The 288,358-nt window shown below is 46.9% G+C and overlaps 7 protein-coding genes, 1 non-coding gene and 4 pseudogenes across 9 annotated transcripts; 5 read left to right on the forward strand and 7 right to left on the reverse strand.

Annotated features, from left to right (window-relative positions):
• The first annotated feature begins 34,995 nt into the window (after positions 1 to 34,995).
• LOC147981080 (uncharacterized) lies at positions 34,996 to 36,558 on the forward strand (annotated as a pseudogene).
• Positions 36,559 to 49,712: 13,154 nt separating this feature from the next.
• On the reverse strand, positions 49,713 to 164,316 carry LOC125549023 (receptor-like protein EIX2; annotated as a pseudogene).
• Positions 164,317 to 164,731: 415 nt separating this feature from the next.
• TRNAL-CAA (transfer RNA leucine (anticodon CAA)) lies at positions 164,732 to 164,815 on the forward strand. The gene has a single exon. It is a non-coding gene; the product is annotated as a tRNA-Leu (tRNA).
• Positions 164,816 to 172,410: 7,595 nt separating this feature from the next.
• On the reverse strand, positions 172,411 to 173,904 carry LOC125549024 (uncharacterized protein At4g15970-like). Its single transcript, XM_048712525.2, has 3 exons — positions 173,652 to 173,904; positions 173,198 to 173,563; positions 172,411 to 173,027 (listed from the first exon to the last, which is right to left on the reverse strand). The coding sequence occupies exons 1-3, from the start codon at positions 173,889 to 173,891 to the stop codon at positions 172,536 to 172,538; spliced, it is 1,098 nt and encodes a 365-aa protein (XP_048568482.2). The 5' UTR covers positions 173,892 to 173,904; the 3' UTR covers positions 172,411 to 172,535.
• A 5,491-nt stretch (positions 173,905 to 179,395) lies between these two features.
• LOC125549025 (uncharacterized protein At4g15970) lies at positions 179,396 to 180,995 on the reverse strand. Its single transcript, XM_048712526.2, has 3 exons — positions 180,554 to 180,995; positions 180,104 to 180,469; positions 179,396 to 180,017 (listed from the first exon to the last, which is right to left on the reverse strand). Exons 1-3 carry the CDS (start codon positions 180,788 to 180,790, stop codon positions 179,508 to 179,510), a joined length of 1,113 nt encoding a protein of 370 aa, XP_048568483.2. The 5' UTR covers positions 180,791 to 180,995; the 3' UTR covers positions 179,396 to 179,507.
• A 5,291-nt stretch (positions 180,996 to 186,286) lies between these two features.
• Positions 186,287 to 189,491, reverse strand: LOC147981081 (uncharacterized; annotated as a pseudogene).
• Positions 189,492 to 189,596: 105 nt separating this feature from the next.
• LOC147981082 (uncharacterized) lies at positions 189,597 to 191,498 on the forward strand. Its single transcript, XM_087513787.1, has 2 exons — positions 189,597 to 191,127; positions 191,201 to 191,498. Exons 1-2 carry the CDS (start codon positions 189,758 to 189,760, stop codon positions 191,421 to 191,423), a joined length of 1,593 nt encoding a protein of 530 aa, XP_087369913.1. The 5' UTR covers positions 189,597 to 189,757; the 3' UTR covers positions 191,424 to 191,498.
• A 1,460-nt stretch (positions 191,499 to 192,958) lies between these two features.
• Positions 192,959 to 200,961, forward strand: LOC125526811 (uncharacterized). Its single transcript, XM_087513786.1, has 15 exons — positions 192,959 to 193,090; positions 193,549 to 193,620; positions 193,777 to 193,891; positions 193,970 to 194,073; positions 194,170 to 194,211; positions 195,627 to 195,699; positions 197,938 to 198,048; positions 198,145 to 198,279; positions 198,393 to 198,452; positions 198,877 to 199,107; positions 199,187 to 199,293; positions 199,385 to 199,588; positions 199,697 to 199,841; positions 199,959 to 200,568; positions 200,721 to 200,961. The coding sequence occupies exons 2-7, from the start codon at positions 193,555 to 193,557 to the stop codon at positions 197,946 to 197,948; spliced, it is 411 nt and encodes a 136-aa protein (XP_087369912.1). The 5' UTR covers positions 192,959 to 193,090; positions 193,549 to 193,554; the 3' UTR covers positions 197,949 to 198,048; positions 198,145 to 198,279; positions 198,393 to 198,452; positions 198,877 to 199,107; positions 199,187 to 199,293; positions 199,385 to 199,588; positions 199,697 to 199,841; positions 199,959 to 200,568; positions 200,721 to 200,961.
• Positions 200,962 to 201,191: 230 nt separating this feature from the next.
• Positions 201,192 to 204,216, reverse strand: LOC147981083 (uncharacterized). Its single transcript, XM_087517028.1, has 3 exons — positions 204,025 to 204,216; positions 201,626 to 203,929; positions 201,192 to 201,552 (listed from the first exon to the last, which is right to left on the reverse strand). The coding sequence occupies exons 2-3, from the start codon at positions 203,248 to 203,250 to the stop codon at positions 201,330 to 201,332; spliced, it is 1,848 nt and encodes a 615-aa protein (XP_087373154.1). The 5' UTR covers positions 203,251 to 203,929; positions 204,025 to 204,216; the 3' UTR covers positions 201,192 to 201,329.
• A 1,773-nt stretch (positions 204,217 to 205,989) lies between these two features.
• On the reverse strand, positions 205,990 to 207,643 carry LOC125549026 (uncharacterized protein At4g15970-like). 2 transcript variants are annotated; one of them, XM_087517029.1, is made up of 3 exons: positions 207,390 to 207,643; positions 206,920 to 207,285; positions 205,990 to 206,754 (listed from the first exon to the last, which is right to left on the reverse strand). In XM_087517029.1, the coding sequence occupies exons 1-3, from the start codon at positions 207,597 to 207,599 to the stop codon at positions 206,248 to 206,250; spliced, it is 1,083 nt and encodes a 360-aa protein (XP_087373155.1). In that variant the 5' UTR covers positions 207,600 to 207,643; the 3' UTR covers positions 205,990 to 206,247. The 2 variants fall into 2 exon arrangements, with proteins under 2 accessions (XP_087373155.1, XP_048568484.2); XM_048712527.2 differs by having other exon boundaries at positions 206,920 to 207,294.
• Positions 207,644 to 225,634: 17,991 nt separating this feature from the next.
• LOC147981084 (uncharacterized) lies at positions 225,635 to 226,669 on the forward strand. Its single transcript, XM_087515858.1, has 2 exons — positions 225,635 to 226,145; positions 226,548 to 226,669. The coding sequence occupies exons 1-2, from the start codon at positions 225,635 to 225,637 to the stop codon at positions 226,667 to 226,669; spliced, it is 633 nt and encodes a 210-aa protein (XP_087371984.1).
• A 28,459-nt stretch (positions 226,670 to 255,128) lies between these two features.
• Positions 255,129 to 268,597, reverse strand: LOC147981085 (uncharacterized; annotated as a pseudogene).
• Between the last annotated feature and the right edge of the window lie 19,761 nt (positions 268,598 to 288,358).

Below are 288,358 nucleotides of genomic sequence, written 5' to 3' on the forward strand. Positions count from 1 at the left end.
CCTCATGCTTTGTCACGAGAGCCTGGAGCTCTTGCTGCACCTCACCCACCCGAGCTTCGTGCCTCTCTCGCTCGGTGCGCTCCTAGGCCGCCTTTTCTTCGGCCTGGGACAGTGCTTGCTTCAGGGTCGCCACCTCGGTTGTGGCCCCTGGCAAACATACAATGATCCTGTCATTTAGCAATCGCGTCCTTTTTTCTCATCTACAGACGGGGTATTACTTACCCTTGTTCTCCTCGAGCTGCCTCTTAGCAAGGCCGAGCTCTTAACAGGATATTATTTTATCCTCTGTTCGGCTTTTCTTTGTGAACACCGAGCAAAGCATTAGGGGCTACTGTCTATGCGGTAATTTTTCTACTACATTTTAAAACACTTACCTTGAAGCCTGTTAGAAGGCTAGTACAAGCTTCAGTCAATCCGCTCTTGGCAGACTAAACCTTCTGGATCACCGCACTCATGATAGTGCGGTGCTCCTCCTTGATGGAAGCGCTGCGGAGCACTTCCAACATAGTGTCCGGCGCCTCTGGATGGACAGAGGTCACCGGCACAGGCGTCTCACCTCCCTTAGAAGGGGACCGCCTACCCGAGCTCGAAGCCGTTGGAGGGTCCGGCGCGGTGTTCTACTGAGGGCCGAACTCGGAGCTCTCGGGGACCCCGTCCCCTCGGCTCCCGGAGTCCGGAAGGTCGCCTTGAGGCGCCTCCAGGATTGTCCCCCCTCGATCCGGTGCCTCTTGAGACAACACCTCGGTGTCGTCGGCTAGATGAGGGGAGGTGGCCGTCGAGAATGGACCACTATCCATGTCCGACGCGCCCAGGGAGCCGTCCGAGGATACCTTGATATTGGCTCGGGGCGGCCTGCACAATTGAGTTCGGCGTTAGGGAAAGCAATGCGACAAAGGAATCCTATGGGTTACTTTGGTATGCGAATACTTACGATCTCCCCTGGGGCTTGGCCATGGGCACCCACTCGTCTTCACTTTCGTCGGCGGCGGTGGAGCTGTCTGGAAGGAGCGTCCTTCCCTTCTTGGACCCTCCGGCCTCCCCAGTTGGGGCGGCCTTCCTTTTCTTGTCTCCCCCAGTCGGTGGGGGAGCCTCTTCTTCCTCTTCCCGGTCTTCGGGGGAAGAGTGCGCCGCAGACTCGTCGGACGGTGAGTCTGACGATGCCTGGCGTCGGGAACTCTTTCAAGCTCCCTTGGCCTTCTGGGTCTTCTCCGGCACCTTATAAGGGGCCGGAGTCAGCATCTTCGTCAGAAGAGTGTCTGCGGGGCCTTTAGGCAAGGGAGCCGGACAGTCGATCTGTCCGGCCATTTTCTTCCAGTCCTGTTAACGACACGGGAATTTAGATCCCGTATAGAGTCAATCTATATAGAAAACAAGTATCCTGTGAAAGGTAAAACAACTTACCGCACTGGCATGGCGCTTCGCGCTGAATCCGCGATCCTCAGTAATGGGGGGAGGGACCGCGGCGCCCTTGAACAACACCCTCCAGGCATCTTCATGAGTTGTGTAGAAGAGCCTGTTCAGAGTTTGGTGCTGCGCCGGGTTGAACTCCCACAAGGTGAACTCCTGCTGTTGGCACGGGAGTATCCGGCGGACGAGCATGACCTGGACTATGTTGACGAGCTTGAGCTTCTTGTCCACCATGTTTTGAATACATGACTGGAGTCCGGTCAGCTCTTTTGAATTACCCCAGGACAGGCCCTTCTCTTTCCAGGAGGTGAGCGGCATGGGGATGCCAGATCGGAACTCGGGGGCCGCTACCCATGCGGGGTCGCGCGGCTCGGTGATATAGAACCACCCCGATTGCCACCCCTTTATGGTGTCCACGAAGGTGCCCTCGAGCCATGTGATGTTGGGCATCTTGCCCACCATGGCGCTTCCGCACTCCGCCTGACGGCTGCTCACTACCTTCGGCTTGACATTGAAGGTCTTCAGCATAAGCCGAAGTGGGGCTTGATGCGGAGGAAGGCCTCGCACACGACGATGAACGCCGAGATGTTGAGGATGAAGTTCGGGGCCAGATCGTGGAAATCCAGGCCGTAATAAAACATGAGCCCCCGGACGAAGGGATGGAGAGGGAATCCCAGTCCGCAGAGGAAATGGGTGAGGAATACCACCCTCTCATGGGGCTAGGGGGTGGGGATGAGTTGTCCCTCATCTGGGAGCCGGTGCGCGATATCGTCGTGCAGGTATCCGGCTCTCCTCAGTTTCTTGACATCTCCCTCCGTGACGGAGGAGACCATCCACTTGCCTCCCGCTCCGGACATGGTTGGAGAAGGTTGAGATGGAAGTGAGGACTTGGGCGCTAGAGCTCGAGTATGCGGGAGCGGATGAGCAGAGGAGGAAGAAGGCGTGGATAGAAAGGTGAATCCTTATCCCTTTATATGGGCGAACAAAATTAAACGTCCCCACTTTCCTAGTAAAACTCGCTTATCCCCCAAGCGCCGCAATTGATGGCGCGGTTGGGTTACACACGCCCGTATTGATGAGAATCCCGTAATAAGGGGACACGATCTCTGCTTTGACAAGACGTGTCGGAAAACTGCCTCGCGTTATGTGCGGGGCTGGTTAAAAGAAATGGTTCGAATAATCACCGGGCCATGACGTAACGTCATGTTGCCAAAACAAGCTAGCGGATTAGATTGATACGTCTCCGACGTATCTATAATTTTTGATTGCTCCATGCTATATTATCTACTGTTTTAGGCAATATTGGGCTTTATTATCCACTTTTATATTATTTTTGGGACTAACCTATTAACTGGAGGCCCAGCCCAGATTTGTTGTTTTATGCCTATTTCAGTGTTTTGAAGAAAAGGAATATCAGACGGAGTCGAAATGGAACGAAATCAACTGGAGAAGTTATTTTTGGAAGGAAACACACCTGATGGACTTGGACCCCACGTCAGAAGATACGGGAGCAGCTCACGAGGATGGGGGGCGCGCCCACCTCCCTAGGGTGCGCCCCTGCCTCGTGGGGCCCCCGTGGCTCCCCTGACGTGCTTCTTCTGCCTATATAACTCCATATACCCTAAAACTTTCAGAACGCAAGATAGATCGGGAGTTCCGCCGCCAGAAGCCTCCGTAGCCACCAAAAGTCAATCGGGACCCTGTTCTGGCACCCTGCTGGAGGGGGGGAACCCTCACCGGTGGCCATCTTCATCATCCCGGTGCTCTCCATGACGAGGAGGGAGTAGTTTACCCTCGGGGCTGAGGGTATGTACCAGTAGCTATGTGTTTGATCTCTCTCTCTCTCTGACTCTCTCTCTCTCGTGTTCTTGATTTGGCACGATCTTGATGTATCACGAGCTTTTCTATTATAGTTGGATCTTATGTTTCTCCTCCCCCTTTTCTCTCTTGTAATGAATTGAGTTTCCCCTTTGAAGTAATCTTATCGGATTGAGTCTTTAAAGACTTGAGAACACTTGATGTATGTCTTGCCGTGGATATCTATGGTGACAATGGGATACCACGTGCCACTTGATGTATGTTAAGGTGATCAACTTGTGGGTTTCGTGACATTGGGAACCTATGCATAGGGGTTGGCACACGTTTTTGTCATGATTCTCCGGTAGAACTTTGGGGCACTCTTTGAGGTCCTTTGTGTTGGTTGAATAGATGAATCTGAGATTGTGTGACGCATATCGTATAATCATACCCACGGATACTTGAGGTGACATTGGAGTATCTAGGTGACATTAGGGTTTTGGTTGATTTGTGTCTGAAGGTGTTATTCTAGTACGAACTCTAGGGCTGTTTGTGACACTTATAGGAATAGCCCAACAGATTGATTGGAAAGAATAACTTTGAGCTGGTTTCGTACCCTACCATAATCTCTTCGTTCGTTCTCCGCTATTAGTGACTTTGGAGTGACTCTTTGTTTTATGTTGAGGGATGGTTATGTGATCCAATTATGTTATCATTGTTGAGGGAACTTACACTAGCGAAAGTATGAACCCTAGGCCTTATTCCCTATCATTGCAATACCGTTTACACTCACTTTTATCATTAGTTACCTTGCTGTTTTTATAATTTCAGATTACAAATACTCATATCTATCATCCATATACCACTTGTATCACCATCTCTTCGCCGAACTAGTGCACCTATACAATTTACCATTGTATTGGGTGTGTTGGGGACACAAGAGACTCTTTGTTATTTGGTTGCAGGGTTGCTTGAGAGAGACCATCTTCATCCTACGCCTCCTACGGATTGATAAACCTTAGGTCATCCACTTGATGGAAATTTGCTACTGTCCTACAAACCTCTCCACTTGGAGGCCCAACAACATCTACAAGAAGGTTGTGTAGTAGACATCAAGTTCTTTTCTGGCGCCGTTGCCGGGGAGGTGAGTGCTTGAAGGTATATCTTTAGATCTTGCAATCGAGTCTTTTAGTTTCTTGCTTTATCACTAGTTTAGTTTATAAAAGAAAATTATAAAAAAATGGAATTGAGTTTGTCTCATATACTTCACCTTTTTAATATCTTTCGTGAGTACGATGGAAAGGATAATTGTGCTCAAGTGCTAGAAGAAGAAATCTATAAAATGTTTGGCACTAAATATTTGAATGATGGGCATGATTGCAATGTTGTTAGTATGAATTCCTTGAATATCTATGATGCTAATGATATGCAAAGCCACAAGCTTGGGGAAGCTACGTTTGATGAAGATGATATTTTTAGTCCCCCAAGTTTTGGTGTGCAAATTTATTATAATGAAAGCATGCCTCCTATTTATGGTGATTATATTGATGAAAGTGGATTTGGAGAGGTCATGACTTTATTTTGTGATGAATCCACTATTTCGGAAGAGGTTCCAATTGATTATGAGAACAAAGTTGCTATCTATGATGATTATTGTGATGACTTGTATGCTATAAAGAATAATGATATCCATGAAACTTGTCGTCATGATTTTAGTTTTCAATTGGATTATGCCTCACATGATAATTATTTTGTTGAGTTTTCTCCCACTATTATTCATGAGAAGAATTTTGCTTATGTGGAGAGTAGTAAATTTTCTATTCTTGTAGATCATGAAAAGAATGCTTTAGGTGCTGGTTATATTGTTGAATTCATTCATGATGCTACTGAAAATTATTATGAGGGAGGAACATATGCTTGTAGGAATTGCAATAATATCAAGTTTCCTCTCTATGTGCTTAAAATTTTGAAGTTATGCTTGTTTTACCTTCCTATGCAAGTTGATTCTTGTTCCCACAAGTTGTTTGCTAAAAAAATCCCTATGCATAGGAAGTATGTTAGACTTAAATGTGCTATTCATATTCTTCATGATGCTCTCTTTATGTTTCAATTCTTATCCTTTATGTGAGCATCATTGAAATCATCATGCCTAGCTAGGGGCGTTAAACGATAGCGCTTGTTGGGAGGCAACCCAATTTTATTTTTGTTCCTTGCTTTTTGTTCCTGTTTAATAATAAATAATTCATCTATCCTCTGTTTATATGTGGTTTTATGTGTTTAATTAGTGTTTGTGCCAAGTAGAACCTTTGGGAAGACTTGGGGGAAGTCTTGTTGATCATGCTGTCAAAAACAGAAACTTTAGCGCTCACGAGAATTGCTGCCATTTTTTATTGGAGAGTGATATTTAGTTAATTCTTTTTGAAGATGATTAATAGATAAATTCCTCAGGTCCAGAAATTTAGTTTAGAATTTTATGAGTTCCATAAGTATATGTTTGATCCATATTACTACAGACTGTTCTGTTTTTGATAGATTCTGTTTTTCATGTGTTGTTTACTTATTTTGATGAATCTATGGCTAGTAAAATTGTTTATAAACCATAGAGAAGTTGGAATACAGTAGGTTTAACACCAATATAAATAAAGAATGAGTTCATTACAGTACCTTGAAGTAGTGTTTTGTTTTCTTTCGCTAACGGAGCTTACGAGTTTTCTGTTAAGTTTTGTGTTGTGAAGTTTTCAAGTTTTGGGTAAGGATTTGATGGACTATGGAATAAGGAGTAGCAAGAGCCTAAGCTTGGGGATGCCCGAGGCACCCCAAGGTAATATTCAAGGATAGCCAAGAGCTTAAGCTTGGGGATGCCCCGGAAGGCATCCCCTCTTTCGTCTTCGTTCATCGGTAACTTTACTTGGAGCTATATTTTTATTCACCACATGATATGAGTTTTGCTTGGAGCGTCAATTTATTTTGCTGGGGTTTGCTTGCTGTTATTTAGAATAATGTTTTGCATCTTTTATTTCAATAAAAATGGCATTGATAGCCTTTACTATGCCTAGGTTACAAGTATACATGTTGCTGTTTGAAAACAGAAAGTTTACCGCTGTTGCAACAATTCCCAAGAAAAGTCAGAATGTGATAAAATGTTGAAACCTTTTGCATATTAAGCTCTGATAAATTTACTACAGTGGGAATTTTCTTTCATAATTTTTGGAGCTAGGGAAGTATGGATGTTGCAGCATTCTTTACAGACTATCCTGTTTAGGCAGATTGCTGTTATGTTTGCATTGTTTGCATATGTTTGCTTCTTTAATGATTCTATTTGAGGATAGGACTACTAAATATGCAGAGGAATTTAGTATGAAATGTTGAATAATAATTTTAGTTATTTTCTACAATAGAGTATGATAAGGTTTTTGCAATGGTTTATACTAACTTATCTCACGAGTCCTTGTTGAGTTTTGGTGGATGAAGCTTTTGAGATTTAGGGAGACCGTGATGTGAGAGGAATTAAGGACACAAAAGCTCAAGCTTGGAGATTACCAAGGCACCCCAAGATAACATTTTAAGAAGTCTCAAGCATCTAAGATTGGGGATGCCCCGGTTGGCATCCCACCTTTCTTCTTCAACAACTATCGGTTAGTATCGGTTGATCCTAAGTTTTTGCTTCTTCCCATGATGTTTGCTATTCTTAGATGTCATTTTATTTTGCTTTGCTTTCTGTTTGAATAGAGGACCAAGATCTGAAATTATTAAATGTTAGAGAGTCTTCACATAGTTGCATAATTATTCGACTACTCATTGTTCTTTACTAATATCTTTCGGAGTAGTTTGTCATTTGCTCTAATGCTTCACTTATATATTTTAGAGCATGGTGGTAGTTTTATTTTGAAGAAATAGATGAACTCTCATGCTTCACTTATATTATTTTGAGAGTCTTAATTAGCATGGTAATGTGCTTAAAAATCCTAATATGCTAGGTATTCAAGAATAATAAAATTCTCTTATGAGTGTGTTGAATACTATGAGAAGTTTGATACTTGATAATTGTTTTGAGATATGGAGATGGTGATATAAAAGTCATGCTAGTAGAGTAATTGTTAATTTGAGAAGTGCTTGAGTTAAAGTTTGCAAGTCCCGTAGCATGCACGTATGGTTAACATTATGCAACAAATTTGAAACATGAGGTGCTATTTGATTGTCCTCCTTATGAGTGGCGGTCGGGGACGAGCGATGGTCTTTTCCTACCAATCTATACCCTAGGAGCATGCGCGCAATACTTTGGTTTTTGATGGCTTGTAGATTTTTGCAATAAGTATATGAGTTCTTTATGACTAATGTTGAGTCCATGGATTATACGCACTCTCACCCTTCCATCATTGCTAGCCTCTATGGTACCGTGCATTGCCCTTTCTCACATTGAGAGTTGGTGCAAACTTCGCCGGTGCATCCAAACCCCGTGATATGATACGCTCTTTCACACATAAACCTCCTTATATCTTCCTCAAAACAGCCACCATACCTACCTATTATGGCATTTCCATAGCCATTTCGAGATATATTGCCATGCAACTTTCCACCATCTAGTTTATCATGACACATCCATCATTGTCATATTGCTTAGCATGATCATGTAGTTGACATAGTATTTGTGGCAAAGCCACCGTTCATAATTTTTACTTGTCACTCTTGATTCATTGCATATCCCGGTACACCACCGGAGGCATTCATATAGAGTCATACTTTGTTCTAGTATCGAGTTGTAATCATTGAGTTGTAAATAAATAGAAGTGTGATGATCATCATTCAATAGAGCATTGTCCCAAAAAAGGGAAAGGCCAAAGAAAAAAAGAAGGCCCAAAATAAACAAAAAAACAAAAAGGGGCAATGTTACAATCCTTTTTTCCACACTTGTGCTTCAAAGTAGCACCATGATATAGCGAGTCTCATATATTGTGCTTCAAAGTAGCACCATGTTCTTCATATAGAGAGTCTCTTGAGTTATCACTTTCATATACTAGTGGGAATTTTTTATTATAGAACTTGGCTTGTATATTCCAACAATGGGCCTCCTCAAGTGCCCTAGGTCTTCATGAGCAAGCAAGTTGGATGCACACCCACTTAGTTTTTTTTGTTGAGCTTTCATACATTTATAGCTCTAGTGCATCCGTTGCATGGCAATCCCTACTCCTCGCATTAACATCAATCGATGGGCATCTCCCTAGCCCATTGATTAGCCTCGTTGATGTGAGACTTTTTTTTGTCTTCTCCACACAACCCCATCATTATATTCTATTCCACCCATAGTGCTATATCCACGGCTCACGCTCATGTATTGCGTGAAAGTTTATGAGTTTGCAATTATTAAGGTATGAATCAATTGCTTCGCTTGTCATCAGGGTTATGCATGATGAGAGCATTCTTGTGTGACGAAAATGGAGCATGACTAAACTATATGATTTTGTAGGGATGAACATTCTTTGGCCATGTTACTTTGAGAAAACATAATTGCTTTGTTAGTTTGCTTGAAGTGTTATTATTTTCTATGTCAATATTAAACTTTTGTCTTGAATCTTATGGATCTGAATATTCATGCCACAATTAAGAAGAATTACATTGAAATTATGCCAACTAGCATTCCACATCAAAAATTATCTTTTTATCATTTACCTACTCGAGGACGAGCAGGAATTAAGCTTGGGGATGCTTGATACGTCTCCAACGTATCTATAATTTTTGATTGCTCCATGCTATATTATCTACTGTTTTAGGCAATATTGGGCTTTATTATCCACTTTTATATTATTTTTGGGACTAACCTATTAACCGGAGGCCCAGCCCAGATTTGCTGTTTTATGCCTATTTCAGTGTTTTGAAGAAAAGGAATATCAGACGGAGTCGAAACGGAACGAAATCAACTGGAGAAGTTATTTTTGGAAGGAAACACACTTGATGGACTTGGACCCCACGTCAGAAGATACGGGAGCAGCTCACGAGGATGGGGGGCGCGCCCCCTGCCTTGTGGGGCCCCCGTGGCTCCCCTGACGTGCTTCTTCTGCCTATATAACTCCATATACCCTAAAACTTTCAGAACGCAAGATAGATCGGGAGTTCCGCCACCAGAAGCCTCCATAGCCACCAAACGTCAATCGGGACCCTGTTCTGGCACCCTGCCGGAGGGGGGAACCCTCACCGGTGGCCATCTTCATCATCCCGGTGCTCTCCATGACGAGGAGGGAGTAGTTTACCCTCGTGGCTGAGGGTATGTACCAGTAGCTATGTGTTTGATCTCTCTCTCTCTGACTCTCTCTCTCTCTCTCTCGTGTTCTTGATTTGGCACGATCTTGATGTATCGCGAGCTTTGCTATTATAGTTGGATCTTATGTTTCTCCTCCCCCTCTTCTCTCTTGTAATGAATTGAGTTTCCCCTTTGAAGTAATCTTATCGGATTGAGTCTTTAAAGACTTGAGAACACTTGATGTATGTATTGCCGTGGATATCTGTGGTGACAATGGGATACCACGTGCCACTTGATGTATGTTAAGGTGATCAACTTGCGGGTTTCGTGACATTGGGAACCTATGCATAGGGGTTGGCACACGTTTTCGTCGTGATTCTCCGGTAGAACTTTGGGGCACTCTTTGAGGTCCTTTGCGTTGGTTGAATAGATGAATCTGAGATTGTGTGACGCATATCGTATAATCATACCCACGGATACTTGAGGTGACATTGGAGTATCTAGGTGACATTAGGGTTTTGGTTGATTTGTGTCTTAAGGTGTTATTCTAGTACGAACTCTAGGGCTGTTTGTGACACTTATGGGAATAGCCCAACAGATTGATTGGAAAGAATAACTTTGATGTGGTTTTGTACCCTACCATAATCTCTTCATTCGTTCTCCGCTATTAGTGACTTTGGAGTGACTCTTTGTTGCATGTTGAGGGATAGTTATGTGATCCAATTATGTTATTATTGTTGAGAGGACTTGCACTAGTGAAAGTATGAACCCTAGGCCTTGTTTCCACACATTGTAATACCGTTTACGCTCACTTTTATCATTAGTTACCTTGCTGTTTTTATAATTTCGGATTACAAATACCTGTATCTACTATCCATATACCACTTGTATCACCATCTCTTCGCCGAACTAGTGCACCTATACAATTTACCATTGTATTGGGTGTGTTGGGGACACAAGAGACTCTTTGTTATTTGGTTGCAGGGTTGCTTGAGAGAGACCATCTTCATCCTACGCCTCCTACGGATTGATAAACCTTAGGTCATCCACTTGAGGGAAATTTGCTACTGTCCTACAAACCTCTGCACTTGGAGGCCCAACAACGTCTACAAGAAAAAGGTTGTGTAGTAGACATCATAGATCCGCGAAAGCATTATTCTCTACGGTGAAATGTGGAACTTATTTTGCAGGGTCGGACACTATCCTCGTATTCAAATTCTTCTGTAATGTATTCGGAGAAGGAACCCGCCTTGCAATGCCGAAGACAACTGCGCACCGGGATCGACGTCATTGAAGCCTGGTTTAGGGGCTACTGAGGGAGTCCTGGATTAGGGGGTCTCCGGACAGCCGGACTATCTCCATTGGTCGGACTGTTAGACTATGAAGATACAAGATTGAAGACTTCGTCTCGTGTCTGGATGGGACTCTACTTGGCGTGGAAGGCAAGCTAGGCAATACGTATATGGATATCTCCTCCTTTGTAACCGACCTTGTGTAACCCTAACCCTCTCCGGTGTCTATGTAAATCGGAGGGCTTTGGTCCGTAGGACAACAATCACAACATACAATCATACCATATGCTAGCTTTTAGGGTTTAGCCTGTCTGATCTCGTGGTAGATCTACTCTTGTAACACCCATATCTTCAATATTAATCAAGCAGGACATAGGGTTTTACCTCCATCAAGAGGGCCCGAACCTGGGTAAAACTTCGTGTCCCTTGCCTCCTGTTACCATCCAGCCTAGACGCACAGTTCGGGACCCCCTACCCGAGATCTGCCGGTTTTGACACCAACAATCATACTCACGAAAGATATTAAAAAGGTGAAGCGTATGAGACAAACTCAATTCCATTTTTTATAGTTTTCTTTTCTAAACTAAACTAGTGATAAAACAAGAAACTAAAAGACTCGATTGCAAGATCTAAAGATATACCTTCAAGCGCTAACCTCCCCGGCAACGGCGCCAGAAAAGAGCTTGATGTCTACTACACAACCTTCTTCTTTTAGATGTTGTTGGGCCTCCAAGTGCAGAGGTTTGTAGGACAGTAGCAAATTTCCCTCAAGTGGATGACCTAAGGTTTATCAATCCGTAGGAGGCGTAGGATGAAGATGGTCTCTCTCCAGCAACCCTGCAACCAAATAACAAAGAGTCTCTTGTGTCCCCAACACACCCAATACAATGGTAAATTGTTTAGGTGCACTAGTTCGGCGAAGAGATGGTGATACAAGTGCAATATGGATAGTAGATGAAGGTATTTGTAATCTGAAATAATAAAAACAGCAAGGTAGCAAGTGATAAAAGTGAGCGTAAACGGTATTGCAATGCGTGGAAATAAGGCCTAGGGTTCATACTTTCACTAGTGTAAGTTCCCTCAACAATAATAACATAATTGGATCACATAACTATCCCTCAACATGCAACAAAGAGTCACTCCAAAGTCACTAATAGCGGAGAACGAACGAAGATATTATGGTAGGGTACGAAACCACCTCAAAGTTTTTCTTTCCAATCAATCCGTTGGGCTATTCCTATAAGTGTCACAAACAGCCCTAGAGTTCGTACTAGAATAACACGTTAAGACACAAATCAACCAAAACCCTAATGTCACCTAGATACTCCAATGTCACCTCAAGTATCCGTGGGTATGATTATACGATATGCATCACACAATCTCAGATTCATCTATTCAACCAACACATAGAACCTCAAAGAGTTCCCCAAAGTTTCTACCGGAGAATCACGACGAAAACGTGTGCCAACCCCTATGCATAGGTTCATGGGCGGAACCCGCAAGTTGATCACCAAAACATACATCAAGTGAATCACGTGGTATCCCATTGTCACCACAGATACCACTAGTGCAGAACCGGGCAATAGCACCGGTTCGTAAGGCCCTTTAGTGCCGGTTTGGTAACCGGTGCTAAAGTGTAGGAACTAAAGCCCCCCCTTTAGTACCGGTTCAGCACGAACCGGTGCTAAAGGGAAACCACGTGGCACGAGCCAGCTTCGGGGGCAGGGAGCCCTTTAGTACCGGTTGGTGTCACCAATCGGTATTAAAAGGTTGGGGGGGGGGTTGGGTTTATGATTTCTTTTTCATTTAATTTTGTGTTTTCCATTTAATTATTTTTCGTTTGCTGGTATTTTACGATACTACATATTGTACACGTTATGCATATATATAAATAGAATTTCTAGTAGAACCGATCATAATATATATATATAATTTCTCCTAATTGGTGCCTTCGGAGCCAGTGGCACTAGCCTAGATAATTGGTGCCTTCGGAGCACGATAACAATTGGAAGTGGTTCATGGGGGCGGAGCGGGTAATAGTATTCTCCTTTGGGATCTATGACCTAGTCGAGCAAAAATCCCGCTATTTCCTCTTGAATTGCTTCTATGTGGTCCTATGCTAGGAGCTTGTCCCGCACCTCTTTGAACTGTTATGAAGGAGATCAATATGCATGTGTATTAGTTGTGTGACTAGATATCGATAATGGTGTAAAAATTGTGAATAGTGTTCTGACAATCGATATCATACCCACTCCTGTCTTTGAGATTTTCTCCTTTCGGACGCCATCATGTGAATGTTCTTGCAAACGTAGTATGCACATAGATCATTCCCTGGCGCCTACTTCAGGGCCTTTACAAGAATGGAATTTGATCAGATAATAATTAATCAAGCATGATAATTAAAGAGATGGCAGCTAGCTAGTACTACTTAATTACTTACCTTGGGTCGATACCATTTCAGATTTTGTTTCCATGGGCCTGGAGTGGCCCTGATGAACTTTGCCCAAGCCCTGCCCGCCGACAAAGAAAATGAATAAATGAGTTATTAAATAGTTGTTATCAGGAAATGGCGAACTAATTAAATAGGCCGAGATATAGTTAATAATGATTGAAATTACCTGTTGACTATCCCCTTCACGATGGTGTAGTCACTTGCTTTCTTAAGTAGCGAGTCTAGTACTTCAACTGTTCCTTCATCAGCTTTAATGATTAACAAGATCCAGTGAAATCTGCATGCACACATGTTTGCATGTCTTAATTAAGTGGGCATATGTAAGCAAAAACATGTAGCTAGCTAGTAGGGAAAAACAGAATTTGTAGTACAAGACAGTGTGACTCACTGGAAGTTGTAAGGAAGTAGTATATCTTCATTGTATTTGAGTTCCTTGAAGAACTGTAGCATGCTTTCCTCTACACTTTTTTCGTGACATGGATCTATTTTCCATGTGTATTCATTAATGGTATTTGGGTCAACGAACCCAATGCCATAGCGTCCACCTTTTTTCATTTCATAAATCTTCATCCTGCATAATACCACAGAAAAGAATATAGTGAGGATAATTACAGGTAATGATTGATCAAAATGATCACTACAGCTAGCTTGAGACTTAAATTACAGAAAGAAATCACTTACAGACAATAGCAACTGACGATAGATTTGTCGAGTGCGTCTTTATTGTATAGCTGAAATAGTTCTGAATACTCAACGGTCACAGCTTTCTCATGGTAGTAATGATCCTTGTTGACATTCACCATGAGGGACTCTCGATTGGAAATCTTGGTAATGTCCATGTACCATTGATGCAATTCATACATTCTTGTTGGGAGCTTATGGACCTCCTCTGGCTCGACCAAAGGTTGGCCCCGGGCATATTTCCGTTTTATTTCCTCCTCTCTAGTCGGAGACATGGGCTCGATATCGAGGAGTTGTCCAACAGTGATCCCGATCGATTCAGCCCGCGCAATATGCTCCTCGGTTATTACCACATCGCCCACCCCGGGAACGTTAACGGTTTGCCCAGAATAATATTGGGCGCGCCTACTCTCATGTGTTGTTGGCACAACAAGCGGGGGGATTGATTGCGCCGCCTGTTCTCTCAGTTGGGGAACGGTTTTACCGCTCCTTTTGCCAGCTGATTTTCTCGAGCTCGAGCTCGCCTCTTTCTGTAGACGTGCTCAATTTAACTTCTTTATGTGGCGCTCATAGTCTGTGTCAACAGGCTTGGGAGCTGGTGCTCTAGCCATACGAATGAAGTGGTCAATCTTTTCCACAAGCACTTTCTCCCTTGGCGGCGGTGGCGGTTTCGGTGCAAAATGGGCTTCCACCTCGGCCTTCGATATTGCTACGTTTTCCTCCTCAGACTTGTCGTAAGGCCTCTGCGGAAGAGGCGCGAGGCTTGGACCATATTGAAATCGCTTGCCTCCGCCTGTACCTCCAGTACTACCTCGACTTGTACCGCTACGCACCATAGCTGAGGTGGCTCTGTTCCGTGATTGCTGAGGCGGCGAAGACGGCTGACGTGGATGAGTTGGAGGAGGAGGAGTGGCCTGAAGCTGTGCCGGACTTGGAGGAGGAGTGGCCTGAAGCTGCGCCGGACTTGGAGGAGGAGTGGCCTGATGCTTTGCCGGACTTGGAGGAGGAGGAGTGGCCTGAAGCTGTCCCGGACTTGGAGGAGGAGTGGCCTGACGCGCTGGTGGACTTGGAGGAGCGGGAGTCTGCTGACTCGGTGGCGGACTGCGACGAGGAGTCGGATGACGCGGTGTCAGTGGCCTTCGAAAGATGATGCAATCCTTTCTCCATAGGATGATACGATGGTTGGCCTCTCCTAGTGTGTGCTCATCGTCACCTCCAGGAATGTCAAGCTCTAGCCCCGAATATAGGTCCACCACCTCATCAACCAAGACACGAGCATAGCCCGCTGGAATCGGGTTGCAATGGAAGGTTGCCTCGGGGGGATTTGTAAAAGCAAGGGCGTCCGCCACCTTCATGGATATGTTCTTCATTTCGAAGTGTAGCTCGTAGTTAGTGTTCTCCATGATGTCATCCACTGGGTAGCTATCCAGCAATGCGTCGCCCGGGGCGGAACCCACGCTGCTTCTCGGCATGGATGGGACGGTGCATTCCAATGGTGGATCATCCGCTAGCTACTGAGACCCCCTTTGCTGGCTAAGTGAGTCGATCTGCTCCTGCTGCTGCTGGAATTTGACTGCCTAGTCCGAGTGCGCTGATTCTAGGCCTTGAAGGCGTTCATAGTCTAGCTTCCTCTGCTCCTCCTCCATCTTCCTCTTCTTCTCCTCTGCAATCTTCTTTCTCGCATGGGTTCTGTAGTCGGTGTTCCAGTCCGAAAACCCCTCATACCACGGAATAGCGCCCATGCCTCGTGTTCTTCCCGGGTGTTCAGGATTTCCCAGGGCACGCGTAAGCTCGTCGTTCTCTCTGTTGGGCTCGAACAACCTCGATCGAGCCTCTTCTATTGCAACAAGTAGCTTATCTTCGGCTCCGTCCATACATGCCTTCTTCGAAACTTTGCCTGTCTTTGGGTCCAACTCCCCCCATGCGCATAGAACCAAGTCCTGCACCTGGGGGGCCAGCTCAATGTTTCTGGAGTGACACCTGCATCCAGCATCTCTTTCTCAGACTTATCCCACTTAGGCATTCCCACCGCATAGCCACCTGGCCCCAGCTTATGGAACTTATCCTTTTTTGCGGCATTGGCCTTGTTTATTCTCGATCGTTCCTTACATAATGATGAATCCTTGAATTTCACGAAATCGTCCCAATGAGCACTTTGGTTCTCTAGTGTTCCCTCGAATACTGGAGTCTTCCTTCCTCCGTTGACGTACTTGGCCCGTTCACGAATCTTGTGGTTCTTGAATGCAACCGCCATCTTCCTAAGAGTAGCGTCCTTGACTTTCTCCACATCTGCATCTATGAAATGATCTAGTAGGGTGAAATGTTCCATGAGCGTTTCCCAAAGCAGAAGTTTTTGTCTGTCGTCGACAAAAGTAACTCCTGGACGTGGCTTTGCTGGTTCTCTCTATTCTTGAAGGGAGATCGGGAGTTGGTCCTTCACAAGAACTCCACACTGACGAATGAACTTGTCCGCAATCTTCTTAGGCGCTAATGGTTCGCCATTAGGTTTGATGGCCTCGATATTGTACTTTACGCCCTCCTTCAACTTTTTGTTCGGGCCACGTTTCCTGTTGCCTGAAGATTTGCTCGATCCGGATGACTGAAAGAATAACGATCGATTCATTAATATATCTTCAAGTCATTTAAAACATGTGATGATCACCAGATGCCTGCTTATATAAATATATATACCTCGCCGGTCTTTGTTGTTTCAAGATCAACATTTTCTTCGTCATGTTCATAGTTCATGACTTCATCAGTTCGGTTGTCGCGATCGAATATCATATCACCCTCCTCGGTGTTGTTTAGATATTTGGAGCCGTCATAATCTTCCTCATTCTAATCATCATCTGGCCCGCAAGGATTGCGTATGATATTGAACATGGCCTCTTCTCCCTCTCTGCCGGTATTGTCTGCCATAGGTTTTGTTTAACTAATCCAAAAGAAATATAAAACAATTTAGTATTCAAATTACATCGTCTCGAATAATAGATATAATCTGGAATACATCGTCTCGAATAATAGATATAATCTCGAATACATCGTCTCGAATAATAGATATAATCTCGAATACATCGTCTCGAATAATAGATATAATCTCGAATACATCGTCTCGAATAATATATAATCTTGAATACATCGTCTCGAATATTATATATCGAATACATCACTGGCTAGGTAGCTAATAAAGATCGAATACTACAGAAGAATCTAGGACACTCGCGGTTCCTGCGGCGCGGGCGGTGGACACCCAAAGAGAAGGAACCCTCACAGGATCATAGCTGAAGTGAGATCCCAGAAGAAACTGCCAGGTATTGGAGAACCTGCTGCCCTCTAACGCAACCATGTAGCGATGGACGTGCTCGTCCTCCTCCCTGACACAGCGACGTACCACCTCCGGCGGGGCCGGCTCCCTCCGCACCGAAACTGGCCCACTCGAACGCCACCAAACGAGATCAGGGTCGACGACGGGACCCGGGGCCGAGTTCCTCATCAAGCGGCACGCCCCTCCAGGCAGCACCTCCCAGTGCCAGCCCGGCGGAGCCCAGTCCCGGACATGGGTCAGCCGGACGTCGTCGCGGACGGGTCGACGGCGAGGATGCGGGCCGGGCATCGTCGAGAACAAATACTAGCTATATGCCCGCAAAAAGTAACATTTTTTAATAATTGGATTTTGATAACTAAATTTTTTAACATTTCTATATAACTAACATTCCTATAACATTTCTAACAATGCTATATAACTAACATTTCTATAACATTTCTAATATTTCTATAACTAAAAAACAGAAAAAAATTATAACATTTCTATATACATAACTAACATTTGTATAACATTTCTAATACTTCTATAACTAAAAAAAAGAAAAATTTCTAACTTTTTTATAACTATTTCTATAACTAAAAAACAGAAAAATTTCTAACAATTCTAACATTTCTAACAATGCTATATAACTAGCTATTTCTATAACTAAAAACAGAAAAAATTCTAACATTTTGATAACTACTTCTATAATTAAAAAACTAAAAAAAATGTATGTGTGTGTGTGTGCTCACCGGCGAGGCGAGAGGCGATGGGGGGGGGGGGGCGGCGACGGGGACGGCGACATGCGCGGCAACAACGGGGACAGGGACGGGGCGGCGACGACGGGGACGGGGACGTACGGGCCGGGCGGCGACGACGGGGATGGGGCGGCGATGACGGGGACGGGGATGACGCGGGACGGGACGGGACGGGGCGGCGGTGACGACGGGGACGGGGACGACGGGGCGGCGACGACAGGGACGGGGCGGCGACGAGGGATATGGAGACGGGGGTGGCGGGCGACGGGGCAGAGGAGAAGAAGTAGATGAGAAACTGAAATTTTTGAAGTGTTTAGTTATATAGGATGGACCTTTAGTACCGGTTGGAGCCACCAACCGGTACTAAAGGCGTATTTTGGCCAGGCCAAGCGGCGGGAAGCGCACCCCCTTTAGTACCGGGTGGTGGCTCCAACCGGTACTAAAGGCCCCCTTTAGTACCGGTTGGAGCCACCACCCGGTACTAAAGGGGTTGCGCTGGCGCAGGTGCGGTGCGACAAGTTTAGTCCCACCTCGCTAGCCGAGGGGCGTCCGCACTGGTTTATAACCCCCCGTGCGGTAGCTCTCTCGAGCTCCTCTCCAAAGCAGGCCTACTGGGCCTACATGTTCTGTGCTGCCCTGTGGGCCTACTGGGCCTTTGCGGGCCTGCATCCTGGCCCAATAACAGGTTGGGTTTCTAGTCGTATGCAGGCCGCTCTGGCCCAGTAGGCAGGCTTTTATTTTTATTTTTTTGCTTTATTTATTTTTGAGTTGTTTTTTTGTGTATTTAGAGTTTCTTTGTGAATATTTTTGCTTTAGGTACAAAAAATTACAAACTTTCTGTTAGTGCCCGTAGTTTTCAAATTTGAATAGTTTAAATTTGGAATTATTTGAAATTAGTGTGAATCACTAGTTTGTGAATAACTTAACTTTAAAAATCAGTAAAGGCATGAAAGAATTTGTTTGCACATAAAATTTCTTCGCGTTTCAAATGCCAAAACACATAACTACCCTAACTATTACAAATATTCCCTCCTGGGTGTGAAACACAGATGAAAGTGATGATTGTGAAGCCGATCACATCCCAGATCTTTGGGTGTGAAACTTTTTCTTCGCGTGTGTCCCTTTGCGCCGTAACCATGGAAAATCTTCATCATTTAACGGGATGCTCGGGTCAATATTCACTGTGAATGGAGCAATTTCATCAAACTTTTCATAATCTTCTGACATGTCTGTCTTGTCATCCACTCCCACGATGTTTCTCTTCCCAGAAAGAACTATGTGCCGCTTTGGCTCATCGTACGATGCATTCGCTTCCTTATCTTTTCTTTTTCTTGGCTTGGTAGACATGTCCTTCACATAGAAAACCTATGCCACATCATTGGCTAAGACGAATGGTTCATCTGCATATGCAAGATTGTTGAGATCCACTGTTGTCATTCCGTACTGCGGGTCTTCCGTTACCCCGCCTCGTGTCATATTGACCCATTTGCACCGAAACAAAGGGACCTTCAAACCACGTCGATAGTCAAGTTCCCATATGTCCTGTATATAACCATAATATGTTTCCTTTCCCGTCTTGGTTTCTGCATCAAAGCGGTCACCACTGTTTTGGTTCGTGCTCTTCTTATCTTGGGCGATCGTGTAAAATGTATTACCATTTATCTCGTACCCTTTGAAAGTCATTATATTCGAAGATGGTAACTGGGACAGCAAGTACAGGTCATCTTCAATAGAGGTGTCATGCATGGTACGTGTCTGCAACCAGCTAGCGAAACTCCTAGTTTGTTCACGTGTAATCCAGTCATCAGACCGCTCCGGGTGTTTGGAGCGTAGCAAATTCTTGTGTTCATCCATATACGGAGCCACCAAGGCGGAATTCTGTAGAACTGTGTAGCGTGCTTCAGTGAGAGAATGTCCGTCCATACATATTATTTGTTCCCCTCCTAGCGTGCCTTTTCCATCCAGTCTGCCCTTATGCCGCGATTCAGGAACACCAATCGGCTTAAGGTCAGGAATAAAGTCAATACAAAACTCAATGACCTCCTCATTTTCATGGCCCTTGGAGATGCTTCCTTCTGGCCTAGCACGGTTATGAACATATTTCTTTAAGACTCCCATGAACCTCTCAAAGGGGAACATATTGTGTAGAAATACAGGACCCAAAACGTTAATCTCTTCGCATAGGTGAACTAGGACGTGCGTCATGATGTTGAAGAAGGATGGTGGGAACACCAACTCGAAACTGACAAGACAATGCACCAAATCATTCTCTAACCTTGGTATGATTTCTGGATCGATTACCTTCTGAGAGATTGCATTGAGAAATGCACATAGCTTCACAATGGCTAATCGAACGTTTTCCGGTAGAAGCCCCCTCAATGCAACCGGAAGCAGTTGCGTCATAATCATGTGGCAGTCATGAGACTTTAGGTTCTGGAACTTTTTCTCTGCCATGTTTATTATTCCCTTTATATTCGACGAGAAGCCAGACGGTACCTTAATACTGAGCAAGCATTCAAAGAAGATTTCCTTCTCTTCTTTGGTAAGAGCGTAGCTTGCATGACCCTGATGTATGCCGTCTTTTCCGTGCATACGTTGCTGGTCCTCCCATGCCTCAGGTGTATCTTTTGTCTTCCCATACACGCCCAAGAAGTCAAGAAGGGTCACACAAAGATTCTTCGTCACGTGCATCACATCGATTACGGAGTGGACCTCTAGGTCTTTCCAATAGGGTAGGTCCCAAAATATAGATTTCTTCTTCCACATGGGTGCGCGTCCGTCAGCGTCATTCGGAACAGGTTGCCCACCAGGACCCTTTCCAAAGACCACCTTCAAATCCTTGACCATATCATGTACATCAGCACCAGTACGGTGGCGAGGCTTCGTCCGGTGATCCGCCTGACCTCTGAAATGCTCGCCTTTCTTTCTTACGGGATGCTTGCTCGGAAGAAATCGACGATGTCCCAGGTACACATTCTTCTTACAATTAGCCAAATATATACTGTCGGTATCGTCCAAACAGTGCATGCATGCGCGGTATCCCTTGTTTGTCTGTCCTGAAGGTTACTGAGAGAAGGCCAATCATTGATGGTCACGAACAGCAACACCTTTAGGTCAAATTCTTCCCCCATGTGCTCATCCCACGCACGTACACCTGTTCCATCCACAGTTGTAAGAGTTCTTCAACTAATGGCCTTAGGTACACATCAATGTCGTTGTCGGGTTGCTTAGGGCCTTGGATGAGCACTGGCATCATAATGAACTTCTGCTTCATGCACAACCAAGGAGGAAGGTTATACAAACATAGAGTCACAGGCCAGGTGCTATGGTTGCTGCTCTGCTCCCCAAAAGGATTAATGCCATCTGCGCTTAGACCAAACCATACGTTCCTTGCGTCATCTGCAAAATCCTTCCTGTACTTTCTTTCAATTTTTCTCCACTGCAACCCGTCAGCGGGTACTCTCAACTTTCCGTCTTTCTTACGGTCTTCTCTGTGCCATCGCATCACCTTGGCATGCTCTTTGTTTTGGAACAAACATTTCAACCGTGGTATTATAGGAGCATACCACATCACCTTGGCAGGAATCTTCTTCCTGGGGCGCTCGCCCTCGACATCACCAGGGTCATCGCGGCTGATCTTATAGCGCAATGCACCGCATACCGGGCAAGCGTTCAAATCCTCGTACTCACCGCGGTAGAGGATGCAATCATTAGGGCATGCATGTATCTTCTGCACCTCTAACCCTAGAGGGCAGACAACCTTCTTTGCTTCGTATGTACTCTCGGGCAATTCGTTGTCCTTTGGAAGCATATCCTTTATCATTACCAGCAACTTTCCAAATCCCTTGTCAGATACACCATTCTCTGCCTTCCATTGCAGCAATTCCAGTGTGGTGCCCAGCTTTTTCTTGTCACCTACGCAATTCGGGTACAACAATTTTTTGTGATCCTCTAACATGCGCTGCAACTTCTTCTTCTCCAAATCACTTGCGCAGTTTCTCTTTGCATCGGCAATGGCCCAACCTAGATCATCAACGGGCTCATCCGATGCCTCTTCTTCAGCTTCTTCCCGCATTGCCGGCTCAGCTTCTTCCCACATTACCGGCTCAGCTTCTTCCCTCATTGTTGTATCATCGTATTCAGGGAACACATGGCCAGGATAGCTGTCGTCGTCCTCTTCTTCTTCATTGTCTTCCATCATAACCCCTCTTTCTCCATGCTTGGTCCAAACATTATAGTGGGGCATGAAACCGGACTCAAACAGGTGGACGTGAATGGTTCTTGACATAGAGTAATTGTGACCATTCTTATAGCCAGCACATGGACAAGGCATAAAACCATCCGCTCGCTTGTTTGCCTCAGCCGCAAGCAGAAAAGTACGCACACCATTAATGAACTCGGGAGAGCATCGGTCATCGTACATCCATTGCCGGCTCATCTTCAATACACAACACCGAAAACATCAAATTAATACAATACATAAAGTTCATACATAAAGATCATACAACACTTAAATGCAACAAACAAATAACTCTCTAGCTAAAGAATTTAAATGCAACAACAAATGCGATCAAGATCGCAACTAAGGTAACAATTGATCCAACAACATAATGATACCAAGCCTCACTATGAATGGCATATTTTCTAATCTTTCTAATCTTCAAGTGCATTTTCTCCATCTTAATCTTGTGATCATCGACGACATCGGCAACATGCAACTCCAATTCCATCTTCTCCCCCTCAATTCTTTTCAATTTTTCCTTCAAATCCTCGTTTTCTCTTTCAACTAAATTTAACCTCTCGACAATAGGGTCGGTTGGAATTTCCGGTTCAACTACCTCCTACATACAAATATCTATGTCAACTTGATGGGCATAATTTGTCATAAACACGAAATGCAACGAATAGTTTTAAAAGATAATATACCACATCCGAATTATAACCCGGACGAGGGCCGACGGGGACGGATATCAAAACCATGGCACTATGTATAACAAACAACGTATGGGTAAGATAATTATACGAGTAACTATATATCCAAATCACACAAACATCAATTTTTTATATAAAACTTCATGAACAAGAGGCTCACCACAAGGTGGTGCCGGCGACGGGACGTTGCGAGCGATCGACGGTGGTTACGACGGAGATTTAGAAGGTACTAAGTAAACCACACCTACATATGCAAACTAAGTGTTATTTTTGACCTCAGATTGCATATAAATCAAATACTAGCACATATATATAATTCCTCCCAAATTACTAAACTCAAAAATCAATCACTATATAAAGCATTGCACGAGCTAATCTAGCAATGAGAGATGAAAGGAAAAAGTTGCTAACCTTTGTGATCATTTGAATGGATGGGGGCCTTCAAATCTTGTCAAATTTTGGGCAAAATGTGTGATGAGCTTGAGAGGAAGAGGGAAAAGAATAGAGAGGAGAGGGGAAAGGGGAAGAACAGAGCGAGCTCGGGTGGACGAAGGGTCTATGTAGGACGACCTTTAATACCGGTTCGTGATACGACCCGGTACTAACGGTGCTGGAGGGGCCCCGGACTGACAACATCCTGCCACCACTCACTTTAGTACCAGTTCGTGGCACGAACCGGTGCTAAAGGTTCGCCACGAACCGGTACTAATGAGAGCGGCCGGCTAGCCGTTGGAACCGGCAATAATGCACACATTAGTGCCGGCTCAAATTCAAACTGGCACTAATGTGCTTCACGTTTGACCCTTTTTCTACTAGTGTATGCACGGCAAGACATACATCAAGTGTTCTCAAATCTTTAAAGACTCAATCCGATAAGATTACTTCAAAGAGGAAATTCAATTCATTAGAAGAGAGTAGAGGGGGAGGAGAAACATAAGATCCAACTATAATAGCAAAGCTCGCGATACATCAAGATCGTATCATCTCAAGAACACGAGAGAGAGAGATCAAACACATAGCTACTGGTACATACCCTCAGCCCTGAGGGTGAACTACTCCCTCCTCGTCATGGAGAGCACCAGGATGATGAAGATGGCCACCGGAGAGGGATTGCCCCCTCCGGCAGGGTGCCGGAACGGGTCTAGATTGGTTTTCGGTGGCTACGAAGGCTTCTGGTGGCGGAACTCCCGATCTAATCTGCGTTCTGGAAGTTTTAGGATACGTGGGTATATATGGGTGAAAGGAGTACGTCGGTGGACCGAAGGGGGGCCACGAGGCAGGGGGGCGCCCCAGGGGGTGGGCGCACCCCTACCCTCGTGAGCTCCTCCTTCATCTTCTAACGTAGGGTCCAAGTCTATCCGGTAGGTTTCCTTCCAAAAATAACTTCTCCACTTGATTTCGTTCCGTTTCGACTCCATTTGATATTCCTTTTCTTCGAAACACCGAAATAGGCATAAAACAGCAAATCTGGACCGGGCCTCCGGTTAATAGGTTAGTCCCAAAAATAATATAAAAGTGGAAAATAAAGCCCAATATTGCCCAAAACAGTAGATAATATAGCATGGAGCAATCAAAAATTATAGATACGTTGGAGACGTATCACATGTCAAATCCGTTTGCTCGTCATCAATTTAATTGATGAAGGATAAGCATAGTGTAATTCGTATTCTTGTTTCATCGAGTAATTTCAACTCCTTATTCCGTAGGTTCATCAAAATTCTTGATTTCTTTCGTTCATCTTTATTTCCCGGAGTTCCAAGATCTCTCAATTATATCACCACGGAGATTCATCTAAATCATTGCAAGGATTCACCTTGTGTTTTCAACTTCTCTTTCCTTTCGTTTGATCATTCTTTTATTACCGGAGTTCTTCATGGAGGCTCTACATGATGGTTCATCAAGGATTTAATTCCTTCTCGAAGTGTTCATTGAGATTCTTTTCAGAGGAGCTCAAGTTTTCTTCATCTTGCAATCCGGAGTTCAATTGTTCTCCCTTATCTTTTGAGGTGGTAATGTATCATTCTTCATTCACAAGAATGAGGTATTTAAACCCATCACTTTCTTCCATGGAGTTATCTTGGTATAAATTTCACCTAAAGCCTTCCATTGGGAATGTTGCTCTTTGTGGTGATTATCCATGATCCAAGTTTTATCCTTATCACCTCGGTGGAAGAAGATTTCTATCTTTTTCTAGCTCCCAATCAAATCTTTTCCGTGAGTGGCAAGTTGTCACCTCATAATTTTGAGATGTTTTCCATAAGCCCACAACAAGCTTATCCCTTTCGTTGTTGGTTTTCCAACAACTCCGTTATAACTTTCTTGGAAGGGTGATCTCCAAGCTCAATTATGGCATAAGTTGGCCTTTTCTTCTCCATCCTTTCATTTCAATGATCTATATTCTTTCTTCTTCTGGAGGCATTGTGATGTTGCTCTCTTCGACCCATCATCTTGTTTTGTCAAGATCATGTTCTTTTCCTTGCTTATCCGTTTAACCGGAGTGTGGTGTTCTCCTTTCAAGTTCTTTTCATCTTATCAAGTTTTGCCTCCTTTCCCAACCGGAGTGTTGTCGTAATTGATTTTTATCATTCCTTGTACATCTCATTTCTACCGGAGTGCTTGCATGTACGTCTTGTCCATTGCAACCCTTTTCATATGGCTGTCAACCTACAAGGTTCCCGTAATGTTCCTTGTTCCTCCTTTTTAACGGAGTGTTTTCAACTTCGATCATCTCCGTTGTTTTATTTTCTCAAAATGGTTTAACCTCTCAAGGTTCCTTGGTTTCACTAGTTTGTCAAAGAAGCAACTCAGTTGTACCTCTTATCTTCCTCTTCCTTTTCCCTCTGGTGCATCCTAGATCTCGGGACGAGATCCTCTCGTAGTGGAGTGTTGTAACGCCCCGAGACCGTTGCGCCAGGTGTCTTCCAGTTATTCGCTGTTGTTGCCTTGTCATTTGTTTGCGTGTCATGCATTTCATATCATGTCATCATGTGAATCGCATTTGCATACATGTTCGTCTCATGCATCCGAGCATTTTCCCCGTTGTCCGTTTCTTAATCCGGCACTCCTATCTCCTCCGGCGCCCCCTTTTGCCTCTTTTCGTGTGCGGGTGTTAAACATTCTCGAATTGGACCGAGATTTGCCAAGCGCCCTTGGTATACCACCGGTAAACCGCTTGTCAAGTTTCGTGCCATTTGGAGTCCGTTTGATACTCCAACGGTTAACCGGGGATCCACAAAGGCCTCGTGTGTGTTGCAGCCCAACACCCCTCCAAAGTGGCCCAAAACCCATCCAAACCCCCTCCATTCTCTCGGTCGTTCAATCACGATCGCGTGGACGAAAACCGCACTCCATTTGGACTCTCCTAGCTCCCTCTACACACACACACACACACACACACACACACACACACACACATATATATATATATATATATGTTCTCTCCTCCGAAAATTTCACGGATGAACCCTAGCCCTCTACCTTCTCGCGCCGCCGGACACGTCCGCCCGGCGGCCGGACATGTCCACCGCCGCCCTGCCACGTCGCCCGACCAATGGGAGTGCGCCACGTCAGCACTGCGCCTCTCTCTCTCCTCCCCATCACAGCCCGTGGGGCCCGAGGCCGGCCCGCCCGGGCCCGGATCCGCCGCCGCCGCCTCCCGCAGGCGTCCGCGCCCGCGCGCCTTCGCCGGAGCCATCGCGCGCCACCGCCGCGCGCCCATCGCCGCGGCGCCTCGCCGGAGCGCTCCGCCACCGCGCCGCCATCTCCGCCGCCGTCGCCTGCTCGCGCGCCGGTCGCCGCGCGTCCGCTGCCCGCCGCCTACATCGCCTCCCCGTGCCACCGTCTACCGCGTCACCGACCGCCGGCTGCCTCCGCGCCGCCGCGAAGCCCGCCTCGCCCACCGGACCTCGCCGGCCGCCTCCCGTCTCTGCCGTGGCTCCGCCTCGCTGCTCCGGCCTCGCCTCCGCCGTTCCCGCCTCGCCTCGGCTTCCGCGCCTCACCGGAGGTTCGCCGGAGCTCGTCCCGCGCCGGATCCCGTCGAGGTGGATCAGATCCACCAACCCCGCGAACCAAACGCGCACCCACATTCCCGGATCTCCTCGTCCCGATCCGTCCCATCCATTTTCCGGAGGTTCCCAGATTTGCGACAATTTCATGCCTACTTCATCATGCTATAACTTCGTGCTCGGTGCTCCGTTTTGCATGCATGATATATCAAAATGTTCATCTGATTGTGCACTTCATTTCATTCCATTGCACCATGCTTGTTTGAGTCCATCTTGATGCCCTAATTGCTGTTGCAAGAGTGCTATAGAATGTTAGGTGCTGAGTCTTATCAGTTTATGAGCATTTGTCATTTTGCCATGATTATTGTGTGCTGCATATGGGCATGAGCTCTACATGTGTTTTGTTATATGCCATGCCATCTTTTCAGGGGTGTATGCCATGTATTTTTGCGATCAATATGGTGACTAGCACAAGCATGCAAAGTAGCTCTCGTGATGTTGCTGATTTCAGAGACTTAGAATTTCACTAAGTCTGTGTGTGCTGTTATTTTTATGCCATGTATTCATGTTGCTATAGAGTGATCCATGCCTCTTTTGAGTATGTTCAGTAAGGATGATTTTGAGATATTGTTATGTTCTATCCATCCATGTCTTTGTTTGCAATTATGGAGTTCCCTAGCATGACTCAATCTTACTCTACTTTTGCTATAAAATGTTCCTGGAAGATTGTTTACGTGTTAATCAATTTTGCCAAGGTTGTTGTAGTTAATCCCTGCATGCTATGAGATTTTTCTTGCCATGGTTAGCTTCTTGAACATGTCTTCTTGCTGGGAGTATGCTTAGTTTGTCATGCAATGCCTCGTGTTGAGTGCATCAAGCTCGCAAACATGCCTTCGTAACTCTGTTTTTGTTATGTCCAGTTTTCTGCTAAGTCTGAATCTGTTAACGAAACTTGCTATGTTTACATGGGTGCCATCTTATCTTCTGATCCTTTTTGTCTTATGGTCAGTAAGGGACTTTTGTTATATGCTCTAAGTAGATTTATGCCATGCCTTGTATTGCTATGTTATGTTCATGTAGCATGTTGTTATCTTGCTCTAAACATTGCTTATTGATATTAATTCCTGACATGTTGTTATTTTCACTAAGTCCGTGATGCCGATATATTTTGCCCTTTTGCCATGCTTATTTGAACCTGATATTGTGTGAATTAGCCGTAGCTTAGTGTTCATCTTTTGTCAAGCATCTTGAGTATATCAATGCCATGTGCTTTGTTGCCATGTTGGTGTGCAGTAGCTTAGTTTCTTGTTGCATTCTAGATGGCATCATGCTGTTAATCGCAGGATTGTGCCATTATTGTTTTGCTTGCCATTTGCAAACCGTGCATCCGATTCCGGTGATCTTTATATCGATTTCGACCGAAATCAACTCATCTTTCCAGCGGAGCGCTTGATTTGCCAAGTTGAGGCCTGGTTCTATCTTTTACTTCTGGAGCACGCATATGCATTGCATAGCACATTCCGCATATCATGCCATGTTTTGCATCATGTTGCTTGCGCATTGCATCGTGGGTGACTGTGGTTTCCTTTGCTTGTGTTCTTGTCTTGGGTAGATCCGTGAGACGAGTTCGTGTTTGAGGAACCCGTTGAGTACGCTTACGAGGATCAAGCTTTCGTCTTCTCGGAGAGCCTTGCAGGCAAGATGACCATACCCTTGAAATCACTTCTATCTTTGCTTGCTAGTTGCTCACTCTATTGCTATGCTGCGATACCTACCACTTGCTATATCATGCCTCTCATATTGCCATGTCAAGCCTCTAACCCACCTTGTCTTAGCAAACCGTTGTTTGGCTATGTTACCGCTTTGCTCAGCCCCTCTTATAGCGTTGCTAGTTGCAGGTGAAGATGAAGGTTGTTCCTTGTTGGAACATGAGTATTGTTGGGATATCACAATATCTCTTATTTTAATCAATGCATCTATACACTTGGTAAAGGATGGAAGGCTCGGCCTTATGCCTGGTGTTCTGTTCCACTCTTGCCGCCATAGTTTCCGTCATACCGGTGTTATGTTCCTTGATTTTGCGTTCCTTACGCGGTTGGGTTATAATGGGAACCCCTTGATAGTTCGCTTTGAATAAAACTCCTCCAGCAAGGCCCAACCTTGGTTTTATATTTGCACTAACAACCTATCACCTTCCCTTGGGTTTTCGCGAGCCCGAGGGTCATCTTTATTTTAACCCCCCGGGCCAGTGCTTCTCTAAGTGTTGGTCCGACCTGATCGATGTCCGGCGCCCCCTGGGCAACCAGGGTCTATGCCAACCCGACGTCTTGCTCATCCGGTGTGCCCTGAGAACGAGATATGTGCAGCTTCTATCGGGATTTGTCGGCACATTCGGGCGGATTTGTTGGTCTTGTTTTTACCATTGTCGAAAAGTCTTGTAACCGGGATTCCGAGTCTGATCGGGTCGTCCTGGGAGAAGGAATATCCTTCGTTGACCGTGAGAGCTTGTGATGGGCTATGTTGGGACACCCCTGCAGGGTTTTGAACTTTTGAAAGCCGTGCCCGCGGTTATGGGCAGATGGAAATTTATTAATATCCGGTTGTAGAGAACTTGACACTTAACTTAATTAAAATGCAACAACCGCGTGTGTAGCCGTGATGGTCTCTTTCCGGCGAAGTCCGGGAAGTGAACGCGGTTCTTGTGTTATGCTTGAACGTAAGTAGTTTCAGGATCACTTCTTGATCACGTCTAGTTCACGACCATGCTTTGCTTCTTTTCTCGCTCTCTTTTGCGTAAGTTAGCCACCATATATGCTAGTGCTTGGGACAGCTCCACCTCACTACCCTTTTCCCTACCCATAAGCTTAAATAGTGTTGATCGCGAGGGTGTGAGATTGCTGAGTCCCTGTGACTCACAGATTACTTCAAAAACCAGTTCCAGGTGTTGATAATACCATGCAGGTGACGCAACCGAGCTCAAGGAGGAGCTCGATGAAGATTGTGTTCGTTGTGTTGTTTCGTTTCCAGTGGATCAGTAGTGGAGCCCAGTCGGGGCGATCGGGGATCTAGCATTGGGGGTTGTCTTCTTTTATTTTGGTTCCGTAGTCCGACCTTGATTGTATTCTGGATGATGTAATGCTATATTTATGTAATGTGTGAAGTGGCGATTGTAAGCCAACTCTTTATCCCTTTCATATTCAGTACATGAGATGTGTAAAGATTTCCCCTCTTGCGACATGCCTACAATGCGGTTATGCCTCTAAGTCGTACTCCGACACATGGGAGATATAGCCGCATCGTGAGTGTTACAAATTACCATCAAGGAAGAGGCTCGCCTCTGGGCCAAGGCGGGTGCCAAGGGATTAGCTAGCATCATACATGTAAGCTGAGATTTTGTAATGAGGCTGAGCATCCTCCTTCCCCCGCTCGTTGCTGACGCGTGATCGTGTATGTCTATGAGGATGCCATCTATACCAAAACTTTTTCTTTCTACCTACCAATGAAATGATACACTGTTAAACGTATTCACCAAATAAAGAAAAACAAAAGGCACACTTCTCTTTATCTGATATATGAACCGTCGTGACTACAATTCAATGACATGTTGCCGTTTATATAGGTGTAGCCATGCCTAGTTGGACCTGAACTAACCAAACAAGCCAACTGGTTTGTACATAGCTAACTTATTTTTATCTCAAAAAAAACATAGCTAACTTATTCCTATCTGACTCACACATAGACTAGCAAGCTTTGATTACAACTCAGATGCGTTGATAGAAATGACCCAAAAAATTCCTCTATGACTCCTACACAAACGTGTTTGTATTACTCCAGCAATCATCCAGATCCACTACTTCGGTTCGGTCGCTGCAACCCCCATAGCCGCCGCTTCCGCCTTTCCCTCTCTTCGTCTTCGTCCAACACTAGCTCATCGTCAGCGTCGCCGTCATCTTCCCTGATCACTTCGTTATACTCCGGCCACCATTGATGACATTGGCTCTACGCCGATTGGCGCCACAACCGTGATCGAGTCTCCTTCTCTACTGGCCCTTCCGACTCCTAGACATGGCTACAACTCGTACAGGTCCCTCGTTTACGTATGCCCGGTGCCGGCAACGCCGATATGTGCTTTCGTCCACGACATCTCCCTGGGCCTGGCAAGCCTGGTGCGGCGCTTCGTCAATTTCGTCTTCGTCCATCTACGCATGCCCGATGCTGGCGACACCGACACGTGCCTTCGTCTACGACCTGTCTCCTGATTTGGCAAACCCGGCGCGACGCCTCATCAACATCGTCTTCTTCCCGGCGCACCACTACTTCGACACCACTGCGCTCATGACTAACTCGGCACCACCTTACGCCTACAGGTCCACTTCGACTTCCTCAACACCGGCCACCTCGACTCGACTTCGACCACGGCTACACCATCCTATGCTCTCGGCTACATCGACATCGGCACAAAGGGCTACCGCCGTTCTTGAGCAACCTCGTCGGTTTTCACACTCCAGCCACAACTTCCACAATGCATCGACCGTTATGACTGTGGAGGGATGCCCGTTGGCTTACCTTCGGATTCTTCTCCGGTCTCACCGTCTGCGTCGCTACCGTTATAACTGCGGGGGTGTTGAATATTATGATTAGTTAGAAAATATGAGATGGATTAGGATTTATTCTGCTTTGTCTTATACTTCAAGTTGGTCATGTACTTCTATATATATGCCCATGAGGCTCTGACAATAACTAATCGATTCCACTAAACCTCTTTATCCCTTCTAATAGAAACCACTACCGAATACTTATAAATCAACAATATACCTCTTGTGATATACATTACAACTTACATTTAGTCTGTCAAATTCACGTTCAAAAGATGACATGTATTACAGGGGATCAATAAATCCGGACTGAGGTAGTACACGTCATCAATGATAGTAGTCTTTATTTTAACACGGTTCTACTAATGCTCCCTTCATTCTAAAATAAGCGTCTCAATTTTTTACTAACTTTAGTACAAAATTGTATTAAAATTAAAACATTTATTTTGAGACGGAAGAAGTAATAACACCACTACCACACACGGTCCTAATTTTATTTCTGCATTGTATAATTCCGAGATCGGATCTGCATCTGTCCAGCAGATGTTGTGTCCCTGGCCAGTGGCCACGTCCCAGGCATCGGCCGGTTTATTGCGCACGGTAAGTGCGTGTCTGTCTGAACCAATATATGGTTGGATGGTTAGAGGGACTGTGATATCCCCAGCCCATCAGGGTTCAAATCCTGGTGCTCGCATTTGTTTTTTAATTTATTTTCGACTTTTCGGCGCTGCGCATTTAGTGGGAGAAGACGTTCTCGTCGATAACGAGATGCCTACGGTGACTTCGTAAATTTCAAGATGATAGCCCATCAGGGTTCAAATCCTGGTGCTCGCATTTATTCTTTAATTTATTTTCGACTTTTCGGCGCTGCGCATTTAGTGGGAGAAGACGTTCTCGTCGATAACGAGATGCCTACGGTGACTTCGTAAATTTCAAGATGATATGTCAGCTCGGTCTTTCGTAGGTGCTCGATCATAGGGATAGGGTGTGGGTGTGTACGTTCATGAAAGTGAGTGTATGCGCGTGTATATATACACTTGTGTTTGTACTGTACTCATGTTCAAAAAGAAAAGTGTGTGTCTGTCTCATCTTGTCTCCTCGTCTCGTGGTTGTCATCCGGCGACGCATCATGGTCTCACTCGTCTGCTACGCCGATCAGGGAAGGGAAGTGAAGGACGGGATGGTATGCCAAGGGCAGAGGCGATCGAGATCATTGCACAGCTACGGAAGCTGACTCGGAGAGCGCCGAAAGAGCGCGGTTTGCTCGCCACGCTGACCTGGCATGGCCATCAGCTGATTTTCCTTTTCCTTTTTTTGGCATGTGTTATATGAATTTCTGATGGTCACAACACAATTACTCTCACCCGATAAACAAGCGTACGGACTTTTTCTTTTCAAAGGCACGTCAATGACGTATCATACTGTTATAGAAGGCAGAAAGATATTTATAAGAGCAGTCTTGTTAAGTGTCAGTCGAGTAAGACTTAGTTAAGTCTCAGTCGATACTATATCAATGAGATCTTACATTGAGATCCGTGTAATTTTTTTTTCTAACATGTTATGTCATTTGACCGAGACTTGGTTAAATCTCAGTCAACTGAGACTTAGTCACACCCTTATAAAAGATTACAATGAGTTAGATGGCATCACACATCCATCTTATCTCAGCCTCCACTCCCACAACGAGCGTACAAACTGACCAGTGGCCATGCATGTTTGAATTGATGATCGACCATGTGACCAGACCACCAAGCCGGAGACGAGATGGCTGCACCCATGTGCCGGAGAGGAGAGTGGTAGCTTCAACTGTTTGTATTCAGTCCAGCAGCGTGTACTGCCGCTTGCTTTCCTTTCTTTTACTTACAAATAATCGTCCTAATTAAGCTAGCCATCGACCGGCCGGACAAATTTGCATTGCACGGCACAGCACGAGCTACTTTGCCGCGTGACTCCATCCATCCATCCATCGCAAGCGTCTGATTACACTCTTCTGGTGTATTCTTCTCTGTAAAAAACATATTCACGTGTAATACATTCATATTCCAGGGATACAAAAGGATAATTGTTGTACACGTACTAGACATCATCTGATCATCATCAGAATTATCTGTATTCATTCTTCTTTTTTCGAGAATATCTGTATGCATTCACGTGTTAATACATTCATATTCTTTTTTTTTGCGGGTTAATACATTCATATTCACGCCTATTCTTCTTTAAAAAATATATTCACGTGTGCAGTACATATATGACTCACAGAACACAAAATATGGGCTACAAATGATGATTGCCAGGTAATACACACATATTTCAGGGAATACACCAGGATTATTGTTGTACACACGTAATAATAGACATCATGTGATCATCAAAATTATCTGTATGCCGCACTGGTCTTCAAAGCTCTTTATTAAGATATGTAACGTTGGCTACTTTGGAGTGAATTGTAAAAAACCACCACATTTGAAGTTCAAGCATCCATTTGCCACCACATTTCTAGTACGTCTAAAAAATTCACCACTTTTTTTTTGTAAATTTTCTCAATAAAAACAAATGACCGTTTGCCGTAGTTAACATGATTTCTGACAGGGCTGGCCCACCCGTCAGGTGCCACATGGGCAAGGCCAGACGGCGAGTGGGTTGACGACCATTAGGGCACGCGCGGGGTCAAAGCGCTCGCGGCTCTGTCTTCTTGGCCCATTCTCCCCTCTTTCCCCCGTCTCTCTCTGTCTTGCGATGGCGGTGGCGGCTAAAGCTAGCGGCGGCAGCGGCGAGTCAGCAGGCGGCGGAGGGACTGGAGGCGATGGTGATGGGTTCTCGAAGGTAGACAACTAGCTCGGCAGCAGTAGCTTGCCGATGCAGTGGGCTCCTTCACCGGAGCAATCCCCTTCGCCGCCGGAGTGGGACATTGAGCGCCGTGCGGCGGCGGCCCTAGCACGCAGGATCAGGGCTTCCGGCGTGGGAGAAGGCCATCAGTGGGCTTCAGGGTTTGGCGGCATGTGGTAAGATTTCTGCCCCCTCCACCCCTCTCTTCCATGTTACTGTATTCACTGGATTGTGATTTTAGGGCTACAGATAGTGCATATTTATGTTTGTTAATAGGCTGTTAGATTTTAGGGTTGTTAGATTTTAGGAGATTTTAGGGCCGTTTGATTTTAGGGCTTTGTTTACTGAAGATTATTGTTTGATTTTAGGGCTTTGTTTACTCAAGTGTTGTAGCTGATATAGTTAATATCTTCTCTGTATGACATGTTACAGTAGGAATTATAGCTCTAGGTTTATGGTTTTATGCATGAATGCTTTGTTTACTCCTTATTAATTACACCTAAGTGTTGTCCTGTAAATTATGTGCAAGCTTTGATAGTAACAATATCTTGTTTGAATAACATGTTACATTATTAAAACTGAATCAATCAAGCACTAATTCTCCTCAATTTTATGTAGTTTGGATGATGAGATATGGGAAATAAGGTACCATTTTCAAGGGAGAGACAACTTGGAGAGGACCATTTCTCTGTCAGAAATTACTTATATTAACATGTTAGCACTGCTAAAGACGGAAGAGGGATATACTGAAGCTGACTACATGTTCTATATGAAAGAAGAAGGAAAGGGGGCATCAGGAATGCAGGTTATTGACAGTGAAGAGAGTGTGGAAGAGATGCTAGACCATTATGTTGAGCAGAAGGTGCTCAACATAACTGTAATTAAGGCTAATGAGCCTAATCCAGGAGAGTTTAACAGGGCAAATATTGTGGAGAAACAAGTACCTATAAATAATGTGGGGGATTCCAACATTATTTCTATAGATGAGGCAGGAGTATTGTTCCTTCTTGCTGTTGAAGACACAGTTGAAGAGCTGTATGCTGTGCCTATTGCTATTGTACAGCCATGTGAAGAGGCTGCTTATATTAACACACAGCAGAGCATGAATTTGAAAAAAGCAAAGGGCAAAGAGAAATTACAGGAAGATGTTGGCCCCTCTGATGATGAAGGGTTTGTTGATTTGAATTGGTGTGAGTACAAAGAGGAAGAGCATGACACAGGTAATGAGGAGGAAGATGAAATCATTGAGAAGTTGAAGCAGAAAAGGAAACAGAGAGAGGATCCTATGCATCACTTTGAAGGAGACACAGAAGTGGAAGAGATGTGTCTAGAGGCAGAGGACTCAGACACAGAACCTGAGATACCTGTTCCTCAAACATTCAAGAAAGTATACAAAGCAGGACCCACTACAAGATCACACCATGAAGCTGACATTTAGGTAATTCCTGATTTCATTCCATCAGATGATTCAGCTTGTTTCCCTGGGGACTATGGCATTAGTGAATCAGATGACGAGTCAGGTCTGTCATTGCCTTCTGGAAGGAAGAGTCAAGCCAAGAGGGCTAGGACTAGGATCTGGTATGATGAGAGCAAGCCAGATGCTCATGACCAACTTTGCTTGAGTATGTGCTTCACTGATGTGTATCAGTTTAGAAGAGCACTTAGGAATTTTCATATCAGAATCCTTAGAAATTTCCTGTACCATAGGAACTGCAAGGATAGGATCATTGCGCATTGCACAGAAAGGGACAATGGGTGTCCTTTTTTCATAACTGCATCAACAATTTCTCATGAGAAGACTTTCTGCATCAAGAAGATGAAGTTGTTGCACACTTGTGGTGCACATGGAGAAAAAACAAAAGTGACAGCTGACTGGATGGCCAGAACCTGTGAGCAGCAACTGAGAGATAATCCAAGGGCTGGTGTTGATGCAATTTTAAAAAGAACAAAGACTAAGTATGGGCTGGAAGTGCCAAAGACCAAGGCCTACAGGGCAAGGTCATTGGCCATTGAAGTGGTGGAAGGTGACATGAAGGGACAATACACAAGGTTTAGGGATTATCTTCAAGATGTGCTTGATACGAACCCTGGGAGCAGATGCATTGTGACTACCACAGAGCTTGAGCTCCATCCTAGTCCAAATCCTAGGTTCCACTACATGTTCTACTGTCTGAATGCTTCAAAAGAAGGTTTCCTGAATGGGTGTAGGCCCTTTATAGGTATATTATGCATTCTAATACATTACTCCAGTTCACTGCCCATATCTTGTACTTAATAATGTACTCATTTCACTACCCAATGCTTTAATACAGGTTTAGATGGTTGCTTTATCAAGCTTTCTACTGGGCAACAGATACTTGCTGCCACTGGTAGGGATGGGAATAACAACATATTCCCTATTGCAATTGGTATTGTTGATAAAGAGGACAAGGAAAGTTGGACTTGGTTTCTTAGCCAATTAAGAGCTGGCATTGGAGAGGGGAACAAGTGGGGCACATACACAATCATCTCTGATAGACAGAAGGTATATTTTTCATTTCACAATTGAATGAGCAAGTTGTAGAAATAATAATTTGTATTATGAAGTTATATGGTTAATAATCTCTATTATGACTTAAACAGGGGTTGTTGAATGCAATTCAAGCTGTGTTCCCAGACTCACCTCAAAGATCTTGTCTTAGACATATCTATGAAAAGTTCCAGTCAACAGACTTCGGGAGTGAGGAGTTGATGAAGCATATGGACAATGGTGCATATTCATACACCAAGAATGGTTTTGAGGTTGCAATGAATGAACCAAAAAAGGAGGATGAAGATGCTTGGAAGTGGCTTTGTAATATCCCTAAAGAGACTTGGGCAAGGCATGCTATGGATCACACATGCAAGACAGACCTAGTAGTCAACAATCTCAGTGAAGTATTTAACAAGATGATACTAGATGTGAGAAACAAGCCAATAAGGAGCTGTGTAGATGGATTCAGAACTAAGTTGATGGTTAAGTACCAAGCAGTTAGAGAGAAGATAGAGAAGAGTAAGTGGGAGATAACACCCACTTATATGGAGAAGTTGGAGGAGTCAAAGAAGTACTCAAGGCATTGCACTTCATACATGGTAGGTCCTGGTATTTGGCAAGTCACTAGTGGGGAGTATACCTACTATGTGAACCTTGATACGTGGACCTGTGACTGCAAGAAATGGGACCTATGTGGTTGGCCATGTAACCATGCAGTTTCTGCCATTACAAGAGCGATGGGACAACCAGAAGACTATGTGCATGAGTTCTTCAAAAAACCATTGTATAAGGAAACATACAAGCACATCATCTACCCTCTACCATGGCCTGACTGTTGGCCTAGGACACCAACTACTAACATAGATCCACCAGTGTTCAAAGAGAAGAAGGGCAGGAAGCAAACAACTAGGAGGAAGGGGCAATTTGAGGTCCCAACAAAGAAGGATACATCAAGGATGGAAACTATCACCTGCAGCAACTGCAAGATGCAGAAACATAGGTACACCTACTGCCCTCAGCCCCTGAAGCCTCATCTTCAGGCAAGAAAGGACAAACACAAGGTATGGAATATACACATTGTTGTCATTGTTTTAATTGTTTTCATTGTTGGCACAAACAACTAGCCTCACCAGTTTTCATTGTTTTAATCATTCGATTCATCCTAATTGTTGGGCTATGATGTGTGCTCTCTTAGACAACCAGAAATCACTACCATGAAGCTGGGGGAAGTTCTACTGCTGCAACTACTAGGAGAACAAGAACAACTGCTACTGGTCCTGCCTAGCCTGCTACGTCTACCAGGGGAAGAAAAACAACTGCTGCTTCTACTGGTCCTGCCCAACCTGCTGCTTCTACAAGGCCAAGAAGAACAACTACTGCTTCTACAAGGCCAAGAAGAACAACTGCTGCTTCTAGAAGGGCAAGCATCACCAATGATGCTTCTACTACTCCTTCTCAGGCTGCCACAAGAGCTTCAGGTTGAAGCAATGCAGCCAGCAGGAGAGGTGGAATGCCCTACATGGCACCTACGGCCGCAACTACAACAGAGGGAGCAACAGTAGGGTCCAAAAGGAAGAGGTTCCAGAGCATCAGGATGAGGGGTTACTTTTATGCCAGTGGCAACTAGTCAGTGCACAATTTGGCTGTTGTCTTTTGAACTGCCTGCCTTAAGTATTTCTAAATTTCAGAAACTATGCCTGAGAACTGCTATGTGAACTACTATGTGTAATCGGTATTTAGCTTGAGAACTGCTATGTGTGAACTGCTATGTGTAATCAATATTTAGCTTGAGAACTGCTATGCTATGTTTGAGAACTATTATGGATGAGAACTTTTATGGTTGAGAACATGTTTGTGTCATCAACAATTTACTTGTTTGATTTGATGCTTTTTGTATTCTACAAGATTTTGGCATTTGGTGCTTAGTTTGGACTGGTGGTTTTGTCAAGCCAAAGCCACCCTAAAGCCTAGATGATAGTTTTAGGTGGCTTTGTCGAGCCCAAGCCACCTTGAAGACTAAATGATTTTGGCACTTCATATCCTTGAGCTCCAGAGCCAGCTTCTCCACCTCCTTCATCTTGCCAAAGTCAGCACTCTCCTTCTCCTTGCGGATAGCTAGCTTCTCCATGTCCTTGTCCACATCCATCTACTTCTGCTTCAACTCTTCATCACGCATGACCCTGTTGTTCTGATCTACCCAATCAAACATCTTGCTGACATCCTCAACCAGCTGACTGTACCGATCCCCAAGTGTATCCAACTGCTTGTTCACCTTGTCCAACTCTTTCTTATACTTCTCATGGTCAATCATTCTGCCATGGTTCTCCTCATGAAACATCTTCCATATCTTCACCAAAAATCTTTGCAGAATAGAAGGCCATGGGGCATCAACCCACTGAGCAACTCCACAGTCAATACCATCCTGCATCAAGTATTAGAAATATATGCTAACTTCAAAAAGAAAATAGATGAGATATCCAGTGATTCAGTCATACTTGCAGATACAACAGGCATTCAGGAAACTTGAAGTTCAAGCTAAGCTTATATGACAAGAGCAATACTACCATTAACTGAATTGCAAAATCACTGTTAAAACATGTTTCATTTACTTAAATTACTGACAGAAACTGATGCTTGCAAAATCACTGTTAAAAACATGTTTCATCAACTGAACCTGGAACAAACTACATTAGTTCAGTCAGTATCACAGTCCAAATAAAATGAATAGTGGCAATCCCCTCAATTTATTGACAGAAATTTATGCTTGCATCTGCAGCTCTACCACAGTACAAAACATGTTTCATTTACTTAATTTACTGACAGAAATTAATGCTTCCATCTACAGACAGTACAAATCATGTTTCATTAAGTGAATTTACTGACATGATTTGATTCTTGCAACTGCAGACAGTCCAAATTAATTGAGTTTACTGACAGCAATTCCAACCATCTGCAGACTAACTACCACTAACACAAACCCTAGTTGGATAACACTGACCTGAGGAACAACACATCCATAGAACCTCCTCCCAGTGTCCTTTCCTTTAAATGCAACATATTTCATGCATGGGGCCAAGTGCAGTTTACATGTGATGCTTTGATGACCCACAAGTATAGGGGATCTATCGTAATCCTTTCGATAAGTAAGAGTGTCGAACCCAACGAGGAGCAGAAGGAAATGATAAGCGGTTTTCAGCAAGGTATTCTCTGCAAGTACTGAAATAAGTGGTAACAGACAGTTTTGTGATAAGATAATTTGTAACGAACAACAAGTAACAAATGTAAATAAAGTGCAGCAAGGTGGCCCAATCCTTTTTGTAGCAAAGGACAAGTCTGGACAAACTCTTATATAAGGAAAGCGCTCCCGAGGACACATGGGAATATCGTCAAGCTAGTTTTCATCACGTTCATATGATTCGCGTTCGGTACTTTGATAATTTGACATGTGGGTGGACCGGTGCTTGGGTGCTATTCTTACTTGAACAAGCATCCCACTTATGATTAACCTCTATTGCAAGCATCCGCAACTACAACAAAAGTATTAAGGTAAACCTAACCATAGCATGAAACATATGGATCCAAATCAGCCCCTTACGAAGCAACACATAAACTAGGGTTTAAGCTTCTGTCACTCTAGCAACCCATCATCTACGTATCACTTCCCAATGCCTCCCTCTAGGCCCAAATAATGGTGAAGTGTTATGTAGTCGACGTTCACATAACACCACTAGAGGCTAGACAACATGCATCTCATCAAAATATCGAACGAATACCAAATTCACATGACTACTAATAGCAAGACTTCTCCCTTGTCCTCAGGAACAAACGTAACTACTCACAAAGCATATTCATGTTCATAATCAGAGGGGTAATAATATGCATAAAGGATCTGAACATATGATCTTCCACCAATTAAACCAACTTGCATCAACTACAAGGAGTAATTAACACTACTAGCAACCTACTAGCACCAATCCCGGACTTGGAGACAAGAATTGGATATAAGAGATGAACTAGGGTTTTGAGATGAGATGGTGCTGCTGAAGATGTTGATGGAGATTGCCCTCTCCCGATGAGAGGAGCGTTGGTGATGACGATGGCGATGATTTCCCCCTCCGGGAGGGAAGTTTCCCCGGCAAAACAGCTTTGTCGGAGCTCTAGATTGGATCCGCCAAGGTTCCACCTCGTGGCAGCGGAGTTTCTTCCCGAAAGGTTGCTTCTTATTTTTTTTCTCGACGAAAGACTTCATATAGGAGAAGATGTTCATCAGAGAGCCACCAAGGGGCCCACGAGGTAGGGGGCGCGCCCTAGGGGGGGCGCCCCCACCCTCGTGGAAAGGGTGTGGGCCCCCTGGTCTTCATCTTTGGTGAGGATTTTTCGTTATTTATTATAAGGTATTCCGTGGAGTTTCAGGACTTTTGGAGTTGTGCAGAATAGGTCTCTAATATTTACTCCTTTTCCAGCCCAGAATTCCAGCTGCCGGCATTCTCCCTCCTTATGTAAACCTTGTAAAATAAGAAAGAATAGCCATAAGCATTGTGACATAATGTGAAATAACATCCCATAATGCAATAAATATCGATATAAAAGCATGATGCAAAATGGACGTATCATGCTTGCATCTGCAACTCTACCATAGAAGGATGCATCTATAGTGGTCCCAGGGTTCGCCTACATTGTAGCACACTAGTGAACCGCAGAAAAAATAGCAACTGCTCCAAACATGGTCTCAAATCGAAGAACACTTGAACACTAACCCTAACCCTAGGTGCAAAGCAGATCCCTTACCCAGTGCTGCTCCACATCCATGTCGACCAGCTCCTCCTCCTCGCTGCTCTCCTCTCCATCCTTCCACGACGGCATCTTCTATGGCGGGGATGGAACCGTGCCTCCGGCAGCGGCGAAGAACTCCGGGGCGGCAACAGGTGACAAAGCAGAGGAGTGAGAGTGAGAGTGAGAGAGTGAGCGAGTGGAGTGGAGTGTGAGCGGTAGGGAGTGGGGGCTCTGTTCTGTACCGACAGCGCTAACGGCCGTTGCCGGGGCTGCTGATCCACGGGCACCTATGGGACCGGCGGACCGGGTCCCTTTTCGGTTCGGCGGGGGGCGGAGGTCGCGCAAAGAGCAGATCGAGGCGAAGCACGCGGGCGATTTACCCAGTATCGGGCCGCACGGATGTGTAAAGCCCTACTCCTGCTTTGTGGATTGGTATTGATTTCTAGCTCGGGAGCGCGGAGTGCTACAGTACACACCGGCGGCGAGAAGGACCGAGCGTGAGTGTGTGGAATTGCTGAACCCCCTTCTACGTTGCCCCGGGCCTCCTTTTATATGCTCAAGGGGTTACCGACATAGGGCAACGGAGGGCAAAAGTGGAAAAGTGGTGGTAGGCACAGCTAGGGGCAGTAGTAGGCACAGCTAGCTGCTACAGTGTTATCATACCTAACCCTGATGGCAGGGGACAAGGGCATTAAATGTCCGTCTGTGTCGCCTAGACAGCACCAAAAGGGACCGCTAGGGACGCCACCATCTTGCCACGATGGTTGTCTTGTCAGCGCCTGCGTGCCACCGCACGCCCCTAGCTGCACAGCCTCCTGCCACGTGCGCTTGGGAGGGGCCCCAGAGCGACACGTGGGTGGATATGCCGGAGCGCGGGCGTGGAGTGGGGGCTTGCCGCGGCAAGCGCCTTGCCGCGGCCGTCGACTTGTCGCTTCTGGGAGCTTGTCGCTCACCGGGCCTTGTCGGGGCACGTAGCGCGCCGCGGCAAGTTCCTTGGAATGCCTTGGATGGCCTTCCCGGCAAGCGCCTCTTGCCGGGGCCTTGGGACGCTTCTGATGGCCTTCCCGGCAAGCTCCTCTTGCCGGGGTCCTGCCTTCTTCCTGGCAAGCTCCTCTTGCCAGGGTCTTGTCTTGAGTACTTTGTTCTTGAATGGTCTTCAGAGGAACCACGGAGGATCTTGGCGGTGACCTGGCAGGCCTTGCCATGGGACGCTGCGACTGCCCGTGCACAAGTTCGGGGTACTAAGGGTACCCCTACTTTAGTACACCGACAGGAGCCCCCGGGCCTGGGCCAGACACGGTGCCGAGCGCTGTTGGGTCAGGCCCAAAACAGTGCACGGGCAGGCGCGGCCTAGGTCACGCCGCACGTCCCTCCGCTTCCACCATGCCCTCCCCGAACGGCACGCGTCAGATGCGGCGTCGTGGGAGAGGTCGTGGGGTTTCTTTACTCGGAAATGCGGAACGTCCGCCCCCCTCCCCCTTTATAAGCAGGGGAAACAGGGGCAGTTGGGCCACTCGCCCGTTGCCGTTTCCAATCTCAGAAATCTCCGCCGCTTCCTCGCCTCCCCAAAGCAGAGAGAAAGAGAGATCAGCGCTTCGCCCCCCACCGCCGCCAGCACCACCAACGCCGTCGACCCCCTCCACTGCTTCCGCCATGGCTCCGAAAGCCGACAGGGGGAAGACCGTGAAGACGACCGAGGCGCAGCGGCTCGCGGCGCTGCGGAAGACGCGGGCCGTTTCCCCCCCAGGCTCGGCGCGAAGGAGCTGAGGGCGGACTATTCTCTGTTCTGGTCGGCGGAGACGCGCGCACATCCGCGCACAAGGGTTCTCCCCGCGGCCGCCTGTAAGACTGCTCCGAATGGGTGCGCCTTCTTCGCGTTGTTCTTCTATTGCGGGCTCTGCCCGCCCTTCTCTGATTTCTTCTGCGACATCATGAACACCTATGGATTCCACCTCCTCGACTTCACCCCCAACGCCGTTCTGACGATGGCAGTTTTCGCGCATCTCTGCGAAAACTTTGTCGGAGTTCTTCCCAACGTAGCCCTCTTCCGCCATTTCTTCACTCCTCGAGTAGAGAGAGGAGAGCCTCTATCCGGCGGGATCGCCTGGATCTCCAGGACCGGCAAGAAGGAGACCTATCTGGAGGGAGAGTTCCGCGGCAAGTGGGAGGAGTGGAGGGCTGATTGGTGCTGGATTGTCGAGGAGAGTCCGCAGCCTTTCACCGCCCGGCGCCAAACCCCGGTGGCGCGCGGCGACGACTGGAGCGACCTGGCCCCGGAGGACGACAGGCTGGGGATCGCTGTCACCAGGATCCTGCGCCTCCGGAATGCCGGGCTTACTGTCGGCGCGGCTGGCGCAGACTTCCTCCGCCGCCGCATCGCCCCCCTGCAAGAGCGGGGGAGGCCAACTTGGGAGTTCAGGAACGCGGCAGACATTATGAGGCTGCGGCCGGGCCTCAACTACAACTTCATAGTTCTGGAGCTCCACGCGATGCTGCAGGAGCTGTTCAGATATGACCCCCAGCATCCCGAGGTGTTCAGGTTGCCGGGGGGCGTCGTGCCTTTGTGCAACAACTCCGCGCTCGACCGCATCCGTGCAATGATGCCTGAATGCGACTCGCACGGGATTGTGCCAACTTGGCAGGAGCCTGCCGACGAGGTCGTGCAGCAGTTCTTCGATGACTTGGTGGAAGTGGCAGTTCGTGCCGACGAGAAGGATGGCCTTACCCGCGACACCACCGACGTGGAGATGGCGCGCATCACCACCAGGCTGGAGGAGGCGGCGGAAGCCGCAGCCGCGGGCGAGTTTGGGTTCACCACCGCGGAAGCAGACGCGGCAGAAGTGGCGAGCTGTGGCGAGCAAGGGGAGCCTGCCGGCAAGGAGGGACTTGCCGGGCAAGATGCTGAGCCGAGCGAGCCTACCAAAGATACGGGCAGCTCGTGGCAAATCGACTCCTCTTCCTCCTTGCCTCCGGACAGCCCACCAGAATCAGAGCCCCCAACGCCGCCCAGAAGGCGTCTCCGCAAGGTTGGCGATGTGGCGGAGCGGCAAGCGGGTCAACAGTCGCCACGCCGCGTGACGCGCTCGACCACGGCAAACACCGTTGCCGCGGGAGTGCCTCATGCTACGACGGCAACTGGAGCGGGGTCGAGCCGGACCACCGCTCCGGTCCCTGCCGCTTCCCGTGCCGCGCCGATAGCCGGGGCGGGGTCTTCTCAGACCACCACCACTGCTCCCGCTAAGCGGCCAAGGGAAGCTTCTCCTCCGCCTCCTCGCTCTGGGAGCGCGCCGGGCTTCGACTTCTCTGCGCTGAGCTCCGACGAGGAGGATGAAGAAGAGTAAGCTTCTCCTGCTGCACTTGCATTTCTTCGGTTTTTGCTGTTGTTCTTGTTTCTCAATTGCTTTTCCCTGAACCTGCTCCTTTTTAGGACTCTGGCCCAGAGAGCGGCAAAGAGAGCTAGGGCCCCGACGGTCATCATCGAGGACGAGCCCACTGCGACAACAGGTGGCGCGTCCGAGACGACCTTGCCGGAGCTAGCGACTTTCCTCCACGGCAGCCCCCAGTGTAAGTGTGTGAATTACTTTCCGCGGAGAGGCGCGCATGGGTACTTGTCTTTGCTGATATCTGCTTGTTGACTTGTGTAGGAGCAGAGCAGCCCCACCAGGAGCGTCCGGGGACAGCCCCCGGCATGCCATCTGCTACAACTACGCCGCCAAGGGGAAATTCTCCGGCAAGAGATTCTCTGGCAAGGGGCGGCTCTCCGTCAAGGGGAAGCTCTCCGCCAAGGAACGGCACCAGCATCCCCCCAGCGGCAGAGACCATGGCCGCCGAGCCCAGCGCAGGTAATCTTCTTGCTTCAAAACTTCCCCTTGGGTTCTTCTTCTCCTGATCTTCTCAAGTTCTTGCTGGATTTTGCTTGACTCTTCTCCCCTTTGCCGGCCGTCAGATCCATCCGCTGCGGAGCAGATGGAGACAGAGGTCACCGCCGACGAAGCTGCCGGTGCTGGAGACGCCGCCGGCGCCGAGGCCGCCAAGGCTGGTGCCGCAGCAACTGGCGAGGAATCTGGCGATCGTACTGACGGCCCTGGGGCCGCAGGAGCGCCAGGCGCTACGCCGACCGCCGACCCATCCGCCGAAGCCGCAGCGCCAAGTACCGAGGAGCCCCAGCCGGGCGCTTACTTGAAGGCCGGCGAAGGCGTCTTCATCAACCTCCCCCGGGGCGTCAAGCTCCAGGGCACCAGTCGAGGGCGAGGTCTTCGACGGGGAAGTGCTTGCCTCCGTGGGTCTGAAGCTGGTCGACGCGCCGAGCAGCAGCAACAACGAGCCCGAAGAGGAGCGGCTGCTGCGCAGGTTGATGTCGCTCTACCGCGCGCGACAAGCCAAGCTGGAGTCCCGCGAGGCGCTTGTCACGAAGGCGGGAGCAGACATTGAGAAGCGCGCAGACGAGCTCGGGGGTTTCCACTGGGAAGCTCTCCGATCCCTGGCGGAGGAGCGGGAGCAGCTCGCTGAAGCGAAGAAGGCCTTTCTCCTCGAGAAGGCCGAAGCTGAAGAGATGCAGCGACTGGCCACCGTGAAGCTAGCCGCGGAAGAGGGTGAGCAGGCGCAGCGGAAGGTCAACCTCGACGCTCACGAGGAGGAACTTGCCGCGCGCGAGGAGAAGCTTGGCGGAGCCCTCAAGCAAGCGAAGGATGCTGCCGCCGCTGCTGAGGCCGCCAAAAAGGTGCTGGAAATAAAGGTGGTGCAGCTGGAAGCTGATCGCAAAGCATATGGCGAAGAGCTTAGCGCCGCCAAGGACTCTAACGCCGCTCTTGAGTCGAAGCTGGCCGCTTTGACCAAGGCGCTGGACGGCGCCAAGGAGCGGGAGGCGGCCCTGAAGAAGGAGGTCGATGCCGACAAGGCGTTGCCGGAGAGTGCTGCCACCACCCAAAATGCCTTTAGGGATACGGTGGAGCACTGGACGGAGAGCCTCGCGAACGCCGCCGGGGACATCGACAAGGAGCTGGCGCAGCTGGGGGTGGAGGACTTCGGGTACTCTTCCGACGAGAACCTCCAACCTAGCGCCAAGCTCACTCTGTTCTTCCAGGGCGTGGCGACGGCGCTCCAGCGGCTCCGGGATAGTATCCCGAAGCGGCTGGCCGACGAGTCGCGCGAGATCTGTGCGGGAGCCCTTTAGAAGGTGCTGATGAAGGTGGCCTTCCGCAATCCAGGCCTCCGCCTCCACAACGTCCTCAGATCCTTGCCTCCTGATATCGATCAGGAAGAGCTCAAGGCCCTTGTCGCACCCATTGTGGACAAGGTGAGCGGGATCAAGAGGGTTGAGGGCGACCGTGTCGACTAGGCCGCCTGCTTCCTTCTTTCCTTGTCGCTGCTAGCTATGTCATAGAAAACATCTGTTAGAGCCGCGACAAGCTATTTTGTAATATAACTTTATCTTGGGTAGCCATTGCAATGTTATTCCCTTTGCTTGACTCCTCCCTTTGTATGTTTTTGCCCTACGCTTTTAGGGAACTTGCCGGTGCAGGCACCCGGGCCGCGAGCGCTGAGTGCGGGACGTCAGCAGCCTGCTGGCGGTGCCGCCACCGGCAAGAAACCTTGTCGCAGCTAGCTGCAGCTCACTTAAGTTGCTGAGCGGGGCTCGAAGCAAAGTAAGGGCGCGGCTAGTTAAGCAACTAGCCGCAGCTAACTTACGTTGTTGAGCAGGCTCAAAACAATGCAAGGGCGCGGCTAGTGTAGCAACTAGCCGTAGCTCACCTAATGTTGTTGAGCGAGCTCGAAACAACGCAAGGGCGCAGCCAGCTACGAGTTGGCTCCTCCGCGCACAGGTTTCCCATACAAAGTGCAGTCGTTCAAGGGAGATAACTTGAAATTTAAAAAATTTGGCTGCTCAAACTTTGGCAACTTAGCTTTTCTGTCGATTGCTTCCCGGCAAGACGAAATTCTTGAACGACGCCTGGTCCATACCCTTTTCTTCTCCCTTCCCCCCCGGCAAACTTGTGGGCGAGGGAACCTTTCTTTCCTTGGAAGAAAAGAAAGATATAGAGCCTTGCGGCTCGTTATCGCTTACCGTGGGGTTGGTGTTGCACAAATGTTAGATCATATATGCCAGAAAATAGAAAGCAGAAAATCGACAAAATGTGCGGAGCACGCGAGCTTTACTTGTGCACGGGATCTGCGCCCGGCCTCGTACAAAGGATTACATGCAACAGCGGCAAGACTTTGTACAAGAGGTGGTTGCCGGAATGGGTTCAGACAACCGCGCCTTACGGGTAAAACTTACGAAGATGCTCGATGTTCCAGGAATTACTCACTGGGATGCTATCTTCGGTCCCAAGGCGGACAGCGCTGGGCCCTGTGACTCGTTTCACCCGGTAAGGGCCTTCCCATTTAGGCGTCAACTTTGTATGTTTTTACCCCACGCTTTTAGGGAACTTGCCGGCGCAGGCACCAGGGCCGCGAGCGCTGAGTGCGGAACATCAGCAGGCTGCTGGCGGTGCCGCTACCAGCAAGAAACCTCGTCGCAGCTAGCTGCAGCTCACTTAAGTTGCTGAGCGGGGCTCGAAGCAAAGTAAGGGCGCGGGTAGTTAAGCAACTAGCCGCAGCTAACTTACGCTGTTGAGCAGGCTCAAAACAATGCAAGGGCGTGGCTAGTGTAGCAACTAGCCGCAGCTCACCTAATGTTGTTGAGCGAGCTCGAAACAACGCAAGGGCGCAGCCAGCTACGAGTTGGCTCCTCCGCGCACAGGTTTTCCACACAAAGTGCGGCCGTCCAGGGGAGATAACTCAAAAATTAGAGATCTGGTTGCTCAGGCTTTGAGAACTTATCTGTTCCAAGATGATGAAGATCTAGCCCGCAAGAACGCCGGATCTGATTCACACAACTTCGACGCCCCTACCTGGCGCGCCAGAGATGCCGGGGCTGCTGATCCACGGGCACCTATGGGACCGGCGGACCGGGTCCCTTTTCGGTTCGGCGGGGGGCGGAGGTCGCGCAAAGAGCAAATCGAGGCGAAGCACGCGGGCGATTTACCCAGGTTCGGGCCGCACGGATGCGTAAAACCCTACTCCTGCTTTGTGGATTGGTATTGATTTCTAGCTCGGGAGCGCGGAGTGCTACAGTACACACCGGCGGCGAGCAGGACCGAGCGTGAGTGTGTGGAATTGCTGAACCCCCTTCTACGTTGCCCCAGGCCTCCTTTTATATGCTCAAGGGGTTACCGACATAGGGCAATGGAGGGCAAAAGTGGAAAAGTGGTGGTAGGCACAGCTAGGGGCAGTAGTAGGCACAGCTAGCTGCTACAGTGTTATCATACCTAACCCTGACGGCAGGGGACAAGGGCATTAAATGTCCGTCTGTGTCGCCTAGACAACACCGAAAGGGACCGCTAAGGACGCCACCGTCTTGCCACGATGGTTGTCTTGTCAGCGCCTGCGTGCCACCGCACGCCCCTAGCTGCACAGCCTCCTGCCACGTGCGCTTGGGAGGGGCCCCAGAGCGACACGTGGGTGGATATGCCGGAGCGCGGGCGTGGAGTGGGGGCTTGCCGCGGCAAGCACCTTGCCGCGGCCGTCGACTTGTCGCTTCCGGGAGCTTGTCGCTCACCGGGCCTTGTCGGGGCACGTAGCGCGCCGCGGCAAGTTCCTTGGAATGCCTTGGATGGCCTTCCCGGCAAGCGCCTCTTGCGAGGGCCTTGGGACGCTTCTGATGGCCTTCCCGGCAAGCTCCTCTTGCCGGGGTCCTGCCTTCTTCCCGGCAAGCTCCTCTTGCCGGGGTCTTGTCTTGAGTACTTTGTTCTTGAATGGTCTTCAGAGGAACCACGGAGGATCTTGGCGTTGACCTGGCAGGCCTTGCCGCGGGACACTGCGACTGCCCGTGCACAAGTTCGGGGTACTAAGGGTACCCCTACTTTAGTACACCGACAGCCGTCAACCCACTCGTCTTCTGGACTTGCCCACGTGGCACCCGACGGGCGGGCCAGCCCTGTCAGAAATCATGTTAACTACGGCAAACCGGTCATTTGTTTTTATTGAGAAAATTTACAATAAAAGTGGTGGATTTTTGAGACGCGCTAGAAATGTGGTGGCAAATGGATTCTTGAACTTCAAATGTGGTGGTTTTTTGCAATTCACTCGCTACTTTGTGATGCCTAATCTGTTGTTCTTTCTCTAGCCAATCTTATCCATTTAACAACGACAAGCACATATATCTGATCATACAGCTTGTCGAAGAGGTGGAAATAAGCAATCTTCCATGCTTTCATGAATAGAAGGGTGAAGAGCGCCAACCAAAAGCCGAGAAGCAGACCTAGAACAAGCCAAAATCTAAAAGACATTGGCTCAAAACCATGGCCAGTTCTGCTCTGATCATCTTGCGTTAATGTACCATTTGTCGAGCAATTCTTCTCAAGAGGAGGTCCACAGAGCCCACTGTTGCCCTCATATATAGATGGGTGCTCCTGGTACAGGGTGTCAAGCTGTGAGCCTGGTGGTATTCTTCCTGTAAGATTGTTTTCAGATAGGTTCAGGAAGCTTAAGTATGTTATATTTGACTAGGTTGAAGGGATCTCACCAGAGAGCATGTTCTTTGAGAGGTCGAGTGACTCAAGTGACTGTATCGCCCCAATATTTTCTGGGATTTTACCGCTCAGGCGATTCCAAGACACGTTTATGTTTAACAGTGCATCAAGAGAAGCAATTTCCTCTGGAATTATCCTAGTTAACCCATTGAATGATAAGTCAATGCTCACCATATCCAAAATTCCTACACCATACTTAAGTTCTTACCCCTTGGTGACAGCAGACAAGCTATTTCCACCTTCACCCGCCGCATTTGCATACGCCTGATAAGGAAACGAGCCAATCCTTACCTCCATCTGTGTCATTGCTGTTAGGTCTGACATACCTAGTGAGATGGATCCGGATATATTATTTCCTACTAGATTCAAATGATGAAGGAACTTGAGTTTTGTGATGATGACCGAGATCTTCCCAGAGAACATGGTATAACTCAATCGTATAAATTGTAGTTGCACCAAGTTCCCAATCCACGTCGGCAATGTTCCAGATAAGTTATTCCATGCAAGACCAAGAGACCCAAATTTTTGCAGCTCTGTATAAATGGTTGGAATGGTCCACAAAAGCTATTGTTACTTAAGAGTAGGTACCTCAAGGATTCCATTCTAGAACATGGAGGTAGTTCTCCAACGAGAAGGTTGTTTGCTAAGTCTAAGACTATCAACTTCTGTGAATGGCAGATTGATTCAGGAAGATGACCCATGATGCCATTCGAGAACATAAGCAGTGTTTCTAGTCCTGGAGCTCCAAGTTTGGATGGGAAAGGCCCTGATAAAGAGTTCATGGAGATATCCAAGTAGATGATATTCCTTGGTAGACTTGGTATTGGCCCAGTAAGTCTATTGGAATCGAGAAAGAATTGTGTCATTGACATGTCCTCCATATTTGCCGGCAACTCGCCATATATTGAATTGTTGGACATATCCAGAAAATCCATTGTTGAAAATGAAGTGGTGAACCAGTCCGGAAGCTTATCGGTTATACCTGAGCTTGAGGTCAAGGTAAGTAAGATTCACCTGCCATTGGAGCCAGGCAAGAAAAAGGGGACCCATAATGCACAACAATTTTTTTGCATCTCTAAGCTTGAAGGGATTCTTCCATTCTGAATCCACGTGAATCTTGAGTAGGGGGTTCTGCGATAGGTCCAATGTCTCTAAACTGGCCATTTTAGCAAAGTGTTGCTCCGTAAGCACACCATGGAGATCATTGAGACTAATGACCAGGTTTTTTCCGAAAAGGGGGGCTCCCCAGCCTCTGCATCAGAATGATGCATACGGCCACCTTTATAAAAATCAAATAATTTCAACAAGGTCTTGCAGTCTCAAAAAAGTAAGTGAAAGCTCACAAAGAGCCAATAAAAACGGCCACAAAAGCCACAGCCGGCTGGCATAAAAAAGATAGGGAAACTAATTGCCTATCCTATTACATGACCGCCATCCAAACCAGTTGAATATATCCCGTGCTACCATCTCCCACCGGATAGATCCAGTAACCAAACGCTCCCTAGCCTCCGTCGGAGTGAGTAGCGACCACATACGGATCAAAGCAGTGGCCCGGAAGATAACCTGCAAAATATGAATATCTGATGTTCTGTTAAAGACGAAATCATTTCTGCAATTCCACACAGCCCACAATAAAGCACATACTCCTACGCGAATGTGGCACGCCGTTTCGAACTCTATCCCATTAAGCCACGTTCCAAATAACTAGCTGACAGAGCTCGGAGGAGTAATATTAAAAGCTCTGTGCACCGTCCTCCATAGAACCTTAGCCAACGGGCAATCCAGAAAGAGGTGTTTGATAGTTTCATCCCGATCACAGAAGCTATACCTAGTAGGTCCTGTCCAGTTACGCTTTGCCAGATTGTCTTTAGTTAAGACGACTTGTTTATGTACAAACCACATAAACACTTTGATTTTCAACGGAACCTTGACTTTCCAGACATATTTGGAACTCGGAATGGAGCTAGAATTGATAACATGATACATTGATTTAACTGTGAACTCCCCAGTCCTAGTAAGGTTCCGGCGCAACTTATCGGGTTGTTAAGACAGCTGAACCTCCATTAGTCTACTCACTAAATGAATTCATGCTTCCCAACGATTGCCAACTAGCACCCTTCTGAATTGAATATTAAGGGGGACGGACTAGAGTTCTGTTGCAACGTAAGCCTCGCGTCGTTGAACAATACTATAAAGAGACGGGTATTGAAGCGCAAGGGGTGTCTCTCCTAGCCAAGTATCCTCCCAGAATCATGTGCTAGCGCCATTTTCGACAATAAACTTTGTCCTATTGAAAAAGGCCGCTTTAACTCTCATGAGCCCTTTCCAAAAAGGCGAATCCAGCGGCCTCGCTGTCACCTGGGGCAATGTTTTGGATTGGAGATACTTACTATGGAGAATCTGCGCCCATGTGGCCTCAATCTCAACAGATAACTTATACAACCACTTACTGAGAAGACATCTGTTCTTGACTTCAAGGTTTTCAATCGCAAGACCCCCTTGGTCTTTTGGTCGACAAATGATATCCCATTTGACAAGTCTGTATTTTCTTTTTAGCTCATCACTCTGCCAGAAGAAATGGGATCGATAGTAGTCCAGCCTTTTCCTTACTCCAATTGGAACCTCGAAAAAAGATAAGAGAAACATAGGCATACTCATGAGAACCGAATGAATAAGAATTTATCGGCCTCCATATGACATGAGCTTGCCCTTCCAGAAACTCAGTTTCTTCTCAAATCTATCCTCTATACACTTCCATTCTCTGTTTGTCAGCTTACGATGGTGAATTGGTATACCTAAATACATAAAAAGTAAAGTCCCCAATTCACGTCCAAACAATTGCATATAAGCCTCTTGTTCATCTTTGGCTCTTCCAAAATAGAACAATTCGCTTTTATGAAAGTTAATCTTTAACCCGGTCAATTGTTCAAATAAGCATAACACCAGCTTCATATTTCTCGCTTTCGCCAAGTCATGCTCCATAAATATGATCATATCATCAGCGTACTGTAGGATAGAAACACCTCCATCCACTAGGTGAGGCACCAGACCACCCACCTGACCAGCCTGCTTAGTCCTTCCTATTAAAGTTTCCAACATATCAACTACAATGTTGAACAAAATAGGAGACATTGGGTCACCTTGTTGCAGGCCCTCATGTGTCTAGAAATAATGACCTATGTCGTCATTCACTTTAATTCCAACACTCCCTTTTTGTGTGAAAGATTCTACCTGGCGTCGCCAGGCTTCATCGAAACCTTTCATGCGTAAGGCTTGTTGAAGGAACGACCATTTGACTTTATCGTACGCCTTCTCGAAATCCACCTTGAAAACCACCCCATCAAGTTTTTTCGAATGGATTTCATGGAGCGTTTGAGACTAATGTCCAGGTAAGTCAGATTAGAGAGCATACCAAAATGAGGCGGGACATGAAGGTGAGATCATTGAGACTAATGTCCAGTGAGGTAGTTGCCACGAAGATCTAGAGTGCTTAATCTAGCAAAGCGCCCAATTCCTGTAGGTATGTTACCAGCAAGGTGATTGAAGGATAGTACAAGGGTGCTCAAACCAGCAAAATATCCTTCCCCTGTGTGTACTGATCCAGTGAGTATATTGTAAGATATGTCAAGAGTGTCCAAGCTACTAAGATTTCCCATGGACAACAATATCGATCCCGTGAGGTTGTTGTAAGAGAGATCAAGAATTTGCAACCCACCAGTCAGGTGTCTCAAACTCCTGTAATTTGGCAAGGTTCCAACCATACCATTGTTTGCTAGGTACAATTGTTGCAACCTGTTGGATGGGTATCCCTGCGGCAGGCTTTCCATTAGCTTGCCAATGTCCTGGCCACCAACGAGGCTCGAGTCGAGGTCTAAGTACCTCAGGTTGCAGAGGTTTCTCAAGCTTCTTGGCATGGTAGCCATGTTTCCATTATATGAGAAATCAAGAATCTCAAGGGACACCATGGCGTGCAGTGCATCAGGGAGCTGCCCGGACAGGAAGGCTTCCATGAGGTTGATGCTGTTGGAAATATGAGCAATTTACCAAATGATTTTATTAATAGAAATATTAGATAAAGCATGACTAATATAACATGGATAAAAGTAGTAGTGCGATCTGACAGGGAGAAGGTAAATGACATCTTCATATATGAACTGCAACCAAACATGTCTAAAGCAAATAGTAGAACAGGTTGCATAGATAGCGTAGAACCTAACATATGTAGGACATACACTAGAGCAAAGAACTGCGAGAGAACTTCTGACAGAAAGAGTACGAACACGTACGGGATAGCAGCAGCAGTAGCACTGGACTTGGGGTCGGTGTCGTCGCCAACCATGTCGACGAGAATTTCGTCAACGTCGGGGAAGTAGTCGTCGGAGTCCGGGGCATCCGTGACGAAGAAGTAAGTAGTCGCGCTGAGCGCTTCCCAAAAACCTTATCACCCTTCCCCCGTACAGGACTCAAAGGTGCGGTTTCTGAGGCCTACTGTCCCAACCCGCGGTGCACGCCGCAAGAAGGGATGGGGAAGAACGTAGCAGCAGCGCAGTGCTCAAGAACTTGTGGCTAGAGGAAGAAGAGGTTTTGGTGCATCTCTTTGGGAGGAGCGAACTCCATTTTATAGGCGCACGAGAAGGAGGCGAGAGGGCAGCGACGGGAGGTGAAACGAAGAGACAGAGAAGCGAACAGCCAACAGCCGAAGGGCTGCACCGTTCGCATTCGAACTCCACTTTCGCAAAAATCTTTTCAGCTTTCGTGTGACCTTTCGTATACCCGTAGTGCGTGGCAAAAATTAACACATCGGCTCGGCTCATTCCCCTAACCCACGGCATGTCATGATTAGGCGTGGCGTCGCGAGGCGGGCGGCGGAGGAGGAGCACGCATGGATGTGCCGCTTGTTCTCATGCTCATAATAGTGGGGAAAGAACCTCCCTTATAAAGAGGTCCAACTCCCTCTAAACTAGCAATGTGGGACTAAACTTTAGTTCCACCTCTTGCCTTGCACGAATGGGCTACGTGGGCCTCTAGGATTTATTAAGAATTGCTGAAACTACTATTGGGCTACGCCCAAAGTAGATAAAATTCCAGCAATCCCCCACCAGATCCCAGAGGCACAGAAAAATTGCCTTTGGTTCCAAAACACTGTTTTATATACCGGCACTGAAGTGGAGACTGTTAAGTTGAAATTCCACCTAGAACTCTATGCTACACTAGTAAGAAACTTGAACAATGGACTGGGCCTTGAACTGCAAGTTTTCTGCGAATCTAGCTTCACATAAAGCATTGACCGATATGTGGCCACCGTGGGTCTTCCCCGCGGGTGGAGCTTATGCGTCATACTCTGTGACCTTTCATGAGTTTACTAGAGAGAACCCTACTCTCATAGATTGCGACGTTTGACAATCAGTCTCATATAGGTGTGTTCTTCAAAAGATGTTCTGCAGGACAACATCTCTGCTTTAATGAGCCACTTAGAACACATTAAGATATACATCAACCTGCCATGCAAATTAGGAGAGTATTGCATCTTCATGGAGTGGTATTGTGAATAGTAAGGATACTCTCCTCTCAGTTGACCAACAGCTTGTTTTCCACATCTAATTCACGGGATCTCCGATCACAAAGAATAGGTTACCACTGTGAACAACTCATATTGTGGGTCTCATACCCATCTCCCTCGATGCATTATCTATCACATTACGTGAAAGACCCTTAGTAAAAGGATCTGCCAGATTTTTATACGTTTGGATATAATCCAATGCAATAACTCCGGAGTTTTTCATTTTTCCGACAGACTTTAACCTTCTCTGAACGTGTCTTCATGACTTCATGTTATCCTTTGAGCAGCTCACTTTCGTGATCATAGTTTGATTGTCGCGGTTCATAAGGATACCCGATACATGTTTCTCAACAACCGGCGAGTCATTCAAGAGCCGATGAAGCCAATCTGCTTTGACCGTAGCTGTATCTAGTGCTGTGAGTTCTGCTTCCATTGTTGACCTCGTTAAGATGGTCTGCTTGCAAGACTTCCAAGAAACAGCGCCACCTCCATGAGTGAATACATATCCGCTCATGGCCATTATATCATCAGCATCTGAGATCCAGTTTGAGTCACTATACCCTTCAAGCACCTTTGGGTGCCCGGTGTAGTGAATTCCATAATTTGCAGTGCCTTTCAAATAACGCAAAACGCTCTCTAGAGCTTTCTAATGCACATCTCCTGGTTTTGAGACAAACTGACTCAGTTTGTTAACAGCAAAAGAGATGTCAGGTCTTGTAGCACTGGCTAAGTGCATAAGCGAGACAATAATCTGAGAATATTTCAATTGATCTCTAGCAATCCTTCGATTCTTTCGAAGTAACACACTTGCATCATAAGGTGTTGGAGAGGGCTTGCAGTCACTATAGCCAAAGCGACTCAAGATCTTTTCCACATAGTGAGATTGATGCAATGTAATCCCACCATCATCGTCTCTCAACAATTTAATGTTCAGAATGACATCAGCCACTCCTAAATCCTTCATCCCAAACAGCGAGATAGGAAATTCTTGACCTCCTTAATAACATTCACATTTATTCTGAAAATCAGTATGTCATCAACATACAAGCAAAGGATAACTCCCTCGCCCCCACCATGTCGATAGTACACACATTTGTCAGCTTCCTTCACAACAAAGCCTGAAGCTGTTAAAGTTCTTTCAAACTTCTCAGGCCACTGTTTGGGTGCTTGCTTGAGTCCATACAAAGACTTCATCAACTTGCACACTTTTCCTTCCTGACCATCTAGTACAAACCCATCTGGTTGTTCCATATAAATTTCCTCGTCCAACTCTCCATTTAGGAAAGCAGTCTTAACATCCATTTGATGAACGAGAAGACCATGCAAGGCAGCTAGTGAAAGTAGAACTCGAATAGTGGTCAGTCGAGCCACATGTGAGTAAGTATCAAAGAATTCTTCACCTTCCTTTTGGGTATAACCCTTAGCCACGAGCCGAGCCTTGTACTTTTCAATAGTACCATCAGGCCTAAGCTTCTTCTTGAATACCCATTTGCATCCTATAGGTTTGGGTTTGCACCCATCAGGATGATCAGTTATCTCCCAAGTTTCATTCGCCAAGATGGAATCCATCTCGCTACGAACTGCTTCCTTCCAATAGTCAGCATCTTCAGATGCATAGGCATCTGAAATAGAACTGGGAGTGTCATCTATGAGATACACAAGAAAATCATCACCAAAAGACTTTGCAGTCCTCTGTCTCTTGCTCCTAGTAGGAACTTCATTGTTCTCCTCCACATGACTTTCAAAGTGTTCCATCGAAATAGCAGGTTTGGTAATTGTAACTAGTTCCTGATTCGATGAACTAGGCATCTCCTGATTAGATGAGGTAGCCATATCCTTCACGGGAAAGATATCTTCAAAGAAAGTCGGATCATTCGATTCCATGATCGTACCGACATGCATGTCAGGTACCTCAGATTTTACAACCAAGAATCTATATCCAATGCTATGAAAAGCATATCCCAGGAAAACACAATCCATAGTCTTTGGTCCAAGCCTCCGCTTCTTTGGAATTGGAACATTGACTTTCGCCAAACAACCCCATGTTCGCAGATAAGAGAGTTTTAACCTTTTCTTCTCCCATTCCTCGAATGGAGTTATATCTTTGTTCTTTGTGGGAACTCGGTTTAGAACATGACATGTCGTCAATATCGCCTCCCCCCACCATGCCTTGGACAGACCCGATGTGTCTAACATGGCGTTAACCAAATCAGTTAGAGTACGGTTCTTTCTTTCGGCCACCCCATTTGACTGAGGTGAGTAGGGCGGCGTCCTCTCATGGATTATACCATGTTCCGCACAAAAAGCATCAAATTCATTGGAAAAATACTCTCCACCACGGTCGGACCTAAGCCTCTTGATTCTTTGATCAAGTTTGTTTTCCACTTCAGCTTTATAGGTCTTGAAAAAGTTCAAAGCCTCATCCTTAGATTTCAGAAGATACACATGGCAGTATCTAGTGGAGTCGTCAATTAACGTCATGAAATATTTCTTTTTACCTTTTGTAAAAACACCATTCATTTCACGAAGATCTGAATGTATGAGCTCTAGTGGTGCAAGATTTCTCGTTTCCGCAGTCGTGTGTGACTTACGAGGTTGCTTAGCTTGCACACAAACTTGACACTTAGATCCCTTGACAGTGGTGAAACTAGGGATTAAGTTCAACTTCGCTAGTCGCAACATGCAACCAAAGTAAACATGACAAAGACGTGAATGCCATACATTTGATTCACTATTGCTGCAAACATGATTAACAACTTTATTGCAAACGTCTGATAAGGATAAACGAAACAGGCCTCCTGACTCATAGCCTTTACCAACAAAGGTTCCATACTTGGATATTACAAATTTATTCGACTCAAAGACAAGCTTGTAGCCATCTCTACACAGAAGAGATCCGCTAACAAGATTTTTATTGACAGAGGGGACATAATGCACGTTCTTCAGCCGCACGATCATCCCCGAAGTAAACTTCAGATCGACTGTGCTAACACCACGAACAAAAGCACTTGAACCGTTGCCCATCAGCATGGTTAGTCCCTGCGGTCTGATAAGATGAAAACATGGAAATATCAACGCATACATGCACATTAGCACCCGTGTCAATCAACCAATCAGGAGAATGACAAACTGAAAGAATAGTGGGAAATATACCATACCCAACATCCTTCATGTCAATGTCTGCAATGAAAACATTAGCGGTATTTCCGCCTTTCCCAGGATGACGCTTGTCATAGCGATTAGGGCAACTAGGAGCCCAATGATCAGGATCTCCACACACATGACAAACACCTTTTGTCTTGTCATTCTTCTTCTTGAAGTTCTTGTGCTGGACAGCCTTGTTCTTCCCATCAAACTTTGCTTTACCATCAAACTTGTCGTTGTTCTTTAACTTGTGGGGATGGAAGTTCTGCTTCTGTACCACATTGGCACTAGATCGTCCCTCCATACCTCGAGCATGTGTGTCCTTTGCTCTCGCCTTTTCTTCCACATCAAGAGTGCCAATGAGACCCGGCACGGAAAACTCCTGCCTCTTATGCTTCAGTAAGGTAGCAAAGTTCCTCCATGAAGGAGGAAGATTAGTGATGATACCTCCGGCAACAAACTTGTCTGGTAGCATACAATTGAAGTGCTCAAGTTCTCTAGGAAATGATTGTATCTCATGAGCTTGCTCAACCACGGAGCGCTCTTCAGTCATCCTGTAATCATAGAATTGCTCCATGATGTACAGCTCAGTGCCTGCATCCGAGGACCCAAACATGGCCTCGAGTGTGTCCCACATATCTTTTCCATTATCAACTGACGCATAAGAATCAACTATGTTCTCACCAAGAACACTCAAGAGAGCAGCCTTAAACAGAGTATCCATTTTCTGAAAAGCTTGTTCCTGTTGGGCATCAAGCTCCCCTTCAGGCTTGCCAAGCGTGGTGTCATAGCAACTCATGGTTTGAAACCATAAGACTGCTCTCACGCGCCACCTCTTATAGTGGATACCCTCAAACATAGGAGGTCTCATGGAAGCAGCTAAACCACTTGGGGTAAATTGCATATAATAAGGTTTTTGGATTGTTGTAAATATGAGAAATTTACCAAATGATTTTAGTAATAGAAATATTAGATAAAGCATGACTAATATAACATGGATAAAAGTAGTCATGCGATTTGACAGGGAGAAGGTAAATAACATCTTCATATATGAACTGCAACCAAACATGTCTAAAGCACATAGTATAACATGTTGCATAGATAGCGTAGAACCTAACATATGTAGGACAGACACTAGAGCAAAGAACTGCGAGAGAACTTCTAACAGAAAGAGCAAGAACATGTACGGGACAGCAGCAGCAGTAGCACTGGACTTGGGGTCGGTGTCGTCGCCAGCCATGTCGTCGAGAAGGTCGTCAACGTCGGGGAAGAAGTCATCATCGGGGAAGTAGTCGTCGGAGTCCGGGGCGTCCGTGACAAAGAAGTCAGTAGTCGTGCTGAGTGCTCCCCAAAAACCTTATCACCCTTCTCCTGTACAGGACTCAAAAGGTGCAGTTTCGGAGGGCTACTGTTCCGACCCGCGGTACACGCCGCAAGCAGGGATGGGGAAGAACATAGCAGCAACGCAGTGCTCAGGAACTTGTGGCGAGAGGAAGAAGAGGTTCTGGTGCGTCTCTCTGGGAGGAGCGACCTCCGTTTTATAGGAGCAAGAGAAGGATGCGAGAGGGCAGCGACGGGAGGTGAAACGAAGAGACAGAGATGAAGCAAATAGCCAGCAGCCGAAGGGTTGCACCGTTCGCATTCGAACTCCACTTTCGCAAAAATCTTTTCCGCTTCTGTGTGACCTTTCGTATACCCGTAGTGCGCGGAAAAAATTTAGACATCGGCTCGGGTCATTCCCGCAACCCGCGGCGCGTCGTGACGAGGCGTGGCGTGGCGAGGTGGGCGGCGGAGGAGGAGCATGCGTGGATGTCCCTCTTGTTCTCATGCTCATACTAGTGGGGAAAGAACCTCCCTTATAAAGAGGTCCAACACTCTCTAAACTAGCAATGTGGGACTAAACTTTAGTTCCACCTCTTGCCTTGCACGAATGGGCTGCGTGGGCCTCTAGGATTTATTAAGAATTTCCGAAACTACTATTGGGCTAGGCCCAAAGTAGAAAAAATTCCAGCAATCCCCCACCAGATCCCAGAGGCACACAAAAATTGCCTTTGGTTCCAAAACACTGTTTTATATACCGGTACAGTAGTGGAGACTGTTAAGTTGAACTTCCACCTAGAACTCTATGCTACACTAGTAAGCAACTTGAACAGTGGATTGGGCCTTGAACTACAAGTTTTATGCGAATCTAGCTTCACTTAAAGCCTTGACCGATACGTGGCTACAGTGGGTCTTCCCTGCGGGTGGAGCTTATGTGTCATACTTCGTGACCTTTCATGAGTTTACTAGAGAGAACCCTACTCTCCTAGATTGCGAGGTTTGACAATCAGACTCATATAGGTGTGTTCTTCAAAAGATGTTCTGCAGGACAACATCTCTGCTTAAATGAGACATTTAGAACACATTAAGATATACATCAACCTGCCATGCAGATTAGGAGAGTATTGCATCTTCATGGAGTGGTATTGTGAATGGTAAGGATACTCTCCTCTCAGTTGACCAACAACTTGTCTTCCACATCTAATGCACGGGATCTCTGATCACAAAGAATAGGTTACCACTGTGAACAACTCATATTGTGGGTCTCATACCCATCTCCCTCGATGCATTATCTATCACATTACGTGAAAGACCCTTAGTAAAAGGATCTGCCAGATTTTTAGACGTTCGGATATAATCCAATGCAATAACTCCGGAGTTTTTCATTTTTCTGACAGACTTTAACCTTCTCTGAACGTGTCTTGATGACTTCATGTTATCCTTTGAGCTGCTCACTTTCTTGATCACAGTTTGATTGTCGCGGTTCATAAGGATACCTGGTACAGGTTTCTCAACAACCGGCAAGTCATTCAAGAGCCGACGAAGCCAATCTGCTTCGACCATAGCTATATCTAGTGCTGTGAGTTCTGCTTCCATTGTTGACCTTGTTAAGATGGTCTGCTTGCAAGACTTCCAAGAAACAGCACCACCTCCATGAGTGAATACATATCCGCTCGTGGCCTTTATATCATCAGCATCTAAGATCCAGTTTTAGTCACTATACCCTTCAAGCACCTTTGGGTGCCCGGTGTAGTGAATTCCATAATTTGCAGTGCCTTTCAAATAACGCAAAACTCTCTCTAGAGCTTTCCAATGCACATCTCCTGGTTTTGAGACAAACCGACTCAGTTTGTTAACAGCAAAAGAGATGTCAGGTCTTGTAGCACTGGCTAAGTACATAAGTGAGCAAATAATCTGAGAATATTTCAATTGATCTCTAGCAATTCTTTGATTCTTTAGAAGTAACACACTTGCATCATAAGGTGTTGGAGAGGGCTTGCAATCACTATAGCCAAAGCGACTCAAGATCTTTTCCACATAGTGATATTGATGCAATGTAATCCCACCTAGATCGTCTCTCAACAACTTGATGTTCAGAATGACATCACTCACTCCTAAATCCTTCATCTCAAAACAGCGAGATAGGAAATTCTTGACCTCCTTAATAACATTCAGATTTGTTCCGAAAATTAGTATGTCATCAACATACAAGCAAAGGATAACTTTCTCGCCCCCACCATGGCGATAGTACACACATTTTTCAGCTTCGTTCACAACAAAGCCTGCAGCTGTTAAAGTTCTTTCAAACTTCTCATGCCACTGTTTGGGTGCTTGCTTGAGTCCATACAAAGACTTCAGCAACTTGCACACTTTTCCTTCCTGACCATCTAGTACAAACCCATCTAGTTGTTCCATATAAATTTCCTCGTCCAACTCTCCATTTAGGAAAGCAGTCTTAACATCCATTTGATGAACGAGAAGACCATGCAAGGCAGCTAGTGAAAGTAGAACTCGAATAGTGGTCAGTCGAGCCACATGTGAGTAAGTATCAAAGAAGTGTTCAACTTCCTTTTGGGTATAACCCTTAGCCACGAGCCGAGCCTTGTACTTTTCAATAGTACCATCAGGCCTAACCTTCTTCTTGAATACCCATTTGCATCCTATAGGTTTGCACCCATCAGGACGATCAGTTATCTCCCAGGTTTCATTGGCCAAGATGGAATTTATCTCGCTACGAACTGCTTCCTTCCAATAGTCAGCATCTTCAGATGCATAGGCATCTGAAATAGAACTGGGAGTGTCATCTATGAGATACACAAGAGAATCATCACCAAAAGACTTTGCAGTCCTCTGTCTCTTGCTCCTAGTAGGAACTTCATTGTTCTCCTCCAGATGACTTTCAAAGTGTTCCATCGAAATAGCAGGTTTGGTAATTGTAACTGGTTCCTGATTCGGTGAACTAGGCATCTCCTGATTAGATGAGGTAGCCATATCCTTCATGGGAAAGATATCTTCAAAGAAAGTCGCATCATTCGACTCCATGATCGTACCTACATGCATGTCAGGTACCTCAGATTTTACAACCAAGAATCTATATCCATTGCAATGAAAAGCATATCCTAGGAAAACACAATCCACAGTCTTTGGTCCAAGCTTCCGCTTCTTTGGAATTGGAACATTGACTTTCGCCAAACAACCCAATGTTCGCAGATAAGAGAGTTTTAACCTTTCCTTCTCCCATTCCTCGAATGGAGTTATCTCTTTGTTCTTTGTGGGAACTCGCTTTAGGACATGACATGTCGTTAATATCGCCTCCCCCCACCATGCCTTGGAGAGACCCGATGTATCTAACATGTCGTTAACCAAATCAGTTAGAGTACGGTTCTTTCTTTCGGCCACCCCATTTGACTGAGGTGAGTAGGGCGGCGTCTTCTCATGCATTATACCATGTTCCGCACAAAAAGCATCAAATTCATTGGAAAAATACTCTCCACCACGGTCGGACCTAAGCATCTTGATTCTTCGATCAAGTTGGTTTTCCACTTCAGCTTTATAGATCTTGAAAAAGTTCAAAGCCTCATCCTTAGATTTCAGAAGATACACACGGCAGTATCTAGTGGAGTCATCAATTAACGTCATGAAATATTTCTTTCCATCTTTTGTCAAAACACCATTCATTTCACAAAGATCTGAATGTATGAGCTCTAGTGGTGCAAGATTTCTCGTTTCCGCAGTCGTGTGTGACTTACGAGGTAGCTTAGCTTGCACACAAACTTGACACTTAGATCCCTTGACAGTGGTGAAACTAGGGATTAAGTTCAACTTCGCTAGTCGCGACATGCAACCAAAGTTAACATGACAAAGACGTGAATGCCGTACATTTGATTCACTATTGTTGCAAACATGATTAACAACTTTATTGCAAATGTCTGATATGGATAAATGAAACAGGCCTCCTGACTCATAGCCTTTACCAACAAAGGTTCCATAGTTGGATATTACAAATTTATTCGACTCAAAGACAAGCTTGTAGCCATCTCTACACAGAAGAGATCCGCTAACAAGATTTTTATTGACAGAGGGGACATAATGCACGTTCTCCAGCCGCACGATCTTCCCCGAAGTAAACTTCAGATCGACCGTGCCAACACCATGAACAGAAGCACTTGAACCGTTGCCCATCAGCATGGTTGAAGCCCCTGCGGTCTGATAAGACGAAAACATGGAAATGTCACCGCATACATGCACATTAGCACCCGTGTCAATCAACCAATCTGGAGAATGACAAACTGAAAGAATAGTGGGAAATATACCATACCCAGCATCCTTCATGTCAATGTCTCCAATGATAACATTAGCGGTCTGGCCGCCTTTCCCAGGATGACGCTTGTCATAGCGATTAGGGCAACTAGGAGCCCAATGATCAGTATCTCCACACACATGACAAACACCTTTCTTCTTGTCATTCTTCTTCTTGAAGTTCTTGTGCTGGACAGCCTTGTTCTTCCCATCAAACTTTGCTTTACCATCAAACTTGCCGTTGTTCTTTAACTTGTGGGGCTGGAAGTTCTGCTTCTGTACCACATTGGCACTAGATCCTCCCTCAATACCTCGAGCACGTGTGTCCTTTGCTCTCGCCTTTTCTTCTACATCAAGAGTGCCAATGAGATCCGGAACGGAAAACTCCTGCCTCTTATGCTTTAGTAAGGTAGCAAAGTTCCTCCACGAAGGAGGAAGCTTAGTGATGATACCTCCGGCAACAAACTTGTCCGGTAGCATACAATTGAAGTGCTCAAGTTCTCTAGGAAATGATTGTATCTCATGAGCTTGCTCAACCACGGAGCGCTCTTCAGTCATCCTGTAATCATAGAATTTCTCCATGATGTACACCTCAGTGCCTGCATCCAAGACCCCAAACTTGGCCTCGAGTGTGTCCCACATATCTTTTCCATTATCAATTGACGCATAAGCATCAGCTATGTTCTCACCAAGAACACTCAAGAGAGCAGCCTTAAACAGAGTATCCATCTTCTGAAAAGCTTGTTCCTGTTGGGCATCAAGCTCCCCTTCAGGCTTGCCAAGCGTGGTGTCATAGCAACTCATGGTTTCAAACCATAAGACTGCTCTCACGCGCCACCTCTTATAGTGGATACCTTCAAACATAGGAGGTCTCATGGAAGCAGCAGAACCGCTTGGGGTAAGTTGCCTATAATAAGGTTTTTGGATTGTTGGAAATATGAGCAATTTACCAAATGATTTTATTAATAGAAATATTAGATAAAGCATGACTAATAGAACATGGATAAAAGTAGTCATGCGATCTGACAGGGAGATGGTAAATAACATCTTCATATATGAACTGCAACCAAACATGGCTAAAGCAAATAGTGGAACAGGTTGCATAGATAGCGTAGAACCTAACATATGTAGGACAGGCACTAGAGCAAAGAACTGCAAGAGAACTTCTAACAGAAAGAGCAAGAACATGTACGGGACAGCAGCAGCGGTAGCACTGGACTTGGGGTCTGTGTCGTCGCCAGCCATGTCGTCGAGAAGGTCGTCAACGTCACGGAAGAAGTCGTCGTCGGGGAAGTAGTCGTCGGAGTCCGGGGCGTCCGTGACGAAGAAGTCAGTACTCGCGCTGAGCGCTCCCCAAAAATCGTATGACCCTTCTCCCGTACAAGACTCAAAAGGTGCGATTTCGGAGGCCTACTGTCCCGACCCGCAGTGCACGCCGCAAGTAGGGATGGGGAAGATCGTAGCAGCAGCGCAGTGCTCAGGAACTTGTGGCGAGAGGAAGAAGAGGTTCTGGTGTGTTTCTCTGGGAGGAGCGACCTCCCTTTTATAGGCGCAAGAGAAGGAGGCGAGAGGGAAGCGACGGGAGGTGAAACGAAGAGACAGAGATGAAGCGAACAGCCAGCAGGCGAAGGGCTGCACCGTTCGCATTCGAACTCCACTTTCGCAAAAATCTTTTCAGCTTCCATGTGACCTTTCGTATACCCATAGTGCGTTGCAAAAATTTAGACATCGGCTCATTCCTGCAACCCGCGGCGCGGCGCGTCATGATGAGGCGTGGCGTGGCGTGGCGTGGCGTGGCGAGGCGGGCGGCGGAGGAGGAGCGCGCGTGGATGTCCCTCTTGTTCTCATGCTCATACTAGTGGGGAAAGAACCTCCCTTATAAAGAGGTCCAACTCCCTCTAAACTAGCAATGTGGGACTAAACTTTAGTTCCACTTCTTGCCTTGCACGAATGGGCTGCGTGGGCCTCTAGGATTTATTAAGAATTTCTGAAACTGCTATTGGGCTAGGCCCAAAGTAGACAAAATTCCAGCAATCCCCCACCAGATCCCAGAGGCACACAAAAATTGCCTTTGGTTCCAAAACATTGTTTTATATACCGGTACTGCAGTGGAGACTGTTAAGTTGAACTTGCACCTAGAACTCTATGCTACACTAATAAGCAACTTGAACAGTGGACTGGGCCTTGAACTGCAAGTTTTCTGCGAATCTAGCTTCACATAAAGCCTTGACCGATACGTGGCTACCGTGGGTCTTCCCCGTGGGTGGAGCTTATGCGTCATACTCCGTGACATTTCATGAGTTTACTAGAGAGAACCGTACTCTCATAGATTGCGAGGTTTGACAATCAGACTCATATAGGTGTGTTCTTCAAAAGATGTTCTGCAGGACAACATCTCTGCTTAAATGAGCCACTTAGAACACATTAAGATATACATTAACCTACCATGCAGATTAGGAGAGTATTGCATCTTCATGGAGTGGTATTGTGAATAGTAAGGATACTCTCCTCTCAGTTGACCAACAGCTTGTCTTCCACATCTAATTCACGGGATCTCCGATCACAGAGAATAGGTTACCACTGTAAACAACTCATATTGTGGGTCTCATACCCATCTCCCCCGATGCATTATCTATCACATTACGTGAAAGACCCTTAGTAAAAGGATCTGCCAGATTTTTAGATGTTTGGATATAATCCAATGCAACAACTCCGGAGTTTTTCATTTTTCTGACAGACTTTAACCTTCTCTGAACGTGTCTTGATGAATCATGTTATCCTTTGAGCTGCTCACTTTCGTGATCACAGTTTGATTGTCGCAGTTCATAAGGATACTCGGCACAAGTTTCTCAACAACCGGCAAGTCATTCAAGAGCCGACGAAGCCAATCTGCTTCGACCGTAGCTGTATCTAGTGCTGCATAAAGTCGTCGTCAGGGAAGTAGTCGTTGGAGTCTGGGGCGTCCGTGACGAAGAAGTCAGTAGTCGCACTGAGAGCTCCCCAAAAACCTTATCACCCTTCTCCCGTACAGGACTCAAAAGGTGCGGTTTCGGAGGCCTATTGTCCCGACCCGCGGTGCACGCCGCAAGCAGGGATGGGGAAGAACGTAGCAGCGCAGTGCTCAGGAAGTTGTGGTGAGAGGAAGAAGATGTTTTGGTGCGTCTCTCTGGGAGGAGCGACCTCCCTTTTATAGGCACAAGAGAAGGAGGCAAGAGTGTAACGCCCCATATATAACTTGCCATATTTACATTCCAACTCTTGCCATTTCCGGCACTAAGTTATGATATTTCCTCGTTGTTGGGTTTCGTCTTTGTTTTGCATTTTGTCTTGTCATGCATCTCATATCATGTCATCATGTGCATCGCATTTGCATACGTGCTCGTCTCATGCGTCAGAGCATTTTCCCCGTTGTCCGTTTTGCATTCCGGCGCTCCTATGTTCTCCGATGTCCCCTTTTGTCTCTTTTCATGTGCGGGTGTTAAACGTTCTAGGATTGGATCGAGACTTGCCAAGAGGCCTTGGTTTACTACCGGTAGACCGCCTGTCAAGTTTCGTCCCATTTGGACTTCGTTTGATACTCCACCGGTTAACCGAGGAACCGTAAAGGCCTTGTGTGTGTTGCAGCCCAACACCTCTCCAAAGTGGCCCAAAACCCACCTAAAGTCCCCTCCATCATCTCGGTCATTCGATCACGATCGTGTGGGCTAAAACCGTGCTCAATTTGGAGCCTCCTAGCTCCTTCGATGTATAAATAGGGCTCCCCCTCCGAAATTTCGGGCGAAACCCTAGCCTCTTCCTCCTCCAGCCGCCGGACTCGTCCGCTTCGGGCCGGACACGTCCGCTTGCCGCCGCCCGACCAACAATTGCCCGCCACGTCACCGCCGCCCGCACCCACATTGCCGCGTCCGCGCCGGCCCGCCGCAGCCCGGGCCCCCCGAGCCCGTGCGCGCCGCCCCGCCGCCCCGTGCCTGGCCGCCTCCTCGCGCCACCAGGGGCTTCACCGCGCCACCGCCGTCCGCCCTCGCCGGCATTCGACGCCATATCCGACTACCTCGTCCGCCGCCGCCCCGCCGCCTCATCGTTGTCGCCGCCCGCAGCTCGCCGAACCCCGACGAGCTCCGCCGCCCTCCGACGACCCAGATCTCGGTGAGCCCCACTCCAGCACCGTCCTCAACCCCTCCGGCCACCGCCCCACACTGTTCTGGCGAGATTCTGATGGACCTCGGGAAGCGTGCCTCAGATCCAGATCCGAAATATTAGGGTTGACCTCGTTTCTCCCCTAAGTTCCTATTATTTTTAGCATATTTCATCATGTCATATCTTTGCATCCGTGGCTCCGTTTTGGGCGTGTAGCATATCAAATTGTTCGTCTGGATGTGCACTTCATTTCATCTCATTGCACCATGTTCATTTGAGTTCAGCTTGATGCCCTAAATATTGCTGCAAGAGTGCTATGTAATGTTAGTGTCTGTCTCTTATCAGAATATGGACATTTGTCATTTTTGCCATGTTTAATGCGTGCCTCCTATGAACTTGAGCCCTACATGTGTTTTGTTATCTGCCATGCCATCTTTACAGGGGTGTATGCCATGTATTTTTGTGATCAATGTGGTGACTAGCACAAGCATGCAAAGTAGCTCTCGTGATGTTGCTGATTTCAGGGACTTAGAATTCTTCTAAGTCTTTTCCCTGATAATATTTTTATGCCATGTATTCATGTTGCTACAGAGTGATCCATGCCTCTTTTGAGCATGTTCAGTAAGGAAGATTTTGAGATATTGTTATGCTCTATCCATCCATGTCTTTGGTTGCAATGTTGGAGCACCCTAGCATGACTCAATCTTGCTCTACTTTTGCTATAAAATGTTCCTGGCAGATTGTTTACATGTTAATCAATTTTGCCGAGGTTGTCGTAGTTGATCCGTGCATGCTATGGAGAGTGTTCTTGGCATGGTTAGCTTATTGATCATGCCTTCTTGCTGGGTGTATGCTTAGTTTGTCATGCAATGCCTTGTGGTGAGTGCATCGAGCTTGTAAACATGCCTATGTAACTCTGTTTTGCCATGTTCCGGTTTTCTGCTAAGTCGGAATCTGTTAACGAAACTTGCTATGTTGACATGGGTGCCATTGTATTTTCTGATCCTTTTTGGCTTATGGTCAGTAAGGTACTTTTGTTATATGCTTTGTGTAGTTTGATGCCATGCCTTGCTTTGCCATGATATGTTCCTGTAGCATGTTGTTATCTTGCTCTAAACATTGCTTCCTGATGTTATATCCTGGCATGTTATTTTCACTAAGTCTGTGAACCTGATATCTTTTGCACTTTTGCCATTTTTGTTTGAACCTGCTATTGTGTGAATTAGCGGTAGCTCAGTGTTCATATTTTGTCAAGCATCTTGAGTGGATCACTGCCATGTGCTTTGTTTCTATGTTAGAGTGCAGTAGCTTATTTTCTTGATGCATTTAGATGGCATCGTGCTGTTAATCGCAGCTTTGTGCCATTATTGTTTTGCTTGCCATTTGCAAACCGTGCATCCCATTCCGGTGATCTTTATATAGATTTCGACCGAAATCAACTCATCTTTCCAGCGGCACTCTTGGTTTTCCAAGTTGAGGCCTGGTTCAATCTTTCTTTTCCGAAGCATGCATATGCATTGCATATCACATCCCACATATCATGCCATGTTTTGCAACATGTTGCTTGCGCATTGCACCGTGGTTGATCGTGGTTCCCTTTGCTTGTGTTCTTGGTTTGGGAAGAGCCGGGAGACGAGTACGTGATCGAGGAACCCGTTGAGTGCGCTTACGAGGATCCATCTTTCGTCAACTCGGAGAACTTTGCAGGCAAGATGACCATACCCTCGAAATCACTTCTATTTTAGCTTGCTAGTTGCTCGCTCTATTGCTATGCCTATGATACGATACCTACCACATGCTTTATCATGCCTCCCATATTGCCATTTCAAACCTCTAACCCACCTTGTCCTAGCAAACCGTTGTTTGGCTATGTTACCGCTTTGCTCAGCCCCTCTTATAGCGTTGCTAGTTGCAGGTAAAGATTGGAGTTTGTTCCTTGTTGGAACATGATTATTGTTGGGATATCATTATTATAACTTGATTACTTTAATGCATCTATATACTTGGTAAAGGGTGGAAGGCTCGGCCTTATGCCTGGTGTTTTTTTTTCCACTCTTGCCGCCCTAGTTTCCGTCATACCGGTGTTATGTTCCTTGATTTTGCGTTCCTTACATGGTTGGGTTATAATGGGAACCCCTTGACAGTTCGCCTTGAATAAAACACCTCCAGCAAGGCCCAACATTGGTTTTACCTTCTGCCACCTAGTCTTTTTCCCTTGGGTTTCGCGGACTCAGGGGCCATCTTTATTTTAACCCCCCCCCCCCGGGGCCAGTGCTTCTATAAGTGTTGGTCCAACCTGAGCGATGTCCGGCGCCCCCTGGGCAACCAGGGTCTATGCCAACCCGACATCTGGCTCATCCGGTGTGCCCTGAGAACGAGATATGTGCAGCTCCTATCGGGATTTGTCGGCACATTTGGGCGGCTTTGCTGGTTTAGTTTTACCATTGTCGAGATGTCTTGTAACCGGGATTCCGAGTCTAATCGGGTCGTCCTGGGAGAAGGAATATCCTTCGTTGACCGTGAGAGCTTGTGATGGGCTAAGTTGGTACACCCCTGAAGGGATTTGAACTTTCGAAAGCTGTGCCCGTGGTTATGGGCAGATGGGAATTTGTTAATGTCCGGATGTAGAAAACCTGAAACTTAACTTATTTAAAATGGATCAACAGCGTGTGTAGCCGTGATGGTCTCTTTTCGGTGGAGTCTGGGAAGAGAACACGGTCTCGTGTTATGCTTGAACATAAGTATTTCTAGGATCACTTCTTGATCATAGTTTCTCGAAACGTGTTTTGCCTTCTCTTCTCGCTCTCATTTGCGTATGTTTAGCCACCATATATGCTAGTGCTTGCTGCAGCTCCACCTCATACCTTTTACCTACCCATAAGCTTAAATAATCTTGATCGCGAGGGTGTGAGATTGCTGAGTCCCCGTGACTCATAGATTACTTCCAAAAAACCAGATGCAGATGCCGATGATACCGTTCCAGGAGATTCGACTGAGCTCAAGTGGGAGTTTGATGAGGACTCAAGACGATACTACGTTTCCTGTCCAGACGATCAGTAGTGGAGCCCAGTTAGGGCGATCGGGGACATTATGCATTTGGGGTTGTCTTTATTTTGGTTCCGTAGTCGGACCTTGATTGTATCTGGATGATTGTAATGCTATATTTATGATATTCTGTGAAGTGGCGATTGTAAGCCAACTATGTACCTCTTTTCTTATTCAGTACATGGGATGTGTAAAGATTACCCCTCTCGCAACATTGCCTACAATGCGGCTATGCCTCTAAGTCGTGCTCCGACACGTGGGAGATATAGCCGCATCGTGGGTGTTACAAGTTGGTAATTAGAGCCTTCCCCGACTTAGGAGCCCCCTGCTTGATCGAATCGTGGGCGTTGTTGAGTCTAGAAAAATGTTTTTGAGTCTTTTAGGATTATATATATCGGAGAGTAGGATTCTTTTTACTCCTCAGTCCCTTCGTCGCTCTGGTGAGGCATCCTGACGTAGAGTTTTGACTCTTGTCTTCTCAAATTTCACTAAGTTTTTTTGGGATCACGCAGGTATCTTGGAATCGTTCTGATGGTTTTGTGACGAGAACATTGTTCTTAGTGCCTCCTGACATTTAGGGGTTGTGGCAGTCTCCCGGGGAGTTGATCTCCGAGGTGTTGTCGTCACAATTTTATCGTTGCAGTTATGGAATACCTGAGTTTCGCCGACATCGAAAATCTCTTTTATGCGGTTGTTGGTGAGATAACCTCGACGCCACCCAGTACTGGGGCGGGAGTTCGGGAGTATTGCCATAACTCGTATAACGGATGCTTTTCGAAGGTTGAGGTAAATGATTTCCGAAGGTTTCTTGGTTATGTGTTGAAGGATGGATATAGCTGGATGTAGGATTTGCTAGTTTTGGGTGAGATATTATGCTTCCCCTGTATCCCCAACACCTGATTGCATAACCGGAAAATTTCGGGAGTTTCATAGCTGGGAATTCATGTAGCTCTAGTATTTGTTCCGCGAATATTTGGTTTGTGATTGGGTAATCCTTACCAAGTATTTGTTCATGTCCGTACCTTGTTGTTTTATTCATCTACCTCTATCTAAGTGGCTTCTCAATTTATGGAAGTGTGACCATTTAATTTGGAACTCATGCATTCATTCTTGTTCGAATGTTAAGGCTGTATGTTGCAATTTCGATCCGTTTGATTCAGCTTGAATATATGTCTTTCAAGATGCTAGCGGATGTCACCCTCTTCAGGATGGCTCCTCCAACGTGTCAGAATCCGGAACCGCCGCCACCACCTCCACCTCCGGAGGCATGGAAAGTTGTGATGGCCGCTACCAATGCCAACACGCAGCTGATTGTGCAACTCTTGCAAGAGCGCAGCCAAGGAAATCAAGGCAATGGCAACAATCAAAATCAGTTTGCTACCCTCAACCAGTTCCTCGCAAACCAGCCAAAGACCTTCAGTAACTGTGTCGAGGCCACAGACGCTGATGATTGGCTCGTGGATATCTGCAAGAATTTCAAGTGCAGCAACGTCAGGCCTGAGGACTTTGTCAAGTTTGCCTCGTTCCAACTCAAAGACCAAGCTGCAGAGTGGTATCAACAATACAAAGATTCCAGAGGAGGTCGTGTGATTACCTTGGATGAATTCCGCCAAGACTTAAAAGCTCACCACATTCCTCAGAGTGTTGTTGAGAGCAAGCGTGAGGAGTTCCGCAATCTGAAGCAAGGCAGCTTGTCTGTTTACCAATACAACATCATGTTCTAGAAGCTCGCTCGTTTCGCTAAGCAAGACGTCCCTGATGAGAAGAGCATGATTTATCAGTTCAGAGGTGGCCTCAGAGAAGATTTGCAACTAGCTCTTGTGCTTTTTGAGACGAAAAAGTACGATGAGTTCTACAATATGGACCTAAAGCAAGAGGCTGCTCAGCTCAAGTGCGATGCTTCCAAGAAGAGAGTCCGGGATGCAACTCCTTCTTCTTCGACTCAAGTCATAGCTAAGCAGCAAAAGTATTGGTTGCCTCCTCCTCCTCCGTTCCATCAGCCTTATTAGTAGAAGAGAAAAGATGGCAATGGATCTTCCCACCCACCCAACCCAGGCTATCAGAAGAACACTTCGTCTCATGCTCCAAGATCAAGTGCTCCGTATCACCGTCCGCTCTCAGAGGTCACGTGCAACAAGTGTCAAGATAAGGGTCACTATGCAAACAAATGCTTCAATCAGAGGCGTCTTCCTCCTCCTCCTGTGAGATCTTCTAGCAATGCAGTGGTCAAGCATAATCCCAAGTCTGCTAAGGTCAACTTGATGAATGCAGCTCAGGCAAAGGACTTGTCAGAAGTGATCATGGGTAACCTTCCAGTTAACGATATTCCTGCAAAAGTCCTTTTTGGTATTGGTGCATCGCATTGTTTCATTTCAAGACCATTTGCATCTAAGCATGAGTTGCCTTTCCAAGATTTGCCTAGATAGTTATCAGTTGTCTCTCCGGGTAAATTCATGAACGCAAGCTCTATGGTTCCAGATGTTTCTATCACGTTGGGCGACTATAAGTTTCTGTCCTCTCCAATTGTTCTTGGTAACTCGGATATTGATCTTATTCTCAAAATAGACTGGATTTCTAAGCACAAGGCTCAGCTTGATTGTGCTGCCAGGCAGATTCAGTGGACACACTCGTCTGAGGATGTGATTGTCTTTACCGCTCGTGACGATACCATTCGACTGTTTTCTCTCAACGAGAAGGGTGAGTTGGATGCCATCTCTCAGATTCAAGTCGTTTGTGAATATCAAGACGTCTTTCCAGAAGAGCTTCCAGGAATGCCTCCTCACCGGCCAGTTGAATTCGTCATTGATCTTGAGCCTGGCACGGAACCTGTTTGCAAACGTCCTTACAAGCTTGGACCAGAAGAGTCGAAGGAGCTAAAGAAACAACTCGATATTCAAGAGCGTATGGGTCTCATCCGACCAAGTTCTTCTCCTTTGGGTTGTGGTGTTCTTTTTGTCAAGAAGAAGGATGGAACGGACCGTCTTTGTGTCGACTACCGTCAATTGATCCAGAAGACCATAAAGAACAAGTACCCACTTCCCAACATCAATGATCTTTTCGAACAACTCAAAGGTGCTCAAGTATTCTCCAAGCTTGACCTCCGTATGGGATATCATCAGATTCGCATTCGTGAACAAGATATCCGCAATACAACATTCAGGACAAGCTATGGTTCCTATGAATACACTGTCATGTATTTCGGCCTTGTCAACACTCCTCCAACATTCTCTCGCATGATGAACATCATCTTCAACGCCTACACAAATGATTTCGTCTTGGTATATCTCGATGATATTTTGGTCTTTTCCAAGAACAAGGAGGATCATGCCAAGCATTTGAGATTGGTGCTGGATAAACTCAGAGAACATCAATTCTATGCGAAGTTTTCAAAGTGCGAGTTTTGGCTCGATGAGGTTCTCTACCTTGGGAATATCATCTCCGCCAAGGGTATAACTGTTAATCCTGAGAAGGTGTCTGCAATTGTGAATTGGGAACCACCTCAGAATGTGAAGCAACTCCGCAGCTTCCTTGGGCTCGCAAGCTATTGTCGAAGGTTCGTGGAGAATTTATCTAAGATTGCGAAGCCTCTTTCCAACCTCCTCCAGAAGCATGTGAGTCTGGACGCCTGAATGTGACATTGCTTTCAACACCCTCAAAGAGAAGTTAGTCACTGCTCCAGTTCTGACTCCTCCTGATGAATCCAAACCATTCGAAGTTTTCTGTGATGCTTCCCTTCAAGGTCTCGGTGCTGTGTTAATGCAAGAGAAGAAAGTTGTGGCCTATACCTCTCGCCAGTTGAAGCCCAACGAAAAGAACTACCCCACTTATGACCTCGAGTTGGTGGCAGTTGTCCATGCTCTTTTAACATGGAGACATCTCTTGTTGGGAAGGAAAGTGGACATCTTCACTGATCATAAGAGCCTCAAGTACATCTTCACTCAGCCAAACCTCAACCTCAGGCAGACTCGTTGGGTCGAGATGATTCAAGAGTATAATCCGAGTATTGAATATACTCCAGGCAAGGCCAATGTCATTGTTGATGCTTTGAGCAGGAAGGCTTACTGCAACAGTTTGATTATCAAGCCCTACCAACCAGAGCTTTGTGAAGCTTTCTGCAAACTTAATCTCCAAGTTGTTCCTCAAGGTTTCCTCGCCAACCTCCAAGTGTCTCCTACTTTGGAAGATCAGATTCGTGAGGCTTAACTTCTTGATGCAATGGTGAAGAAGGTGAAGATTGGGATTGCCAAGAGTTAACCCAAGTACAAGTGCTATCGTCTTGACGACAAGGATACTCTATTCTTCGAGGATCGCATTGTTGTTCCTAAGGGTGACCTTCATAAAGTCATTATGAACGAGGATCACAATTCACTCCTGTCTATTCACCCTGGAAGTACAAAGATGTACCATGACCTCAAGCAGTCGTATTGGTGGACTCGAATGAAGCGCGAGATTGCTCAGTTCGTGAATGAATGTGATGTCTGCAGAAGAGTGAAGGTAGAACACCAACAGCCAGCTGGTCTCCTCCAACCTCTTGCCATTCCAGAATGGAAGTTTTACCATATTGAGATGGACTTCGTGACTGGATTTCCCAAGTCCAAGCGTGGCAATGATGCTATCTTTGTTGTCATCGACAAGCTCACTAAAGTGGCTCATTTTCTTCCTATCAAAGAATGTATCATAGCGGTTCAGTTGGCAGAGCTATATACCTCCAGGATTGTCTCTCTACACGGCATTCTGCAGTTGATAACTTCAGATCGTGGTAGCATCTTCACCTCTAAGTTCTAGGATTCCTTTCAGAAGGCCATGGGCACCAACATTCGCTTCAGCACATCCTTTCATCCTCAAACCAGTGGCCAAGTCGAGCGAGTCAATCAAATTCTTGAAGATATGCTCAGGGCATCTGTCACTTCCTTCGGTATGAAGTGGGAAGATTGTCTTCCATATGCCGAGTTCTCCTACAACAACATCTTCCATATGCCCCATTCGAGATTCTCTATGGTAGAAAGTGTCGTACTCCTCTTAACTGGTCAGAGACTGGTGAACGCCAACTTCTTGGCAATGACTTGATCACAGAGGCTGAAGAAATGTGCAAAGTCATTCGTGAAAATCTCAAAGCCGCCCAATCGCGCCAGAAGAGTTACTATGATAGCAAGCATCATGACTTGGCTTTCGAGATCGGAGACCATGTCTACCTCCGCGTCTCTCCAATGAAAGGTACTCGTCGCTTCGGTATCAAAGGGAAGCTTGCCCCTAGATGCGTGGGTCCTTTCAAGATCATTGGAAAAAGAGGCGATCTCTCTTATCAACTTGAGCTTCCATCCAACTTTGCAAATGTGCACGATGTGTTTCACGTGTCTCAGCTTCGCAAGTGTTTCAAGACTCCTGACCGCACCATCAACTTTGAAGAGATTGATCTCCAAGAAGACATGTCTTATCATGAGCATCCCGTTGCTATTCTTGAAGAAAGTGAGCGCAAGACTCGCAACAAGTCTATCAAATTCCTGAAAGTGAAGTGGCCACATCATTCCGACCGTGAAGCCACCTGGGAACGCGAGGACCACCTCTGTTTCGAATATCCGGAGTTTTTTCCAGTCCTAGATCTCGGGACGAGATCCTTTTGTAGTGGTGGAGTGTTGTAACGCCCCATATGTAACTTGCCATATTTGCATTCCAACTCTTGCCATTTCCGGCACTAAGTTATGATATTTCCTCGTTGTTGGGTTTCATCTTTGTTTTGCATTTTGTCTTGTCATGAATCTCATATCATGTCATCATGTGTATCGCATTTGCATACGTGCTCGTCTCATGCATCCGAGCATTTTCCCCGTTGTCCGTTTTGCATTTTGGCGCTCCTATGTCCTCCGGTGTCCCCTTTTGTCTCTTTTCGTGTGCGGGTGCTAAATGTTCTCGGATTGGACCGAGACTTGCCAAGCGGCCTTGGTTTACTACCGGTAGACCGCCTGTCAAGTTTCGTGCCATTTGGACTTCGTTTGGTACTCCATCGGTTAACCAAGGAACTGTAAAGGCCTCGTGTGTGTTGCAGCCCAACACCTCTCCAAAGTGGCCCAAAACCCACCAAACCCCCCCTCCATCATCTCGGGCGTTCGATCACGATCGCGTGGCCGAAAACCGTGCTCAATTTGGAGCCTCCTAGCTCCTTCTATGTATAAATAGGGCTCCCCCTCCGAAATTTCGGGCAAAACCCTAGCCTCTTCCTTCTCCCGCCGCCGGACGCATCGGCTTCGGGCCGGACACGTCTGCTCGCTGCCGCCCGACCATCCACTGCCCGCCATGTCACCGCCGCCCGTGCCCACATCGCCGCGTCCGCGCCGGCCCGCCGCGACCCGGGTCGGGCCCACCGAGCCCGTGCGCGCCGCCCCGCCGCCCCGCGCCTGGCCGCCTCCTCGCGCCGCCAGGGGCTTCGCCGCACCACCGCCGTCCGCCCTCACTGCGTTCGACGCCATCTCCGGCCACCTCGTCTGCCGCCGCCTCATCCCTGCCACCGCCAGCAGCTCGCCGGACCCCGACGAGCTCCGCCGCCCTCCGACGACCCAGATCCCGGCGAGCCCCACTCCAGCACCGTCCTCGACCCCTCCGCCACCGCCCCACACTGTTCCGGCGAGATTCTGGTGGACCTTGGGAAGCGTGCCTCAGATCCAGATCCGAAATATAGGGTTGACCTCGTTTCTCGCCTAAGTTCCTAATATTTTAAGCATATTTCATCATGTCATATCTATGCATCCGTGGCTCCGTTTTGGGCGTGTAGCATATCAAATTGTTCGTCTGGATGTGCACTTCATTTCATTCCATTGCACTATGTTCACTTTGAGTTCATCTTGATGCCCTACATGCTGTTGCAAGAGTGCTATGTAATGTTAGTGTCTGTCTCTTATCAGAATATGGACATTTGTCATTTTTGCCATGTTTAATGCGTGCCTCCTATGAACTTGAGCCCTACATGTGTTTTGTTATATGCCATGCCATCTTTACAGGGGTGTATGCCATGTATTTTTGTGATCAATGTGGTGACTAGCACAAGCATGCAAAGTAGCTCTCGTGATGTTGCTGATTTCAGGGACTTAGAATTCTTCTAAGTCTTTTCCCCGATAATATTTTTATGCCATGTATTCATGTTGCTACAGAGTGATCCATGCCTCTTTTGAGCATGTTCAGTAAGAATGATTTTGAGATATTGTTATGCTCTATCCATCCATGTCTTTCTTTGTAATTTTGGATCACCCTAGCATGACTCAATCTTGCTCTACTTTTGCTATAAAATGTTCCTGGCAGATTGTTTACATGTTAATCAATTTTGCCAAGGTTGTCGTAGTTGACCCATGCATGCTATGAGAGTGTTCTTGCCATGGTTAGCTTATTGATCATGCCTTCTTGCTGGGTGTATGCTTAGTTTGTCATGCAATGCCTTGTGGTGAGTGCATCGAGCTTATAAACATGCCTATGTAACTCTATTTTGCCATGTTCCAGTTTTCTCCTAAGTCGGAATCTGTTAACGAAACTTGCTATGTTTACATGGGTGCCATTGTATTTTCTGATCCTTATTGGCTTATGGTCAGTAAGGGACTTTTGTTATATGCTTTGAGTAGTTTCATGCCATGCCTTGCTTTGCCCTGATATGTTCCTGTAGCATGTTGTTATCTTGCTCTAAACATTGCTTCCTGATGTTAACTCCTGGCATGTTGTTATTTTCAGTAAGTCTGTGAACCTGATATCTTTTGCAGTTTTTCCATGCTTGTTTGAACCTGCTATTTTGTGAATTAGCCGTCGCTCAGTGTTCATCTTTTGTCAAGCATCTTGAGTGGATCACTGCCATGTGCTTTGTTGCTATGTTAGAGTGCAGTAGCTTATTTTCTTAATGCATTTAGATGGCATCGTGTTGTTAATCACAGCTTTGTGCCATTATTGTTTTGCTTGCCATTTGCAAACCGTGCATCCGATTCCGGTGATCTTTATATCGATTTCGACCTAAATCAACTCATCTTTCCAGAGGCATTCTTGGTTTTCCAAGTTGAGGCCTGGTTCAATCTTTGTTTTTCGAAGCATGCATATGCATTGCATATCACATCGTGCATATGATGCCATGTTTTCCATCATGTTGCTTGCACATTCCACCGTGGTTGATCGTGGTTCCCTTTGCTTGTGTTCTTGCTTTGGTGTAACACCCCAGATATGACTTTCCCAATATGTATTCCAACTATTGCCGTTTCCGGTGTTAAGTTATTTTATTTTCTCGGGTTCGGGTTTTTGTCTCCGTGTGTTGTTGTCGTTGTCATGCATCTCATATCATGTCATCATGTGCATTGCATTTGCATACGTGTTCATCTCATGCATTCGAGCATTTTCCCCATTGTTCGTTTTGCATTCCGGCGCTTCGTTCTCCTCCGGTGGTCATTTCTACCTTTCTTTCGTGTGTGGGGATTAAACATTTCCGGATTGTACCGAGACTTGCCAAGCGGCATTGGTTTACTACCGGTAGACCGCCTGTCAAGTTTCGTACCATTTGGACTTCGGTTGATACTCCAACGGTTAACCGAGGGACCGAAAAGGCCTCGTGTGTGTTGCAGCCCAACACCCCTCCAATTTGGCCCAAAAACCCACCAAACCCTCTCCATCATCTAGAGCATTCGATCACGATCGCGTGGCCGAAAACCGCACCTCATTTGGACTCTCCTAGCTCCCTCTATGCCTATTTAAAGACCCCTCCTCAAAAATCCGGATCTCCCCCGTTTGAAACCCTAGTTCCAGCACCTCCGCGCGGCCGGACACGTCCGGTCCGGCCGGACGAAATCACCCCGCCAACCACGAGCTGCCATGTGGGCAGCCGCGCCCACATCGCCGCCTCCTCCCGCCGCCGGCCCGCTCGGCCCGCGAGGGGCCCTCCCGGGCCCGGGTCCGCCGCCACCTGCCCGCGGGACGCCGCCCTCACCGCGCCGCCCGCCTCTCCTTCGCCGGTCACCGCCGCCATCGCCAACCGCCGCCCAGTGTGCCGGAGCCCGCCGCCGCTCCGCCTCGTCGCCACACCCGGTGCCGCGCACCACCGCGCCGGCCGCCGCCGGCCCCGCCGCACCACGGCAACGCGCAGCCCGGAGATCGCTGGCCCCGGCTTCGGTCTCCTCTCCAACTCCGGCGACGTCTCCGGCAAGCTTCAGCAACTCTGGCCGGTGAACCTCGTAAATTGCGCCCGTGCCCCGGATCTGGATCTGAGATCCGTTTCGGGTTGACTTTTGCCCCGAAACCCTAGTTCATATGCTCCTGTTCATCGTGCTATAACTTTGCATCCGTAGCTCCGTTTTGGGCATATAGCATATCAGAATGTTCGCCTCAGAGAGTACATCATTTCATTCCATTGCATCATTTTCATTTGAGTTCATCTTGATGCCCGAAATGCTGTTAGAAGAGTGCTACTTGAGATAATTGTCAGATCTTCTGTTCCATTTAGATATTTGTCATTTTTGCCATCATTATTGTGTGCATGATATGCCCATGAGCTCTACATATGTTTTGTTAAGGGTTTTGCCATCTTTCTAGAGGTGCAACCCATGTATTTTTGTGATGTGTGTGGTGACTAGCATAAGCTTGCAAAGTGAGGCACTTGGCAATGCTGATTTCAGGGACTTAGCATTTCCACTAAGTCCTTGAGCTGTTCATCTCATATGGCCATATGTTCATGTTGTTTCCTAGTGATCCGTGCCTCTTTTGAGGATGATCAGTAAGGATGTTTTGTTAATCTTGTAGTTCTCTATCCATCCCTGTCTTTGTTTGCAATTATGGAGCACCCTATCTTGAGTCAATCGAGCTCTACTTTTGCTACTTCGTGAATCTGGGCAGATTGTCTACTTGTTAGCGATTTTGCCGATGATGTTGTAGTTGATCCGTGCATGCTATGCTATTGTTCTTGCCATGTCTAGCTTGCATTTTGTGTTCTCTTGATGGATGTATGCTTAGTTGGACAGGACTTGCTCCTTAGTGAGTGCATCGAGCTCGTAACCATGCCTACTTGATATCTGTTTTTAGCATGCTCCAGTTTTCACTAAGTCTGAGAACTGATTATGTTTTTGCCATGTTCACATGCTTGCAATTGTATTTTCTGATCCCTTTTGGCTCAAGGTCACTAAGGGACTTTTGTTAATCTCTTTGAGTAGCTCCATGCCATGCTTTACTTTGCCATGTTCAGGTCCTGTAGCATGTAGTTTTGTTGCTCCGAAGTGTGCTACCTGGTCTGAAATTTCAGACAAGTGTTAATTTCACTAAGTCTGAAATCTATTTACCATATGCATTTTTGCCATGCTTATTTGAACCTGTTAATGGATGAATTGGCCGTAGCTCAGTGCTAGACTTTTTTTAAGCATCTTGAATGTATCTCTGCCATGTATTTTTATGCCATGTTTGAGTGCTGTAGCATGTTCTTCTCGTTGCATTTAGATGGCTACTTGCTGTAAATCGCAGAACGTGGTCATATTTGAATTGTTTGCCATTTCCAAACCGTTACTCCGATTCCGGCATTCTTTATATCATTTTCAAGCGTTCATCTTATCTTTCCAGTGGCACACTTGGATTCCCAAGTTGAGGCCAGGTTCTTGCATCACTTGTCAAATCTTGCATATGCATCCCGCATCGCATCCCGCATAGCATACCATCTTTGCATCATATTGTTTGAGCTTTGCACGTGGTTGATTGTGGTCCGTTTGCTTGTTTGTCTTGTTTGGGTTGAGCCGGGAGATGAGTTCGCTAACGAGGAGCCCGTTGAGTTTTCTTTCGAGGATCCAGTCAACTCTAACAACTTTGCAGGCAAGATGATCATACCCTCGAAATCACTACTATCTTTCCTTTGCTAGATGCTCGCTCTTTTGCTATGTCAATGCTACGATGCCTACCACTTGCTTTCAAGCCTCCCAAATTGCCATGTCAAACCTCTAACCCACCATGTCCTAGCAAACCGTTGTTTGGCTATGTTACCGCTTCGCTCAGCCCCTCTGATAGCGTTGCTAGTTGCAGGTGAAGATTGGAGACCGTTCCTTGTTGGAACATTATTTTACTTGTTGGGATATCATTATATTGCCATGTTATCTTAATGCATCTATATACTTGGTAAAGGGTGGAAGGCTCGGCTTCTCACCTAGTGTTTTGTTCCACTCTTGCCGCCCTAGTTTCCGTCATATCGGTGTTATGTTCCCGGATTTTGCGTTCCTTACATGGTTGGGTTATAATGGGAACCCCTTGATAGTTCGCCTTGATTAAAGCTTTTCCAGAAATGCCCAACCTTGGTTTTACCATTTGCCACCTAGCCTCTTTTCCCTTGGGTTTCCGGAGCCCGAGGGTCATCTTATTTTAGCCCCCCCGGGCCAGTGCTCCTCTGAGTGTTGGTCCGAACAAGAGTCCTGTGCAGCGCCCCCTCAGGGAAACTCGAGGTTTGGTTTTAGTTGTATGGAGCGCTCATCTGAGTGTGCCCTGAGAACGAGATATGTGCAGCTCCTATTGGGATTTGTCGGCACATTCGGGCGGTGTTCCTGGTCTTGTTTTAACCTGTCGAAGTGTCTTGAAGAACCGAGATACCGAGTCTGATCGGAACGTCTCGGGAGGAGGTCTATTCCTTCGATGACCGTGAGAGCTGGTCATGGGCTAAGTTGGGACTCCCCTGCAGGGATTTGAACTTTCGAAAGCCATGCCCGCGGTTATGGGCAGATGGTAATTTGTTAATGTCCGGTTGTAGACAACTTTAACCTTAACTTAATTAAAATGAATCAACTGAGTGTGTTACCGTGATGGCCTCTTCTCGGCGGAGTCCGGGAAGTGGACACGGTGTTGGAGTAATGTTTGCACAGGTTGCTCTCTAGTTATTCGATCGCGCTTTCCCTCCTCTTCCCGCTCTCTTTTGCGAAAAGGATAGCCACCATATATGCTAGTCGTTTGCTGCAGCTCCACATATTTTACCTTGCCTTTCCTATAAGTTTAAATAGTCTTGATCGCGAGGGTGCAAGATTGCTGAGTCCCTGTGGCTCACAGATTACTATTAAACCAGATGCAGGGCCTGATGATTCCGCTCCAGGTGATGCGCTCGAGCTCAAGTGGGAGTTCGACGAGGACTCTCAATGTTACTATGTTTCCTTTCCTGATGAGCAGTAGTGGTGCCCAGTTGGGGTGATCGGGACCATGTCGCTTGTTGGGTTATCTTTTATTTTGGCGCCGTAGTCGGGCCATGAGTGCTTGGTTGATGTAATGTTATTTATGTACCTTGATTGACGTGGCGAGTGTAAGCCAACTATGTTATCTCCCCTTTATTATTTATATTACATGGGATGTTGTGAAGATTGCCTAACTTGCGACATATGCCTTCAATGCGATTATGTCTCTAAGTCGTGCCTCGACACGTGAGAGCTATAGTCGCATCAAGGGTGTTACAAGTTGGTAATCAGAGCCTTCCCCGACCTTAGGAGCCCCATTGCTTGATCATTTTTTTAGCAGCCGAGTTGTGTCTAGAAAAATGTTTTGAGTCATTTAGGAATTATATATCGGAGAGTTTAGGAATTATTTTACTTCCCAGTCTCCTCATCGCTCTGGTAAGGCATCCTGACGTAGAGTTTTGACTCTTCTCTTCTCAAATTTCACTAAAAAAAATTTAGGATCACGCGGGTATCTTGGAATCGTTCCGATGGTTTTATGATGAGAACATTGTCTTGGTGCCTCCTGTCAGGGGTTTTGTGGAAGTGTCCCGGGGAGTTGAGCTCTGAGGTGTTGTCGTCATAATTTTATCATTGCAGTTCTGGAATACCTCACTCTAGTACACCGACATCGAAAATCTCTTTTATGCAGTTCGTTGGTGAGATAACCTCGACGCCACCCAGTACTGGGGCGGGAGTTCGGGAGTACCGCCATAACTTGTATAACAGATGCTTTTCGAAGGTTGAGGTAGATGGTTTCCGAAGTTTTTCTCGGTTATGTGTTGAAGGATGGATACAGCTGGATGTAGGATTTGCTTGAATTGGGTGAGATATTATGCTTCCCCTGTATCCCCAACACCTGATTGCATAACCGGAAAGGTTCGGGAGTTTCATAGGTGGGAATTCTTGTAGCTCTCGTTTCTTCTTCCACGGATATTGGTTTGAGATTGGGATTTCTTACCGATTATTCGTTCTTGATCCGTACCTTGTTGATTTATTTCTCTACCTAAATTCTAAGTGGCTTCTCAATTTATGGATATGTGACCATTTCAAGAGGAATGCATTCGTTCATTTTGTTCGGATGTGAAGACTATATGTTGCAATTTTCATTCTGTTGGATTCAGCTTCATTTATCTGTCTATGTGCTAACGGTGGTCAACCTCTTTAGGACGCTTCCGCTAAGAGCACCAATCAGAATCAGAATCAAGATCCGCCACCACCTCCACCTCCTCCGGAGGCATGGCAAGCTGTGATGGCCGCAACCAATGCAAACACACAGTTGATCATGCAAATTCTTCAAGAGCGCAATCAAGGCAACCAAGGGAACCAAGGCAACAATCAGAATCACTTTGCTACACTCAACCAGTTCCTTGCTAACGGGCCAAAGACTTTCAGCAATTGTGTTGAGGCAACCGATGCTGACGATTGGCTCATGGATCTGTGCAAGCATTTTGAGTGCAGTAACGTCAGGCCTGAGGACTTCGTCAAGTTTGCTTCCTTCCAACTCAAAGATCAAGCTGCAGAATGGTTCTAGCAGTACAAGGATTCCAGAGGTGGACGTGTGATCACTTGGGATGAATTCCGTCAAGATTTCAGAGCTCACCATATCCCTCAGAGCGTGGTTGAAAGCAAGCGTGAGGAATTCCGCAACCTGAAGCAAGGCTATTTGTCTGTCTATGACTACAACAAGTTGTTTCAGAAGCTCGCCCGCTTTGCCAAGCAGGACGTCCCTGATGAGAAGAGCATGATATACCAGTTCAGGGGTGGTCTCAGGGAAGAAATCCAGCTCGCTCTTGTTCTCTTTGAGCCCTTGAGGTACGATGAGTTCTATAACATGGCACTGAAGCAAGAGGCCGCTCAACTGAGGTGTGATGCCTCCAAGAAGCTAGTCAGAGATGCTACTCCTTCTTCCTCTACTCAAGTGGCCAAGCAGCAGAAGTATTGTCTTCCTCCTCCTCCGTTCCGTCAGCCGTATCAGCAGAAGAGAAAAGGTGGCAGTGGATCTTCCCACCCACCCAACCCTGGCTTTCAGAACAAGACTTCGTCTCAAGCTCCAAGATCAAGTGCTCCGTACCACCGTCCGCTTTCAGAGGTCACGTGCAACAAGTGCCAACAGAAGGGTCACTATGCCAACAAGTGTCTCAATCAGAGGCGCCTCCCTCCTCCTCCTCCTGTGAGATCGGCAAGTACAGCTGTGGTCAAGCATAACCCCAAGCACGCCAAGGTCAACTTGATGAACGCAGCTCAGGCAGAGGATTCCTCAGATGTCATCATCGGTAACCTTCCTGTTAATGATATTCCTGCAAAAGTTCTTTTTGACACTGGTGCATCACATTGCTTCATTTCCAAACCTTTTGCATCAAAGTATGAGTGCGATTATCAGTATCTGCAAAGTTCCTTGCAAATTGTGTCACCGGGCAAGCAGATGACAGCTAACACCTGCGTCCCGGAGGTTACTATCACCTTGGGTGACTACAAGTTCCTTTCTTCCCCAATTGTTCTTGGTAACTCGGATATTGATCTTATTCTCGGGATGGATTGGCTTTCGAAGCACAAGGCGCATCTTGATTGTGCTGCCAGGTAGATTCAATTGACTCATTCGTCTGAGGATGTAATTGTCTTTGCCACTCAAGATAATACCATCCGTCTGTTTTCTCTCAATGAGAAGGGTGAACTGGATGCTATCTCGCAAATTCCAGTCGTTTGCGAATATCAAGACATCTTTCCAGAAGAGCTTCCAGGAATGCCTCCACACCGGCCAGTTGAATTCGTCATTGATCTTGAGCCCGGTACGGAACCTGTGTGCAAGCGTCCTTACAAGCTCGGACCTGAAGAGTTGAAGGAGCTGAAGGAGCAACTCGATATTCAAGAAAGAATGGGTCTCATCCGGCCTAGTTCTTCTCTGTGGGGTTGTGGTGTTCTTTTTGTGAAGAAGAAGGATGGAACGGACCGACTTTGTGTTGATTACCGTCCATTGAACAAGAAGACTATCAAGAACAAATACCCACTTCCCAACATCAACGAGCTGTTCGAACAACTCAAAGGTGCCCAAGTATTCTCCAAGCTTCATCTCTGTATGGGTTATCATCAGATTCGAATCCATGAGCAAGATATTCCCAAGACGGCTTTCAGGACAAGCTAGGGTTCATATGAATACACCGTCATGTCTTTTGGCCTCGTCAACGCTCCTCCGACTTTCTCTCGCATGATGAACTTCATCTTCAACGCCTACACCAATGACTTTTTTTTGGTCTATCTCGACGACATTCTGGTTTTCTCGAAGAACAAGGAAGATCATGCCAAGCACTTGCGTTTGGTACTCGATAAGCTGAGGGAACACAAGTTCTACGCCAAGTTCTCCAAGTGCGAATTTTGGCTCGATGAGGTTCTTTATCTTGGTCATATCATCTCTGCCAAGGGCATTGCGGTGAATCCTGAGAAGGTGTCTGCAATTGTGAATTGGGAACCTCCTCAGAACGTGAAGCAACACCGTAGCTTCCTCGGTCTCGCAAGCTATTGTCGAAGATTCGTTGAAAACTTTTCTAAGATCGCGAAGCCTCTCTCAAATCTTCTCCAGAAGCACGTCAAGTACGTTTGGCTTCCGGAGTGTGACATTGCTTTCAACACTTTGAAAGAGAAATTGATCACTGCTCCAGTTCTGACTCCGCCTGATGAATCCAAGCCGTACGAGGTATTTTGTGATGCCTCTCTCCAAGGTCTTGGCGCAGTGTTGATGCAAGAGAAGAAACTTGTTGCTTATACCTCTCGCCAGTTGATGCCCAATGAGAAGAACTACCCCACTCATGATCTCGAGTTGGCGGCAGTTGTGCATGCTCTTTTTGTTGGGAAACGTAGTAATTTCAAAAAAATTCCTGCGCACACGCAAGATCATGGTGATGCATAGAAACGAGAGGGGAGAGTGTTGTCTACGTACCCTCGTAGACCGAGGCGGAAGCGTTGAGTCAACGTAGAGGAAGTAGTCGTACGTCTTCCCGGTTCAACCGATCCAAGCACCGTTACTCCGGCACCTCTGAGTTCTTGGCACACATTCAGCTCGATGACGCTCCCCGGGCTCTGATCCAGCAAAGCTTCGGGGAAGAGTTCCGTCAGCACGACGGCGTGGTGACGATCCTGATGTTCAACCATCGCAGGGCTTCGCCTAAGCACCGCTACAATATGACCGAGGTGTAATATCGTGGATGGGGGCACCGCACACGGCTAAGGAACGATCACGAAGATCAACTTGTGTGTTCTAGGGTGCCCCCCTGCCCCCATATATAAAGGAGCCAAGGGGAGGGGGCAGCCGGCCAAGGAGGGCGCGCCAAGGGGGAGTCCTACTCCCACCGGGAGTAGGACTCCCTTCTTTCCTAGTTGGAGAAGGAGAAGGGGGAAAGAGGAGGAAGAGGGAAAGGAAAGGGGGGCGCCGCCCCACTTCCCTTGTCCTACTCGGACTAGGGAGGGGAGGGGCGTGCGGCCACCTCTTGCCTCCTTTCCTCTTCTCCCTTAAGGCCCATGTAGGCCCAATAACCCCCCGGGGGGTTCCGGTAACTCCCCGGTACTCCAGTAAAATCCCGATTTCACCCGGAACGATTCCGATATCCAAATATAGGCTTCCAATATATCGATCTTTATGTCTCGACCATTTCGAGACTCCTCGTCATGTCCATGATCACATCCGGGACTCCGAAAAACCTTCGGTACATCAAAATACATAAACTCATAATGAAACTGTCATCGTAACGTTAAGCGTGCGGACCCTACGGTTCGAGAACAATGTAGACATGACCGAGACACGTCTCCGGTCAATAACCAATAGCGGAACCTGGATGCTCATATTGGTTCCTACATATTCTACGAAGATCTTTATCGGTCAGACCGCATAACAACATACGTTGTTCCATTTGTCATCGGTATGTTACTTGGGCGAGATTCGATCGTCGGTATCCAATACCTAGTTCAATCTCATTACCGGCAAGTCTCTTTACTCATTCTGTAATACATCATCTCGCAACTAACTCATTAGTTGCAATGCTTGCAAGGCTTATGTGATGTGCATTACCGAGAGGGCCCAGAGATACCTCTCCGACAATCGGAGTGACAAATCCTAATCTCGAAATACGCCAACCCAACATGTACCTTTGGTGACACCTGTAGAGCACCTTTATAATCACCCAGTTACGTTGTGATGTTTGGTAGCACACAAAGTGTTCCTCCGGTAAACGGGAGTTGCATAATCTCATAGTCATAGGAACATGTATAAGTCATGAAGAAAGCAATAGCAACATACTAAACGATCGGGTGCTAAGCTAATGGAATGGGTCATGTCAATCAGATCATTCAACTAATGATGTGACCCTGTTAATCAAATAACAACTCTTTGTTCATGGTTAGGAAACATAACCATCTTTGATTAATGAGCTAGTCAGGTAGAGGCATACTAGTGACACTTTGTTTGTCTATGTATTCACACATGTATTATGTTTCCGGTTAATACAATTCTAGCATGAACAATAAACATTTATCATGATATAAGGAAATAAATAATAACTTTATTATTGCCTCTAGGGCATATTTCCTTCACTTTTGACTTGGAGACATCTCTTATTGGGAAGAAAAGTGAACATTTTCACTGATCACAAGAGTCTCAAGTACATCTTCACTCAACCTAATCTCAACCTCAGGAAAACTCGATGGGTCGAAATGATTCAAGAGTATAATCCGAGTATCGAGTATACTCCAGGCAAGGCCAATGTGATTGCTGACGCATTGAGCGGGAAAGCTTATTGCAACAGCCTGATTCTTAAGCCTTATCAACCCGAGCTTTGTGAAGCTTTCCGCAAACTTAATCTGCAAGTTGTTCCTCAAGGTTTCCTCGCCAACCTTCAAGTCGCTCCTACCTTGGAAGACCAGATTCGCCAAGCCCAACTTCTTGATGCTATGGTGAAAAAGGTGAAGATTGGGATTGCCAAGAGTCAACCCAAGTACAAGTGCTACCGCCTTGATGACAAGGATACTCTCTTCTTCGAGGATCGTATTGTTGTGCCCAAAGGTGAACTTCGTAAAGTGATCATGAACGAGGCTCACAATTCTCTCCTCTCCATCCACCCTAGGAGTATGAAGATGTATCAGGACCTCAAGCAGGCTTATTGGTGGACTCGAATGAAGCGCGAGATTGCTCAATTCATGAATGAGTGTGATGTCTGCAGAAGAGTGAAGGCAGAACACCAAAGGCCAGCTGGTCTCCTCCAACCTCTTGCCATTCCAGAATGGAAGTTTGACCACATTGAGATGGACTTCGTGACTGGGTTTCCAAAGTCCAAGCGTGGCAATGATGCTATATTCGTTGTCATCGACAAACTCACTAAAGTGGCTCACTTTCTGCCTATCAAAGAGTCAATCACTGCAGCTCAATTGGCGGAACTCTATACCTCTCGAATTGTCTCTCTGCACGGTATTCCACAAGTGATCTCTTCAGACCGTGGCAGCATCTTTACCTCCAAGTTTTGGGATTCTTTTCAGAAGGCCATGGGCACCAACATCTGCTTCAGCACAGCTTTCCATCCTCAAACTAGCGGTCAAGTCAAACGTGTCAACCAGATTCTTGAAGATATGCTCAGGGCTTGTGTGATGTCCTTCGGCATGAAGTGGGAGGATTGTGTTCCTTATGATGAATTCTCCTACAACAACAGTTTTCAAGCAAGTTCGGGCAAGGCCCCATTTGAAATTCTGTATGGAAGGAAGTGCCGTACCCCTCTCAACTGGTCCGAAACCGGTGAACGTTAGCTTTTGGGTAATGACTTAATCACAGAGGCAGAGGAAATGTGCAAAGTCATTCGAGATAACCTCAAAGCAGCCCAATCCCGCCAGAAGAGCTACTATGATAGTAAGCACCGTGATTTGGCTTTCGAGATCAGAGATCATGTTTACCTCCGCATCTCTCCTATGAAAGGTACTCGTCGCTTCGGTATCGAAGGGAAGCTTGCCCCTAGATATGTGGGACCTTTCAAGATTGTCAGCAAGAGAGGCGATCTTGCCTATCGACTCAAGCTTCCTTCAAACTTTGCAAATGTTCATGACGTGTTCCATGTCTCTCAGCTCTGAAAGTGCTTCAAGACTCCTGACCGCACCGTCAACTTCAAGGACATTGAGCTCCAAGAAGATTACTCCTATCGTGAGCACCCCGTTGCTATTCTCGAACATACTGAACGCAAGACTCGCAACAAGTCAATCAAATTCCTCAAAGTCAAGTGGTCACACCATTCCGACCGTGAAGCTACCTGGGAACGCGAGGATCACCTCCGTTCTGAGTACCCGGCGTTCTTTCAGTCCTAGATCTCGGGACGAGATCCTTTCGTAGTGGTGGAGTGTTGTAACACCCCGGATATGACTTTCCCAATATGTATTCCAACTCTTGCCGTTTCCGGCGTTAAGTTATTTTATTTCTCGAGTTCGGGTTTTTGTCTCCGTGTGTTGTTGTCGTTGTCATGCATCTCATATCATGTCATCAAGTGCATTGCATTTGCATACGTGTTCATCTCATGCATTCGAGCATTTTCCCCATTGTTTGTTTTGCATTCCGGCGCTTCGTTCTCCTCCGGTGGTCATTTCTACCTTTCTTTCGTGTGTGGGGATTAAACATTTCCGGATTGGACCGAGACTTGCCAAGCAGCCTTGGTTTACTACCGGTAGACCGCCTGTCAAGTTTCGTACCATTTGGACTTCTTTTGATACTCCAACGGTTAACCGAGGGACCGAAAAGGCCTCGTGTGTGTTGCAGCCCAACACCCCTCCAATTTGGCCCAAAAACCCACCAAACCCTCTCCATCATCTAGAGCGTTCGATCACGATCGCGTGGCCGAAAACCGCACCTCATTTGGACTCTCCTAGCTCCCTCTATGCCTATTTAAAGACCCCTCCTCAAAAATCCGGATCTCCCCCGTTCGAAACCCTAGTTCCAGCACCTCCGCGCGGCCGGACACGTCCGGTCCGGCCTGACGAAATCAGCCCGCCAACCACGAGCCGCCACGTGGGCAGCCGCGCCCACATCGCCGCCTCCTCCCACCGCCGGCCCGCTCGGCCCGCGTGGGGCCCTCCCGGGCCCGGGTCCGCAGCCACCTGCCCGCGGGACGCCGCCCTCACCGCGCCGCCCGCCTCTCCTTCGCCGGTCACCACCGCCATCGCCGACCGCCGCCCAGTGCGCCGAAGCCCACCGCCGCTCCGCCTCATCGCCGCACCCGGCGCCGCGCACCACCGCGTCGGCCGCCGCCGGCCCCGCCGCACCACGGCAATGCGCCGCCCGGAGCTCGCCGGCCCCGGCTTCGGTCTCCTCTCCAACTCCGGCGACATATCCGGCAAGCTTCAGCAACTCCGGCCGGTGAACCTCGTAAATCGCGCCTGTGCCCCAGATCTGGATCTGAGATCCGTTTCTGGTTGACTTTTGCCCCGAAACCCTAGTTCATATGCTCTTGTTCACCATGATATAACTTTGCATTCGTAGCTCCATTTTGGGCATATAGCATATCAAAATGTTCGTCTCAAAGAGCATCATTTCATTCCATTGCATCATTTTCATTTGAGTTCATCTTGATGCCCGAAATGCTGTTAGAAGAGTGCTACTTGAGATAATTGTCAGATCTTCTGTTCCATTTAGATATTTGTCATTTTTGCCATGATTATTGTGTGCATGATATGCCCATGAGCTCTACATATGTTTTGTTAAGGGTTTTTCCATCTTTCCAGAGGTGCAACCCATGTATTTTTTTGATGTGTGTGGTGAGTAGCACAATCTTGCAAAGTGAGGCACTTGGCAATGCTGATTTCAGGGACTTAGCATTTCCACTAAGTCCTTGAGCCGTTCATCTCATATGGCCATATGTTCATATTGTTTACTAGTGATCCGTGCCTCTTTTGAGGATGATCAGTAAGGATGTTTTGTTAATATTGTAGTTCTCTATCCATCCATGTATTTTTTTTGCAATTATGGAGCACCCTAGCTTGAGTCAATCGAGCTCTACTTTTGCTACTTCATGAATCTGGGCAGATTGTCTACTTGTTAACGATTTTGCCGATGATGTTGTAGTTGATCCGTGCATGCTATGCTATTGTTCTTGCCATGTCTAGCTTGCATTTTGTGTTCTCTTGATGGATGTATGCTTAGTTGGTCATGACTTTCTCCGTAGAGAGTGCATCGAGCTCGTAAACATGCCTACTTGATATCTGTTTTCAGCATGCTCCATTTTTCACTAAGTCTGAGAACTGATTATGTTTTTGCCATGTTCACATGCTTGCAATTGTATTTTCTGATCCCTTTTGGCTCAAGGTCACTAAGGGACTTTTGTTAATATCTTTGAGTAGCTCCATGCCATGCTTTACTTTGCCATGTTCAGGTCCTGTAGCATGTAGTTTTGTTGCTCCGAAGTGTGCTACCTGATCTGAAATTTCAGACAAGTGTTAATTTCACAAAGTCTGAAATCTGTTTACCATATGCATTTTTGCCATGCTTGTTTGAACCTGTTAATGGATGAATTGGCCGTAGCTCAGTGCTAGACTTTTGTTAAGCATCTTGAATGCATCTCTTCCATGTATTTTTATGCCATGTTTGAGTGCTGTAGCATGTTCTTCTCGTTGCATTTTGATGGCTACTTGCTGTAAATCGCAGAACATGGTCATATTTGAATTGCTTGCCATTTACAAACCGTAACTCCGATTCCGGCGTTCTTTATATCATTTTCAAGCGTTTTCATATCATCTTTCCAGTGGCACACTTGGATTCCCATGTTGAGGCCAGGTTCTTGCATCCCTTGTTAAATCTTGCATATGCATCCCGCATAACATACCATCTTTGCATCATATTGTTTGAGCTTTGCACGTGGTTGATTGTGTTCCGTTTGCTTGTTTGTCTTGTTTGGGTAGAGCTGGGAGATGAGTTCGCTAACGAGGAGCCCGTTGAGTTTGCTTTCGAGGATCCAGTCAACTCTGACAACTTTGCAGGCAAGATGATCATACCCTTGAAATCACTACTATCTTTGCTTTGCTAGATGCTCGCTCTTTTTCTATGTCAATGCTACGGTGCCTACCACTTGCTTTCAAGCCTCCCAAATTGCCATGTCAAACCTCTAACCCACCATGTCCTAGCAAACCGTTGTTTGGCTATGTTTACGCTTCGCTCAGCCCCTCTTATAGTGTTGCTAGTTGCAGGTGAAGATTAGAGACCGTTCCTTGTTGGAACATTATTTTACTTATTGGGATATCACTATATTGCCATGTTATCTTAATGCATCTATATACTTGGTAAAGGGTAGAATGCTCGGCCTCTCGCCTAGTGTTTTGTTCCACTCTTGCCGCCCTAGTTTCCGTCATATCGGTGTTATGTTCCCGGATTTTGCATTCCTTACGTGGTTGGGTTATAATGGGAACCCCTTGATAGTTCGCCTTGATTAAAGCTTTTCCAGCATTGCCCAACCTTGGTTTTACCATTTTCCACCTAGCCTCTTTTCCCTTGGGTTTCCGGAGCCCGAGGGTCATCTTATTTTAGCCCCCCCCCCCCCGGGCCAGTGCTCCTCTGAGTGTTGGTCCGAACTAGAGTCCTGTGAAGCGCCCCCTCGGGGAAAGTCGAGGTTTGGTTTTAGTTGTATGGAGCGCTCATCTGAGTGTGCCCTAAGAACGAGATATGTGCAGCTCCTATCGGGATTTGTCGGCACATTCGGGCGGTGTTGCTGGTCTTGTTTTAACCTGTCGAAGTGTCTTGAAGAACCGAGATACCGAGTCTGATCGGAATGTCTCGGGAGGAGGTCTATTCCTTCGATGACCGTGAGAGCTTGTCATGGGCTAAGTTGGGACTCCCCTACAGGGATTTGAACTTTCGAAAGCCGTGCCCGCGGTTATGGGCAGATGGGAATTTGTTAATGTCCGGTTGTAGACAACTTTAACCTTAACTTAATTAAAATGAATCAACTGAGTGTGTTACCGTGATGGCCTCTTCTCGGCGGAGTCCGGGAAGTGGACACGGTGTTGGAGTAATGTTTGCGCAGGTTGCTCTCTAGTTATTCGATCGCGCTTTGCCTCCTCTTCCCGCTCTCTTTTGCGAAAAGGATAGCCACCATATATGCTAGTCATTTGCTGCAGCTCCACATATTTTACCTTGCCTTTCCTATAAGCTTAAATAGTCTTGATCGCAAGGGTGCGAGATTGCTGAGTCCCTGTGGCTCACAGATTACTATTAAACCAGTGCAGGGCCTGATGATTCTGCTCCAGGTGACGCGCTCGAGCTCAAGTGTGAGTTCGACGAGGACTCTCAATGTTACTATGTTTCCTTTCCTGATGATCAGTAGTGGTGCCCAGTTGGGGTGATCAGGACCATGTTGCTTGTTGGGTTATCTTTTATTTTGGTGCCGTAGTCGGGCCATGAGTGTTTGGTTGATGTAATGTTATTTATGTACCTTGATTGACGTGGCGAGTGTATGCCAACTATGTTATCTCCCCTTTATTATTTATATTACATGGGATGTTGTGAAGATTGCCTAACTTGCGACATATGCCTTCAATGTGATTATGTCTCTAAGTCGTGCCTCGACATGTGGGAGCTATAGTCGCATCGAGGGTGTTACATTTGGGTAGAGCCGGGAGACGAGTACGTGATCGAGGAACCCGTTGAGTACGCTTACGAGGATCCAGCTTTCGTCAACTCGGAGAACTTTGCAGGCAAGATAACCATACCCTCGAAATCACTTCCATCTTTGCTTGCTAGTTGCTCGCTCTATTGCCATGCCTATGCTACAATACCTACCACATGCTTTATCATGCCTCCCATATTGCCATGTCAAACCTCTAACCCACCTTGTCCTAGCAAACCGTTGTTTGGCTATGTTACCACTTTGCTCAGCCCCTCTTATAGCATTGCTAGTTGGAGGTAAAGATTGGAGTTTGTTCCTTGTTGGAACATGATTATTGTTGGGATATCATTATTATAACTTGATTACTTTAATGCATCTATATACTTGGTAAAGGGTGGAAGGCTCGGCCTTATCCCTGGTGTTTTGTTCCACTCTTGCCGCCCTAGTTTCCGTCATACCGGTGTTATGTTCCTTGATTTTGCGTTCCTTACACGGTTGGGTTATAATGGGAACCCCTTGACAGTTCGCCTTGAATGAAACTCCTCCAGCAAGGCCCAACCTTGGTTTTACCTTTTGCCACCTAGCCTTTTTCCCTTGGGTTTCGCAAACTCAAGGGTCATCTTTATTTTAATCCCCCCCCCCCGGGCGAGTGCTTCTCTAAGTGTTGGTCCAACCTGAGCGATGTGCGGCGCCCCCTGGGCAACCAGGGTCTATGCCAACCCGACATCTGGCTCATCCGGTGTGCCCTGAGAACGAGATATGTGCAGCTCCTATCGGGATTTGTCGGCACATTCGGGCGGCTTTGCTGGTTTAGTTTTACCATTGTCGAGATGTCTTGTAACCGGGATTCCGAGTCTGATCAGGTCGTCCTGGGAGAAGGAATATCCTTTGTTGACCGTGAGAGCTTGTGATGGGCTAAGTTGGGACACCCCTGCAGGGATTTGAACTTTCGAAAGCCGTGCCCGCGGTTATGGGCAGATGGGAATTTGTTAATGTCCGGTTGTAGAAAACCTGAAACTTAACTTATTTAAAATGGATCAACAGCGTGTGTAGCCGTGATGGTCTCTTTTTGGCAGAGTCCGGGAAGAGAACACGGTCTCATGTTATGCTTGAACATAAGTATTTCTAGGATCACTTCTTGATCATAGTTTCTCGAAACGTGTTTTGCCTTCTCTTCTCGCTCTCATTTGCGTATGTTTAGCCACCATATATGCTAGTGCTTGCTGCAGCTCCACCTCATACCTTTTACCTACCCATAAGCTTAAATAGTCTTGATCGCGAGGGTGTGAGATTGCTGAGTCCCCATGACTCACAGATTACTTCCAAAAAACCAGATGCAGGTGCCGATGATACCGTTCCAGGAGATTCGACTGAGCTCAAGTGATAGTTCGATGAGGACTCAGGACGATACTACGTTTCCTGTCTAGACGATCAGTACTGGAACCCAGTTAGGGCGATCGGGGACATTATGCATTCGGGGTTGTTTCTATTATGGTTCCGTAGTCAGACCTTGATTGTATCTAGAAGATTGTAATACTATATTTATGATATTGTGTGAAGTGGCGATTGTAAGCCAACTATGTACCTCTTTTCTTATTCAGTACATGGGATGTGTAAAGATTACCCCTCTTGCGACATTGCCTACAATGCGGTTATGCCTCCAAGTCGTGCTCCGACACGTGGGAGATATAGCCGCATGGTGGGTGTTACAGAGAGGGCAGCGACGGGAGTTGAAACGAAGAGACAGAGATGAAGCGAACAGCCAGCAGCCGAAGGGCTGCACCATTTGCATTGGAACTCCACTTTCGCAAAAATATTTTCAGCTTCCGTGTGACCTTTCGTATACCTGTAGTGTGTGGAAAAAAATTAGACATCAGCTCGGCTCATTCCCACAACCCACGGCGCGGCGCGTCGTGAAGAGGCGTGGCGTGGCGTGGCGAGGCGGGTGGTGGTGGAGGAGCGCGCGTGGATGTCCCTCTTGTTCTCATGCTCATACTAGTGGGGAAAGAACCTCCGTTATAAAGAGGTCCAACTCCCTCTAAACTAGCAATGTGGGACTAAACTTTAGTTCCACCTCTTGCCTTGCACGAATGGGCTGCGTGTGCCTCTAGGATTTATTAAGAATTTCTGAAACTGCTATTTGGCTAGGCCCAAAGTAGACCAAATTCCAGCAATCCCCCACCAGATCCCAGAGGCACACAAAAATTGCCTTTTGTTCCAAAACACTGTGTATATACCGGTACTGTAGTGGAGACTGTTAAGTTGAACTTCCACCTAGAACTCTATGCTACACTAGTAAGCAACTTGAATAGTGGACTGGGCCTTGAACTGCAAGTTTTCTGCGAATCTAGCTTCACACAAAGCCTTGACCGATACGTGGCTACCGTGGGTCTTCCCCGTGGGTGGAGCTTATGCGTCATACTCCATGACCTTTCATGAGTTACTAGAGAGAACCCTACTCTCATAGATTGCGACGTTTGACAATAAGACTCATATAGGTGTGTTCTTCAAAAGATGTTCTGCAGGACAACATCTCTGCTTAAATGAGCCACTTAGAACACATTAAGATATACATCAACCTGCCATGCAGATTAGGAGAGTATTGCATCTTCATTGAGTGGTATTGTGAATAGTAAGGATACTCTCCTCTTAGTTGACCAACAGCTTGTCTTCCACATCTAACTCACGGGATCCCCGATCACACAGAATAGGTTACCACTGTGAACAACTCATATTGTGGGTCTCATACCCATCTCCCTCGATGCATTATCTATCACATTACGTGAAAGACCCTTAGTAAAAGGATTTGCCAGATTTTTAGACGTTTGGATATAATCCAATGCAATAACTCCGGAGTTTTTCATTTTTCTGACGGACTTTAACCTTCTCTGAACGTGTCTTGACGACTTCATGTTATCCTTTGAGCTGCTCACTTTCGTGATCATAGTTTGATTGTCGCAGTTCATAAGGATACCCGCTACAGGTTTCTCAACAACCGGCAAGTCATTCAAGAGCCGACGAAGCCAATCTGCTTCGACCGTAGCTGTATCTAGTGCTGTAAGAAGTCGTCGCCGGGGAAGTAGTCCTCGGAGTCCGGGGCGTCCGTGATGAAGAAGTCAGTAGTCGCGGTGAGCGCTCCCCAAAAACCTTATCACCCTTCTCTCGTACAGGACTCAAAAGGTGCGGTTTTGGAGGCCTACTGTCCTGACCCACGGTGCACGCCGCAAGCAGGGATGGGGAAGAACGTAGCAGCAGTGCAGTGCTCAGGAACTTGTGGCGAGAGGAAGAAGAGGTTCGGGTGCATCTCTCTCGGAGGAGCGACCTCCCTTTTATAGGCGCAAGAGAAGGAGGCGGGAGACCAGCGATCGGAGGTGAAATCAAGAGACAGAGATGAAGCGAACAGCCAGCAGCCGAAGGGCTGCACTGTTTGCATTTGAACTCCACTTTCGCAAAAAAAATTCAGCTTTCGTGTGACCTTTCGTATCCCCTAGTGCGTGGCAAAAATTTAGACATCGGCTCGGCTCATTACCGCAACCCGCGGCGCGGCGCGTCGTGACGAGGTGTGGCGTGGCATGGCGAGGCGGGCGGTGGAGGAGGAGTGCGCGTGGATGTCCCTCTTGTTCTCATGCTCATACTAGTGGGGAAAGAACCTCCGTTATAAAGAGGGCCAACTCCCTCTAAACTAGCAATGTGGGACTAAACTTTACTTCCACCTCTTGCCTTGCATGAATGGGCTGCGTGGGCCTCTAGGATTTATTAAGAATTTCTTAAACTGCTATTGGGCTAGGCCCAAAGTAGACCAAATTCCAGCAATCCCCCACCAGATCCCAGAGGCACACAAAAATTGCCTTTGGTTCCAAAATACTGTTTTATATACCGGTACTGCAGTGGAGATTGTTAAGTAGAACTTCCACCTAGAACTCTATGCTACACTAGTAAGCAACTTGAATAGTGGACTGGGCCTTGAACTGCAAGTTTTCTGCGAATCTAGCTTCACATAAAGCCTTGACCGATACGTGGCTACCGTGGGTCTTCCCCGCGGGTGGAGCTTATGCGTCATACTCCATGACCTTTCATGAGTTTACTAGAGAGAACCCTACTCTCATAGATTGCGTCGTTTGACAATCAAACTCATATAGGTGGGTTCTTCAAAAGATGTTCTGCAGGACAACATCTCTGCTTAAATGAGCCACTTAGAGCACATTAAGATATACATCAACCTGCCATGTAGATTAGGAGAGTATTGCATCTTCATGGAGTGGTATTGTGAATAGTAAGGATACTCTCCTCTCAGTTGACCAACAGCTTGTCTTCCACATCTAATTCACGGGATCTCCGATCACAAAGAATAGGTTAGCACTGTGAACAACTCATATTGTGGGTCTCATACCCATCTCCCTCGATGCATTATCTATCACACTAGGCGAAAGACCCTTAGTAAAACGATCTGCCAGATTTTTAGACGTTTGGATATAATCCAATGCAATAACTCTAGAGTTTTTCATTTTTCTGACTGACTTTAACCTTCTCTGAACGTGTCTTGATCACTTCATGTTATCCTTTGAGCTGCTCACTTTCATGATCACAGTTTGATTTTCGCAGTTCATAAGGATACCTAGTACAGGTTTCTAAACAGCCGGCAAGTCATTCAAGAGCCGACGAAGCCAATCTACTTCGACCGTAGCTGTATCTAGTGTTGTAAGAAGTCTTCGCCGGGGAAGTAGTCGTCGGAGTCCGGGGCGCCGTGACGAAGAAGTCAGTAGTCGCGTTGAGCGCTCCCCAAAAACCTTATCACCCTTCTCCCGTACAGGACTCAAAAGGTGCGGTTTCGGAGGCCTACTGTCCCGACCCGCGGTGCATGCCGCAAGCAGGGATGGGGAAGAACATAGCAGCAGCACAGTGCTCAGGAACTTGTGGTGAGAGGAAGAAGAGGTTCGGGTGCGTCTCTCTGGGACGAGCGACCTCCCTTTTATAGGCGCAGGAGAAGGAGGCAAGAGGGCAGCGACAGGAGGTGAAACGAAGAGACAGAGATGAAGCGAACAGCCAGCAGCCGAAGGGCTGCACCGTTCGCATTCGAACTCCACTTTTGCAAAAATCTTTTCAGCTTCCGTGTGACCTTTCGTATACCCGTAGTGCGTGGCAAAAATTTAGACATCGGCTCGGCTCATTTCCGCAACCCGCGGCGCGGCGCGGCGTGTCGTGACGAGGCATGGCGTGGCGTGGCGCGGCGGGCGGTGGAGGAGGAGTGTGTGTGGATGTTCCTCTTGTTCTCATGCTCATACTAGTGGGGAAAGAACCTCCCTTATAAAGAGGTCCAACTCCCTCTAAACTAGCAATGTGGGACTAAACTTTAGTTCCACATCTTGCGTTGCACGAATGGGCTGCGTGGGCCTCTAGGATTTATTAAGAATTTCCGAAACTGCTATTGGGCTAGGCCCAAAGTAGACAAAATTCCGGCAATCCCCCACCGGATCCAAGAGGCACACAAAAATTGCCTTTGCTTCCAAAACACTGTTTTATATACAGGTACTGCAGTGGAGACTGTTAAGTTGAACTTCCACCTAGAACTCTAAGCTACACTAGTAAGCAACTTGAATAGTGGACTGGGCCTTGAACTGCAAGTTTTCTGCGAATCTAGCTTCACATAAAGTCGTGACCGATACGTGGCTACCGTGGGTCTTCCCCGCGGGTGGAGATTATACGTCATACTCCGTGACCTTTCATGAGTTTACTAGAGAGAACCCTTGAGGGAGTCCTGGATTAGGGGGTGTTCGGGTAGCCGGACTATACCTTCAGCCGGACTCCTGGACTATGAAGATACAAGATTGAAGACTTCTTCCCGTGTCCGGATGGGACTTTCCTTGGCGTGGAAGGCAAGCTTGGCGATGCGGATATTCAAGATCTCCTACCATTGTAACCGACTCTGTGTAACCCTAACCCTATCTGGTGTCTATATAAACCGGAGGGTTGTAGTCCATAGGTAATCAACTCCGTATACAACAATCATACCATAGGCTAGCTTCTAGGGTTTAGCCTCCTTGATCTCGTGGTAGATCTACTCTTGTACTACCCATATCATCAATATTAATCAAGCAGGACGTAGGGTTTTACCTCCATCAAGAGGGCCCGAACCTGGGTAAAACATCGTGTTCCCTGCCTCCTGTTACCATCCGGCCTAGACGCACAGTTCGGGAACCCCTACCCGAGATCCGCCGGTTTTGACACCGACATTGGTGCTTTCATTGAGAGTTCCTCTATGTCGTCGCCTTTAGGCCCGATGGCTCCTTTGATCGTCAACAACGATGCGGTCCAGGGTGAGACTTTTCTCCCCAGACAGATCTTCGTCTTCGGTGGCTTCGCTCTGTGGGCCAATTCGCTCGGCCACCGGGAGCAGATCGAAAGCTACGTCCCTGGCCATCAAGTCAGGCTTGGAAGCTTAAACTACACGGCTGACATCCGCGGAGACTTAATCTTCGACGGGTTCGAGCCACGGCCAAGCGCGCCGCACTATCTCGAGGGGCATGATCTAGCTCTGCCCCCGGACAGAGTCCTGGAGGCTGCACACACATCGGTTCCGACCCCTAACTCGGAGCCTATTGCGCCAATCGAGGATGAGCGGTTGGACATCACCTCGGGGGCTGCGATCCCAAAAGCGATCGAGCCGAATGCTAGCCCCGCACTCTGCACGACCCGTGACTCCGAGGATCCGGACTCCTCCTAGACTCCGAACCTCCTGCGCCCCTGCCAATCAAATCTGATTGGGCGCCGATAATGGAGTTCACCGCCGCAGACATCTTTCAGCATTCGCCTTTTGGCGAGATCCTGAATTCTCTTAAGTCCCTCTCTTTATCAGGAGAGCCCTGGCCGGACTACGGTCAGCAAGGGTGGGATACGGACGATGAGGAAATTCAAAGCCCACCCACCACCCACTTTGTAGCCACTGTCGATGATTTAACCGACATGCTTGACTTCGGCTCCGAAGACATCGATGGCATGGACGACGATGTAGGAGACGAACAGGAACCAGCACCTGTAGGGCGCTGGAAGGCCACCTCGTCATATGACATATATATGGTGGATACTCCAAAAGATGGAGATGGCGATGGAACAGTGGGGGATGACGCCCCCAAGAAACAGCCAAAGTGCCGGCGTCAGCGGCGCTGCTCTAAATCCCGCCAAAGCAAAAACGGTGATTCCGGCACGGGAGATAATACTACCCCAGATAGCGCCGAAGAACACCCACCTCAGCAAGATTCGGCATAGGAAGATGGAGAAGCCAGCCCTCATGAGAGAGCGGCAGACCGAGAGGTCGAGGATCATAACCATACGCCTCCCTCCGAAGACGAGGCAAGCCTCGATGACGACGAATTCGTCATACCATTAGACCCCGCCGAACAAGAGCGTTTTAAAAGCAGGCTTTAAGCCACGGCAAGCAGCCTCAAGAAAAAGCAGCAACAGCTTAGAGCTGCCCAAGATTTGCTAGCTGACAGATGGACTGAAGTCCTTGCGGCTGAAGAGTATGAACTCGAACGCCCCTCCAAGAGTTACCCGAAGCGCAGGGCGCTACCCCGATCAGAGGAGGAAGCACCTACATCACCAGCGCATGACATGGCAGACCGGCCACCTCGCGGCTGCGATAGAGAGGCCTCTCGGCCCTCCACCCAAGCCATGCCCCGACGCCGCTCAACTAAGGCACGGGAAAATGCGCCAGACCTGCGAGACATACTGGAGGATAAGGCAAGACAAACAAGATCGATCTACGGATCGTGCAGGCGCCCTACGGCATGTGACAATGATCTTCACTCCGGATACAACAAATCCGGCCGGGCCGAACACAACAGACATAGCTCTTCCGAGCTGCGTCGTGATATAGCCCAGTACAGAGGCGCCGCACACCCGCTATGCTTCACGAATGAAGTAATGGATCGTAAAATCCCAGAGGGTTTCAAACCCGTAAACATTGAATCATACGATGGCACAACAGATCCGGCGGTATGGATCGAGGATTATCTCCTTCACATCCACATGGCACGCGGCGATGATCTACACGCCATCAAATACCTCCCGCTCAAACTTAAAGGACCGGCCCGGCATTGGCTTAAAAGCTTGCCAGCAGACTCAATCGGTTCTTGGGAGGACCTGGAAGCCGCATTCCTCGACAACTTACAGGGCACTTATGTGCGACCACCGGATGCCGACGACTTAAGCCACATAATTCAGTAGCCAGAGGAATCGGCCAGACAATTCTGGACACGGTTCCTAACAAAGAAAAACCAGATAGTCGACTATCCGGACGCAGAGGCCCTAGCAGCCTTCAAGCATAACATCCACGACGAGTGGCTTGCCCGGCAGCTGGGACAGGAAAAGCCGAAATCCATGGCAGCCCTCACGACACACATGACCCGCTTTTGCGCGGGAGAAAACAGCTGGCTAGTTCGCAGTAACAACTTATCAAAGAACCCTTTTAATTCGGATACCAAGGACAAAAGTGGCAGGACACATCGGAATAAGAAAAAACGCCGCGTTAGCAGCGACAGCAATGAAGACACGGCAGTCAATGCCGGATTCAAAGGCTATAAATCTGGTCAGCGGAAAAAGCCATTCAAAAAGAATACTCAGGGCCCGTCCAGTTTGGACCGAATACTCGATCGCTTGTGCCAGATACATGGCACCCCCGAAAGGCCAGCCAATCACACTAACAGGGATTGTTGGGTGTTCAAGCAGGCAGGCAAGTTAAGGGCCGAAAACAGAGACAAGGGGCTGCACAGCGACGACGAGGAGGAGCCCAAGCCGCCGAACAACAATGGACAGAAGGGCTTTCCCCCACAAGTGCGGATGGTGAACAGGATATACGCAACCCACATTCCCAAGCGGGAGCAGAAGCGTGCGCTATGGGACGTATACGCGATGGAGCCAGTCGCCCCAAAGTTCAACCCATGGTCCTCTTGTCGGATCACTTTTGATCGAAGGGACCATCCCACTAGCATCCGTCATGGCGGCTTCGCCGCATTGGTTCTCGACCCAATCATCGATGGATTTCATCTCACAAGAGTCCTCATGGACGGCGGCAGTAGCCTGAACCTGCTTTATCAGGATACAGTGCGGAAAATGGGCATAGATCCCTCAAGTATTAAGCCCACAAAAATGACCTTTAAAGGCGTTATACCAGGTGTACAAGCCAACTGTACAGGCTCAGTAACACTTGACGTGGTCTTCGGATCTCCGGACAATTTCCGAAGCGAAGAATTAATCTTCGATATAGTCCCGTTTCGCAGCGGCTATCACGCCCTGCTCGGACGAACCGCATTTGCAAAGTTCAATGCGGTGCCGCACTACGCATATCTCAAGCTCAAGATGCCAGGCCCTCGAGGAGTAATCACGGTCAATGGAAACACCGAACGCTCCCTCCGTACGGAGGAGCACATGGCGGCTCTCGCAGCGGAGGTACAAAGTAGCCTTCTCAGGCAATTCTCCAGTCCGGCCATCAAAAAGCCAGACACAGCCAAGCGCGCCCGGAGTAACCCACAGCAGGACCGCCTGGCACACTCTGAGCAAGCGTAGCAATGCGGCCCCAACCCTAGCTCTCGTGACAGAACAAAACCAGTACCTCGCGTACATAACTACGCCCTTGAAATACCATGGGCACAGGGGAAGGGGCACAATAACGGCATGCCCAAAATACGGCTTAAAACGTACTAGGGGCTGCCGGATTCCTTTTTTTAATTTTTTCTTACTTTCAGGTCTCCATACTTCGGACGACCTGTCCGGCAATTTGACTGCCGCACAAACGATGCAAGCTCCAGGGAGGCAGACAAGCCATGCCGCATTATGGAACTCCCAGGTGGTCTCTGTTACGAGCGGTATACCTGTTTTAAATACAATTCCGCGGCCTGCCCCTGGTCAGGACATACTAAATAGTCCAATATCTTTTGCTTACCGCACTATTTGTATCGTTCGGCTTTGATAAATAGCCTCTCTATAAACAATTCTTAGCTTCTTGTCTATTTTTTGCATTATCTTCTTTTCACATTTATGTTTATTAAATGACATGATTGCACCCGTACACCATGGTACGACAAACACGCCAGGGGCTTCAGTACCCCTCATAATGGTGTGAGAAGTCCGTACACTTTCACAAGTGCGGCACCCCGAAATTATAGCACTATATGCATCGGCTCCGAATCATGATTTGGGTCAATAGTTGGGTTTGCCCGGCTCCTATGTTTTGGTGCCTTACGTTCCGCTCTATCGGCTAAGGTAGAACTAGGAGAACCACTGCGATTGTGCCCCGGTTCAGTTGGGTTAAGCTCCTCAGTGGAGAAAGCTAAAACTGACTGTCATGATGTGGCGAGAGACCGGTCGTTGTTCGAGAGGTTTTTCAAGTCCCTAAAGGCTTATGCTGCTTCGAGCGAGGAGCTGGCTTTGTCCGGCCAAGGCGTGGATAGCGCCCCGAACTCGGTCTTCCGAACTAGGGGCTTCGCCGAAATTTAAAATTATAGAGTTCTATGGCTAAGTGAGAGTGTTCAAGCATTATAGTCCGATTGCCTGGTTCATTGTGCTGAGCGCCTCCCTCGAAGGACCCAACTATGGGAAAAAGAGTGCTCGGGTTTATCCCGAACACCCCAGCACTAGTGGCATGGGGGCAGAAGCCGACAACTGGCCATCTCTCAATTTTTGATAAACGGTCGCACAGAAAGTAATATTTTAAATTCAATAAGCATTGCTTAGCGCATATGAACAAGTTTTCAGTGCACAGGATAAACACGATTGAGTTCATTCAAAAATCACATCCTTGGTACATTCATCCGCCACGAGGCGGGCACCTGCAAAAACATCCTTGTAGTAGTTCTCGGGCTTGCGATGCTCCTTCCTCGGCGGCGGCCCGTCCCTAACAAGCTTCTCACCGTCCAGCTTACCCCAGTGCACCTTTGCACGGGCAAGGGCCCTACGGGCACCTTCGATGCAGACGGAGCGCTTGATGACCTCAAGCCTTGGACAGGCCTCCACCAGCCGCCGCACCAGCCCAAAGTAGCTCCCAGACAGGGCCTCTCCGGGCCATAGCCGAACTATGAAGCCCTTCATGGCCTGTTCGGCCACCTTGTGGAGCTCGACCAGCTGTTTCAGCTGGTTGCTCAAGGGCACAGGGTGTCCGGCCTCATCATACTGAGACCAGAACACCTTCTCCGTTGAGCTGCCCTCTTTAGCTTGGTAGAATGCGGCGGCGTTAGATACGCTGCGGGGAAGATCTGCGAATGCCCCTGGAGAGCTCCGGATTCGGGTAAGTAACAAGTAGTTTACTTTTACATTTCTGCTTTGCATAAAGAATGCCTTACCCGCTGCTATCTTTTTCACCTCCTCCAACTCTTGGAGGGCCTTTTGGGCTTCGGCCTTGGCAGACTTGGCAGTCTCAAGGGCCGCCGCGAGCTCGGATGCTTGCGTATTTGACTCAAGCTCCAGACTCTCATGTTTTTTCATGAGAGCCTGAAGCTCTTGCTGCACCTCGCCGACTGTTGGGTTTCATAGTAATTTCAAAAAAATTCCTACGCACATGCAAGATCATGGTGATGCATAGCAATGAGAGAGGAAGAGTGTGATCTACGTACCCTTTGTAGATCAACAACGGAAGCGTTAACTTGGTTGGTGTAGTCGTACGTCTCCACGGCCCGACCGATCAAGCACCGAAACTACGGCACCTCCGAGTTCTAGCACACGTTCAGCTCGATGACGATCCTCGGACTCCGATCCAGCAAAGTGTCGAGGAAGAGTTCCATCAGCACGACAGCGTGGTGACGATCTTGATGTTCTACTGTCGCAGGGCTTCGCCTAAGCACCGCTACAATATTATCGAGGACTATGGTGGAAGGGGGCACCGCACACGGCTAAGAATATGATCACGTGGATCAACTTGTGTCTAGGGGTGCCCCCTTGCCCCCGTATGTAAAGGAGCACGGGGAGGCGGCCGGCCGGCCCCTATTGGCGCGCCAGGAGGAGTCCCCCTCCTAGTAGGAGTAGGACTCCTACTAGGAGGGGGAAGGAAGTGGGGAGGGAGAAGGAAAGGGGGGCGCCACCCCCCTCTCTCCTAGTCCAATTCGGACCAGGGGGGAGGAGGCGCGCGGCCCACCCTGGCTGCCCCTCTCTCTCTCTCCACTAAGGCCCATAAGGCCCATTACTTCTCCAGTAGGGTTCCGGTAACCCTCCGGCTCTCCAGTTTTCACCGAAATCACCCGAAACACTTCCGGTGTCCGAATATAGCCGTCCAATATATCAATCTTTATGTATCGACCATTTCGAGACTCCTCGTCATGTCCGTGATCACATCCGGGACTCCGAACTATCTTCGGTACATCAAAACTCATAATATAACTGTCATCGAAACCTTAAGCGTGCGGACCCTACGGGTTCGAGAACAATGTAGACATGACCGAGACACGTCTCCGGTCAATAACCAATAGCGGAACCTGGATGCTCATATTGGCTCCTACATATTCTACGAAGATCTTTATCGGTCAGACCGCATAACAACATACGTTGTTCCCTTTGTCATCGGTATGTTACTTGCCCGAGATTCGATCGTCGGTATCCCATACCTAGTTCAATCTCGTTACCGGCAAGTCTCTTTACTCGTTCCGTAATACATCATCTCGCAACTAACTCATTAGTTGCAATGCTTGCAAGGCTTATGTGATGTGCATTACCGAGAGGGCCCAGAGATACCTCTCCGACAATTGGAGTGACAAATCCTAATCTCAAAATACGCCAACCCAACATGTACCTTTGGAGACACCTGTAGAGCTCCTTTATAATCACCCATTTACGTTGTGACGTTTGGTAGCACACAAAGTGTTCCTCCGGCAAACGGGAGTTGCATAATCTCATAGTCATAGGAACATGTATAAGTCATGAAGAAAGCAATAGCAACATACTAAACGATCGGGTGCTAAGATAATGGAATGGGTCATGTCAATCAGATCATTCACCTAATGATGTGATCCCGTTAATCAAATAACAACTCTTTGTTTATGGTTAGGAAACATAACCATCTTTGATTAACGAGCTAGTCAAGTAGAGGCATACTAGTGACACTCTGTTTGTCTATGTATTCACACATGTATTATGTTTCCTGTTTAATACAATTCTAGCATGAATGATAAAAATTTATCATGATATAAGGACATAAATAATAAGTTTATTATTGCCTCTAGGGAATATTTCCTTCAGTCTCCCACTTGCACTAGAGTCAATAATCTAGATTACACAGTAATGATTCTAACACCCATGGAGCCTTGGTGCTGATCATGTTTTGCTCGTGGAAGAGGCTTAGTCAACGGGTCTGCAACATTCAGATCCGTATGTATCTTGCAAATCTCTATGTCTCCCACCTGGACTAGATCCCGGATGGAATTGAAGCATCTCTTGATGTGCTTGGTTCTCTTGTGAAATCTGGATTCCTTTGCCAAGGCAATTGCACCAGTATTGTCACAAAAGATTTTCATTGGACCCGATGCACTAGGTATGACACCTAGATCGGATATGAACTCCTTCATCCAGACTCCTTCATTTGCTGCTTCCGAAGCAGCTATGTACTCCGCTTCACATGTGGATCCCGCTACAACGCTTTGTTTAGAACTGCAACAACTGACAGCTCCACCGTTTAATGTAAACACGTACCCGGTTTGCGATTTAGAATCGTCCGGATCAATGTCAAAGCTTGCATCAACATAACCTTTTACGATGAGCTCTTTGTCACCTCCATATATGAGAAACATATCCTTAGTCCTTTTCAGGTATTTCAGGATGTTCTTGACCGCTGTCCAGTGATCCACTCCTGGATCACTTTGGTACCTCCCTGCTAGTCTTATAGCAAGACACACGTCAGGTCTAGTACACAGCTTTGCATACATGATAGAGCCTATGGCTGAAGCATAGGGAACATCTTTCATTTTCTCTCTATCTTCTGAAGTGGTCGGGCATTGAGTCTTACTCAACTTCACACCTTGTAACACAGGCAAGAACCCTTTCTTTGCTTGATCCATTTTGAACTTCTTCAAAACTTTGTCAAGGTATGTGCTTTGTGAAAGTCCAATTAAGCGTCTTGATCTATCTCTGTAGATCTTAATGCCTAATATGTAAGCAGCTTCACCGAGGTGTTTCATTGAAAAACTCTTATTCAAGTATCCCTTTATGCTATCCAGAAATTCTATATCATTTCCAATTAGTAATATGTCATCCACATATAATATCAAAAATGCTACAGAGCTCCCACTCACTTTCTTGTAAATACAGGCTTCTCCAAAAGTCTGTATAAAACCAAATGCTTTGATCACACTATCAAAGCGTTTATTCCAACTCCGAGAGGCTTGCACCAGTCCATAAATGGATCGCTGCAGCTTGCACACTTTGTTAGCTCCCTTTGGATCGACAAAACCTTCTGGTTGCATCATATACAACTCTTCTTCCAGAAATCCATTTAGGAATGCAGTTTTGACATCCATCTGCCAAATTTCATAATCATAAAATGCGGCAATTGCTAACATGATTCGGACAGACTTAAGAATCGCTACGGGTGAGAAGGTCTCATCATAGTCAATCCCTTGTACTTGCCGAAAACCTTTTGCGACAAGTCGAGCTTTGTAGACAGTAATATTACCGTCAGCGTCAGTCTTCTTCTTGAACATCCATTTATTCTCAATTGCTTGCCGATCATCGGGCAAGTCAACCAAAGTCCATACTTTGTTCTCATACATGGATCCCATCTCAGATTTCATGGCTTCAAGCCATTTTGCGGAATCTGGGCTCACCATCGCTTCTTCATAGTTCGTAGGTTCATCATGATCTAGTGGCATGACTTCCAGAACAGGATTACCGTACCACTCTGGCGCGGATCTCACTCTGGTTGATCTACGAGGTTCAGTAGTATCTTGTTCTGAAGTTTCATGATCATCATCATTAGCTTCCTCACTAACTGGTGTAGGTGTCACTGAAACAGTTTTCTGTGATGCACTACTTTCCAACAAGGGAGCAGGTACAGTTACCTCGTCAAGTTCTACTTTCCTCCCACTCACTTCTTTCAAGAGAAACTTCTTCTCCAGAAAGTTTCCGAATTTAGCAACAAAAGTCTTGCCTTCGGATCTGTGATAGAAGGTGTATCCAATAGTTTCCTTTGGATATCCTATGAAGACACATTTCTCCGATTTGGGTTCGAGCTTATCAGGTTGAAGCTTTTTCACATAAGCATCGCAGCCCCAAACTTTCAGAAACGACAACTTTGGTTTCTTGCCAAACCATAGTTCATAAGGCGTCGTCTCAACGGATGTTGATGGTGCCCTATTTAACGTGAATGCGGCCGTCTCCAAAGCATAACCCCGAAATGATAGCGGTAAATCAGTAAGAGACATCGTAGATCGCACCATATCTAGTAAAGTACGATTACGACGTTCGGACACACCATTACGCTGTGGTGTTCCGGGTGGCGTGAGTTGCGAAACTATTCCACAATTTTTCAAATGTACACCAAACTCGTAACTCAAATATTCTCCTCCACGATCAGATCGTAGGAATTTTATTTTCTTGTTACGATGATTTTCTACTTCACTCTGAAATTCTTTGAACTTTTCAAATGTTTCAGACTTGTGTTTCATTAAGTAGATATACCCATATCTGCTTAAGTCATCTGTGAAGGTGAGAAAATAACGATATCCGCCACGAGCCTCAATATTCATCGGACCACATACATCTGTATGTATGATTTCCAAAAAATCTGTTGCTCTCTCCATAGTACCGGAGAACGGTGTTTTAGTCATCTTGCCCATGAGGCACGGTTCGCAAGTACCAAGTGATTCATAATCAAGTGGTTCCAAAAGTCCATCAGTATGGAGTTTCTTCATGCGCTTTACACCGATATGACCTAAACGGCAGTGCCACAAATAAGTTGCACTATCATTATCAACTCTGCATCTTTTGGCTTCAACACTATGAATATGTGTGTCACTACTATCGAGATTCAATAAAAATAGACCACTCTTTAAGGGTGCATGACCATAAAACATATTACTCATATAAATAGAACAACCATTATTCTCAGATTTAAATGAATAACAGTCTCGCATCAAACAAGATCCAGATATAATGGTCATGCTTAACGCTGGCACCAAATAACAATTATTTAGGTCTAATATTAATCCCGAAGGTAGATGTAGAGGTAGCGTGCCGACTGCGATCACATCAACTTTGGAACCGTTTCCCACGCGCATCGTCACCTCGCCCTTAGCCAATTTTCGCTTAATCCGTAGTCCCTGTTTCGAGTTGCAAATATTAGCAATAGAACCAGTATCAAATACACAGGTGCTACTGCGAGCATTAGTAAGGTACACATCAATAACATGTATATCACATATACCTTTGTTCACCTTGCCATCCTTCTTATCCGCCAAATACTTGGGGCAGTTCCGCTTCCAGTGACCAGTCTGCTTGCAGTAGAAGCACTCAGTTTCAGGCTTAGGTCCAGGTTTGGGTTTCTTCTCTTGAGTAGCAACTTGCTTGCTATTGTTTTTGAAGTTCCCCTTCTTCTTCCCTTTGCCCTTTTTCTTGAAACTAGTGGTCTTGTTGACCATCAACACTTGATGCTCCTTCTTGATTTCTACCTCCGCAGCTTTCAGCATTGCGAAGAGCTCGGGAATAGTCTTATTCATCCCTTGCATATTATAGTTCATCACGAAGCTCTTGTAGCTTGGTGGCAGTGATTGGAGAATTCTGTCAATGACGCAATCATCTGGAAGATTAACTCCCAATTGAATCAAGTGATTATTATACCCAGACATTTTGAGTATATGCTCACTGACAGAACTGTTCTCCTCCATCTTGCAGCTATAGAAGTTATTGGAGACTTCATATCTCTCAATCCGGGCATTTGCTTGAAATATTAACTTCAACTCCTGGAACATCTCATATGCTCCATGACATTCAAAACGTCGTTGAAGTCCCGATTGTAAGTCGTAAAGCATGGCACACTGAACTATCAAGTAGTCATCAGCTTTGCTCTGCCAGACGTTCATAACATCTGGTGTTGCTCCAGCAGCAGGCCTGGCATCCAGCGGTGCTTCCAGGACGTAATTCTTCTGTGCAGCAATGAGGATAATCCTCAAGTTACGGACCCAGTCCGTGTAATTGCTACCATCATTTTTCAACTTTGCTTTCTCAAGGAACGCATTAAAATTCAATGGAACAACAGCACGAGCCATCTATCTACAATCAAGCATAAACAAGCAAGATACTATCAGGTACTAAGTTTCATGATAAATTTAGGTTCAATTAATTTACTTAAAGAACTCCCACTTAGATAGACATCCCTCTAATCCTCTAAGTGATTACGTGATCCAAATCAACTAAACCATGTCCGATCATCACGTGAGATGGAGTAGTTTCATTGGTGAACATCACTATGTTGATCATATCTACTATATGATTCACACTCGACCTTTCAGTCTCTGTGTTCCGAGGCCATATCTGTATATGCTTGGCTCGTCAAGTATAACCTGAGTATTCCGCGTGTGCAACTGTTTTGCACCCATTGTATTTGAACGTAGAGCCTATCACACCCGATCATCACGTGGTGTCTCAGCACGAAGAACTTTCGCAACGGTGCATACTCAGGGAGAACACTTCTTGATAATTAGTGAGAGATCATCTTATAATGCTACCGTCAATCAAAGCAAGATAAGATGCATAAAAGATAAACATCACATGCAATCAATATAAGTGATATGATATGGCCATCATCATCTTGTGCTTGTGATCTCCATCTTCGAAGCACCGTCGTGATCACCATCATCACCGGCGCGACACCTTGATCTCCATCGTAGCATCGTTGTCGTCTCGCCAATCTTATGCTTCCACGACTATCGCTACCGCTTAGTGATAAAGTAAAGCATTACAGGGCGATTGCATTGCATACAATAAAGCGACAACCATATGGCTCCTGCCAGTTGCCGATAACTCGGTTACAAAACATGATCATCTCATACAATAAAATTTAGCATCATGTCTTGACCATATCACATCACAACATGCCCTGCAAAAACAAGTTAGACGTCCTCTACTTTGTTGTTGCAAGTTTTTACGTGGCTGCTACGGGCTTAAGCAAGAACCAATCTTACCTATGCATCAAAACCACAACGATAGTTTGTCAAGTTGGTGCTGTTTTAACCTTCGGAAGGACCGGGCGTAGCCACACTCGGTTCAACTAAAGTTGGAGAAACTGTCACCCGCAAGCCACCTATGTGCAAAGCACGTCGGGAGAACCGGTCTCGCGTAAGCGTACGCGTAATGTCGGTCCGGGCCGCTTCGTCCAACAATACCGCCGAACCAAAGTATGACATGCTGGTAAGCAGTATGACTTATATCGCCCACAACTCACTTGTGTTCTACTCGTGCATATAACATGAACATATAAAACCTAGGCTCGGATGCCACTGTTGGGTTTCGTAGTAATTTCAAAAAATTTCCTACGCACACACAAGATCATTGTGATGCATAGCAATGAGAGGGGAAGAGTGTGATCTACGTACCCTTTGTAGATCAACAACGGAAGCGTTAACTTGGTTGGTGTAGTCGTACGTCTCCACGGCCTGACCGATCAAGCACCGAAACTACGGCACCTCCGAGTTCTAGCACACGTTCAGCTCGATGACGATCCCCGGACTCCGATCCAGCAAAGTGTCGGGGAAGAGTTCCGTCAGCACGACGGCGTGGTGACGATCTTGATGTTCTACTGTCGCAGGGCTTCGCCTAAGCACTGCTACAATATTATCAAGGACTATGGTGGAAGGGGGCACCGCACACGGCTAAGAATATGATCACGTGGATCAACTTGTGTCTAGGGGTGCCCCCTTGCCCCCGTATATAAAGGAGCAAGGGGAGGAGGCCGGCCGGCCCCTATTGGCGCGCCAGGAGGAGTTCTCCTCCTAGTAGGAGTAGGACTCCTACTAGGAGGGGGAAGGAAGTGGGGAGGGAGAAGGAAAGGGGGGCGCCGCCCCCCTCTCTCCTAGTCCAATTCGGACCAGGGGGGAGGAGGCGCGCGGCCCACTCTGGCTGCCCCTCTCTCTCTCCACTAAGGCCCATAAGGCCCATAAGGCTCTCCGGTTTTCTCCGAAATCACCCGGAACACTTCCGGTGTCCGAATATAGCCGTCCAATATATCAATCTTTATGTCTCGACCATTTCGAGACTCCTCGTCATGTCCGTGATCACATCCGGGACTCCGAACTATCTTCGGTACATCAAAACTCATAAACTCATAATATAACTGTCATCGAAACCTTAAGCGTGCGGACCCTACGGGTTCGAGAACAATGTAGACATGACCGAGACACGTCTCCGGTCAATAACCAATAGCGGAACCTGGATGCTCATATTGGCTCCTACATATTCTACGAAGATCTTTATCGGTCAGACCGCATAACAACATACGTTGTTCCCTTTGTCATCGGTATGTCACTTGCCCGAGATTCGATCGTTGGTGTCCCATACCTAGTTCAATCTCGTTACCGGAAAGTCTCTTTACTCGTTCCGTAATACATCATCTCGCAACTAACTCATTAGTTGCAATGCTTGCAAGGCTTATGTGATGTGCATTACCGAGAGGGCCCAGAGATACCTCTCCGACAATCGGAGTGACAAATCCTAATCTAGAAATACGCCAACCCAACATGTATCTTTGGAGACACCTATAGAGCTCCTTTATAATCACCCATTTACGTTGTGACGTTTGGTAGCACACAAAGTGTTCCTCCGGCAAACGGGAGGTGCATAATCTCATAGTCATAGGAACATGTATAAGTCATGAAGAAAGCAATAGCAACATACTAAACGATCGGGTGCTAAGCTAATGGAATGGGTCATGTCAATCAGATCATTCACCTGATGATGTGATCCCGTTAATCAAATAACAACTCTTTGTTTACGATTAGGAAACATAACCATCTTTGATTAACGAGCTAGTCAAGTAGAGGCATACTAGTGACACTCTGTTTGTCTATGTATTCACACATGTATTATGTTTCCGGTTAATACAATTCTAGCATGAATAATAAACATTTATCATGATATAAGGAAATAAATAATAACTTTATTATTACCTCTAGGGCATATTTCCTTCACCGACACGGGCCTCAAGTCTCTCTTGCTCGGTGCGCTCCGCAGCCGCTTTCTTCTTGGCCTCGGACAGCGCCTGCTTGAGGGTCGCCACCTCAGTCGTGGCCCCTACAATAAGCAGTACAATCCTGTTATTTTTTGCAATCACGTCTTTTTATAGGCACTTTTTCTGTAAGATATTTCTTACCTTGTTTCTCCTCGAGCTGCCGCTTGGCAAGGCCGAGCTCTTTCTCGGTCCGCTCGAGTCCCTGTTTCAGGGCACCCACCTCCGCAGTCAGTGCGGCAGTGGCTAGCAGCGAAGCCTGCATACGCATATTGACTCTTTGTTGTTAGACTCCTGCGAAATTTAATAGATCCTCTATTTGGATTTTCTTTCCCAACGCCAAACAGAGCATCAGGGGCTACTGTCTATGCGGTTATATTCTTACATATTTTTTACTTACCTCGAAGCCTGTTAGAAGGCTAGCGCAAGCTTCACTCAGTCCGCTCTTGGCGGACCGAACCTTTTGGATCACCGTACTCATAATAGTCCGGTGCTCCTCGTCGATGGAGGCGCCGTCAAGCACCTCCAGCAGATTGTCCGGCACCTCCGGTTGGACGGAGGCTGCCGGCTCAGAAGGCTTGCTCCTCTTGGAAGGAGTTCGCCTACCGCAGTCCAGAACTGTTAAAGATTCCGGCGCAGTGTCCGGCACAAAGCCGGACTTGGAGCCCTGGGGGGTCTTGTCCCCTTTACTCCTGGAGTCCGGGAGGTCGCCTTGCGGCTCCTCCAGGACCACCTCCTCCTGCCCCAGAGCTTGTTGCAACGCCACTTCGGCGTCATCCGCAGTGCGGGGGGAGACAGCGGGCGGAACTGAGTTCACGTCCGATGAATCCAGGGAGCCGCTCGACGACTCGTTGAGTTCGGCCCGGGGCGGGCTGCATAATTATGTTCGACATTAGGGAAGGCTGTGCAACAAAGCAACATCATGAGTTACTCTGATATCCGAATACTTACGATTTCGCCGGACGCTTGGCCCTATCTGGCCACTCCTCTTCGTCCTCTTCGGCGTCGGGGGAGTAGTTCGGCGGAGGGGTCTTCCTCTTCCTGGACCCTTCGGCCTCCCCCGTTGGGGCGGCCTTCATTTTCTTTCCTCCCCCCGCTGGAGGGGGAGAGTGTTCTTCTTCCTCCTCCTCGTTCTCACGGGAGGAGAGCGTCTCGGACTCGTCGGATGATGAGTCCGACACCACCACATTGCGGGCACTCTTTCGAGTCCCCGTGGTCTTCTTCTTCTCGGCCTTCTTCTCCGGCACCACATAAGGCGCCGGAACTAGTAGCTTCACTAGTAGAGCTGGGGCTGGGTCTTCGGGCAGCGGAGCCGGACAGTTAATCGGTCCGGATATCGCCCGCCAAGCCTGTCAAAGGTAAGGGAGTTTAGATCCCGCATAGAGTCAAACTATGAAAAAAGCTTAACATCCTGTAAAAGGTGAAAATAGCTTACCTCGCTAGCGTGATGCTGCGAGCTGTATCCGCAGTCCTCGGAAGCGGATGTGGGAGCCTCGGCGCCTTTGGTTAGCACCTTCCAGACATCTTCATACGTCGTGTCGAAGAGCCGGTTAAGGGTTCGGTGCTACGCCGGGTTGAACTCCCATAGATTAAAGCCCCGTTGTTGACACGGGAGGATCCGGCGGACGAGCATAACCTAGACTACATTGACAAGCTTGATCGGCTTGCTCACCAGGGACTGGATGCATGTCTGCAATCCAGTCACCTCTTTTTCGTCGCCCCATGACAGGCCCGTCTCTTTCCAGGACATAAGCCGCGTGGGGGGTCCGGATCGGAACTCGAGGGCTGCGATCCATTTCGGATCGCGCGGCTCGGTGATGAAAAACCACCATGATTGCCACCCCTTCAGAGTCTCCACGAAGGAGCCCTCAAGCCATAGGACGTTGGCCATCTTGCCCGCCATGGCGCCTCCGCACTTCGGCTGGCTGCCGCGCACCACCTTGGGCTTGACGTTGAAGGTCTTGGGCCAGAGGCCGAAATGGGGGTGGATGCGGAGGAAAGCCTCGCACACGACGATAAACACCAAGATGTTGAGGACAAAGTTCGGGGCTAGATCGTGGAAATCCAGGCCATAGTAGAACATGAGCCCCCGGACAAATGGGTGGAGTGGGAAACCCAGTCCGCGGAGGAAGTGGGGAAGGAATACTACCCTCTCATGGGGCCTTGGGGTGGGGAGAAGCTGCCCTTCCTCGGGAAGCCGGTGCGCGATGTTCTTGGACAAGTATCCGGCCTTCCTTAGCTTTTTGACATGGCCCTCCGTGACGGAGGAGACCATCCACTTGCCTCCCGCTCCGGACATTGCTGGAGGAGGTTGAGGTAGGAAGCGCGGGCTTGGGCGCTGGAGCTCGGGTGCGCAGGAGATGGATAGGCAAAGGAGGAAGAAGGCGTAGGTAAAAAGGTGGATCCCTGTCCCCTTATATAGGCGGATGCGGTTGTGCGTCCCCACCTGCCTAGTAAAACTCACTTGCCTCCCAAGCGCCGTGATAAGTGGCGCAGTTGGGTTACCCACGTCCGTATTGATGAGAATCCCGTAAAAGGGGGGTACACGATCTCTGCTTTGACAAGACGTGCCAAGGAAACCGCCTCGCAAAACATGCTGAGGTGGAAAAGTGAAAACGATTCGAGCGAAGGACTTGGTTGTAGTGTGATGACACACTGCGGAATACGTCGGCAGATTTGATTTGTGTTAATATTATTCTCCCTATGGAAATATGTGGAAGCTTATTTTGCAGAGCCGGACAATACTCTTGGTGTTTACAATCTTCTATGAAGGACTTGGAGGAGGAACCCGCCTTGCAATGCCGAAGACAATTTGTGCGCCTGACTCGTCGTCATTGAAGCCTGGTTCAGGGGCTACTGAGGGAGTCCTGGATTAGGGGGTGTTCGGGTAGCCGGACTATACCTTCAGCCGGACTCCTGGACTATGAACATACAAGATTGAAGACTTCTTCCCGTGTCCGGATGGGACATTCCTTGGCGTGGAAGGCAAGCTTGGCGATGCGGATATTCAAGATCTCCTACCATTGTAACCGACTCTGTGTAACCCTAACCCTATTCGGTGTCTATATAAACCGGAGGGTTGTAGTCCATAGGTAATCAACTCCATATACAACAATCATACCATAGGCTAGCTTCTAGGGTTTAGCCTCCTTGATCTCGTGGTAGATCTACTCTTGTACTACCCATATCATCAATATTAATCAAGCAGGACGTAGGGTTTTACCTCCATCAAGAGGGCCCGAACCTGGGTAAACATCGTGGTCCCTGCCTCCTGCTACCATCCGGCCTAGACGCACAGTTCGGGACCCCCTACCCGAGATCCACCGGTTTTGACATCGACAACCCTACTCTCATAGATTGCGACGTTTGACAATCAGACTCATATAGGTGTGTTCTTCAAAAGATGTTCTGCAGGACAACATCTATGCTTAAACGAGACACTTAGAACACATTAATATATACATCAACCTGCCATGCAGATTAGGAGAGTATTGCATCTTCATGGAGTGGTATTGTGAATAGTAAGGATACTCTCCTCTCAGTTGACCAACAGCTTGTCTTCCACATCTAATTCACGGGATCTCCGATCACAGAGAATAGGTTACCACTGTAAACAACTCATATTGTGGGTCTCATACCCATCTCCCCCGATGCATTATCTATCACATTACGTGAAAGACCCTTAGTAAAAGGATCTGCCAGATTTTTAGATGTTTGGATATAATCCAATGCAACAACTCCGGAGTTTTTCATTTTTCTGACAGACTTTAACCTTCTCTGAACGTGTCTTGATGAATCATGTTATCCTTTGAGCTGCTCACTTTCGTGATCACAGTTTGATTGTTGTAGTTCATAAGGATACCCGGTACAGGTTTCTCAACAATCGGCAAGTCATTCAAAAGCTGACGAAGCCAATCTGCTTCGATCGTAGCTATACCTAGTGCTGTAAGAAGTCGTCATCGGGGACGTAGTCGTCGGAGTCTGGGGCATCCGTGACGAAGAAGTCAGTAGTCGTGCTGAGTGCTCCCCAAAAACCTTATCACCCTTCTCCCGCACATGACTCAAAAGGTGCGGTTTCGGAGGCCTACTGTCCCAACCCGCGGTGCATGCCGCAAGCAGGGATGGGGAAGAACGTAGCAGTAGTGCACTACTTAGCAACTCGTGGCGAGAGGAAGAAGAGGTTCTGATGCATCTCTCTGGGAGGAGGACCTCCCTTTTATAGGCGCAATAGAAGGAGGCGAGAGGGCAGCGACGAGAGGTGAAACGAAGATACAGAGATGAAGCGAACAGCCAGCAGCCGAAGGGCTGCACTGTTCGCATTCGAACTCCGCTTTCGCAAAAATCTTTTCAGCTTCTGTGTGACCTTTCGTATACCCATAATGCATGGCAAAAATTTAGACATCGGCTCGGCTCATTCCCGCAACCACGGCGCATCGTGACGAGGCGTGGTGTGGCGTAGCGAGGCGGGCGGCGGAGGAGGAGCGCGTGTGGATGTCCCTTTTGTTCTCATGCTCATACTAGTGGGGAAAGAACCTCCCTTATAAAGAGGTCCAACTCCCTCTAAACTAGCAATGTGGGACTAAACTTTAGTTCCACCTCTTGCCTTGCATGAATGGGCTGCGTGTGCCTCTAGGATTTATTAAGAATTTCTGAAATTGCTATTGGGCTAGGCCCAAAGTAGACAATATTCCAACAATCCCCACCAGATCCCAGAGGCACACAAAAATTGCCTTTGGTTCCAATACACTGTTTTATATACCGATACGGCAGTGGATACTGTTAAGTTGAACTTCCACCTAGAACCCTATGCTACAATAGTAAGCAACTTGAACGGTGGACTGGGCCTCGAATTGCAAGATTTTTGCGAATCTAGCTTCACATAAAGCCTTGACCGATACGTGGCTACTGTGGGTCTTCCCCGCGGGTGGAGCTTATGCGTCATATTCCGTGACCTTTCATGAGTTTATTAGAGAGAATCCTACTCTCATAGATTGCGACGTTTGACAATCGTACTCATATAGGTGCGTTCTTCAAAAGATGTTCTGCAGGACAACATCTCTGCTTAAATGGGCCACTTAGAACACATTAAGATATACATCAACCTGCCATGGAGACTAGGAGAGTATTGCATCTTCGTGGAGTGGTATTGTGAATAGTAAGGATACTCTCCTCTCAGTTGACCAACAGCTTGTCTTCCACATCTAATTCATGGGATCTCCGATCAGAAAGAATAGGTTACCACTGTGAACAACTCATATTGTGGGTCTCATACCCATCTCCCTCGATGCATTATCTATCACATTACGTGAAAGACCCTTAGTAAAAGGATCTGCCAGATTTTTAGATGTTTGGATATAATCCAATGCAATAACTCCGGTGATTTTCATTTTTCTGACAGACTTTAATCTTCTCTGAACGTGTCTTGATGACTTCATGTTATCCTTTGAGCTGCTCACTTTCGTGATCACAGTTTGATTGTCGCAGTTCATAAGGATACCCGGTACATGTTTCTCAACAACCGGCAAGTCATTCAAGAGCCGACGAAGCCAATCTGATTCGACCGTAGTTATATCTAGTGCTGTAAGAAGTCGTCGTCGGGGACGTAGTCGTCAGAGTCCGGGGCGTCCGTGACAAAGAAGTCAGTAGTCGCTCTGAGCGCTCCCCAAAAACCTTCTCACTCTTCTCTCGTACAAGACTCAAAAGGTGCGGTTTTGGAGGCCTACTGTCCCGACCCGCGGTGCACGCCGCAAGCAGGGATGGGGAAGAACGTAGCAGCAGCGCAGTGCTCAAGAACTCATGGTGAGAGGAAGAAGAGGTTCTGGTGCGTCTCTCTGGGAGGAGTGACCTCCCTGTTATAGGCGCAAGAGAAGGAGGCGAGAGGGCAGCGACGGGAGGTGAAACAAAGAGACAGAGATGAAGCGAACAGCCAGGAGCCGAAGGGCTGCACCGTTCGGATTCGAACTCCACTTTCGCAAAAATCTTTTGAACTTCCGTGTGACCTTTCATATACCTGTAGTGCGTGGCAAAAATTTAGACATCGGCTCGGATCATTCCCGCATCCCGCGGCGCGGCGCGTCGTGACAAGGCGTGGCGTGGCGTGGCGAGGCGGGCGGCGGAGGAGGAGCGCGCGTGGATGTCCCTCTTGTTCTCATGCTCATACTAGTGGGGAAAGAACCTCCCTTATAAAGAGGTCCAACTCCCTCTAAACTAGCAATGTGGAACTAAACTTTAGTTCCACCTCTTGCCTTGCATGAATGGGCGGCATGTGCCTCTAGGATTTATTAAGAATTTCTGAAACTGCTATTGGGCTAGGCCCAAAGTAGACAAAATTCCAGCAATCCCCCACCAGATCCTAGAGGCACACAAAAATTGCCTTTGGTTCCAAAACACTGTTTTATATACCGGTACGGCAGTGGAGACTGTTAAGTTGAACTTCCACCTAGAACTCTATGCCACACTAGTAAGCAACTTGAACAATGGACTGGGCCTTGAACTGCAAGTTTTCTGTGAATCTAGCTTCACATAAAGCCTTGACCGATACGTGCCTACCGTGGGTCTTCCCCGCGGGTGGAGCTTATGTGTCATACTCCGTGACCTGTCATGAGTTTACCAGAGAGAACCCTACTCTCATAGATTGCGACGTTTGACAATCATACTCATATAGGTGTGTTCTTCAAAAGATGTTCTGCAGGACAACATCTCTGCTTAAATGGGACACTTAGAACACATTAAGATATACATCAACCTGCCATGCAGATTAGGAGAGTATTGCATCTTCATGGAGTGGTATTGTGAATAGTAAGGATACTCTCCTCTCAGTTGACCAACAGCTTGTCTTCCACATCTAATTCACGGGATCTTCGATCACAAAGAATAGGTTACCACTGTGAACAACTTATATTGTGGGTCTCATACCCATCTCCCTCGATGCATTATCTATCACATTACGTGAAAGTCCCTTAGTAAAAGGATCTGCCCGATTTTTAGACGTTTGGATATAATCCAATGCAATAACTCCGGAGTTTTTCATTTTTCTGACAGACACTAACCTTCTCTGAACGTGTCTTGATGACTTCATGTTATCCTTTGAGCTGCTCACTTTCGTGATGACAGTTTGATTGTCACAGTTCATAAGGATACCCGATACAGGTTTCTCAACAACCGGCAAGTCATTCAAGAGCAGACGAAGCCAATCTGTTTCGACCGTAGTTGTATCTAGTGCAGTAAGAAGTCATATCGGGGAAGTAGTTGTCGGACTCCGGGGTGTCCGTGACGAAGAACTCAGTTGTCGCGCTGAGCACTCCCCAAAAACCTTATCACCTTTCTCTTGTACAGGACTCAAAAGGTGCGGTTTCGGAGGCCTACTGTCCCGACCCGCGGTGCACGCCGCAAGCAGGGATGGGGAAGAACGTAGCAGCAGCGCAGTGCTCAGGAGCTTGTGGCGAGAGGACGAAGAGGTTCTGGTGCGTCTCTGTGGGAGGAGCGACCTCCCTTTTATAGGCGCAAGAGAAGGTGGCGAGAGGGCAGCGGAGGGAGGTGAAACGAAGAGACAGAGATGAAGCGAACAGCCAGCAGCCGAAGGGCTGCACCGCTCGCATTTGAACTCCACTTTCACAAAAATCTTTTCAGCTTCCGTGTGACCTTTCATATACCCGTACTGTGTGGCAAAAATTTAGACATCGGCTTGGCTCATTCCCTCAACCCATGGCGCGGCGCGGCGTGTCGTGACGAGGCGAGGCGGGCGGCGGAGGAGGAGCGCGCGTGGATGTCCCTCTTGTTCTCATGCTCACACTAGTGGGGAAAGAACCTCCCTTATAAAGAGGTCCAACTCCCTCTAAACTAGCAATGTGGAACTAAACTTTAGTTTCACCTCTTACCTTGCACGAATGGGCTATGTGGGCCTCTAGGATTTATTAAGAATTTCTGAAACTGCTATTGGGCTAGGCCCAAAGTAGACAAAATTCCAGCAATCCCCCACCAGATCCCAGTGGCACACAAAAATTGCCTTTGGTTCCAAAACACTGTTTTATATACCGGTACTGCAGTGGAGACTGTTAAGTTGAACTTCCACCTAGAACTCTATGCTACACTAGTAAGCAACTTGAACAGTGGACTGGGCCTTGAACTGCAAGTTTTCTGTGAATATAGTTTCACATAAAGCCTTGACCGATACGTGGCTACCGTGGGTCTTCCCCGCGGGTGGAGGGAGAGTTCCGTCAGCACGACGGCGTGGTGACGATCCGACCGATCAAGTACCGAACGTACGGCACCTCTGAGTTCAGCACACGTTCAGCCTGATGACGTCCCTTGAAGTCCGATCCAGCCGAGTGTTTAGGGAGAGTTTCATTAGCACGATGGCGTGGTGACGATGTTGATGTTCTACCAACGCAGGGCTTCACCTAAGCACTGCTGCAGTAATATCGAGGTGGACTATGGTGGAGGGGGGCACCGCACACGGCTAAAAGATCAAACGATCAATTGTTGTGTCTATGGGGTGCCCCCCTTCCCCCGGATATAAAGGAGCAAGGGGGGTGTGGCCGGCCAAGGAGGAGGCGCGCCAGGAGGAGTCCTACTCCCACCAGGAGTAGGACCCCCCCCCCCTTTTCCTAGTTGGATTAAGACTTGGGAGGGGGAAAGAGTGGAGGAGAAGAAGGAAGGGGGCGCCGCCCCCCTCTCCTTGTCCTATTCGGACTGGGGGGAGGGGCGCGAGGCCCAGCCCTAGCCGCCTCTCCTCTCTTCCACCTAGGCCCACTAAGGCCCATTAAGTCCCCGGGGGGTTCCGGTAACCTCCCCGTACTCCGGTAAAATCCCGATTTCACCCGGAACACTTTCGATATCCAAACATAGGCTTCCAATATATCATCTTCATGTCTCGACCATTTCGAGACTCCTCGTCATGTCCGTGATCACATCCGGGACTCCGAACAAACTTCGGTACATCAAAACATATAAACTCATAATATAACTATTGGGGATATTACTACTAGGCATAAAGCGGCCTATCTGGGGCGGGTTAACTTCTTCAGTAGTTAAGTATGTTAAAACCCAAGAAGGCATATGAGGGCTCAAGGCCCATGGTCGGTTCAACGCCTGTAGCTGTAAACCGGCCTTGGTAGTTAACTTGTATTGTAAGTTAGGAATAAGTAGAGACCAAACCGGACACATCTATGAGCCGGTATTGGGACTCTGTGAACCGACAGGCGTCACCCGTGTATATAAGGAGACGACCCGGCGGCTGTTCAAGGACAACAGACAACAACTCGAGACATAGGCGAAGCTTGTTTGCTCCCTAGTCATCGAAACCCTATCAATTCCATCACAACTAGACGTAGGCTTTTACCTTCATCGAAGGGGCCGAACTAGTATAAATTCTCTTGCGTCCCTATGTCCGCTTTAACCCCTTCAAGCTAACCAGTCGCGATGGCTCCACGACTAAGTCCTTTCTCTAGGACATCTGCCGTGACAAAACCACGACAGTTGGCGCCCACCATGGGGCCATCGCATGATGGTTTCAGGTTCTTGGAGGGCCACTTTGAAGGACTCGAGGGCTACGCTGTAGGCCGGATGACTAAGAGTCATCGCGGCAAGCTCTACATCGATGACGCAGGCTGGGGCCCCGAGGCCGGCTCAGTTGAGTACGGGTACCGGGTCCCCTTTGGTGGCATTCACGTTTTCATTGGCAAGATCGGTGAACCGGGCCCTGAGCCAGACATCTGCACCGACCTCGCCGAGACGGCTCAGCGTGCGCGATCCGCCCGGGTTAAACTGGCCATGAAGCGTGCCTTCGTGGGAGTCATTCATGGAGGAAGTTATGAGGATGGGTCAGAATCTCGCGGCGGGACCGTCGTTTGTATCGATGATGAGTCATCGACCGGAGAAACCGAATCTCTTTATCAGCTACAAGATGGCAGGATTGGGGGCTGTTCCGATGGCGACAGTATTCCGGACCCCTCTAATCTGCCCAACCGAGTCGGAATATTCATGGCCGGCACACAAGCAGCGCTTCATTCTTCAACCGTTGCGGCAACAACCTCCGGTTCAGTAGCGGCGACGGCTGCCAGGGCAGGAGGCCCTGTGCGCCCGCCGGCTCAAGTTCTATCAGAGCTATTTGATGCATTGGCTGTGCTTATGGCAGAAGCTAATCCGGCGGATCAGGACGTCCACAACGCGGAGATTGCAAAATTAAAGGAACAGATCACCCAGGCCAAGGCGGATCTGGCAGCTGAGGACACTAGGATGGCCACAGAGCGGGCCGCTCTAGACGCACAAGCCTACAGGCTCATGTTGGACCAGAGCGCGTCGCATGAAGTCATGAGGAGGAAGTACCGATCCCGTTTGCCTCCGGTTTTCGAGGCCAGAGACCTTTTCAACACCCCGGGAGCAGGAGCCGGTAATCCACTGGAAGGAAACCGGGTGGAAGCTCCTGGGACCGGTGAGCCGGTTCAGCCTCGTCGGATGGACCCGCCTCGTCAAAACACCGTTATACCTCGGGCTATTTTTAGCACCTCCGGGTCACTACTCCAACCCAATGGACAATCTCGTCACCGCTGCTACACGGCTGGAGGCCATTCCAATTGAAGGTGACTCGCCGCAGGCAGTAGAGACGCGACGGGTCAAGGAGCTTCTGAGGCAGCTTTGGTCCAACAGGAAGCATATTCGTACAGCCGCGACCGGATCCACTCGACCCCCCGTCCAAGCCGGAGCTATAGCAGACATATGGATGAACCGGAAGTGTCAAGTAATGAATGACGTGGAGCACCCCGTGGCAACAACCCGGCGGGTGGTGCTGATAACGCTCAGGAAGTGGTGGACCGGGCCCGAGTGCGCAAGGAGGCCGAGTTAGCCGCACAGCATCAGGCTCGACAGCTCATGCCGGTTCGTCCAACTATCTCGATCGAACCTGGTGTTACTTCTAGTTCTTTGGGGGTGCCTTGCCTTGTCCCCGCTTTACGCAATGTGCGCCTGCCCAAGGATTTCAAAGGCCCGCGCAAAGTACCAAATTACACGGCGGATCAACCTCCAGAAACCTGGGTGGAGAGCTATGAGATGGCCATGGAGATGCTTGATGTGGATGACGCGGCGTGTGCGAAATACTTCACCATGATGCTTGAAGGAACGGCCCGTACTTGGTTAAAAAGCTTGCCGGCTAATTCTATCAGTTCATGGGCCCAATTACGAGCCCGGTTTATCAGCAATTTCAAGGATACATGTAAACATCCTATGTCGATAGTGGACTTAGCTGCCTGTGTCCAGGAGGAAGGAGAATCAACGACTCATTGGGTGCGCAGGGTTTCACAAGTGTTGCATTCATCAGACCGCATCAACGCTGACACCGCAGTATTAACCCTAGAAGGCAACTGCTGGTTTGGGCCCCTAAAGCTGAAGTTAGGACGGATGAAGCGTCATTGCACTGACATGGGGACCCTCATGGCTGCTTTGGTAAAGTATGCTGATTCTGATAGTACCAAGGATCCCAAATCTGATGATGACAAGGCAGGGAAGGGAAAGAGGAACAGCAACTCCAAAGGTCAGCAGCATCACTAGGCATGCAATGGTGGTGGAGGCAAGCGTAAAGCGGATGGTAATATGGACTTTGTGGCTAATACCAACATGCAGGACAATGGCCAATGACGCAAGGGTAAACCGAAAAATCGCAGTGGGGTGCCCAACCCTAACCCGGACCGCCTAAACTATCTACTGAGCCAGCCCTGTCCAAGACATGGGACGAAGGAGGCACCAGCAAACCACCTTTGGAAGGATTGCTTCATTATGCAGGAGTTCAAGAATTCTAATGCTTTCCGGTATGATCACGGCTCCGGCGGTGGCTCAGGGTCCGGGCCGGGTTATGGTGGAGGAAATTCTGGTTCAGGATTTAATGGTAATCCGGGTGGACATAATAATCAAAATAGTCAGAACAACTAGGGTGGTTACAACCAACAGCAGCAACAGTCAGGTTATCAGAGCAACCCAAAGCAGTTGAATAGTGGGTAGTACCATGTTTTCACCACTAGCTTGGACAAGCGAGGCCGGAAGGTTCAGAGGCAGGCAGTTAACTCTGTGGAACCGGCCGTGCCCCGTTATCTACGCTGGTCTGAGCAGCCGATCATATGGAGCAGAGAGGATCACCCTCCCCAGGTTGATAATCCAGGTCAGTTGGCTCTGGTGGTGGCACCTCAGGTGGGAGGTTACAAGTTCACCAAGGTACTCATGGATGGAGGGAGCAGCATTAATATCTTATACTATGAGACCTTCCGTCGTATGGGACTAACAGATAAAAATCTCAAACCATCTAATACGGTGTTCCATGGTGTAGTACCTGGCAAGTCAGCATATCCTGTTGGTAAGATAGCACTGGAAGTGGCCTTTGGAGATGATCATGATTCCAGGTCGGAGACATTGACATTTGAAGTGGTGAAAATCCAAAGTCCATATCACGCCCTGTTTGGGCGACCGGCCTACGCCAAGTTTATGGCACGGCCCTGTTATGTGTATTTGCAGCTCAAGATGTCGGGTTACAAGGGGACAATAACGGTTCACGGAAGCCGTAAAATCGCTTTGGAGTGCGAGGAAGGAGATGCGGCTTATGCAGAGTCGGTTTGTGCCACCGAGGAGCTGAAGCATTATAAGGACAGTGTTGATCCGGCGGACATGACTCCATTAAAAAAGCCAACTACGGAGCATGATCCGGCCCTGAAGTTCAAATCGGCAGCAGAAACTAAGCTTGTTGACTTCGTACCTGGCGATTCGTCCAAGCAGTTCAGCATCAGTGCCGACTTGGATCCGAAATAGGAAAGCGCGCTCATCGAGTTCATCCGTGAGAATCGGGACATTTTTGCATGGAAGCCTTCTGACATGCCAGGTGTACCGAGCCAACTCTCTGAGCACACCCTTAATGTGGATCCTAAATACAAACCGGTGAAACAGTTCCTCCGCCGGTTTAACGAAGAAAGACGCAAGGCGATTGGAGAAGAGGTAGCCAGGCTCTTAGCAGCTGGTTTTATTGTTGAAGTTTTTCACCCTGAGTGGCTTGCCAATCCGGTGCTACTCCTTAAGAAAAACGGCACCTGGCGCATGTGTGTGGATTACCCAGATCTTAATAAGGCTTGTCCAGCAGATCCTTTTGCGCTCCCCCGTATTGATCAAATCATTGATGCTACGGCGGGTTGTGAGCGTTTAAGTTTTTTGGATGCATATTCTGGCTATCATCAGATCAAAATGGCAGTTAAGGACCAGGAGAAGACGGCATTCATAACTCCCTTTGGAGCCTTCTGTTATGTGTCTATGCCCTTTTGGCTCAAAAGTGCCCAGGCAACTTATCAACGGTGTGTACAAAATTGTCTTCACAAGCAGATTGGCCGAAATGTACATGCTTACGTGGATGATATCCTGGTTAAGTCCAGAGAGAAGGAGACTCTGGTTGACGATTTGAAGGAAACCTTTGATAACCTAAGGACGTACAAGATGATGCTTAATCCGGGCAAGTGTGTCTTTGGTGTACCAGCGGGCAAGTTATTGGGTTTTCTAGTGTCCAACAGGGGAATTGAGGCTAATCCGGAGAAAATCACAGCCATCACCTCCCTGGCTAAACCGAAGTGTATCAATGATGTTCAACGCCTGGCAGGCCGGATTGCCGCGTTAAGCCGGTTTATCAGCCGTCTTGGTGAGAAGGCAATCCCTTTGTATCAGATGTTGAAGAAGACGGATCAGTTCGTTTGGAGTTCTGCTGCTGATGAAGCATTTGAGGACTTAAAGCGGCAATTGGACAATCCGCCTGTGCTCGCCGCTCCCATTGACAAGGAGCCGTTACTGCTATATGTGGCTGCTAATGCTCGTGCGGTCAGCGTGGCTATTGTGGTGGAGCGAAAGGAGGCAGGTAAGGAGCATCCGGTTCAACGTCCGGTCTATTATATCAGCGATGTACTTATTGAGTCCAAGCAAAGGTATCCACATTGGCAGAAGCTGGTGTACGGAGTTTTTATGGCAAGCCGGAAGCTTAAGCAATATTTCCAAGGGCACCCAATTACGGTGGTCAGTTCTGCTCCTTTGGGGATATCATCCAGAACCGGGAAGCGACTGGCCGGATTGCCAAGTGGGCTATAGAGCTTGGGCCGCACGGATTGAAGTATGTGCCTCGGACAGCGGTGAAGTCTCAAGCACTGGTTGATTTCATCAATGATTGGACGGAAATGCAAGCACCTGAGGAAAAGCTGGATCACACATATTGGACCATCCATTTTGACGGATCCAGGCAATTGGAAGGCTCGGGGGCTGGAGTCATATTAACTTCCCCACGAGGTGATAAGTTTTGTTACGTTCTCCGATTAATGTTTCCTTATACTAACAATGCAGCTGAGTATGAAGCCTTGTTCCTTGGTCTTCGGATGGCTAAGGAGATGAACCTAAGTCGAGTTAAGTGCTTCGGTGACTCGGACCTCGTGGCTCAACAAGTGTCTGGCACTTGGGACTCCAAGGACCCACTCATGGCAGCGTATCGTCGTGAGGTGGACATTGTTGCAGGTCATTTTAAAGGATATCAGGTGGACCACGTGGACCGACGGAAGAATGAAGCGGCGGACGCTTTAAGCTGGCTGGGCTCTCAGCGCAAACCAGTCCCGCCCAATGTTTTTCTGGATGTGCTGCACAACCCGTCGGTCAAGCTCCCTGGTGAAGTGGATTTGGCTATTCCTGATCCGGAGGCTCAATTGGTGGCAGCTCTTCATGTCATTCCAGATTGGACTCTTCCTTACCTGGCGTACATGAACCAGGGCGAATTACCAGAGGATGAGATTCTGGCCCGACAGATAGTCCGGCGGTCCATGTCCATGACTATTATTAATGGCGAGTTGCATCATTGCAATATCTCAGGGGCGTTTCAACGCTGTGTGTCTCCTGAAGAAGGCTGTGAAATTTTGCGGGAGATCCACAAAGGAGATTGTGGTCACCACGCTGGTTCAAAATCTTTGGTAGCTAAAGCGTTTCGCCATGGCTTCTATTGGTTAACTGCTCATGCTGATGCGGAGGATCTGGTCAGACGATGTGACGGTTGCCAAAAGTTTTCAAGACGTGCTCATGTGCCGGCTCAAGAATTGAGAATGATTCCAATTACTTGGCCGTTTGCGACTTGGGGGCTTGATATGGTTGGGACTTTCAAAAGGTCCAAAAATAAGAAGACCCACCTCCTGGTGGCGGTTGACAAGTTTACAAAGTGGGTGGAGGCAGAACCTGTTAGCAAGTGTGATGTGGCCATGACGGTTCAGTTCATCAAAAAAGTGATTTTCTGGTTTGGCTTTCCACACAGTATCATCACAGATAATGGTACCAATTTGTCCAAAGGTGCCATGAAGGAGTTCTGCGAACGGGAGCACATCCGGCTCGACGTTTCATCGGTGGCACACCCACAGTCCAATGGTCAAGCAGAAAGGGCTAATCAAGAGATCTTGAGAGGCATCAAGCCCCGGCTTATGGTTCCTTTGCAGAGAACACCGGGTTGTTGGGTAGAAGAGTTACCATCTGTGTTATGGAGCATCAATACTACACCCAACAGATCAACAGGATACACACCGTTCTTCATGGTTTACGGAGCGGAGGCGGTTCTCCCCAGTGATATCCGTCATGATTCACCCCGTGTGGCGGCTTATGTTGAAGCGGACAATGAGACAGCACGGCAAGACGCTTTGGACCTGTTGGATGAAGAACGTGACATAGCAGCTGCCCGCTCGGCGATTTACCAACAGGATCTTCGTCGTTATCACAGTCGCCGAGTTAGAACCAGAACCTTTCAGGAAGGACATTTGGTGCTTCGGCTCATCCAAGATCAGACTGATATGCATAAGCTATCCCCACCTTGGGAGGGGCCTTTCATGGTCAGCAAGAATCTGCACAACGGGTCATGCTATCTGATCGATATTCGAGAGCATAAAGACTCACGTACATCAGAGGAGGAGACCAACAGGCCGTGGAACATAGCTCATCTTCGGCCTTACTATACCTGAGCCATTGGCTCTACTTATGTACATATTACGACAATGTATATATTATGATTAAATATAATAAACCGAAACCTCGGCTAAAGCGGGGTATCTGTTCTTTTACATCATGTGTGGTTACACGGAGTGTTCTAAAGCGGCCTCCGGTTTACCCCTTGAGCTAGCTTTTCGAAAGCGTCATGTTATATCACTTGGGGGCTTGGTCATGTCCGAACCAATGCAATACCTCTTGATAGGCGAGAGCCACCAGATCACTTGGGGACTTGGTCACGTATGAACCAGTCATGCCTCTTGGTCGGCCTAAGGCCACAGAATCACTTGGGGGCTTGGTCGAACCCGAACCATTGCCATGCCACTTGATCGGCATAAATGCCACGGTTTCATTTGGGGACCTGGCTGACTTGAACCATAGCTACACCTATCGGGAGCTTGGTCGTGTTCGACCATGGTAACGCCATCTGATCAGCTCAAATAAGCCTCTTTTTGCAAACGGTTTTGTCATTGCCTTTGCTTCACTTTTTTCTTTGAAAGATATTTCTTTCTTTTTATTGCATTTTTTAAACCGACAAAGTTTTAAGCCGGTTTAAACTGTCAATTGACGGAACACAGTTCATTTTAATCCGGAGACTATTTGCCCGGTTTGATTTTTTTTGTTAACATCCTATTATGGAGTAACACGGTGTTTATTATAACCCGGCACGGTTTACATGGTAAACCGGCATCATATATATATAGGAGCTGCTATTTCCTCCAACAGTGTGGGCTTATAAAACTCCGCTTCAAGATTGGCCAAGCCAACTTCACGCTCAACGATGGCAGGTATTATGTATCTCAAAAATTTGGTCATATACTTAAAAATTTCGGATGTTTTGATTTCATATATGCAGACATCATATTCAGCCTGACGGTACAACCACGGTGGCACTTTAAGATTTTTTATTGCAGAAAGTACTTTGGAAAGTTCATCACCCAAAGGAAGAGCAAGTTGCAGTAATTATGCACGAAGGCATATCAACATCAAAAGTATCGGCTAGCCTATTACAAGGCAGCACGGTGCCCACAATAAGATCATTATTTTTCGCAAGGGAGAAGCAGTTTTAAACCGGCTTCCGGTTCAAGCTTGGTCACCAGCCTGGCTGATGGTTGTGGATCATCCCGCGCCGCTTCAGCTTCAGTTTCTCTACCCAGCGGCTGGAAATCAACAGTTGTCCAGTCGATTCCCATTAATGCTTGAAAGACAGCTTCATCATGGATCAGCAACGACGGGTCAATATCGGGAGCGTAAGTATGCTTACAGATTGGAGGGATAAGATTTTCCGCTTCATGAATTGGTGCAGCTATTCGCTTGTTTTGATTGTCGTATTAGGCTTGATAATGAGACAAGTCGGCTTCTTCAGCCAATTGACAAGCTAGCGGACGCACCTCCCGGTTTATCGCTCGCAGATCCGCTTCACTAAACTCCGACCCGTCTTCCTTCAAGCTGGGATAGCCCTGAGCCGCTTCAATAGGATCAAAATCCGGCACCCAAGCTTTTGCCCGGATTAAGGCATTGATCGCACCAGTTCGAGCAGCAGATTTCTTCAGCTCTTCAACTCGGGAAAGAAGCACCGACAGTTTCATGAGAGTGTCCTGAATCAAAGTGGGCGCCGGCTTGTTGTGGGATGCAGTACAAATGATCCGCTGTGCACCAGTGTACAGTTGTTCGACCAACGTGTAGGCGGCTTCCAATTTCTTCCGCACATCTGACCCCAAGTGACCAATGCGTGTCCCTGAAATATCATAAAGGGTTAACAAACTGGCAGCTCTGTAGGACGGCAGAATCAATTCAGAAGTCAAACTGGCTTACCAAAGATAGCAGTGGTCATGGCATGCACGTGCCGCTTTATGCTGGTCAGTTCATCTGCCACCGGTTTGAGTGCAGCCTTGGCATCTTCTGCTCGTTTGATTAAAGCAGATTTTTCAGTGGCCCAATCCGCCCGCTTCTTCTTGAAGCGCTCCTTAAGCTGTTCCATGGCGCTTAAAGCGCTGGTTAATTCCTCTTTTGCTTTGGAGGTTTCAGCTTGTTGGGATTTCAGATTATCTTGGAGGTCGGCGACTTGGCTTTCTTTCGTCTTCAGCTCAGCCTGCATGCAGACAGTTATATGATTCAACAAAACGGTACAAGGATTGAAGTACCAACCACATAACAAGTTATGCACTTGGCACTTGGGGGCTAATGCATATTCGATCTTCATCTTTCAATTGCTTGCAAAGTCCCAAGATCAATACAAATATTCAACTTGGCACTTGGGGGCTAATGGCTATTTGCTCGTATATATTCTGATGCGGCGATCTCAATTACTTAAAGTCCCGGTTTAACTACGCTAAGTTGAACCGGCCCTTGGGGACTACATCAGCGAATTTCAAAGCATTAAGATTTATATTAGTAAGTCCCGGTTTGAAAGAAGATTACAAACCGGCCCTCGGGGGCTAGGAGCATCAACAAGAATTGAAATATACAAGCAGGAAAGAGCATATGGAAGTTACCTCATATTTATCTTTCATCATATTAACCAGACCGGCTTCATAGTCACGACTGGTGTACAGCCGGTTTAGGTAGCCGGAATGGATATCTTGGGCGTTCAGGGCAGCGTAAGTTGCCAGATCAGCATTCCACTTGCCTTTGCCAAAGGCAGCAAATTCTTCCTTGGCAGAATGTTTGGACAAAGCGACGGGATTGCTTGGCTCTGTATGGCCAATGCCAGTAATGACAACCTCATCATCCTTGGTATCGCTGGTTTGCACTGGGGCTGTTGGCTTGCCAGTAGGCTTTGTTCGACCGGTGGATTTCTCAATCCGGATGGAGCTTGTGGGCTGATTGACAGGACTTGAGGTATCAATAGGTCTCTCTTCAGCAATAAGATCGTCGTCTTGCTGCGGCGGATCATTGGGCATATCCTCAGGAATAGCCGCTTCAAGATCTGGTGTTTTGCCCGGTTCAAGGACGGCATCCTCTTCGGCCGCTTTATCCAGACGAGCCTTCTTGCTTGGCCTAGGCTTGGCCCTAAAAGGAATAACAAAATTAAATACAGCATATGTTCCAAGGCGATGTGCTGCAAATATTAGGATAAGTATAGCTTACCCAAGCACCGTTTTGAGCGGTGGCAGCTGAGTAGCCGATGACTCGCCAGAGGATGAGTGGGACGTAAGCTGGTAATCGGAGTCAGATGGATTAAGAGGTTGACGAAAGCAGCCCACTTTAGGACAAGCACTGACAAGCAAATTAGAGACCTCTGAACGGCGTTTCTGAACCAGACTGTTCGGTAAATCGGCGGAGGTAACTACCTGGCTGTTGTGCCGGGTTGTGCGATGAGCTTCGTGCTGTTGGGTCTTCATAAGAAATTTGGGATCCAAATAAGCAAGAGGATGAGAAAATTTAACTTTCCGGTTTGCCTGACGGATTTTTAGGGAAGGCAAAGGTTCTAAATCGGGAGAGAGAATAATTACCTCTGCAGCATCAGCATGGCTGGCTTCGGCATCATCCTGACAAATATCATCATCAATAAGACACATGAAGAATAAGCCAAGTGAGTCAAGCCCTACCTCAAGGTCTGGATTATCCACATCATCATCAGGGGCCGGGTTAGAGGATGCAGTGGTTCTTTTCCTGTGGGCAGTCTTCTTCACAGCTTTAGTCTTTTGCCAGGTTGCTCTTTCTGGTTTGTCTGGTTTTTCTGGTTTCTCCTGCGGCAGTTTCTTGCTCCAAAACGGATCATTTCCCTGGTTACACAGACACTGATATTAAACAATGACCAGATATATCAATAGCAGATTTAGCAAAAAGGAAAATCAAACTATTACAGCTGGCGGTTTGTTGGTGGCACAGAAGGGAAGCAGGCCGGTTTTAGCACAGATGTGTTCCGGTTCATTCAGCATCTTATTCACAGCCTCTGTGATTTCTTCATCGGTGAGCTGGATGTTGGAATGTCAGAGTGGGTCATCAACGCTACCAGTATACTCGCACATCAAACCGGAGCGCTGACTAAGGGGCAGTATGCTCCATGATATCCAACAGCGGGTGAGGTCAACCCCTGTTAAACCGTTGGCCATAAAGGCTCTGAGCTTCGATAGTTGAGGAGCATATTTGCTTCTCTCCTGGGCTGTCAACCTTTGCGGGAAAGGGTGTGTATTGCTGAGCCGTTCCGGACGAAAGCCAGGCAAGGGATTTTCACCAGCAGGGGAGGTGTCTTTTCAGTAGAACCATGTTTGATTCCACTCTTTGGGGTGGCTGTGCGGTTTGGCGTGAGGGTATGTGACCTCTTTCCTTTTCTGAATCGCCATGCCACCCAACTCCGTATTGGAGCCGTCAGTAAACTCAGTACGGCGGTTTAGATGGAAACAGTCTATGAACAATCCCACTGTGGGCTCCTCTTGAAAGAACGCCTCACAGAGCACTTGGAAGTGACACATGTTTGTAACAGAGTTGGGGCCAGTATCTTGTGGATGGAGTTGAAAATCGGCTAAAACGTCCTGGTAAAATTTAGAACCGGGCGGCTTAAAGCCCCGGGCTAAGTGATCTACGAAAACAATGACCTCTCCTTCTTGAGGTGTGGGAGGGCATTCTTTGCCAGGAGCCCTCCAATGGATGGTATCTTTGCTGCCTAAGGCGCCGATCAGGACTAAATCATCCAGTTGAGCCTCTATGACGCGAGAAGGAACCCAGTTGCACTCATATACTTGCTTGGCCATGATGAAATCTACAAGGTAGATGATCCCGGTTCAAAAATGCATTGATTAAGGTACATTGGTATGGGCAATGTTAAACCGGAGACAGATCTATCTAAACCAGAGTTTTATGAAGCAACAACATCTGGCGGTTCCACAAGGGGACTAATGGTATATACCGGTTTGGCAATTTTTTCTACAAAGTTAAACCGCCTGGTCTAAACATTGAAGCAGATGAGTAAGTTTACAGAAACAGATTTCACAAGACTTCTCTACAGCAATGGATCTGAAGCAAGTTCAGAAAAGAAGGAAAGTATTCAAGGTTCAAAAAAGAATAGTACTAAATCAATGGGCAGAGATACAGATAGATCTATGGTCTTGAGGCATGAAACTGAAGGCGGATGCTAAAACCTACCGCTACACAGAGCAAGGATTAACAGGTGCATCTAGGAGCTATCGCATGAACACGAAACAGGCAAGAACACTAGAAGAACATGAAACCCTAGAATAGATCTGTGTTGAAAAGAACAGAAGACTTACTGGAGATGAGAAAGACGCGGAAGGTTGCCGCGGTACTCTGGTGCGCCCAGGTTGATGCAGCGGCCAAGGTTGATGCAGAGGTTGACGGTGACGGCGGAGCTCCGAAGCTAGGCGGCGCGAGGAAGACGAAGCAGAAGGGCACGGAGGGGAAAAAGAAATGACCCTTCGGTCCAATTTATAAGGCAAGGGACAGGAGTCAGGCGCGAAAATCAAGGGACCGAGGGTTTGGAAACAAAGATGTCGCCTTAATTGTCGCAGACCTATTAAAGTCCTTTATAACAGGTGACGTCACGCCGGTTTACAACGGCCAGAGAAGATGACATCACGGCGGTTCAACGAACTACAGGAAGATATTGAAGATGAAGATTTTTGCTAAAGGATTGACATGAACATGTTCAAATCAATCTGGGGCCTAATGTTGGGGATATTACTACTGGGCGTAAACCGGCCTATCTGGTCCGGGTTAACTTCGTCAGTAGTTAAGTATGTTAAAACCCAAGAAGGCAGATGAGGGCTCAAGGCCCATGGTCGGTTCAAGGCCTGTAGCTGTAAACCAGCCTTGGTAGTTAACTTGTATTGTAAGTTAGGAATAAGTAGAGACCAAACCGGACACATCTATGAGCCGGTATTGGGACTCTGTGAACCGACGGGCGTCACCCGTGTATATAAGGGGACGACCCGGCGGCGGTTCAAGGACAACAGACAACAACTCGAGACATAGGCGAAGCTTGTTTGCTCCCTAGTCATCGAAACCCCATCAATTCCATCACAACTAGACGTAGGCTTTTACCTTCATCGAAGGGGCCGAACTAGTATAAATTCTCTTGCGTCCCTGTGTCCGCTTTAACCCCTTCAAGCTAACCAGTCGCGATGGCTCCACGACTAAGTCCTTTCTCTAGGACATCTGCCGTGACAAAACCACGACAATAACTGTCATCGAAACGTTAAGCGTGCGGACCCTACGGGTTTGAGAACTATGTAGACATGACCGAGACACGTCTTCGGTCAATAACTAACAGCGGAACCTGGATGCTCATATTGGCTCCCACATATTCTACGAAGATCTTTATCGGTCAAACCGCATAACAACATACATTGTTTCCTTTGTCATCAGTATGTTACTTGCCCGAGATTCGATCGTCGGTATCTCAATACCTAGTTCAATCTCATTACCGGCAAGTCTCTTTACTCGTTCTATAATACATCTTCCCGCAACTAACTCATTAGTAGCAATGCTTGCAAGGCTTAAGTGATGTGCATTACCGGGAGGGCCCATAGATACCTCTCTGACATTCGGAGTGACAAATCCTAATCTCGAAATACGCCAACCCAACAAGTACCTTCGGAGACACCTGTAGAGCACCTTTATAATCACCCAGTTATGTTGTGACATTTGGTAGCACACAAAGTGTTCCTCCGGTAAACAGGAGTTGCATAATCTCATAGTCATAGGAACATGTATAAGTCATGAAGAAAGCAATAGCAGAATACTAAACGATCATGTGCTAAGCTAATGGAATGGGTCAAGTCAATCACATCATTCTTCCTAATGATGTGATCTCATTAATCAAATGACAACACTTTGTCTATGGTTAGGAAACATAACCATCTCTGATCAATGAGCTAGTCAAGTAGAGGCATACTAGTGACATACTGTTTGTCTATGTATTCACACATGTATTATGTTTCCTGTTTAATACAATTCTAGCATGAATAATAAACATTTATCATCATATAAGGAAATAAATAGTAACTTTATTATTTCCTCTACGGCATATTTCCTTCAGTCTCCCACTTGCACTAGAGTCAATAATCTAGATTACACAGTAATGATTCTAACACCCATGGAGCCTTGGTGTTGATCATGTTTTGCTCGTGGAAGAGGCTTAGTCAACGGGTCTGCAACATTCAGATCTGTATGTATCTTGCAAGTTTCTATGTCTCCCACCTGGACTAAATCCCGGATGGAATTGAAGTGTCTCTTGATGTGCTTGGTTCTCTTGTGAAATCTGGATTCCTTCGCCAAGGCAATTGCACCAGTATTGTCACAAAAGATTTTCATTGGACCCGATGCACTAGGGATGACACCTAGATCGGATATGAACTCCTTCATCCAGACTCCTTCATTTGCTGCTTCTGAAGCAGCTATGTACTCCGCTTCACATGTAGATCCCGCCACAACGCTTTGTTTAGAACTGCACCAACTGACAGCTCCACCGTTCAATGTAAACACGTATCCGGTTTGCAATTTAGAATCATCCGGATCAGTGTCAAAGCTTGCATTAACGTAACCGTTTACGATGAGCTCTTTGTCACCTCCATAAACGAGAAACATATCCTTAGTCCTTTTCAGGTATTTCGGGATGTTCTTGACCGCTGTCCAGTGATCCACTCCTGGATTACTTTGGTACCTCCCTGCTAGACTTATAGCAAGGCACACATCAAGTCTGGTACACAGCATTGCATACATGATAGAGCCTACGGCTGAAGCATAGGGAACATCTTTCATTTTCTTTCTATCTTCTGGAGTGGTCGGGCATTGAGTCTTACTCAACTTCACACCTTGTAACACAGGCAAGAACCCTTTCTTTGCTTGATCCATTTTGAACTTCTTCAAAACTTTTTCAAGGTATATGCTTTGTGAAAGTCCAATTAAGCGTCTTAATCTATGATACGTCTCCAACGTATCTATAATTTTTGATTGCTCCATGCTATATTATCTACTGTTTTGGACATTATTGGGCTTTATTATCCACTTTTATATTATTTTTGGGACTAACCTATTAACCGGAGGCCCAGCCCAGAATTGTTTTTTTTGCCTGTTTTAGGGTTTCGAAGAAAAGGAATATCAAACGGAGTCCAAACGGAATGAAACCTTTGGGAACGTGATTTTCTCACCGAATACAACTCAGGAGACTTGGACCCTACGTCAAGCCAATTAACAGGAGGCCATGAGGTAGGGGGCGCGCCCTCCACCCTCGTGGGGCCCCTGTTGCTCCACCGACGTACTTCTTCCTCCTATATATACCCACGTACCCCCAAACGATCAGATACGGAGCCAAAACCCTAATTCCACCGCCGTAACTTTCTGTATCCACGAGATCCCATCTTGGGGCCTGTTCCGGAGCTCCGCCAGAGGGGACATCGATCACGGAGGGCTTCTACATCAACACCATAGCCTCTCCGATGAAGTGTGAGTAGTTTACTTCAGACCTATGGGTCCATAGTTAGTAGCTAGATGGCTTCTTCTCTCTTTTTGGATCTCAATACAATGTTCTCCCCCTCTCTTGTGGAGATCTATTCGATGTAATCTTCTTTTTGCGGTGTGTTTGTTGAGATCGATGAATTGTGGGTTTATGATCAAGTCTATCTATGAATAATATTTGAATCTTCTCTAAATTCTTTTATGTATGATTGGTTATCTTTGCAAGTCTCTTCGAATTATCAGTTTGGTTTGGCCTACTAGATTCATCTTTCTTGCAATGGGAGAAGTGCTTAGATTTGGGTTCAATCTTGCGGTGTCCTTTCCCGGTGACAGTAAGGGCAGCAAGGCACGTATTGTATTGTTGCCATCGAGGATAACAAGATGGGATTTTCTTCATATTGCATGAGTCTATCCCTCTACATCATGTCATCTTGCTTAAGGCGTTACTCTGTTTTAACTTAATACTCTAGATGCATGCTGGATAGCAGTCGATGAGTGGAGTAATAGTAGTAGATGCAGGCAGGAGTCGGTCTACTTGTCTCGGACGTGATGCCTATATACATGATCATACCTACATATTCTCATAACTATGCTCAATTCTGTCAATTGCTCAACAGTAATTTGTTCACCCACCGTAGAATACTTATGTTCTTGAGAGAAGCCACTAGTGAAACCTATGGCCCCCGGGTCTATCTTTATCATATCAATCTCCTACTACTTAGTTATTTACTTTGCTATTTTACTTTGCCTTTATTTTACTTTGCATCTTTATCATAAAAATACCAAAAATATTATCTTATCATATCTATGAGATCTCACTCTCGTAAGTGGCCCTATAGGGATTGACAACCCCTATTTGCGTTGGTTGCGAGGATTTATTTTTTTATGCAGGTGCAAGGGACTTGCGTGTAGCCTCCTACTGGATTGATACCTTGGTTCTCAAAAACTGAGGGAAATACTTACGCTACTTTGCTGCATCATCCCTTCCTCTTCGGGGGAAACCATGGCAGTGCTAAAAGAGGTAGCAAGAAGGATTTCTGGCGCCGTTGCCGGGGAGGTCTATGCAAAAGTCAACATACCAAGTACCCATCACATACCCTTATCTCCCGCATTACATTATTTGCCATTTTCCTCTCCCCCCACTTCACCCTTGCCGTTTTATTCGCCCTCTCTCTCTCTCTATCCTCCCTCTCTATTTGCCTCCTTTTGTCCGCTTGCTTTTTGTTTGCTTGTGTGTTAGTTTGCTTGTTTGTCATGATGGCTTAAGATAATACTAAATTGTGTGAAATCACCAATACCAACAACAATAATTTTATTAGCACTCCGATTGCTCCTCTTACCGATGCTGAATCTTGTGAAATTAATATTGCTTTGCTAAATCTTGTCATGAAAGGTCCGTTCTCCGGCCTTCCTAGTGAAGATGTCGTTACCCATCTAAATAGCTTCGTTGATTTGTGTGACATGCAAAAGAAGAAAGATGTGGATAATGATATTGTTAAATTGAAGCTATTTTCTTTTTCGCTTAGAGATCGTGCTAAACCTTGGTTCTCGTCTTTGCCTAAAAATAGTATTGATTCATGGAATAAGTGCAAAGATGCTTTTATCTCTAAGTATTTTCCTCCCGCTAAGATCATCTCTCTTAGAAACGATATTATGAATTTTAAGCAACTTGATCATGAACATGTTGCACAAGCTTGGGAGAGAATGAAATTAATGATACGTAATTGCCCTACTCATGGTTTAAATTTATGGATGATTATACAAAAAAATTATGCCGGATTGAATTTTGCTTCTAGAAATATTTCAGATTCGGCCGCGGGAGGCACTTTTATGGAAATCACTTTAGGAGAATCTACTAAACTCCTAGATAATATTATGGTTAATTATTCTCAATGGTACACTGAAAGATCTACTAATAAAAAGGTGCATGCGACAGAAGAAATTAATGTTTTGAGTGGAAAGATGGATGAACTTATGAAATTATTTTCTAATAAGAATGTTTCTTCTGATCCTAATGATATGCCATTTTCTACTTTGATTGAGAATAATAATGAATCTATGGATGTGAATTTTGTTGGTAGGAACAATTTTGGTAACAACGCGTATAGAGGAAATTTCAACCCTAGGCCTTATCCTAGTAATCCCTCTAATAATTATGGTAATTCCTACAACAACTCTTATGGAAATTATAATAAGATGCCCTCTGATTTTGATTCTAATATTAAAGAATTTATTACTTCGCAAAAGAATTTTAATGCTATGATTGAAGAAAAATTGCTTAAGATTGATGATTTGGCTAGGAACGTTGATAGAATTGCTCTTGATGTTGATTCTTTGAAACTTAGATCTATTCCTCCTAAGCATAATATCAATGAGTCTCTCAAAGCCATGAGAATTTCCATTGGTGAGTGCAAAGAAAGAACCGCTAGGATGCGTGCTAAGAAAGATGCCTTTATAAAAGCGTGTTCTTCTAGTTCCTATGAAAATAATGATGAAGATCTAAAAGTTATTTATGTGTCCCCTATTAAATCTTTGTTTTGCAATATGAATCTTGATAATGATGGGACTGAATATGATCCACCTTTACCTAGAAGGCGTTCTAAGAATTCTGAATCTTTTGATCTTGATGCTAAATTTGATAAAAGTGGGATTCAAGAAATTAAAACCTTAGATGTTGATAAACCCACTATTATGGATTTCAAGGAATTTAACTATGAAAATTTCTCTTTGATTGATTGTATTTCCTTGTTGCAATCCATGCTAAATTCTCCTCACGCTTATAGTCAAAATAAAGCGTTTACTAAACATATCGTTGATGCCTTGATGCAATCTTATGAAGAAAAACTTGAATTGGAAGTTTCTATCCCTAGAAAACTTTATGATGAGTGGAACCAACTATTAAAATTAAAATTAAAGATCATGAATGCTATGCTTTATGTGATTTGGGTGCTAGTGTTTCCACGATTCCTAAGACATTGTGTGATTTGTTAGGTTTCCGTGATTTTGATGATTGCTCTCTAAACTTGCACCTTGCGGATTCCACTATTAAGAAACCTATGGGAAGAATTCATGATGTTCTTATTGTTCCAAATAGGAATTATGTGCCCATAGATTTTATTGTTCTTGACATAGATTGCAATCCTTCATGACCTATTATTCTTGGTAGACCTTTCCTTAGAACGATTGGTGCAATTATTGAAATGAAGGAAGGAAATATTAGATTCCAATTTCCATTAAGGAAAGGCATGGAACATTTTCCTAGAAAGAAAATTAAATTACCATATGAATCTATTATGAGAGCCACTTATGGATTGCCTACCAAAGATGGCAATACCTAGATCTATTCTTGCTTGTTATTCCTAGCTAGGGGCGTTAAACGATAGCGCTTGTTGGGAGGCAACCCAATTTTATTTTTATTCCTTGAATTTTTTGTGTTTAATTAGTGTTTGTGCCAAGTAGAACCATTGGGAAGACTTGGGGAAAGTCTTGTTGAACTTGCTGTAAAAAACAGAAACTTTAACGCTCACGAGAACTGCTGTCATTTTTATTTGGAAAGTGCTATTTAGTTAATTATTTGTGCAGATAATTAATAGATAAATTACTCACATCCAGCAATTTATTTTCGAATTTTTGGGGTTCCAGATCTTGCGCTAGCTACAGATTACTACAGACTGTTCTGTTTTTGACAGATTCTGTTTTTCGTGTGTTGTTTGCTTATTTTGATGAATCTATGGCTAGTAAAATAGTTTATGAACCATATAGAAGTTGGAATACAGTAGGTATAACACCCATATAAATAAAGAATGAGTTCATTACAGTACCTTGAAGTTGGAATACAATAGGTATAACACCCATATAAATCCATTCAGGAATCCAGTTTTGACATCCATTTGCCAAATTTCATAATCATAAAATGCGGCAATTGCTAACATGATTCGGAAAGACTAAAGCATCTCTACGGGTGAGAAAGCCTCATCGTAGTCAATCCCTTGAACTTGTCGAAAACCTTTCGCAACAAGTCGAGCTTTGTAGACAGTAACATTACCGTCAGCGTCAGTCTTCTTCTTGAAAATCCATTTATTCTCAGTTGCTTGCCGATCATCGGGCAAGTCAACCAAAGTCCACACTTTGTTCTCATACATGGATCTCATCTCAGATTTCATCGCCTCAAGCCATTTTGCAGAATCTGGGCTCACCATTGCTTCTTCATAGTTCGTAGGTTCATCATGATCTAGTAGCATGACTTCCAGAACAGGATTACAGTACCACTCTGGTGCGGATCTTACTCTGGATGATCTACGAGGTTCAGTAGTAACTTGATCTGAAGTTCCATGATCATCATCATTAACTTCCTCACTAATTGGTGTAGGCATCACAGAAACCGGTTTCTGTGATGAACTACTTTCCAATAGAGGAGCAGGTATAGTTACCTCATCAAGTTCCACTTTCCTCCCACTCACTTCTTTCGAGAGAAACTCCTTCTCTAGAAAGGAACCATTCTTAGCAACGAATGTCTTGCTTTCGGATCTGTGATAGAAGGTGTACCCAATAGTCTCCTTTGGGTATCCTATGAAGACACATTTCTCCGATTTGGGTTCAAGCTTATCAGGTTGAAGCTTTTTCACATAAGCATCGCAGCCCCAAACTTTCAGAAACGACAACTTTGGTTTCTTGCCAAACTACAGTTCATAAGGCGTCATCTCAACGGATTTCGATGGTGCCCTATTTAATGTGAATGCGGCCGTCTCTAAAGCATAACCCCAAAATGATAGCGGTAAATCTGTAAGAGACATCATAGATCGCACCATATCTAGTAAAGTACGATTATGACGTTCGGACACACCATTACGCTATGGTGTTCCGGGTGGCGTGAGTTGCGAAACTATTCCGCATTGTTTCAAATGTAGACCAAACTCGTAACTCAAATATTCTCCTCCACGATAAGATCGTAGAAACTTTATTTTCTTGTTACGATGATTTTCAACTTCACTCTGAAATTCTTTGAACTTTTCAAATGTTTCAGACTTATGCTTCATTAAGTAGATATACCCATATCTGCTTAAATCATCTGTGAAGGTGAGAAAATAATGATATCCGCCACGAGCCTCAACATTCATCGGACCACATACATCTGTATGTATGATTTCCAACAAATATGTTGCTTTCTCCAAAGTTCCGGAGAATGGTGTTTTAGTCATCTTGCCCATGAGGCACGGTTCGCAAGTACCAAGTGATTCATAATCAAGTGGTTCCAAAAGTCCATCAGTATGGAGTTTCTTCATGCGCTTTACACCGATAGGACCTAAACGGCAGTGCCACAAATAAGTTGCACTATCATTATCAACTCTGCATCTTTTGGCTTCAACATTATGAATATGTGTATCACTACTATTGAGATTCATCAAAAATAGACCACTCTTCAAGGGTGCATGACCATAAAAGATATTACTCATATAAATAGAACAACCATTATTCTTTGATTTAAATGAATAACCGTCTCACATCAAACAAGATCCAGATATAATGTTCATGCTCAACGCTGGCACCAAATAACAATTCTTTAGGTCTAATACTAATCCCGAAGGTAGATGTAGAGGTAGCGTGCCGACCGCGATCACATCGACTTTGGAACCATTTCCCACGCGCATCGTCACCTCGTCCTTTGCCAGTGTTTGCTTAATCCGTAGTCCCTATTTCGAGTTGCAAATATTAGCAACAGAACCAGTATCAAATACCCAGGTGCTACTGCGAGCTCTAGTAAGGTACACATCAATAACATGTATATCGCATATCCCTCTGTTCACCTTGCCATCCTTCTTATCCGCCAAATACTTGGGGCAGTTCCGCTTCCAGTGACCAGTCTGCTTGCAGTAGAAGCACTCAGTTTCAGGCTTAGGTGCAGGCTTGGGTTTCTTCTTCTGAGCAGCAACTCGCTTGTTGTTCTTCTTGAAGTTCTCCTTCTTCTTCCCTTTACCCTTTTTCTTGAAACTGGTGGTCTTATTGACCATCAACACTTGATGCTCCTTCTTGATTTCTACCTCTGCTGCCTTTAGCATTGCGAAGAGCTCGGGAATTGTCTTATCCATCCCTTGCATATTATAGTTCATCATGAAGCTCTTGTAGCTTGGTGGAAGTGATTGTAGAACTCTGTCAATGACACTATTAACCGGAAGATTAACTCCCAGCTGAGTCAAGTGATTATGGTACCCAGGCATTCTGAGTATATGTTCACTGACAGAACTATTCTCCTCCATCTTGCAGCTGTAGAACTTATTGGAGACTTCATATCTCTCAATCCGAGCATTTGCTTGAAATATTAACTTCAACTCCTGGAACATCTCATATGCTCCATGACGTTCAAAACATCGTTGAAGTCCCGGTTCTAAGCCGTAAAGCATGGCACACTGAACTATCGAGTAGTCATCAGCTTTGCTCTGCCAGACGTTCTTAACGTCGTCAGTTGCATCAGCAGCAGGCCTGGCACTCAGCGGTGCTTCCAGGACGTAATTCTTCTGAGCAGCAATGAGGATAATCCTCAAGTTACGGACCCAGTCCGTGTAATTGCTACCATCATCTTTCAACTTTGCTTTCTCAAGGTACGCATTAAAATTCAATGGAACAACAGCACGGGCCATCTATTCACAATCAAACATAGACAAGCAAGATACTATCAGGTATTAAGTTCATGATAAATTTAAGTTCAATTAATCATATTACTTAAGAACTCCCACTTAGAAAGACATCCCTCTAATCTTCTAAGTGATCACGTGATCCAAATCAACTAAACCATAACCAATCATCACGTGAAACGGAGTAGTTTTCAATGGTGAACATCACTATGTTGATCATATATACTATATGATTCATGCTCGACCTTTCGGTCTCAGTGTTCCGAGGCCATATCTGCATATGCTAGGCTCGTCAAGTTTAACCTGAGTATTCTGCGTGTGCAAAACTGGCTTGCACCCGTTGTAGATGGACGTAGAGCTTATCACACCCGATCATCACGTGGTGTCTGGGCACGACGAACTTTGGCAACGGTGCATACTCAGGGAGAACACTTTTTATCTTGAAATTTAGTGAGAGATCATCTTATAATGCTACTGTCAATCAAAGCAAGATAAGATGCATAAAAGATAAACATCACATGCAATCAATATAAGTGATATGATATAGCCATCATCATCTTGTGCTTGTGATCTGCATCTCCGAAGCACCGTCATGATCACCATCATCACCGGCGCGACACCTTGATCTCCATAGTAGCATCGTTGTCGTCTCGCCAATCTTATGCTTCTACGACTATCGCTACCACTTAGTGATAAAGTAAAGCATTACAGGGCGATTGCATTGCATACAATAAAGCGACAACCATATGGCTCCTGCCAGTTGCCGATAACTCGGTTACAAAACATGATCATCTCATACAATAAAATTTAGCATCATGTCTTGACCATATCACATCACAACATGCCCTGCAAAAACAAGTTAGACGTCCTCTACTTTGTTGTTGCAAGTTTTTACGTGGCTGCTACGAGCTTAGCAAGAACCGTTCTTACCTATGCATCAAAACCACAACGGTAGTTTGTCAAGTTGGTGTTGTTTTAACCTTCGCAAGGACCGGGCGTAGCCACACTCAGTTCAACTAAAGTTGGAGAAATTGACACCCGCCAGCCACCTGTGTGCAAAGCACGTCGGTAGAACCAGTCTCGCGTAAGCGTACGCGTAATGTCGGTCCGGGCCGCTTCATCCAACAATACCGCCGAACCAAAGTATGACATGCTGGTAAGCAGTATGACTTATATCGCCCACAACTCACTTGTGTTCTACTCGTGCATATGACATCTACGCATAAAACCTGGCTCGGATGCCACTGTTGGGGAATGTAGTAATTTCAAAAAAATTCCTATGCACACGCAAGATCATGGTGATGCATAGCAACGAGACGGGAGAGTGTTGTCCACGTACCCTCATAGACCGAAAGCGGAAGCGTTAGCACAACGTGGTTGATGTAGTCGTACGTCTTCACGATCCGACCGATCAAGTACCGAACGTACGTCACCTCTGACTTCAGCACACATTCAGCCCGATGACGTCCCTCGAACTCCGATCCAGCCGAGTGTTGAGGGAGAGTTTTGTCAGCACGACGGCGTGGTGACGATGTTGATGTTCTACTGACGCAGGGCTTCACCTAAGCACTGCTATAGTAATATCGAGGTGGGCTATGGTGGAGGGGGCACCGCACACGGCTAAAAGATCAAACGATCAATTGTTGTGTCTATGGGGTGCCCCCATGCCCCGTATATAAAGGAGCAAGGGGGGTGCGGCCGGCCAGGGAGGAGGCGCGCCAGGGGGAGTCCTACTCCCACCCACCGGGAGTAGGATTCCCCCCTTTTCCTAGTTGGATTAGGACTTGGGAGGGGGAAAGAGTGGAGGAGAAGAAGGAAGGGGGCGCCGCCCCCCTCTCCTTGTCCTATTCGGACTGGGGGGAGGGGCGCGCGGCCCAGCCCTAGCCGCCTCTCCTCTCTTCCACCTAGGCCCACTAAGGCCCATTAAGTCCCCGGGGGGTTCCGGTAACCTCCCCGTACTTCGGTAAAATCCCGATTTCACCCGGAACATTTCCGATATCCAAACATAGGCTTCCAATATATCAATCTTCATGTCTCGACCATTTCGAGACTCCTCGTCATGTCCGTGATCACATCCGGGACTCCGAACAACCTTCGGTACATCAAAACATATAAACTCGTAATATAACTGTCATCAAAACATTAAGCATGCGGACCCTACGGGTTCAAGAACTATGTAGACATGACCGAGACACGTCTCCGGTCAATATCCAACAGCGGAACCTGGATGCTCATATTGGCTCCCACATATTCTACGAAGATCTTTATCGGTCAAACCGCATAACAACATACGTTGTTCCCTTTGTCATCAGTATGTTACTTGCCCGAGATTCGATCGTTGGTATCTCAATACCTAGTTCAATCTCGTTACCGGCAAGTCTCTTTACTCATTCTGTAATACATCATCCCGCAACTAACTCATTAGTAGCAATGCTTGCAAGGCTTAAGTGATGTGCATTACCGAGAGGGCCCAGAGATACCTCTCCGACATTCGGAGTGACAAATCCTAATCTCGAAATACGCCAACCCAACAAGTACCTTTGGAGACACCTGTAGAGCACCTTTATAATCACCCAGTTACGTTGTGACGTTTGGTAGCACACAAAGTGTTCCTCCGGTAAACGGGAGTTGCATAATCTCATAGTCATAGGAACATGTATAAGTCATGAAGAAAGCAATAGCAGAATACTAAACGATCGTGTGCTAAGACAACAGAATGGGTCAAGTCAATCACATCATTCTTCCTAATGATGTGAGCTCATTAATCAAATGACAACACTTTGTCTATGGTTAGGAAACATAACCATCTCTGATCAATGAGCTAGTCAAGTAGAGGCATACTAGTGACATATTTTTGTCTATGTATTCACACATGTATTATGTTTCCTGTTTAATACAATTCTAGTATGAATAATAAACAGTTATCATGATATAAGGAAATAAATAATAACTTTATTATTGCCTCTAAGGCATATTTCCTTCACAACTCCCTCTAAACTAGCAATGTGGGACTAAACTTTAGTTCCACCTCTTGCCTTGCACGAATGGGCTGCGTGGGCCTCTAGGATTTATTAAGAATTTCTGAAACTGCTATTGGGATAAGCCCAAAGTAGACAAAACTCCAACAATCCCCCACCAGATCCTAGAGGCACACAAAAATTGCCTTAGGTTCCAAAACACTGTTTTATATACCGGTACTGCAGTGGAGACTGTTAAGTTGAACTTCCACCTAGAACTCTATGCTACACTAGTAAGCAACTTGAATAGTGGACTGGGCCTTGAAGCCTGTATTTACAAGAAAGTGAGTGGGAGCACTACAGAATTTCTGATAAGTATATGTGAATGACATATTGTTGATCGAAAATAATGTAGAATTATTCTGCAAAGCATAAAGGAGTGTTTGAAAGGAGTTTTTCAAAGAAAGACCTCGGTGAAGTTGCTTACATATTGAGCATCAAGATCTATAGAGATAGATCAAGACGCTTGATAAGGTTTTTCAATAAATACATACCTTGACAAGATTTTGAAGTAGTTCAAAATGGAACAGTCAAAGAAAGAGTTTTCTTGCCTATGTTACAAGGTGTGAAATTGAGTAAGACTCAAAGCCCGACCACGGCAGAAGATAGAAAGAGAATGAATGTCATTCCCTATGCCTTGGTCATAGGTTCTATAAAGTATGCCATGCTGTGTACCAGATCTATTGTATACCCTACCACTGAGTTTGGCAAGGGAGTACAATAGTGATCTAGGAGTAGATCACTGGACAGCGGTCAAAATTATCCTTAGTGGAGTAAGGATATGTTTCTTGATTATGGAAGTGAAAAAAGGTTCGTCGTAAAGGGTTACGCCGATGCAAGTTTTGACACTAATCTAGATGAATCTAAGTCTCAATCTAGATACATATTGAAAGTGGGAGCAATTAGCTAGAGTAGCTCCGTGCAGAGCATTTTTGACATAAATATTTGCAAAATACTTACGGATCTGAATATAACAGACCCGGTGACTAAAATTATCTCACAAGCAAAACATGATCACACCTTAGTACTCTTTGGGTGTTAATCACATAGCGATGTGAACTAGATTACTGACTCTAGTAAACCCTTTGGGTGTTGGTCACATATCGATGTGGACTATGGGTGTTAATCACATGGTGATGTGAACTATTGCTATTAAATCACATGGCGATGTGAACTAGATTATTGACTCTAATTCACGGGAGTGGTATTGTGAATAGTAAGGATACTCTCCTCTCAGTTGACCAACAGCTTGTCTTCCACATCTAATTCACGGGATCTCCGATCACAAAGAATAGGTTACCACTGTGAACAACTCATATTGTGGGTCTCATACCCATATCCATCGATGCATTATCTATCACATTACGTCAAAGTGAAGGAAATATGCCCTAGAGGCAATAATAAAGTTATTATTTATTTCCTTATTTCATGATAAATGTTTATTATTCATGCTAGAATTGTATTAACCGGAAACATAATACATGTGTGAATACATAGACAAACAGAGTGTCACTAGTATGCCTCTACTTGACTAGCTCGTTAATCAAAGATGGTTATGTTTTCTAACCATGGACAAAGAGTTGTTATTTGATTAACGGGATCACATCATTAGTTGAATGATCTGATTGACATGACCCATTCCATTAGCTTAGCACCCGATCGTTTAGTATGTTGCTATTGCTTTCTTCATGACTTATACATGTTCCTATGACTATGAGATTATGCAACTCCCGTTTGCCGGAGGAACACTTTGTGTGCTACCAAACGTCACAACGTAACTGGGTGATTATAAAGGAGCTCTACAGGTGTCTCCAAAGGTACATGTTGGGTTGGCGTATTTCGAGATTAGGATTTGTCACTCCGATTGTCGGAGGAGTATCTCTGGGCCCTCTCGGTAATGCACATCACATAAGCCTTGCAAGCATTGCAACTAATGAGTTAGTTGCGAGATGATGTATTACGGAAAGAGTAAAGAGACTTGCCGGTAACGAGATTGAACTAGGTATTGAGATACCGACGATCGAATCTCGGGCAAGTAACATACCGATGACAAAGGGAACAACGTATGTTGTTATGCGGTCTGACCGATAAAGATCTTCGTAGAATATGTAGGAGCCAATATGAGCATCCAGGTTCCGCTATTGGTTATTGACCGGAGACGTGTCTCGGTCATGTCTACATTGTTCTCGAACCCGTAGGGTCCGCACGCTTAAGGTTTCGATGACAGTTATATTATGAGTTAATGAGTTTTGATGTACCGAAGGAGTTCGGAGTCCCGGATGAGATCGGGGACATGACGAGGAGTCTCGAAATGGTTGAGACATATAAATTGATATATTAGACGACTATATTCGTACATCGGAAAGGTTCCGAGTGATTCGGGTATTTTCGGAGGTACCGGGGAGTTACGGGAATACGAGGAAGAAGCAATGGGCCTTAATGGGCCTTAGTGGAAAGGACCAGGAGGTGGCGCGCGCCCCTCCCAAGCCCAGTCCGAATTGGACAAGGGGTTTGGGGCGCGGCCCCTCTCTCCCTTCCTTCCCCTCTTCCCCCCTTTCCCCCCTTCTCCTAGTTGGACTAGGAAAGGAGAAAACCTACTACAACTAGGAGTGGGAATCCTACTCCCTGGCGTGCCCCTCCTAGGGCCGGCCTCCTCCCCTTGATCCTTTATATACGGGGCATGGGGGCACCCCTAGAGACACAAGTTGATCCACGTGATCATATTCTTAGCCGTGTGCGGTGCCCCCTTCCACCATAATCCTCGATAATATTGTAGCGGTGCTTAGGCGAAGCCCTGCGACGGTAGTACATCAAGATCGTCACCACGCCGTCGTGCTGACGGAACTCTTCCCCGACACTTTGCTGGATCGGAGTCCGGGGATCGTCATCGAGCTGAACGTGTGCTAGAACTCGGAGGTGTCGTAGTTTCGGTGCTTGATCGGTCAAGCCGTGAAGACGTACGACTACATCAACCGCGTTGTGGTAATGCTTCCGCTGTCGGTCTACAAGGGTACGTAGATCACACTCTTTCCTCGTTGCTATGCATCACCATGATCTTGCGTGTGCGTAGGAAATTTTTAAAATTACTACGTTCCCCAACAGTGGTATCAGAGCCTAGGTTTTATGTGTTGATGTTATATGCACGAGTAGAACACAAGTGAGTTGTGGGCGATATAAGTCATACTGCTTACCAGCATGTCATACTTTGGTTCGGCGGTATTGTTGGACGAAGCGGCCCGGACCGACATTACGCGTACGCTTAAGCGAGACCGGTTCTACCGACTTGCTTTGCACAAAGGTGGCTAGCGGGTGACAGTTTCTCCAACTTTAGTTGAACCGAGTGTGGCTACGCCCGGTCCTTGCGAAGGTTAAAATAGCACCAACTTGACAAACTATCGTTGTGGTTTTGATGCGTAGGTAAGATTGGTTCTTGCTTAAGCCCGTAGCAGCCACGTAAAAGTTGCAACAACAAAGTAGAGGACGTCTAACTTGTTTTTGCAGGGCATGTTGTGATGTGATATGTTCAAGACATGATGCTAAATTTTATTGTATGAGATGATCATGTTTTGTAACCGAGTTATTGGCAACTGGCAGGAGCCATATGGTTGTCGCTTTATTGTATGCAATGCAATCGCGCAGTAATGCTTTACTTTATCACTAAGCGGTAGCGATAGTCGTGGAAGCATAAAATTGGCGAGACGACAACGATGCTACGATGGAGATCAAGGTGTCGCACCGGTGACGATGGTGATCACGACGGTGCTTCGAAGATGGAGATCACAAGCACAAGATGATGATGGCCATATCATATCACTTATATTGATTGCATGTGATGTTTATCTTTTATGCATCTTATCTTGCTTTGATTGACGGTAGCATTATAAGATGATCTCTCACTAATTATCAAGAAGTGTTCTCCCTGAGTATGCACCGTTGCGAAAGTTCTTCGTGCTGAGACACCACGTGATGATCGGGTGTGATAGGCTCTACGTTCAAATACAACGGGTGCAAAACAGTTGCACACGCAGAATACTCAGGTTATACTTGACGAGCCAAGCATATACAGATATGGCCTCGGAACACGGAGACCGAAAGGTCAAGCATGAATCATATAGCAGATATGATCAACATAGCGATGTTCACCAATGAAACTACTCCATCTCACGTGATGATCGGACATGGTTTAGTTGATTTGGATCACGTAATCACTTAGAGGATTAGAGGGATGTCTATCTAAGTGGGAGTTCTTAAGTAATTAATTTAACTTAAATTTATCATGAACTTAGTCCTGGTAGTATTTTGCAAATTATGTTGTAGATCAATAGCTCGCGTTGTTGCTTCCCTCTGTTTATTTTGATATGTTCCTAGAGAAAATTGTGTTGAAAGATGTTAGTAGCAATGATGCGGATTGGATCCGTGATCTGAGGTTTATCCTCATAGCTGCACAGAAGAATTATGTCCTTGATGCACCGCTAGGTGACGGACCTATTGCAGGAGCAGATGCAAACGTTATGAACGTTTGGCTAGCTCAATATGATGACTACTTGATAGTTTAGTGCACCATGCTTAATGGCTTAGAATCGGGACTTCAAAGATGTTTTGAACGTCATGGAGCATATGAGATGTTCCAGGAGTTGAAGTTAATATTTCAAGCAAATACCCGAGTTGAGAGATATGAAGTCTCCAACAAGTTCTATAGCTAAAAGATGGAGGAGAATCGCTCAACTAGTGAGCATGTGCTCAGATTGTCTGAGTACTACAATCACTTGAATCAAGTGGGAGTTAATCTTCCAGATAAGATAGTGATTGACAGAATTCTCTAGTCACCATCACCAAGTTAGTAGAACTTTGTGATGAACTATGATATGCAAGGGATAACGGAAACAATTCCCAAGCTCTTTGTAATGCGAAAATTGACGAAGGTAGAAATCGAGAAAAACATCAAGTGTTGATGGTAGACAAGACCACTAGTTTCAAGAAAAGGGCAGAGGAAAGAAGGGGAACTTCAAGAAGAACAGCAAGCAAGTTGCTGCTCAAGTGAAGAAGCCCAAGTCTGGTCCTAAGCCTGAGACTAAGTGTTTCTACTGCAAAGGGACTGGTCACTGGAAGCGGAACTACCCCAAGTGATTGGCAGATAAGAAGGATGGCAAAGTGAACATAAGTATATTTGATATACATGTTATTGATGTGTACTTTACTAGTGTTTATAGCAACCCCTCAGTATTTGATACTAGTTCAGTTGCTAAGATTAGTAACTCGAAACGGGAGTTGCAGAATAAACAGAGACTAGTTAAGGGTGAAGTGACGATGTGTGTTGGAAGTGGTTCCAAGATTGATATGATCATCACCGCACACTCCCTATACTTTCGGGATTAGTGTTGAACCTGAATAAGTGTTATTTGGTGTTTGCGTTGAGCATGAATATGATTTGATCATGTTTATTGTACTACGGTTATTCATTTAAGTAAGAGAATAAATTATTGTTCTGTTTACATGAATAAAACCTTATATGGTTACACACCCAATGAAAATAGTTCGTTGGATCTCGATCGTAGTGATACACATAATCATAATATTGAAACCAAAAGATGCAAAATTAATAATGATAGTGCAACTTATTTGTGGCACTGCCGTTTAGGTCATATTGGTGTAAAGCGCATGAAGAAACTCCATGCTAATGGGTTTTTGGAATCACTTGATTATGAATCAGTTGATGCTTGCGAACCATGCCTCATGGGCAAGATGACTAAAACGCCGTTCTCCGGAACTATGGAGCGAGCAACTGACTTATTGGAAATAATACATACTGATGTATGAGATCCGATGAGTGTTCAGGCTCGTGGCGGGTATCATTATTTTCTAACCTTCACAGATGATTTGAGCAGATATGGGTATATCTACTTAATGAAACACAAGTCTGAAATATTTGAAAAGTTCAAAGAATTTCAGAGTGAAGTGGAGAATCATCGTAACAAGAAAATAAAAGTTCTTACGATATGATCGCAGAGGTAAAATATTTGAGTTACGAGTCTGGCCTTCAGTTAAAACAATGTGAAATAGTTTCACTACTCACGCCACCTGGAACACCACAGCATAATGGTGTGTCCGAACATCATAATCGTACTTTATTAGATATGGTGCGATCTATGATGTCTCTTACCGATCTACCACTATCGTTTTGGGGTTATGCATTAAAGACAGCTGCATTCACGTTTAAAAGGGCACCATCTAAGTTCGTTGAGACGACACAATCTGAACTGTGGTTTGGCAAGAAACCAAAGTTGTCGTTTCTTAAATTTTGGGATTGTGATGCTTATATGAAAAAGTTTCATCCTGATAAGCTCAAACCCAAATCGGAGAAATATGTCTTCATAGGATACCCAAAGGAGACTATTGGGTACACCTTCTATCATAGATCCGAAGGCAAGACATTCGTTGCTAAGAATGGATCCTTTCTAGAGAAGGAGTTTCTCTTGAAAGAAGTGAGTGGGAGGAAAGTAGAACTTGATAAGGTAATTGTACCTTCTCCCTTATTGAAAAGTAGTTCATCACAAGAAATCTGTTCCTGTGACTACTACACCAATTAGTGAGGAAGACTAATGATGATGATCATGTAACTTCAGATCAAGTTAATACCGGATCTCGTAGGTAAACCAGAGTGAGATCCGCACCAGAGTGGTACGGTAATCCTGTTCTGGAAGCCATGTTACTAGACCATGACGAACTTACGAACTATGAGGAAGCGATGATGAGCCCAGATTCCGCAAAATGGCTTGAGGCCATGAAATTTGAGATGGGATCCATGTATGAGAACAAAGTATGGACTTTGGTTGACTTGCCCGATGATCAGCAAGCCATAGAAAATAAATGGATCTTCAAGAGGAAGACGGACGCTGATAGTAGTGTTACTATCTACAAAGCTAGAATTGTCGCAAAAGGTTTTCGACAAGTTCAAGGTGTTGACTACGATGAGAGTTTCTCACTCGTATCTGTGCTTAAATCTGTCCGAATCATGTTAGCAATTGCCGCATTTTATGAAATCTGGCAAATGGATAACAAAACTGCAATCCTTAATGGATTTCTTAAAGAAGAGTTGTATATGATGCAACCAGAAGTTTTTGTCAATCCTAAAGGTGTTAACAAAATATGCAAACTCCAGCGATCCATCTATGGACTGGTGTAAGCATCTCGGAGTTGGAAAATACGCTTTGATAAGTTGATCAAAGCATATAATTTTATACAGACTTGCGGTGAAGCCTGTATTTACAAGAAAGTGAGTGGGAGCACTACAACATTTCTGATAAGTATATCTGAATGACATATTGTTGATCGGAAATAATGTAGAATTATTCTACAAAGCATAAAGGAGTGTTTGAAAGGAGTTTTTCAAAGAAAGACCTCGGTGAAGTTGCTTACATATTGAGCATCAAGATCTATAGAGATAGATCAAGACGCTTGATAAGGTTTTTCAATAAATACATACCTTGACAAGATTTTGAAGTAGTTCAAAATGGAACAGTCAAAGAAAGAGTTTTCTTGCCTATGTTACAAGGTGTGAAATTGAGTAAGACTCAAAGCCCGACCACGGCAGAAGATAGAAAGAGAATGAATGTCATTCCCTATGCCTTGGTCATAGGTTCTATAAAGTATGCCATGCTGTGTACCAGATCTATTGTATACCCTACCACTGAGTTTGGCAAGGGAGTACAATAGTGATCTAGGAGTAGATCACTGGACAGCGGTCAAAATTATCCTTAGTGGAGTAAGGATATGTTTCTTGATTATGGAAGTGAAAAAAGGTTCGTCGTAAAGGGTTACGCCGATGCAAGTTTTGACACTAATCTAGATGAATTTAAGTCTCAATCTAGATACATATTGAAAGTGGGAGCAATTAGCTAGAGTAGCTCCGTGCAGAGCATTTTTGACATAAATATTTGCAAAATACTTACGGATCTGAATATAACAGACCCGGTGACTAAAATTATCTCACAAGCAAAACATGATCACACCTTAGTACTCTTTGGGTGTTAATCACATAGCGATGTGAACTAGATTACTGACTCTAGTAAACCCTTTGGGTGTTGGTCACATATCGATGTGGACTATGGGTGTTAATCACATGGTGATGTGAACTATTGCTATTAAATCACATGGCGATGTGAACTAGATTATTGACTCTAATTCACGGGAGTGGTATTGTGAATAGTAAGGATACTCTCCTCTCAGTTGACCAACAGCTTGTCTTCCACATCTAATTCACGAGATCTCCGATCACAAAGAATAGGTTACCACTGTGAACAACTCATATTGTGGGTCTCATACCCATATCCATCGATGCATTATCTATCACATTACGTCAAAGTGAAGGAAATATGCCCTAGAGGCAATAATAAAGTTATTATTTATTTCCTTATTTCATGATAAATGTTTATTATTCATGCTAGAATTGTATTAACCGGAAACATAATACATGTGTGAATACATAGACAAACAGAGTGTCACTAGTATGCCTCTACTTGACTAGCTCGTTAATCAAAGATGGTTATGTTTTCTAACCATGGACAAAGAGTTGTTATTTGATTAACGGGATCACATCATTAGTTGAATGATCTGATTGACATGACCCATTCCATTAGCTTAGCACCCGATCGTTTAGTATGTTGCTATTGCTTTCTTCATGACTTATACATGTTCCTATGACTATGAGATTATGCAACTCCCGTTTGCCGGAGGAACACTTTGTGTGCTACCAAACGTCACAACGTAACTGGGTGATTATAAAGGAGCTCTACAGGTGTCTCCAAAGGTACATGTTGGGTTGGCGTATTTCGAGATTAGGATTTGTCACTCCGATTGTCGGAGGAGTATCTCTGGGCCCTCTCGGTAATGCACATCACATAAGCCTTGCAAGCATTGCAACTAATGAGTTAGTTGCGAGATGATGTATTACGGAAAGAGTAAAGAGACTTGCCGGTAACGAGATTGAACTAGGTATTGAGATACCGACGATCGAATCTCGGGCAAGTAACATACCGATGACAAAGGGAACAACGTATGTTGTTATGCGGTCTGACCGATAAAGATCTTCGTAGAATATGTAGGAGCCAATATGAGCATCCAGGTTCCGCTATTGGTTATTGACCGGAGACGTGTCTCGGTCATGTCTACATTGTTCTCGAACCCGTAGGGTCCGCACGCTTAAGGTTTCGATGACAGTTATATTATGAGTTAATGAGTTTTGATGTACCGAAGGAGTTCGGAGTCCCGGATGAGATCGGGGACATGACGAGGAGTCTCGAAATGGTTGAGACATATAAATTGATATATTAGACGACTATATTCGTACATCGGAAAGGTTCCGAGTGATTCGGGTATTTTCGGAGGTACCGGGGAGTTACGGGAATACGAGGAAGAAGCAATGGGCCTTAATGGGCCTTAGTGGAAAGGACCAGGAGGTGGCGCGCGCCCCTCCCAAGCCCAGTCCGAATTGGACAAGGGGTTTGGGGCGCGGCCCCTCTCTCCCTTCCTTCCCCTCTTCCCCCCTTTCCCCCCTTCTCCTAGTTGGACTAGGAAAGGAGAAAACCTACTACAACTAGGAGTGGGAATCCTACTCCCTGGCGCGCCCCTCCTAGGGTCGGCCTCCTCCCCTTGATCCTTTATATACGGGGGCAGGGGGCACCCCTAGAGACACAAGTTGATCCACGTGATCATATTCTTAGCCGTGTGCGGTGCCCCCTTCCACCATAATCCTCGATAATATTGTAGCGGTGCTTAGGCGAAGCCCTGCGACGGTAGTACATCAAGATCGTCACCACGCCGTCGTGCTGACGGAACTCTTCCCCGACACTTTGCTGGATCGGAGTCCGGGGATCGTCATCGAGCTGAACGTGTGCTAGAACTCGGAGGTGTCGTAGTTTCGGTGCTTGATCGGTCAAGCCGTGAAGACGTACGACTACATCAACCGCGTTGTGGTAATGCTTCCGCTGTCGGTCTACAAGGGTACGTAGATCACACTCTTCCCTCGTTGCTATGCATCACCATGATCTTGCGTGTGCGTAGGAAATTTTTGAAATTACTACGTTCCCCAACAGAAAGACCCTTAGTAAAAGGATCTGCCAGATTTTTAGACGTTTGGATATAATCCAATGCAATAACTCCGGAGTTTTTCATTTTTCTGACAGACTTTAACCTTCTCTAAACGTGTCTTGATGACTTCATGTTATCCTTTGAGCTGCTCACTTTCATGATCACAGTTTGATTGTCGCAGTTCATAAGGATACCTGGTACAGGTTTCTCAACAACCAGCAAGTCATTCAAGAGACGACGAAGCCAATCTGCTTCGACCGTAGCTGTATCTAGTGTTGTAAGAAGTCATCGTCGGGGAAATAGTCGTCAGAGTCCGGGGCGTCCGTGACGAAGAAGTCAGTAGTCGTGCTGAGCGCTCCCCAAAAACCTTATCACCCTTCTCCCGTACAGGACTCAAAAGGTGCGGTTTCGGAGGCCTACTGTCCCGACCCGCGATGCACGCCGCAAGCAGGGATGGGGAAGAACGTAGCAGCAGCGCAGTGCTCAGGAACTTGTGGCGAGAGGAAGAAGAGGTTCTGGTGCGTCTCACTGGGAGGAGGGACCTTCCTTTTTTAGGCGCAAGAGAAGGAGGCAAGAGGGCAGCGACGGGAGGTGATACGAAGAGACAGAGATGAAGCAAACAACCAGCAGCCGAAGGGCTGCACCGTTCGCATTCAAACTCCACTTTCGCAAAAATCTTTTCAGCTTCCGTGTGACCTTTCTTATACCCGTAGTGCGTGGCAAAAATTTAGATATCAGCTCGGCTGATTCCCGCTTCGCGTCGCGTCGTGACGAGGCGAGGCGAGGCGAGGCGTGGCGAGGCGGGCGGCGGAGGAGGAGCGTGCGTGGATGCCCCTCTTGTTCGCATGCTCATACTAGTGGGGAAAGAACCTCCCTTATAAAGAGGTCCAACTCCCTCTAAACTAGCAATGTGGGACTAAACTTTAGTTCCACCTCTTGCCTTGCACGAATGGGCTGCGTGGGCCTCTAGGATTTATTAGGAATTTCTCAAACTGCTATTGGGCTAGGCCCAAAGTAGACAAAATTCCAGCAATCCCCCACCAGATCCCAGAGGCACACAAAAATTGCCCTGGGTTCCAAAACACTGTTTTATATACCGATACTGCAGTGGAGACTGTTAAGTTGAACTTCCACCTAGAACTCTATGCTACACTAGTAAGCAACTTGAACAGTGGACTGGGCCTTGAACTGCAAGTTGTCTGCGAATCTAGCTTCACATAAAGCCTTGACCAATGCGTGGCTACCGTGGGTCTTCCCCGCGGGTGGAGCTTATGCGTCATACTCCGTTACCTTTCATGAGTTTATAGAGAGAACCCTACTCTCATAGATTGCGACGTTTGACAATCAGACTCATATAGGTGTGTTCTTCAAAAGATGTTCTGCAAGACAACATCACTGCTTAAATGAGCCACTTAGAACACATTAAGATATACATCAACCTGCCATGCAGATTAGGAGAGTATTGCATCTTCATGGAGTGGTATTATGAATAGTAAGGATACTCTCCTCTCAGTTGACCAACAACTTGTCTTCCACATCTAATTCACGGGATCTCTGATCAAAAAGAATAGGTTACCACTGTGAACAACTCATATTGTGGGTCTCATACCCATCTCCCTCGATGCATTATCTATCACATTACGTGAAAGACCCTTAGTAAAAGATCTGCCAGATTTTTAGACGTTTGGATATAATCCAATGCAATAACTCCGGAGTTTTTTATTTTTCTGACAGACTTTAATCTTCTCTGAACGTGTCTTGATGACTTCATGTTATCCTTTGAGCTGCTCACTTTCGTGATCACAGTTTGGTTGTCGCAGTTCATAAGGATACCCGGTACAGGTTTCTCAACAACCGACAAGTCATTCAAGAGCCGACGAAGCCAATCTGCTTCGACCGTAGCTGTATCTAGTGATGTAAGAAGTCGTCGTCGGGAAGTAGTCGTCGGAGTCCGGGGCGTCTGTGACGAAGAAGTCAGTAGTTGTGCTGAACGTTCCCCAAAAACCTTATCACCCTTCTCCCGTACAGGACTCAAAAGTGCGGTTTCGGAGGCCTACTGTCCCGACCCACGGTGCACGCCGCAAGCAGGGATGGGGAAGAACGTAGCAGCAGCGCAGTGCTCAGGAACTTGTGGCGAGAGGAAGAAGAGGTTCTGGTGCGTCTCTCTGGGAGGAGGGACCTCCCTTTTGTAGGCACAAGAGAAGGAGGCGAGAGGGCAGCGACGGGAGGTGAGACGAAGAGACAGAGATGAAGCAAACAGCCAGCAGCCGAAGGGCTGCACCATTCGCATTCGAACTCCAGTTTCGCAAAAATCTTTTCAGCTTCCATGTGACCTTTCGTATACCCGTAGTGCGTGGCAAAAATTTAGACATCAGCTCGGCTCATTCCCGCACCGCGCCGCGCCGCGCCGCGTCGTGACGAGGCGAGGCGTGGCGTGGCGAGGCGGGCGGCGGAGGAGGAGCGCGCGTGGATGCCCCTCTTGTTCTCATGCTCATACTAGTGGGGAAAGAAACTCCCTTATAAAGAGGTCCAACTCCCTCTAAACTAGCAATGTGGGACTAAACTTTAGTTTCACCTCTTGCCTTGCACGAATGGGCTATGTGGGCCTCTAGGATTTATTAAGAATTTCTGAAACTGCTATTGGGCTAGGCCCAAAGTAGACAAAATTCCAGCAATCCCCCACCAGATCCCAGTGGCACACAAAAATTGCCTTTGGTTCCAAAACATTGTTTTATATACCGGTACTGCAGTGGAGACTGTTAAGTTGAACTTCCACCTAGAACTCTATGCTACACTAGTAAGCAACTTGAACAGTGGACTGGGCCTTGAACTGCAAGTTTTCTGTGAATCTAGCTTCACATAAAGCCTTGACCGATACGTGGCTACCGTGGGTCTTCCCCGCGGGTGGAGCTTATGCGTCATACTCCATGACCTTTCATGAGTTTACTAGAGAGAACCCTACTCTCATAGATTGCGACGTTTGACAATCAGACTCATATAGGTGTGTTCTTCAAAATATGTTCTGCAGGACAACATCTCTGCTTAAATGAGCCACTTAGAACACATTAAGATATACATCAACCTGCCATGCAGATTAGGAGAGTATTGCATCTTCATGGAGTGGTATTGTGAATAGTAAGGATACTCTCCTCTCAGTTGACCAACAGCTTGTCTTCCGCATCTAATTCACGGGATCTCTGATCATAAAGAATAGGTTACCACTGTGAACAACTCATATTGTGGGTCTCATACCCATCTCCCTCGATGCATTATCTATCACATTACGTGAAAGACCCTTAGTAAAAGGATCTGCCAGATTTTTAGACGTTTGGATATAATTCGATGCAAAAACTCCGGAGTTTTTCATTTTTCTGACAGACTTTAACCTTCTCTGAACGTGTCTTGATGACTTCATGTTATCCTTTGAGCTGCTCACTTTCGTGATCACACTTTGGTTGTCGTAGTTCATAGGATACCCGGTACAGTTTTCTCAACAACCGACAAGTCATTCAAGAGCCAACGAAGCCAATCTGCTTCGACCGTTGCTGTATCTAGTGCGTAAGAAGTCGTCGTCGGGAAAGTAGTCGTCGGAGTCCGGGGCGTCCGTGACGAAGAAGTCAGTAGTCGCGCTGAGCGCTATTAAGAATTTCTGAAACTGTTATTGAGCTAGGCCTAAAGTAGACAAAATTCGAGCAGATGCAAGTAAGGCTTGTCACGTTCCAGAACCAGGAAAATGCGGCCGGGTGGTTGAGGTGGTTCATGGAGAGATCCAGCGCCTCAAGATTTGTGAGGTTACGCAAGCCTGCCGGCGGAAGTTGCCACTGGTCCGTGCTTGGAAGCGAGCAGGAAGAGAGATAGAGGATTCTGAGTGAAGGGAGCATGCTCACCGCCTGAGGCCAGTCTAGTGCTCTGCTCGTGTCGATCGAGCTCAGGCTGAGGTGCCGCAGCAATGGCAGACGCGCCAGCCACGAGAGGTCCGACGAGCGCAACAGCTGCGTGCCGAAGTCGCTTGAGAGGTCAAGGGAGCGCAGCCTCGAGAGGTTTCCCAGCTGCGGCGGGACCTCGCCGGAGATGCAGATGCCGGAGAGGTTGAGGTAGCGCAGGCTCCGGAGGCCGCCCAAGAACGCCGGTAGGGCGGCGTCGAGGTAGTTCCGGCTGAGGTCCAGGTGCCGCAGCCGCGAGAGGGAGAGGAGCGAGGGGCTTATCCGGCCGACGAGCGCCCCCTCGTAGAACCCTCTGTCGTCGAGCTCGGCCCCGCCCGGCGCGTTCCGGAGGCTGAGCGCGAGCACGCGGTTACTGCACCGGTATGCCGCCATCGGCAGCAGTCTGATCCTCGTCGCCAGGAGGTGAGGAGCCCTCCGGGGTCGCTCGTGAGCCGTCCCTGAAGGTTAGCAGCGCGTCCCGCTCCTCAGGCACGCAGGTCGGCGGGCTGAGCGGCGCGGCGTGCGTGGCCAGGGCCAGGGAGAGGACGACGACGATGAGTAAGAATTTGCTGGCGGCGGGGTGGGTGGAAGTGGCCCGCATGGCGACCCGACTCCGGAGTCCGGAGCATTGGCGAGTAGATGAGCTTGATCAATCGATCGGTGGTGGTAGAGATGATATGTGGTGTGTCGCACGCGGCACGCCTATGATGGTTGATGGAGACCAATTTCTCAGTGCCGACGTGCAGCCATCGTGAAGCCGCACTTTGACTTTGCCGGACCGGTGAACCCAGGCGTGCCGGTACAGCCGTACAGGGAGCCGTCGCCATGGTCTCTGCTCTCTGCTTGCCGCCGGTCTCCCGCTAGCTAGCTAGTGCCGGCAGATTGTGAGTCCTACCTGTATGTTTTTGTGCTGGCCGAATCCTACTTTCACAACGCAAATGTAATAAGGGAAGTGAAGCCACAGCACAACTGGGTACGTACTTATAAATACGGGAAAATTTGTAATGAATATGGAAGTCAGGATGGCCGAGTGGTCTAAGGCGCCAGACTCAAGTTCTGGTCCTCTTACGAGGGCGTGGGTTCAAACCCCACTTCTGACATTTTTATTTTTTATTCCCTTTATTCTGCTTTATTTCACCATCTCTATACTTTTTTTTTGAAGCTTTCAGGCTTTTATTCCAGGTTAAGGCGTGGGTTCAAACCCCACTTCTGACATTTATTTTTTATTCCCTTTATTCTGCTTTATTTCACCATCTCTATACTTTTTTTTGAAGCTTTCAGGCTTTTATTCCAGGTTAAGGCATGTCATAGAGAGCAAAATGCAGGACTGCACGTTGAGATTAGTGATACACTCCATGGCAGGACAAGATCCCCTTCATGCCTAACACCTAAACAAGTGAAAAAAATACAAGCTCCAATATTACGAAGGTTGTAACCCTCTTGAGCTTGCCTATAGGCACCCTTATTGCTTGACCTACTAATCTTGAATATTCTAGGATCAGCTTCCTTATTGTGCTTGATGAAAGCATTAAGATATCCCTGATGGTCCAGTGGCCAGGGTAATTTTCAAGGTATCGCCTCGCCACAGTTTCTATCAGAACCTGATTATCTATTAAGAATTAGGCCTATGAAGATGAAGCGCCTTGGCAATTTGGGCACCCAGCTCCAAAGCTCTAGCTTCTGCCTGGATAACAAAAGTAGCCTTAGATGGCGCAGCAATGAAAATCGCCTCATGTTGCCCTCTCGCATGTTTGTAGACAAAGATGCCTATACCTGTATGTTGTTATAACCTCGTATAATTAGAGTTATCAGACAAAGAAATATCTTTTCAAGCAGCATCAGTAAAGACATTTGGCCCCTCCTTGAATCTGTTCATCTCAATCTGCAAAGAAAACTTCCCTGGTGGTAAGCTATCATTGACTCCTCTTTTTACCTCCCTGAGATCTATACTCCAATTCTTGCTCTTTCAACATAGCAGCTATCATTGACTCCTCTTTTTTCCTCTCTGAGATCTGTACTCCAGTTCTTGCTCTTTCAACATAGCCTTGGCTGCATTGATAACCTACAACACTTTCCACTCTCTTCTTGTTGAAAGCAATATCATTTCTTGCCTTTCCAGATGTTCCATTAGATAAGAAATATGATAGCCAAAGAGTTTGATCTTGATAGGTTGTTGATATAGTGTTAATGACTTCAAGAATAAGATTTTGGTCCGTGGAAAGCAAGTATCAATTCTGATAGCAAGGGGAGATAGAAACCAAAATGATCTAACAAATTCCCAGGAAAATAACAAATGAATATCATCCTTCAACTGCCCACATCTTTTACAGAAAGGCTGAATATGAGATGATCTTGAAGCAGCTCTAGGAAGAGCCGGTCGAAGTAACCTCCACGCAAATGTCTGAATTCTAGGAGGCAAAACTTATCCTTCCATATAACCTATAACAGATTCTTCACAGATCTATACTCCAATTCTTGCTCTTTCAACATAGCAGCTATCATTGACTCCTCTTTTTTCCTCCCTGAGATCTGTACTCCAGTTCTTGCTCTTTCAACATAGCCTTGGCTGCATTGATAACCTACAACACTTTCCACTCTCTTCTTGTTGAAAGCAATATCATTTCTTGCCTTTCCATATGTTCCATTAGATAAGAAATATGATAGCCAAAGAGTTTGATCTTGATAAGTTGTTGATATAGTGTTAATGACTTCAAGAATAAGATTTTGGTCCGTGGAAAGCAAGTATCAATTCTGATAGCAAGGGGAGATAGAAACCAAAATGATCTAACAAATTCCCAGGAAAATAACAAATGAATATCATCCTTCAACTGTCCACATCTTTTACAGAAAGGCTGAATATGAGATGATCTTGAAGCAGCTCTAGGAAGAGCCAGTCGAAGTAACCTCCACGCAAAGGTCTGAATTCTAGGAGGCAAAACTTATCCTTCCACATAACCTATAACAGATTCTTCACAGTGGTGTGAAACTAGTATTTTGAATTTGACTGTTAGGGGACAAAACAGGCCCAAAATTATGGTACTCACTTTTAGTAGTGCAAACACCTGCAGCGTTATGCTTTCAGATATACCTGGCCATCCCTCGGGCCGGGCCAGGCTTCGGGCAGGGCCTGACCAAACCCGAAGCAAAAAACCCAGGCCTGAACCCGGCCCGGCCCGGACCACGGGCCTAAAAAACAGGCCCAAGACCGTCCCATCACTGCAAAAGCCCGTCAGGCCTCGAGCCTCGGGCCGGGCCTCTTTGTTAAACAACAAATATGACGGGCCCGGGCCTGGCCTTTGGGCTCAAAACCTAGGCCCTAGCCCGCCCCGTGGACAAGGTCGGGTCGGGTCGGGCCGACCGGGTCGGGCTGCCCATGGCCAGGGCTACTTTCAGATGAGTCTGCCACTAGAACCGTAATCATAGACAAGAATACCAAATACTAAGCTTGCATTATGAGAACCAAATAAACTATGAATGAGAGGAATATTCCAAATAAACCACCTTTACCACCTTTATACATTGTTTTGCCATTGCCATAGTAGAGATGATTATGTTGGGTTTGGCAGATTATCCAATGTGTTGGGGTTTGGGATCAATTCCCAAGCACGTTGTATGTGCTGCCCAATTTAACTTTTGTAGACATCAAAGCTATCAGATATGCTTAGGTGATATGGGATTTCGGTGGTACGATTGCATTCCACCTGAAATGCAAAGCTGTTTCACGGACTGAGCAGACGAAGGGACAAATATCAACACCGAGGATTTGCTTCTTAAGGGCATCTCCAACGCTGACTCTCAAATTGGACATGGTATCCATCCGCAGACCGGTGGAGACCAGCCGTAGACACTGATTCGGAAGCCGGCCATCCAATCATGTATCTCAAATATCCATCTATGTTAAACTTAATCTGTGCTCGGCTAAATAACCTTCCGCCAAACATGTCAAAATAACCATGTGATTCTTTTAAAAAATAACAACGATGATTTAGTAGCCTTTTGTTTGGCGGAGGGACTACTAATCCACGTGCTAGCATGGCTTCCGCTAAATGCTTCAGCATTTGAACTGGCTTCCGCCAAATGAAGCACGAACTAGTAGCTTGCTTAAGCATTTGAACTAGCTTCCGTCAAATGAACTAGTAGCCATCGTGCTTGCTTTTGCGAAATGAGCATTTGAAAAAAATGAAGGAGAAAAATTGTGAATAAAAGTGTAGTGGCTTTCACCAAGCGCCAAGCTTGCTAATCCTTCCACCAAACCACATGCATCAACGGCCTTCCGCCATCCGGACCGAGAGTAAAGGGGTACATGGTGGCATTTTATTGATCATGTGGATGTCCGGACTCCCACAAAGCCCCCCTTTGGTTTGTTTCTGATTTGTGGGAAAACGAATGTCTGGACACGTCGATGGCCCGATGGGTTACCGTGTTGGATGGGAAAATGTATCTGTACATGTCTGTTCAAACGGATGCGGGCAGTTTGAGGGTCTGCTTTGAAGTTGCCATAAGCAACACTGTTCTCACTAAGATTCTTTTTGAGCATTTGTCAAGCGAACAATTTATTGTTTCTGTTTTTTTGAAGCTGCGGAATCTCACATCGACTTCATGACGAAACCTAATTTCCTCACAAACTGCATAGTCCATACAAATTACAGGCAAACCTCTCTGGTTGATTATGATGCCAACTTCGTTTGTCACAGCCCAGAAAAAAACATAAACCATGGAAAAATATACTTGCTTGTCATGCGATGAGCTTTGCAAAGGGCAAGTAATCAGAAACATCATACATATAGTAAGCTCATTACTCACACTTGTGCATGTGCCTAGTTCGACACAGACCCCCCCCCCCCCCCCCCCCCCCCCCCCCGGAATTTGGAAGCAGGCATAGAAAAGCTCAGTGTTTGGTCTCAGAGCATGTGAGAAGAGTGCTGGAAACTGAATTTAAATACCCCTTACTTTCTATAAAATTATCAAGAGACGTTGTTTTATTGTTCCTCAATTGGATAAATGTAACTACCTTCTATCCTTGAATGAGCCCACTAATTTGAGAGCAGGTATGAGTTTCACCGGACATCATGTTGCCGATGACTTTTCTTTTAAAGTGTGCTACTCTTGCCCATCTTGCCCAAGGTAAGTTAGGTGTACTGTGCATCCAATGCATGAACTTTATCAGGATATGCTTATTTTTAAACCTCTAGATCTGATCCCAAGTCTCTTTCTTAAAAAAATCTGCAGATAAAATCCCAAGCCAGTTGCCAATCGTTCCCGCTAGCTTTTTTATTTACTAGAACAGATATCAATATATCAATTCCTTGGATCATCCATTTTGATGCAAGACATAAAGTGCACTAGGCGGAAAGTCAAAACTTATTGTCAGAACTTATCTGGTATGTCTTACCCTGCCGCCTTGTGTACTGTGACCCATTAAGGAGCCGGTAAGACATTCATCCATTTGAAAAATGGAATGTTGGAAAACCTCTCTTGGAAGAATCGACCCCAACAATGGTAAACCTAAATAGGTTTGAGGGAAAGAAACAACCCTCACACATTTGGGTACGAAAATCAGCATGTAGCCAGAGATACACCATAGGACTACCTCAGTCTCGCGACCAACATAATTTATTCTTGAGGAGTATGTGTCAGGTTTGTTTCACTCGATAAATACCTAGAGGATAGATTGGTTGATCCAGCATGGCGTCATCCCATGAATATCTAGAATATGGAACACTAGTAGGCCTATGTAGCAATTTTCATTGCTTTCATGATGCTTCATATCCCTAAACTAGGCCTCATGCTCTTCCTTTTGAGTTCTCTAATTCCAACCCTTCGAACCAATGAATAATGGGAGCAGAAGGATGCATGTTGTTGAGGGCGTACATTCTCCTACTTGAGTGGGTGAGAATGGATGTGGAAATACATACATATATATATATATATATATATATATATATATATATATATATATATATATATATATATATATGGATGCAAACATGCACGACATTGAAGGCATGTTTGAAGGTTGGCCCATGGCATTATACTATTTATTATTGTCGGCATTCTGGGATCGGGGGTGCCCAGACTTGCCTGCCTGCGGCCCAGGGCGTGGCTCCACCAACGGCCTAGTACGGCCCATCTTCAGCAACAATAACTCAAGACCCTCGCAAGGGGCCAAGCCTCACGAGGCGGACGACACCAAGACCTCCCTGGGGCAGCCTCACTAGGCTGGCTCCTGAGGAGCGGAGATATCTATGCAGGGAGCACCTCGCGAGGTTCACGTGACATGAACCATGACGACCAAGGCGAGGCGAGCGCCAGCGGGCGCAGTGTACCAGTTTCCTATTTGATGCTAAGGAGGCAAGCGCAGGTGCAGGGTCCCGAGGCATCAGACAAAGGTTTCCATATCGATGCAACAAGATCAAGACCAGCGGGACGGTAGGACGGAGGTTGTCGCGGAGCCCACATCAGCATCACCACTAGAGCCTTTGGCAGGCGAAGACTATCTTTTGTCAGGATAGCTTGTACTAGTTGTCCCCCTTCAAACTTGGCCATTGTGGGATCCCTTCCCGCCTAACATTTGAGAAGAGGACCAAGGCCACTATAAATAGGACCTAGCCAACACCGTAGTGGAGGATCGACTCATCTTGCAGAGAGAGAGAGAGGGGCATCTGGGATCGGATTCATTCCACCCTACGAGCTCACCAGTTCATCGAGCCCAAGAACACCTCGCCTTCTGAGGTTGTTCATCCATTGTATTAGTTCATCCTCAGCCCCCCGAGGCAATCCACCCACAAACTGGAGTAGGGTATTACACCGCAAGGTGGCCCAGACCAGTATAAACCCTCGTGTCTCTTGTTCTTTGGGTCCGTCGAGCTAGGCCGTGGAATCGCTGAGTGAGCGAGCAAGGAAGAGAGTGTTCTTGTGCGCACCCCAGAGTTTGACCTCACAAGGGTTTGCCGGAACCCGTAATCCGACAATTATAATTATTCCATGTTAGAAATTACTTTTTGGATACCATCTCATGGTTCATCTTAACTTGTATTAAGTGTGGCTTCCATGCTTCTATCATGAATGATTGGCACTATCTTGTCCATACATATTGGATGGACTCTTCGGTGTATTGAGAGAGAGAGAGAGATTTGTTGATGAGGGACTTGCTATTATCTATCCGAACTCACTCGAACTCGGACCACGAAAGGAGACACAAGCCACCGTTCTTTATCCACTGTGAACACTCATGACCAATTCGCACACATGAACACATTATGATTGGCGACTTGCACCTAATGTGTCTCATGTTTATTCCATTTTCTGGTGACTATAATTAAATGACATGTTGTTGCCTAACCTAAGAAAAACAAGACAGGTAGACTAGCTAGCTTGATTACAACTCACATACAATGACAGAAATGACCTGGACTATTCCTATGTGGCTTCTACACATACGTGTTTGGATGATTCCTACAATCACCTCTCGATCCTAACCTTTGAATCCAAACCACATCTTCACATATATTGTGCCTTATATTGGTAAGCATATAGCCTCATGCAGGAACTCAAGTTAATTAGTGTGCATCCATCTTCAGTTGGCCTTCATATTATTGTCGAGATGCACAAACAACTTTGACATGACTAACATGTACACATACATTTGTGTCATGCATACTCTAATGACACTAAAATAAAGACATATATGTTAACCTTGTTATAACCACTTCATCACAGCAACCATGGGTCATCACCACCCATACCCACCTCGGCAAGATGAAGAAAAGAGAGGAGCTATTGCGGAAAGATTCTATCATGGCAATTCAGGTTTCACGTAAAGCTATCGTAGAGAACCAAACCGAGATCCATCTGAGCATCTCAGTTCTTCGATTGAGAGTGTCACACCGTTTAGTAACCACCGGAGTATTCTCCAGTGTTCTGAATAGTCACACACTCGTTAGTCGGGGTAGGACTAGACCACTTACCTCGGTTGTGGCTCGGACAACTCTGTGTTAAATTACGCATATGGAATCAACGAGGATTTCCCACGTGTATGTTGATGTCCAAGGATTATCCAATTATTCCAAGGACTTTGACATTCGTGGGATCTTTTATCATACATTTTTTTAGTTTAGAACTCTCCAGTTTTTAAGAACCACAATCCCCCCCCCCCCCTCTCCCATATATTGACCCACGCATTTTCAAAGTTAGAAACCATAAACCTTTTCGTTATCTTGACGGTCTGTCAAAGAATATCAATGTTGAACAATTTTCAAATTTATAATGTTCATGTTATGAAACTGGAATGAAATATCGACGAAACTTTCTGACCCATTTTTTATCGATAAAATTTCAAATGGTTCTCAGTAACCTCATCGTGGTTTCATGTTTTCACATAGTTTTGGTTCACGTTTTAGCGGATTTCAAAATTTTGTTTCCAAAACTATATTTTATCTATGCAGGTACCATAAGGTTTCCAACAACTTTCATTGTGGTTTCATGGGTTCATATGGTTTCGGTACGTACTTTGGTAGATTCAGTTTCAATGTAGTTTTGTACTAGCTAGTTTGAGTTCCGCTCGGTTTTACTGGAAACCTTCTCTTAAAGTGTTCCACAAAACTAATGAAAACCTCGAACAAACCTTAGTGAAACATCAGTAAAACTGAGGCGTTACCGTGTAGTAAAATGGAAAGGACTTAATAACAATGGAAAACGGACCCAACTGAAGGGTCTTCATAGGGACGTCAAGATGCGCGGGGAGGGGGGGAGGTAATTCTCTTTCGTTCTTTTTGCATCTGGAATGCTAGATTGTGTTCTTATAATACTCCATTTCACTAATTAGCGTTTTCCCATCGACGCCTTGCACTTGGTGGGGAACGTCCACTTGAACTTGTCCGATGGCGTCTTGCTCGTGTAGTTCTTCCAATCGGCAATCATGTTGGTGAGGTCGTCCACCTTGTTCTCGAGCCCGATGCAGCAATTGGCGTGCATCGTACATACCTTGTCCATCTCTTCGTGGAACTGGCAGAAACCGCCAAAGATCACCGTATCAAGGAACACGAACTTGATCTGTAGGTCACCGGCTGCGAGCTCGGCCTTGATCTCGTTCAGCACTCCTTGGTCATGGGCGGAGGGGAACCGCGACCTCGCTGCCAGCCAACGACTTAGCATCTCCACCGTCCGGTTTGTCGACCTAATGTAGTAGAAGCCGCCGTTTCCCACATTTTGTAGGTCCTCGGCATTGCCGTAGAAGCGGTCGGTCGACATGGCCACGTCGGCGTAAAGGCTGATGTGCCGGAACGGGTTGCGCAACCACATGACATCCACATCCTGCCATCAATAATATTAACTGAAGATGCATAACCTAGACATAGTGTGTGATCTTTCACTCTTTGAAATAATAAAATGTAACACAACTAAAAAATGAAATGAGAGAAAAAAGAGAATGCAATGTTTCTCAACGGTTTGTGAAATTGTTAGAGGCATGCGGGGTAGCTTACGGTGGAGAGATAGTTGTAGCCAAGTTGGAGGATACGTTGTGGGACCTCGAGCCTGGCCCAGATGAGCTCGAGATAGCTCTTGGTCATGAAGCTGTTAGCGGAGCTAACGTTGGCGGAGGTGACCTCATGGAGGTAGCAGTGCGGGTGCACGGCCTGGCAAAGTGCCAAGGCGCCGGGGTCGGCGGCGACGATGAGGGTGTGGTTGAGGAGGTGCGCGATCCCGTCGCCGTCGCGGAAGCTGCCGAGGAAGAGGTCGAGGAGGGAGCCTGGGCGCGCCCACGCCTCGTTCACCGCCGTGATGATCACCGTCCCGTCGTCCATGGCAACCTTTGGCAGCAGCTCCGCGAGCCCCGGGAATGCTTCCTCCTGCATGGCGGAAATCGGTTAGTTTCTCAACCACTGTGCATACAGTACCATGCCATGCAACACACTGCGAATGAACTGCGCGACGTACCTTTTCGCCGCCCGAGCCGTCACCTGGGAGGTTAGTAGCATTGCTAGTAGCCAGCTGGTGAGTCGATCCATTCCAGAACTGGAAGCTCGATATGGTGGCCAGCTGCACGCCGACCCGATCGGCGGCGAGGAAGAAGATCAGCACCGTGGGGAGAAGGGCCCCGAGGAGGAACGAGACCGCGTGGCTGACGCCGGCCCCGTTGCGCTGCTTTCCCAGACGGCTCGTCATGTCCATTGCCATGACCCAGAGCCGCCGTCGACTTGCAACCCAACTGGCCTGCAGATGTATACAGCTAAAAATGGCGCCACTTGCATGCCAACTACCCCTGCACACGACGCTTCCACCACGAACGCGAACGCACACGGCCGGAAGCTCGTCACCCTCCAAGGCTTCCATTTTTGCCTTATACTTTTTTTTGAAAGATTCAGCATGTTGCTGTGGTTCAGTTGATTTTTGCCTCGTACTTATAACACCTCCTCTCGTCACTCCAGGTGAAAACCTACCTGCAGCTGCACGGCTGCACGCATGGACCAAAGAGCACGGTGTTTTGGGCTGTTTTCCGACTTGGCAATGAAATGGCGCCATGGGGTATCTCGGCGACATTCTGACTTTCTGATGGCCACCATGGCGTACGTGCTGGGCACGATGATCCGAGGTGAGTTGGCAGCATGTGTTCGCGATAACAAAGACTGGCACTTCAATCATGTTCAAGGCTATCTGTAGCCAAATTTTAATCCCATTTGGCGGGGAACCTGAATTTTCTAATGCCCACGATATCCACCAGTTCATTGTTGCTTGGAGACCTCGAAATGGTATTCTGGTATAAAGAATTCGTTGCAGCTATACAGTGCTTGGAAAATGCAGAAAGGTAAAATATCCAATTTGGACCCCACCCACACCTCAATGTATTTTCATAAGCACTCTATTAGCTTATATGGAAGTTGCCTGATTTTTAAATTTGGTTAGTCAATTTTTTTTACCTTTGATTGCTGCTCCAAGATACGTGTTCTTTGTTTTTTTTCCTGTTGTGTGTAGTCTCAGATTTTGGGTCGAAAGGATTTGACTGACCAATGTTTTGAGTTAGTCGATTCCTTATTGGACTGAAACCCGTTATGTGTTTTCTTATTGGGCTGTTTCTGTAGGTTTTTTTACCTACACAAACAAATATGGGTTTCACCTCTAGCCTATCCCAACTTGTTTGGGACTAAAGGCATTGTTCTTGTTTTTGTTGTTGTTGTTGTTGTTCTGTTTGTGTAGGGTTTTTTCTTCTATTTTTGGTTGGTTTTTTATGTGCATGTTTGGGATGTTAAGTGAGTATAAAATTTGCATGCAAAAACTATAAAAATATTAAAAACGTGCAATTATATGTTTCTTTCTTACATATTAAAAACGTGCAATTTCAGTGCAAAATTGTGTCCCATTTTTTTTTAATTTTCTTCATTCTAAAAGGTTAATACGCCACTGATCCATTATTCTGTAGTAAACTTTATTTTTCTTTTTATTTTATGTCTATTTTAGTTTCTTTCTTCTTTAAGTGTAATATCACTGCCACTATTTCATTCAATCGTAGGAAACTATTTATTTTTGAGATATTCCACTATCACGTGCTTATTCTTGCATATTTTTAAAAAGCACATCTTTTGTGTATATTGTGTGTAAATATTGTCATTATTTTGTTTCATTTTTAGGGGACATTTTCCTTTCTTCTTAAAGGGTAATACCAATATTACTAATTCATTCTTCCTTAGAAAACATCATTATTTTGATTCTGTTTTAGTTTTTATTTCATTTTGTTTCTTCTTATAGGGTAATACCAAAGAGAAATTCATTAAAGCATAGGGAAAAATTTTTATTTTTATTTTTATTTCATTTTTCTTCTTAAAAGGTAATAGAAAAGACACTACTTCATTCTTTCTTAGAAAAACATCATTATTTTGATTTTATTTTACTTTATTTCATTTTTAATAGTAATACCAATGTCACTAATTCATTCCTTCTTAGGAAACTACCTTTTCTGGAAAACCCCACTATTGCATGCTTATTATTGCATATTATTCAAAAAACAATTATTTTGTAAATTATGTGCAAAATTTGTCATTGTTTGTTTTAGATTTTATTTCATTTTCATTCTTTTTAAAGGGTAATACCAATGCCACTAATTCATTCTTACTTAGAAAACTTCATTATTTTAATTTTTTGTCTTTATTTAATTTCCTTTTTTTAAAGAGTAATAACAAATCCATTTATTCATTTTTTTCTTAGGAAACTAGATTTTTTTGATTTTTTTAGTTTTTGTTAAATTTGTTTTTCTTAAAGGGTAATACCAAAGCTACTAATTCATTTTTTCTTAGGAAACTATATTGTTTGTTTCTTCTTTAATGGTAAAACCAATGCCACTAATTCATTGCTTCTTTGGAGACTACCTTTGTTCTGAAAATTCCACTATTATATGCTTATTCTTGCATATTATAAAAACATATTTTTTTACATAAATTGTGTGCAAGTTTTTTTCATTTTTTGTTTGATTATTTTTCATTTATTTTCTTCTTATAAAGTGTAGTACCAATGTCGCTAATTCATTCTTTCCTAGAATACTTCAATATTTACATTTTCTTTCATTTTTTTATTTTCTGTTTTAAGGGTAATATCAGTGCCACTAGTTCATTCATTTCTGGAATTTTTTTTACCAAAAATCCACTATTATATCTTTAACCTGCATATTATCAAAAAGTGCATTTTTTTTGTTTAAATGGTGTGCAAATTTTGCGATTTATGTACTCTAATTTATTTTTGATTTCTTTCTTCTCGAGGGTTAATTTTGTATTTACTTTTGTTCTTTTTACTGGGTATTGCCTGCATGTACCCGGCCTTCGGCCTTGGGAGTTGAGTTGGCGATAACAGAGATCAATTTGCACTGCACCGGCCAAGGACGAAAACTAGGTAGATGGAGACGGATGCACGCATGAAGGATTAAGTTCATCTTTACTTACCAAGTATCATTATCATGGTACCGTATTAAATTCATACATATCCTTGCCTTAAAAAAAGGCCATAGATATCCACTTTCACACAAAAGAACAAGATCCCCTGGTTTCCCTCCCGTCTTTGCCAGCTTTCAGCCATGTACAGTGAAGAAATTAAGCTCACTATCTGCAACTTGTGCACGCAACAGGTTTGCCGACGAGGAAAGCTTGCAGGTGGTGCATGGTTTTCACTACGCATACGCACTCGGCCCTTGCTCAAAGACAACATAGAACTGCTTTGAAGGCAGGGCAACGGGAAACGTCCCCCATGACAAGGGTGAGTGCTAGGCGCCAGCGCGCCGGCTCAGATTTGGGCCGGTCACACGCTAGCCGTCTGATTGACTCCCATAGTCATTAGATGGGGCTTGTTCCTCGTCATCTTTCTCGCGCAGCACATGAATCTGAGAAGAAAACGAGGGAGACTTGGCGGCCACCCTCCCCCTCCTCTGCATTGGGCGCGCGCGACTCGTCCCATCACCATCGACAGTCGCCGCCGACGCTCGCCCCTTGCCGCTTTTGCACATCCCTTCCTCCTCACCCACCTGTAGAATCGGTGGCGACGACAACCTGGTTCGCATGCAAACAACGGTGGCAGCGAAAACTGACGCTGGCTCCAGCAAAGAAAGAAAGCGATGGTAGCACAAATTGCAAAACTTGGATGTTGTTCCAGCAATTCAAAAACGCCGGTGGTAGCAAAAAATAAAGCTCGTTCCAGCAAAGCCAAACGCTAGTGGTAGCAAAAATTGCAAAAGATGGGCGCTGGTTCAAGCAAACTCAAAACACTCATAGTAACAAAAAAATGATGCTAGATCCAGCAAGAAAATAAACGTTGGTAGCGAAAATGTAAAATTAGGCACCGGTTCCATCAAATCAAAACGCGAGTAGTAGCAAAATTGGAGGCTGGTTCCAGCATTTGGTCGCCGCCGGTGTAGCACTTGGTGGTCGTGGTCACCACCATCCGCCTACCCGTTGTAGCTCCTCCGTCCGCCGGTTGCAGCTCCCGGCGTGGCCGGTTGCAGCTCCCGGCGTGGCCGGTTGCAACTCTTCGGTCCACCAATTGTAGCTCTCCCGGCGTGATTCTCCTCCATCCGCCGCCGTCCCTATGGTCCATTTCCTTTATCTGTAGCGACAGTGGGTTGTCGAAGGAGCGGGATGGAAAGGGCTGACGAGCTATGCAACATAGAAGAGAAATCTCGTTGGAGAGGGGTGAATAGAGGAGCAGATGGGGTCCCGCCGGCGGAGCTCGTCGGAGAAGCCATGGCGCTGCTGGAGTCTGGATACAAAGAGAGAGGGGCGAGCGGAGATGGAGATGTGGGAGAAATCTGAAAACAAGTTGTGTGAGGAGAGGATAAAGGGCCTGTTTGGTTAAAGACGTGGACATTGTGCCTGGGCAAAATGGATACCTGGAAGGAGCCTGAGTGGATGGAAAATTCTGCCTGGCGCACCTTTGTTTGGTTGATGTCCTTTGCATGCTGCTGTCGCCTGGGTACTTAAATATAATAATCAAACATCCAACCTTACTGCTACTTGTTGCTTATTACTGCCAGGCTACACCAGGCGGAAGGAAAAGGACGCCTGGCTCAGGCTGATCAAACTGCCTGGACTAAACAATTCTTCTCTTTCAATTGGGCCAGGATAATCATCTATATGTTGGTAAGACTCTGCCAGGCACGGATTTCATCTTTCAGGCATGAACCAAACAAGTACGAGGCACACTTCAGGCATAGTCGCAAATGGTGTCGTGGACACAAACCAAACACACCCAAAATGTGTGTGGTGGAGGAGAGGATAAGAAAGGGACGTGTGTGTGGGCCCTCATGGCCGTGTGGCATGTACGTGGCCGAGAGACCGGTCGAGCGTTCGGCCGGCCTGCCGCACAGAAACATTTCCTGAAGATAAAAGGTACACATACATGACCCAACCGTACGTGCAGTGGCGAATCGAAAAGAAAAATGAAGGGTGGGCTGTGGGCTCAAATTTACGATGATTAAACTAAATTGGCATCACCAAAGAAAATATAGTGTCATCTATTAGAAATTCACATACCAAACATCTATTCTTCCGCTTTCAAAAAAAAAAACATCTATTCTTCCGGGCATGGTCCGACTTTTGTCGTGGCTTGACTATCTGCTCGCCCGGGCATGGTCTGGGACTGTGCATGTATGCAGCTGCTAGGTTTGTGGCAAGTGGAGGAGACATCATATAATGACTTCGGTTGGGTGGTGCTTCTCAAATATCCGGTCTTGAGCTCTAGGGTGAAAACTCTAAGTCTGGCCCTTGTTGGTTGGTTATACTTGACAATGGCGGCTTCTTTTAAGTCGTTATCTTGATGAAGGCATTGTTTTGCAGTTTACTCGACGGTGATCTTCAGGGTGAAAACCCACGATTTGACCTTCGATGATTGGATCCGGCGACAGCGGCATTTGTGTGTTATTTCCTTCATGGAGGTGCCGTCTTTGAAGAACCTTTCTCGTAGTTTGTGTGTTATCAAAAAGTGGGTGGTACAGATGGTCACTGTGGTATATCATCTATCACTGTTTCGATCATTCGGGACTTATTTTTCATCTTTTTTTATGCGGCTAGGCATAAGCTTTAGTCTTATTTGACTTTGCTATTTGCCGGCATGACTATATATGGGCACTTCTAACTATGCAGAGACCAGGTGTGCTCGTTATGAATGTACTCCCTCATTGCTACATTATGAGCCAATAGAAAACACCCTTTATCGAAAAAGCATCTATTCTTCTGTAGAAATATCTTCTAAAACTGTCGAAACCAAATCACTGCATAAAAGTTCGTAATTAAGGTCACTACAGGAACCAGTAAAAAGCCATTATGCCGGTATTTTCATCGTCGCCGCACACTTGGCGGGGTACGTCCACCTGAGCTTGCTGCTCATCTTCTCCGGCGGCGGCAGGCTCGAGTACCTCTTCCAGTCGGCGACCACGTTCCGGAGGTCGTGCATCTTGGTCGCGAGCCGGAGGCAGCAGTTGGCGTGCATCGTGCACACCCGGTCCATCTCGCCGTGGTACTCGCAGAAGCCGTCGAAGAGCGCCGTGTCGAGGAACACCAGCTTTATCCGCAGCTCGCCGGCGACGAACTCGCCCTTGATCGCCTCGAAGACCTCCTGGTCGTGGGCCAGCGGCCGGAACCGCGACCTCGCCGCCCGCCACCGCCTCACCATCTCCACCGTGCGGTTGGTCGACCTGACGTAGTAGAAGCCGGTGTTGGGCGCGTTCGTCAGGTCCTCGGCGTCGCCGTTGAACCGGTCCGTCGAGACGGCCATGTCGGCGTAGAGGCTGATGTGCCGGAACGGGTTGCGCAGCCACAGCACATCCAGGTCCTGCATTATCATAACAAATTTCGGTTCATCCGTTGAAATGTGAGACGAGAGATTCAGAGGCATGTATGTGTGGCTTGGTAGCTTACGGTGTAGAGATAGTTGTAGCCGAGCTGCAGGACGCGGTGCTGCAAGGTGAGCTTGGACCAGACGAGCTCGAGGTAGCTTCTGGTCATGAAGCCGTTGGCGGAGCTGACGCCGGCGGCCATGACCTCCAGGAGGTAGCAGTGGGGGTGCACGGCCTTGCAGAGGGCCAAGGCGCCGGGGTCAACGGCGACGATGAGGGTGTGGTTGAGGAGGTGCCCGATCCCCTCGCCGTCGTGGAAGCTCCCGCGGAAGAGGTCGAGCAGGGAGCCGGGCCGCGCGAACGCCTCGTTCACCGACGTGATGATCACCGTCCCGTCGTCCATGGCGACCCTCGGCAGCAGCTCCGCCAGCCCCGGGAATGACTCCTCCTGCGCTTGTGGGCAAGCATGCAAATCGGTTAAGCTCCTAGCCCTTCACGGTCATTTCACACACTACAAGTGAACTGTACGTACCTTTTTGTCGCCACCATCCGAGCCATTGGTCGGGAGGTCGGCAGCATGGCTAGTCAGCTGATGAGCTGACGATCCGTTCCGGAACCGGAAGGTCGATATGCTGGACAGCTGCTCGTCGACCCGGTCGGAGGCGAGGAAGAAGAGCAGCACGGTGGGGAGGAGAGCCCCAAGGAGGAACGAGAGCGAGTGGCTGACGCCGCCGCCGCAGTCGTGCTGCGTGCTCCTCAGGCTGCCCATGCCGATCGCACCGGAGCAGTACTCGTCGGTGGACGTACTTGTTGCAAAGGCCCGGGTAAGACTACTACGTCACTTGTTGTCGATGGGCTTGGCTGAATATAAGAGTACTACTACGGTACTACCATAGATCTCTAGGATGAACGCGAAGCAAGGTCAATCCTAGTGCGTCTTACAAGGAGTACTATAGTACTACTCCTACTAGCTAGTCGTGTCTTGATCTCCTCAAACGCCGACCAGGCACGCGAAGCAAGGCCGTTAATCCGAGTGCCTCCGTGCGCATCCATTCCTTAATTTGAGTCAGTATAGCCGGGCAGTCGTGTACTGCACGCGAATGCATTCGTCACTTCCTTCCGAGTAGTGCTAGACCTACGTCCCTCTATAAAAGAAATATAAAAGCGTTTAGATCATTATGAATGGAGTACTAATTACAGATTTAATGTCATTTGTAACACTAATTACAGGTTTAACGTAATTTGTAATGTGGAGATTTTTTTACTGGAGATGGAGCGGGAAGGGGCATTCCCGTGCAATTCAGAGGGAGAGAGTTGATTAGGAAGTTTACGGGATGCGGAGTATTTGAACCCGAGCTCACATGCTCCCTGATGGACAGTAAAATCCAAAAAAGTATTTAAAAAATTCAAAATTCCGATTTTTTTTGTGATAAACATTGATGAAAGTTTTAACTGCCTGCAAATTTTTGTGATGAAATGACATTCGTGTAGGTTTGGGCAAAAAAAAATCACTGCTCCGAAAAGACTATTATTCGAAGCATTTTGGAGCATCGATTTTGTTTTGTTTGTCCATACCTCCACGAATGTTATTTCATCACGAAAATTGCAAGATGTTAAAACTTTCATCAATGTTAATCACAAAAAAAATCAGATTTTTAGTACTATTTTTGTTGGATTTTACTGTTCATCAGGGAGCACGTGAGCTCGGGGTCAAAAGAGCACTTTTGAAGTTTACATAGATAGTTCTGTAACTGCCGGATGTAGGATTTTCGCTTCCTTCCCATATGCATATACGTGCTTCCGCCTGCCAGTATCGGATTTTTTTGGTATTTTCCGTCAATACCAAGGCACAAATGCTCATATATACACAGACATGCACAATAAATCTTACCTTTGTGAACACCACTAAGAGACTGAGCCATTGGATATTGTTGAGATTAATGATGAGACCACATGTACCTTGGTATTGACGGAAACACCTCTCTCCTTTGGAAGAAATGTTTCGCCTCTACTTGACACACAGGGTGTCAAACGTGGTGTTCGTCGTTCTCTGTTGGATTAATACAAGGATATATACACCCGTTCTGATAACCATTCATTCACAAGTTGATTCTCTGAGATGTAATTCTTGTGGTGTTTATCTTAGGCTCGGACCAGGATGTCCCCAGTCTCACTTTGCACGCAAGCATCTATTTCAGGGTCTCCCCGTTTCCAGATTGGATCTCGATGTGTACTCCAAACGCTGATTCACATGGGCGTCGTTAGTCTTAATGCACCCTCGATTCACATGGATTCGGTGTGTGTGCGTGAGCCGGGCAAAGAGCATTGTACGAATAACGGTTGTTAAACCCTAGATGTAGGAGGCGAAGGTTCTGAGCATCTGGCCGCGGCATCTGGCGCTGTGTGATAGCCACGCGGCCACGCACGCTCTCTCCTGCTCGTCCACGTACTACGTGGAAGAGGCCGCTGAACGAGGCGCGAATCTCTGAGATCGTCCCATGCTTTTCGCCAGTCCGTGGGCGGAGTATACGACAAGAAACAGTTGACTCGGGGATGGAGCTCCGAAATTCATGCAGGCTGTCGACGCATTCTATCTCTCCAGCGGCCAGGTGTACGTACGTGATTATGCCACCGGATCTGATGGTCTTGGTACGAGGCGAGAGGCAAGATGCCACCATGTGCGCGCAAAGAGGTTTGCATGAAATGTCTATGTACAGTCCGATGCTCAACAGATCATCAAGCTTTGTGAAGGTGGCAGCTATGCACAGGACCGGTCCTATGATTTCGGAGGCCCGGAGCAAAACTTAAATTCAGAGCCCTTAACGTAGACATCATAATAACAACACGAATACATGTATACATGGAATATTATCAATAACACTTAAATGCATCTAAAATCAGCATGCACATACAATGGTTTATACATATTACCTTCAAAAATTCTTCTAGCATTCCTCGATGCAAAGTCACTTATGATGAGGTTGATGCCAATGTCATCCACTAATTTCCTCTCGACGCATAGTAGTGTAGCCAAACCATTTAACCTCTCTTGAGTCATTATTGGCCTCAAATAATTTTTTAATAATTTCAACTTTGAAAAGCTTCTTTCGGCGATGCATTTCATCTTCTGAATAAACTAACCATTTTGTATAATGTTCCTCTCCATTGCTTAATTTCCTATGAATAATGAGCACATGAAAAAAGTCTAGATGCATCATCTACATCGTATTCCATTTCCCCCCTCTCATAGGCCCTTTCTCAACTAAAATATCTCTTGCTTTATCACCAAGACTATCCCAATTTCTTGGATCATAAATATCAGGAGTAAGAACTAGTTGTTCATCAACACTAGCATGTTGTGTTTGAGTATCTGATGAATTACCTACAATCTCGGAGCCACTTACGTAGTTGTCGCCGATGTTGGTGTTGACATATTTTTCGTGCTGATCCGATTCCTGAATTCTCATCAGTTGTTGCTCTTCCTCTTCCTCCTTGGCAGCCATATCACAACTCATCATCTTAGTTTATCGAAGCAATGGAAGCACCAATAGTACTCTTGAGAAATTTGTAAATATCTCCGCGCTGTGATTGTACCAATTTATCCACACCTTCCTTTATTTTCCTTTTATTGCTACCCGATGGATGCGTCCTGTTTTTGGACGACATGATTAACATGCAGTGCTGAAAATAAAAACATCAATTGTTGAACGGTGCCGGCTATGCATCAAGGAATGACAATACAATCGTGATATACCCGATTACCTGATGAGTGTCAGTGCGTATGGCTGCCTATACAGGACCTAGAGGCTATACCGGAGAGCAATTCAATTGGAGTCCGCGGGAATTGTAATCAGTGGCGCCGGCGAACTGGATTAGGAAGGAATTACAGCGCAGGAGCCTGGGCACAGCAGTACGGCGTCGGCGGCCTAGGGCTGGGACTGGTAATCCGTGTGAGATGGAAATCATGGAATAAGAAGGGATCACGATCGCTCGTTTTTTTACGTGAAGTGATCACGTCCGTATCGATCGCTGGGTGGGATCGGGCTATCGGCATGCTGCTGCTTGCGCGCGCGCGTGCCTGCCCGCGAGAAGCCCAGCGCCCCAGCACTTTTGAAAAAAAAAATCTGACATAGGACATGCCTACATACCTGGGTGGGGGCCCCTAGATTTTGGGGGCCAGGGGTGGCCGCCCCCCCCTGCCCCCCTCAGGGCTTATGATAGGGTGGACTGGGTGTTTCTTGAGCGAGTCATGCAACAATTAGGTTTCTCTCATTGATGAATGAATTGGATAATAAGGTGTGTCACCTCGGTGAGATATAATGTTAAACTTAATGAAACCCACTCGAATTCATTCGCACCATCCCGCGGGCTATGGCAGGAAGGCCCACTTTCGCCATTTTTGTTCCTTTTTGTTGTTGATGGATTGGATGCTATATTAAAACATGACATTGCAGGGCAAGTGTATCCCCCATACGTGTGTGCGCTCAGTCACCGGGCATTTCTCACCTCTTATTCGTGAATGATACCTTATTTTTCTTTCCAGCTAATGAGGCTGAAGCGAACCATGTGAAGGTAGCACTAGGAATGTATGCTAGAGCTACTGGCCAGTTTATCAATCCAAACAAGTACTCTATTTTATTTGGTCCACGATGTTCCAAGGCTACTAAATAGGAGGTAATGCACATTCTAGAAGTGGCTAATGCTAGTTTTGAGGAGAAGTACCTTGGCTTTCCGACCCCAAGTGGTCGTTTTTCTAGAGAGAAATTGCAAAATCTACAACAGCAACTAAGAGAATCATTCAGTGGGGCGAGTTGATGTCCCAAGTCGGAAGGGAGGTCCTCATCAAGGCAATTGCGCAGGCCCTTCCAACCCTCCTTATGAGCATTTTCAAGTTCCCGAGAAGCACCTGTGATGATCTCTCATGAATGATTCGAAGTTACTGGCAGGGTGCATACAGAGGGAAGCGGAAGACGCATTGGAAGGCATGGTACTACTTGTTGAAACCTAAATTATGCGGTGATATGCGCTTTAAGGATTCCAGAATGTTCGACCAAGCTATATGCTGGCGAGACAAGCATAGCGTATACTCATGAATACCGAGAATCTGTGTGCATGAGTTTTTGAAGGCATGCACCTTCCCAAATGATCGTCTAGAGGACACGGTCTTCTCCACAAATGCTTCACAAACTTAACAATCTATAGTCCATGGTTTGGAGCTTCTAAAAAAGGCCTTGTATAGCGAATAGGGAACATGCAACCAGTCAGAATATGGCGGGACTCATGGATACCACAAACTACTGGACGACCACCTATGTCGCAGCAAGGGAGATGTCGGCTCCGCAGGGTTAGTCAGCTTCTTGATGGACACGAGGCGTAACCGGGGGAGGGGGGCTGCTGCGTCAATTCTACTTGCCTGTTGATGTCTAGGAGATTATGAAGATTAAGGCCTCCCCACGGCTTGGCAATGGCTTTATTACTTGGGGGCCTGAATGTACTAGTGTATTTACCATACGTAGTGCGTATTGGCTGGCGCTCAAGGACAAGATGTGCCCCTCTTCAGTCGTGGCCAGTAGGGCTCCGGACGGGCTACATGTCGTCTCGGCATTACAATGGAGGTGCCCTCCTGCTCCAAAGGTGTGTGTTTTCAGATGGCGGTTGGCTAGGAACTCTCTAGTGATATGGGCTAATAAAGTTGATCACCATATGGAATTAACAGACATTTGACCGCTGCGTGGTCTTGAGCGCGAGGGCACGTTCCATGTGTTTTATAGGTGCCCAAAAGCGGTATCACATCTGGAGGCTAGCGTGAAATTTGTACCGGTTGGGTGGACTAAGCTAAATGTTGACGGCTCATACTCACATGCGGACGGAAGTGCAGGTTCAGGTATGGTGTTACGTGCCCATGATAGAGCCATCATGTTCATGGCGTGCAGGTCATTGTTGTCTTGTCCGGACCCCCTGCATGCGGAGCTTGCCGGCTGTATGGAGGGGCTAGCTCTTGCTCACCAATGGACGGAGCTGTCGATCATCGTCGACATTGACAGCCTACAAGCAGTATAGATGGTCAACCCCCGAGGCTAGGGCCAGTCTCAGTACGCCATGATAGTTTCTGAGGTGAAGACACTCATGGGTCAAAGGGAGTGTCGTGTTACTAACTTTGGGAGGACGAAGGATTGAACTGTGGTCTTGATCCGTTCTGGCCCTGCTGATATTCCTAGTATTTATATGCCGAAATAATCTAAATACATATATTTCAAACTTTTATTTACTCATAAAATTTTAAAATCTCCGCCTGCATTATAAAATCTTAACACATTGTAAAAATAAGTTTTCCCGCAATTTCTAAAAATATACGTCCAACTAAAAAATAGTTGTCACATCTTAAAATATTAACTCATTTGAGAAAATATTTTATAAAAATGCTTATTTAATGTTAAAAATATCCATGACATTTTAAAAGATGTTCACATATATCGCAAATTTGTTCATGAAATTTTTTAGAAGCATTTATACAATATAAAAATGTTTGCCTAATATTTAAAAAGTATTTCTTACCACCAAAAAAGTATGGCATTTAAAAAATGTTTTAATACTTAACAAACGTTCTGCATGTCTTACAAAATATCAACATGGCGTTTATGAAAAATGTTCAATGTGTGTTAAAAATGTTCACCACGTATTACAGAGCAAATTGATGTGCATTTGACAAATTTTTAGTATGTATTTCAGAATAATGTTCAACGTCTATTCAAAAAAATCGGTATGTTTTTAAAACACAAGAAAAAGAAAAAAACACAAGCAGGAAAATGAACTAGGAAATAAAGATGAAAACAAAGAAAAACACATATAACCAAAGAAGAAGAAAAACAGCAGATAAGAGCATCTCCAGCCCCCCCCCCCCCAACAGGCCCTCCCCAGGCGTTTTTGCCGCGCCGGCGCTGAAAAAACGGCCCAGTCACGCCCCCAAGACGCCGAAAAACGCCGGCTCGGGCCTTTTTTTTCGCCCGGCGGTCACAGGCCGAACCCAGCGCACTGGGGGGCAGTTGGGGGCTCCGGCGCAAGGGAAAAGTGCGGTTGGCCCACGCCGTCAGGGGAAAAGTCAAGGTTTTCTTCCCCGACTCGCCTCCCACCCCCCGCGCCCTCGTCCGCCAGTAGCTATATCTCGGCGCCGCCCGCCGCCTTTCACCACTAGATAGCCATTCCACGCCGGAAAAATAGCAGAGCTTCGCCGCGGCAGCCCCTCCAATAGCAGCTGGGCGTTTTCGGCCGCCATTTTCGGCCGCGGAGGGGCAGTTTAGCGGCGGGGACACACCCACCGGGCGCAAGGTGTTCGGCGATTTGCCTGCCTCCGTGATGGACTCGGATGACGAGGAAGCGCTCGCCGCGCTGCTGGAGGAGGAAGCCGAGGCCAACGTCCAGGAAGAAGAGCATCTCATGGTGCTCGCCGCCCTCGCCCAGCTGCTGGCGAGCAATGAAAAGTCGCGGCGAGGTGGCTCGGCGCCAGGGCGGGTGAAAGCAAAGAACCGACATCGTCTCGAAGGCTACTGCATGCTCTACTCCGACTACTTCACCGATGCTCCACTTCACGGTGGGAAAACATTTCGGTGCTGTTATCGGATGAGCCGAAAGCTCTTCCTCAGGATTGTGAATTCCATCCAGGAGTTCGACAACTACTTCAAGTGCGAGATGGATTGCACCGGCGCCCTTGGATTCACCTCCATCCAGAAGTGCACGACGGCGATGAGGATGCTTGCATACGGAGCTCCCGGTGATTCACTCGACGACTATGGGCGCATGGCCGAGTCCATCAGCATAGAGTGTTTCTACAAGTTCTGTCGGGCAGTGATGGCAGTGTTTGGACCACAATACTTGAGAACACCCAATGCGGAAGACACTGCTCGGATCCTAGCACAGAATGCAGCAAAGAGGATTTCCTGGGATGCTTGGAAGCATCGACTGCATGCATTGGAAATGGAAGAACTGCCCATTTGCTTGGCAGGGGATGTACAAAGGCGCCAAAGACGGTTGCAGTGTGGTGCTTGAGGCGGTGGCCACACAAGACCTCTGGATTTGGCACTCCTTCTTTGGTATACCAGGAACTCACAATGACACCAACGTGCTGCAGTGCTCTCCTGTCTTTGCCAAGCTTGTTGAAGGTCATTCTCCTCCGGTGAACTTCGAGATCAATGGGCGGCACTACAACAAGGGGTACTATCTAGCTGATGGCATCTATCCGAGATGGTCGACATTTGTGAAGACCATCTCAAACCCTGTGCCAGGAGGAAAGAACGCCTGGTTTGCGAAGATTCAGGAGGCGTGCAGGAAGCAACAACAGAGCTAGGGGGACCAGCAGGGGCCACGGCTCCCCCCAACATGCAGGATTTTTTTTAATATCTATGCTTATTTATGTAGAGAACCATGTGGTCTGTTGTATGCCTCTCTCCAAAAGTGCATTTTGACAAAATAGAGTACTAGTATTGTGCACAGAAGATCCCACTGAAAGTGCCTTGCTTTGTTGACTTTTGTTCTCACTCCCAGCCACACACACGAGCCATCCCATTCTTTTCTTTCTCATTCCTGAAGCATCTCGCTGTCTCTCCTTCTCTGTTCTTCCAAGACCAAGGCGGAAAGAGGAGGAAATTCCCCAAGAACCGCTCCTTAATTCTCTCTTTCTGCGTTTGGAGCACATCAGGAAGCACTCATCCAGGTAAAAGGTCACAGATCTGTCACTTTGTTCTTCTTATTTGTATTATCTATTTGTGGATCTGGTTTTTTTATTAGAACCATGATTAATCTCTGTAGGATACTCATGGCTAAAAATAAAATGAAGACTATGGATTCTTTCTATAAGAAGAAAATTAGACTTGATGAGGCATTGGTTTCAGATGTTGCTTGTCCTGATTTGGAAGAAGCAGAGGGAGGGGAGGGGAGAGGAGGAGGAAGAAGAAAAAGAAGATGATGGAGGGGAGGAGGAGCAACCTGTTGAGGAGGAGGAAGAAGAAGAGGCTCCACTTAGAATTAATAGGGTCAATGATGGTAGTGGTGTTCTGGTAGTGGAAAGAGACCCAGGGCTGCGTTGCCAACTTTGGGATCTTCCTGTCAATGACCAAGAGAAAGCAAGAAAAGCGTATGTGAAGTGTGGAGCATATCACTTTAAAAAGGAAATATACCCTCCTACTGGTCCAGAAAGCCACCCACGCAGGTTTCAATATCATTGGTTCAAGGCATTTCCTTGGTTAGAATACTCACCTACAGAAAATGCATTCTTTTGCTTTCCATGTTTTCTGTTTTCTAAGAAGCCACTTGGGAAAGTTGGATCAGATGTGTTCACTGTGAAAGGGTTCAAGAATTGGAGAAAGGTTAACAACGGAAAGAATTGTGCTTTCTTAACTCATATGGGAAATAATTGTAACTCTGCTCACAACTATGCGGCCAAATGTTATGACAATTTGAAGAATCAACAATGCCATATTGACAGCTAATGGAGAGACAAACAACAGAAGATATAAGAGCAAACAGGCTGAGGCTTAGGGCAATAATTGATACATTGCGGTGGCTAGCATTTCAAGCCTACCCTTTCCGAGGACATGATGAAAGTGTGGGCTCAAAGAATCAAGGTAATTTTCTTGAAATGGTAAAACTGATAGCTTCTTATGATGAGGAGGTTGGTGCTGTTGTACTAGGCAATGCTCCAGGAAATGCAAAGTATACTTCACCAACAATTTAAAAAGAAATCATGCATATTATGGCTTGTGATGTGCAAAGTTCAATCCGCAATGAAATTGGCGATGCCAAGTTTTGCCTGCTTATTGATGAATCAAGAGATGAATCTAAAAGAGAGAAAATGGCCATTGTTCTCCATTTTGTTGATAAACAAGGTTTCAATCGAGAACGTTTTTTTGATCTTGTTCATGTTAAAGATACATCTTCAGCAACTTTAAAATATGAAATAGATTTTGTTTTGTCCCAACATGATTTGGATGTTCAAAATATTCGGGGACAAGGATATGATGGTGCTAGCAACATGCGTGGAGAGTGGAACGGTCTACCTGCCAAGTTTATGGAAGAGTGTCCATACGCATACTATGTTCATTGTTTTGCTCATCGATTGCAACTAGCTCTTGTTGGTGCATCTAAAGAAGTAACCGAAGTCCATATTTTTTTTGATCATCTTGCTCTTGTTGTCAATACTGTTGTGTCTTCTAGCAAGAGAAATGATGAGCTGCATGCTAATCAAGTGGCTGTAATGGAGCATCTCATTGAGCTCAGTGAGCTTGAAACAGGAAGTGGAGCAAACCAGGCCAGAACTTTGCGGCGGCCTTGTGACACTAGATGGAGTTCTCACTATGGTTCGGTTTGTAGCCTCTTGAAGCTTTACGGTCCTACATTTTTGGTACTAAAAAATATTGCTACTACTAGTGGGTCAGGTTCTTCACCTTCTGCACGAGCTAAGGCTGCTGGTGCTGTTAGGTTGATGATGTCATTTGACTTCGTATTTATTCTGCATGTCATGAAAGAGTTGATGGGAATAACAGATATGTTATGCAAGAAACTACATCAGAAATCCCAAGATATTTTGAATGCCATGGATGATGTTTCCACTACAAAGAAATTGGTACAGCAGCTAAGAGATGATGGTTGGGCTAAGTTGATTAGTGATGTGAATTTGTTTTGCCAGAAACATGGAATTACTGCTCCAAATATGACTGACAACTATGTTGATTTCATTCGGTCTCGTGCAGATGATCTCAGTACAGCCGAGCATCACTATCGGTATGATATTTTTACAGTTGCAGTTGACCAACAACTACATGAACTAAACTGCAGGTTCAACGAACAAGCAACAGAGATTCTCATCCTCTGCAATTCTTTGAATCCCAAGGACTCATTTAGTTCATTGAACATTGATGATGTATGTTCTCTCGCCTCAAAATACTACCCCGCTGACTTTTCAGAACAGGAAAGAAACAATTTGAGATGTCAACTACAATATTATGAGCTTGATGTACCTACAAATCCAAGGTTTCAGAATCTGTCAAGTGTAGGAAATCTTTGTCAACAACTTGCAAAAACAGGAAAATCAGTGGATTATTATTTGATTGACGGGTCATACAATATTTCCGCTCTTGTATTATTTGCTTTGACCATTACATCAAGTGTTAATTGATTTTATTTACAGGTTAATTCGACTTGTTCTCACTTTGCCTGTCTCAACCGCAACAACAGAACGTGCATTTTCGGCAATGAAAGTTGTTAAAACAAGACTCCGAAATAAAATGGAAGACATGTTTTTAAGAGATTGCTTGTTGATCTGCATCGAGAAAGAGATTGCAGTAGGATTCTCAACTGATGCAATTATTGATGAATTCAATACAACGGACCGTCGCGTGGACTTCGAGTGATAACTGTTAGTTCATCAACGTCTAATTGTACATTTTGCTTCCAACCTATTGATGTATAGAGATATGCCTATGTTATGAACACTTGGTTGGTTATATACTTACATATTTTGCTATCTCAGTATGAATTTCTATATATTCTTATAAATTCCGTACACCTTATTAAATTTTGGAGTTGTGGTCAATGTTCGCCCCCCCTTGTGTGTATTTCCTGGCTCCGCCGTTGGCAGGAAGGATGTCGAGCGGGCATTTGGTGTGTTCCAATCTCGATTTGCTGTTGTCCGGTACCCCACTCAGACGTGGTCCAAAGATCAAATGTGGGAGATTATGACTTGCTGTGTCATCTTGCACAACATGATCATCAAGAGCGAGCAAGAAGACCCAGTGTTTGACACTGAACCATACTACAGGCAGGGTCCTCTAGCCGAAGTTGATCACCAGCTACCGGCAACTTGGACTGCTTATCTTAGTATGCGTCAGGAGATCCGAGACCCACAGGTGCATCATCAACTGCAGAAAGATCTGATTGAGCACCTATAGAGACTCAAGGGGGACGCCGTGTGATGAAATACGAGTTTTTTTTGTTAAACTATTTGTTGTTGTACTATTTTGTTGAAGTATTTGATTTTTCCGTGATGAAATATGTGGTAAGAAAAAATTGTGTTGATAATTGAACGCCGAGACACGGCGAACCACACCGAATATGGGCCTATTCTCGCCCATATGGGCACTTTATTCGCTGAAATGGGGCTGCAAAGTGGATCAATTTCGACGCCTGGAGACGAGCTGTGGCCGACGACTAGGCACAAAACCGTCCCCAGCGCCGATTGTATCGCCGGCTCGCCCTCAGGGAACGATTTTTATGCGTCTTGGAAGGGGCCAACAGCTGAAGATGCTCTAAGCTCGTAGAATGGGTCGGTACCGGTCTATAGAAACTTACCAAAACTACTCCAAGAAGTTATAGTGTTGGCCGGCCTATTCACGGAGAGCCACTAGCGAGGCAAGGGTACATCTCACGTGCTGCACTTTTGCATGGGCTATCTAGTGCTGTACAACTAGCAGAGCCGAATAAGATAAACCCCACGGTAGCCAACCTTGATAGAATCCAAAACAATAAGGTGCGCATCAAGGGCACCTCCTCGCGCATTCCACCTCGTCAATTTTATTGTGCTAGTGAGAGAGAGAAAAAAAGTAAAAAAGCGCAGGACGTCGGTGCCTTCTTTTCTTTCTCTCTTTGTACACGCAACCTCCCCTTTCCTCCCTTCCCTAGGCTGCCGCCGCCACTGCCCCAGCTCCTCCGCCGCCCGGCACCACAGTACGCCGCCTCTATCCCCGCCCTGAGCTCCGCCGCCTCCACCACCGGCTCCTCGCTGTAGTGCCAGCACCGGCCCGAACACCAGCTTCCTCACCCCTCCCTTTCTTCCCCGAGTACGGCAGCGGAAGGAGGATTTGCCAGACTCAGGTCGACATCGCGGCCATTGTCCAAGGTGAGGAAGAGGAGTGCGGCGGCGAGCTCTTCGAGTCCGGGCCCTCGCTGCTCGTCTTCCTGCTCATCATCCAGGGCGGCGGCATGGACCTCTCCTGCTACGGCGAGAGGCTGCTCAGCTCTGCGCGCTTCGCGCGCTCCCTCGACCTCCCCCCTCCCCGGCCCCAACCCCTTCCTGCTCGAGGTATCGCGTTGCTCCCTCCCTCCATGCCATCCACCCTTCGTCCTGTGTTGCATCCAGCCATCCAGTGATATTGATTGGTTGCTTTTCATTGTGCCATGCGCCTGTAGGTTCCAGTTTGAGCTGCTGATGCGGCAGCCGCTGGATTTGATAAAAGGGCCTGCAAGCTGCAGAAATTTGGGAAAAAAATACATGATGAGCCTATTAAACATGGTTTCTGTTTCACGTGGATCCTACTTAGTACAATATCCAACAATTTAGGCAATCGGACACTGATTTCAAGCCATGGTTCATCATGTTGCATATATTTGTACCGAATATTCACTCAGTTTTTTGTTAAATAAGCTACCTTTGTAGCTTCCATCATTTGGAAGATAAGTTTTTTTAGTTTAATAAATATAAGTTACTTCAGTCAGTTGTAATGGAATATTCATGTTTTGGACTTTGGCCATAATTTGCAGAAGGAAATGGATACTGCTGTCATTCAGAAGGACTTGGGCCTTCCAGTTGGAGAAGCAATATTCGGGAAAACAGTGTGCTTTTCGTGTATAAGTTACTTTTATCTACTTTCCACAAGAAAAATCCCATTTGAGTAGAAACTTGTATTTACTGTGCTAGATACTGTTACTTTTATCTACTTTCCACAAGAAAAATCCCATTTGAGTAGAAACTTGTATTTACTATGCTAGATACTTATCCTGGGGTTCGGAGCCATTGGCATGGAAATTGCCAAGAGACTAAGACCATTTGGAGTGAAAATTCTTGCTACAAAAAGAAACTGGTCATCAAATACAGTGTCTTGTGGTAAGCTGCAGTAGTTGCAGTATCATTCCCTTATTAGATGTTGTGTTATCTTCCTCTCTCAAAATATTGCTATTGCAGATCTTGATGGGCTGGTTGACAAGAAAGGTGGTCCAGAAGATATGTACGAACTCGTTCGAGAAGCTGACATAGTTATAACTTGCATGACGTTAAACAATGAATCAGTTAATTCTTCTCTTTGTTTTATTTAATAAAAATTCTGCCAGTAATATCTCTATTTGACTTCAGTTAGGCGGTTACTAAGCTATAAATATTTATAGGTTGGGATTGTGGATCACAAGTTCCTGTCAGCTTTGAAAAAGGTACATGTATTTTTCTCCAATATACTTGTCTGCATCGTAGGAGATTTACATCTTCTCATTTCTTAAATCTTCTTTTGAGATTTATTTATTTTACGGAATAAATAAGCCATCATTCTTGATTCATCCTGTAAGAAGAAAATTTGTATATGAGGAAACATTAATCTTAGAATAGTGTTGGAGGATCAGATTGTGCTGGTGTATTCATTGGAATAACCATCAGAAAATGCCAAAGTGATCCCAGGAGCATATGTTCTTGTTTCAAAGAACAAGCGTGCTGCTCCAAGTTTTCAAAAGGAAAAGATATCAAGAATATTCATAGACGTTCGTGGAATGATACTGTATGTACAGCTCTTTTGGTAAAGTCTATAAAGAAATGCATACATATAGCCTCGTGTGTTCCCCGCAAAAAAAAGCGTCGTGTGTTCCCCGCAAAAAGGGTGCCGTGTGTGTGCACCACTGCAGATCAAGGTTTTTTCCGAGTGGTAACCGAACAGAACTTTCGCTGACCCCCAAGAAACAGTGTAACTGTTCGACTTTTTTGAAAAAAAATGAATTCAAATGCTAAGACTGTCAAATAGGCTCTGTATGCATATGTTATCACAACTCACTGCCTCTGTGTGGTGGTGAGGTCCATAACTTACACCCTTGGAGGTCTTGGGGATTCCCCTATTGTCCCATCAATGTTTGCAGCTTCTTCAGCTGTAAATGGTGCATAGCAAAATAGTGCAGCAGCGAGGGTTAAAACCCACACCCCACACGGAAAAAAGGCATGTGCGAGGTGACCAGTGGAATCCGTGAGAGTATGTGTGTGTGCCAGGTTAAAATTACATATTGTGACGCAAAAAAAATCAAGAATTTGTTTGAATACGTTCAGACGGAATAATTCTGAGATTTCCGAGATTTATCGCAATTCGGTTCTTCCGGCCCATTCCAAAAAAGAAAACCGGTATCGGAAAAAAACTTGCTGCAGAAACACATGTGACAGGCATAACCGACCCCAGTCGGCACAAATTATGGGATGTTTTAACTATTTAAATTAGGAAGATATCTTGTAACCTGGCCCTTACGCCAGCAGAAATAAGATATTGGCTCTATGTAAAGAAGATCCTCTTGGAATATATTAATGAAACAAGAAATAATCAGCCTTATCTTCGAGCCTGTCCTCCACTATCAACCTAGCCGTACCGGGCTGGCGGTATTATCCATCATGAACTAAGGTTCATGGCATAGAGTTGATATTATAGTATTTCTCTCCTTGCACACACATAAATGGACATATTTCATGACAAAAACTTACAGAGTGCATATATTATTTTGCAATCTACATATAGGATCTGTTTTTGATTTTTGGAAAACTGTGAAGTATGCACCTGACAGCAGAACTCCCATTCTCAATAACTGCCCTGTTCTTGTAGGGATCATATCTCATCAATATTGCCAGAGGGCGCCTACTGGACTATACGGCTGTGTTTAATCACCTTGAGTCAGGTCATTTAGGTGGTTTAGGCATTGATGTTGCTTTTTTTTTAGAAAAGGAGGATGACCCCCGGCCTCTGCATCTGGAAGATGCATACGGCCACTTTATTGATTATTCTCGAGGACCTTACAAAGTATTACAATAATGTGACTGAATCCACCCTCTTGGCAACATATGCCACTACTCCTATTCAAAATGATGAAGGGGTGCTAGTTGGGTCACTACCCGAACCACTCACCTAAGCCTAACATCAAAAGCCGGAAGCCGAAACTCATTCGGAAGCCCCAGCCGAGCCACATACCGGGTCTGGGGCACAATCCGGTCAGACGCACTCGTGTGTCGTCGCCGCCATCTTCCACAGGTCCGTCTTTAGATCATATTGAGGCTTCTACCTTGTCTGGCCACTCTGCCATCGACGTCATCATGACGCCGGACAGCAACCTCCTCCTGCGCGAGTCCATCTCCGTGCATCGGACGCCGAGTCTCCACAGCGCCATGCCGCCGATATCCGTCGCCATCAATGTGTGAGATGAAGCACCGCTCCACCATCCCCCCAGCCAGCACTTACTCCAAAACGATGCCCCCAGGAGGGAAAGCGATAAAACGCCATCATCGTCCGATCCGGAAGACCCAGATCTAGGGTTTCCCCCGGAGCATCCCGAGCCTGATGACGCAGACTGCAACGACGATGCCTCGACAAGGGAACGACATCTAAGACGCCGCCATCGTCCGCCATGACCGTAGTCGGCGCGATTTTCATCGGCAGTTGCTCCACCAGACGTGCGCCGCCGACGTCGCTGGTCCCTTCAACCGGAGCAAACTCCAAAACAATGCCCTAAAGAGGGACTACGACGCAAAAGCGCCGCCATCGTTCGATCCCAAGGAGATCTAGGGTTTCCCCCGGAGTTACCCGCGCTGTCAAGGACCAGACAAGGGTAGAATCCCGCGGATCTGCCCAGCTGCCGACGAGTCGCACCCACCACCGTGCCGACGACATACCAGCGATCAAGGCCCACGCATGGGCATAGATCTGGCCGCGCCGCCGCGAACCGATCCGGTCACGCCGCCGCCGTCCCTGGCGGCCGCGACGCACCAGATCGCGAGACCTCCTGCCGCGGGAAAGCGAGGTCACCAATGCGCCGCCACCACCCGTCGTGGCGTCCGGCCCGCCCGCCACGCTCCGGCCCGGGGGCGCTGTCCCGCGCCAGCCCCACCCGAGCAAGAGGGCCCGAGTCCCCGCTGCCGCCGGCGACGGCAAGGCTTCGCCTGGCCGCGCCCTTGGGCGGCGGCGAGGAAGGAGGAGGAGTGGGGGAGGTCCGACCGATGGGATCTGGGGCCTCCCGGTCGCCCACAAGGGGGGCGGCTCGGGAGGGTGAGGGGAGGGTGATGTTGCTTGGACAGAGCCATTCGATCCAGAGGATCCAATTCTGAAATTCCCAAATGTTATTATAACACCACATGTTGCAGGAATCACAGAGTTGGTTTGCACTTGTTTCTTTGCAATACACAGAGTTGGTTCTCATTTACCAATCATGTAGTTGTCGCTAGTAGTTATATCTTGACAACTCCTATAGTGACATTATACTATTTGTGTTAAAAGAACTTCTAGATTCAGAAGCGCCACATTTATTTATTTATTTTTGAGCCAACTGTGACGTTTTAATATCATTAGGTAGCATCAATTGCATTAGCCTCTATAATACGTCTGGTGGATCATCTTTCCAAACAAAACTAGCCCTAGAATCATATGATTTATGAGCTACCTCATTGGCTTCATGAGCACACTGTTTAAACATCACAGTGCCAATTTGGATGATCAGCTTTCCTGGCCACAGGCCTGGTATGAAAAGGCAGTATTCTGTTGGAAGAACTTTTTTCTCATGACTAAAAGCATCAGTAAACAAGAACATATATGCTTAAACAAAATGGTTTATTCTTTATTGATATTAGCCACTTAGCAACCTCCTCTTTCTCTTTGCATAAATTCATGATTTTCCTTGTGGATTGTTGCTTCCTTTTTCGATATCCTAGAATTACTTTGAACTGAAGGACACCTCATTCAACCCCTGCTTAGATAGGCGTGTCATGTGCATTATCATTTCATTCTTAATAAAGGAAGTCACCACCATCATCATTAACTGTGTGTATTATGATTGAAATCTTTGACGCAAAAGAATTAAAGCTGGCTGACTTGTGTGACCATTTACCATTTCCTCTCGTACTGAATTTTGCTCTGCCTTTGTGTGCAGGTTGTTGGTGATGTTGCCCTCAAGCTTCACGCGGGGGAGCCATTCACCAAAATAGAATTTGTGAACTAGGCAAACTGAGTAGATGGCGGCATTGTTGATTTAATTTAAGACGTATAACTAGACCCAGAATCCACCCTTCGTCCTGTGTTACATCCAGCCATCCAGTGATATTGATTGGTTGCTTTTCATTGTGCCATGCGCCTATAGGTTCCAGTTTGAAGCGGACACCGTCGTCGTCCCTTAGATTCCCTCCTCCACCGCAGATCGACTCCAGTTGCGTCGACTCCCGCCGCCGCCGGGGTATACTCCGCCAAGATCGCGCCACCACCGCTGCCGCCACTGGTATTTCCCTGCTCCTCTCTCCTTGCGCTAAACTGTACAAAATATATTATTTTCGTGGGCAAACTTATAGAAAGTAGGATGGTCCTTTTTACCTTGGAGACATTGCCTTGTAGTTGAGGTTGGAGATGCAGAGCTTGGTGCAGCATATGGATAAGGCACGCCCAGTTTGACTTGTAGGTGTTGTTGATTTTATCATGCACTTCCATACAAAGATTAGAAGTAGAAGGTGTTCTGCTTACATTTTCCATGCAAAAAAATTTGACATTTTCATAGCATTACTGAATACAATTGTATTTGCATGACATTTATACACATTACTGAATGTACATCGCTGAAATTGAGCTCTTATGTACTCAGTGTCAGATACAAAGTTCAAGTATCAGTTCATATAAGGAATAGGCATCCTAACTTTGTAAAAGTAGATATGATAAACATAGGAACTTACTTCTGGTACTAATCCTTTGATGCTTTTCTTTTTATTGCCACCAGTATAAGATTAAGCTGGACAGCAAAATCTTGGATAGTATGTAACACCCTTTCTGCATATTCAGAATCTGTATGCAAACACACTCAATTTGATCTAACTTTTGTTGATAGGCATAAACCACTACACAACATTATATGCTAGGAACGACGGGATGCACGTCAGAAAACTTGTCATGAATGATGCTTCAACGGATGCTGCAGTCATCTCATCTCCGTCAGTCATGATGAAAAAACATATGATAATCCCCATAATCCAGTGTCAACATTACTGATTTCTCCATGTGCTATGCAGCTTACAGGCATGGAAAGAGAATAGGAAAAACGATATACTTGCAGCTTCAGGTTTTCTCTAAACTTTTGTTTGCTATCTTATTTAATCACATGTTCAATTGATAATACACAAATATTTGTCTACTTTCAGGCAGCATTGAGTTTGCTGCACATAGTTAGTTCCCTAGGGAATGTTCAGTCTGGTGAAACATGTTAAGAAGAAGTATGGAAATCCGCCTGTGTTCATTACTAAGAATGGTAAGTCGCTGAAGATTGTATAGTTCCCTGCCGATAAGATTTTTGCCCTTAAATAAATTGTCAGTGATAATTAACTACTTATATATGGCAGGCATGATAGGTTGAAATATGTCTTCAAGATGATAAGAGGATACAGTACCACAACGAATACATGTTAGATGCTATAAGGTGATTTCATTTCTCTGTGCATATGCTAGAACTGAACCACCAACACTGAGCATCATCAATGTGTGCCACTGTAATCGCTGACCAGATTGGTACTTAAGTGCTCGATATGCAGCCTGAACTACTGCAGGTACTTTGTGTGGTTCTAACTATCCATGTTTATATTTAAATGTCAATAAGATCAGTATGGATGTGGAGCCATGGTTCTGCTCACTAGCGACAATGTGTATTCTTGCAGTTAGAATGGAGTTGTTTTAAATACTAGACTATCTACAGGACTGAGTGCTACAGGTGCAGAGGATAGTTCTTTCGATTAATTGTCGTGTTGAGGCAAGTGCACGGCGGACCTTTTCTCCGTATACTTGACTGTGTTGTTGACGCAGGTACACACCCTCCTCTCTTCTTCCTGATATTTTCCTTCCCCTTTCTTCCAGTGCCCTACTTCTAGACCATCTCATCTATGTAATCATGAAATTTCATTTTTCTAAAATTTAATTCAGGTCTATGAAAATAAGTTGAGTAGTCTGACTAGAGGATGACAGAGGACGTCGAGATTTTGATCCAGCAGCCTTGCCCCCTTTCGTCCGGCGTGCCGCCTGCAGGAGGTTACGTTCTAGATCTTCAGAATTTTTAGGTACTCACTCTCCCTTGATGCTCTTTGATCGAACCTACTTTGCAGGAAAGCGTGCCAGTAGTAAGAAGTTTTAGCAAGTCTGTTATTGAAAGTGTTGTAGGCACTGATGTGATCCGAGGTGACCAACCTGAGCAGCAGTTTAGTGAAGGTATACTCAGACCCGAGGATCCTAGAAAATTATAAATTATAGTTGTTTGCATAGCCAGATCATTGATGGGTGCATATTATTGTTTACACAAGCAAACTTAGTTGAGTAGTTCATTGATTAATTTGGACTAACTGAATGTGATCTTCCCAATCTAATATGTGTACTTCTAGCTCTAAGGACTAGCAAGAGTTAAATATTGCAGGTTGTAAATGATGGAACTCATATAACTGAATGTGAAGGAAGTACCGAGAGTTGCTAATTTCGTATTTTTGGTTTGTACAACTCAGGTGTTTGATACAGTTCTCCTAAAAAGGGAGAAGTGTCTGAGGTGATTTCTTCTTTGCATGATATTACAGTGTCCTTCCGTATTTTCTGTTTTTTGTAGGCATGTTAAAATGTTGTTGTTCCTTTTGACCACACTAATGTGTCTGTCCACTCACCAGTCACCACGCCTAACTATTTTCTATTTATTTTTTGTAGGAAATCTACTTGCTCTTTCAAGCTATGAATATTTTAGATCAGTATATTTTAAGGTTGTAAAGACTGATGTGTCGGCTAAAGCTTAAAGATCATAAATTCATTGTTTACCCTACCAAGTTTATTTCTCATTGAAGATTATTCTAGAAACTATATTATAAGCCCATTGCTACTTTTTACATGTAACTTATGGTATATCCTCATATATGTCAAGACTATAAAACAAGTGTCTTCGTCCTGCTCATACATCTTTTCATTATGATCTGCGTTAACCTCTCCCATTGCCTTGAGGTGCAAAGTGAATATGTTGATATTGATGTCATTTTATTCTTGACTAGATAAGGTCTAACCTTACTCTTGAATTTTCTTGGGGAAGTGTTCCAACCAAACAACGGCGGAGCCAGGAAATACACACAAGGGGGGCCGAACATTGACCACAACTCCAAAATTTAATAAGGTGTACGGAATTTATAAGAATATATAGAAATTCATACTAAGATAGCAAAATATGTAAGTATATAACCAACCAAGTGTTCATAACATAGGCATATCTCTATACATCAATAGGTTGGAAGCAAAATGTACAATTAGACGTTGATGAACTAACAATTATCACTCGAAGTCCACGCGACGGTCCGTTGTATTGAATTCATCAATAATTGCATCAGTTGAAAATCCTACTGCAATCTTTTTCTCGATGTAGATCAACAAGCAATCTCTTAGAAACATGTCTTCCATTTTATTTCGAAGTCTTGTTTTAACAACTTTCATTGCCGAAAATGCATGTTCTGTTGTTGCGGTTGAGACAGGCAAAGTGAGAATAAGTCGAATTAACCTGCAAATAAAATCAATTAACACTTGATGTAATGGTCAAAGCAAATAATACAAGAGCGGAAATATTGTATGACCTGTCAATCAAATAATAATCCACTGATTTTCCTGTTTTTGCAAGTTGTTGACAAAGATCTCCTACACTTGACAGATTCTGAAACCTTGGATTTGTAGGTACATCAAGCTCATAATGTTGTAGTTGACATCTCAAATTGTTTCTTTCCTGTTCTGAAAAGTCAGCGGGGTAGTATTTTGAGGCGAGAGAACATACATCATCAATGTTCAATGAACTAAATGAGTTCTTGGGATTCAAAGAATTGCAGAGGATGAGAATCTCTGTTGCTTGTTCGCTGAACCTGCAGTTTAGTTCATGTAGTTGTTGGTCAACTGCAACTGTAAAAATATCATACCGATAGTGATGCTCGGCTGTACTGAGATCATCTGCACGAGACCGAATGAAATCAACATAGTTGTCAGTCATATTTGGAGCAGTAATTCCATGTTTCTGGCAAAATAAATTCACATCACTAATCAACTTAGCCCAGCCATCATCTCTTAGCTGCTGTACCAATTTCTTTGTAGTGGAAACATCATCCATGGCATTCAAAATATCTTGGGATTTCTGATGTAGTTTCTTGCATAACATATCTGTTATTCCCATCAACTCTTTCATGACATGCAGAATAAATACGAAGTCAAATGACATCATCAACCTAACAGCACCAGCAGCCTTAGCTCGTGCAGAAGGTGAAGAACCTGACCCACTAGTAGTAGCAATATTTTTTAGTACCAAAAATGTAGGACCGTAAAGCTTCAAGAGGCTACAAACCGAACCATAGTGAGAACTCCATCTAGTGTCACAAGGCCGCCGCAAAGTTCTGGCCTGGTTTGCTCCACTTCCTGTTTCAAGCTCACTGAGCTCAATGAGATGCTCCATTACAGCCACTTGATTAGCATGCAGCTCATCATTTCTCTTGCTAGAAGACACAACAGTATTGACAACAAGAGCAAGATGATCAAAAAAAATATGGACTTCGGTTACTTCTTTAGATGCACCAATAAGAGCTAGTTGCAATCGATGAGCAAAACAATGAACATAGTATGCGTATGGACACTCTTCCATAAACTTGGCAGGTAGACCGTTCCACTCTCCACGCATGTTGCTAGCACCATCATATCCTTGTCCCCGAATATTTTGAACATCCAAATCATGTTGGGACAAAACAAAATCTATTTCTTCTTTTAAAGTTGCTGAAGATGTATCTTTAACATGAACAAGATCAAAAAAACGTTCTCGATTGAAACCTTGTTTATCAACAAAATGGAGAACAATGGCCATTTTCTCTCTTTTAGATTCATCTCTTGATTCATCAATAAGCAGGCAAAACTTGGCATCGCCAATTTCATTGCGGATTGAACTTTGCACATCACAAGCCATAATATGCATGATTTCTTTTTGAATTGTTGGTGAAGTATACTTTGCATTTCCTGGAGCATTGCCTAGTACAACAGCACCAACCTCCTCATCATAAGAAGCTATCAGTTTTACCATTTCAAGAAAATTACCTTGATTCTTTGAGCCCACACTTTCATCATGTCCTCGGAAAGGGCAGGCTTGAAATGCTAGCCACCGCAATGTATCAATTGTTGCCCTAAGCCTCAGCCTGTTTGCTCTTATATCTTCTGTTGTTTGTCTCTCCATTAGCTGTCAATATGGCATTGTTGATTCTTCAAATTGTCATAACATTTGGCCGCATAGTTGTGAGCAGAGTTACAATTATTTCCCATATGAGTTAAGAAAGCACAATTCTTTCCGTTGTTAACCTTTCTCCAATTCTTGAACCCTTTCACAGTGAACACAGCTGATCCAACTTTCCCAAGTGGCTTCTTAGAAAACAGAAAACATGGAAAGCAAAAGACTGCATTTTCTGTAGGTGAGTATTCTAACCAAGGAAATGCCTTGAACCAATGATATTGAAACCTGCGTGGGTGGCTTTCTGGACCAGTAGGAGGGTATATTTCCTTTTTAAAGTGATATGCTCCACACTTCACATACGCTTTTCTTGCTTTCTCTTGGTCATTGACAGGAAGATCCCAAAGTTGGCAACGCAGCCCTGGGTCTCTTTCCACTACCAGAACACCACTACCATCATTGACCCTATTAATTCTAAGTGGAGCCTCTTCTTCTTCCTCCTCCTCAACAGGTTGCTCCTCCTCCCCTCCATCATCTTCTTTTTCTTCTTCCTCCTCCTCTCCCCTCCCCTCCCTCTGCTTCTTCCAAATCAGGACAAGCAACATCTGAAACCAATGCCTCATCAAGTCTAATTTTCTTCTTATAGAAAGAATCCATAGTCTTCATTTTATTTTTAGCCATGAGTATCCTACAGAGATTAATCATGGTTCTAATAAAAAAACCAGATCCACAAATAGATAATACAAATAAGAAGAACAAAGTGACAGATCTGTGACCTTTTACCTGGATGAGTGCTTCCTGATGTGCTCCAAACGCAGAAAGAGAGAATTAAGGAGCGGTTCTTGGGGAATTTCCTCCTCTTTCCGCCTTGGTCTTGGAAGAACAGAGAAGGAGAGACAGCGAGATGCTTCAGGAATGAGAAAGAAAAGAATGGGATGGCTCGTGTGTGTGGCTGGGAGTGAGAACAAAAGTCAACAAAGCAAGGCACTTTCAGTGGGATCTTCTGTGCACAATACTAGCACTCTATTTTGTCAAAATGCACTTTTGGAGAGAGGCATACAACAGACCACATGGTTCTCTACATAAATAGCATAGATATTAAAAAAAAATCCTGCATGTTGGGGGGACCCGTGGCCCCTGCTGGTCCCCCCTAGCTCCGCCGTTGCAACCAAATGATGTGTGCACCCAATCATACAATAATGACCAATTGGTTGTAAACTTGTAGCAACCTGATAAGCTTTGTCCCATCGATTAGCAGGATCGGTGTTTCTCTTAGACATGTAAAGAAAGGTTACATGAGTTGAGATTAGGGATCAAACAAGACAGAAAAATGTGCTGAGTCAAGATAGGGCCGCATAGGAACGCCTCAGGAGGCCCGCCATTGGCGGGCCCCAACCACTAGTAAGTAGATAGCATAGCGTAGCTATGTCTCACTTACTATAAGACGTAGCTTAGCCTCGCCACTCACACGGCGCATCCGGAACATAGTTCATACATGTTTAACATTTTTCAAATACACAATTGAAATTATTTTTAGAATATATGTTTTGCTTTCTATTTTTTTAAAAAAATTGTACATTTTTGGCGTACATCACATTATTTTTATAAACGTTTAATATATATCAAATATATATTTTATTTTAAAATACATTTTTTAACTTTATTTAGTATGTGTTAATCATTTTTCAAGTACATGTGTAAACAATTTATTTGAATGTTAAAAAATATTTTTAACTACACAAACATTTTTGTACATAGAATAAACGTTTTAAAAAATTATTAACATATTATTGAATAGTGTGAACATATTTTTAGAATGTATTGTGCATTTATTTTAAGGGTACAATGTTTTTGGAATTACATGAACATTTTCTTTGCATGTATAAACGTTTTAAAAAATGTTATGTGCATTGTTTTGAAACGCATTAACATTTTTAAATGTTACAAAAATTAAATGCTATAAATAATGCTATGAAAATTCAACCACGCTAACAAATTTTTTACACCGTGTTTAAATTTTTTTAAATTCTTGGTTTTGAAGAAAACTGACGTAAAATTAAGTTTTGTGATGTATTTAGTTGGTAAATTTCAAAAATATAGAAAAATAATAAAAAGAGATGGAAAGAGAATTACCCTGCTTGAAGCTACTTGGGTCGGCCCATTAGTAGCTACGCGAGGCGAGACGAGCTTGTCTCTCGCTGAGGGCAAGACATGTTCATCACGCACATAGCAACTTCCATTTAGACTTTATCGTCGTCGTTGAACTAGGGCATAGCCAGTAGCTGCCATGAGCTCTTGTGTCGCCGCATTCGTCTTCGCAACAACACGTTTTTTGCGCACCCGTCATCACTCGCGCATTGATCATCAGAGTCTCGTACATGGCAGCATGCATGGTTCATGCGAGTCAACCCTAGACCTGACATATATCATTACATATTAATGTTAATTTTAGATCTTTAGATATTATTTATTGTATTTTTTGTTAGATCTGTTAGGAATTACATACTCTTTTTTGATGTTATGTTTGCCCTCAATATGCAAAGTCTCAGTTCGGAACTATTAGCCTGTCTTGGATACTACCATAGTACCATACAATCACACAAAGCAAATATTGATTTGGAAGTGTAGTTAGCTATTTTTGGTTGATGGGTTTCAAGAATGTAGATGGAATAATAACGTACCACCTTACTTTTGAAATTGAAAATCTGACCGAGGAGATGGAGCTCGCCCCGATCTCAGTTCGGTTGATATGCAAAATCTGTAGACATTCCAGTATAAGTTCAAACCGAGAGCACATCATATGGCAATACTTTTTTGTGGTTATCGTCTCACTTGCCCTCACTATGCTTAAATGTTGGCTCCGCCTCTACCGGCATTTCTGATAGCTGCATGTCGTACGCTCTGGAGTCGGAACAATATATATTGGACCGCCAGCCCTATCCGCTACGTACTCGTGCGGCTCGGCTAAATTTGACATCTCGAGTTCTGGATTGTATACTCCAATAGTTAGCGGTGCCCCATCGATGCCTCGCACTTGGCGGGGAACGACCACCTGGACTCGTGACTCCCCTTCTCCAGCGGTGTCACCTGGCTCGTGTAGTTTTTCCAGTCGGCAGCCATGTTCCTGAGGTCATGCACCTTGTTCTCGAGCCCGATGCAACAGTTGGCGTGCATTGTGCACACCGTGTCCATCTTGCCATGGAACTGGCAGAAGCCATCGAAGAGTGCCGTATCCAGGAACATGAATTTGATGTGCAACTCTCCAGCGGCGAGCTCGGCCTTGATCTCGTTGAAGACCGCCTGATCGTGGGTCGGCGGGAACCGTGATCTCGCCGCGCGCCATCGCCTCAACATTTCCACCGTCCGGTTCGTGGACTTGACGTAGTAGAAGCCGGTGTTGGGTGCGTTTGTGAGCGCCTCCGCGTCACCATTGAAGCGGTCGGTGGAGACGGCCATGTCGGCGTAGAGGCTGATATGCCGGAACGGGTTGCGCAACCACATAACATCCACATCCTGCATGGACATAACATTAACTGACGATATCAGAGTGTATTTTTTTTTTGTGAAATAATATCAGAGTGTATATATTTGAACGTATTACATTTTGGTTCACTTGTTGAAATGTGAATGAAAAATGATAATTTAGAGGCATGCATACGCAGCTAGCTGGCTCATTACGGTGAAAAGGTAGTTGTAGCCGAGCTGGAGGACGCGCTGCTGGAGGGAGAGCTTGGCCCAGACGAGCTCAAGGTAGCTTTCCGTGAAGAAGCCGTTGGCGGAGCTGACATTGGCGGACGTGACCTCGAGGAGGTAGCAATGCGGGTGCGCGGCCTCACAGTGGGACATGGCGCCGGGGTCAACGGCGACGATGAGGGTGTGGTTGAGCAAGTGCGCGATCCCCTCGCCGTTCTTGAAGCTCTCGCGGAATAGGTCGAGGAGGGAGCCCGGCGCCGCCCACGCCTCGTTCACCGACGTTACGATCACCGTCCCGTCGTCGGTGGCCACCTTTGGCAGCAGCTCCGCGAGCCCTGGGAACCTCTCCTCCTGCATGACCTGGAAATTTTACCATCAATTCGTAAGATTTTCAGAAGTATCGACCGGCCCGGGTGCACCCCAGGGCCGCACAACCCAAGCCAGAGCAGGCAAACCTTTTCCGCGCTTGAGAGGTTGGCGTGGCTAATCATCTGATGAGCCGATCCATTCCCCAAGCTGGATATGAATATGCCGACCAGTCGATCCCCGACCCGATCGGAGGCGAGGAGGAGGAGCAGGAGGGTGGGCAGGAGAGCCCCCAGGAGGAACGAGGCCGAGTGGCTGACGCCGCCGTTGCGCTGCTTGCTCTTCAGGGCGATCGCCATGACCCGGAGTTGCCGTGGACTTGCACGGTAGAGGCTAATGGTAATGCTAGCTAGCCTGCAGAGGTATACTTAAACTCCTCTGCTAGGTGTATAGGTCGCCCGTATCTGCATGTGCATGAGAGGAGGTAGCAGAAGGTACGTCGATCCATGTGCACTTGTTGGTTTTGAATGATGTGGCAGTTGTACTTGCTTCCTGCTCCATGTGTACGGCAAGGCAACGCAAGGAAGATGTCAAAACGTACCTGCACACACATGGACGTACCGAAGAGCGCGCTGTTCTCCGGCTTGGCAATGGCCATGCCATGGAGGTATCTCGCGGCCGGCATATTCTGACTTTCTGACGGCCACCAGACGGACATAGTGGCCAATGGCCATGATGATCCCGAGGTCAGAGGTGAGATGGCAGCATGTGCATGAGCGACAAGAGAGACCGGTACGTACCTACGATAGTGTAATTTAGCGTGCTAACACTCCGGAGAGTGCAATGGTGGCCGGGCTCTAGGGAGCTCGTTATTTGGTTCTCATCGAATACATTTCCTACGTCTTAAAAAAACTGAAAAATAATTAAGCATAGGCATATATGTATGATATTTCTTGAACATATATTTCATCAGTCTTGCTATGTCTCAGTCGATTGTTGAGATACGTGCAATTTTTCTTTTTAGTTGTTTCTTTATTCTTTCTTACATGTTATAGCACTTGACTGAGACTTGGTTTGACTGAGACTTAGCCACACCCTATGTTCATATGTGATATACTCCCTCCGTTTCATTTTACTTCACATATTAGATTTGTCTTAAGTCAAAACTTTGAAAGTTTGATCATGTTTATAAGAAAAAACTACAAACATTCATGATAATCGTATACAAAGAAAAGACTAATGCATAGATTAAAATGGTTTTTTGCTTTACTGTATTCGGGCCAAATTATTTTGTCTTTTTATGTAGCATGCAAATAACTGATTCTTTAATGAAACTTCTACTTAGGGAACATGTATATGTATTTGTAGATATTTTTTCTACTTTTAAATATGTTTTGATTTTTTGAAAAGGGTTCCATGGGACCCATCCTATAAAGCGCCCCACTCGCTGGCACCCTTCCTATCTACAATAAACATGTATACTGTCTCGTATTGCGAAGGATAAGAATTTGCATTCATTTTTGAACAAATTTCTGTCGGAATATTTGTTCGAATCACGGCGCAGATCGAGGGATGCAGAAGGATCCGCAGGTGTGTACCCCCCGCACCTGCATGTCCCTGCTAATTTTCGATGTTTTTAGGTACAAAGACCCTGCTCCATCTTTCCTGGCGTATATGTTACGATATTGTTGCATTCATGAGCAGTGATTACTTGATTGGCTTGCAATGTTCATTTCTATTTTCCCTTATGTACTTCTAGCATTCAACATTTACATTGAGTCTGTTTAATTATGTCGAAACCAGGTCGAAAATAAAGATCCAGTTTTTCCAGTTTATATGGAAAAACTGAATTGTAAACCTTAACAACCCGAAGTGCAACACAGCTTGCCGAAGGAAGAGAGCATAAAAAAAACATCAAGCGCATGATTATCACACAACACAAGGATCAACGACCAAACGTATAGAGACCACCCGCAAAAAAAAACGTATAGAGATGGATATCAATGGTTAGGGTGATGCAATAATATGGGCCAGTTCTTTTGACAACTTAAAAATTAAGCCATCTCCTCCCCAACCTTTTTCCATAAGCTGCCTGAGGGAGTCCTAAATTAGGGGGTCTCCGGACAGCCGAACTATATCCTTTGGTCGGACTGATGGACTATGAAGATACAAGATTGAAGATTTTGTCTCGTGTCCGGATGTGACTCTACTTGGCGTGAAAGTCAAGCTAGACAATACGGATATGTATATCTCCTCCTTTATAACCGACCTTGTGTAACCCTAAACCCCTCCAGTGTCTATATAAACCGGAGGGTTTTAGTCCGTAGGACAACATACAATCATACCATAGGCTAGCTTCTAGGGTTTAGCCGCTCCAATCTCGTGGTAGATCAACTCTTGTACTACTCATATTATTAAGAATAATTAAGCAGGACGTAGAGTTTTACCTCCATCAAGAGGGCCCGAATCTGGGTAAAACATCGTGTCCCTTGCCTTCTGTTACCATCCGCCTTAGACGGACAGTTCGGGACCCCCTATCCGAGATCCGCCGGTTTCGACACCGACATTGGTGCTTTCATTGAGAGTTCCTCTGTGCCATCGCCGTTAGGCTTGATGGCTTCTTTGATCATCGATAGCGATGCAGTCCAGGATGAGACTTTTCTTCTCGGACAGATCTTTGTATTCAGCGGCTTCGCACTGCGGGCCAACCCGCTTGGTCATCTGGAGCAGATCGAGAGTTACGCCCCTGGCCACCAGGTCAGGTTTGGAAGCTTAAACTACACGGCCGATATCTGCGGAGACTTGATCTTCGACGGATTCGAGCCCCTGCTTAGTGCGCCACACGGTCACGATGAGCATGATTTAGCTCTACCATCGGACAGTGTCCAGGAGATCGCGCCGGCAACCGTTCCGGCCCTCAATTCGGAGCCAGTTGTGCCATCCATGGACGGGTGGATAGACCCCGCCACGGAGGCCGCACTCTCATCGGCGATCGAGCCGAGTATCGACCTTACCCTTCACAGGAGCCGTGACACCGAACTACCGGATTCCTCCCCGGCCACAGACTCCAAACTGCATGCGACCATGCCTATCGAATCCGATTGGGCGCCGATCATGGAGTTTACCTCACGGATATTTTTCAGCACTCGCCCTTCGGCGACATACTGAACTCATTAAGGTCTCTGTCCTTGTCAGGAGAGTCCTGGCCGAACTATGTCCGACAGGATTGGGATGCGGATGACGAAGAAATTCGCCGCCCACCCACCACCCACTTAGTAGCCACTGTGGACGACTTAACCGACATGCTCGACTTCGACTCCGAAGACATCGACGGTATGGACGACGATGCAGGAGACGAAGAGGAACCACTGCCCACAGGGCACTGGACAGCCACCTCATCATATGATATATACATGGTGGACACACCCAAAGAAGGCAATGGCGACGAGACAGCGGAGGATGACCCCTCCAAGAAGCAACCTAAGCGCCGACGTCAGCGGCGCCGCTCTAAGTCTCGCCAAAGCAAAAGCGGTGACACCAGCACAGGAGATAATAGTACTCCGGACAGTGCCAAAGACGACAACAATCCCCTGCAGCAAGATTTAGGGCAGGAGGATGGAGAAGCCAGCCCTCCAGAGAGAGCGGCAGATGGAGAGGCGGAGGATAATAATTACATGCCTCGCTCCGAAGACGAGGCAAGCCTCGACGATGACGAATTCGTCGTGCCTGAGGATCCCGTCGAACAAGAGCGCTTCAAGCGCCGACTTATAGCCACGGCAAATAGCCTTAAGAAAAAGCAACAGCAGCTTCAAGCTGATCAAGATTTGCTAGCCGACAGATGGACCGAAGTCCTTGTGGCCGAGGAATATAAACTCGAACGCCCCTCTAAGAGTTACCCAAAGCGTAGGTTGCTACCCCGACTGGAGGAGAAAGCACTCAAACCTACATCTCCAGCATATGATGCGGCTGACCGGCCACCTCGTGGCCGCGACAGAGAGGCACTTCAGCCAAAAACTCAGCCCGCACCCCGATGCCACTCAAATAAAAATGACAAGGCACGGGAAACATGCTAGACCTGCGAGACGTATTGGAGGACAAAGGAAAACATGCAAGATCAATCTATGGATCACGAGGGTGCGCCACTATGCGAGACGATAACCGTCACGCCAGATACAGTAAAAGTAAGTCCGGCCGGGCCGAACACAACGGACAAGACTCAATTGAGCTGCGTCGCGATATAGCCCAGTACAGAGGCGCCGCACACCCCCTATGCTTCACATACGAAGTAATGGATCATCAAATCCTAGAGGGTTTCAAACCCATAAATATAGAATCATACGACGGCACAACAGATCATGTGGTATGAATCGAGGACTTCCTCCTGCACATCCACATGGCCCGCGGTGACGATCTACACGCCATCAAATACCTCCCACTTAAACTCAAAGGACCAGCTCGGCATTGGCTCAATAGCCTGCCAGGAGAATCGATTGTCTGTTGAGAAGATCTGGAAGACGCATTCCTTGACAACTTCCAGGGCACTTATGTGCGACCACCAGACGCCGATGACTTAAGCCACATAATTCAGCAGCCAGAGGAATCAGCCAGGAAATTCTGGACACGGTTCCTAACAAAGAAAAATCAAATCATCGACTGTCCGGATGCAGAGGCCCTAGCAGCTTTCAAGCACAACATCCGCGACGAGTGGCTCGCCCGGCACCTTGGCCAGGAAAAGCCGAAATCTATGGCAGCCCTCACGACACTCATGACCCGCTTTTGCGCAGGAGAAGACAGCTGGCTGGCTCGCAGCAATAATATATCAAAGAACCATGATACTTCGAATACCAAGAATGGCAATGGCAGGTCACGTCGCAACAAACACAAGCGCCGTATCAATAGCGACAATACGGAGGATACGGCAGTCAATGCCGGATTCAAAGGCTCTAAACCCGGTCAGCGGAAAAAGCCATTCAAAAGAAGCACTCCGGGCCCGTCCAGTTTGGACCGTATACTCGATCGCTCGTGTCAAATACACGGCACCCCCGACAAGCCAGCCAACCACACCAACAGGGATTGTTGGGTGTTCAAGCAGGCCGGCAAGTTAAATGCTGAAAACAAAGATAAGGAGTCACATAGCGATGACGAGGAGGAGCCCCGGCAGCCGAACACCGGAGGACAAAAGAGGTTCCCCCCACAAGTGCGGACGGTGAACATGATATACGCAACCCACATCCCCAAGAGGGAGCGGAAGCGTGTGCTAAGGGACGTATATGCGTTGTAGCCAGTCGCCCCAAAGTTCAACCCATGGTCCTCCTGTCCGATCATCTTTGATCGCAGGGACCACCCCACTAGTATCCGTCATGGCGGATTTGCCGCGCTGGTCTTAGACCCAATCATCGACGGATTTCATCTCACTCGAGTCTTTATGGACGATGGCAGCAGCCTGAACCCGCTTTATCAGGACACAGTGCGCAAAATGGGCATAGACACCTCAAGGATCAAACCCACAAAAACAACCTTTAAAGGCGTCATACCAGGTGTAGAGGCCCATTGCACGGGCTCAGTCACGCTGGAAGTGGTCTTCGGATCCCCGGATAGCTTCCGAAGCGAGGAGTTAATCTTCGATATAGTCCCGTTCCGCAGTGGCTATCATGCACTGCTCGGGCGAACCGCATTTGCGAGATTCAATGCGGTACCACATTATGCGTACCTCAAGCTCAAGATGCCAGGACCTCGGGGGGTCATCACAGTCAATGGAAACATAGAGCGCTCTCTCCGCACAGAGGAGCACACTGCGGCCCTCGCAGCATAAGCACAAAGCAGCCTCTTAAGGCAATCCACCAGTTCGGCGATTAAAGACCCGGACTCCTTCAAGCATGTCCGGAGTAATCGGCAGCAAGACCGCCTGGCATGTTCCGAGCTCGCATAGCAATGCGGCTCCCACTCCAGTCCCAGCCAAACGGAAAAATATGTGCCCCGCGTACATAATTACACATTGAAAATACCATGGGCATAGGTGGGGAGGGGGGGCACGACTACGGCACGCCCCAAGACGCGACTCAACCGCACTAGGGGCTTCCCGCCTTATTATTTTTTCTCTCTTTCAGGACTTTACTCTCTGGAAACCCCGTCCGGCAATATGTTTGCCGGACACACGATACAACAACCAAGGAGGCAGAAAGCTACGTCGCATCATGGAATTCCCAGGTGGTCTCTGATAATGAGTGAAATACCTGCTTTCAATACCATTTCTCAGCTTGCCCTTGGAGGGGACATGTCAAACAGTCCTACTTTTTGCTTATCGCACTAATTGTATCATTCTGCTTCGACACACCTTTTTGAATAAACAATGCATAGCACTAGACTATTACCGCATTCTCTATTCTCTCTTTTTTATACATATATATGTCCATTCATGACATTCAGCACCCGTACACTCTGGTACGGCCAATACGCCAGGGGCTTAAGCGTACCCCATAATACGGCGTGAGAAGTCCGAACACTTTCGACAGTGCGGCACCCCGAAATTATAGAATTATATGCATCAGCTCCGAATCATGTCTTGGGTCAATAGTTGGGTTTGCCCGGCTCCCATGTTTTGGTACCTTACGTTCCGCTATATCGGCTAAGGTAGCACTGGAAAAACTACTACGATTGTGCCCCGGTTCAGCTGGGCTAAGCACCTCGGTAGAGAAAGATAAAACTGACTGTCATGATAAGGCGAGAGACTGGTCGCTGTTCGAGAGGTTTCGAGTCCCTAAAGACTTATGCCGCTTAGAGCGAGGAGTCGGCTTTGTCCGGCTTAAGGCGTGTATAGCGCCCCGAATTCAGCCTTCCGAATACTAGGGGCTTTGCCAAAATTTAAAATTATAAAATTCTATAGCTAAGTGAGAGTGATAAAGCATTATAGTCCGATTGCCTTGTTCGTTGTGCTGAGCACCTTCCTCGAAGGACCCAAAAATGGGGAAAAAAAGTGCTCAGGTTTATCCCGAACACCCCAGCACTCGTGGCATGGGGGCAGAAACTGACGACTTGCCATCTCTCAGATTTAATAAACAGCCGAACAGACGGTAATATTTTAAATTCAAACAAGTGTTGCATAGCGCATATGAACAAGTTTTCATAATACAGGATCACACGAGCAAGTTTATTCAAAAATTACATCCTTCGCACACTCATCCGCCACAAGACGGGCACCCTTCAGGACACCCTCATAATACATCTCCGGGTGGCGATGCTCCTTGCCCTGCAGCGGCCCCTCCTTCACCAGCTTCTAGGCATCCGTCTTGGCCCAGTGCACCTTTGCACGGGTAAAAGCCCGGCGTGCACATTCGATGCAGACGGACCGCTTGATGACTTCCAGCCATGGGCAGGCATCCGCAAGCCGCCTCACCAGGCCGAAGTAGCTGTTGGGAAGGGAGTCGCCAGGCCACATCCGGATTATAAAGCCCTTCATGGCCTGTTCGGCCGCCTTGTGCAGCTCGACCAGTTGCTTCAGCTGGTCGCTCACAGGCATCGGGTGTTCGCTCCTAGTATACTAAGACCAGAACAACTTCTCTGTCGAGATTCCCTCCTCGGCCTGGTAATATTCCGCAGCATCCGACACGCTGCGGGGCAAATCTGCGAATGCCCCTGGAGAACTCCGGACTCGGGTAAGTAACAAGTAATTTACTTGCACATGCTTGCTTTGCATATTGAATGACTTACCTGCCGCTATCTTCCTCATCGCCTCAATCTCCTGGAGGGCTTTTTGGGCTTCAGCCTTGGCATTCTTCGCGCTCTCGAGGGCCGCGGCAAGCTCAGACTCTCGCGTCTTCAAGTCAAGCTCCAAAGCCTCGTGCTTCGTCACAAGAGTCTGCAGCTCTTGCTGCACCTCACCCACCCGTGCCTCTTACTTTTCCCGCTCGGTGCGCTCCTAGGCCGCTTTGTTTTCGGTCTCGGACAGCGCTTGCTTCAGGGTCGCCACTTCGGTCGTGGCCCCTGGCAAATTCATGATGATCCTGTCATTTCGCAATCACATCTTTTTTTGTGTGTGCATATATTCGTCACCCAGGGTAAATGATTCTTATTCTTCACCCCAGCCCTTTTAGCGTTCAAACCATCCTTCGTGAGCCAACTACCAGCAAACTAGACGAGGCAAGGTTATTGGTTTGCCTTTGTGATCCGACCACCAGCAAATTAACTAGACGAGGTAAGATTATGGTCTTCGTGATCCAACCACCAGCAAACTAGCTGAGGTAACTTTCCTTCTTGGTAACGTAATATTACGACACAAACTAGCCGAGGTAACTTTCCTTCTTGGTAACGTAATATTACGACACACCGACGTGACACCAGATTACGTACATATTTCTTTTTTTCTTTTTTCCTCCGTGAGCCAATGACCATGAAACTGAAGTAAAAGTGTACCAAGAGGTGACATTTCCCACATAAAATTCCTGATTCGTGTAAGGAAACTGCCATTTATTTATTTATAAAACCAGTATTTCACATGTCAGGACAAGACAACAATGAAATATGCATCACTATAGCTTATTGTAAAATCACACGAAATAAGAATAATCAGCAAGACCAAAATCAGACGCCATAAGAACTTCTCACATGGCCTCGTGTGCCCATAAAAGTTTGCAATATAAAACTGTTTTCTACAGATTCGTGCAACGTAATGACTATAACTATATCTCCCATGCATTGGTACTATATAACTAAAACTGGCACATGTTGAGTGTCTCCAGATACTTGGTCTCCAAGTTGCTTAAAAACAACTTCTTCCTTCCTTGATTATAGCAGATTCCCTATTCGCCATTTTCCTGATAAAATCACAAAACGTGGATCAAGTGAGATAAGGTCACCTAAAAAAATACATGCGTATTTGCATATGGTGCAACCGATGAACCAGAATTGCTCATCATGTACATTCTACCAAAAAAAACTTTCTCCCATACCTTACAAAAAAATGCAAGGCAAATTCAAGCAGTGACTTTCATAAGGCAATAACACAATAGCCCTAAAGTCGATTCACACTAGGGGAATTCTGCAAAGAGTAGAAAACAATATGTTTCCATGGAGTTCATCATGATTGATGACAATAACTAGAGCTTAGTTATATGGTGCGGCTTCACGTGGATCACTCAACAATGCTAGATGGAAACAAATACCTTCCTTTTGACATTGGATATTTGTTCTTCCATGAGAATGACGAAACGGTAGAAGAACATGCCAACAAAAATTAACACCTAGCATGCACCCAAACTACAAGCTGGAGAAAAATTGCAAGAACCCAAACTACAAGCTTAAGAAAATTTGCAAGAGGCTAGATACCAAGGTCACAGCTATGCTTGCGTTGTGGTAGATGCCGCAGGACGCCTATGCAATTTCTGTTGACCAGCTCAATACCAACATAGAACTGCTACCTAACTAGAGGTCAACGAGGCAACACAGGACATGTAAAATTTAATATTGCTATGCAATTTTATTCCACTAGTTCCAAACAATCGAACACATTACAAAATATGCAACCCCAAAATCCTGGTTCTGAAATTGATAAATGGGTTCTTCCCCATTACAGTTTCCAGAAACCAGTGGCTCTAACATGATGATTTTGGCAGAACTTTAGGAAAAACTTACAACAACTACTATTGTTCTCTAGTGAAAGATCGCACTAAATATACATGGACACATCACACATCGTGCGAAGGTAGAGTAAAGGGTAATGCCATCATCAAGATCACGTTTTACAAGACATCTTTTTTGGATCAATAAACATGTACAAAGTTCTATGAGGTAACTAAAGGCCATGTATCGTCATATGATGTGTTGATCCCAGAATGATTAGTTTTGCTAAGCATACCTAATGTTGCCATTAGAGTGTCCAAAACTGAAATGAATAGTGCTAATGGAAATAGTACAGTACATGTTAAACTCAAACTCAGAAGAGAATGAGTGCGTTTCCTTGAGAGGAAAAACCTAGACATGCCCATGCAAATGTGATTGTGTCGGGCTATTTTTCTTTAAAACAAACATCAATTGGTGAGATTTGTCATGTTCCTTCAATGGATCTTCCAAGAATGCAAGTGTGGCAACTTTATTATGTTTGTTATTGATCCCACTAATCAGTGGAGTTACTTTTCAGAAAGAAGATTAAAAAAATAGGAGCTACAAATCTGTAACAAAAACACTTAAGTGTCAACTGAACCAAAACTTGCGAAATCATCTTGCTACTCTCGGTTGCTGTGTCCATGAACAAGGTCAGTAGGAGCTAAAACAAGACGAACCAAAATAGAAACAGGATTGGGACCCCTCAACAGTTAAACTAATACACTGAGAGGTCCTAATCCTGTTTGTAAGAATTCTGAGAGACAAAGATAAGAGATATAGGGCAAAAAATAAATAAATAAATAGGAACATGTCCAACTAATACATTTTCCAAACTTGCATGCAACATAGATTACATCGCTTGTTTGCATCAACGTAAAATTGGAGCATGTCTAGTTTAATTCTTCTGTTCAGTGTGTATCAACAGATCAAAACTAGAAATAAATAGGTGCTTAACCACTCATCATTCGCCTTAAGCACATTGTAAAAATGTGAAAAGCAAACCTGGGAAAGGTTAGTGTACTGAAGGCGTATGCAGTGCTTTCACAGAGGTGACAAAGGTTAGTGTACTGAAGGTGTATGCAGTGCTAGTTGCTACTGTGTCTCACTAGTCTTCAGGTCTGCAACTACAGAAAGTTCTGAAGCGTCACTAATGTTCAGTTCTGAAGTAGATTCAGAATGATGGGATGCCATCCTAAATACAGTAGCAGCATCCCTACTCCATTCCAAGTGAAAATGGTCGGAACTAGTTCTTCTTTTGTAGCAGTGGAGCTCTAAAGAAGACATAAGGAATAATAGTTCATCTAAAACAGAGAAGATGGACAAGAAACAGGGCTATCACATTTGGCTGGACCTAAGAAGATACTCTGGTGTTGTTCCTCCTCCGCAGCTTCTCCTCCTGCGTGATCCCCACCTCTTTGATTTGATCCCACATAGAAGCTAAGGTTTTCTCCATCACCCCCTTCAATATGCAAGCTCATCTCTTCTCTTTCATCTCCTTTCTTGGTCTTTTTACTCTTTCTTTACCCTGTTCCTCAAAAATCTAGAACCCTAACCCTAAAAATTAAGAAATTCATGGAGAAGAGGGAATGGAAGAGGAAGAGGGAGGTATTACCAACGAGAAGACCGCTGACGATGGAGAGGGACGCCGGAAAAGGTCGTTGCCGCCGCCGAGCTCGCACCAGATCGATGCACTGCCCAGTTCGCCACCTGGTCGCTACCGCATGAAGAGGGAAAGGGGGAGTAATCCACGCAGGAGAGAGAGGGGTAGCCCTTGCTTCAATATTGTCCCTCCGGCGTCATCGACATGGTTGCCGCCGCCTCCGCAAACCGCAATCGCCAGCGAGGAGGGGCTGAGGAGATAGGAACGTCCTCGAAAGTGAACCGCTCGCACCTGATTAGAAAAGACATGGGGGTAGGGGTGGAGACGTACAGTGGGCTAGCTCCAAAGGACCAGTCAACCATCGAATCAACTTAAGCAAGGTAAATTTACGGCGGTAGACGTGGAATAATATTTTTTTTATCGGTCGAGGATTCGTTAAGCCACACTGTTGCTCGGTCGAATGACTGGGGTGAAGAATTACTTATTCTTCACCCTGGGTCCTTAATAGACTTTCTATATATAGACAAGGTATTACTTACCTTTGTTCTCCTCGAGCTGCCTCTTGACAAGGCCGAGCTCTTTCTCGGACCCCTCGAGGTCCTGCTTCAGTGCGGCGACCTCCGTAGTCAGTGCGGCAGAGGTCAGCAGCGAAGCCTGCATACGCATATAGACATACTTATATTAGACTCCTGCAGATATTATTTGATCCTCTATTCGGCTTTTCTTTGTGAACACCAAACAGAGCATCAGGGGCTACTGTTTATGCGGTAATATTTTTCCTATATTTTAAATACTTACCTCAAAGCCTGTTAGAAGGCTGGCACAGGCTTTAGTCAGTCCGCTCTTGGCGGACTGAACCTTCTTGATCACCGCACTCATAATAGTGCGGTGCTCTTCGTCGATGGAAGCGCTGCGAAGCGCTCCCAGCAGGTTGTCCGGTGCCTTTGGATGGACAGAGGTCACTGGCACGGGCGTCTTACCCCTTTTGGAAGGGGGCCGCCTGCCCGAGTCCGGAACCACTGGCGGTTCCGGCGTGGTGTTCGACTGAGAGCCGAACTTGGAGTCCCCGGGAGCCTTGCTCCCTTTGCTCCTGGAGTCCGGAAGGTCGCCTTGAGGCGCCTCCGGGACTGTCTCCCCCCGGTACGGTGCCCCTTGAGACAATACCTCGGCATTGTCCGTAGGGCAAGGGGAGGAGGCGGTCGGAAGTGGATCGCTATCCATATCCGACGAGTCCAAGGAACCGTCCGACGAGGATACGTCGATGCGGGCTTGGGATGGTCTGCATAATCATATTGGCGTTAGGAGAAGCAGTGCGACAAAGGTATGCTATGAGTTACTCTGGTATCTGAATACTTACGACTTCGCCAGGGGCTTGGCGCCCTGAGCAGCCACTCGTCTTCCCCTTCGGCAGCGGTGGTGGAGCAGTCCGGAAGGAGAGTCCTTCCTTTCTTGGACCCTTCGGCCTCCCCGGTTGGGGCGGCCTTCCTTTTCTTGTCTCCCCTGACTGGAGGGGGAGCATCTTCATCTTCCTCCTCCTTGTTTTCATGGGAGGAGTGCGTCGTGAAGTTATCGGACGATGAGTCCGATACCACCTGGCGTCGGGAACTCTTTCGGGTTCCCTTGGCCTTCTTCTTGATCTTCTCCGGCACCTCATAAGGAGCCGTAGTCAGCATCTCCGTCAGGAGAGCGTCCGCAGTGTCTTCGGGCAGAGGGCCGGACAGTTAATCTGCTCCGATGTCTCCACCCAGTCCTGTCAAAGGCATGGGGGCTCAAACCCCGCACATGGTTAAGCTATGGGAAATAAATATCCTACCGGATGTACAGAACTTACCGAATTCGCAGGGTGCTTCGTGCTTAACCCGCGGTCCTCGGTAAGAGAAGGTGGGACCTCGGCACCCTTGAATAGCACCCTCCAGACGTCCTTGTGCGTCATGTCGAAGAGCTCGCTTAGAGTCTGGTGCTGGGCCGAGTCGAACTCCCATAAGTTAAAGTCCCGTTGTTGACACGGGAGGATCCGGCGGAAGAGCATGACCTGGACTATGTTGACAAGCTTAAGCTTCTTGCTTATCATATTCCGGATACACTTCTAGAGTCCGTCCAGCTCCACCGATGAACCCCAGGACAGGCCCTTCTCCTTCCAGGAAGTGAGCCGCGTGGGGAATCCGGATCGAAACTCGGGGGCCGCCACCCAGTTGGTGTCGCGCGGCTCGGTGATGTAGAACCACCCCGATTGCCACCCCTTTATGGTCTCCATGAAGGAGCCCTCAAGCCATGTAACATTGGGCATTTTGCCCACCATGGCTCTGCCACATTCCGCTTGTTGGCTGCCTACTACCTTCGGCTTGATATTGAAGGTCTTCGGTCACAGGCTGAAGTGGGGCCGGATGCGGAGGAAGGCCTCTCACACGATGATGAACGCCGAGATGTTGAGGATGAAGTTCGGGGCCAGATCATGAAAGTCCAGCCCATAATAGAACATGAGGCCGCGGGCAAATGGATGGAGGGGAAACCCTAGTCCGCGGACGAAGTGGGGGAGGAAGACCACCCTTTCGTGAGGTTCTGGGGTAGGGATGACCTGCGCCGCGGCTGGCAGCCGGTGCGTGATATCCGCGGCTAAGTATCCGGCTCCACGTAACTTTTTGATGTGCCCCTTCGTGACGGAGGAGGCCATCCACTTGCCTCCCGCTCCGAACATGTTTGGAGAGAGTTGAGGAGGAGGATGCGGACTTGGGCGCTAGAGCTCGAGTGCACGAGAATGGATAACTAAGGAGGAAGAAGGCGTGGGTAGAAAAAGGTGAGATCTTATCCCTTTATAAGGGCGGACTAAACTGTGCGCCCCCACTTGCCTGGTAAAACTCGCTTATCCCCCAAGCGCTGTAATTGATGGCGCGGTTGGGTTACCCACGTCATATTGATGAGAATACCGTAATAAGGGGAACACGATCTCTGCTTTGACAAGACGTGTCAAGAAACCGCCTCGCGTTATGTGCGGGGCTGGTTAAAGAAAAACGGTTCGAATAATTACCGGGCCATGGCATGATGTCATGCTGCCAAAACGTATCAGCAAATTAGATTTGTGGAAATATTATTCTCTGTACGGTGGTATGTGGAACTTATTTTGCAGGGTCGGACACTATCCTTGTATTCAAACTCTTTTGTGGTGTATTCGGAGGAGGAACCCGCCTTGCAATGCCGAAGACAACACTGCATGCCGGACTCATCGTCATTGAAGTCTGGTTCATGGGCTACTGAGGGAGTTCTGGATTAGGGGGTCTCCGGACAGCCGGACTATATCCTTTGGCCTGGCTGATGAACTATGAAGATACAAGATTGAAGACTTCGTCCCATGTCCGGATGGTTCTCTGCTTGGCGTGGAAGGCAAGCTAGGCAATACGGATATGTATATTTCCTTCTTTGTAACTGACCTTGTGTAACCCTATCCCCCTCCGATGTCTATATAAATCGGAAGGTTTTAATCCGTAGGACCACATACAATTGAAAAACAGTATAAGGGAACGAGCTACGAGCCTCCATGGCGCTTGCCATCGCTAACCGTCCGATCAGCTCGATCTTAGATGTCTTGATGTTTCTCTTGGGCCGCTGCTCGGTGGAGCTATCTAGGCCGGCTGTGATTGTTCGGGCCACGTGTGCTTATTGAGCCGGCGGTTGCGTGCATTTAACCCGACTGATGAAGTTTGAAACATGATTCTAGCCCACAAGGTGTACGCGTCCATCCCAGCCCCCGTGAGCATTGCTCGTGCTTTAGTCTCTAAACTTTTTTTTTGGATACAATCCTATTACTTATTTGTCCTGGGAAAAACTTCTATACCCACCCGTTGAGCTAAATTGTGATATTCTTGATCACTATGGAAAATTTTGAGGTTAATGTGTGCTGCATATGCGGACATTCCTAGCCTTTTTGGGTTAAGTCAGGCATGGTAAGAAGTATCCGTATATAGATTATCTGCAAATAAACGGTGGATGATTCGTTAATCCTATATGTATGCTTCTTTGGAGGTGGCGTTGACATAGTCAATTTCTTTGTTTTTGTGTCTCTCAGTTGGTGAGGTTAGGATGCCTATCTCATATATATAAATTAAGAAACAGTATTATGGGGCAGAAAGTCTCCCATTATGTGAATGATTAAATTATCCTTTATGTAACTTTGTTTTCTTGATATATATTTTTTCAAATGTTTACACAATATTCTAATTTTTTTCAAAAATATACGGGCGCAGCAACGCGCGCAATCATGATCTAGTCATACCATAGGCTAGCTTCTAGGGTTTAGCCTCTCCGATCTCGTGGTAGATCAACTCCTGTACTACTCATATTATCAAGAATAATCAAGCAGGAAGTAGGGTTTTACCTTCATTAAGAGGGCGCAAACCTGGGTAAAACATCGTGTCCCTGCCTCCTATTACCATTCGCCTTAGACGCACAGTTCGGGACCCCTACCCGAGATCCGCCGGTTTCGACACCGACACTGCCTCTCTTTTTCAGTGAGGCTTCTAAATTAGTTATGGGGTAACTAATTTATTGGCTCAACCAATTTGAAAGGCGGTTTATTTTTTAAGCATGGAAAAGGCGGCTTATTTTTTAAGCCGTCTAAAAAAAAACTTGCCCTATGTCATAAGCACCTACGACACAACACTAACAAAGGTTGAGTTTCACCAAAGCAGTACGCAATGTGAGGGGACGACAGCAGGCAAACTTGGAAGATCAAAAAAAATGGAGTTCCAATAACAACATACCAAAACCACAGCCTGGAAAACCGCATCATGCCGCACCAGACTGAAAAAAATAAAAAGAAAAGAAAAAAGAGAAAACCAGAAGAAAACCATTGCAAAAAAGAAAAAGAAACAAAATAAAACAAGAAACCAGGAGAAAACCAAGAAATAAACAAAAAAGAACTATAGCGAGAAAGAAAATAAGAAAGACCAAATAAGATGGTGAGAAACTAAAAAACAGAAGAAAAAAAGGAAAAAAAAAAGAAAAACACCGAAACAAGCAGCTATCAGAAACGAATAGTGGAACGCACATCCTAGTCAAGAATCCCACGGTTTGATTTGTCACATCAACGAATACTAGCTAAAAGTTCTCAAGGTTCAAAATAGACCGAGATCAGACGACCGTTTGGTGTGATTTCAAGGGTTGGGAATTCAGGATTTGATTTAGCTTTCGTCTACAAGTTTAAAATTTGTTTTGGATATTTTTTGTTTATTTAAAAGAGTTGGGTTTCCCCTCGGTTCCATTTCTATGAACAATAATGTATTTGTGATTATAGATTGTAGGAAAATAATGTTCATGGATATATCTCAATATTATGCATCATGTATTCGTCAGAGGTGCCTCTGGATTAACTATGTTCCAAACTTCCTCCGTAATTGTATTACCCGTGAATGTATTACCCTTGAGTAATCAATAAAGCTTATGAATTGCAAAAGAAAAAGGTCGTTTTCCATCAAACTGACCCATCGCATCTTGCAACCAAAACTGGGCCGTGCAAGTGGCATGCACGCTACGTGGACGTAGTTCATCAGGCCTGTTCCATCGGGATCTTTTTCATTGCCGACATATGAGGTCACCAGGAGCTGCTGCAACGTGTCTTGCATCCTTTTGAAAACGTAGATGTCGTCTGATATTTCTGCCCTGAAAGAGCCGTTAATTACGTGCTGAATATACTGATAGATCGTTATATGTATACTAGTAAGCATACACGTGCAACGCATGCATTATAATTTATTTTGAATCTTATTTCTCTTTTAGTAAGTTTTTTTACCGGGCCATTTAAGAAATCAGACACCATTGCACGCCACATCCTCTCCGAGTCTAGTAAATGTTTGGCCTATTTCCTATTATTTGTAGTCAAAATAGTTCATAACAAACATCAACCATTTTTGACAATAATTGTGGCCATGGTAGTCTTTCTATTCCACCTTAGGGTATCTTTGATCCAGAATATTTTCATTGAAAATTCAGAGGGTTAAATCCATATGATTTTTTTTTCTAGGCACTCTTATTATATGAATGAATTAATCCTATAGAACAAAATTCTACAGATTCTTTTGCACTACATTCCTTAGGAAGTTTCATTCCACACTAACCTCTTAGAACGATCCTTCATTTTTAAAATTGTATTCTAACTAAAGTAGCCCGCTCGGAAATTTAATTGAAAATCAAATGAGCAAATGCCACATATGGACCAAAGGAATAAAATTCCAATATGTTGTTCACATAATGTAAGAAGATCATTTAATTGAAAATCAAATGAGCAAATGCCACATATGAACCCAATGAATAAAGTTCCAGTCTATTGTTCACATACCGTAAGAAGATCATGTGTTGGCATTGAATGAAACTAAATTATGCAGTGCATGCAAGGCATTTTGTTTGTTTGTGCATTTGGGAAAGCGAGACTGGTCACGGGCAATGATGGTTGATACTTCCTCCATTTCATAATGTAGTGCTTCCTCTATCCACGTGCTTTAACTTTGACCGTAAATTTAACTACCAAGACCGATTGCGGCGGGAGCAAAAATTATATCAGTGAATTCGTATTCGAAAGAAGTTTTCAATTATATAATTTTTTCTCCTGCCGCAGTTGGTCTTGTTGGTTAAATTTACGGTTAAAGTTGGACCTCGGAAAGCGTGGGCGCACTATATTTTGGAATGGAGGGAGTAGATGCTAAGGGGAAAATAAATCAACAGGGAGAAAGATCAAACAGTTCTCAATAAAAAATGATAGTAAAATAATTTGAACTTGTTTGTTGGTTTGCATCTATTAAACAGAATTGAAAAACAAAAAAACTAAACTATGTAAGTTGTGTCTTCCTAAGCATATAGGTAGCTGAAAATGCAGTGAACATATTTGTTCACAAATGTAGGTTCATAAGAAGACAGAAGGCACACATACTTCCTATATTCCAAGCAGATAAGGCATAAAGTTTCTTTGGACCACGAGATCCTCATCAACTCCTCCCTCTCTAGCCACCTCTTGTTCCTCATGAGTTTCTACAGCCTTCACGAGACTCTGCACCACGAGATCGCCAAAGTCCAGTCTCGTTTCTACTGGGTTGGCGACCACAATAAGCAGAAATACTATATGGTTAGCTGGCCTGACATATGCAAGCCTCGGGACCAAGGAGGACTTGGTATCATGTGCTCTAAGAGCATGAATATTGCTCTCCTTTCCCGATGGTTGTGGCGCATTTCGCAAGGCATGGCGGCCTCTGGTTAGATATAATCCGGAGCAAGTACCTTCGTGGGCAACCCCTCGCTTTCCGTCAGCACTCCGGCGGTTCCCAGTTCTGGCAGTCGATTATCCAACTCCTTTCGGTCCTCCGCATTGGGACCTCCATCTCGGTTGGTTCAGGTACTGCGACCTTGTTCTGGTTCGACCATTGGGCTGGTGATTCCCCCTTCGCGGCGCGTTTCCCCGACCTCTTCTCCATCGCCGTTGACCCAACCATCTCCGTCGAGAGGGCCCTTATTGACTTAGGGCGCCTCGCCTTCCGGAGACCGTTCGACCCTCCGGAATCCGCCGCATGGCGTGAGTTGCTTGATTGCGTCGCCCTTCACGAACCGGTCGTCAACACAGGCCTGGACCAGGTTAGGTGGCGTCTTGAGCCTTCCGGCCAATTCTCCACCAAGTCCCTCTACCAGGCCATTGCTGCCTCCATCGCCCCTCCCCCCTCCCGGCGGTATGGTCCATCCGTCTGCCTTTGAAGATCCGGATCTTCATGTGGCAATGGATTCGTGGACGAATCCCGTCTGGGGTGGAGGTCCGCAAGCGCAATGGCCCTGGGACGGGCATCTGCCCGCTCTGCGATGTTCCCGAAGACTCGAATCACATCTTCTTCACGTGCGTGTCTGCGCAGTTTCTATGGAGCTGCCTTAGGGAGGTGGTCGGTGGCAATTGGTGTCACACCAACTTCCCCGACCTATTCGCCGAACTCCAAATCTCCCCCCACCCTCTCGCCACATTAGGTGGCTTGAGATTGGGGCCCTAGCATAGACCATCTGGACGATCCGCAATAAACTTGTGATCCAGCGCATTCCTCTTCGGCGGGCTACTGATGCTCTATTCAAACTGTCTGGTTTCTTGCAGCTCTGGGGCCGCTTAGCCGCCCCTCGGACCGGGACGCCATCACCGCCTTCATCGCCGACCTCCGCCCGATGGCCGTTCGACTGTCACCGCCTACACCCCCGCCGCCGCCGGAGCCTGATTAAGCGCCTCCATCAGTCGCCATTCCGGCGCTCCTTGTGTTTCCTTTTTTAGGGCTTGTTGAGTTGTGCCCTCAGCAGAACCTATGTACTTTGTGTCGTGAGACTTGGGTGTGTGTGTTCTAGACTATTGCTTGTATGTATGCTCTTGGCGGTTTGCTTTATTTATAAAGCGGGGCGAAAGCCTTTTTCGGTAAAGTTTCTTTGGATAACTAATCTTGTCTCACGATTGATACAGTGTCAACCATTCAGTGCAATCGTCTCATGCCCATCCAAACAATTGTTGTTTAGGTCTTTGCACATGATGACTGTCTCATGTGAAATTACATTAAGTTTGCCTAGATACAATAAAAACTTGTCAACTATGAATGATCCATAAACAAATGCATGCATGTAGTGGTAGAATTGTATGGTAGATACACACATCTTTGTATAACTGTTCACTGCATGCATATATATTGTTCTGAGTGTTGATGGTTCTGAAGAAATCCGTACCCGAACATCCATGCTGATGGTCATGAAGAAATCCCATATAGCCGCAGAACTTGTCAGGCAAAATTCAAAAAGGGGCAGCTCCTCGCCTACATGCTGTGTCGGTGGGAACGACACCTATGGGATCACAAGAATCCCTATTGTGGTTAGCGGGGCGCGGGGTCGTGAGAAGAGCGAATCAAACAGATAGCACACGGTTCGTTTATCCAGGTTCGGGTCGTGAGGATGCATAAAACCCTACTCCTGCTTTGGTGGATTGTATATCTGTGTTCTTGAGCTAGCTATGGGGCGTGAGGAGCTCCAAAAAGCCGAATCCTTCCCCTGGTCGCCTCGGGCCTCCTTTTATAAAAAAAGGGGTTGCCACAGTGGCACATAGGAGGTGGAAAGGGTACAGTGATGCGAGGTTATCCCTCGCATTACATGACAAGGCGCATTTAATGCGTCTTGCTTAGGTGTCCTTGCTTTATCGGGGACGGGGGAGAAACCTGTCTCGTCCGTCGCCGCTCCTTCTTGTGTCGACACGCGCCCTGGCCAGCGACGTCTGCGATGCCATGTAGGTAGGCAGGCAGCTGAGGTGGCGCAGTGGTGGGTCTTCTTGAAGATCTGCATGCCGCCACGCAGGTGCCTGCCCAGCTGATTGGGTCGGAAGCTGCATGCATGCGGTGGTGGAGGTTTAGTCGGCGTGGGCCTGATGGTGGCCCCGCGGGTGTCCTCGGTAAGGGCCTTGCCGGGGCCCCGGCAAGGGTCTTGCCGAGGCGCCTGCTGTCATCCCTGGCAAGGCGCTTGCCGGGGGCCTTGTGGTCTTCCTCGGCTGGGATCCCGCCAAGGGTTGTCGTCTCCTTAGTGCGTATCTGATCTTGAATGTCTTCACAAAGATCTGCACGCCGTCACGGGGATGTCTCCCGAATCCTTGCCCTTTGGGGGCAGTGGACTCAAGGGTGATTTGCTCCATATGTGTGGGACGAGTCGCCGTGGCAAGGGTCTTGCCGGGGCTGCTAGAACTGTCTCCCGGCAAGGATCTTGCCGGGGGAGTCCGCTTCGTCCCCTTTGCTCTTCGTGGTCTTGGCCTTGGCGTCGTTCTAGTTCTCTTGGGCTTCGGTCTTACCCTGGCTCACCTCCCTTGCCTTGCTTGGTGTGGTTGTATCCGCGGCTCAGACTGCCTGTGCACAGTTATAGGGGTACAAAAAGTGTACCCCTCTTTTTGTACACCGATAGGAGCCCCCGGGCCTGGGCCACACATAAGCGCAACGCGTTGTTGGGCTAGGCCCAAAAACGGTGCGCGGGCAGGCGGGGCGGTTTTTACCGCGGTAAGATTCTTCGTGCGCTGCGCTTCCCACGATTCCCGCGCGTGGCGCGGCGTGGGGAGGCGCGTGTGACGTGGGCGGCATGTGTGGGGTTGCTTCCCGCAGGCATGCGTCACATCATAGTAAAGGGGCGGTTCGTGCCTTTCCCATAAACGAAGGGAGGCGTGGAGGCGCGGCCCATTTACTGAAAGGGGCTGAGGCGCGGTCTTCAAGGCGTGCACTCCCCACGATCACGGGGTGGGGAGTGGTCGTCTCACCCGTCCCCTCAGTTTTGCATGTCCGCCATGTGTCTCCCATGCGCCTGGGGTGGCAAACGGTGGAGGTGGGAAACCGGGTTGTCGCTGGTTGGGGCGGCGGGTCGGCCCCCTGGCTCCCTGCGCCTTCCGTATCTTGATTGGCCGAGCGGGGCGGCCGAGCCCCAACCCCGATCCTTTATAAAGAGCGGGAATGGGGATGGCGTCCCGCATTCTTTCATCTTCTTCTTCCTTCAGCTTCTGCTCCTCCCTTCCACCCGTCATGGAGAGAGGGAATCCCGGTCCTTTAACAGTGGCGGCGAGGGTCGCCGCTCGACAACGCGTCCCTCCTTCTCCTGCGCCTGCGGTGGTAGAGCCAGCCTCGAGGGGAAGGGGGAGGGGGCGAGGCCGGGGCGCTCGGGGAAGAGGAGGACGGGGTGGCGCGCCGGCCTCACCTCCGCCAGCAGCTCCTCTTGCAATGGAGGGCCATGTTGGGGATGACCCTTGTGAGTTCTTCGTCAAGCTGCGCCGGCCGTCGCGCCGTCGCCTTCGTCTCCCGACTCCATTTGCACGGGAGATGGAGCTGGATCCGCCGGAGTCGTTGCGGCTGCACATGAGGGGCTGCGGGATCAGTGGCACGTGGGTCCGCGTCGACTTCCCCGCCCCTCACGTGATGTATCTTTGTCGGGGATGGAAGACATTTTCTCATATCCACCACTTGATGGAGGGGCTCACTCTTCATTTTAAACTGATGGAGGGTGGTCTTCTCTCCGTCAAAGTCTTCGGGCTCTTTGGGACCCGTGCAAGGTGCTGCGTGGAGAGCTCTTCTGATAGTGAAGACTCCTCCTCGGGCGGGAGTGACGAGGAGGACAGCGGCAGCGACGACGAGGGTAGTAGGCGGCAGGATGACGGGTCCGATTAGGTGTCGGGTGCCGCTCCGTGCGGCACCGCCGACCCCATCATCCGTGTCGCCGGCTCCATGAACTTCTCGGGGTCGTCTCCTTGGGTGGATGGCGTTGGGAGGCTGCGGAAGAGGAAGAGGGCGGGCGGCAAGGCCGTCAAGTCGGAGTACGCGGGCACCGACGCCTTCGACGCGTGCTGACGTCCTGCCGCCTTGTCTTCGAGCTTTGCTTCCGGCGCCGCCATCACCATCCAGCCTTTGGACGGCCACCAAGATGTTCTCTTGGTGTCTTCTGCCACCCGTACCTCGCCTAGGCGCTCCTTTTGTCCTTTTCGCCTCCTTGACCTGCCTCCTGAGGAGAGGGACAAGAAAGGGATTACGGGCACCTTATCTCTTTTTAGTTTGTAAGCCTTCGGGCCTTTGTTGAATTTAAAACTTGTAATCCTGTCATTCATATTTTTCATTCCCTACGGACTGTACCTGAGTGGAATGTTTTTTTAATGTAAAAGGGATGCTTGCCGGGTCATTTGTTTGCGGGTGGAACCCACGACAAGGAGTAAATCCTTGATATCTTCAAGAGAAACATTTCCTTGCCCGGCAACAGGCCTTGCCGTCTCCCCACTTCGCTCGACCTTCCTCACGCCTTTGGCGGAGGCAGGGATGAGGCGGGTTCAGGCTCCTTGTTTCATCCTTTCGCTGCCGCGACTACGACGAAACTTGGCCCCAGGAACGAGCCCTAGGGCCTAGAGTTATGGGAGCACGGTAGCTTAGGGGAAAACGAGGTTTCACATACCTCAGTCCATAATGGAATGCATGATAAGGGATGAAGAACTTATCTGAAGCTGCAGTCCCCAGCAACCCTGGTTCGCCGTGGGTGAATCTTTGCTCTTGCAGCCCCCGGCAATACTGGCTTGCCGGGGGCTAGATGTTGGTTTGTTCCTCTTTTTTTCCTCCCCAAGTGGTTCGGCACGGATATCTGTGTGTCCTGTGAACCAAAGAAGACAAAAGAAAGACAAAGAGACGCACACTCGACCTCTAAGCTAGGGGTTAGTCGCCGCTAAGCACTATCAACCCTAACCAAGGACGAGACTCGACCTAGCATGCATGCTATAACTTAGGGCGCCAGCGCTTCATTTATTTATGCTCAGGGTCTACGCCTGGCTTTGTACAAAGGGTTACATGCGTCATCGGCAAGGCTCGTACAAAAGGTGGCTTGCCGGGGGGCCCGGCAAGCCGCGCCTCACGGGTAAAACTTGCGAAGATGCTTAATGTTCCAGGAGTTACTCACCGGAATGGCATCTTCGGTCTCCAGGCAGACTGCGCCGGGCCTGGTGAGTCGTATTACCTGATAAGGGCCTTCCCACTTTGGTGTCAACTTGTTGGAATTCTTGGCCGATTGAACGCGCCGAAGAACAAGGTCGCCTTCCTCAAAACTTCGGCCATGAACCTTTCGGCTATGGTAGCAGCGCAAGGCTTGCTGGTAGCGCGCTGCTCTCACAGCCTCCCAAAGACGATCTTGCCGCAATTGCTCTTGCTCAAGCTCATCATAAGCGAGTACTCGAGGTGACCCGTATATGAGTTCCGTGGGGAGAACTGCTTCTGCCCCGTATACCAGGGCAAAGGGTGTCTGGCCGGTGGCTCGATTTGGTGTCGTTCTGATTGACCAAAGAACCGCCGGCAATTCATCAATCCAGTGCCTCCCACTCTTGTGCAGTCTGTCAAAGGTCTTTGTCCTCAGGCCTCGCAGTACTTCAGCAATTTCCCTCTCAGCTTGACCATTGCTTCGTGGGTGAGCAACAGAAGCGAAACAGACCTTGCTGCCGAGGTCTTGAATATATTGCATGAAGGTGTGGCTTGTGAACTGCGTGCCGTTGTCGGTGATAACCCTATTTGGTACACCAAAACGGCACACCAGTCCTTTGAAGAACTAGACGGCTGACTGTGTTGTGACCTTCCTCACTGCTTCCACTTCTGGCCACTTTGTGAACTTGTCGATTGCAACGTACAAGTACTCAAAGCCCCCGACAGCACGGGGGAAAGGGCCCAGTATGTCGAGCCCCCAAACCGAGAAAGGCCAGGAGAGAGGAATGGTTTGAAGGGCTTGAGCTGGCTGATGAAGCTTCTTTGAATGGAACTGACACGCTTCACACCTGGTGACTAGTGTCGTCGCATCCTGGAGGGCGGTGGGCCAGAAGAAGCCTTGCAGAAATGCTTTGCCGGCAAGGGCCCTTGACCCGATGTGGGATCCACATATGCCTCCATGTATCTCCGCCAACAGCCCCAGTCCTTCCTCTCGAGGGATACACTTCAATTTCATGCCGTTCGGCCTCTTTCTGTACAGGACGTCATCGACAAACTGGTACATAGTAGAGCGACGGGCTACTTTTTCCGCTTCTTCCTGCTCCTCAGGAAGTTCCCCTGTTTGGAGGAATCAGATGGTATGCTGTGCCCACGCTGGAGCCTGGGGCTCGACGGCGAGGACTAAAGGCATTTCCTCCGCTATCGGAGCCGCTGTCTCCATGGCAAGAGCTTGATGCTCTGTCGGAGCTAGCCGTCCCGTGGCGGGCTGTAACACCCTCGATGCGACTATATCTCCCACGTGTCGAGGCACGACTTAGAGGCATAATCGCATTGAAGGCATATGTCGCAAGTTAGGCAATCTTCACATCATCCCATGTAATATAAATCATAAAGGGGAGATAACATAGTTGGCTTACACTCGCCACGTCAATCAAGTACATAAATAACATTACATCATCCAAACACTCATGGCCCGACTACGGCGCCAAAATAAAAGATAACCCAACATGCGACACGGTCCCGATCACCCCCAACTGGGCACCACTACTGATCATCAGGAAAGGAAACATAGTAACGTTGAGAGTCTTCGTCGAACTCCCACTTGAGCTCAAGCGCGTCACCTGGAGCGGAATCATCAGGCCCTGCATCTGGTGTAATAGTAATCTGCGAGCCACAGGGACTCAGCAATCTCGCAACCTCGCGATCAAGACTATTTAAGCTTATAGGTAAGGCAAGGTAAATATGTGTGGAGCTGCAGCAAGCGACTAGCAAGTATGGTGTCTAACTGTTCGCAAAAGAGAGCGAGAAGAGGAGGCAAAGCGCGAGTGATAAACTAGAGAGCAACCTGTGCAAACATTACTCCAACACCGTGTCCACTTCCCGGACTCCGCCGAGAAGAGGCCATCACGGTAACACACTCAGTTGATTCATTTTAATTAAGTTAAGGTTCAAGTTATCTACAACCAGACATTAACAAATTCCCATCTGCCCATAACCGCGGGCACGGCTTTCGAAAGTTCTAATCCCTGCAGGGGAGTCCCAACTTAGCCCATGACAAGCTCTCACGGTCAACGAAGGAATAGACCTCCTCCCAAGACGTTCCGATCAGACTCGGTATCTCGGTTCTTCAAGACACTTCGACAGGTTAAAACAAGACCAGCAACACCGCCCGAATGTGCCGACAAATCCCGATAGGAGCTACACATATCTCGTTCTTAGGGCACATTCAGATGAGACTAGCTACGAGTAAAACCAACCCTCAAGTTTCCCTGAGGTGGCCCCGCAGGCAGCTCAGTTCGGACCAACACTCAGAGGAGCACTGGCCCGGGGGGTTAAATAAGATGACCCTCGGGCTCCGGAAACCCAAGGGAAAAGAGGCTAGGTGGCAAAAGGTAAAACCAAGGTTGGGCATTACTGGAAAAGTTTTAATCAAGGTGAACTATCAAGGGGTTCCCATTATAACCCAACCGCATAAGGAACGCAAAATCCGGGAACATAACACCGATATGACGGAAACTAGGGCGGCAAGAGTGGAACAAAACACTAGGCGAGAGGCCGAGCCTTCCACCCTTTACCAAGTATATAGATGCATTAAGATAACATGGCAATATAATGATATTCCAACAAGTAAATAAATGTTCCAACAAGGAACGGCCTCCAATCTTCACCTGCAACTAGCAACGCTATAAGAGGGGCTGAGCAAAGCGGTAACATAGCCAATCAACGGTTTGCTAGGAACATGGTGGGTTAGAGGTTTGACATGGCAATTTGGGAGGCTTGAAAGCAAGTGGTAGGCATCGTAGAATTGGCATAGCAAAAGAGTGAGCAAACTAGCATAGCAAAGATAGTAGTGATTTCGAGGGTATGATCATCTTGCCTGCAAAGTTGTCAGAGTTGACTGGATCCTCGAAAGCAAACTCAACGGGCTCCTCATTAGCGAACTCGTCTCCCGGCTCTACCCCAACAAGACAAACAAGCAACAAGGACACAATCAACCACGTGCAAGGATCAAACAAGATGATGCAAAGATGATATGCTATGCGGGATGCGATGCGGGATGCATATGCAAGATGTGACAGGAAAATGCAAGAACCTGGCCTCAACTTGGAAAACCAAGTGTGCAACTGGAAAGATGAGATGAAATCGCTTGGAAATGATATAAAGAACGCCGGAATCGGGGTTACGGTTTGGAAATGGCAAGCGATTCAAATATGACACCGGTCTGCAATTTACAGCAAGTAGCCATCTAAATGCAACGAAATGAACAAGCTACAGCACCCAAACATGATAACAAAATACATGGCAGGGATGCATTTAAGATGCTTAACAAAAGTCTAGCACTGAGCTACGGCCAATTATCCATTAACAAGTTCAAACAAGCATGGCAAAAATGCATATGGCAAACAGATCTCAGACTTAGTGAAATTAACACTTGTCTAGAATTTTAGATCAGATAGCACTCTTCGGAGCAAGAAAACTACATGCTACAGGACCTGAACATGGCAAAGTAAAGCATGGCATGGAGCTACTCAAAGAGCTTAACAAAAGTCCCTTAGTGACCTTGAGCCAAAAGGGATCAGAAAATACAATTGCAAGCATGTGAACATGGCAAAAACATAATCAGTTTTCAGACTTAGTGAAAACTGGAGCATGCTGAAAACAGATAACAAGTAGGCATGTTTACGAGCTCGATGCACTCACTACGATGCAAGTCATGATAAGCTAAGCATACATCCATCAATAACACACCAAATGCAAGCTAGACATGGCAAGAACAATAGCATGGCATGCACGGATCAACTACAACAACACCGGCAAAATTGCAAACAAGTTGACAATCTGCCCAGATTCACAAAGTAGCAAAAGTAGAGCTCGATTGACTCAGGCTAGGGTGCTCCATAATTGCAAACAAAGACATGGACGGATAGAGGACTACAAGATTAACAAAACATCCTTACTGATCATCCTCAAAAGAGACACGGATCACTAGGAAACAACATGAACATATGGCCATATGAGATAAACAGATCAAGGACTTAGTGGAATTGCTAATTCTCTCAAATCAGAATTACCAAGTGCACCACTTGGCAAGCTCGTGCTAGTCGCCACACACATCACAAAAATACATGGGTTGCACCTTTGGAAAGATGATAAAACCCTCAACAAAACATATGTAGAACATCAGGGCATATCATGCACACAATAATCATGGCAAAAATGACAAAAAGCTAAATGGAGCAGCAGATCTAACAATTATCTCAAGTAGCCCTCTTCTAACAGAATTTCGGGCATCAAGATGAACTCAAATGAAAATGATGCAATGGAATGAAATGATGTACTCTCTGAGATGAACATTTTGATATGCTATATGCCAAAAACGGAGCTACGGATGCGGAGTTATAGCATGATGAAGATAGGCACATGGATTAGGGTTAGGAACAAAACTCAACCCTCAAACGGATCTAGATCCAGATCCGAACGGCGCGAAAACAGAGGATCAACGGGGAACTCGCCGGAGCTGCGTGAGACGGCGGCCGGACTTGGCGCGGCGCACGCCGGCGCGGGAGGAAGACGGCGGGGCGGCGGACGTCGCCGGCGAGGCTGGAGGCGGGCGGCGCTCGCAGTTGGGCGGCGTAGGTCGCCGGGCCGCCGGGCGGCGAGTTCACCGGCGTGGAGGAGTGCGGGGGCGGGAGGCAATGGCGGCGCGGCGGGCGTAGGCGGCGGTGGAAGGCGGCAGCCACTCAGGCAGTGCCACGTGGCGGCGGCGGGAGACCTCCGGACATGTCCGTCGGTGGCGAATGTGTCCGGCAGCGCGCGATGAGGGTGGATCTAGGGTTTTTGACGAGGGGGATCCGGAATTTCGGGGAGAGACCTATTTATAGGCATAGAGGGAGCTAGGAGAGTCCAAATGAGGTGCGGTTTTCGGCCACGCGATCGTGATCGAACGATCTAGATGATGGAGAAGGCTTAGGTGGGTTTTGAGCCAAATTGGAGGGGTGTTGGGCTGCAACACACACGAGGCCTTTTCGGTCCCTCGGTTAACCGTTGGAGTATCAAACGAAGTCCAAATGGCACGAAACTTGACAGGCGGTCTACCGGTAGTAAACCAAGGCCGCTTGGCAAGTCTCAGTCCAATCCGGAAATGTTTAATCCCCACACACGAAAGAAAGCTAGAAATGACCACCGGAGGAGAACGAAGCGCCGGAATGCAAAACGGACAACGGGGAAAATGCTCGAATGCATGAGATGAGCACGTATGCAAATGCAATGCACATGATGACATGATATGAGATGCATGACAACGACAACAACACACGGAGACAACGACCCGAACCCGAGAAAATAAAATAACTTAACGCCGAAATGGCAAGAGTTGGAGTACAAATTGGGAAAGTTACATCCGGGGTGTTACAACACTCCACCACTACGAAAGGATCTCGTCCCGAGATCTAGGACTGAAAGAACGCCGGGTACTCAGAACGGAGGTGATCCTCGCGTTCCCAGGTAGCTTCACGGTCGGAATGGTGTGACCACTTGACTTTGAGAAATTTGATTGACTTGTTGCGAGTCTTGCGTTCAGTCTCTTCAAGAATAGCAACTGGGTGCTCACGATAAGAGAGATCTTCTTGGAGCTCAATGTCCTCGAAGTTGACGGTGCGGTCAGGAGTCTTGAAGCACTTTTGAAGCTGAGAGACATGGAACACGTCATGCACATTTGCAAAGTTTGAAGGAAGCTCAAGTTGATAGGCGAGGTCGCCTCTCTTGCTGACAATCTTGAAAGGTCCCACGTATCTAGGGGCAAGCTTCCCTTTGATACCGAAGCGACGAGTACCTTTCATAGGAGAGACGCGGAGGTAAACATGATCTCCGATCTCGAAAGCCAAATGACGGTGCTTACTGTCATAGTAGCTCTTCTGGCGGGATTGGGCTGCTTTGAGGTTATCACGAATGACTTTGCACATTTCCTCTGCCTTTGTGATTAAGTCATTACCCAAAAGCTGACATTCATCGGTATCAGACCAGTTGAGAGGGGTACGACACTTCCTGCCATACAGAATTTCAAATCGGGTCTTGCCCGAACTTGCTTGAAAACTGTTGTTGTAGGAGAATTCAGCATAAGGAAGACAATCCTCCCACTTCATGCCGAAGGAGATCACAGAAGCCCTGAGCATATCTTCAAGAATCTGGTTGACATGCTCGACTTGACCGCTAGTTTGAGGATGGAAAGTTGTGCTGAAGCGGATGTTGGTGCCCATGGCCTTCTAAAAAGAATCCCAAAACTTGGAGATAAAAATGCTGCCACGGTCTGAAGAGATCACTTGTGGAATACCGTGCAGAGAGACAATCCGAGAGGTATAGAGTTCCGCCAATTGAGCTGCAGTGATCGACTCTTTGATAGGCAGAAAGTGAGCCACTTTAGTGAGTTTGTCGATGACAACGAATATAGCATCATTGCCACGTTTGGACTTTGGAAACCCAGTCACGAAGTCCATTTCAATGTGGTCAAACTTCCATTCTGGAATGGCAAGAGGTTGGAGGAGACCAGCTGGCCTTTGGTGTTCTGCCTTCACTCTTCTGCAGACATCACATTCATTCACGAATTGAGCAATCTCGCGCTTCATTCGAGTCCACCAATAAGCCTGCTTAAGGTCCTGATACATCTTCGTGCTCCCAGGGTGGATGGAGAGGAGAGAATTGTGAGCCTCGTTCATGATCACTTTACGAAGGTCACATTTGGGTACAACAATACGATCCTCGAAGAAGAGAGTATCCTTGTCGTCAAGGCGGTAGCACTTGTACTTGGGTTGACTCTTGGCAATCCCAATCTTCACCTTTTTCACCATAGCATCAAGAAGCTGGGCTTGGCGAATCTGGTCTTCCAAGGTAGGAGAGACTTGAAGGTTGGCGAGGAAACCTTGAGGAACAACTTGCAGATTAAGTTTGCGGAAGGCTTCACAAAGCTCGGGTTGATAAGGCTTGAGAATCAGACTGTTACAGTAAGCTTTCCTGCTCAATGCGTCAACAATCACATTGGCCTTGCCTGGAGTATACTCGATACTCGGATTATACTCTTGAATCATTTCGGCCCATCGAGTTTGCCTGAGGTTGAGATTAGGCTTAGTGAAAATGTACTTGAGACTCTTGTGGTCAGTGAAAATGTCCACTTTTCTTCCCAATAAGAGATGTCTCCAAGTCAAAAGAGCATGCACAACTGCCGCCAACTCGAGATCATGAGTGGGGTAGTTCTTCTCATTGGGCTTCAACTGGCGAGAGGTATAAGCAACAACTTTCTTCTCTTGCATCAATACTGCGCCAAGACCTTGGAGAGAGGCATCACAAAAGACCTCGTACGGCTTGGATTCATCAGGCGGAGTCAGAACTGGAGCAGTGATCAATTTCTCTTTAAAAGTGTTGAAAGCAATGTCACACTCCGGAGACCAAACGTACTTGACGTGCTTCTGGAGAAGATTTGAGAGAGGCTTCGCAATCTTAGAAAAATTTTCAACGAATCTTCGGCAATAGCTTGCGAGACCGAGGAAGCTACGGAGTTGCTTCACGTTCTGAGGAGGTTCCCAATTCACAATTGCAGAAACCTTCTCAGGATTCACGGCAATACCCTTGGCAGAGATGATATGACCAAGATAAAGAACCTCATCGAGCCAAAATTCGCACTTGGAGAACTTGGCGTAGAACTGATGTTCCCTGAGCTTACCGAGTACCAAACGCAAGTGCTTGGCATGATCTTCCTTGTTCTTTGAGAAAACCAGAATGTCGTCGAGATAGACCAAAACAAAGTCATTGGTGTAGGCGTTGAAGATGAAGTTCGTCATGCAAGAGAACGTTGGAGGAGCGTTGATGAGGCCAAAAGACATGACAGTGTATTCTTATGAACCAAAGCTTGTCCTGAAAGACGTCTTGGGAATATCTTGCTCACGGATTCGAATCTGATGATAACCCATACGGAGATCAAGCTTGGAGAATACTTGGGCACCTTTGAGTTGTTCGAACAGCTCGTTGATGTTGGGAAGTGGGTATTTGTTCTTGATGGTCTTCTTGTTCAATGGACGGTAATCAACACAAAGTCGGTCCGTTCCATCCTTCTTCTTCACAAAAAGAACACCACAACCCCACGGAGAAGAACTAGGCCGGATGAGACCCATTTTCTCTTGAATATCGAGTTGCTTCTTCAGCTCCTTCAACTCTTCAGGTCCGAGCTTGTAAGGACGCTTGCACACAGGTTCCGTGACAGGCTCAAGATCAATAACGAATTCAACTGGCCGGTGAAGAGGCATTTCTGGAAGCTCTTCTGGAAAGACGTCTTGATATTCGCAAACGACTGGAATTTGCGAGATAGCATCCAGTTCACCCTTCTCATTGAGAGAAAACAGACGGATGGTATTATCCCAAGCGGGAAAGACAATTACATCCTCAGACGAATGAGTCAATTGAATCTGCCTTGCTGCACAATCAAGCTGAGCCTTGTGCTTAGAAAGCCAATCCATCCCGAGAATAAGATCAATATCCGAGTTATCAAGAACCATTGGAGAAGCCAGAAACTTGAAATCACCCATCATGATAGAAATATCCGGAACCATCATACTAGAACTCAGACGCTTAGCCGGAGAGACGACTTGCATAGCTCTAGGTAAAGCCTTAGTACTAAAATTGTTCTCCGATGCAAATGGGAATGACATGAAGGAATGCGATGCACCAGAGTCAAAAAGTACTTTTGCAGGAACATCGTTAACAGGAAGGTTACCCATGATGACATCTGACGAGTCCTCTGCCTAAGCTGCATTCATCAAGTTGACCTTGGCGTGCTTGGGGTTATGCTTGACCACAACTGTACTTGCCGATCTGACAGGAGGAGGAGGAGGAAGACGCCTCTGATTGAGACACTTGTTGGCATAGTGACCCTTCTGTTGGCACTTGTTGCACGTGACCTCTGAAAGCGGACGGTGATACGGAGCACTCGATCTTGGAGCTTGAGACGAAGTCTTGTTCTGAAAGCCAGGGTTGGGTGGGTGGGAAGATCCACTACCACCTTTGCTCTTCTGCTGATACAGCTGACGGAATGGAGGAGGAGGAAGCCAATACTTCTGCTGCTTGGCCACTTGAGTAGAGGAAGAAGGAGTAACATCTCTGACTCGCTTCTTGGAAGCATCACACCTCAATTGAGCAGCCTCTTGCTTCAGTGCCATGTTGTAGAACTCATCGTACCTCAAGGGCTCGAAGAGAACAAGAGCTAGCTGGATTTCTTCTCTGAGACCACCCCTGAACTGGTATATCATGCTCTTCTCATCAGGTACGTCCTTCTTGGCAAAGTGGGCGAGCTTCTGAAACAACTTGTTGTAGTCATAGACAGACAAAGAGCCTTGCTTCAGGTTGCGGAATTCCTCACGCTTGCTTTCAACCACGCTCTGAGGAATATGATGAGCTCGAAAATCTTGACGAAATTCATCCCAAGTGATAACACGTCCACCTCTGGAGTCCTTGTACTACTGGAACCATTCTGCAGCTTGATCTTTGAGTTGGAAAGAAGCGAACTTGACGAAGTCCTCAGGCCTGACATTACTGCACTCGAAATGCTTGCATAGATCCACAAGCCAATCGTCAGCATCGGTTGCCTCAACACAATTGCTGAAAGTCTTTGGCCCGTTAGCAAGGAACTAGTTGAGTATAGCAAAGTGATTCTGATTGTTGCCTTGTTTCCCTTGGTTGCCTTGATTGTGCTCTTGAATAATTTGCATGATCAACTGTGTGTTTGCATTGGTTGCGGCCATCACAGCTTGCCATGCCTCCGTAGGAGGTGGAGGTGGTGGCGGATCAGGATTCGAAGTCGTGCGTGTTGGAGGAGCCATCCTGAAGAGGTTGACATCCATTAGCACATTGATAGACAAATATTGAAGCTGAATCCAAGGGAATGAAAATTGCAACATATAGTCTTCACATCCGAACAAAATGAACGAATGCATTCCTCTTGAAATGGTCACATATCCATAAATTGAGAAGCCACTTAGAATTTAGGTAGAGAATAAATCAACAAGGTACGGCTCAAGAACGAATAATCGGTAAGAAATCCCAATCTCAAACCAATATCCGCGGAAGAAGAACTAGAGCTACAAGAATTCCCACCTATGAAACTCCCGAACCTTTCCGGTTATGCAATCAGGTGTTGGGGATACAGGGGAAGCATAATATCTCACCCAAATCTAGCAAATCCTACATCCAGCTGTATCCATCCTTCAACATGTAACCGAGAAAAACTTCGGAAACCATCTACCTCAACCTTCGAAAAGCATCCGTTATACAAGTTATGGCGATACTCCCGAACTCCCGCCCTAGTACTGGGTGGCGTCGAGGTTATCTCACCAACGAACTGCATAAAAGAGATTTTCGATGTCGGCGTACTAAACTCAGGTATTCTAGAACTGCAACGATAAAATTATGACGACAACACCTCAGAGCTCAACTCCCCGGGACACTTCCACAAAACCCCTGACAGGAGGCACCAAGACAATGTTCTCATCATAAAACCATCGGAACGATTCTAAGATACCCGCGTGATCCTAAATTTTTTTAGTGAAATTTGAGAAGAGAAGAGTCAAAACTCTATGTCAGGATGCCTTACCAGAGCGATGAAGAGAGTGGGAAGTAAAAAGAATTCCTAAACGCTCCGATATATAATTCCTAAATGACTCAAAACATGTTTCTAGACACAACTCGGCCGCTAAAAACGATCAAGCAATGGGGCTCCTAAGGTCGGGGAAGGCTCTGATTACCAACTTGTAACACCCTCGATGCGACTATATCTCCCACGTGTCGAGGCACGACTTAGAGGCATAATCGCATTGAAGGCATATGTCGCAAGTTAGGCAATCTTCACAACATCCCATGTAATATAAATCATAAAGGGGAGATAACATAGTTGGCTTACACTCGCCACGTCAATCAAGTACATAAATAACATTACATCATCCAAACACTCATGGCCCGACTACAGTGCCAAAATAAAAGATAACCCAACATGCGACACGGTCCCGATCACCCCCAACTGGGCACCACTACTGATCATCAGGAAAGGAAACATAGTAGCGTTGAGAGTCTTCGTCGAACTCCCACTTGAGCTCAAGAGCGTCACCTGGAGCGGAATCATCAGGCCCTGCATCTGGTGTAATAGTAATCTGTGAGCCACAGGGACTCAGCAATCTCGCACCCTTGCGATCAAGACTATTTAAGCTTATAGGTAAGGCAAGGTAAATATGTGTGGAGCTACAGCAAGCGACTAGCAAGTATGGTGTCTAACTGTTCGCAAAAGAGAGCGAGAAGAGGAGGCAAAGCGCGAGCGAGAAACTAGAGAGCAATCTGCACAAACATTACTCCAACACCGTGTCCACTTCCCGGACTCCGCCGAGAAGAGGCCATCACGGTAACACACTCAGTTGATTCATTTTAATTAAGTTAAGGTTCAAGTAATCTACAACCGTACATTAACAAATTCCCATCTGCTCATAACCGCGGGCACGGCTTTCGAAAGTTCTAATCCCTGCAGGGGAGTCCCAACTTAGCCCATGACAAGCTCTCACGGTCAACGAAGGAATAGACCTCCTCCCAAGACGTTTCGATTAGACTCGGTATCTCGGTTCTTCAAGACACTTCGACAGGTTAAAACAAGACCAACAACACCGCCCGAATGTGCCGACAAATCCCGATAGGAGCTGCACATATCTCGTTCTCAGGGCACATTCAGATGAGACTATCTACGAGTAAAACCAACCCTCAAGTTTCCCTGAGGTGGCCCCGCAGGCAGCTCAGTTCGGACCAACACTCAGGGGAGCACTGGCCCGGGGGGGTTAAATAAGATGACCCTCGGGCTCCGGAAACCCAAGGGAAAAGAGGCTAGGTGGCAAAAGGTAAAACCAAGGTTGGGCATTGCTGGAAAAGCTTTAATCAAGGTGAACTATCAAGGGGTTCCCATTATAACCCAACCGCGTAAGGAACGCAAAATCCGGGAACATAACACCGATATGACGGAAACTAGGGCGACAAGAGTGGAACAAAACACTAGGCGAGAGACCGAGCCTTCCACCCTTTACCAAGTATATAGATGCATTAAGATAACATGGCAATATAATGATATTCCAACAAGTAAATAAATGTTCCAACAAGGAACGGCCTCCAATCTTCACCTGCAACTAGCAACGCTATAAGAGGGGCTGAGCAAAGCGGTAACATAGCCAATCAACGGTTTGCTAGGAACATGGTGGGTTAGAGGTTTGACATGGCAATTTGGGAGGCTTGAAAGCAAGTGGTAGGCATCGTAGAATTGGCATAGCAAAAGAGTGAGCAAACTAGCATAGCAAAGATAGTAGTGATTTCGAGGGTATGATCATCTTGCCTGCAAAGTTGTCAGAGTTGACTGGATCCTCGAAAGCAAACTCAACGGGCTCCTAATTAGAGAACTCGTCTCCTGGCTCTACCCCAACAAGACAAACAAGCAACAAGGACACAATCAACCACGTGCAAGGATCAAACAAGATGATGCAAAGATGATATGCTATGCGGGATGCATATGCAAGATGTGACAGGAAAATGCAAGAACCTGGCCTCAACTTGGAAAACCAAGTGTGCCACTGGAAAGATGAGATGAAATCGCTTGGAAATGATATAAAGAACGCCGGAATTGGAGTTACGGTTTGGAAATGGCAAGCGATTCAAATATGACACCGGTCTGCAATTTACAGCAAGTAGCCATCTAAATGCAACGAAATGAACAAGCTACAGCACCCAAACATGATAACAAAATACATGGCAGGGATGCATTTAAGATGCTTAACAAAAGTCTAGCACTGAGCTACGGCCAATTATCCATTAACAAGTTCAAACAAGCATGGCAAAAATGCATATGGCAAACAGATCTCAGACTTAGTGAAATTAACACTTGTCTAGAATTTTAGATCAGATAGCACTCTTCGGAGCAAGAAAACTATATGCTACAGGACCTGAACATGGCAAAGTAAAGCATGGCATGGAGCTACTCAAAGAGCTTAACAAAAGTCCCTTAGTGACCTTGAGCCAAAAGGGATCAGAAAATACAATTGCAAGCATGTGAACATGGCAAAAACATAATCAGTTTTCAGACTTAGTGAAAACTGGAGCATGCTGAAAACAGATAACAAGTAGGCATGTTTACGAGCTCGATGCACTCACTACGATGCAAGTCATGATAAGCTAAGCATACATCCATCAATAACACACCAAATGCAAGCTAGACATGGCAAGAACAATAGCATGGCATGCACGGATCAACTACAACAACACCGGCAAAATTGCAAACAAGTTGACAATCTGCCCAGATTCACAAAGTAGCAAAAGTAGAGCTCGATTGACTCAGGCTAGGGTGCTCCATAATTGCAAACAAAGACATGGACGGATAGAGGACTACAAGATTAACAAAACATCCTTACTGATCATCCTCAAAAGAGACACGGATCACTAGGAAACAACATGAACATATGGCCATATGAGATAAACAGATCAAGGACTTAGTGGAATTGCTAATTCTCTCAAATCAGAATTACCAAGTGCACCACTTGGCAAGCTCGTGCTAGTCGCCACACACATCACAAAAATACATGGGTTGCACCTCTGGAAAGATGATAAAACCCTCAACAAAACATATGTAGAACATCAGGGCATATCATGCACACAATAATCATGGCAAAAATGACAAAAAGCTAAATGGAGCAGCAGATCTAACAATTATCTCAAGTAGCCCTCTTCTAACAGAATTTCGGGCATCAAGATGAACTCAAATGAAAATGATGCAATGGAATGAAATGATGTACTCTCTGAGATGAACATTTTGATATGCTATATGCCAAAAACGGAGCTACGGATGCGGAGTTATAGCATGATGAAGATAGGCACATGGATTAGGGTTAGGAACAAAACTCAACCCTCAAACGGATCTAGATCCAGATCCGAACGGCGCGAAAACAGAGGATCAACGGGGAACTCGCCGGAGCTGCGTGAGACGGCGGCCGGACTTGGCGCGGCGCACGCCGGCGCGGGAGGAAGACGGCGGGGCGGCGGACGTCGCCGGCGAGGCTGGAGGCGGGCGGCGCTCGCAGTTGGGCGGCGTAGGTCGCCGGGGCCGCCGGGCGGCGAGTTCACCGGCGTGGAGGAGTGCGGGGGCGGGAGGCAATGGCGGCGCGGCGGGCGTAGGCGGCGGTGGAAGGCGGCAGCCACTCAGGCAGTGCCACGTGGCGGCGGCGGGAGACCTCCGGACATGTCCGTCGGTGGCGAATGTGTCCGGCGGCGCGCGATGAGGGTGGATCTAGGGTTTTTGACGAGGGGGATCCGGAATTTCGGGGAGAGACCTATTTATAGGCATAGAGGGAGCTAGGAGAGTCCAAATGAGGTGCGGTTTCGGCCACGCGATCGTGATCGAACGATCTAGATGATGGAGAAGGCTTAGGTGGGTTTTGGGCCAAATTGGAGGGGTGTTGGGCTGCAACACACACGAGGCCTTTTCGGTCCCTCGGTTAACCGTTGGAGTATCAAACGAAGTCCAAATGGCATGAAACTTGACAGGCGGTCTACCGGTAGTAAACCAAGGCCGCTTGGCAAGTCTCGGTCCAATCCGGAAATGTTTAATCCCCACACATGAAAGAAAGCTAGAAATGACCACCGGAGGAGAACGAAGCGCCGGAATGCAAAACGGACAACGGGGAAAATGCTCGAATGCATGAGATGAGCACGTATGCAAATGCAATGCACATGATGACATGATATGAGATGCATGACAACGACAACAACACACGGAGACAACGACCCGAACCCGAGAAAATAAAATAACTTAACGCCGAAACGACAAGAGTTGGAGTACAAATTGGGAAAGTTACATCTGGGGTGTTACACGGGCTCAGTGTCTCCGGCAACATCCTTGCCGGTGGCTTCGGGGAGCTCGGCGGGAAAGTACTTGCCGGGCCCTGATTTTCTCCTCTTGTTCTGCTCTGTTGATGGATCAACGGATGGCTGAGTTAGCCGAAGCACAAAGGTACCTGGTTCCACAGGTAGCTTGAGGGCAGCTCGTTTTAACAGGTAATCGGTGATATCATTCTCCGCTCGGGGAACGTATTCTGCCTGTATATCGTCAAAACGCTCTTCCAGCTTTCTCACTTCATCGACGTAGGCCTTCATCAACGGGCTCTGGTAATCCTTGTTGACTTGCTTGACGACAAGTTGCGAGTCGCCTCTGACGACGAGTTTCTTGATTCCGAGGTCCGCCGCGATCCTAAGACCGGCAAGCAGCCTTTCGTACTCCGCCGTATTGTTTGTTGACACCTCCCTGGGGAAGTGCATCTGGATCATGTACTTGAGGTGCTCTCCGATGGGCGCGACAAGCAGTACGCCAGCCCCGGCGCCCTATAAGGAGAAAGCTCCATCAAAGTACATGATCCAGTCGCAACTTGCCTCCTTGCCGGGGAGAGCAGTCTCTTGTGCTTCTTCGTCAGGCGTCGCGGTCCATTCTGCAATGAACTCTGCCAGGACTCGGCTTTGAATCGTCGAGGTACTCTCAAACTTGAGGCCAAAGCTGGACAGTTCCAGTGCCCACTCTACGATCCTTCCCGTTGCGTCTGGATTGTGCAATATCCGTTGCAGAGGGAGGCGAGTGACGACAGTGATTTCGTGTGCCTGGAAGTAGTGATGCAGCTTCCTCGAGGCCATAAGAAGGCCAAAGAGCAGTTTCTGCACACCGGAGTACCTCGATCTAGCCCCCTGCTGGAGGGAACTAACAAAGTAGACCGGGTGCTGCATCATTTTCTTCTTCGGCAACACTTCAATTGGCTACGTTGTCTCGGCATCGGTGGAATCGGGCTCCGTTGCTGCTATTACCTCATCATCAATTTCTCTCTACGCCACTAGTGCAGCGCTGACCACCTGGTTCGTTGCCGTCAGGTACAGCAGCAACGGTTCCTGTGGCCTAGGCGCAACTAGTATTGGCGCGGAGGAGAGGTACCTCTTCAAATCTTGCAATGCTGCTTCGGCTTCTGGCGTCCACTCCATCGGGCCCGCCTTTTCAAAATCTTGAAAAAGGGAAGGGCGCGCTCGGCGGACTTGGAAATGAACCTGCTCATGGCGGCAACGCAACCAGCAAGCCGACACACATCCTTGACTCGCTTGGGCGCTTCAATCTGCTCTATAGCTTTGATCTTGTCCGGATTGGCCTCTATCCCACGCTATGACACAAAGAACCCGAGAACCTTGCCAGACGGGACGCCGAAGACGCACTTCTCAGGGTTCAGCTTGAGGTTGATCTTGCATAGGTTTGCAAATGTTTCTTGTAAATCTGATATGAGGGTTGCCCTGTTCTTGGTTTTGACCACTATATCATCCATATAAGCTTCCATATTTCTATGGAGCTGGGGTTCAAAACCAATCTGGACCGCCCTTGCAAACGTTGAACCAGCACTCTTCAACCCGAAAGGCATCCGTATAAAGCAATACGTACCACATGGGGTGATGAATGCTGTTTTCTCTTCATCTTCCCTTGTCATGAAGATCTGGTGGTAGCCGGAGTAGGCATCGAGGAATGACAACAGATCACACCCAGCTGTGGAGTCAACAATCTGGTAGATGCGCGGCAACGGGAAGGGGTCTTTGGGACAAGCCTTATTAATATCTGTGTAATCAATACACAGCCTCCACTTCCCATTTGCCTTGCGCACTACCACCGGATTGGCCAACCACGTTGGATGGATCACTCCTCTTACCAAACCCGCTGCTTCCAGTTTCCGGATCTCCTCTGTGATGAACTCTTGTCGTTCCAAAGCTTGCTTTCTGACCTTCTGCTTGACGGGCCGCGCATGAGGACAGACAGCAAGGTGGTGCTCAATCACCTCCCTGGGAACGCCGGGGATGTCGGATGCTTTCCATGCAAACACATCGACATTCGCCCGCAGGAAGGTGACGAGCGTGTCTTCCTATTTGTCGTCAAGGGTGGAGCTTATGGTAAAAGCTCCTCACGTGCCGCCCTCCTTTATAGAAACCTTCTTGGTTCCCGGCAGTGTGGCCCTGGACTTCTTGTTTCTGTCGGCGGAGCTCTCTGGCACGTCCTTGACGGGAGCGCTACACTCCGAAGAGGTGCGCTTGCCGGAGTGGGTGCCTAAGGTCTCACCAGTCTTCTTCTTTTGCCTTCCCGGGGCTCCAGCGGCAGGAGCAAGCGCCTTAGCAGTGGTGGCTGCTGCAACTGCTTGTTGGTAGAGTTGGTCAGTGCAAATTAGCGCATCCTTCTTGTCTAATGGGATGGTGATGATCGTCACAGGCCCAGGCATCTTCAGGGTGTTGTAGGCGTAATGTGACGCCGTCATGAACTTGGCCAGCGCTGGGCGGCCAAGGATCCCGTTGTAAGGCAAGGGGATCTTGGCTACATCGAACACAATCCTTTCTGTCCTGTAGTTCAGATCACTCCCAAAAGTCACAGGCAACGTGACCTTTCCCTTTGGTTGACTTCTTCCCGGGTTGACCCCTGAAACGTGCCCGTCTCTTCGAGGTCTTCATCAGGAATCTGCAATTTCTTGATCACGGCAGGCGATATTAAGTTCAGACCGGCCCCGCCATCGACTAGCATCTTTGTTACCTTAAGGTTGCGTATTGTTGGTGAAACCAACAATGGCAAGCACCCGACTACAGTAGTGCGATCAGGGTGATCCTTACTGTCAAAAATGATAGGTGTGTTGGACCACTTCAGCGGCTTTTGGGCATCAAACGACGGTTCCACCTCTGTAATCTCACGCGCCCACTGTTTAAGCTGGCGATGAGAGGTATGCAGCGAGGCGCCGCCATCGACGCACATGGCCTCTGTAGCTTTCTAAAATTCTTGGTCACCAGACTCATCGTCCTCTTCGTGATCATCGTCTTCTGGCTTTTTGTCACGGCCCCGGGCAGGCCTCTCCCGCTGTTTATCTTTGCCGCGACGGCTCGCCTGGCCGTCATGCTTCTTGCCGGACCCCTCAGCACCGTCCTGGCCTTTCTCCTTGTCCCGCCTCTCATATTCAGCCCTCTGCTTCTCAGCAAGGAGCTCAACCTGTCAGCAGTTCTGGAGATCATGGCCTTTGGTGCGATGGATCTTGCAGTATTGCTTGTCAGAGTTTCCTGGCTTCTCGGCAGCCGCCAAGGCCCGGCAGACGACACATCCGGCAATTTCCTTGCCGGGGTCATCTACCTTGGTTTTCTTCGCGGAGCCGGCGTCGTCAGATCCCTCGACGGCAAGCACAGCTTTACCTTTGCGCTTCCTGTTGCGGCGCCGGCCTTTCTTCGCCGGGGCGGCAGTATCCTCATCTGAGGAGTCGGTTTCCACGCCGGCATCTTCGCCGGGGTACTTCCTTCCCTCTTCAGCTCGGGCACATCTGTCAGCTAGAACATAGAGTTCTGCCACATCTTTCACCTTGTTCATTGGCGGTTCTTCGCGCATCTTGCGGTTACGCATGTTCTGATGGAACGCGCTGATGATGGCGGCAGGGTGAACATCAGGGATAGTGTACTGTACCCGGCTGAACCTCTGTATATACTTGCGCAGACTCTCGCCTCCCTTCACTAGTAGAAAACAGGGTTTTGGTCCAGGCCGGGTCAGCCCATTAGTCCCGGTTCAGTCCAGAACCGGGACCAATGTGGGCATTGGTCCCGGTTCGTGAGCCCAGGGGGCCTGCCGGGCCACGTGGGCCATTGGTCCCGGTTGGTGGGATGAACCGGGACCAATGGGCCTCGCTCCTGGCCCACAACCATTGGTCCCGGTTCGTGCCTCAAACCAGGACTAAAGATTAGACCTTTAGTCCCGGTTTGAGGCACGAACTGGGACTAATGGGGTTGAGACCTTTAGTCCCGGTTCGTGCCACGAACCGGTACTAAAGGTCCCATTTTCAAACTCTACCCCCCCCCCCCCCGTGGATCGCCTTTTCAGTTTAAAAAAATAAAAGAAAATGATGGAAATGTCAAAAAAATAAAAGAAAATAAGTTTCCCATGTGATATGTGGTCTAGTTGTTGGGAAAATTTGCAAATGTGAATTTTGACTTTATTTGCAAAATCTCTCTGAAATTTGTAAAAATGGGCATAACTTTTGCATACTAACTCGGATGAAAAAGTTTTTTATATGAAAAATCATCTACTCGAAAAGTTACATCCGAATTTAACGGGGGAACCCCGTTAAACATTTTCAAAAACCTAATAGAAAAAAGTTACGGGGCTTTTAAGATCTAGAGTGAAAAAAATCGAAAAAAATTCAAACAGTGGGCAAACTGTGGTCAAACAATGGTCAAACTAATTATTCTAGAATATTAGTGTTACTAAATAATTATTTCAATTATTTCAATTTTGGTCAAATCTGGTCAAACTGTGGTCAAACAATGGTCAAACTAATTATTCAAGAAATATTAGTGTTACTAAATAATTATTGTTTTTTAAAACAATAGTTTCAAAATAAAACTATGAAATGTGTCACTTCATGCTCAAGCAAAATTCCTGAAGGTTAATAGGATTGACATCTTAGTATTGTCAGAAAAACAACAAGTGCAGACTTGGAGCGAGGGAGAATAGAACCCGGAAGTTAAGCGTGCTCAGGCTGGGGGAGTGGGAGGATGGGTGACCATTCGGGAAGTTAGATGATTTGGAATGATGAGGGGTGATTACAGGATAAATTGAGAAGTGATGAGGGGTGGTGATTACAGACTAGAGGTTAAAAAAATTCAGAAATTTGAAAATCAAAAAAAAAATTCAAAAAAAATTTCAAAAAAAATCATAAAATTTCCTTTAGTCCCGGTTGGTGTTACCAACAGGGACTAAAGGTGGAGCTCCACGTGGCCGCACCCTTTAGTCCCGGTTTTGAATTGAACCGGGACTAAAGGGAGAGGCATTTGTACCGACCCTTTAGTCCCGGTTCCAGAACCGGGACTAAAGGCCCTTATGAACCGGGACTGAAGGCCCTTTTTCTACTAGTGCTTCTGGGGAATGACATGCAGGTCGCTTGCTTGGCCATGGGCTTGGTGACCTCCAGTAAAGGCGCCCACAAACTCATGGCACAAATCCGACCAGGAGGAAATAGAGTCTACCGGCAAGTGCATCAACCACGACATGGCGTTGGGTTTAAGAGCCAATGAAAAGTAATTCGCAAGCACCTTATCGTCGCGGGCTCCGGCGGCTTGCATCGCGATGGTGTAGATGCTGAGGAACTCAGACGGGTGAGTCTTGCCATTGTACTTTTCGCCAACGTCAGGTTTGAAGGTGCGGTGAGTGGGCCACTGGAACTGCCGCAGCTCACGGGTAAAAGCCGGACAGCCTACCTCGTAAGGTAGGCCTCCAGGGCTCTCCGAGGCCGGGTGGTTCACAGCAGGCCCTGCTCACCTGTCTGACTAGTGGCGCGCTCTGCGCCAGCGCTCGATAGTGGTTCGAGCGTCTTCATGGGCTTGTTCCCGAAGAACTTGGCGCTCGTCACAGTGGGTCCGCGGGTCAGACGATGCTACGGAGATGTCGTCGCCCGCGACGTCGCGATGAGCCGGCGTCCGCGGTACCGGATGGGGAAGAGGTGAATGCACCGTGGTCGCGGCGCCGCCGGCTTTTCCGCCACTGGTCCACGGGACTCCATTGGAGCGTCGACCCGGGGGCCCCACCGGACTTGGTTCGTCTTTGTTGGCCACCGCAACAAGGCTTCAGATAGTGGCTCTCCATTCATCGAGTTTCCCCGTAGTGGGAGGAAAGTCGAGGAGCAACTGCGCGCGCGCCAGGGCCTCTGCTGGCGTTGGTGGCGGCGAAACCTGCACGGATCGCGACGCGCTTCGACTTCTGACCATGTCAGAAGGAGCTCTATCACGACCCCGCGGTCGCATGCCGTTTTCACCAGCGCCTCGGCAAGTGGGCAGGTCTTCTACGTCCTGGGAGTGGCGCTCGGGGCTCCTCCCGCGGCGACGCCCGGGATCTTCGGCGTGATTACGCCGTTCGTCGCGCGCTGCCTGGCAGGAGCGCGCTGTTGGCGCCGGCGTGGGAGTCTTGGAGGCCCTTGCGTCGCCTTTGGGCGGGGCGGCGATGACCTTGGAAGGCCCCGCTCCACCCGCGAAGGGCTTGGCTCCGCCTTTGGATTTGGCGATGTCCGGCCCGTTACCAGGCGCACAAATATCGCCGCCTCCCAAACTCCGGCTGCTGGGATGGTGTTGGTGTTCGCGAGCAACGCCCCAGGTCCTTTCTGCGACCGGTCCGCTGCTCGCCCGCGTCGGGACGGGCTGTCCGGCTTCCGACTGGCCAACCGCCACCGTCGTCTTCTTCTTGGGCGCCATGATCATGAAGAAGCGCCGAACTAACTGCTAAAGCCGATTCTCACAACTGGTCCCCCTACCTGGCGCGCCAAAGATGTTGTTGGGAACAACACCTATGGGATCACAAGAATCCCTACTGTGGTTAGCGGGGCGCGGGGTCGTGAGAAGAGCGGATCAAACAGATAGCACACGGTTTGTTTATCCAGGTTCGGGCCGCGAGGATGCGTAAAACCCTACTCCTGCTTTGGTGGATTGTATATATGTGTTCTTGAGCTAGCTATGGGGCGTGAGGAGCTCCAAAAAGCCGAATCCTTCCCCTGGTCGCCTCGGACCTCCTTTTATAGAAAAAGGGGTTGCCACAGTGGCACACAGGAGGTGGAAAGGGTACAGTGATGCGAGGTTATCCCTCGCATTACATGACAAGGCGCATTTAATGCGTCTTGCTTAGGTGTCCTTGCTTTATCGGGGACGGGGGAGAAACCTGTCTCATCCGTCGCCGCTCCTTCTTGTGTCGACACGCGCCCTGGCCAGCGACGTCTGCGATGCCATGTAGGTAGGCAGGCAGCTGAGGTGGCGCAGTGGTGGGTCTTCTCGAAGATCTGCATGCCGCCATGTAGGTGCCTGCCCAGCTGGTTGGGTCGGCAGCTGCATGCATGCGGTGGTGGAGGTTTAGTCGGCGTGGGCCTGATGGTGGCCCCGCGGGTGTCCTCGGTAAGGGCCTTGCCGGGGCCCCTGCAAGGGTCTTGCCGAGGCGCCTGCTGTCATCCCTGGCAAGGCGCTTGCCGGGGGCCTTGTGGTCTTCCTCGGCTGGGATCCCGCCAAGGGTTGTCGTCTCCTTAGTGCGTATCTGATCTTGAATGTCTTCACAAAGATCTGCACGCCGTCACGGGGATGTCTCCCGAATCCTTGCCCTTTGGGGGCAGTGGACTCAAGGGTGATTTGCTCCATATGTGCGGGACGAGTCGCCGTGGCAAGGGTCTTGCCGGGGCTGCTAGAACTGTCTCCCGGCAAGGATCTTGCCGGGGGAGTCCGCTTCGTCCCCTTTGCTCTTCGTGGTCTTGGCCTTGGCATCGTTCTAGTTCTCTTGGGCTTCGGTCTTACCCTGGCTCACCTCCCTTGCCTTGCTTGGTGTGGTTGTATCCGCGGCTCAGACTACCCGTGCACAGTTATAGAGGTACAAAAAGTGTACCCCTCTTTTTGTACACCGACACGCTGGCATGCTGATAGATCCCATATAGATGCAGAACTTGTCATGCTGATAAATCCCATATTTCTCTTTCTTAACATATACATTGCTTCTCTGTTTTTTGAACACACAATATGTGTCATTATATTTACAAATACGAAACTGAACCAATCACTGCCTGCAAGCACTCCTCAAATCTGGATACTACATAATTCTGATCATAAATTTCTCAAGTTTACAAAAATTTCAGAGAGAGAGAGAGAATCCAGTCCTTGTTGTTGCTTGAAGTGCTGAAGAGGAGCAGCAGCTGTGAAGGTTCAGAAAAGTAGCACCAGTGGGGTAGCAGGGAGAAAAGAAGCAGCAACAGGTTGGGGTTCAGAGAAGCACATCAAAGGGAGATTCAGAGAGGAGTAGATGGGAAGGAGCAAGAGCGGAGAGTAGAAAGAGATTAGGATTAGCAAGGGCCAACAAGATTAGAGGAGCAGTAGCAGCATAGAGAGTAAGGAGAAGAGAGGATACATGAATTTGTCTCTTCTTTCTCTCTCTTGTTTCTCTTTCTTTTTCCTCTACAGAGAGTCGCGGCCCTCGTGGAATCGCCAGATCCACCTGCATCCGATCCATTCCTAGTGCCACTGGCCCTCGCGAGCTCCTCCTCGTCCTCCTGTATCGACCCGAGCTTCCATGGGCGGCTGCTGCGTCTGCAATGACCACGGGCGAGCGCGCGCATCCGGCGCCGCCGCCGGCAACGACCGCTTCATCCGCGTCTCCCCTCATGCTCCTCATCTCGTCCGGGCAGCGTGCCGCCTGCGCCCGTCATGTTGCTTGTTGCCTCTCCAGACGACCATCGCGGCATCACTGCCCGAGCGCCGCCTCACACGCTAGCGGTGGCACGTACTCCGGTGAACCTCCCGTCTCCCGCTCGCAAGCTCCAGCTGCTGCCGCCCCCGCGTTCTGCATCGAGCAGCCGCGCCGTCCCCAACCGCTTGAGCCGCCGCGTTGACCCTGCCCCACCTCGCCGCGTGGCAGCAGTCGTCCCCGCCGCCGGCAAGGGTGCCGCCCCTCACCCGACCACACGCCCTGGCAAGGCATCCTTCATCCTCCGTAACAACAAACGCATGCAGACTATGGAGGCGTTGATTGGGTGAGGAATTGATGCGAGAATAGCCGATTTGCATGGATCACATATGCCTGGTTGCAAGCATTAGCTATAATGACATCGCTATTAATTAGGGATTGGTTGTTGATTTTTTATCTATTTGGGAGAGAGATTTCTAGTTGAGATAGAAACTTACGGAGGGGAAGTTTTGGTCTGCCGGTGGAGTGGTGGTCAGCCTTTTATAATTGCTAACTGCACCCCTGATTACTCATTAGATTAATTCAATCTGTTAGATTTCATTGATTTAGATAATTGGACAGTGCTAATTAACTGGTGTACACTTAACGGGGTGCACGTAAAAGAGTTCTTGTTCGATTGTTTAATAGTAGTGGAGATCTTCTGTTTCGGACGCTCTCTCTCTCTTTCTCTCTCTCTCCGTACACAATTACTTTTGCGTATTTATTAAAATACAATAAAATGAATAAAGAAAAAAGTAAAAGAAAATCAAAAAGGAAAAAGAAAAGAAAACATACGTTAAAGTCATCTGGATGGGATTGAGTTAAATCTCATCTTCTAGACGAGAGCAGAGGACCCATCTGAAATCACTCGCTCCCGGTTTCAACCAGGCGTTGTGTCCTTTGCACCTCAGTGAAGCATGGTGGTGTAGTGAGGCGGCAAGTGAGACATCCACGCCCGGTCTTTGAATCTGCCTCGGGGCCTCACACTTCCAAGGAAAAGGTCTTGCACACTCATCATCGTCTCAGGATCATCAGGTTCAGCTTCAGCTTCAGCGGAGGTACACGCCTCAAAGTTGGTGATCATCACGACGGATTCTGAAGAACCTTTCTCTGCCCTCTGAAGAAACAATGTGCAAGAATTTCAATAAAGAAGAGGACGCAAATACAAAATTCTTCCACCGCCAAGTCACCGCTAGGAGGAGAAAAAACCATATTCACAGGATCAAGAACGATCATGGTTGGGTCACCGAGCATGCTGTCAAAGAGAAACTAATTCCAGACCACTTCACCAATGTCCTAAAGAGAAGCCCCCTGAGCCGCAAAGATTTCAACTGGGACGAGCTAAACATGGAACCTCTTGATTTGCACAACCTTGACTCCCCGATAGTCGAGAGTGAGGTCCTCGAAGCAATCAATGACCTGCCCAGTGACAAGGCTCCGGGTCCAGATGGCTTCACGGGCCTCTTTTTCAAGAAGTGTTGGGATATCATAAAGCCGGACCTCATGCGGGTCATTAACCATTTTGACTCCCTTCACACTGCGAATCTACAATGGCCCATGTCGGTGTCAAAACCAGCAGATCTCGGGTAGGGGGTCCCAAACTGTGCGTCTAGGCCGGATGGTAACAGGAGGCAAGGGACACCGAGTTTTACCCAGGTTCGGGCCCTCTTGATGGAGGTAAAACCCTACGCCCTGCTTGATTAATATTGATGATATGGGTAGTACAAGAGTAGATCTACCACAAGATCGGAGAGGCTAAACCCTAGAAGCTAGCCTATGGTATGATTGTTCTGTATGTTGTCCTACGGACTAAAACCCCCCGGTTTATATAGACACCGGAGAGGGTTAGGGTTACACAAAGTCGGTTACAATGGTAGGAGATCTACATATCCATATCGCCAAGCTTGCCTTCCACGCCAAGGAAAGTCCCTTCCGGACATGGGACGAAGTCTTCAATCTTGTATCTTCATAGTCTAGGAGTCCGGCTGAAGGTATAGTCCGGCCATCCGGACAACCCCTAATCCAGGACTCCCTTAGTAACCCCTGAACCAGGCTTCAATGACGACGAGTCCGGCGCGTAGATTTTCTTCGGCATTGCAAGGCGGGTTCCTCCTCCAAGTACTTCATAGAAGATTTTGAACACAAAGATAGTGTCCGGATCTGCAAAATAAGTTTCCACATATTGCCATAGAGAGAATAATATTTACACAAATCTAATCTGCTGACGTATTCCGTAGTGTGACATCGCACCACGGCCAAGCCTTTACTCGAATCGTTTTATTGTCCCACCTCAGCGTGTCATGCGAGGCAGTTTCCTTGGCACGTCTTGTCGAAGCAGAGATCGTGTCCCCTTATTCCGGGATTCTCATCAATACGGGTGTGGGTAACCCAACCGCGCCATTGATTACGACGCTTGGGGATAAGCGAGTTTTACCAGGCTGGTGGGGACACGTAGTTGCGTCCACCCATATAAGGGGATAAGGATCCACCTTTTCACCTATGCCTTCTTCCTCCTTTGCCTATCCATTCTCGCGCACTCGAGCTCCAGCGCCCAAGTCCGCACTCCCCACCTCAACCTTCTCCAGCCATGTCCGGAGCGGGAGGCAAGTGGATGGTCTCCTCCATCACGGAGGGACACATCAAAAAACTGAGGAAGGCCGGATACTTGTCTAACGACATCGCGTATCGGCTTCCCGAAGAGGGGCAGCTCCTCCCCACCCCAAGGCCCCATGAGAGGGTAGTGTTCCTTCCCCACTTCCTCCGCGGACTGGGCTTTCCTATCCACCCATTCGTCCGGGGACTCATGTTCTACTACGGCCTGGATTTCCATGATCTGGCCCCGAACTTCATCCTCAACATATCGGCGTTTATCGTCATGTGCGAGGCTTTCCTATGCATCCGCCCCCATTTCGGCCTATGGCTCAAGACTTTCAATGTCAAGCCGAAGGTGGTGCGCGGCAACTAGGCGGAGTGCGGAGGCGCCATGGTGGGCAAGATGCCCAACGTCTTATGGCTCGAGGGCTCCTTTGTGGAGACCCTGAAGGGGTGGCAATCGGGGTGGTTTTACATCACTGAGCCGCGTGACCCTGAGTGGGTCGCAGCCCCCGAGTTCCGGTCCGGACCCCCAACGCGGCTCACATCCTGGAAAGAGACGGGCCTGTCGTGGGGCAGCAAAGGAGAGGTGACTGGACTACAAACATGCATCCAAACCCTGGTGGACAAGCAGCTCAAGCTTGTCAACGTAGTCCAGGTCATGCTCATCCGTCGGATCCTCCTGTGTCAACAACGGGCCTTCAATCTGTGGGAGTTCAACCCGGCGCAGCATCGAACTCTGAGCAGGCTCTTCGACACAACGTACGAAAATGCCTGGAAGGTGCTTTTCAAGGGCGCCGAGGCTCCCGCATCCACTACCGAGGATCGCGGATTCAGCGCGCAGCGTCATGCTAGCGCGGTAAGTTGTTTGTACCTTTTACAGGATATTAGTTTTTCATAGTTTAACTCTATGCGGGATCTAAGCTCCCTTACCTTTGACAGGTTTGGCAGGCGAAGTCCGGACAGATCGACTGTCCGGCTCCTTTGCCGGAAGACCCAGCCGATGCCCGCTTGGCGAAGCTGCTGGTTCCGGCACCCTATGTGGTGCCGGAGAAGAAGGCCACGAAGAAGGCCACGTGGACTCGAAAAAGTGCCCGGCGCCAGGAGGTGTCGGGTTCATTCGACGGCTCCAAGGCGCATTCCTCCGTGGAGACGAGGAGGAGGAAGAAGAGACCTCTCCCCCTCCAGCGGGGGGAGAGAAGAAAAGGAAGACCGCCCTCACTGGGGAGGCCGAAGGGTCCAAGAAGGGGAAAACCCTTCCTCCGGACTACTCCACCGACGCCGACGACGGCGGAGAGGAGTGGCCGCTCAGGGCCAAGCCCCTGGCGAAATCGTAAGTATCCGGATACCAGAGTAATTCATAGTATTCCTTTATTGCACATCTTTCCCTTATGTCGAATATGATTATGCAGCCCACCCAAAGACCGGCTCGACGCGCCATCGAGCGGTTCACTGGACTCGTCAGATGTGAATTCGCTTCCGACGGCCACCTCCCCCGCCCTACGGACGACGCCGAAGTATTGTCCCAACAGGTTCCAAGCCAGGAGGAGGTGGTCCTGGAGGCGCCGCAAGGCGACCTCCCGGACTCCAAGAGTAAAGGGGATAAAACCCCCCAGGGCTTCAAGTCCAGCCCTAGGCCGGACACCGCTCCGGAACCTTCAAGGGTTCCAGAGTCCGGCGGGCGACCTCCTTCCAAGAGGAGCAAGCCCACCGTGCCGGTGACCCCCGTCCAACCGGAGGCGCCGGACAATCTGTTGGAGGTGCGCAAAGGCGCCTCCATCAACGAGGAGCACCGCACCATTATGAGTGCGGTGGTCCAGAAGGTTCAGTCCGCCAAGAGCGGACTGACTCAAGCTTGTGCTAGCCTTTTAACAGGCTTTGAGGTAAGTAAAGAATGTGTAAATAATATTACTGCATAGACAGTAGCCCCTGATGCTCTGTTTGGCGTTCGGGAAGAAAAGCCGAATAGAGGATCAAATAAAATTCGCAGGAGTCTAACAAAAAGGAGTCAATATGCGTATGCAGGCTTCTCTGCTGGCGTCCGCCGTACTGACTGTGGAAGTGGACACGCTAAAGCAGAACCTCGAGCAATCCAAGCAAGAGCTCGGGCATGCCAAGAAGCAGCTCGAGGACAAGGAAGGTAAGAAATACCTTGTTTTAAATATATATAAAAAAGTGCAATTGCAAAAAATGACAGGATTATCGTGGCTGTTGTAGGGGCCACGTCTGAGGTGGCGACCCTTAAGCAAGCGTTGTCCGAGGCCGAGAAGAGGGCGGCCACGGAGCGCACCGAGCGGGAGAAGTATGAGGCCCAGGTTGGCAAGGTGCGGAAAGAGCTCCAGGCTCTCATGAAAAAACATGAGAGTTTGGAGCTTGACTCAAAGACGCGAGCGCCCGAGCTCGCGATGGCTATTGAAAATGCCAAGTCTGCCAAGGCCGAATCCCAGAAGACCCTCCATGAGTTGGATGAGGTGAAAAAGTTAGCGGCGGGTAAGGCATTCTTTATGCAAAGCAAACACATAAACGTGAGTTACTTGTTACTTACCCGAATCCGGAGCTCTCCAGGAGCGTTCGCAGATCTTCCCCGTAGCGTGTCCGATGCCGCCGTATTCTATCGAGCCGAGGAGGGCAGCTCGACAGAGAAGGTGTTCTGGTCTCAATATGCTGAGGCCGGACACCCCGTGCCCCTGAGCGACCAATTGAAGCAACTGGTCGAGCTCCACAAGGCGGCCGAACAGGCCATGAAGGGCCTCATAGTTCGGCTGTGGCCTGGAGAGGCTCTGCCTGGGAGCTATTTTGGGCTGGTGCGGCGGCTGGTGGGGGGCTGTCCAAGGCTCGAAGTCATCAAGCGCTCTGTCTGCATTGAAGGTGCCCGTAGGGCCCTTACCCGTGCTAAGGTGCACTGGGGCAAGCTGGATGCTGAGAAGCTTGTGAAGGACGGGCCACCGCCGGGGAAAGAGCATCGCAAGCCCGAGAATTATTATACGGATGTTCTGAAGGGTGCCCGCCTTGTGGCGGATGAATGTTCCAGGGATGTAATTTTTGAGTAAAACTCGCTCGTTTTGTCCTGTGCGCTGAAAACTTGTTCATATGCGCTAAGCAATGCTGCTGGAATTTAAAATATTACCTTCTGTGCGGCTGTTTATCAATTCTGAGAGATGGCGAGTCGTCGGCTTCTGCCCCCGTGCCGCTAGTGCTGGGGTGTTCGGGGATAAACCTGAGCGCTCTTTTTCCCATGTTTGGGTCCTTCGAGGGAGGCGCTCAGCACAGCGAACAAGGCAATCGGACTATAATGCGTGAACACTCTCACTTAGCCATAGAATTCTATAATTTTAAATTTCCGCGAAGCCCCTGGTATTCGGAAGACCGAGTTCGGGGCGCTATCCACGCCTTGGCCGGACAGAGCCGACTCCTCGCTCTAAGCGGCATAAGTCTTTAGGGACTCGAAAAACCTCTCGAACAGCGACCAGCTCTCGCTTCATCATGACAGTCAGTTTTAGCTTTCTCTACTGAGGTGCTCGACCCAGCTCAACTGGGGCACAATCGCAGTAGTTCTCCTAGTGCTACCTTAGCCGACACAGCGGAACGTAAGGCACCAAAACATAGGAGCCGGGCAAACCCAACTATTGACCCAAGACATGATTCGGAGCCGATGCATATAATGCTATAAGTTCGGGGTGCCGCACTTGTTAAAGTGTTCGGACTTCTCACACCATATTGAGGGGTACTAAAGCCCCTGGTGTATTTTGGCCATACCAAAGTGTACGGGTGCAACATGTCGTTAAGGAACATATATTTGTAAAAAAAAAGAGTAATGCAAAGGGAGACAAAAGCTATGCATTGTTTATTAAAAAGGGCTGCGATCAAAGCAGAACGATACAAATAATGTGATAAGCAAAAGGTTGGACTATTTAACATGTTCGTTCCAGGGGCAGGCTGCGGAATGGTATGCGAAACAGGTATACTGCTCGTGATAGAGACCACCTGGAGTTCCGTAATGCGGCATGGCTTGTTTGCTTCCCTCGTTCTTGCATCGTTTGTGCGGCAATTGAACTGCCGAACAGGCCTTCTGAAGAGTGGAGTCCTGAAAGTAAGAGAAAATTAAAAAATCGGCAGCCCCTGGTACGGTTTAAGCCGTGTTTCGGGCGTGCCGTGATGGTGCCCCTCCCCCTGTACCCATGGTATTTCTAGAGCGTAGTTATGTACGCGAAGTACCGGTGTCGCATTTTTGCGAGGGCTGGGGTTGGGGCCGCATTGCTACGCCTGCTCGAAACATGCCAGGCGGTCTTGTTGTAGGTTACTCTGGGCGCGCTTGACGGTGTCCGGACGTTTAATGGCCGGACTGGAGAATAGCCTGGAGAGGCTGCTTTGTACTTCCGCTGCAAGGGCCGCCGTGTGCTCCTCCGTTCGGAGAGAGCGTTCGGTGTTTCCATTGACCGTAATTACTCCTCGAGGGTCTGGCATCTTGAGCTTAAGGTATGCGTAGTGCGGTACCGCATTGAACTTGGCGAATGCGGTTCGCCCGAGGAGTGCGTGATAGCCACTGCGGAATGGGACTATGTCGAAGATTAACTCCTCACTTCGGAAATTATCCGGAGATCCGAAGACCACTTCAAGTGTGACTGAGCCTGTACAGTTGGCCTCTACACCTGGTATTACGCCTTTAAAGGTCGTTTTGGTGGGCTTAATCCTCGAGGGATCTATACCCATTTTCCGCACTGTATCCTGGTAAAGCAGGTTCAGGCTGCTGCCGCCGTCCATAAGGACTCTAGTGAGATGAAATCCGTCAATGATTGGGTCTAGAACCAATGCGGCGAATCCACCGTGACGGGTGCTAGTGGGATGGTCCCTTCAATCAAAGGTGATCGGGCAGGAGGACCATGGGTTGAACTTTGGGGCGACTGGCTCTACCGCGTATACGTCCCTTAACGCGCGCTTCCGCTCCCTCTTGGGGATGTGGGTTGCGTATATCATGTTCACCGTCCGCGCTTGTGGGGGAAAACCCTTCTGTCCACTGTTGCTCGGCGGCCGGGGCTCTTCATCGTCATCGCTATGCAGCCCCGTGTCTTTATTTTCGGCATTTAACTTGCCTGCCTTCTTGAACACCCAACAATCCCTGTTGGTGTGATTGGCCGGCTTTTCAGGGGTGCCATGTATCTGGCACAAGCGGTCGAGTATTCGGTCCAAACTGGACGGGCCCCTAGGATTTCTTTTGAATGGCTTTTTCCGCTGACCGGTTTTGTAGCCTCTGAATCCGGCATTAACTGTCGTATCCTCGGCATTGTCGTCGTTAATGCGGCGCTTCTGCTTGTTGCGACGCGACCTGCCACTACTGTCCCTGGTATCCAAATTACCAGGGTTCTTGGTCATATTGTTGCTACGAGCAAGCCAGCTGTCTTCTCCCGCGCAAAAGCGGGTCATGAGTGTCGTGAGTGCTGCCATAGATTTCGGCTTTTCCTATCCAAGGTGCCGGGCAAGCCACTCGTCACGGATATTGTGCTTGAAGGCTGCTAGGGCCTCTGCGTCCGGACAGTCGACTATTTGATTTTTCTTTGTTAGGAACCGTGTCCAGAATTTCCTGGCCGATTCCTCTGGCTGCTAAATTACGTGGCTTAGGTCATCGGCGTCTGGTGGTCGCACATAAGTGCCCTAGAAATTGTCGAGGAATGCGGCTTCCAGGTCCTCCCAACAACCAATTGATCCTGCTAGTAAGCTGTTAAGCCAATGCCGAGCTGGTCCTTTAAGCTTGAGTGGGAGGTATTTGATGGCGTGGAGATCATCGCCACGGGCCATGTGGATATGAAGGAGATAATCCTCGATCCATACCGCAGGATCTGTTGTGCCATCATATGATTCGATGTTTACGGGTTTGAAACCCTCGGGGATTTGATGATCCATTACTTCGTCTGTGAAGCATAGTGCGTGTGCGGCGCCTCAGTACTGGGCTATATCACGACGTAGCTCCAATGAGCTTTGTCTACTGTGTTCGGCCCTACCGGATTTGTGTCCGGTGTGACGGTTACCGTCTCAAGTCGTGGGGCGCCCACGTGATCCGAAGATCGATCTTGTTTGCCTTGCCTTGTCCTCCAACATATCTCGCAGGTCTGGCGCATTTTCCCGTGCCTTGGTACGGGGTGCGGCTTGAGTGGAGGGCCGAGAGGCCTCTCTGTCGTGGCCACGAGGTGGCCGGTCGGCCGTATCAAGTGCTGGTGATGTAGGTTTAAGTGCTTCCTCCTCTAATCGGGGTAGCAACCTGCGCTTTGGGTAGCTCTTGGAGGGGCGTTCGAGTTTATGCTCTTCGGCCGCAAGGACTTCAGTCCATCTGTCGACTAGCAAATCTTGATCAGCTCTAAGTTGTTGCTGTTTTTTCTTGAGGCTTCTTGCCGTGGCCATAAGCCTGCGTTGAAAACGCTCTTGCTCGACGGGATCCTCTGGCACGACGAATTCGTCGTCGTCGAGGCTTGCCTCGTCTTCGGAGGGAGGCATATAATTATCGTCCTCGACCTCTCTGTCTGCCGCTCTCTCATGAGGGCTGGCTTCTCCGTCCTCCTGTGTTGAATCTTGCTGGAGGGGGTTTTCTTCGGCACTCTCCGGAGTATTATTATCTCTCGTGCTGGAATCACCGTATTTTCTTTGGCGGGATTTTGAGCGGCGCCGCTGACGCCGGCGCTTAGGCTGTTTCTTGGAGGGGTCATCCTCCGCTGTTCCATCGCCATCTCCTTCTTTTGGGGTGTCCACCATGTATATGTCATACGACGAGGTGGCTTTCCAGGGTCCAATAGGCGCTGGTTCTTCATCGTCTCCTGCATCAGTGTCCATACCGTCGATGTCTTCGGAGTCGAAGTCGAGCATGTCGGTTAAATCGTCGACAGTGGCTACAAATTGGGTGGTGGGTGGGCTTTGAATTTCTTCATCGTCCGTATCCCAACCTTGCTGACCATAGTCCGGCCAGGGCTCTCCTGATAAAGAGAGGGACTTTAGTGTCTTCAGAATATCGCCGAAAGGCGAGTGCTGAAAGATGTCCGCGGCAGTAAACTCCATGATCGGCGCCCAATCGGATTCGATCGGCAGGGGCGCGGAGGGTTCGGAGTCCGGAGAGGAGTCCGGCTCCTTGGAGTCACGAGCCTCGCGGAGTGCAGGGCTGGTGTTCGGCTCGATCTCCGTTGGGATCACAGCCCCCGAGGCAGCGTCCAACCACCCATCCTCGATCGACGCAGTTGGCTCCGAATTAAGGGTCAAAGCCGATGCGGGTGCGGCCTCCAGGGCACTGTTCGGCGGCAGAGCTAGATCATGCTCGTCGTGATAGTGCAGCGCACTCGGTAGTGGCTCGAATCCGTCGAGGATCAAGTCCCCGCGAATGTCAGCCGTGTAGTTTAAAATTTCAAATCTGACCTGACGGCCAGGGGCATAGCTTTCGATCTGCTCCAGATGGCCAAGTGAATTGGCCCGCAGTGCGAAGCCACCGAAGACGAAGATCTGTCCGGGGAGGAAGGTCTCACCCTGGACTGCATCGCTATTGATGATCGTAGGAGCCATCAAGCCTAACGGCGACGACACCGAGGAACTCTCAATGAAAGCACCAATGTCAGTGTCAAAATCGGCGAATCTCGGGTAGGGGTCCCGAACTGTGCGTCTAGGCCGGATGGTAACAGGAGGCAAGGGACACGAAGTTTTACCCAGGTTCGGGCCCTCTTGATGGAGGTAAAACCCTATGTCCTGCTTGATTAATATTGATGATATGGGTAGTACAAGAGTATATCTACCACAAGATCGGAGAGGCTAAACCCTAGAAGCTAGCCTATGGTATGATTGTTCTGTATGTTGTCCTACGGACTAAAACCCTCCGGTTTATATAGACACCGGAGAGGGTTAGGGTTACACAAAGTCGGTTACAATGGTAGGAGATCTACATATCCATATCGCCAAGCTTGCCTTCCACGCCAAGGAAAGTCCCTTCCGGACACGGGACGAAGTCTTCAATCTTGTATCTTCATAGTCCAGGAGTCCGGCTGAAGGTATAGTCCGGCCATCCGGACACCCCCTAATCCAGGACTCCCTCAGCCCAACTCTGCGAATGTGGTGTTGTTGCCTAAAAAGGAAGGGGCGGAGGGGATCGTCAACTATAGGCCCATTAGCCTCATCCACGCGGTGGCAAAAATTATTGCGAAGGTGCTCTCCACTCGGCTGGGCCCCCACATGACAAGCCTCGTCTCCAACGCCCAAAGCGCCTTCATTAAAACAAGAAGCATCCATGAAAATTTCTTGTATGTTCGCAATCGCGCTTGGCGCCTGCACAAGAGCAAGACCCCATCCCTTCTTTTCAACCTTGATATTCGCAAGGCCTTCGACACCATTAAGTGGGAGTATTTCCTTGATCTTCTCCAACGGCGAGGGTTCCCTCCCAAATTCAGGGATTGGATCGCTGCCCTCCTTTGCTCTTCGTCTTCGAGGATCATCCTCAATGGTATTGCCGGTGGTCCAATCAAGCATGGCCAAGGCCTCCGGCAGGGTGACCCCATCTCTGCACTCCTATTCGTCATCGCCATTGACCCGCTCCAAAGAATCCTAGATGTGGCCACGAGGAAGGGGCTCCTACACAAGCTCACGGGAAGGGGGCAATGCTGGGGACCTCTCTTTATGCGGATGACGCGGTGGTTTTCTTGGCCCCGATCAAAAGAGATGTGGAAAATCTTGCATGCATCTTGAGAGGCTTTGGTGAGGTCAGGGGCCTCTGCACCAACTTCCTCAAGAGCTCGATGGTGCCCATCCGCTGCAACCACCTCGATCTGGGCTGTTTGACCCTAAGCCTGTCGGCAGCAAGAGCTTCTTTCCCTCTGTGGTACCTAGGGCTCCCCCTCTCTGTATGGCAGCTGAAGTTGGTGGACCTAGAATTCCTCGTGGACAAGGTGGCGAGCAAGCTAACAACATGCGAGGGTTAGAATATCACCACCATTGGGCGTACGACTCTGGTCAAGTCTGTGATCACCTCCCAACTGGTCTACCGCGCTACTCCGTTGGTCATCCCGCCGTCCATCCTACGCACCATCAACAAACTTGAGAGAGCCTTTCTATGGTCTGGATCAGACAAAACGACAGGGGCAAAATGCAAACTAAACTGGGAGACTGTTTGCCAGGCACTCGAATGTGGGGGACTTGGGGTCCTCAACACGAACAAGCTTACACGCGCCCTTCGGCTGCGGTGGCCTTGGTACGAATGGAAGGAGCCTACCAAGATGTGGGTCCGATTGGGAAACCCTTGTGACGAGGAGGACCTCAACTTTTTCTATCCTTCCACCACCATCTCCGTTGGTAACGGCGCGAAGACCCCCTTCTAGGACTCCCCTTGGCTCCTTGGGCGCAAGCCTAAAGATATCGCCCCGTTCATCCATGAAGCCTCCATGCGTAAGAATTGGAAGGTGTGGGAGGCCCTCAAGCACAACGCATGGATCCTCAAGATCAACCCATCCACCTCTATCTCTGTTGAGCATGTCACGCAATTCTTCACACTTTGGATGCTCCTTCATGAGGTCCATCTTGACGAACTCTCCGAGGATGACATCCTTTGGAAGCACTCGGTCTCGGGGCATTACTCTGCGGCCTCCGCATATAAGGCACAATTTTTAGGATTGGTTCTGTCCCCCATGGACAAGATGTATTGGAAAGTTTGGGCTCCCCCAAAAGTCAAATTCTTTGCTTGGTTGCCTCTCCAAGACAGGATTTGGACCGCAGATAGACTGGCAAAGCATGGGTGGCCAAACTGTGATCTTTGCCCCCTTTGCAAGAAGGAACAAGAGAGTGGGAGTCACCTATTCTTCAAATGCCGCTTCTCTAGAACGCTTTGGTCCTTGGTCATTGACAAGTACCACGTCCCCGATATCGTCATTTCCACTTGGCCCTTGTTCGACTCGGTCCAATCTTGGTGGGCAAGTACTTGCGACGACGACTATCTGCACAAACAAGCCAAGGCATCCCTCACCATGCTTGTTTCATAGACAATTTGGAATGAGTGAAACGCGCGAGTTTTCAGGCATCAGTGCGCCCCTCCGACAGTGCTGCTTTCCTCCATCGCCACCGAGGCTAACCTCTGGATCACCGCCCATGCTAAAAAACTAGGGTCTTTGTTATTGCGCGAGTAATCCACATGCCGTGTACTCGGGTTGTTTGTAACTAACTCTATTCTCTCTTGTTTAATGGATGAGGCAAAGCTTTTGCCTCCATTTCAAAAAAAAAAAAAAGAGACAAACACCGGCTCCGCCATGTGCCAAGGATCGACGAAGCGCTCCTTGTACAGCCAGACGTTCGTCCTCCTCAGGTTCTTCCTCAGGCTCGCGAGGGCCATGCATGTCCCAGAAACGGGGGTTGAAGTTGGCCTGCAGTAGCCCGTTGAAGACGCTTGCGCCCATGAAGCACCCGTTCATCACCCTGGCCATGTCCATGGCGATCGCCGCGAGCCTCGGGTGGTCCTCCGCCCTCGCGCTCCCGAAGGTGCGCGCCTTGAAGAAGTACCAGTACCAGTACGCCTCCGGGGCAAAGAAGTGTAGCCTGAGGGGCTGCGTGGTTCCCAAGCGTGTCATCTTGTCGGACCGGCTCGCCACTATATATGATCTTGCTCCCGCTCGTGACGTGGCTTCTTGCAGATGAGTACAACATCTTCTATGCATGGTCGTCGATGTCCGCAAGTAGCTCGACGATGATGAATGTCCTTCCACCGCCCATGCCACGGCTTCGATGCTTGATTCTGGCTCCGTCACTCAGGGCCTCCACGCTAGCATGCTCAAGGTCATGCCCATTGAAAAACAGGATCTGAGAGAAGTGGTTGCGCACCCTTTCATCGTCGCAAGTGTGCTCGATCAGGGTGCTCTTTCCGACTTTCCCTGGACTAATGATCGGCATGACCCCTGGACTTCCAGCCGCATGGGCTTGCAACAATAGGAAGCTCATGATCTGTTCCATCTCCATTTGTCGTCTAAACATGCACTTGCTCAGCAGCAGATGTGTGTTGTGCGGATGGCGGTGCAAGCATGGGCATCCATTCAGAAGCATGACGAACTCACTCGCGTCTTCAATGGCGTCCCTCACGCTGCCCAGAACTCGCTCCATCAGCTAAGCTTGTGCTGCGCCTTGACGATCGCTGCCACCGCAGAAACAGACGCACTTGGCAGGGTTGAACTCGAACGAGGCAAAGGAGTAACTGACCTCGTGATCTTTCGTCCTGTCTTCTCCATGGGCATGGGCTTGGCAACTGAGCATGTCGAGGGTATAATACCCTCTGTACATCTCCTCTTTCGGTATGCCGAGTTGATGCACCATGGCCTGGTTCGTGACGAGCCGGCCATCTACCTCCTCGACGACGACGCGAGCCCGCAGCAGCAGCCGCTCCTCCTCCCTCGGCGCCGCCATCCGCTTCAGGTATTTGTCCACGACGAAGGATATGGATCTACCGGCGAGCTCACCGATGACAGCAGAAAATATTCACTTCCCCTTCGGTACAACCATCCCTAAACACGTCAACGGTGTTACATGATACGGTTTAAACCTATTGTAATCTTAACTGTCTCCTATCTCTATTCCCTCTCGTAACTACCTCGTTCTCTCTTCTCTGTACGAGCTGTAACCTAGCGATCAGCTTTGCCTTGTACGCCACGAACAGGGGCTTTTCCTATCGCACATAAATATACACCACGTGGCTCCTTACGAGGAGTAGGAACGCTTCCATCAAATCTTACATGGTATACAGAGCCATCCTCTTCTCAATCTAGCCACCGAAAACCTGTCCATCGCCATGGCTTCCTCGACTACGGTCGTCCTCAACCTTGGTCCTCCACCAGCCGAGAAGTTGACAAAGGGGAACTATCTCCTATGGAAAGCCCAAGTGATGCCCGGCCTGCAAGGAGCGCAGGTCATAGGGCTCCTAGATGGAATCGACGTCGCGCCCCCAGCCACGGTGGAGGAGCAACAGTCGGACAAGACCATGGCTACGGTGCCAAACCCACTGTATGCGCCATGGCTGCAGAAGGATCAACAAGTTCTCAGCCATCTGCTGAATTCTCTCTCAAAAGAGATCCTTGCTCAGGTTATTAGTAAGGAAAATACTTATGATCTATGGACTGCAATTACCACAATCTTTGCATCGCAGTCACAGTATTGCATCACAAATCTGCGGATCGCCATCACCACCATAAAGAAGGGCACGATGTCGAGCTCCGCCTTCATCGCCAAGATGAAGAATCTCGGGGATGAACTTGCAGCAGCAGGTCGCCCTATTTCAGACCCTGAGATGGTGGACTATGTACTCGCAGGTCTCGGTCGCGACTACGGTCCCGTGGTGGCTGCCATCGGCGATGTCAAGACGACCATCACAGTCTCTTTAGCGAATTTGGGTGATGGAACAGAAGGCGCCGGCTTCAACTCTTCAGCGAATTTGGCATACAGGGGTCGTGTGCACAGCAACAGAGGCCGTGGCCGAGGCAACAGGGGGCGTGGCAGAGGAAGGCGCCCTCCCACTCCTTCTGGTTCCGACACCAACAGTGGCAGAAGCTATCGAGGATGTCCACAACAGCAGCAACGTCAACAACCAACTCGGGATTACCCCGAGTGCCAAATCTGTTACAAGTTTCATGCACGAGGTGCTCGTGCATGTTGGGATCGCTATGAGGACGATGATTATGAGGAAAAGGAAGCAAATATTGTCACCAACAGCTATGGCATCGACACCAATTGGTATGCGGATACCGGAGCAACAAATCATATCACGGGAGAGTTGGACAAGCTAACCATTAGGGACAAGTACCATGGACCGGATCAAATTCACACCGCAAGTGGTTCTAGTATGAAAATTACTCATGTTGGTCGTTCAGTTGTCAAAACTCCCATGCAAAATTTGCATCTAAATAGGGTTCTTTATGTTCTTGAAACTTCAAAAAATCTTGTCTCTGTTCATAGGTTTACTCTTGATAATCGTGTTCTCATTGAATTGTATCCTTACTTCTTTTTGGTTAAGGACTTGGACACGAGGAGAATCCTTCTTAGGGGCAAGTGTGTGGGAGGTCTCTACCCACTTATATCATCGTCGTCGTCGTCATCGTCAAATAAGCAAGTTTTTGTCGCCATCAAGCCGTCTTCTGCAAAGTGGCATAGTCGATTAGGTCATCCTTCATCAGTTATTGTTAAACTAGTTCTTAGCAAAAATAAGCTTCCCCATGAATCTAGCATTGAGTCAGTTTGTGATCCATGTCAGCAAGCTAAAAGTCATCAGCTACCATATCCTATTTCTACCAGTATCTCTACTGCACCCTTACAACTTGTATTCTCAGATGTTTGGGGGGCAGCTCCTGTTTCAGTTGGTAGAAACTTATATTATGTAAGTTTTATCGATGACTATAGAAAATTTACTTGGATCTATCTTCTTAAGAAACGATCTGAAGTGTTTCAAATTTTCAAGAATTTTCAAAATCTTGTTGAAAGACAATTAAATACTAAGATCATTGCCATGCAAACTGACTGGGGTGGTGAATACAAGAAACTCAATTCTTTCTTTCAGCAACTTGGCATCTTGCATCATGTTTCATGTCCTCATGCTCACCAACAGAATGGTTTTGCAGAAAGAAAACATCACCATGTTGTTGAGGTAGGGCTAGCCCTACTAGCTAATGCATCCATGCCACTCAAATTTTGGGATGAAGCATTCTTGACCGCTACATATCTCATAAACTTGCTCCCAAGTAAAGTCATCAAGTTTGAAACACCCATCACACGACTTTATGGCATTACTCCAGATTACAAATCTCTTTGTGTGTTCGGTTGTGCATGCTGGCCCAACCTTAAACCCTACAATACACGCAAACTTGCTTTCCGTTCAAAGCAATGTGCTTTTCTTGGGTATAGCCCAATTCACAAGGGAGTCAAATGTCTAGACATCTCTACTGGTAGGGTCTACATCTCTCGTGATGTCGTATTTGATGAGTCTGTTTTTCCCTTTGCATCTCTTCATCCTAATGTCGGAGCTCTCCTTAGGAAAGAAATCCTTCTTCTTCCTTCCATTCTACGAGATTTTGATCATGGGGGCGACAATTGTACTGACCAAAATGATAATTCGACCAGTGTCGGTACTGTGTCTTTACCTGTGCAGGATCATGGAGAAAACGCAAAGGAAAATGGTGCACAAAATGATGAAAATTTAGCTGAAAACGGTGCTATATTTGATGAGGAAGAAGACGTGGGCGCATGACACGAGGAGGATCCGGTGTCACCTGTAACTCCTATTCGTCAGGATTCCTTGGATCACGCGAGAGGATCCGCTCAGGGAGGCGCGCTGGTCAGGCGCCGGTTCATCCAGCAAACGAGCGCCACGTCATCAGCTATGGGGCTGGCTCCGGGTCCCACGCGCGGGCATGCGCAAGAGACAGAACCCGGTTTTCTGCGCTCCACACTCCTCATGCAGGCGCAGATAGGGGAGGGTGCTGGATCTTCTGCGGCAACCAGCGCTGAAGCGGCGGCAAGTTTGGCCACAACACAGGCTACCAGCTTCGGATCTGGATTCGATGTGCAAAGCGAGTCAGATTCTTCCTCGGGATCTTCTATGGTCAGATCTTCCACACCAACTCCTGTGCAGCAGAATATACGTCATGTTCAACCACAACCAGCTGTCGTTTCACGTGTTACAACCTGGCTACAGAGAGGTATAAGAAACCCAAAAATTCAAACTGATGGTACTATACCGTATGGCATGTTGTCTATTGCAGGAGAACCAACAAATTTAGAGATTGCACTTGCAGATCCAAAGTGGAAAAATGCAATGGATGAAGAATACTCTGCACTCATGAGGAACAAGACTTGGCATCTTGTACCAGAACAGAGAGGTAAAAATATCATTGATGTAAGTGGGTTTACAGGATCAAGAAAAAGGCAGATGGCTCAATTGATAGATATAAAGCATGTTTAGTTGCAAAAGGTTTTAAACAATGTTATGGTCTAGATTATGAAGATACTTTTAGTCCCGTTGTTAAAGCTGCAACTATCAGACTTGTGCTAGCTATTGTTGTGTCCAGAGGATGGAGTTTGAGGCAGCTAGATGTTCAGAATGCGTTTTTGCATGGTATTCTGGAAGAGGAGGTTTACATGAAACAACCACCTGGGTATGAGAGTAAGAAAACACCCCACTATGTTTGCAAGCTTGACAAAGCTTTTTATGGTCTGAAACAAGCACCAAGGGCGTGGTACTCAAGATTGAGCTCTCAGTTGAGGCACCTTGGTTTTGTTGCCTCCAAGGCTGATACATCACTTTTTATTTATAACAAGGCAACCACAGTTATATTTGTGTTGATATATGTTGATGATATTATTGTTGCAAGTTCTTCACAAAGTGCCACTAATGCTCTTCTACGTGATCTGAGTTCAGAATTTGCTCTCAAGGATCTTGGTGATCTACACTTCTTCCTAGGTATTGAAGTTAAGAAGATTCAGGATGGCATAGTACTTAATCAGGAAAAATATGCTAATGGACTTCTAACTCGGATGGGGATGAAGGATTGTAAGCCATCACCCACACCATTATCTTCTTCAGAGAAACTTTCAGCATTTGAAGGTGAACCTCTTAAGGAAGAAGAAAGTACAAGATACAGGAGTACTGTGGGAGCTTTGCAATATTTGACATTAACAAGACCAGATATATCCTTTGCTGTTAACAAGGTTTGTCAGTATTTACATGCACCTACTACTGCACACTGGACAGTTGTTAAAAGGATTGTGAGATACATAAAGTATACTGTAAGTTTGGCTCTTCAGTTTAGACGCTCCAGTTCTACTCTTGTTAGTGCTTTTTCTGATGCTGACTGGGCAGGATGTAGTGATGACAGAAAATCAACTGGAGGTTTTGCAGTATTTTTTGGATCTAATCTCATTTCCTGGAGTGCTAGAAAACATGCTACAGTATCAAGGTCAAGTACAGAAGCTGAATACAAATCTTTAGCAAATGCTACTGCTGAAATTATTTGGTTGGAGTCATTACTTCATGAATTAGGAATTAAACAACATCATGCATCTTGCTTATGGTGTGATAATTTGGGAGCAACCTATCTTTCTGCTAATCCAGTCTTTCATGGTAGAACCAAACATACTGAAATTGATTTTCACTTTGTGAGAGAAAGAGTTGCACAGAAGAAGCTGGACATACGGTTTATTCCTTCCAAGGATCAAGTGGCAAACGGTTTCACTAAAGCTTTGCCAGTCAAGCCATTTGAAGAATTCAAGAGAAATTTGAATGTAGGATAGTTGAGATTAAGGAAGGGTGTTAGATGATACGGTTTAAACCTATTGTAATCTCAACTGTCTCCTATCTCTATTCCCTCTCGTAACTACCTCGTTCTCTCTTCTCTGTATGAGCTGTATCCTAGCGATCAGCCTTGCCTTGTACGCCACGAACAGGGGCTTTTCCTGTCGCACATAAATATACACCACGTGGCTCCTTACGAGGAGTAGGAACGCTTCCATCAAATCTTACAAACGGATGAGATCTGCTGATACCCCTTCATAATAAAGAGTAGGATAGTTCTCTTAAAAGTATGCCGCTCGCGCTTAAAATTAAGAGCATCTCCAACAGCCGCGTCAAAAGGCGCACTTGCGGTAAACTGGGTTTTAGAGCGCGCGCGGGGCCTTTTCGTGCGCTTCAGCGATGACGGGAAACTAGCGCGCGCGGGAAATGATTGCGCGCGCGGGAAAAGGCGGCAGCTCGCGCGCTACTTTTGGCGCACAACTTCCGGGGCGCCTATAAATTGCGACGCTTGCCACGCGGCTATCCACGCTGCCATGCGCGCCTCCCCCGCTTCCTCGTTGCTTCCTCGCCGCTCCAGCGCCCCGCCACCGACGCGCCACCATGCCGCCACGCCGCCGAGGAGCAACGGGCTACCGCGGCGTCCGCCAGGGCCCCAACGGCTGGTACTACGCCAAGATCCGGTCCGACAATGTCTGGCTCGTCCTCGGCACCTTCGAGACTGCACATGAGGCCGCCCGCGTGTACGACGCGGCGGCGTGGCGCCTAGGCAGGCCGCGCCCGCAGATGAACTTTCAGGACGTCTACACGCGCCAGTAGGCGCAGGACGTCGCCCCTCCGCCTCGTCTTATCACGGACCAAGACTGTGTGGAGCACACTCGGCGGCAGCGCCGCCTCCTCATCGTCGAGGAGGACGAGCGAGGCATGCGGAGTGGCGTCGGCGCCACCCGGAGGACGTCGCCAACGAGCAAGCCTACTGGGCGGAGAGGACGGCAAAGCGCCGCGTGGATCGGTTGGAGAGGCGTTAGCGGAAGGCCCTGGCGCTATCGCAGTGCGATATCGTTAAAAATGGTGGGCAGTCGATCTTTTCGGCTAATGATCCTCGTTGGGACGACATGTGGCTCGATACCTCGGACCAGGCCAGCGAGGATGATGATGATGATGATGATGATGACAATTGACGATGATTAGGAGTAGGTTGTAATTACACTATCTAATAGTTTTTTATGTCGTTGCATCGTAGTTTTATCTATTTATGCTATGAAACTATGTAAAATATCTATGTATCGTTTTTATCTATGAATTTTAGTATCGTTTTTTATTTTATACATAATGTTCGTGCGATAGCGCACGCTGCATTTTAGCACGGCTGCTAGAGTTACGCGCGCGCGCTAAATTTTAGCGCGGTTGCTGGAGCTAGTGATGCCCGCCACGCTTTTCCAGGCGATGGGCTTGCTACAAACTACTTTTTAATGCGCCGCGTGTTGGACGGTTGTTGGAGATGCTCTAAAGACAACCAAGAGAAAGTCCGCCATGGGCTGACCCATTAGTGAGTGTATCCTGTAGCGGGTTACCGAAAATCTAAAATTAATGCAGGCTACTAAGGATCGAACCCAGAACCTCATCCGGTAGTGAACGTGTTGCTAGCCAGTGGGACAAATGAATTTTGGTAGCACATATTCACCGCCATATATCATCAAATAGAATTGATGTACTGTAACTAGGATATCTTTTTGGACGAATTTTTCGGAAACGGGATTTTCCGTTACCCCCGAGAAAATATGCTACCGATCATTTTTATTTTGAAATATTTGAATTTGATCTATGCAAATGATCATATACGATACCTATGCGGCTTTGCAAATTATCGTTGTTCAGATGATTTGGCGTACTGGCTGTTTGTGCCAGTAAAGGCCAGGAGTGATAGGGATGGATCTCCCACAAAGGGTTTGTTTGGGACTACTCCGCTTCACTAAAATCAGTTTTGCTCCACTAAATTCACTTTGTAGCAGTTTCATCCAGAAGTTGTAGCACTACCAAAGAGAATGTTTGGCTTTCATCTAGCTCTAGCTTCAAGAATGAGGAATTTGGTGGAAAGGATCTATTTGATTGGTTGAGGGGGGAGAAACGAAGGGGTATCCACTTACCGGTGGCGGTGGTGGGTAATTTCCACCCAACTCCAGCTTCTAAAGTATTTTGGAGCACCCCCTCAAGAGCTTCATAAAAAACTGGGAGTTGTACCCTAGATTCAAGTTTTTTTGCGGAGCGGCATCCCGTGGAGCTACCCCGTTTGGCTTGTATTTTCCGGAGCAGAGCTGAAATTTAAGGAGTAGAGCAGTTCCAAACAGGCTCTAAAAAGGTGGGCTATTCGCGGTGAAATAGGCGACACAATGACTCAATCCCAGCAAGTCCGTGGAAGATGTGTCGCCTGCTGACAAACACAAACATTAATTCAAATTTTCGAGCATTGAAAACACAAACATTTTTCCAAAATTTTGAACATTTTTTAGTACATGTTTTCATTTTGTAGGGCATAAGCAATTTTTTGTTCTATATTTTTTTGTTTTCTCTTCTCTTTTTCGTTAATTCATTTTTCTCTTTCTTGAACTTTATTCTTCTTTTAGGAACTTGTTCAAAAATTTAAAATTTTCTTTAGAATACTAGATCTTTTTTAAAATATGGTTTACAATTAAAAATGCTCTGGAATTTCATAACATATCGCATTTTAAATTTTTAGTTCACAAATTTAGAAATGTTTGTGTTTAAAAAAATGATGAATTTTTAAAAAGTACATGCCTTACAATTTTCGTCAATTGTTGAGATTTTGTTACACTTTTGGAAAAAAAATTAAGTTTGTAATTTTTTCATACACAATTTGAAATTTCAAAATTTTCGAGCAATTTCAATAAATGGTTAGGACATAAGAAAATGTCCATATTGATTGATAATGACAAAATTGCAATTAACAAAAGCAATCAATTAGGAAAAGCAACATGCTCAGTGAGGCCTTGTGTGACACACACTTTTGAAATGGTGTTTTTTGGGATTATGGATAAATGACCCCAACTTCTTCAAGCGGCCTGCCACAGACATATGAGCCATTCATGTCAGGTATTAATAAGTTATGACGTGTTTACACATTGCGACGCTTTCGACCATTTTATCGGCTCTTGTCACCAAGAAAACTCCAGAAAATGCAAAACTTGCCAAAAATCCAAACAACCTGGCATGATGCATTGTTGGTCACAGAAGCTGGTGGAAAGCATTTGGACCATTTGAGGGACGTCGAAAAAAAAGTGCTTCCAAATGGACCCTTCTAGCCTTACCCGAACACCCTCCGTTGAATATCGTCTGTTTTTGGACATCTTAAAATGACCAATTTTTTCAACAAGGTGGGAATGCCCATGGAAAGCATGCATGCAAGGTTTGAACGCCTTTCATCATTGTATGGCTATTTTGGTATTGCAAACAATATTTTTGAAAAATAAAGATTTCAAAAATAATAATAAAGTAAAAAATAGAAAAGAATTGACGAAGAAAGAGAATGAAAACAAAAAAAGTAGAAAAGCAGAAAAAAGAGAAGAAAAAAGATTTTCCCTTGAGAAAAGCAGCAAAATACTTCAGATTGCCACTGTTTCGCATAAGGCAAGCGGCCGAGAGACGAGTTTGGGTCAACCATTTCTGCAGATAGCGTAGAAACTACCGCCACCCCAACTTGGGAACCTTCTAGTTTTCTACTTTTATTTTACCGTGTTTCCAGTTTTACTTTTTTATTTTTTCCTGTTATTTTGCTTTGTGTTTCTTTTTCATTGTTTAGTTTTTTTATTTTTTGTTTAATTGTCATTGTCATATTTATTTTTCCTTTTAAAAATGTTTGTGACTTTTTTCGGAACTTTCAAAACAATATTCACATTTTAAAAAGTTCTTTAGTATTTAAAAAATGTACAGGGTTTTCCAAAAATATCATGTTCTCTAAAACTTGTTATGATTGTTAAAAAATGATGCCATGTTGGATTTTTTTCTCAGAACTCTAAAAACATTCACGTTTCATAAAACTCGGAAATTTCAGAATTCTTTTTATTTTTTAAAAAAATAAATATTCACGACCTCTAAAAATGTTTGATTTTTTATTTTTTATTTCAGAAATGCTCGTGTTTTCATATTCTGCGTCTTAGCTCTTTAAGGGGCACGCTCAGATTTTGTCACCAAAGCTTCTCAGGGTGATTGGTCTGTAACTTTCCTTTGTGGGCTAGAGGTGCGCATTTCGAATCTTTGTGAGGTCTCTTTTTATTCCTGATATTAGATCGATGTCATACTGTTGCATACAGCGGAAACCTTCATGGGCCGGCCAAGTCAGGGGGTACGTAGGGCGTATATTCAAGCAGGCATCATACATACCGTGTGAAAAGACTATAATACCCTTTATACGTTTTCTAAGGGGTTGTACCGAAGCGGGACTCGAAAATATCACCTCCACGTATTGTTCGTTTGCGTATCTGAGAACCCCTTCCCTTGGTGATCTTCTCAAGTGTGGCAGTGCGACGGATCAACAACGACGGAGAGCTGGGTGAAAGTTCCTTCAAGCTTTTCCGGCCAGTAGAATGACCTTCCCAGTGAAATAACTTGGGCTGCCCCTTCCGGTTAATCGCCTTCGGGCGATTCATTTTTCAGCCACTTAAGGATAAAGTTGTTGGCGAGCTCACCCCTTGGCTTGGAAAGCATGTTGCCACTGCAGGACGCAGAGTTTTGGTAAAAGCCATGCTCACTGCAATCGCCATTTACCACATGACATCACTTGAGCTCCCTACTGAGGTTTTGGAATATATTGACAAGCTTCGTCATGCCTATCTTTGGGCGGGCTGTGATAAGGTTTCGGGAGGCAAGTGCAAAGTTAATTGGGAGCAAGTGTGCAAGCCTAAATCTCTCGGGGGACTCGGCATCCTTAATCTGGACAAATTTGCTTCGGCCCTTAGACTTCGATGGCTTTGGTTTGCTTGGTCTGATCCACCAAAGGCTTGGTTTGCCTTGTAATAAGCACGACAAAGACCTTTTTGTTGCTGCCACCACAGTCTCCATCGGCAATGGCGCAAAGGCCCTGTTTTGGGAGTCCTCTTGGTTGAATGGGCTGCGGCCTAAAGATATTGCTCCCAAGATTTTCGACTGCTCTAATAAGAAAAATTCCTTGGTTCAAACGGCTTTGCATAGCAATTTCTGGGTGACCCAGATTCGCACCCAACATGGACTTTCCCTTGAGCACATCCAACAGTTTGTTTGCCTCTGGGAGAAGCTTAGCAACATCCATTTAACCCCAGACGTCCCCGACAAGATATCTTGGAAGTTCACTGCTGTTGGAGTGTTCTCCACGTCCTCGGCCTACAAAGCGCAATTTGAGGGGCACATCATTTCGCCTATGTGCGCTGCTGTTTGGAGAGCTTGGGCACCCCCAAAATGCAAACTCTTTGTGTGGCTTGTGATTTAGAACAGAGTTTGGACCGCGGATAAGCTTGTTCGTCGCGGATGGCCCAACTGCGGTCTTTGCCCTCTCTGCAAGCAAGTTCAAGAGACATTGACACATCTCCTCTGTCACCGCCGCTTCTCAGTGAGAGTTTGGTGTGCCATTGTTGATTGGCTTGGCCTACCGGATGTCAAACCCCGAGACTGGAGCACGATGGGCAGCGTTGACGAGTGGTGGATCGGTGTCTCGCAAGCTAGAGGTCATTCAAGGAAGGCCATGTCCTTCATGCTAATGTTGATCTCCTGGAAGCTTTGGAAGGAACGCAAGCGATGGTCTTCCGCAACACCGCGACTCCTTCAACAATCATTGTGGGCAACATTAAGGATGAAATCAATTTGTGGGTTTTAGCAGGTGCTAAGCACTTGGGTTTTGTTATGCCGTGAGAGTGATGGACTTTGTATTTCTCGCCCTTCGTGAGGCCATGTTTAAAACTCTCTCTCTTAATTAATGAAATGGCAAATCTTTTACCTTGTTTCAAAAAAAAGTTCTGCATATATCTGAACCTTTTCTGGGGACTCGTCCGATGGGAACATTTCGAGTCATGCTTCTCATTGAAGCCGTGTCAGACTGGTAAAACAGCGTAGGTGTACACGCTAAATGTGTACTCGTATCTTGTCTGGCTGGGAAGAAAAGAATTCTGCAGATGTATCTCTGGTGATCCACATCTCTGCTAGTCTAGAAGGAGCATACGAAAAAGAACTGCTGCGTAACCGAAGACTGTGGCCTTGGGCATGCAGCGTGAACGTGATTTGAGTTGCACCAAGCCAAGACTGGAAACTCATGCATGCATGCATGGTCGAAGGTTTCTCAAATAACACGAAGTGATGCAGGTAACCGAGAACAACCAAGTGCTCTCTATCGGGGTCGAGCGTGATGTTTTTGGCTATAGAGGGGCCCGCTTAGCCTTTCCTGACGAATAGGTTACGATCTCTCTGCATCCACATCCATGAGCCGTGCTGACTGGGTTGCAGATCTTATTTCCATTTTTTCCGTTGTCTGCTTCTTGCATACAGCAAATTTTATTTGGAGAAAACACCTCCATTCCACAATATAGTGTCTATAGGATTATTATTTTTGGAAAGTCAAGTTACATCAACTTTGACCAATTTTTTTTGCTGGTGAATTTTGACCAAATTTATAGAGAAAAGTATCTACATATGTAATATCAAATCAATATCTTTGAATACATGTATAGTGAGATCTATAGAGAAAACTCAAAAAAATAATACATGCATGGTGAGACCTATAGAGAGGGGTATCTCAAGATGATGTGATGGTTCAGTCTCTCGGAGATGTTCATAGAGATAAGGTATGTGTGTGTGCGCGTTCATAGGGGTGAATGTATATGCGTGTGTATGAGCGTCTGCGTCTGTATTGTGTGAAAAAAATTAATGTTGTTGTTGATATCTTTTCTAATAAACTTGGTCAAACATTACAAAAAAAACTATATGCACTCATTGTTGAACGGAGGGAGTAGAACATGCATGTAGGGTTATTCAGATAAAACATAACGACTTGTTAAAAAAACATAATGACTTGTTAAAAGAAGATAAAACATACAAGCATTTTCAATAGATGATGTATTTTACATCACCACGAAATGGTTGGAATAAAATATACATCATCAAAAAGGAGCCAACTTCAACCGTTGATGTATAATAGATGATGTAAAACTAGTGCTTCAATAGATGATGTAAAACTAGTTGAACTACTACATCAGTTCAATAGCCGTCGCACTGGAACTCGACACCAAAGTTCTCGGACAGCTTCTCCCGCACCCTGAAGAAGCCAATATTGCTCTCCGAGATCTTTTTTGACGGCATGGCGGCGGCGCTAGGTGCGGCTTGGAATCGGGCGTCGGAGTCGTGAGGAGACGGCCGGCGGAGTCACAGAGGCTGTGCGGCTAGGCGGCGGCGATGCACATTCTCCAAATAGAGCGACGACGGCCCAGCGGCTTCGATTCGGCCAAAACGAGGCGTCCGACTGCGGGGAAGCAGCGGAGTCGTAGGGAGATGACCGGAAGATAAAGGTGGAGGCTGTGTGTGCGCCGGTGGGGACGGGAATGCTTCAAATAGAGGGGCGGCACGGCGGCGCCGGGCCGGCTTCAATTTCGGCGATTTCGAGGTGTGGGGCGGCGGATCCGGCGGCCGCGGGGGTGGGGAGGCCAGATCTGGTGACGACGGGGTGCGGCGGGGCCCGGTGGACGGGTGGCGTGATAGCATGGTGCAATGGGAGGCAGGGCGGTCGCGCCATGGGACGGGGAATGAAGATTCCAGTGGTAGTTGGACTTCGTGCGACGCTGCTGCGTTTTACATCTGGCGTCCCCAAGTGATGTAAATTTGCATCACTTGATCATGTAGATGTAAAATCTAAGACCTCCTTTGGTTTGGAGGAATTTCATAGGAATTTTAAAGGATAGAATTTTTATAGAATTTTTTTCTTTAGAGCACTTTAATTCATAGAACTGGATTACTATTCCTACATAAGATTGATTACTATCCTTCGCATTTCATAGGAAAATAAAAATGAGCTTAGACTTAATGGAAAATTTTCTTTGGTGTCAATCAAATGACATCTCGTTTTCTATTTCTACTCATAAGATTTGAGATACATGTCATCTCATTTTCTATAAAATTTCTATTCCTACAATAATCTTATCCTATGAACCAAAAGAGACCTAAGAAAAAAATTGCATCTACATCATCCATTAAAGAGACGTTTTTGGGTCTTGGTGATGTATGATATTTTTCGCGTTTTTTGCATCTCATCACTTATTAGAGGTGCTCTAAAGAAGTCATACGGATGTATTCCAACATATCAGGCATTATTGCTCGTGCACAGTGCTCCGTATAACAACAGAGGGAGGCCGGATGGACGGAGGTCGTTCTCCATCGAAGCTGAACCATCGTCGTATCGTCCAGCCAAAACCGACCCGCGCAAGTGGCATGTGCACGATGGCACCGTTTGCCGCTCCGCTCTACGTGGACGCAGTTTATTATCATGCCAACTCCATTTTGGGCTATCCTTTTCATTGCCGACATATGTCGTGGTATATCGCCCGGAGCTGCCGCGACGTGTCATGCATCTTTTTCTGAACGTAGAGATCATCCTAATATTTCTGACCAGACAGCGCCGTTCATTACGTGTGGAATACAGCAATCGTGTCGATTTCTGGAGACGCCGTTACGACTCGGTCCTACCCTTTCCGTTTTACAATACTTTTAATTTAAATTTGAACTATTTAAACTAAAACCACTACAAATACGTTGGAACGGAGGGAGTACTTAGTATAGAAACTAGTAAACATGAATCGTCAAATTTGCCAAAGCAAATTATTAATAGATCTGTTAAATAAAGGGCTTTCCATGAAAACCTAAAAACCCCTCGCGGTGATTAGGGTTTCGGTGGACGAAACTGACGCCCGGCAGATCTCTCCGGTGGGGCGGCCACTGATTCCGGCAGAAGATGGCTTCATCGGATGGCGGCAAGCAGCATGAGGCAGAATCTAGCGCCTCGCGAGCGGCTAGGGCTCGGCTCGAGGAGGCACTGGGGAAACTTGGGATCACAGACGAGGAGGCGACGCCGCTGGTGGTCGATGATCTGGGGAATGGAGAGGTGCAAAAGTGGCTACTGGCGGGCAGGGTTCTGCATAGAAATCGCTCCACATCCAGACCATTGCAAACGCGCTCCGTCCAGCTTGGGGAAACCCTAGAGGATTGAAGTTCAGGTCGATGGGCGAAAACACGTTTGTGACAGAGTTCGAGACACAGAGGGATCGCGATGGCATGTTAGCAAGAACGCGGTCGTGCTGGCCGAGTTCGAGGACTGTATGCGACCTGATGACGTCCAGTTTGACCGGCTCCATCTGTGGGCTAGGGTCCCAAACCTCCCTTACAATCTCCGAGATGATTATTGGGGCAAGATGATTGCACAGCAGATCGACAAGGATGCTACATCGGTCCAGTTCGATCATGTGGGAGGATATCTGAGAGTTAGAATAGCACATGACGTTAGCAAACCTCTAAGTAGGTGGATCTTGATTGCCTCTGCCAAGAGGAAGAAGACAGACTTGTATGACATACAGTACGAGCAAGTTCCTCACTTCTGCTTCTCTTGTGGCAGACTTGGTCATTCGGACCTGTTTTGCCCAACTCTAGGGCCTCGTGATGATAACGGGGATTTGCCATTTGGACCTAAGTTGAGGGCACCAGAGGATTGGAAGGCGGCTGCATCAGCTCGAACAAAGAACAATATTTAGGCCCTAGCAGTCAAAGGGAGTCCAGAAATTCTAGCAACGCTGGTAAAGGAGGGGCGGAGGTGAACTCTCCGGTCAAGAATAAACCACAATCTAACAATAGGAAAGGGGCGCCGAAACAAGTTTACCGACGGGTGGATAGTGCACCGCCACTTCTCCTGACGGATGGCTCAAACCCGAGGATGGAAACTTAAACAGATCCAAAGGAGATAGATGCGGGTAGTGTCAAAGATGGGGATGAGCATGTTGTGGAGAGGATCCCAAAAAAGAAAAAGCCAACACCTGACAACTCGGCAGCGTCTGCAGAGCAGCACTGCCCATCCCAATGATTTGCATCAGTTGGAACTGTCGGGGGCTTGGGAACCCCGAGGCAGTTCAAGAGCTTCGTCGTTGGTGAAGCAAGAAGGTCATGCCCTATTGTTCATAATGGAAACCATAATCAGGGCAAAAAGAGTAGAAGATCTGCGATTCCAACTTGGATTTGCGGGCTGTTTTGCGGTGGATAGTGTTGGACTAAGCGAAGGAATTGGCCTCTTCTGGTCTAATGATGTAAGTGTTGACCTGAAAAATTATAGCAAGAGCCATATTGATGTGTTGGTTAGGGCTACAGATCAAACCTCCTCGGAGTGGAGATTCACAGGGTTCTACGGTGCACCAAGAGTCGAAGATAGACACCATAGTTGGCGCTTCCTTCGGACATTACATGCCATACCTCATTCTTCATGGATATGTATGGGCGACTTCAATGAGACCCTATTTGGAAATGAACACTTCAGTCAGACGGCTCGGCCGGAATGGCAAATGAAGGCATTTAGAGAGGTCGTTGAAGATGTTTCCTTCCAAGACCTTGGCTGGTGTGGAATGGCTTACACATGGGATAACAGGAAAGGGGGTCCTGAAAATGTTAAAGCAAGGCTTGATCGAGCTTTTGCTAATGAAGCCTTTCGTCAGTGTTATGAAGATATACGCGTGCGACACATCAGTGCAATAGAGTCTGATCATCGCTTTGTGGTCGCAGAAATTCATGGGACAAGGCAGACTGAATGTTCACCTCGGACCAAGAAATTCAGATATGAGAATGTTTGGCAAACTCATTCTGACTATGAGAAACTAGTAACATATGTATGGAAAAAACAAATGCGTGCTCCAGGCTTACAGGGGATTGTAGAATCGCTCAACGCTCTACAAAAGTAACTTGAGCCATGGGGGCGAAGGAATTTGGATGTCTCGTTAGAACAGTCAGACAGCTTCAAAAGAAACATGACAAACTGCGTAGACAGTCTATAGGTCGAGGCCCCTCTGACGAAGAGAAAGCTACTACTGCAAAATTACGTGAGGCTCTTTGTGTTGGAAATATGTCCTAGAGGCAATAATAAAATGATTATTATTATATTTCCTTGTTCATGATAATTGTCTATTATTCATGCTATAATTGTGTTATCCGAAAATCATAATACATGTGTGAATACATAGACCATAACATGTCCCTAGTGAGCCTCTAGTTAACTAGCTCGTTGATCAATAGACAGTCATGGTTTCCTGACTATGGACATTGGATGTCATTGATAACGGGATCACATCATTAGGAGAATAATGTGATGGACAACACCCAATCCTAAGCATAGCACAAGATCGTGTAGTTCGTCTGCTAGATCTTTTCCAATGTCAAGTACCGACGATCGAATCTCGGGCAAGTAACGTATCGATTGACAAAGGGAATTGTATACGGGATTACTTGAATCCTCTACATCGTGGTTCATCTGATGAGATCATCGAGGAGCATGTGAGAGCCGACATGGGTATCCATATCCCGCTGTTGGTTATTGACCGGAGAGTCGTCTCGGTCATGTCTGCCTGTCTCCCGAACCCGTAGGGTCTACACACTTAAGGTTCGGTGACGCTAGGGTTGTAGAGATATTAGTATGAGGTAACCCGAAAGTTGTTCGGAGTCCCGGATGAGATCCCGGACGTCACAAGGAGTTCTGGAATGGTCCGGAGGTGAAGATTTATATATAGGAAGTCCAGTTTCGGCCATCGGGAAGGTTTCGGGGGTAATCGGTATTGTACCGGGACCACCGGAAGGGTCCCGGGGGTCCACCGGGTGGGGCCACCTATCCCGGAGAGCCCCATGGGCTGAAGTGGGAGGGGAACCAGCCCCTGGTGGGCTGGTGCGCTCCCCATGGGCCTCCCCCTGCGCCTAGGGTTGGAAACCCTAGGGGTGGGGGGCGCCCCACCTGACTTGTGGGGCAAGTCCCCCCCTTGCCCCCCCCTTGGAGATGGGATCTCCTAGGGCCGGCGCCCCCTAGGGGCCCTATATATAGTGGGGGGAGGGAGGGCAGCCGCACCCAAGTCCCTGGCACCTCCCTCTCCCCTCGTAACACCTCTCCCTCTCGTTGGAACTTGGCGAAGCCCTGCCGAGATCACCGCTGCTTCCACCACCACGCCATCGTGCTGCTGGATCTCTATCAACCTCTCCTTCCCTTGCTGGATCAAGAAGGAGGAGACGTCTTCCCCAACTGTACGTGTGTTGAACGTGGAGGTTCCGTCCGTTCGGCGCTTGGTCATCGGTGATTTGGATCACGACGAGTACGACTCCATCAACCCCGTTCTCTTGAACGCTTCCGCTCGTGATCTACAAGGGTATGTAGATGCACTCCCCTCTCCCTCGTTGCTAGATGACTCCATAGATTGATCTTGGTGATGCGTAGAAAATTTTAAAATTCTGCTACGTTCGCCAACACTTTGACAGGAGGAAATATGGTTACGGCAGCGGTCCAGGGTCTTATGGCTATGGGCTGGTGATCGTAACACGGGTTACTTCCAGGCTCAAGCTAAACAAAGACAGAGAATGAACAAAATTCGTGGTTTGAAAAGAGTGGATGGGTCGGTTTGCGCCGACGAGGCTGAGGACAAGAAGGATGTCCAGTCGTTTTATCAAGCAATATACACCTACCAAGGAGTGACTGATACAAGCGAGTTGCTAAATCATGTTCTAGTGAAAGTGACGCCTGATGAGCCACAAGTATAGGGGATCTATCGTAGTCCTTTCGATAAGTAAGAGTGTCGAACCCAACGACGAGCAGAAGGAAATGATAAGCGGTTTCCAGCAAGGTATTCTCTGCAAGTACTGAAATAAGTGGTAACAGATAGTTTTGTAATAGGATAATTTGTAACGAGTAACAAGTAACAAAAGTAAATAAAGTGTAGCAAGGTGGCCCAATCCTTTTTGTAGCAAAGGACAAGCCTGGACAAACTCTTATATGATGTAAAGCGCTCTCGAGGACACATGAGAATATCGTCAAGCTAGTTTTCATCACGTTCATATGATTCGCGTTCGGTACTTTGATAATCTGATATGTGGGTGTACCAGTGCTTGGGTGCTGTCCTTACTTGGACAAGCATCACACTTATGATTAACCTCTATTGCAAGCATCCACAAGTACAACAAAAGTATTAAGGTAAACCTAACCATAGCATGAAGCATATGGATCCAAATCAGCCCCTTACGAAGCAACACATAAACTAGGGTTTAAGCTTCTGTCACTCTAGCAAACCATCATCTACTTATTACTTGCCAATGCCTTCCTCTAGGCCCAAATAATGATGAAGTGTTATGTAGTCGACGTTCACATAACACCACTAGAGGAGAGACAACATACATCTCATCAAAATATCGAACGAATACCAAATTCACATGACTACTAATAGTAAGGCTTCTCCCATGTCCTCAGGAACAAACGTAACTACTCACAAAGCATATTCATGTTCATAATCAGAGGGGTATTAATATGCATATAGGATCTGAACATATGATCTTCCACCAAATAAACCAACTAGCATCAACTACAAGGAGTAATTAACACTACTAGCAACCCACAGGTACCAATCCCGGACTTGGAGACAAGAATTGGATACAAGAGATGAACTAGGGGTTTGAGAGGAGATGGTGCTGGTGAAAATGTTGATGGAGATTGCCCTCTCCCGATGAGAGGAGCGTTGGTGATGACGATGGCGATGATTTCCCCCTCCCGGAGGGAAGTTTCCCCGGTAGAACAGCTCCGCCAGAGCCCTAGATTGGTTCTGCCAAGGTTCTGCCTCGTTGCAGCGGAGTTTCATCCGAGAAGATGGCTTATGATTTTTTTCTCATCGAAAGACTTCATATAGCAGAAGATGGCCATCGGAGGGCCACCAGGGGGCCCACGAGGTAGGGGGGCGTGCCCCCCACCCTCGTGGGTAGGGTGTGGCCCCCCTGGTGAACTTCTTGCGCTTAGTATTTTTTATATATTCTGAAAACGTCTTCCGTGAAGTTTCAGGACTTTTGGAGCTGTGCAGAATAGGTCTCTAATAATTGGTCATTTTCCAGCCCAGAATCCAGCTGCCGGCATTCTCCCTCTTTATGTAAACCTTGTAAAATAAGAGAGAATAGGCATAAGTATTGTGACATAATGTGTAATAACAGTCCATAATGCAATAAATATCGATATAAAAGCATGATGCAAAATGGACGTATCAACTCCCCCAAGCTTAGACCTCGCTTGTCCTCAAGCGAAAGCCGAAATCAAAAAATATGTCCACATGTTTAGAGATAGAGGTGTCGATAAAAGTAAAATATGGACATGAGGGTATCATGATCATTCTTAGAACAACAACTTATATAATTCTTGTCATATGATTTCTTATGCTAGAGTAATAATTCAATCACAATTTCAAGTATGAATCGTAAACTTCATTGAAAACTAACAACCTATAACCTCAGTCATTGGAGTAATTGCAATTTATCATAACATAGGAAAGAGTCAATATATAAGAGCTTTTCAGCAAGTCCACATACTCAACTATCATATAGTCTTTCACAATTGTTGATACTCACGCAATACTTATGGGTATGGAGTTTTAATCGGACACAGAGAAAGATAGGGGCTTATAGTTTTGCCTCCCAACGTTTTACCTCAAGGATAATGTCAACAATAATAGTTCATGAAAACTCACATCCAATTAGCCATATATACCAGGATCTTTCCAACATATTGTGCTTGTCAAAGGATAAAATGTAAAAAGGAAGGGTGAAGATCACCATGACTCTTATGCAAGGTAGGAGATAAAAGTAAAAGATAGGCCCTTCGCAGAGGGAAGCAGAGGTTGTCATGCGCTTTTATGGTTGGATGCACAAAATCTTAATGCGAAAAAACGTCACTTTATATTGCCACTTGTGATATGGACCTTTATTATGCAGTTTGTCACTTTTATTTCTTCCATATCACACGATCGTATAAAGCTTATTTTCTCCCACACTAATAAGTCATACATATTTAGAGAGCAATTTTTATTGCTTGCACCGATGACAACTTACTTGGAGGATCTTACTCAATCCATAGGTAGGTATGGTGGACACTCATGGCAAAACTGGTTTAAGGGTATTTGGAAGCACAAGTAGTATCTCTACTTGGTGCGATGAATTTGGCTAGCATGAGGGGAAAAGGCAAGCTCAACCATGTTGGATGATCCATG

This window comes from Triticum urartu, chromosome 3A (genome assembly GCF_056163025.1).
Source record: "Triticum urartu cultivar PI428250 chromosome 3A, HENAU_Tu73, whole genome shotgun sequence".
NCBI lineage: Eukaryota > Viridiplantae > Streptophyta > Magnoliopsida > Poales > Poaceae > Triticum > Triticum urartu.

Bases quoted from the DNA above. Each gene is read 5' to 3' on its own strand.
- LOC125549025 (XM_048712526.2), bottom strand. From the start codon at position 180,790: ATGGGCAGCCTGAGGAGCACGCAGCACGACTGCGGCGGCGGCGTCAGC. The intron at 180,470-180,553 runs GTACGTACAGTT...CCACAAGCGCAG, and splicing joins CGGATGGTGGCGACAAAAAG to GAGGAGTCATTCCCGGGGCT. The intron at 180,018-180,103 runs GTAAGCTACCAA...ATGATAATGCAG, and splicing joins GCTACAACTATCTCTACACC to GACCTGGATGTGCTGTGGCT.
- LOC125549024 (XM_048712525.2), bottom strand. From the start codon at position 173,891: ATGGCAATGGACATGACGAGCCGTCTGGGAAAGCAGCGCAACGGGGCC. The intron at 173,564-173,651 runs GTACGTCGCGCA...TCCGCCATGCAG, and splicing joins ACGGCTCGGGCGGCGAAAAG to GAGGAAGCATTCCCGGGGCT. The intron at 173,028-173,197 runs GTAAGCTACCCC...TATTGATGGCAG, and splicing joins GCTACAACTATCTCTCCACC to GATGTGGATGTCATGTGGTT.
- LOC147981084 (XM_087515858.1), top strand. From the start codon at position 225,635: ATGGTTGTGGCGCATTTCGCAAGGCATGGCGGCCTCTGGTTAGATATA. The intron at 226,146-226,547 runs GTCCATCCGTCT...GGTTTCTTGCAG, and splicing joins TCCCCCCTCCCGGCGGTATG to CTCTGGGGCCGCTTAGCCGC.
- LOC125549026 (XM_048712527.2), bottom strand. From the start codon at position 207,599: ATGGCGATCGCCCTGAAGAGCAAGCAGCGCAACGGCGGCGTCAGCCAC. The intron at 207,295-207,389 runs GTTTGCCTGCTC...TAAAATTTCCAG, and splicing joins ACCTCTCAAGCGCGGAAAAG to GTCATGCAGGAGGAGAGGTT. The intron at 206,755-206,919 runs GTAATGAGCCAG...ATGTCCATGCAG, and splicing joins GCTACAACTACCTTTTCACC to GATGTGGATGTTATGTGGTT.
- LOC125526811 (XM_087513786.1), top strand. From the start codon at position 193,555: ATGGATACTGCTGTCATTCAGAAGGACTTGGGCCTTCCAGTTGGAGAA. The intron at 194,074-194,169 runs GTTAATTCTTCT...AAATATTTATAG, and splicing joins TGACGTTAAACAATGAATCA to GTTGGGATTGTGGATCACAA. The intron at 194,212-195,626 runs GTACATGTATTT...CTGTTCTTGTAG, and splicing joins TCCTGTCAGCTTTGAAAAAG to GGATCATATCTCATCAATAT.
- LOC147981082 (XM_087513787.1), top strand. From the start codon at position 189,758: ATGCATATTATGGCTTGTGATGTGCAAAGTTCAATCCGCAATGAAATT. The intron at 191,128-191,200 runs GTCATACAATAT...TTTTATTTACAG, and splicing joins GATTATTATTTGATTGACGG to GTTAATTCGACTTGTTCTCA.
- LOC147981083 (XM_087517028.1), bottom strand. From the start codon at position 203,250: ATGGAGAGACAAACAACAGAAGATATAAGAGCAAACAGGCTGAGGCTT. The intron at 201,553-201,625 runs GTCATACAATAT...TTTTATTTGCAG, and splicing joins GATTATTATTTGATTGACAG to GTTAATTCGACTTATTCTCA.